At 37.1% G+C, this 243,793-nt stretch overlaps 6 protein-coding genes and 2 long non-coding RNA genes across 14 annotated transcripts in view; all 8 read left to right on the top strand.

Annotated features, from left to right (window-relative positions):
- Window positions 1–376: 376 nt before the first annotated feature.
- On the top strand, window positions 377–94,349 carry col15a1a (collagen, type XV, alpha 1a). Of its 3 annotated transcripts, none has more exons than XM_065294827.2 (42): window positions 377–536; window positions 620–699; window positions 32,037–32,584; window positions 40,447–40,521; window positions 40,855–40,947; window positions 42,284–42,410; window positions 42,495–42,532; window positions 50,045–50,212; window positions 51,563–51,589; window positions 54,441–54,503; window positions 55,227–55,304; window positions 55,388–55,450; window positions 55,691–55,840; window positions 60,365–60,418; window positions 61,008–61,043; window positions 61,198–61,323; window positions 61,504–61,569; window positions 61,650–61,685; window positions 62,077–62,118; window positions 63,276–63,338; window positions 63,425–63,460; window positions 63,546–63,629; window positions 63,739–63,804; window positions 66,777–66,839; window positions 67,527–67,613; window positions 70,792–70,827; window positions 71,404–71,457; window positions 71,845–71,901; window positions 72,408–72,467; window positions 72,554–72,595; window positions 74,539–74,560; window positions 76,592–76,669; window positions 76,785–76,810; window positions 76,888–76,986; window positions 79,460–79,586; window positions 81,075–81,142; window positions 83,361–83,489; window positions 83,599–83,649; window positions 83,763–83,825; window positions 85,934–86,131; window positions 88,827–88,936; window positions 93,505–94,349. In XM_065294827.2, exons 1-42 carry the CDS (start codon window positions 508–510, stop codon window positions 93,761–93,763), a joined length of 3,777 nt encoding a protein of 1,258 aa, XP_065150899.1. In that variant the 5' UTR covers window positions 377–507; the 3' UTR covers window positions 93,764–94,349. The 3 variants fall into 3 exon arrangements, with proteins under 3 accessions (XP_065150899.1, XP_065150898.1, XP_065150897.1); XM_065294826.2 differs by having other exon boundaries at window positions 378–536; window positions 623–699; window positions 42,489–42,532; XM_065294825.2 differs by having other exon boundaries at window positions 378–536; window positions 42,489–42,532.
- Window positions 94,350–99,964: 5,615 nt separating this feature from the next.
- reck (reversion-inducing-cysteine-rich protein with kazal motifs) lies at window positions 99,965–173,170 on the top strand. Its single transcript, XM_065294828.1, has 21 exons — window positions 99,965–100,245; window positions 125,298–125,359; window positions 133,397–133,471; window positions 136,550–136,586; window positions 137,022–137,107; window positions 137,234–137,281; window positions 141,102–141,135; window positions 141,668–141,865; window positions 142,388–142,652; window positions 143,141–143,314; window positions 146,781–146,993; window positions 151,575–151,711; window positions 151,807–151,947; window positions 152,756–152,944; window positions 153,542–153,664; window positions 155,195–155,366; window positions 158,228–158,423; window positions 160,635–160,845; window positions 168,484–168,557; window positions 169,528–169,683; window positions 172,262–173,170. Exons 1-21 carry the CDS (start codon window positions 100,176–100,178, stop codon window positions 172,475–172,477), a joined length of 2,877 nt encoding a protein of 958 aa, XP_065150900.1. The 5' UTR covers window positions 99,965–100,175; the 3' UTR covers window positions 172,478–173,170.
- A 20,602-nt stretch (window positions 173,171–193,772) lies between these two features.
- On the top strand, window positions 193,773–195,207 carry LOC141281449 (uncharacterized). Its single transcript, XR_012335795.1, has 3 exons — window positions 193,773–193,887; window positions 194,015–194,335; window positions 194,922–195,207. It is a non-coding gene; the product is annotated as an uncharacterized lncRNA (long non-coding RNA).
- A 2,088-nt stretch (window positions 195,208–197,295) lies between these two features.
- On the top strand, window positions 197,296–198,125 carry LOC141281376 (uncharacterized). The gene is made up of 3 exons (XR_012335667.1): window positions 197,296–197,346; window positions 197,526–197,581; window positions 197,701–198,125. It is a non-coding gene; the product is annotated as an uncharacterized lncRNA (long non-coding RNA).
- A 1,423-nt stretch (window positions 198,126–199,548) lies between these two features.
- On the top strand, window positions 199,549–208,986 carry LOC135785414 (uncharacterized). 3 transcript variants are annotated; one of them, XM_073813142.1, is made up of 9 exons: window positions 199,549–199,764; window positions 199,898–200,218; window positions 200,815–201,163; window positions 201,239–201,289; window positions 202,191–202,291; window positions 202,447–202,484; window positions 202,605–202,664; window positions 202,845–202,905; window positions 206,820–208,986. In XM_073813142.1, exons 1-8 carry the CDS (start codon window positions 199,605–199,607, stop codon window positions 202,899–202,901), a joined length of 1,137 nt encoding a protein of 378 aa, XP_073669243.1. In that variant the 5' UTR covers window positions 199,549–199,604; the 3' UTR covers window positions 202,902–202,905; window positions 206,820–208,986. The 3 variants fall into 3 exon arrangements, with proteins under 3 accessions (XP_073669243.1, XP_065150905.1, XP_065150904.1); XM_065294833.2 differs by lacking the exon at window positions 206,820–208,986 and adding an exon at window positions 204,545–206,079 and having other exon boundaries at window positions 202,608–202,664; XM_065294832.2 differs by lacking the exon at window positions 206,820–208,986 and adding an exon at window positions 204,545–206,079.
- Window positions 208,987–209,095: 109 nt separating this feature from the next.
- On the top strand, window positions 209,096–215,179 carry LOC135785416 (uncharacterized). 3 transcript variants are annotated; one of them, XR_012335688.1, is made up of 7 exons: window positions 209,096–209,480; window positions 212,465–212,628; window positions 214,029–214,347; window positions 214,454–214,545; window positions 214,640–214,698; window positions 214,850–214,924; window positions 215,110–215,179. XR_012335688.1 is itself a non-coding variant. In XM_065294836.2 (7 exons), exons 1-7 carry the CDS (start codon window positions 209,432–209,434, stop codon window positions 215,137–215,139), a joined length of 921 nt encoding a protein of 306 aa, XP_065150908.1. In that variant the 5' UTR covers window positions 209,096–209,431; the 3' UTR covers window positions 215,140–215,179. The 3 variants fall into 3 exon arrangements, 2 of the variants coding, with proteins under 2 accessions (XP_065150908.1, XP_065150907.1); XM_065294836.2 differs by having other exon boundaries at window positions 212,332–212,628; XM_065294835.1 differs by lacking the exon at window positions 209,096–209,480 and having other exon boundaries at window positions 210,995–212,628.
- A 171-nt stretch (window positions 215,180–215,350) lies between these two features.
- Window positions 215,351–224,462, top strand: LOC135785415 (uncharacterized). The gene is made up of 8 exons (XM_065294834.2): window positions 215,351–216,523; window positions 218,151–220,584; window positions 221,061–221,375; window positions 221,453–221,780; window positions 221,921–222,015; window positions 222,108–222,181; window positions 223,361–223,423; window positions 223,593–224,462. The coding sequence occupies exons 2-8, from the start codon at window positions 220,476–220,478 to the stop codon at window positions 223,632–223,634; spliced, it is 1,026 nt and encodes a 341-aa protein (XP_065150906.1). The 5' UTR covers window positions 215,351–216,523; window positions 218,151–220,475; the 3' UTR covers window positions 223,635–224,462.
- Window positions 224,463–230,239: 5,777 nt separating this feature from the next.
- Window positions 230,240–243,793, top strand: part of tgfbr1b (transforming growth factor, beta receptor 1 b) — a 91,149-nt gene continuing 77,595 nt past the window's right edge. Inside the window, exon 1 of the mRNA XM_065294830.2 lies at window positions 230,240–230,416. Within this exon, the coding sequence (XP_065150902.1) occupies window positions 230,341–230,416 (76 nt within the window). The 5' untranslated portion in view covers window positions 230,240–230,340. The remainder of the gene's footprint in view (window positions 230,417–243,793) is intronic.

Below are 243,793 nucleotides of genomic sequence, written 5' to 3'. Positions count from 1 at the left end.
ATTACATTTAAAAAAATTGCAAATGTATCTCAAAAAAGTGAAGTTAGTTGATCAAAACATAGTTAGCATTTGCAAATGTCTGTTATCTAATGCTATTTATATATTTCATTGGTTTATGATGTCCCTGTATATGAATTACCTTCATGCACTAAATCACATTTATTGCATATTAAACTTTTAAAGCTCTTACATTATTCCATCATGGATGATACAGACAAGCCCATATGAAAGAGACAGAAGTTGTAAAATAAAAGACAAAACTGGTGAGGTATTTCCTAAATGTGTTGAGTAGGTGGGGAGCTCTGTAAAGGTGGTCCACGACGGCATCACGAGGAGTCAGGTTTCAGTGTGTTTGAGGGAGTCTGGATGAACTGAGACTGCCTTTGTTCACGTGGAGCTGCTCGCACTCGCAGACGCAGTCCTGGTGGGTGTGCAGGAGAGAGAAGACAGGAGCTGGATACTCAAACAGTGAGTTAACTCACTAACGGGAACACTGAACTGGACGACATGGGTCGTGCAAGTGTTTCATCGCTGAGGTGATTTTTGCTTTTTTACCCTCCGCTTTCATTCATGTCATATCGAGAGCGATGTCTCATCTTTATATTTTATTTCTCATCAGCAGAGTCTCACTGTGGTGCTGGAGTTTTATAACTGTGTGTATCTCATTTCCCGGGATTGCCTCTCAACGCCTTGAGTCCGGTATGTCACATCTGTTATGTTTTTATTTATTTATATAAAAGCAGACACATTTGTGTGTTTTACAGGTGTATACAAACCCAAAGCATGTAACAGAAACTTGTTGCATGGGCGACCTGTGGGAATTTGTTGGCCAATAGCTGTTTAATTTTCGAAGTTGTCTGTTTTTGTTTCCATGTTCTCCTTTTGCTTGGACATTTATGGTAAGGGTCCCTCAGCCTGTTTGATATTTTCGCTTTGAGATTGATTGAAACAGTGGTTGTGAATATTTTATACACTTTTGCATAGTAAAAAATGGCCGTGAAACATAAGGTTAAAATCTTTAGATGTTGAATGAATGAAGTTGAAATCACGAAGATAGGCGTGTTGATGCGCCCCGGACCGGTGACACTTCGGACGCGTTACGCGCATGCGTAGTAGCCTACTACACAGCTCAGTGAAAGACATGGAGCAGTGATTTATGATGATGCTGCAAAGCATTTAAATGAAACTTATGGGTGTTTAAAGTGCTAATTATTGTAAATCCCTTTATTTAATGGCAAACATTAATGCATTATGGTAATTTACGATAATTAATAATTAATGTACATCTCAAAAATAAAGCTAAGACCAGCATAAGATGGTAATCTGGTTTTAGCTGGTCCCCCAGCTTGGTTTTAGCTGGTATTGCTGGTGTAGCAAGCTGGTCTAGCTGTGTTTTGGTCACTTTTTAAGATGGTCTAGCTGTGTTTTGGTCACTTTTTATGCTGGTCTAGCTGGACTTAGCTGGTCAGGCTGGAAGACCATCTGACCCACCAGCTTGACCAGCTTTGCCAGGCTGGGAGGACCAGCTTAAACCAGCTACTCCCTACTTTAACCATCTAAAAACAACTACCAGCTTATGCTGGTCTTAGCTGGATTTTTCAGTAGGGAATAGTTTGCAGTATTATGAAAATTTATATTTAATTGTTATATACTTAAACACTATCCAAAATAGTCTACATTACATTGGCAGATGCTTTAATCCAAAGCAATTTAAAGTGTACTTTCTGTTTATTTTATCAGTATGACCCTACTGAAAAATCCAGCATAAGCTGGTAAGCTGGTTTTAGCTGGTCTCCCAGCTTGGTTTTAGCTGGTAAAGCTGATGTAGTAGCAAGCTGGTCTAGCTGTGTTTTGGTCACTTTTTAAGCTGGTCTAGCTGGACTTAGCTGGTCAGGCTGAAAGACCAGCTGACAAACCAGCTTTGCCAGGTTGGGAGGACCAGCTTAGAACAGCTACTGCCACCTTAAACCAGCTAAAACCAGCTACCAGCTTATGCTGGTCTTTGCTGGATTTTTCAGTAGGGTGGGCATCGAACCCATGACCTTTTTCACTGCTAATGTAATGGTCTACCAAAATGAGCTTCATTTATGTCACTTTTTGTTGCTTTATGTAGCGATAAATTAATTGCAAACATTTATAGCCTAATAAAAATATATTTTTAATTTATTATATAGCATTCAATTTGGTCTGTTGAATGCTGTATTCTGATTGGCTGAGAAATTTTCCATGGGTATGGATTAATTTCTAATAACCGCACACCTAACTTGTCAAATGTCTTAAAAATAGGCACCAGAGCAATGTTTGTGGTAACCGTGGTATAAGAGGAATAATTGACTTCAGTCCTTAAAATTATTTGAAAATAATACACACCCGCTTCACGTCGTGCCGCATTGCACCTTGGGTGTGCTGTGCATTATTGTCTTATAATTCATGGCCCCTCGTCAATAATGCCTTACGTATATGACTGTCTATAAGCTAATGTATTGGCTTATTGGAAACAATTACATTATTGCATCTTATACCACAGGCTGTTGAATGCTTTATTCTGATGTTCCATGGGTGTTGATAATTTTTCTGTAAACTACACACCTAACCTGTCAAATGTCTTAAAAATAGGCACCAGAGCAAAGTTTTTGGTAACCGTGGTATAAGCGGGATAATTGACGACGGGCCATTGAATTATAAGAAAATAATGCACACCCAAGGTGGTTATGCGGCACGAACTGGAGTGCCGTTTCACTGCACGTGCGCATTATTTTCAAATAATTCAAAGGACCGGAGTTTTGAAAAGGTAGGTGTGTGGTTATTGAAAAATAATGCATACCCATGGAACATTTCTCAACCAAATCAGAATACAGCATTCAACAGACCCGTGGTATAATTGAAAATAATGCATACCTTTGGTATAACCGCATTACCATTTTGGGTGTGCATTATTTTCTTACAATTCAACGGCCCGTCGTCAATTATTCCTTACTTTTTCTAATATAATATATTATTTGTGCATAAGGTTTGTTAATGAACCATTAATTACATTTATTATTACAAAGTGTAATATGATCAAAAGGAATTGTATTAATGCTCTTTATTTCCATTAACCTTGCACAACTTTTGTGTTCACAATGGCTATATTTATACTGTAGCACAAGAGACCCATTAAAGAAAGTATTTCCATGTTTCCACCATAGTCCAGGTGAGGTGCTTCGTTTTTGGATGGAATTTAAGGTCACAAAGGTGGACACAGAGGGATAAGCCTTCTTTTTTACTTCCATTACCCCCATAATGACAGATAGTTGGCTTGGTCATTCACTTCAGTTGAAATAGCTAGCAACTTTCCATTATGACCAGCTGTAATTATCCCCTTAGGATGACATAATGCTCACAAAAGCTGTATTGTCTTCCATCTGTAAAATAATGCAGAGCTGCTCCACTCACTCCACATGGGCCGTGAGCCAAACGATTGCATTCTTGACCTCCATTTCTGTTAATGGCGAACCTGAGACATCACTTGGCTGTTATTACAGGGCTTTAATAACAATCTACTTGAGAAACAGCTGATATTTGACACACTAGTCCAAATAAAAAAAAACTATGAATGTGAACTTCGGTTCAAGGGCTGAGTGTGACTCCCCCGGTCCTGAGAGGATCTCTTTGTGATTTACATTTCACAAAATCTCCTGTGATATATAACGATGGATCATTCTGCCAGCGAAGATCTGTGTATTGGCCAGGCAGACTGATTCGGGACAAATATTTCCAGCTTCAGCTATAAACACAGAGGAAATAGAGCTGTTGCCACAGAAACAACCCTTTCGGATGTATTAGGAGAGAACAGCTGCTTTTGTAATTCAAATGCCTGTTTGATGCACAAGCCTAACATCTTAAATAGCTCAGGTCTTTGTCTTCAGTGTTTGACCTCGGCTGATGAATTTCTTATGCTGTGTCCACAAAATGTGGCGTTGGCTGCTCATTTTTTATTGCAGTGTAGGCTTAATTTGTTTCAGATTTGCCTTGTCGATGATTTTCCAGTTGGCATTTATCCCAAACTGTAGGATTCACTCAGTCTAGCCTGTTTTCAAGAGGCACTTCCCTTACACAATGCACAAAGGATGCAATTTGTACTGTACTTTTGAGGGTATCGTGTACAGTGCAGGTTTCTCTGTAGTTTGGTTACTTTATATAACAGTTACTTATCTTCTTAAACAGTAGCAAGAAGCAATTGTAATGTGCTTGTATTAACCATTTTTTTGGTTGTTGTTGACTATAATGATCTAAGGATTGAAGACCACCGTGGGTCTTTTCTGAAATAAGCATAATCTTTTATTTTACCTATCATGGACTGACATTCCCAAGACATACAATATGGAGGCCAATATTGTTTGCAAACTGGTGACCGTTACCTTGGAGATGGAGAGGATCGCACCTGTGATTTCCTTGTTTTTCCAGATTCTCTTTTCTTACCATTACATACAGTCTGCAGTGTATTTGGGTGTATTTCACAGTAGAAAAATACACATTTGCGAATTGAATGTGTGTGTTCTTGTTGCATAATGTAATTGGAGTGTGAGAAGGATTTTCTTCTTCCACACTGAAGTTCCTGCCATAAATTTCTGGAAAATATTAAGTGACGGATACATCTCCTTCAAAGGAAATGTGTAACAGTGTCCAAACAAGAATGGTAAAAGACGTCTCATCCTTTCCCCAACTGGCGTAGAGAACAGGAGAGTCACTGTGGGAAATGTTAATTCTGTTTTGGGAAAAACAGTGGCCAGTTTAACCACAACTTTTTCTTTTGCTTATTGCGAAGGGTTTTCCGATATCAATGTCTCTTTCATTCTAATAGAGACTATGGCAATGAAGACAATGCTTTCTGTGTTTTTGTGAGATTTTGATTTGTTTTTTTTATTGGAGAGCAGATGAAATGTTATTCTGGGAAGTTGCTTAGGGAGGGAGTGAATCCCTTAATTGATTGTTCGGTCAAATACAGGAGCTACTTTCACAATCGTGTTCGTAGACATTGTTAAAACAAATATTTGGCATCTCATGGACATGAATAAGAAACATGAATGGCAACAGCTAGCTTTTTAACTTTAATAAACTGGTGAGTCATTAACCTGTGATTTATAAACCATCTAATGGGAATACATACTTATTTTACGACTTAGATCATTTGTACTGTATGAATTTGTACAAACTATTTGTATGTTTTATTAAGATCTGCTTTCACCCCATTGACATTGGGTCTAGGGATGGAGTTACATTCATGCTTTTACTGGATAATTGGTCATTTTTATACGATTTGCATTGCACAAGTCATACAAAATTGAATTCTTCCTGTGAGATCAGGTTTACACACTTGTGGTTGTCAAGCATTTAGAAGAGCGACAAGCATATTTAGCTGCAGTTTGTACTCTTACTGGACCAAAGCCAAAATGATGACTGTTTAGCATCTGTCCATTATAAAGTGAGCATTCCTTCATATACAATCTGTATGCTAGTGAGTATACAACTGCATAGTGTACTTATTCCCAGGTCAAACAGTGTGCTATGAGCCGGGTCATGTATTTTATGTTGTATACATTACAGCACATACATGCATATGGACTTCATAACAAAGCATTTAACAAGCCTTTACTGTACATCCTGTATATATACATTCTTCTCTGTATAGATACATTTAGTGATATATTGTCAAAGATCATGTCAATGTTTGTAGTTATTGCCTATCTATGGTTTTAAGATTAGTAATCACAACATGAATGTCCAAACAGTAACTGAAAAACAGAGCTCCCGATAAGAGGAATATTTTTGCAGGCGAGGCAGGCAGGTCAGACTGCAATGAAAGCATAGCAGGGATGAAATGAGACACAAACAGGAAAGATTGACCGGATGGCTCCATGGGATAGATGACACATCACAGCCATTACAAAAACAAATTTTTAAAACCTGTTTGTTTGTATTTGACCTGTGTAGTCATAAATGACATAAAGTGTGGAGCAGCTCATCTCTGACCAGTTAAAAATGTAGCGTTGTGATCTTCTGTGACCCCCATGGTCCTTTTTCAGGCCAAGGACCCCTTAATGGATAAGGCATAGGGACTGTGGTTTACATACTTTGTTATGATGGTTATTTTACGAAGATTCATGAGTTTGCCTAGCCTAGAAATCTAGACGCACCCTAGCGGCCGCAAAATATATTTGCTGCCAGGGTTTAGTCTAGGCACTCACAATACACTTAACAGCTCCAAAAAACAAAATTTGGTCAGGCCAATCACATCGTGTGTAGCGTCTGTGGGGCGGGCTTAACATGATGACGACAGAGCTGCAACGGTTCCTACTTGAAAACAGAGAATGGCTGCTGCTGCTGGCGAACAGCTATCTTTTGAAGCGGCTTTGGCCGCGACTCTGGAGGACTTAGACTTATGTTTTTCTTTGAGTGAAGAGCAAATAAACCCTACTGAAGTCGTTTTTAAGCAAGAAAGATGTGTTTGGAGTTTTGCCGACTGGTTACGGTAACTACGTCACCTTCTTCGTTGCTCTGATCCGTCATAGCGCTATCCTATTGCATGCAGAGGCATTTTGAGGGACAACCTTATATCCCGCCCCTTGCATTGAGCCGTTTGTGTGAAGAGTTGCCAGACCTTACATCTTGATGTAGGTCTGGCTAACCAGGCTAGAGTTTGCCCTTATATCTAATCTGATTGCGAAAGTGAGCATATTTTGGCGTGCTGTCCTGGGGGAGGGCTCTGGATCCGGAGTGAAGCTCCGGGTATGGCCCAAACCCGGAGAACTTCCCCATCCCCTAAGTGGGATAAAAACAGATTAGAGTGGGGAGTTGCGGTGGTTGGGGGATTTCGGAAACTGATCTCCGGACTGAGGTAGGTAGGTAGGATGCATGTATATGTAGTGTTTAGGCTGATTACCTAATGAGATGCACCTGTGCCGAATTAGTTAATTATCTGATCATGCTACTCTCGAACCTTTTTAATAAAACATCATTTAAAATAATAATTTTTGCCATACTACATAACATTTTACCTGAATAGATTTTTTTATAGGAATGTCAATCAAGATTCAATAATTTTTTATTGGTCTATTAATGCATTTTTGTTTAATGCCTAATTACATTTTTACAAAAAAAGACCAACAAAAAAACAGTAATACCACCACATAACCTGAAGGGTCCCCAGACATCCTGTTGAAGCTGTTATAAGCTTTTCAGCAAAAATAAATAGTTAAACAATAATAACTTAAAGGTGTAGCGGAGGATTTTTTCGAATTTTAGAAAATAACCGCCTTCTCCACTTTTTTAAATGCTATTGCGCAACACTCCTGATTGACAACTAGGAGGACCAATAGTCTTGATGATCCACCCGGAAAAAGAAAATCCTCCACAATACCTTTAAGTTTAAGTTTTTGAAGTGTATCAATACAAAACCACTATTAGAGAAAACCCTTAAACCTAGTTATCCTAAAACTTTTTATTTACCCGCATGTGCCAACTAACCCCAGATCATTATATAATAGAAATATTGTTTAATTGAAAAACTGTTTTTAAAACTTTCCAGCATATGCAAAGCGTTATTCTTTAGCCTGCCTGCCTATTTTAAACTTGGTGACTTTTATTTTCCCAAAACAAGTTTGCATGTTTAAGAAACAACTCCTTTTTCTAAGCTTTTAAGACTTTAGTGTGTAATGTGAAGGGAGGTTCAGAAAGAGAAAAACAGAGAGATCACAGATATTTGCTGTGAATAAGCATATTGCTAAATTGAATTAGCATGTGTTATGAGGAAATATCTGAAATGACTGGCAGATTTGTGGATAGTACCAGATTGTTTCCTTCATACAGTATGGAACACATGAGCGTTATTTTCCTTGCTTCATGTAACCTGGCTGAAATGAGTAATTGGAAATTTCTTAGTCAGTTATGAACAATAGGTGGTCTATCAATAGGGGTTCATGTTTTTATCATGTTTAACAAAAGCAGGATGTGACGGATTCCTCTATGTATATAGCCATAACAGTCAAAACCATGCTGAAAATTGCAAAAACATGCAGAATAAATGTATAGTGCCATAACATGAAGGAAATTAAATTAAAGGGAACGTGTAGTGACCGAAAACAACATGAAGTCACATGGAGAGTGTTTATTACACGTTAATCACATAAGCAGGCAAATCTGCATCTTATTCACAAACCACCCTAAAAAGGGATAGTTCACCCAAAAATAAGTATTCTGTCATATTATTCTCACCCTCATGTTGTTGTAAACCTGTATGAGTTTCTTTATTCGGTTGAACACAAAAAATTATATTTAGATAAATTATGACAACCAAACAGGTGATGGTACCCATTAAACATCCATAGTATCTGACTATGGAAGTCATTTGGTGCTGTAACAGATTTTTTATCATTTTTACATCATTTTTAAAGGTGAGTGGTGAACTTTCCCTTAAATCTAATTTAACAAGGTGTTAACTCGGTTGGTATAATGCTGTGCAACGTCAGAAAAATGGTACAAAAGCTGTCACTGGGGCGGTCCAATTATGTACCATTTGGGGGAACTTACCGTTTTTTTGGGGGGGAACTTACCGCTCATTTATTTCTATGGCTTCAAACAGGGATGTATTTAGAACCCACCAAACACTTCCATGTTTTCCCTATTTAAAGACTGTTACATGAGTAGATAAACGAGTATGACGACACAAAATAAAACTTTTTGGTAGCACTTTATTTTACAGTATGTGTACTTACCTTGTACATAATATGGTAAATAAGTTGTACCTACCGACAAATGTGTGGTACTTAATTTTAGGTATCTACATGGTACACTGTACTTACCAGTGGTACATACTTGGTAGTTATTATGTAACTTTAGATAAGTACTGGGTAATAACAGATACATACTTATAGTGTAGGTATACTGTAACTAACGAGAAACATTACTGTACTTACAAATAAATGTACAAAATAAGTATTTAGTATTTACAGGCAAGTTAGGGTAAATGACATGTATTTATAGTGTACATATATGATAACTAATATCAAACACTACTTTACTTATAAATTGTATATACACAATAAGTGTGTACTAGTGAATGTACCCAGTAGTTAATGCGTATGATAGTCAATAGTTGGGTTTGCCTCACAGTGACATGTATATGATGCTATATCTTAGGTGGTAGGTCCTATGTAATAACTGTGTAAAAAGCAACACTTTTTTTACAGTCCTGTTTCCATGTAGTTACCATGGACGTACTAGTGAATGTACCCAGGCCAGTAGTTAATGCTTATGGTTACTTAATGGTTGGTTTAAAGGACAATCTGAGTACCAAAATGGCACATCAGTAATGTTTGTTCTTAGTTATCATATATGTATGGTATAAGTATAACTTACACTTGCCTGCAGGTACCACACACTTATCGTGTATATACAATTTGTAAGTACAGTAGTGTTTCTCGTTAGTTACAGTATACCTACACTATAAGTATGTATCTGTTATTACCCAGTACTTATATAGAGTTACATAATAACTACCAAGTATGTACCACTGGTAAGTACACTAATGATACCAATTAATTACCATGTAGATACCTAAAAGTAAGTACCACACATTTGTCGGTAAGTACAACTTATTTACCATATATGTACAAGGTAAGTACACATACTGTAAAATAAAGTGCTACCAACTTTTGTTTGGAGCCATAGGTATTAATGGTTTAAGAACATTATTCCTTTTAGCTCTATTTGATTTCTAACTGTTTATAAAAAGTAATTAAATGATAAAGGAGATAAGAGGAGAGTTAACAATAGTTAACTGCAGTCATGTCTTTCATAAGCAAACACTTAGGACCTAAATTACAGTAATGAATGTACAATAGACTTCCCACAAATGCAACGACTGTAAACATTAATTTGCTGCCTGTTCATGATCACACTTTCTTCTTGAAAGTATGCAGCCAGCGGTTTTCTTCTGTCTCCAAGCTGTTGACCTCCACTCCAAACCCAAACATATCTTTGAGCACCTAATCACAGCTTTCTTGTTATCTTGATTAGGCTGTTAAAAGCTTAATGGAGAAAGCCACTAAAACTTCCATCTGAACTTGCAGATATGGATATTTTCTTTGTTTAGTGCAGACATTTACAACTCAGAAAACATGCTGGTAAAGCAACAGCTCAGTAAAACGGCAAACACAAAGGTGATTAGGCTTAACTATACACAAAGCAAGCCAACCAGGGTAGCTTATAAACCCATAACATCCTACATACACGAGGCAAAACGTGTCCCAGCCAATGTAATAAAACACTACGCGGCAGGGGTTCGTTCACCTGGATTTTAGTGGTTCTGCTGGGAGTTACAAGCAATCAAACTCTGATGTTTGGGCCAGGAAATCTGCTCCATCGATTTGTGGAAAGTTCCAGACGTTTCCAGGTGATTGGCTCAGATTGTAGATGAGATGATAGCTCAATAGCTGATTGTTACAGAACTCAAAGGCAGTGTCAGCTTTCTTGTATTTCCTCTCCAGATACAAAACTCTGTACATAACGCCCACGGAGGAAATATCTGTCAATTACTTAATGTCCGTGAGACCATCGTCCAGTGTTAATGACATTGTTTGTGCAGCTTTTTATTACAATGGCCTGTGAGACAAAATTTACCATTAGGGAGCAAAAACATTTGGGTTGACGACATGGATGTGAAGTTTTCCAAGTTTTCAAGAACACAAAAATGCTTATAATACATTGTTGTGGTCTGACTGAATATGTGTTAGCTTGTAGATCTGCATACAGTAGCTGTTCACCAATGAAACCTGTGGCATCTTTCTGGGGGTTTACCAGTGCAGTCTTACTACAGTAGTTCATCTTTTTAGGATGAGGGTACCAGGATACCAAAACATAACATTAAGAGTTCATATGCAAAACCCTCTAAGTGTATGCAACCCTTTATCACAAAATAATGTATCTATAGTCGTGTAAATTTGTGAGTCTTTTCCGTGACACTGACACGTTTTTCCGCCTTTTTGCGTGAACATGTCACGCATTTCTGTTTACGTGTCACTGTAACGTATTTATTACTCAACTGTTTTGTCCTATTTTCAAACCATTGATGCTTCGGTTTAGGGTTAGATTTGGTGTTTGCGTTAGGATTCCACTTTAAGTATTGGTTTATACCTTTTATTCATGATTTTTTTTTTTTTATATTTTATGATTTTTGAACCATTGTCACCTGGCATTATAGGGTTGGGTTTGGGTAAGGATGTCATTTAAGGATGCCTTTGGGACTGCTGATGGAAATTAGCTTTTGTTGACTCTTTTACAAAACATCTTTTCGAAAGATAAATGTATTTTGTACATTGTCCCTGACAAATAAACAAATTAAATTAAATACAATTTTATGTAAATCTAACCCTAAACCGAAGCGACAATGGTAAGAAAATGGGACAAAACAGTTAAGTAACCAATACGTGACAGTGACGCGTAAACAGAAATACGTGACGCAAAAAGGCGCAAAAACATATTAGTGTCATGGAAAAGTCTCACAAATTTACGTGACTATAGGTACATAATTTGAGTGATACTGCACTGTGAAAAATACTTGCCTTAAAATTTTTTTTTGAATCAACTCAAATTTCAACTTACTATTATTTATCTTGACTAGAGATGAGTTGTTATAACTACAGTTAAGTTGTTTTAACTTATAAAATTAAGTTGACTTTTCTCAACTATATTTTATAAGGTGTGACAACTCATCTCTGTTGACATGACTTGTAAATCTGAGTTGATTTAACAAAAAATTTAAGACAGCAAAGTATTTTTTACAGTGTGGGTTGGTGTCTGACACCCTATCTCTCTCCAGTCACAGTCCTTTGTGAATAAAGGTAAAAGGCTTAAAATCGGCATGGTGTTTAACAGATTCTGCTGAAATAGCTGAATATCTGGGATTAAAGAGATACTCCAGCCAAATATTAAAATTACCCCATAATTTACTCACCCTCAAGCAATCCAAGATACACATGTCCATCATCTTTCAGACAAACACATTTGGAGTTATTTTAGTAAATGTCCTTGCTCTTCCAATCTTATAATGGTAGAAAACAGGGTTCAGGGAATATCTTCTGACTTTAAACCCCAAAAAAGTGCATTCATCCTTCACAGAAGTAATCCACATGGCTCCAATAAAGGTCTTCTGGGTAATCAATGAACTTTTATTAGAATAATATCCATATTTTAAACTATAATAACTGGTTACGACGCCATCTTGAACTCATGCGATTCACGAGAGTCACTGCGCAAGTGATTTAATGTGCAAAACACTTGTCAGGATCCTGCCAAAGAGTCTTGTTTAATATTTATGTCTAGTCATGATGGCAGGGTTTTGGCAGTCCCATGTTCTATGTGGAGGGTCATGGCCTTGCATATCGGGTCATGTGCCTTCGGTGTCTCATCTCTTGTCCCCTTCCCCTCGTTCTTCTGCTTATTGTTAATCATTAGTTTATTCCCATCACCTGTTTTCCCCTTGTTACTTTGTTTAGATTTCCTTATTAAAGTCATTGTGTCCTTAGTTCTGTGCAGGCTCATTTTGTATTGATAATGTTTTCAAGTGGTGTATTGTTCAAGTCAAGTATCTAGTCAAGTTTAATTGTCAAGTCTTCAGTCTAGTTTAGTGTTTTGTGTCTGTTAATACGTTTGCTCCATACTGTTTGCCCCCAAGTGGGCTTTTGTTTTGTCTTGTGTCAACATGTTGTCTAACCCGTCATCATCCGCACTTGGGTACATCTGAAATTCCTGACAATATACATTAAAAATCATGACGTATTAAAGGAAATACAAATGGAATGAATGAAAATCTTCTTTGTTAATCATCTAATTTTTTTTTGTGGGCAAATCAAAGTCAAAAATTTGACCCTTTTGATTCTCCTCTTAACTTGAATTCATTATAGATAAACAACAAACAATCAAAAGTTGAAATAATATAGTCTCTTAAATGTTTATTGAAGATTACTGTCAGTGGCCCATCAGAACTTTAGATTGGACCCCGAGGCTCCTTCTGTATGGTTAGGGAGTCAAGCTCTCAACAGCCACTGTTTCTTATATAAACACAGATGGAACGGGATGCTAAAACCATATGGCCCTTTCAAGTTGTCCTCGTGCAGCTCATTTGAGTAATTGAATCAGCAGGATAAAAATATGCTGATTTAAATCCAACATTCATTATTATGTGGTAGGTCTATAAGTAATAAAACACACAAAGGTTTCATCAGGAAGATAATTATGTCTAGATGCTTCAAGTATGATCACAAAGTTAACTTAAGGCTGTTTCTCTAAAAAAAGTGCAGTAGGAAACTGAAATACTAAGATACAAATCATCTAAGAAATTCACAGGCGCCTGGAAGAGAACCTAGTATTGGGAAAAAGAGAACTCATACGTCTTCAGCAATAAAAACTCTGGCTAAAATAAAGAATTGGTTATTATACTATCACAAGACATAAAATTGTCAAACATTTCAATTTATTAGCCATCTGATTGTTTTAAGTTGTGCATTCTCCATATCAAAAGACTGTGTAATGAATAAACGAATCCTCATCCTTTGCCAGCTAGTGTTAAGGCCGGGTCATGTTAAAGCATTTGCCTCTTCTGAATATGAATAAGCTTCTGGATAATTACCAACTAATTTGCTGACTTTTATTAAACTTGGATTGTTGCATTTAAAAATTGCATTTTAATATCCAGGGGTTTATTTTGTAGTTAAACAAAGCACATTTCATACTCAAACCACTACTGAAAAGTTAAAGTGTTTACTGTAAAGTCCTTGGCAGTATCTTAGCGCTTGATTTGCAATGGCTGTATATTTGTTAACGTCGTACATTTGGCCGACACCAAGCCTCCATAAATCAAAAATCCTCTTCCATCCTGATATCTCTGGCTGGGCTTCTGGAGATCTGTGTTTGTGATGGCAGCGCGAAAGGTTTTTTACCCCATGAATACATCAGCACTTTGATTATTTTAAGTCATGTGCACTGTAGCACATCTGCGGACTGTCGAGTGTTTTTAAGCATTTCCAGTAGTTGGTCCAACGTTCAGTCCTTTATAGAGAGTACACTATAAATTCTGCTGGGTTGTTTTTAACCCAAACCTGGGTAAATATGGAACAGAACACATGTTGGGTTATAAATAAATCTATTGTTAACCCAACCATGAGTTGAAACAACCCAGCATTGCATTGAAGCAACCCAGTTGATAAGATTAAGTGTGCCAAAATCTTGTGCTTGACTAAACCGTATAGCAGTGAACTAGATGAGATTGAAAATACTCCTTATATCATGAAAATCTGACCTTTTCCATATTGAAGTATTATAATTGGGTCCCCAGTGCTTCTATCAACCTAGAAAATGTGAAAAAGATCAACCCAGTAACTTAGTTTTGGTAAATCATTCTATGCAAGCATGTGAAAAAATAGGTCATTGAAATCTGGCTCCCTTTGTGATGTCAGAAGGGGATAATACCGCCCCTTAATTTGAACTATCCAACCACAGCACTGCCATTTAGTGCAGAGATCAGCTCATTTGCATTTAAAAGGAGTCAGACACACCCAAAAACAGCACAATTTTGCTCACACCTACAAAGTGACAATTTTAACACGCTATAATAAATTATCTATATGATATTTTGATTTAAAAACTTTTAAAATCTCTTTTTTTTCTCCATTGTGTGCCACTGAAATCCTTAATTTACATTTAATAGCACTTTTATGGCACATTAAACAATATTTTAAGCTTTAAACAACTAAACAACAAATTTTTGTTTTAAACAGGATGTTTGAGTTGGAAATAACAGTTAAAAACCAGGAAAAACCAGTGTAGACCGGTGTCATGAAAAGATCCAAGGGGATTTAGCCATATTAGAAAAAAGGGATGGCGAATGAACTGTCATCACAGGGCTCCAGACTGCCACCAAATGGGGGCATTTTGCCACCAAAATATGAGAGTGTGCCACTGAATTTTACATCCAGTTGCACATGTGCGACGATTGTGATGTGACACTGAATTTAAAAACAGCACATTGTACTTTCTGCATCTATCATTAAAGTATTTATTAGTAATACAGTGGAAATTAGTAGAAATGTGAATATTTGGATAGCATGTTGATTTACAGTGTGTGCCCCTAAATTTTCTGGTTGCGCCCCTAAAAATTTCAGTTGGGGGCCACAGTGCTCCTAGTGAAAAAAGTAAGTCTGGAACCCTGCATCAGTCTTTCCTGCTCATTTTGTAAACGCTCTGTGTCTGATTTGCATGAATGCACTTTTTTGATTTATGTGGAGATGTGCATGTGAAGTTCACAAAGAAAGTTTAAGCTTATATCAAACTGTAATAACAGTACAGTATGTCTGCCATTAAATGGTCAGCATGGGGATTTATGAGGCTAGCAGCTAGCCTCTTGCGTGATAAAAGGTTGTCCAACACTTCAGAAGACCAAATCTTTTTCCAAGGTTGAACGTGGGCCGGATAAATGGTGTCCCACTGGATAATTAGATCACATTTTTGTGCATACTGTTTCGGATGTGACCTAAAATGACTACATAAGTGATATACAGTATGATATGTAATTTGGTGGAGCATCTTTTGAACATTTCCCAAAATCCTGTTTCTATGTAAAATGATGACAGTTAAGTTTACTCTCTTGGTACACAGAGCTGTAATGTGGAAAATCACAAAACTGCCTCAGACCCAGATGTGAACTTCACTAGAGAGTCTAGAGATTTTGCAGCAATGGTCGCAAACTCCCTAACAAGTGCAAGCAATAATGAACGGTCACAGGTTCGATGACATAAAAAATTAGTCTCAAAAGATATTGAAGATTGATGATGTAGGCTTGGAAAAAGCTGCCTGAACTACAAATCCTCTTGGGTAACCATCCCAGAACACTGAAAGATTGAAGAAATTGAATCGGATGGACTGCCCAAAGTCATTGCTCCTCAGGGTTTGCTTCTTAAACATGAAATCCCTTTAAGTGATGTGTGTAGTGCATGAGTACATACACGTGTGAAGGTATTTGGATGATTTTAATATGAATAGCTGTACTGGAAACTGCTATTCAAACGTTTTCCCAAAATTGTATTTAATCTCAAACTTGACTTCTAAGAAACACTCACAAAGGTAGACATAATTGCTCCTGAAAATGTGGTTGCCCTGTGCTTTAGTTGTAACTTTGTATAATTGCAAAGCATAACCAAAGTGTCATAGTCTCTTAGTGGTTATAGCCAGATATATTCAGTGTTAGCTGAGAAGACCAGACTGTAGGATTCATAATGAATAGCATTCTTTGTGGTTATTTTAAGATATTTTTGGCGATTTCTCACCATTGGAGTACAGACAGGAGGTAACACAGGATGAGAAAGGGCATGGACTCAGGAAAGGAACTTAAGTTGGGACTTGAACTTAGGTCACGGGTAACACCAGGATAACATTTTGGCACACTGCCCACAGGGTTATGACTCCAGTCGTAAAACATACTCCAAGGGGGCGTGTACATCAAAGCGTTTAAATGCCAGGCGTAGGTGCTTGTTGAACGGCAGTTGGTTGTTGTGATATTTGTCCCGCCCCTCACCCATTGTGATTGGATGGGAGAGTGAGAAGTGACATTGATGAGCTGACCCAGCAGGTATTTCAATGTTGATTCACTGTTGAATCAATGTTGAATTACTTTTTGATTTTGCAAATTGAAGTCCTATGGGGTGGTGATGGCTCAGTAGATAAGACCCTCGCTTTTGGTGTGAGAGACCCGGGTTCGAATCCACTGTGACACGCCATTGTGTCCCTGAGCAAGACGCTTAACCCCTAGTTGCTCCAGAGGCGTGCGACCTCTGACATATATAGCAATTGTAAGTCGCTTTGGATAAAAGTGTCAGCTAAATGAATAAGTAAGAATCAACATTGAACAAATAAAACAATTGACATTATTTCAACCATATTTTAACATTGCTTTTTAAGCATTTTATTAACTTTTTGGAACCGTTTAGCATTAACTGCTGTTTCAAGGTTAAAACAAGAACTGACATTATTTCAACCATATTTCAACGTTGAAGGTCGGTCATATGCCTGCTGGGAAGCGTTTCATCCTAAGCTGAACATTTTTCAACTCTCGGCTCTCTTTATTTGTTGTAAATCTCAGATTCGGTGTGTACTCTTGTTGAAGAACTGCTGCCAGAATAAGCGATACGCCATTTTTGATTGTGAAATATCATTGGCTCTCAACATTGAAACAAGAACTGACATTATTTCAACCATTTTTCAAAATTGATGGTCAGTCATATGCCTGCTGGGGAGCATTTCACCCAAAATTGAAAATTTTTCAACTCTCTGCACTCTTTATTTGTTGTAAATCTTGTATTCGGAATCAGTGTGTACTCTCGTTAAAGAACTGCTGCCAGAATAAGCAATACACCATCTTTGATTGTTGCATCATTACGTCAACTTTAAACGGAAAATGAAGGCATTTCAAGGTTGATTAACTGTTGAATCAACGTCAAGGACAAGGTTAAATCAATGTCAATATACCTTTTGATTTTGCAAATTAAATCAACAATAAACAAACAACTGACATTATTTCAACCAAATTTCAACGTAGATTTTTAAGCATTTTATTAACCTTTTGCACCCGTTTAGCATTAACTGTTGTTTCAATGTTGTTTCAATGTTAAAACAAGAACTGACAATATTTCAACCATATTTCAACGTTGATGGTCAGTCATATGCCTGCTGGGGAGCGTTTCACCCAAAGCTGAAAATTTTTCAACTATCTGCACTCTTTATTTGTTGTAAATCTCGGATTCAGTGTGTACTCTCATTAAAGAACTCCTGCCAGAATAAGCGATACGCCATCTTTGATTGTGAAATATCATAGGCTCTTTTTTGTGTCTCATGCCAGACTACATCATTACATTAGCTTGAAATGGAAAATGAAGGCATTTCAACGTCGATTCACCGTTGAATCAACGTCAAGGACAAGGTTGAATCAATATTGAATTACCTTTTGATTTTGCTAATTGAATCAACATTGAACAAACAATTGACATTATTTCAACCAAATTTGAACGTTGATTTTTAAGCATTTTATTAACCTTTTGCACCCGTTTAGCATTAACTGTAGTTTCAACGTTGTTTCAATGTTAAAACAAGAACTGACATTATTTTAACCATATTTCAACCATATTTCAACATTGAAGTTTGGTCATGTGCCTGCTGGGGAGCGTTTCACCCAAAGTTGAAATTTTTTAAACTCTCTGCGCTCTTTATTTGTTGTAAATCTCAGATTCGGTGTGTACTCTCGTTGAAGAACTGCTGCCAGAAGAAGCAATATGGCATTTTGATTCTGAACTATCATTGGCTCTCGTGTGTCTCATGACCGATTGCAACCATATTTCAACCATATTTCAACGTTAACGGTCGGTCATCATTTTCTTAACTCTCTGCACTCTTTATTTGTTGTAAATCTCAGATTCGGTATGTACTCTCGTTGAAGAACTGCTGCTAGAAGATTGTGAAATATCATTGGCTCTCATGTGTCTCATGACCGATAGCATCATTACGTCAGCTTAAAGTGGAAAACGCTATTGGCTAATATGCTTGCTATGGAATCAGTTTTCTAAAGAAGAAAGAAGTTTCCCAAAAATTGTCACACCTAAACACTACTATTACATAAGCACCATGGCGTTCCCACTTTCCCTTTTATTCTTCTCTTTTCCAGTTAAATTTTCTCCTTTTTCTATTCCATTTGGAAAGCTTCACACTTAAGCTTAAAAGCTCCAAGTTGAGGGGTTGCAGTTTGGAAACAGTCTGCCAAAGCAATTTAAGTCAGGCTCCTATTTCTCTAACAGTTTGTTTTAAGTATGTGACCCTACAGCTGCTTAAACACAGCTGTTGGCCTTAGAGTTCATGCGATGTTTACCACCCGGCAATGGACTTTGCTGTATACATGAGCTGTCAACATATGTTGGTAATCAGTTTGTATGTGTATTAATCTGAATATTACAAAACTTTTTTTCATTACATAATCTTTCGTGGATGTTTTGTAGATTTCTGTGCCAAAGCAAATGAAAGCATATTTTGAATGCATATTTCCACAGTCCTAAATGCACTGAGCTACACAGAAAGATCAGGTGCACTGTCTATTTAATCTACTCATAGAGATGTCTTTTTCATTTTAAGTAACATTCATGTTGTGTTGTGCTTTCATTACATATGAATGAGTCACCTGATCTTCATCAAGACCATGAAAATCACTGAAATTGTATCTTCCATTATTAGCTGTTGACAGTCTAATCTCACTCGCTTTGTGCTTGACGGAGGTTTGTAATAAAGGAGACGGCACATAGGTTTGGATTTTATCAGGTCCTGGTCCTTGTTTTAAAGCTTATGTTACCTTTTTAATCTAAGAGACTTGATGCAATCCTGCTCTGTTAAACACTGTCCTGGGGTGTTTCAGATAGATAGACTGCTTCTGTTCCTTGAAAATCTGGAAAGGACACAAGAATGTGTTGGATAAAGATTGCTTGTCTGCATCGTGTCTTCTAAAAGGACTGGGTCTGTGTGCACTGTGGACAGATTGATTAAGTAGAATAGAGTAAAAACTAATGGATTTATAAGAAGAGAGTGACAAAAAAACAGATTTTCAGATACACTACACTGTAAAAAATGTCTGTAGAAATTACAGTATTAGTTATTTATGTTATTGCACCTGGGTTGCCGGTAATTTACCGTAGATTTAAATTTATGTTATTTACTGGCAAGACTTTGTTCAAAGTTAAATAAATTTGAAATATTAACAAGTCTTTATCTTTACAGAATAAAACTATACAATAACAGCCTCATGCAAAGCATTCTGGGAACCAGAAATCATCATCAACCTTTTTCTGTTTTTTGCTTCAGATTTTGTTTCCCAAAATGTTTTGCTTGATGCTGTTTTTTTAGTTTTACTCTGTAAAGATAAAGACTTGTAAATGTTTAATGTTCATTTAACTTTGAACAAAATGTTGCCAGTAAAAAACATAAATGTAAATCTACGGTAAGTTAACGGCAACCCAGCTGCAATTTCTACTGAATTTTTTTACAGTGTACTGTAGCTGCCAGTAACTGTAAATTTTACATTTATGTTATTTACTGGCAACAGTTTGTTCAAAGTTAAATAAACATGAAACATTTTCAGTCTTTATCTTCTACAGTAAGTTACTGGCAACCAGCTGCATAATTACAGCAAATTTTTTACAGTGATATCTGTCAGACAATATAATCCTTCCAGGAATGGTATGTGCATATGACTGTATCCAAATGGTACTGGTATTATCATGGTACCTGTCCAAAAATATGATTGTATACCCCTTTTACGTTAGTGAGTTATGCTGCTGTTCAAGCATATATCATGATTTGTACAGACCATAAATATATAACATATTGGTGAAATCATTTTATTTGTTAACATTTGGCAGCAATGCAACTCTTTACACTCATTTTTCTACCCAGTCTCAAAAGGTTTTGTGATATAGTCACGTACATTTTAGATTTTCGCGTTTTTTCGTGATTGTATAACTTATTCCTGTTTTCGTGTGATTATCACATATTGGTTACTCAACTGCTTTTTCCTATTCTCAAACCATATCTTCGATTTAGGGTTAGGTTTGGTGCTTGCATTAAAATGTCTGGTCTGATTGGTTTATAAAAAAAATTCTGATTAATTTTTTTATATGTCGCTTGGCGTTTGGGTTAGAGTTGGGTTTGGGTAGGGATGTTATTTTATGTAAATCTAACCCTAAACCAAAGTGACAATGGTAAGAAAATAGGACAAAACAGTTGAGTTATCAATACATGATAAACACACGAAAACAGGAATTTGTTAACTGCTCAGTGTCAATAATCCTAAATCCAAAATACCGCCATACAACAGACATAGAGTTTTTTTTAGCGACCAGATCATCTCCTCTGCATCCATCTTCGCTCTGGTATTTCCACACTGCGCACACACAAGTGACGACGCACGCCACACACGTGCATGCCACACACGTGCATGCCACACATGCACTGCCTTTTTTGTTCTTTTCTTTCTTTTTTTAAACAGCAAGGAAAATCGTCAAATTGTTATCAGAAAGTTTGTGTTAACAAGTCCACACATTTATTTATTTAATATAATTGCAACATTTTGCGATTGCGATGCGATTAATTGTGCAGCACTAGTTCCTAGCCATATCGCAGTATAAAATCGCAACTTTTATTTTTCCGTCGGTCTTAATACACAATGTAACTACAGAAGAGTCAAGTTTTTAATATATCGAAAAATATATTGAAACTCTTTGGTCATTTTTGAGTGTGATGCTAATGGTCTAATCAGATTCAATTGATTATGCTAAGCTATGCTAAAAGTGGTACCGTTAGACCCGTAGATCAGCTCAATGGATTTCAAAATGGTAAGAATCAAATGTTTAACTCTAGAGGAGCTGGAAAATGAGCATATTTTCAAAAAAGTGGAGTATCCATTTAAGACAGAGTTTGTGTATAGTTGTGACCACACACAAACACATAAAAATGATTAAGTTGTTATTTTGTACTTTCTTGACATTGTAAGTCAGGCTTCTTTAAAGTGATACCAGAGTGACAGAAGTTATGTGATTCACCCTTAAAGGTACAGGTCACCCAAACTTTTATTTACTCATTATCTATTTTACTGTAAGCACGTAAGTTACATACACTCTCAGAAAAAGTTACAAGAAGGTACAAAAGTTGTCGGTACGTTTTTTTTTAAAGTACACTTTTGTACCTAAAAGGTGCATACTGGTATCTCAAAGGTACACATAATGGTACGTACTGTATTAGGAGCTTATTAAAAGATACCGTCTCAGTTACAACTTTTGTACCTTTTTTTTTCGATGAGTGTATATGTTTCACTTGGGAATACAGACAGATGCACAGTCAAGCATATATGGTTCATTTTGGCAAGACATTCCTGATACTTTCCCCATATCATAAGTAAATATTAATGCCAGAACCCTGGCTTCGGTATAGACAGGTCTTAATAGAACATTTCGACTTTGGATATGATGGGAGTTGTGACAGATCCTTGTAATGAACAGAGAAACAGATGTGCAGTGAAAACCCCTGCCCAATCTTTCGGTCTGTCAGCACCTCCTCATGTGCGCTCTTTAATTCCACAACATCTGTTTCATTTCGGTTACCTTGCCGGTTGCTATCATCCCACTGTTTTTTTTTGTTTTTGCTTTGTCTTGACACTAGGGGTTCAATCCAAGATTTGGAGGAGTCTGAATTTGACTCGAGAGTTGATCTGTAGTTAAGCCAAGGCTCTCTCTCTCTCACTCTCTCTCTCTCTCTCTCTCTCTCTCTGATCTCAGCTTAGCACACTTCTTCCTTGTGTGAGGGTTGGCCCTCAGCCACTTAAATGTTGATGTTAAACCCCATAAGTTTCCCCTACGTTTAGAAAAGATGAAGGTGGATGAGTGAATACTGTACACCTCTATTAGACTCGTGGCACTCATCTTTGACACCTAAAGGGCCCCACAACATATTTAACTTTTATCTACAGTAACCTGTGGAGAAACAAGTCAAGAATCATGACTCATCCAAACCACTAATGTGTTATTATTATGTTAGATCTCCTTTACTTTTGTACTTTAAGTTTTGATCTCTCACAACAAACGATGAAACAAAGTGTGTTATTTGTCAGTGAATGAATGTTTGCATCTTTGAACTGCATTTGAATGGTTGTTTGCACTTTAAAGCAAATAAAAGTAAAAATCAGTATGTGGCTGTAAAAATACAACATTCCCAGGATGCTTCTGCTCAATTTTCCAATCTATTGTGAGGGAATCTGCATCCCAATGCTGTGTATACAAACAGAACTGTGTCAAGTCCTTCCTTTGTCTCACACTGTTCTGTTGAAAACAAACAGAGTACTATTGGATGACTGCTTCAGGTCAGATCTTACATGAGACTGCTGTCTTCTGCTGACTGATACTTTGCTCATTTAAAGGTCATTTATTAGTCAAGATGGAAAAATGCATGAAATGGGCATTCAGTAAATGGGTAAATGTGCACTGAGGACAAATACATGATTGTGAGACAGAAGATTTCGTTAGTGTCATTTAATGTGATTTGTAAATTTACAAACTAAGTAATATTTGCTAAATACTTTTAGGTCTCACCCTTCATTATAAACAGTTTGTTTGTTACCGTCTTTTTGATCAGTTTTGATGGAAAATGATTAGGTGTCTCCATCTATGCACCATGTTGGAGACCACTTGTCTATACAATACTCTCATAATAACTCAATTTATTATGTTGCTTTGTTTTATTCCTGGATAAAAAATTGCAAAACAAAAACTTGAACATTAACGCGAAGGTCAAGTTTGGGTCCCTGTGAGTGACATTTACAATTGAATATGCATAATTATATTTTTACACTGTGTTATATTACATACAGAGTTATTTCATTATTTATGAAGCAATTGTGATAAAGCAATGGTCATATTGTATGAAACATGTGTACTTCATTGTTTGCTTTGCGCTCCAAGTAATGTTAGTTGGGGAAAGTTCACTTATAATTCAGATTTAACTGGGGCTTCATTGAGCTCCTAGCTGGAAAAGTTAACATCAACAAAGTATAAAACCACAGAAATGCCAATGTGTATATTTGGTGCTACTAGGCTTGCAAGCTGTGAGTGTTTGTTTTAAGCTGGATCTGTAAATCTGTAGTATTACAGTAAGTTGACTTAAATGTCAAAGGACATACCCATGCCACCTAATCATTTAGCGGACATTACATTGAAGTAATGTAAGTTTAAAATACTAGTCAAATATTTAACCATAACAAGGCTATAAGCAAAGATCACATTCATCTAATATGATGCAGTTTAGTTAATTAAAAGTAAATCCTTAAAGACACACTCCACTTTTTGTGAAAACAGGCTAATTTAAAGTCGTAATGAAATTGACATGAAAAACAATATATATATATTATTAACAAATTATTATTAGCTCATAATCTTTAATCAAAAATGCAAATCTCCTCCCCTCCTCAAAACGATCTCTCTTCACTTCCGGTCATAAGTATGGCAGGTGGGCGGGGTCCGGGAGAAGATTGCAGCGATTAACAATTAGCAACAAGACCCAACTTCAAACGATCCAATCAGATCTCGATGGACAAATTCAAATCCAGCCCTGCCTTATTTAATCTCAAAAGCCGTTTCATTCGGATATACGTCACCACGGGGAAAATAAGGCAATCGCTACTTCCGTTTCATGGCGACTTTAAGAGTTCCCCTAGAGTTAAACATTTGAATCTACCGTTTTGGAATCCATTCAGCTGATCTCCGGGTCTGGCGCTAGCACTTTTAGCATAGCTTAGCATAATCCATGAATCTGATTAGACCATTAGCATCGCGCTAAAAAATAAAGAGTTTGAATTTTTTCATATTTAAATGATATTACCCATGTTATATTGGTGCAACAAGATGTAAGATTTTTGTTGTATGTCATAGTTTGGAAGATATTGGTACTTAGTGAACCTTCTTGCACATTTTCTTTTATTTTTTCTACTTTATCAAGTAACTTTGTTATACATATGGTGTTAATTTAACATTAGTGAGGACTAGCAGATCTGTACGATTTCCCATGGTGCTTCTCATGCATTCCAAACCTCCTGATGTTGTGAAGTATGAGCTCACAGTTATATCATGGAAAGCCCGTATTCTGCACTATGTAGGTCACCTCCTTTGGGCTCCCTCGCTCAGGGGAGGGTTCTTCACTAGACCTAAAGTACCGAGTGATTTCAGTACTTCATTTCTTCTTTGTGAGACCCTCTCTTTCTGCAGCCTTACCTCATTTCCTCAGTAACTGAACTCACCACAAGCCAAACTCTACATCCAACCCCAAAGTCACTGCTGTTGTATTGTACAGTCAGTGCCGTGAACTCAGTATGAAGTCATGCACAGTCAGCAAGACTTATTACAGATTCATTTTAGCTGGTGCTTATACAACAGGGTTCCCGCGGGGTCTTAAAAAGCCTTAAAAGCATTGAATTTAATGATTTGAAAATAATACCTTAAAAAGACTTTAAAAAGTCTTGAATTTTGATGTCTGGGTCTTAAAAATTCTGCTTTATGTAAATTCTCCATATTGTATTTTTCCTTAAAAGTTTCATTTGTCAACCATAATTTGATTAAATCAGGGATGCAAACACATCGCTTTTCGGCGCCTCACGCTTTTTATTATTAATGGCGTTTTGGTTGCGAGCACATCGTGTCTCTTCCGATGAGTTTGCTGTACGTTCACGTGCTCTCTGTTTCTCAGTGAATTGGGTACGTGCGACATGAAGCGAGTTCAGTGCACATGTTTCTGAACTTGAGCAGAGTTGTATGCATTGATTAGAGGTTTTCACGGAGGACCGGTCCGATTAACATTGTGTGTAAAACCCGAGTCGATAGGAAAACGGCCGTGATCAGAGTCAGTCAGCGCTAATGTTCACGTGCAGTTTCAAGCTGCGTGCCTCCGTTTCTATGGCGATAACAACTGGCTTGAAAGTCACGACCACTCGCTACACTTTCTTCCTCTCTCCCTTTGTTTAATAATATTATTATTAATGAACCATCTTTTTAAAAAGTTTGCTCAAAGATCACAAAGATGGTAGCAAAAAAGCAATGTGAATGTTATTTAAGCCCATTGCACGAGCAAAGCTCAAGCTGTAGATATAAAAAAAAAACGCAAAGCTCTAATATAAAGTCACCAGTCACTGGGACAGGAAGTAGACTTTTGAATCTAAAATAATAAGTGGATTAAGCTCTTTTAATCTGCAAGAGAGGCACTTTTACTGCTTCTGCTCTGTCTAAAAAAGGAAAGATAACTACATAAACCATTATAACAGACCGGTCACATTTATAATCTCTAGACCTGCACTTTCTATCATTAATATACTATACATTATAATTGTATTCAATAGATTTGATAAAAGGGGTCATCTACAAGGATTGCTTTATATGTCAGTGCAAAAACAGTAAAGTGTTTTTGTGGTGCTTTGACAAACACTGTCAGCTTTGTTAATTTATGGTTGGATTTATTAAATATGTGAAATGAATATAGATGAATGTAGCCAGATGCAAGGCCCTGGATACATTGCAGGTGGTGGCCAGGAAGAAGAGGAAGAAGGAGTAAAGCAAGAAGAATGGTAGATAGTTCAATAAGAGTTTTGGTTTAAAATTAAAAATGAAATTGAATATTCCAAATTAATCTTTGTGTATTTTGATTTTCGAATTTCATTTTACTCTATATGCCTAGGTAGGGGTGCGAGGGCTTCGATTACCTTTCTCTTTTTTGAACATGTGTTTGCATTCATCTTTTACCCATTTCACTTGAACTCAAGTTCAAGATATTTTGTTTTTCTTTGCTGGTAGGGACGTGAAATGGGTATTAATTTTTTATATAAATGGTCTTAAAAAGGTCTTAAAAAGACTTGAATGTAACTTGAAGAAACCTGTAGGAACCCTGTACAAGCAATCTAAAGTTTCCACTTTTTAGTATTACAGTCATCAAAAATAACACAACTGAAAGTCTGAAGTCAAAACATTTACATTGAGGCATTTAGCAGACGCTTTTATTCGGAGCGAATTACAAAGATTAGGAAACAATATAGTGATTTGTCATCAGGAGGCAATAATACAAGAATTGCTTATGCTAAGTTACAGACTACTTTTTTCCTGAAAATTTACCTGTTGAGAGAGAAAGAGAGTTAGGAATTCAAGCATTTACATTTTATATTTTTTTATAAATATTTAGCCATGCTTTGCTTAAATAAAAGCTTTGGGCAGCTTCTTGTTTAAATTAATGAACTATTACCTTTTTAAACAGAATTATAATGGTTCCTGCACTGTAAAAATTATTTGTTGGTTCAACTTAAAAAGGTGAGTTACCTGGTTGCCTTTACATTTTGAGTCAATTTGGTAACCCTTTACTTGAAGGGCTGTTAATAAGACTGACATGACACCTTCATAATCATGACAAGACATGTGCCATGAACAAGAAGAAAAAAATAATGGACATTTATGACAACTGTCATTAAGTGTCATTCGTTCAATTATGTCATTTTTAATGCAAAGATGACATTGTTTGAGATGTCGTTGTTATGACAACTTGACACAAACTAATACAACATAACTGACCACTTTTTAAGCGTGATACAAATTTAATATGTCAGTGTTAATACTCTGTCGTATAGTTTTATAACAGTGTAATGAGTATTTTTCTTGACCTCAACTACAGTGGTACAAATATAATTGGTCATTAAAATGTAATTAAGTGTTAATACTCTGTCAGATAGTTTTATAACAATGTCATGAATATTCTTCATAATGGGTTTCCTCTAGGTGTTTAAGAAATAAAATCAAGTATTCAAAAATAAAAATAATAGTAATTCAAATTAATAAAATTATATTTTATTGCATTTAGAGACAGATTTACGGAGCACCTTAGGAGACATGGAGAAAAAATTAAATAAAGTTTAGTTTCCCGTGCGCACGTGAATGCGAAAGTTTCATGTGCGCACGCGGAAGTTTTACGTGCGCACGCGGAAGTTTTACGTGCGCACGCGATAGTTTCGTGTGCGCACGTGAAACTAAACTTTAAAAACAAATCTGCACATGAAGGTTTCGCGTGAGCACATGAAAATAAACTTTAAATTGTTTTACTCCAATGTCACCTTAGGGGCTCGGTACTGATTCACCTAAAATTAAATAAAAACAGTTCAATAATGTGTTATGAAGCTTTGGGTTACTTAGATTAAATTAATTAATTAAATTAATTAAATGTTTTGTTCGTTTCTGTGTCTGTTGCATTTTGTAAAGGTATTTAAAATTATTTGACATAGTATTAAATGATGAACCCATAATTATTCTGCTATGTCATGTAGGGCAGGGTATTGGCAAGAACCTTACGATACGATACATGCCTCATTATACAATGTATCACGATATGATACAATACGTTGCGGTACATTGCAATACTTTTTCATTTTTTTAATAAAAAATGTAGAAAACATAGCTGAATTAAAAAACGTACACATGTCGGCTTTGAAAGCTGCAGGTGTTTTTACATTTTCTGCCATTTTCTCACTTTAATTTATCACGATAATTAGCTGTATCTGTATTTTTGCACATGTCATGATTATGAAGGTGTCATGTCAGTCTTATGAACACCCCTTCAAGTATAACCATTAATTCAACTTAACAAAATATTAGTTAAATGAAAAACAGTTGTTGAAAATTGTTAGTTGAATTAACTCAACATTTTAAAGGCAACCAGGTAACTAACTTTTTTAAGTTGAAGTTTTTTCAGATTTGGGCAGTGATTAGTAATCAATTTTCTTCTCTAATCTGTATTTTAACATTTTTAACTCCATCTGTAACAAATTGCACAGCAGTTCATTCTGTGGCTTTCTACACATTTCCTTGTGATTTGTGGTGGTCTTTCTGTTCATCCACATGCAGCCACAGGATCTTGCTGTCTCTGGGATGCGTGGATCATATATCACTGGACCACATGTGGAAAAACACTCAATGCTAATGTAAAATAGATTGTGAAGCAATGTCTGCAACCTTGACAAATTGTTGGGGATATCTAACTGCACATAGGTTGGGCACATGCAATTTTTTATAGCAGCAGTGTTTTGAATATGGATGTCTGAAAGAAGTAAAATAACAGCCAGGGCAACCCATAAACGTTTAAGCGTTCCAGGCTTGCACTATAAAAAAAGATAAGATGTAGCTCTTTCATATTCCATTTTCACTTTCTAGGAATAGCATGCAGGAATATGCTACTTGTCTGACATTAAACTTGACCTCAACCTCCTTAGACCCCAATAACTCAAACCCTAAGCTATTCCTTCAGAAAGCTTTGATTGTCTAATTTTCATGCCACTCAGCTAATAGACACCATCTGCTTTGGAAGTGCACCACTCGGTTCCATTTCGTCAATGTGCTACAAATAAGCATTGTTTCCAAATGTTTTTAAACTTGCAAAGTATTTCCACGAGTTACCACTGACCCGGGGACATGTCGTCTAGCCTAGTTTTGTATAATTAATCAAGGTTTAAATGTCAAGTTACAAGCACTAGAAACACTAGAAAGATTATTGGGTTTATCAATATGACCAATATCAACTTTAGCAATTCATGCATATAAAGAGTTATTTTTTATATTATGCCAAATATTATTAGATGCGACTAATAACACATTTGCTAGTGTAGGAAGTAGTGCAGCTGTATAGTGAATTGGCCTATTTTTTTTCTCACAAGGTTTCATGATATAGTCACGTAATTTTTTATTCGTTTTTCGTGATCGTATAACGAATTCCTGTTTTCGTTTGATTATCACGTATTGGTTATTCAACTGCTTTTCCTATTTTTAAACCATTGTCGCTTCGGTTTAGGGTTAGATTTGGAGCTTGCATTAGAATTTCACTTTATGAATTGGTTTAAACTATTTTTTCTGATTTATTTTTTTATATGTCGCCTGGCATTAGGGTTAGAGTTGGGTTTGGGTAGGGATGTCATTTTATGTAAATCTAATCCTAAACCGAAGCGACAATGGTAAGAAAATAGGACAAAACAGTTAAGTAACCAATAAGTGATAATCACACGAAAACAGGAATTCGTTAAACAATCACGAAAAAACGCGAAAATTTGTGATAATATTACTAAAAGAGAAGAAAAAAATTACGTGACTATATAACGAAATTTTGTGAGACTCGGCTGATTTATTTATGCATAGGGGAGAACCGGAGCAAAAGTAACGCGGGACGAAAGTAACAAAGCGATTTTCTCCGAGCCCTGATAACGTTTGTATCCCAAACTATGACAGCATCTTAGGCACACAACCCCTGACAGAGCTGACAAATATCACATTATTTACTCACCGTTTTTCGCGTGTAGATCCAGAAAGGTGTTTTCAACCATGAAAAATTAATAAAGCTGTCATTTTTTCTTAAAACCTGTTGTGTTTCTCATTTCATGTGTTACAATACTGATCAATCTACAGAGTTTTTTCAAAATAAAAGTAATGTGAAGAGATCCTGTCGGGACAAATGTAAAACTTGTTACTTTTGTCCCGCTGCTAATATTGTTGTATATGTTGAAAAGTTATATTATTCTAATTTGATTTAATTTCATACAGTGTTCAAACTGTTGAAAACATTTTTATTCTCAACAATTTAAGTTTGTACTGTTGGTTGCTTTTGAAACATTTGATAAAACAGAAATTTTAAATGAAAATGTAATTTCATTATTTTTTACAAAGATAAATTACAAAATGTTTGCAGTTACATATTAACCAGTTCATAGTCATGTATATTTACTAAAACCAAGTGTAACACAAAAATCAATCTTGTTTTGTTGCGTTACTTTTGACTCACCTGCGTATTACTTTTCAATGCACTACTTATGTTTAAAGTGAAATTATACTGAAGGCGTTTTACATTTTTTTTTCCATCTGGTATTGACAGACCACACATGTGAGTTATTGACCACAGCAAAAATATATCTCTGTCTATAACATTATCTTTTAAAATTGCGTTTTTCTGAAAAATGGTTCTTTCTCCCCCGCTCTCCCCTACTACCTTAAATAACAATTTTGGCAGTTTTGTCATTGTTAGCTTGAGAAAACAACATTGAAATATGAACACTGTGCGTGACATCTGACCAACAAAATCCTTTCTTATCCAATCCTGACATTCCCTTGTGCCTCTGTCTTTTGTGTTAAAAATTCTGACGTTGATGGGAATCTTGGCCTTATTAAAAGGGCGTAGGCTTAACCGTGCAGCTAGCATATAAAAAACAAACAAATATTTTCTGATCAGCATCACAAGTCTGCAATTCAGCAATTGTGTAGTTGAGATCTACGTAACAAAACCATAAACGTTTTCTTTAAGACTTAGAATTTTAGTGATGTATAAACTAAATGTGTGAACATAAATGATGGAGCCAAAGCAGGGCATTGATGAGGTCACCAACTTTATTGTCTCCCCAGCTGCGGTGAAACACTTCTGCTTTGTGTGATATGACTCATAAATGCTGTGTGTGTGTTTAGACTGCTTGTGCCGTGGCGTAAAGCACACAAGCTTCACAATGAACCTGGCATAAGTATATAATGACAGAAAATTGGGGATTCCCCACATAATGCATTACAAAATACAGCATGCAATTTTAAGATTGGCCAAATTGGATGAATTAACCTCATAGCTCATTCAAACTGCTTGAACCAAATGATAAGCCATTAGTTATAGCATTAAGCTTATGCTTTAAGTATGAAACTTCATGCCACTGCTATTGTGTTTTGCCCTCAAGGCTGATAAAGAGGCTGGGAGCGTGTGCGACTCCATGGCCAAATTTACAAGCATGCTCCTAACAGCACGGCTCCCATTAGCATGCAAACCTTTTCCAGATGATCCTGGATGAAGTGGTCGCTTCTTACAGAGCGAACAATTGTTTGTAGGGTCTCCTCAATGAAGACACTTCAACACTAATGAAGACCACATGTGGTGCCAGATCTTAAGAATTATTATTTAAGATTGTTTGGCTGTCGAAGCTCACCTATAGTTAGGTACGCTTGGCTTATATTTGGTTAAACGTTAATGATGCTGAACCGTGATTAGTGCACGGCCTGGTTTTTCTGGGCATGTGGTGTTGTTTTGGTTTCTTTGTTGGAAGGGAAACAGAGATTTTTTTCCTCAAACAGAAGCCGATTATAAATGGAGGGCAGTGAATGATGGAGAGACCTGTAGGGACGCCTAGGGGCATACTGTACAGATGAGGATAAAATTGGAAGAGCTATTGGATGGCACCCAGCATATAAACAGGAAGATGTTCCTTGGGGGCATGAGTTAAAAGAAAAAAAAATAAGATTATGCATTTATACAAATAAGTCCTTTGGAAACATTTGACATAATCTTAAATTGACAACGCTGTCTCTGTTTTCATTTTTCTTTTGTATTAGAGAGGGTCTTGAATACTCAACTGGACCTCACCGAGCTCATCGGTGTGCCTTTGCCCCCCTCCGTCTCCTTCATCACTGGTTTCGAGGGATACCCTGCATACAGCTTTGGCCAGGATGCTAATGTGGGCCGCCTAACACGCTCCTTCATCCCTGACCCCTTCTTCAGCGACTTCGCCATTATAGTCACGGCCAAGCCCACCACTCGACGCGGAGGAGTCCTTTTCGCCATTACCGATGCCCTGCAGAAGATCGTGCACTTAGGAGTAGCACTCGCACCAGTAGAAGATGGATCACAGCGTGTGGTTCTTTACTACACCGAACCCGGAGAGGCACACACGGAGGTGGCGGCTTCGTTTAAGATGGGAGACCTTACGGGAAGATGGGCCAGGTTTACGCTGGCTGTACAGGGAGAGGAGGTGAAGCTGTACATGGACTGTGAGGAGCATCACAGGGTGGCTTTCCGCAGAAGCCAGGATGGGCTGAGGTTTGAACCCAGCTCCGGGATCTTTATAGGGAATGCTGGAGGCACCAGGCTGGAGCGGTTTGTGGTAAGTTTTTACCTGTTGGTTTATGATCTGTTTATTAGAAATGAATGTTTAGGCTCTATCGAGGACGTGCATATCATCGCAACCAGAAGTTATGATTCAGATCTTTGACAACAGGGATTTAAACGCAGATCAACATTCACGACTAAAGAAATGACGGCAAACTGGATTGTTTATTCACCAGCATCACACGCTTTTTTCATACGCAAAAAATATATTTTAAAATATATTTCAAAATTTGCCAAAAATATATTTGCTGAATTATATTCTAAAAATATATTTTTCACTGTTTTTTGTATATTTTTAAATATATTTTAAAAGTAAATACATTTTAAAGCATTAAAAAATATATTTAGCCTTCTATATGTTTCAATCGAAGGAAATATTAATGTCGCATTTGAAGAAAAAGGTTCAAATTAAATATATTTTCAACTTCAAAAATATACTTTATAAAATTAAACTTAAATAATTACCTAATAATTATCATTTTTGCCATATGGGATGTAAAATTAGAAATGCATTTGCTTTCCCTTGAAATACATTTTGAAATATATGTTGATATATGAAGGTTAAAACTAAATATATTTCCAAATTCAAAGATATATTCAATTGAGCATAACTTTCTGTATTTAGTATATATTTAAAATATATTTTTGGCCAGAGAAATGTATTTTTTTGCTGTATGGATTATAATCTTGTCAAACTAAAATAAACATGCGTGGTTTCTCAAAAGAGAAATCCCGGATAAATAGCAAACTTTAGACGCTCTGAAAAAAACCTTCCAAGTGCAGGAATTTAAAAACGTCACATGTCTTTACCAAAAATCGAATGATCCCAGAGAATTCCCAGACACATTTTCGGTGTATTTTCCGTAATCTCTGTGTGAAAAGGGCTTAAGATGTTGTGTAGGTGGGTAGTTTACCAGATTTTACACAAAGCTAAAGTGTTTACTAAACACACCTGGCTGCTTTAAGTCAATATTGAAAGTGTGTTTCAGCTGTTTATTTTCTTTGTTTCTTTGGTTTGTTTGTGAAATATGCAACTTGTGGTTTGTGATCATTCTGACGCTTTTGTGGTTATTTGGTAAACATGTAGCGGTGGTTTCCCGGACTGGGTTTAGACTAGTCTTAGACTAAAATAAATGTAAGAGCTGTCCAAACTGAAAACAACTTGCACTGACATATCATAAAATACATCAGTGCCTTTTTTTTTGCCTCAAAATGCAAACAAGAAGTAATGTTTTTAGTAAGGCGTGTTTTTTTAAAACTAGTTATATTTCCCAATTAAACCAAGGCCTAGTCCTGGTTTAAGATAATCCCTGTTGGGGAAACCAGCCCTAAAAAAATCCCAGCTGTGATTAACCTAAACAAAAATTAGTTAAAAAAAATTTAACGACATCTAGTGGTGAGACTGTGAAATGCAATCGGTCCACAAACAAACATCGTCCAAGACAACGTAGTGACAAAATTGGCTTTATAATGCAGTTTGTCTGTAGAAACATGGTGGCGACTTTCATGGAGGAAGACCCACAGTGTATTTAGATAACAACGGCTCATTCTAAGGTAATAAAAACATTGCAGTTCATTATGTAATATAGTTATGTTAAAGTTTTAGTTAAAGGATTAGTCAATTTTCTTAGAAAAAAAATCCAGATAATTTACTCACCACCATGTCATCCAAAATGTTGATGTCTTTCTTTGTTCAGTCGAGAAGAAATTATGCTTTTTGAGGAAAACATTCCTGGATTTTTCTCATTTTAATGGACTTTAATGGACCCCAACACTAAACAGTTTTAATGCAGTTTAAAATTGCAGTTTCAAAGGACTCTAAATGATCTCAAACGAGTCATAAGGGTCTTATCTAGCAAAACAATTGTCATTTTTGGCAAGAAAAATAAAACTCGTCTTCCTCCGGCTGTGTGACGAGCTAGCGCGACCTTACACAATTGCGTAATGCAGTGGAAAGGTCACGTGTTACATATATGAAACGCACATTTACGGACCAGTTTAAACAATAAACTGACACAAAGACATTAATTAGTATCATTCGACATACAACAACATCGGAACGGTCCTCTTTCTCAACACTTGTAAACACTGGTAGTTTTGCATACGTCCTCCGTGACCTCTTGACGTGATGACGTATTACGTGGGGTCATGCTGACGTGTTACAGGACCGGAGATAGATGAGAAGTTGTGGTTTAAAAGGGCATATTTTTTATTTTTCTTGTCAAAAATGACAATCGTTCCGCTAAATAAGACCCTTATGCCTCGTTTGGGATCGTTTAGAGTCCTTTGAAACTGCAATTTTAAACTGCATTAAAACTGTTAAGTGTTGGGGTCCATTAAAGTCCATTAAAATGAGAAAAATCTTGGAATGTTTTCCTCAAAAAACATAATTTCTTCTCGACTGAACAAAGAAAGACATCAACATTTTGGATGACATGGTGGAGAGTAAATTATCTTGATTTTTTTTTAAGAAAATGGACTAATCCTTTAAAGCTCTTCACATTGTATTCTGTAACAGGCTATGGCTTGTGTCTGGGATGACTGTCATCCTGTGTCAGATCTTCAAACTGTTTTCTTCACAATACCAACAACAATAAAAGGAAGAAAATAACACATTAATCATTTAAACATTATTGTTTTCCTTTTCAATGAAGCTGCATACAGCTGCATTATTTTTTTTAAGGCCAAGCATTACGGCGTTAACTCTAAAGCAACAAAAGTTTTTTCGACGTGAGGAATCAACCTTGTTTCACATTCGACATATGTAGTTCAAAAAACAGCTGTTCAGTAACCCGTCGAAGCTAATAGCCGAAGCCAAGACATTGATTTGTGGGTTGTTTGCATTCGCATTCAACATTGGGCAACATCAGCCTCTCCATAAGACTGACAACGTGGCAGGGTTACATCACTGGAGACAGATGACTGAAACTCCTCAATAGTTTACTTTCCACACAAATGTCTGTGGAGGGAAAACTTGGATATAATTCACACAAACACCTGGTGCGTAACAGTTGATCGTAGGTCACTTTTTAAGGCTTACTTTATTGGTTCTTGCACGACTTATGATGAACTGAGTGTCAGTCTCTTATTGCCCTTTAAGCATCTTATTAAAATGATTTGTTTGTCAAAGAAATGGGCCTTTGACTGTCTTTTCTGCACTTTTTGTATAGTATAATGTGCCTTGGATTTCAGTCAGAAGTCTGGGTTGTGAGATACACTGTACCTAATGCTTCTTTCCTTGGCAATGTTGGGAAATAAGGCCACGCATAATCCCACAGCTGCTTTACAGATTCCCAAATACAGTACTGTGTCCATCTAAACAGACAGTAAATATTGGCTCACGCTTTATGTTTATAAATCAAACTGCAGCTGTTTTGGATTGTCATCATTTCATAGCCCTGATGCAGTAGTTTGGCCCAACACCTATTTCCTGTGCAGAAACTCAATTGTTCTTATGGTGATAAAACTTTTATTAATCTGCTAACGTTTGTGTTAAGTTTAGTCGGAAAATTTGGTGCATGGGACAGAACTTATGTTTGGAATTTTGTTTCGGCCTTCGTAAGTTTTTGTTTTCCTGTCGTTGCATTTTCCATTTCGAATGTGTGACTTTGGATTCATCTGAAAGGACAGGAAAACATCTTTTGTTTAGAGTGAATCCGTTTAGTGGCCGAATCTGAGGGATGTGTTTATCGTGGGATTGCATAGGGAAAAAAGGCTGCACAGAAAATCAAACGCAAGCACACAAATACTTCATATCAAAGACATTTTGTTTACACAAGCAAGCATTTAGATCCACTCGGAGCTGTCAGGAGTCAATGTGTGTGGCCGGATGTGTGTGGATGTCATTTGCATATGCTGAGTCAACACACCGCTGTTTATCTCTCTGGCTGAATAAACGTCCCTTTAAAGATGATGCCGGTTACAGCTGCACGACCATAAACATCTTAACGCCTCCGACATGCCACAGGTTAAGCAACACCAGAAATAAACCACCCTGTGCATTTACACATACACTCACCTAAAGGATTATTAGGAACACCTGTTCAATTTCTCATTAGTGCAATTGTTGTGGGGGATGTTTTCTTGGCACAATTTAGGCCCCTTAGTGCCAATTGGGCATCGTTTAAATGCCACAGCCTACTTGAGCATTGTTTCTGACCATGTCCATCCCTTTATGACCACCATGTACCCATCCTCTGATGGCTAATTCCAGCAGGATAATGCACCATGTCACAAAGCGTGAATCATTTCAAATTGTTTTTTTTTAACATGACAATGTGTTCACTGTACTAAAATGGCCCCCACAGTCACCAGATCTCAACCCAATAGAGCATCTTTGGGATGTGGTGGAATGGGAGCTTCGTGCCCTGGATGTGCATCCCACAAATCTCCATCAACTGCAAGATGCTATTCTATCAATATTGGCCAACATTTCTAAAGAATGCTTTCAGCACCTTGTTAAATCAATGCCACGTAGAATTAAGGCAGTACTGAAGGTGAAAGGGGGTCAAACAGAGTATTAGTATGGTGTTCCTAATAATCCTTTAGGTGAGTGTATATACTGTCTAAATAGCCAGCTATCTTTTAATGCAGCAACTTATACAATTTGGTATTTAAATCGGTTTATGCATTGGGCTTTTTTACAAATTAATTCCCTGGCTGGATGCATTTACCCAAAGCGTTTTAAAATTTGATCAGCATGTTTGTTGTTATCTGAGATCAAACTCTTGACCTTTGCACTATAACTCATTGCTCTACCCACTGAGCTACAGTAACATAGGAAATTCTTTAAAAACCCATATATCACTGCTAATTTGTTAGCATACAAGTAAAGCATTGACTCAAAACCTGTATTAGATCACTCAGAGACTTCCCTGATATCACTGAAATAGGATTCCATTGCTTTATGGAGATCATTTTGGGAAAGTCATTCCCATTATCCTAACATATGCTGAGCATATTCAGAATGAAAAACTAAAAATGACTTTGTATCATTGCTGAGTTTACATAGAAGCAAGCTTATCAGATGTTTAGGTTCTGATCTCGCCTGACCCGCCGAATGAGAGCATAGCATTCGCATATCTCAAAGCTGACTCAGCCTGGCACGAAGCACAGTGAAATGAACATGACTAATTCAAAAACAGATGTTTGAGGTCCATGGTGAGAACTGAGATGGTGAATTTCATTCAGCTCCTGTTTTTTTCTGTGTGCTTTTTCCCAACATTAAGTTGAATTGGTTTAAAGGATTTACTATCCAACAATTGCAAACAGAATGTGCATTATAGAGGCTTCATTATTGTTTAGATTTACAGGTAAACCAAATACTAAAGTGATCGGATAGAGTGTGAACTAAGCCACATGGTGGTGCTATAAGATATACATTTTCATTCATATGCAGTGGCGGCTCTTCCGAGGGGCGCAAATTCAAAAGATGTGTTTGTTTCGTCATGTGAACCATGTGCATCACGTGTTTTGTCAAAATAAGTGCCTGCTGCTCACGCGTCAAACCCGTTTATGATAACAGAGACGCTCACGTTCACAAAATACACGCAAGACACTCCCTTAAACTTTGATTACACATGAGATTATGCGAGTATCTGGCAAACGTGAGCGTCTCTTTTATCATAAACCCTTTATGCGCATCTGCAGCAGGCACTTATTTTAACAAGACTCGTGATGCACACAGATTCACTCGACGCGCCGAACACATACTTTGAAATTACAAACCACACACGACGGGCTACATACATGCTGTGACAAACTTCGCATCATGCGCCCTCGAAAAAAGAAGTCATGGGCCGCCACTGTTTATATGGCATGTATCACTTGTATACACAAAAATGTCTGGATGCATTTTGGGTAATATGTGTATGTCAATCCAGTCTAAATTCTTATAATCTATTCATGAGATTAGGAGCATCAAAGGTTGATTTTAATCTATAACATGACCATACTCAGTCAAAATGAAAAGGGTCATATTATGATTTTTTTTTAAAGACGTAAAATAAATCTTTGGTGTCCCCAGAGTGTGTATGTGAAGATTTAGCTCAAAATACCATATAGATTATTTATTATAACATGTTATTACACGGCTCTCGGGAATGCTTGATTCTGATTGGTCAGTTGAGACATTTGCAGGTTCGTTCTTTTCAAAAAAATAACCGCTCCAAAGTAATTACGTATAGCCGGTACCACTTGTTTGTTTAAAATCCCTCCGCCCCAACAAAGATTACAGTTTGGTGCCATCTTGTGACAAACACTGGACAACCACAATTAACAATGGAAAAAATTGACATTAATTTTAACATTAAAAAATAAAACATTTAAACAGTGGATAGATTTGGACGATTCAAATGGCTCCCCAATAAAGACGAAAAAACGAAAATTGAACTACGAAGAACAAACAACGACAAGACACAGAGAGCTTACTGAGACTGAACTTGACAAAATAGAGCATGACAGCTACGAAGCCAACACACAAAAAAATACAGAATGGGCATTAAAACTTCTCAAAGACTGGCTAAAAGAGAAAAAATGGAGACAGACAAGTATGAAGCAGAGGATCTTAATAAGGGATTACGATCATTTTATGCATCTGTGCAAAGTTTCACGGAAGGATACAAATTTTAATTTTAAACATATACTGTATGCCAATAAAATGTTTCAAATTCATATTCATATCCAGTTTTTTCCTTATGTGACAAGTAGCCGTGTAATAAGCGGGATAATGTACAGGCAGCCTGTAGTTATCGCGAAATAAGCCCCTTCAGTGTGATACAAGACCCTCCGCTTCGCGTCGGGTCCTGATCACACTGTCGGGGCTTATTTCGCGGTAACTACTGGCTGCCTCTACATTATCCCTTACTTAAAATGGCCACTTTGTAGTTGCGAGCAAAAATGTGCTCCTTTAAAATGCAAATGAGCTGATGAAATGCAAACACCGATCGCCATGATCTCATAAATCTTAATGTGTCCCTCAATTATTTTTTTTCTCTTTTTCTCTCTGTACTAAATGGCAGTGACGTGGTTGGAAAGTGCAGATTAAGGGGGCGATTTAATTGCTTCCTACATCACAAAACAGGCGAAATCTGAATGACCTCATTTTTCACATGCTTGCAGAGAATGGTTTACCAAAACTAAGTTACTGGGTTGAACTTTTTCACATTTTCTAGGTTGCTAGAAGCACTAGGGACCCAAGTATACCACTTAAAAAATGAACTCAATTTTCACGATATGGCCCCTTTAAAGATATCAACGTTATATTTTCAAAGAATGTTTTGTACATTGTCTGGGAAGATTTTATTTTTGTAAATCCCAAAAAGTGATGGGTTTTTACAGGCAGGGTCACAACCTTTTCTTTCTTTTGTTTCTTTTTCTTTCTTTCTTACACCTCCATAATGGAGTTAGCGAATGTAAAACAGGTGCTTGTCCTCTGGATGCTGTGTAGAAAAGCTGTTAATCATACCTTCCATCTTGTTAGACTTTAAAGAAAACATTGTCTTCAGTTTAACAGTCTAGTAGGTCAAAGGACAATTTACAAGAACCGTTGATGGCCATCCCTCCATGAATATGAAATTGAGAACATATGTGGAACAGGTGCTTGCGTGTCACATTTTGTGTTAATACTGAACAGTGTTTGTCACTGATTCTGTCTGGTTTCAGATCTTTCTGAAAATTTTGTTGATTTGCGTTGTTTTGCATGCACACATCTGTATTATAAATTGCAACAGTGATTGATAGACCCGGAGTTTCCACATTCATTTCATAATCCGTTTCAGGCTATTTATAGTTTTTATAGTGAACATTTATAGAAACTGATGCATGATTTCTCTCTCTCTCTCTGTTTTTTTTCTTCAGGGCTCCATCCAGCAGTTGGTGTTGACAGCCGATCCCACGGCACCAAATGAACAGTGTGAAGAAGATGACCCCTATGTGAGTGCCTCTGATTTTTTTTTGACCTTTCTGAGACTGTGCCTTTTCCAATACAAAGGCAATGATATCAAAATCTGAAGTAGCTCCTTAGCATACCATAGATAGAAGATATTATAATAGATTAATAGCACCGCCTTGTGGTCCAAAGAGTATATTGCTGATTTGCAATTTCTATGTCCCTTGACTTTGCAAAGAAATTTAAGTAAACAAAATAATAGGAGCAGGATATTTCCATCTGAATGCAATGCCTGCTGTTGTTTAACCCTAAAACCCTTTATTTTGTTATATATAGACTGATACTCAAAGCTTGACTGTTTTGTCGTGTTGTTTCAGGCATCTGGTTATGGAAGTGGTGATGTCATCTATGATGATACTGAGACAGGAGATGAAGTAAAGAAAGTTGTGGAAGAGAGAGAATTCATAATGGTGAGTGACATCACAGAGATACTGTATGTGTATGTACACTAACACATGGCCAATAAAAATTAAAGGAGACATATTCTACAACTTTGTGGCGTGTATATATATATATATATATATATATATATATATATATATATATATATATATATATATATATATATATATATATATATATATATACGTGCATTGTCAAATATCATAACTGTGTGTTTTGAATGACCCAATCTTTGCACCAAGGGTCTGTATGGATTAAAGGGGGGCGTTAGAGTTATTGACTTTAGCACATATCTACAAAAGCGTAAACATATTTATGTTATTTAAAACTGTTGTATAGCTATGCATGCTTATATATGCAGCCAATTTGTTCCCACAAACATACATGGAGACAAACATACACTCTTACATTCAATGGGACAAATAAAGATGCAATTTTATGGTTAGGTAGCCTCTTGTGATGAAAGCTCTCAGTTGCATGTTAAAGGATTAGTCCATTTTCTTAAAAAAAAAAAAAAAATCCAGATAATTTACTCACCACCATGTCATCCAAAATGTTGATGTCTTTCTTTGTTCAGTTGAAAAGAAATTATGTTTTTTAAGGACAACATTCCAGGATTTTTCTCATTTAATGGACTTTAATAGACCCCAACACTTAACAGTTTTAATGCGTTTCTATAGGATTATAGGTGCACCTGTTTACACTGCATTGAAAAGCACAGACGCTGTAATCTGTTTCATGATAGAGTATTTTTTCTTGTTTTTTATTTTATTTACTGGAGGTCATGGAGTTTCCTGATGTCATCTGTTGTCAGAGCTGCTATGTCTTGAAATATTTACTTTGGGACCAAAATAATCTTGCTGGAATCCAGTTAACCTTGCCAGCATTTCATCATGTGGCATGTGTGTGTGTTTGTGCATGTAGACACACACATCTTTACACAAACTGCCGGGTTTGAAGTAAAGCCAAATAATTAGTGAATTTAACAGACCACCCCTGCTGCTCAAAGCTCTGTCATTACCAGGACTGTCCTGCAGAGGGAGACACATTTAAATACATGCAGTCGATGCAGATAAACAGTGAATGGGAACTGAAAGCTTGTTAAAAGTACTCTGCAATGGCCTTCAATCACTATATTGGCAATGACATTGGTTTGTACATGTTTATAGTGGTGCATTGAATCCATGCAGCTTAATTGACAGAGCATTGCATTAACAATACAAAGGTCATGGGATCTATCCCTGGGAAAACATACTGATGAGAAACTTAAGTGTGTGTATATATCCTCAGTTGAATATGTAAATGTTTTTGATCATTTTTTATTTATATCATGTTTCTATTCAGCCAGAGGATCTTGAGACCACTCCTGTGAGAGCGCCCCCCACTGAAGCTCCAGTACCTGAAGGTGAAACAGATGATGAAGACTTGGAGGAAAGCTCTGGGTTGGACATAGACAACACAGATGCAAAAGGTAAAAGTCTTTTCAATTAACAGGAATTGTGAAAGAATTTAGCTGGTTTCCTAAATAATATTTGCTTTTCTTGTCAAGCTGCAGAGCCAATCAGAGCAGAGGGAGCAGGTCAAGACAGAAATGTGAGTGACATTCACGGTGGACACAAAATGTCTTTGGTCACTTAAAGGGATAGTTCACTTTAAAAATATTAGGAAAAATATTTTGGAAGTATTGATAAATGATATAGAAAATATTTTGATAAATGATGGTAAGCATACAGTTGACGGTACCCATTAAATTACATCATATTTTTATATTCCTAATATGGGAGTCAATGGTCACTATCTGCTATGTGTTTACCATCATTTCTCAATATATCTTCTTTTGTGTTTATTTTAGTATTTTGAGTCCAAGCGCACTTTTGAGCATTGTATTAAAAAGAAATATAAAGTAAATCATTCTGGCAATTTGTCATTGGGGTAAACTACAGTACTGTGCAAACCATCAGCAGCTTTGTTGTTTTAGCAAAGTTTTAATGTTCATCCATATTTATTTTTCACTCTTTTTTAAGATACAAACAGAAAATACAGGAAATATGTACACAAAATTAAAAACAAAATTTTCAGAACTAAATGTCTTCTTCAGGCATCAGTCAGTATTTTGTGTGACCTCTCTTGGCACGAAACACATCTTGAGCTTTTTTAAAGAGACTGAAGTCCTGATGTCATTCAATTAGTATTAGAAATTAGGATTTAATTTAATTTATATTTAAAAGATCCTGCAGTTTCCTGTTATTGTTTAAGTGGAAGAGGAGTTTACCCTAAATACTTGACATTTCAGCTTATACTTTTATACAGTTTTAGATACTATATACACATTTCCTGTATTTTCTGGGTCTTTTATTGACTGAGAAATAATTATATATGATCACTATACAATTGTTTTTCTACACATTGTTTTCTATGAGTATATGCACACCTGCGCCTCCAACTTCCTGAGCTTTGACTCAGGAAGTTGCTCAAATCCCTGTCGCGCCACACAGCGCCACTCACATAGTTTAACATTAAATAACATCATATTTGTCCCAAATCATTAACGATTAACATTGGCTGCTAACGCATATTTTGCATTTTGAAGTAGACACTATCTGACGAAGCTCGCGCTATTTAATGTGCACTTCCGGTTTACAATACCTCCGAGTTGTCCTAGACACGACTCCACGCGGCGCGATGCTGAGCTGCGCGGTTGGTGTGCGATCCCCTTAAGACTTTTACACAGTACTGTACACCTACCCAGGTGAAAAAAAAGTGCACTAAAATACACTTTATTTAAGTACACTTAGTACACTTTTCCACAATATACTAAAAGTGCTCTATTTTCGCACACTAATTTTGAACTTAGTGTACTAAAAAGTAGTATTTAGTACTTCTTAAGATGAACTTAATACCATCTTAGTGTACTCAACTGTGCTATTTTGAGACACCATGAAGTTGAACTAAAATGTATTTTTAACATACTAGGTCTGTATTTAAAAAAATATATTTAATTATAACTTGAAGTACACTTGAACCCACCTTTAAGCATTTTTAAATATACTTTAAAGTATACTAATGGTAAGTTAAAATAATATTCCAAATGTATTCCCAGGTGAAAAAAGTTCACTAAAATACACTATTTAAGTACACTTTCCACATTATACTAAAAGTGCTCTATTTTCGCACACTAATTTTGAACTTAGTATACTAAAAAGTAGTATTTAATACTTCTTAAGATGAACTTAATACCATCTTAGTGTACTCAACTGTGCTATTTTGAGACACCATGAAGTTGAACTAAAATGTATTTTTAACATACTATGTCTGTATTTAAAAAAAATATATTTAATTATAACTTGAAGTATACACTTGAACCCACCTTTAAGCATTTTTAAATATATTTTAAAGTATAGTAATGGTATGTTAAAATAATATTCCAAATGTATTCCCAGGTGAAACAAGTTCACTAAAATACACTATTTAAGTACACTTTCCACATTATACTAAAAGTGCTCTATTTTCACACACTAATTTTGAACTTAGTATACTAAAAAGTAGTATTAAGTACTTTTTAAGATGAACTTAAAACCATCTTAGTGTACTCAACTGTGCTATTTTGAGACACCATGAAGTTGAACTAAAATGTAATTTTAACATACTAGGTCTGTATTTAAAAAATATCTTTAATTACAACTTGAACCCACCTTTAAACATTTACGAATCTACTTTAAAATATACTAATAGTATGTTAAAATAATATACCAAATGTATTCCCAGGTGAAAAAGTTCACTAAAATACACTTTAAGTTCACAACCTTAAGGTACCAAAAGCTCTTTATTTTCGTGCAGTAAATTGTGCTTAATATACTAAAAAGTAGTATTTAGTACTTGTTAAGACAAACTTAAGACAATCTAAGTGTACTCAACTGTGCTATTTTCTAAAATTGTATTCAGTTACAACTTGAAGCACATTTGAACCCACCTTTTAAACATTTATAAATGTAATTTAATAATTTCAGATATAATAATATTACATAATAATACAGCATACAAAATGAAATAATAATATATTGCCCACACATTTGTATACATAAAATAAATCATTTCTAATGTACTGTATGTGACATTTGAATTACAGTCAAGTTTACTATTAGAATGTTATACATGTACTATTTTACCTGCATGTTTGCCACCAAAACATGTTTTAACTCATTCTAAAATGATACCTATTCTGTATTCATACATACGAACCGGTTTCTTCCATCATTAACAACTAATTAAATGTTAAAGAAACAACTAAGTATGTATTTACTGCTATTGAAATGATTTTACAATATAAAACAAAGATCAATGAAATGCAATGAGCTACTTTTATCAAATTATGGAACATTAATACATCAATATGAAAAGTACACTATGAATATGCAACCATTGAATAACTATATAATCATAATGATGTAATTCTCTAAACAAAAAGTTACTGGACAAATGCAGAAGTGCATTTGAACTTACTCGAGATAAACCTACAAATGGCTGAACCAAAACACAGAGCAGTTTAAATGTCACGTTTAAGTGGAGGGTCACTTCTTCTTGCCATTCAGACACTGAAGACTTAATCACAAGGTCTGTAAAAAGGAAACAGAATATATACAAAATTAACCAATAATTAATGAACATATGCATTAGAATTTTGTTAACTCCTCAGTTTACCTTTTAAAGCTTTGACTGTGTCCTCATCAAGCTTGACATGAGTGTCCGTTTGATCCGTCGCTATATGGCACTCTACAAGTTACATTGAACAAAGGGTTATAGGAGGCTTAACTCACTGACACTGATATAATGCAACCTGTGTGTATTACAGGATATGCTTTACTTTGATAATTGTGTTTTATTTTAACCAAGGGCATTTTCCATTGACATGTCTATTGTGGTCTTGCTTACAAGAAAAGTTCACCTCTGTTTAAGGAGATTTAAGGAAATCAGAAGTCATGCCAATGGACTCTATGCACGCTTAACTTCCACAATTGACTCAAGGCTGCTCTTAAGTTTCTGATGCGGGAGATTTAAAGCAGAGTGACAGCAGAATCGCTAAAATTACTTGTTTGCTGGATTTACCCAAATTTACAACCTATGATGTGTGAAGAATTGTCCAGATGTGCAAACTGAGAAAGGTTGCAAGTTTTATGTGTTGTCTTATCTCTGTAATCATTAAGATATATTCAGCTAGCCTGTACTAGCAGTGCTTACATTGTGCTGTTTTTTATAATCCGTCCAGCAGGCTAATCACGTTAGTAATATATTATTGTCTTTGTAATGTTGTCTAAAAGTGTCCGGTCCAACATCCAATAGGAAAATTCAACTGCAGTACAGGGCTCAAAATTAACTTTTTTTTGGTAGCACTGGTGCTCACAACTTTAAAGAGTTAGGAGCACCAGCAAAAATGTAGGCGCATCCATCCAAACATTAAAAAGCACCACAACTACAATGTATATGTTAATAGATTTATTTTATTAAAATAAAATGCAACCACCAGGCTTTACATATCCTATGGCCAGCATTTATGGCCAGTCTTTTATTTAATTTTTTTACTGCATAGATTCCTAAATTAATACCCAACTGCTTTTGAAATAGTATAGCAATAATAATTTACCAATTACAGATTACAGGTAAAATGATTAAGATTACAATAGAAAATCTAGCAAACACGTAAAACACTGATTAATTGGGACATTTACAAAAGTGACCTTAATATAGAAGGCTTAATGTAGAAGGCTAATATTGGTATTGATAACTGCATTACCAGGATGCTATTACTACTAAATATGTTTTAAAAATATATTTTTTTTATAAAAACATACCATCAACATTGTCGTGTTCCACATCAACATGGACCACAAGGATGTTTGTTGGATGTCCATTCACCAGCGCATGCGCACATACACTATCAAACACTCTTTGACAGACAGGTCGGTGTCTCCATTAATAATGAACACATTTGTCATGACACTACTAGTGTTTTTAGCACTTTCGCCATGTTTAAGCAAGGTCTGGCGCTTAAAATGTTTCGATTCCGCCACCAACGCCGTTTTGCAGGATTTACAGTAAGCAAAGTAAGTTACATCGAGCCATTTTCATAGGGGAGACACTCGAAATCTTTAAGCCACTCTCTCTGAAAGGTTTAACGTCAAGTCTTATTTTCCGGTGGTGGAGTCGCATTTGAATCCGTATCGTCGTCATTAATTACAGTAGTAACATTGGCTGTAGTCGGCTTGTTCTCGTCATGCTCGCGGTGCGTCTTATTTTCGCGCTTCACGTACCAACGTAGCAGGGCAACAAGGAATGACTGACGCTCATATTAGCCAATCTGCGGTCTTCATTAAACGTAAGAACTTAATGGTGAAATTTGATTGGTTATGTAACGTTGGAAAGAACACTGAATATTCGCAATTTCGAGCCCTGCCAGTAGCCACCGTTCAACCTGAAGAGGGCAGCACTCAGACGTTTTTACAACATATATTGTAGTATTGAAACACTTTATATCCAAATGTCAAAAAAATTACACTAATAAAGCATCATTCTTACAGATCATTAACTAAAAAAGTTGGTTTAGGGTTTAGTTACTCTTTAAACATTAGCATTAGAAAAACGTAAAAGTTATCTAAATGTTATACAAATACTGTAGAACTAAAAACTTACCACCAAGAATAATGGTGCGTTCCAGGCAGGTTTTTAAACCCGTGAGTTACGACTTCAAAACCACGACTCACGACCCTATGCATTCCAGGCAGCCTGTAACTCGTGTTTTTACAACCTTCTACCGGTGAAAGTGCACTGGAACGGCAGTCAAACCCGTGACTTCCCACCCGTGAACTCGTACTAGATCGATGTACTCCCAGTTCAGAGTCGTGAGTCGTGGTTTTGAAGTCGTGAGTTACGGGTTACCGGTTGCCTGGAACGCAGCATAAGTATTTTTACGGGCTGTATCTTCATCTGTTCATCTCTACTTCGACTTATTAGATATTCTCGGCTCTGATTGGTCAATTTGAATACCGCTGTGCTAAAAAAAGACAGGCTGTTATGATTTCTGAAATACAACAAGAGAAATGAAATGCCTAACTTTACTCACAAAAAAAAAGTAACGTTATGTTCCAAAAGCCACACAACATACACGCTTTAAGAAGCTGGGTTAAAATTAAGACATACTGCAATACTAAAAGTTCTAATTATTTAATAGTTCACTAAAAATAAAAAGCAAAAATCTGTCATCACTTAACTTACCCTCATGTTCTCTCATGCATCTTCAAACCAAAACCGATGTACTTTAATGAAATCCAAGAAACGTATATTTCCCCTCGATGTCAGATCCACTTGATACTTAAAAACTGCTCACATTTCAAAAAGTTAATCGCAACAGCAATAAAAAACATTGCCGAAGTAATCCATGTGAATCGCGTTGTTTCAGCCAAGTCCTCTGATGATCACTATATATAATTTAACAGTTTTAGTTTCAACTTTTAATCCACATTTACCAACGATCACGCACGTTGTGTATCGAACAACTGAATCAGGAAGCCAATGTGACGTACTGAATCCCAAGAACCAATGAGGTTTAGTCAGGTCCGTCACATGTGTTGTTTGAATATAAACACTAACAAATTTATGTGGATTAACTTTGTAAAATCAATATATAATGCAAGTTCAATGATATGATGTTGAAATTGCAATGTTAGCCTATTAAAATTAATGTACATGTTTAAAAAATATATGTTTTTTTCTAAATACACTAAAACTTCTGTAAAAGTATGCTTGTGTTTAACATACTTTTTTTTAAAATGTGTAATTAAACATATATTTTTTCCCAGCGTACCTCTAGTGCTCTTTTTAGAAATACGTTAAATGTATGCTTGAGTTTAGCATACTTATAAAAAGTGTAATTAAAAATATATTTATTACCAGTGTACCTCTAGTGCACTTTTTAGAAATACATTAAAAGTATGCTTGAGTTTAGCATACTTTTGTAAAGTGTAATTAAAGATATAATTATTACCAGCGTACCTCTAGTGTACTTTTTAGAAATACATTAAAAGTATGCTTGAGTTTAGCATACTTGTAAAAAGTGTAATTAAAAATATATTTATTACCAGTGTACCTCTAGTGCACTTTTAAGAAATACATTAAAAGTATGCTTGAGTTTAGCATACTTTTTTAAAGTGTAATTAAAGATATAATTATTACCAGCGTACCTCTAGTGCACTTTTTAGAAATACATTAAAAGTATGCTTGAGTTTAGCATACTTGTAAAAAGTGTAATTAAAAATATTTTTATTACCAGTGTACCTCTAGTGCACTTTTTAGAAATACATTAAAAGTATGCTTGAGTTTAGCATACTTTTTTAAAGTGTAATTAAACATATATTTTTTCCCAGCGCACCTCTAGTGTACTTTTTAGAAATACATTAAAAGTATGCTTGAGTTTAGCATACTTGTAAAAAGTGTAATTAAAAATATATTTATTACCAGTGTACCTCTAGTGCACTTTTTAGAAATACATTAAAAGTATGCTTGAGTTTAGCATACTTTTTTAAAGTGTAATTAAAGATATAATTATTACCAGCGTACCTCTTGTATACTTTTTAGAAATACATTAAAAGTATGCTTGAGTTTAGCATACTTATAAAAAGTGTAATTAAAGATATATTTATTACCAGTGTACCTCTAGTGCACTTTTTAGAAATAAATTAAAAGTATGCTTGAGTTTAGCATACTTTTAAAAAGTGTAATTAAGCATATATTTATTACCAACGTACTTGTAGTACACTTTTTTGAAATACATTGAAAAGCTATTTAACATATTTTTAATACACTTTAAATAAGCACGTTGGGAATACAAATGTACTAAAAACATATTACTTAAATTTTAAGTATATTTTTAATACATTAAATACAACTTTTTTTTCACCTGGGTACAGATGCCACTTTATTTGGTAGTTGTTTAATGAGATTCAAATTTTGTAGCCTATACAAATAGGCTTCTTTTGATTTATAGTACCCTTGCTGTCCTGCATCTTAAATAAAACATTTTTGCAATAAGTATTTTCTGTGGTGGGCGTTTCACAGGTCATTACCATGCAAAAAGGAGAAAAAGGAGACCCAGGCCCACCAGGACCTCCCGGACCCCCAGGTCCTGCCAGCCCATTAGGTCCTAATTTGACAGGAGAGCCAGGGCCTAGGGGCCCACAGGGGCCTTCGGGACCTCCAGGAGTACCAGGAAAAGATGGAAGTCCTGTAAGTACACATGACACTATCTTGTCAATTGACAATTTAAAGGATTAATCCATTTAAAAAAAAAAAAATCCAAATAATTTACTCATCCAAAATGTTGATGTCTTTCTTTGTTCAGTTGAGAAGAAATTTTGTTTTTTGAGGAAAACATTCCAGGATTTTTCTAATTTTAATGGACTTTAATGGACCCCAACACTTAACAGTTTTAATGCAGTTTAAAATTGCAGTTTCAAAGAATTCTAAACGATCCCAAACAAGGCATAAGGGTCTTATCTATAGCGAAACGATTGTCATTTTTGGCAAGAAAAATGAAATATATGTGGCTCGACGTCGTCTTTATGCCCTTGCTGCTAGTGCCTGCATCAAAACTTCTGCATTTCTTCTTCTGTGCACAGCATTCAGTTTGGCAATTACAAGCTGCACTGCTAGTAAATATATAACTTGCCCAATCTTAAATAATGCATTTTCTAAGTGACTTTTTATATACTGTCAATCGCTTGAACAACTTGATGGAAACCCACTTTCGCATTTCATTGTTTTTATTTTTTAAGAAAAGATTCACCTCACGTCTGGATGGAAACCTCACTATAGTTTGTGAAACAACAATGCGCCTGAAAGAAATACAATGATTGTTGGTTGTCTTCAAATTTTTTGGCACATTATGTTTTACCTGATTAGTTCAGTCACTCACTAAACCGTAAAGGAATAAACAAAACTAATTTAAAACACTCTTTTCTTTCATACCCTTTGGTTTACTTTTGATCATTGGTTTATGTAATGGTTCCTTTCTAAAACTTGCTTAAGGGATAAGATTTCACGTAAGACTATAACATTTTTTTTTCTTATACCATGATGTTTAGATGTTAATTTAGCTCTCATACACTGTACATTTCCTGTACAGAGATTTCTGCTTATTTTATGGAAAACTTACAAACAGACCTTGGTTGGTGGTTGTGGACAGGTGCACAAGATAGCCAATCAGAAATGAAGGCTGGGGTGAAGTTTGCAAACCTTTTTTAAATTGTTTGCTCCTATTTTCCAAGCAATGTAAAGACTGGCTGCACATCACAGCAAATCAATTTTGGATGTCAGGCTTTTTGTTTGACACACTGTGCATAAGCATTACAATATGTCAAAGCAAATTGTAATCGTATCTATGACAAAAATGCCCCCAACCTGTCTTCTACTCTCTCACGTGCTAAAAATTACCTGATTGTTCTCAATTTACAGGATTTTTTCCTGAGGTAAATCAACTGAAGTTGTATAGTTTTCCATACAGCTCATGCAATTTGTCTTGTTTAGTCTGGAACAATAACATTGCACTTACACATGCTGTATTTTTACTTTTTGCAGGGTGATCCAGGAAAAGATGGAGCCGCTGTAAGTATCTTCTAGATTCCCACTTCTTACTTAAGTGCTTGCAAAAACTGTGTAGATATTGAGCTGGATGGTGAAAGAGTTCAAACGTATATATAGCTCTTTTATTTATTAACCAGGGAAATGATACAGTTCATATATCTAACGGTAAAAACATGCCAACCTTCAATATCCATTTATTTGTTGCCAAACTACAATTAGACTTGCAGAGTAAAGAGTTGTGGGAGACGTTTGCAACCTGTGCGCATGCGCAGTAGCCTTGAAATAAAGGCCGTTTCTCAATATGCGCTCTTGTGGACTTGTCATACCAAGTACCAATTCCAAGTTCACATAAAATCCCCGGATGTGTTCTTGATCCACCTTTTATCGAGGATGCATTGAGAGGTGACTTGTGTGGATTTGTGACAGCCAAGTTTCAGAGAATGCATAAACGCATGAAGCAGAAAACTTGCATAATATGAAATGCATGTCTCACAAAATGTAGTTATTAACGTAAAGAGGCTGGTTAAAGTAGTAAACTGCATAACAAGATGAAAAATTATAAATAAATACTACACTGAAAAAAATATTCATTCAATTTACTAGATTTTTTAAAGGTAAGTGGTCGCAATCAATTTATTTAAGCTACATTTAAACAAAAAAATTAGAAAAATAAAACAAAACAAAAAACTTTTGTTTAAATGTATCTTAAATAAATTGATTGCAATAAATTGAATGAATAATTTTTTTCAGTGTATAGGGCTGTCCTGCACTTTATGTCTCTTAATAGCTGTTTTAACATCAAGTGAGTCCTGCACTTTATTTTCTAACTCCTACATGTTTTAAATCTCAAACGCGCGGTGGATGGACACGCATCATTTGTATTAGTTAAGCATTTAGGATGGTACACCTAAGGAATCATATAAATAAAGATCATTTTAGACATTTGATGACTATTTACTGTCTAAGGCTGCGTCTTAATTTATCCAACAACGTGCTAGGCCTAGGATCAAACAGAAATTGTGTGTTGCGTTAATCGCACGTTAATAAAATAATATTTATAGTTATTAAAGGGACCATTTAACATGTCCGCCCAAAAAAAAAGCAATTCATACTCCACACTCCAAACAGACGGGGGCAGTATACCTCCAGAAAAGTGAGTTGGTCTATTTTAATTTAGCAGCTGCAAATTTAGCAGCATATATCAAGTTTGATTTACATTAGCAACTAAGTTATCATTAGTCACAAAAAAAAACATTCGGTCTCATTAAAATTGCAATGTTTTCCGCTAAGTTTCGTGCGTCCATTTGGTGTTCATAATCGAAGACATTTCAAGCTTCTTAGCTAATGTTACATTTTAGCATCAGCTTGGTAGATAACGAGTGAAAACCGGATCGGATCCGTGGGTAGAGCTAACTATTAAACGCTAACAGCTAAGGATGCGCAATAATTTGCATGCGATAGTCATTGCGCTTCTCGTCAGTGAAGCCGGTTTCTTGATTAAAAGTGAATCGCCATCAGCTGCTTTCAGATGGAACCACATTTACTGCACAAAGCCGTAGTTCATGTACAAGCTGAGCATAGGTTATCGCAATGCCTATTATAAGTGAACTTCTAGCGAAATACTAACAGCATCTTACTTACCAATCGAAAAGAAATGTTGTCATTTCGGAGTCAAACCTCATTTCTTTCATGTCCATTAGTTGTCTCCAGCGATGAAAAGCAGTGCCAGTATTTACTCTGGTTCAGTTACTTTATTTATCATATTTTATTTGTGATTCCGAGCGCGTTGTTCCCTGCAGCAAATGGTTGGTAGTGGTAAATGTCTCTTGCTTTAGCCATTCTTCCGCTCTCTTCCCTGAACTGAAATACGTCCGAAACCCCTATTGCAAGGCAGGAAGGCATCAAGGCATGTCCGAATCCATGGCTGTCCGAATTGCATTTCTCTGAGCTGCTTTCATGAATCTTAAGCCAACAAGTCAGCTGCCTTAGTTTTCGGACGCAGCGGTAGTAGTAGAGGGCTGTACTCCCACACATGCGACTTATTCGTGTATTGCAGTTTGGCTGGCGGTTATGTGCGTGGCCCGCATACCGCCTCCCATGGTCGAAACTGGTATTACAACACCAGTCGGGCTGTAGCTAGTCATTTAGCATGCTAATTCAGATTGATATTTCTGCAGCACTATACCTTGTCATTTTTTTAATGACATCTTTGCCCTTATTTCTTCTCATTCTTTTGATGCGTGTAGCTAATTTTTTTAAATCTTTTACCTCAATTATTACAAATGGCACCTTTAACGCATTAATTTTGACTAACCCTAATAAATACATACAAAAATACATAAATTGGCAAGTTTTTTCTTACTTTAAAGACATAGAAATAGAAATGCTTAAGAAATGTGGAATTTATGTCCCATGAACTGACTATAGGGCAAGACCAAATATAGAATGTACTCCAAATCAACTTTGAGCCTTCACGCACCACACGATCGTTTTATACTAAATTGTAACCTTCTGTGAGGCCTTCAGACCTCAATGCTGAGAAAATAAATGTTTTCGGAATGTGAATTGATGCCGTACACAGCATTGATAGTTGTGAAACATGGCCGCTAAATTGTGAAGCAGCATGTTAGCGAGTAGGGAACGCCTTTTATCCACCTTTGTGTTTAAGTGGGAAATGAGTGCACCTCTCTGCACACCTGTCCGTCTGATTAAACCACCACCTCAGGGTTGTGACCAGGGGTTTCTTCTTTTAGATCTAACGGTTCTCTGCCAACATGTTACCTTCATGTGAGAGAGAGAGAGAGAGAGAGAAGCTTTTTCCTAACCTGAATGATTTTGACCTTGTCTTATTTTTAATCTGTGTCATGTACAGGGAGAGGTCGGACCTCCAGGATTTCCTGGCCTTCCTGGAGATCCAGGTCTCAAAGGAGATAAGGTATAAGACCCCAAAAATGGACTTGTTCTAATGAATTAATTCATGTAAATCAAATAGATTCAGCAAATATAATCTACCTCTTTACATTTATTTTCTACTTAAAGCGATACTCCAGCCAAATATCAAGTTACCCCATGATTTATTCACCCTCAAGCAATCCGAGATACACATGTCCATCATTTTTCAGACAAACACATCTATTTTAGTTATTTTAGTAAATGTCCTTGCTCTTCCAAGCTTATAATGGTAGAAAACAGGGATCAGGGAACAACCTCTGATGTTAAACCCCAAAAAAGTTCATTCATCCTTCACTGAAGATTTCCACACGGCTCCAAGTGGTAAAATGGGTCTTCTGTGTGTAATCAATGCAATTTTTTAAAGAAAATACGTATCTATATTTCAAACTTTATATTTGACTGAGTGCCTGAGATCTGCTTTTTTGTCTTTGGATTTTTCCTCTACCCCTAGAGCACCTTTCACAAACTATATACAGTATTCTACCTGAGCGCCGGGTTGAACCGCTTCATATATTATTTTAAGTAGTTTCAATACATATATTTTTGTTAATAACTACTTATAGCATGGTTAAGTAGGCCTACTTTAAAAAAAACAATTTGAGTTTTATTTAGTTTGACTAATTTTTCCAAGCTGTATCTACTCACGATTTACAATAGCTTTCCAACAGTGCTGTCACTGTGATCTTAAATGTCATTTTACAAACAGGGCGATCCTGGGGTAGGCATCGCAGGGCCACCTGGACCACCCGGGCCACCAGGGCGACCAGGAACATCTAAGTACCCGGTATCTATTTAGGCAAACATTTAATGATATGTTTGAATATCTATGTGCTGTAAGTAAACTCACTTATCCTTCTCTATGTTCAGGACAGCATTGATGGTTCAGGTTCAAGCTTTGTGGACTTTGACAGTGACACAGAAGTCATAAGGGTGAGTAATAGTGTCTATTATAAGTTGCATTTGTTTTGGTGACCCCCTGCTTTCTGGCTGAAATCAAGTTGGATTAGATGACTACTGGTGTGCTGAATAATGGTCATTAATCAACACCTAGACACACATGTAGTCAAACATCATAAAAGATGAGTCATTATATACATAAGATGTAGGGATGTGTTACCCTTTCGTGTGATTGAAATGCATTCTGATGGTAAATTTTATTATTTTGAACAGGGTCCTCCAGGGCCTCCTGGGCCACCAGGACAGCCGGGTCCTCCTGGTCCCTCTGGTCCCTCTGTAGGTGTTCATCCTGGTTCAGTAGGGCCCCCTGGGGTTCCTGGAAAAGATGGGAAGGATGGGGATGTGGGTAAACCTGGAATTCCGGTGAGTAAGGTTTTGGCATTCTGCTGATTAAGATTAAACGGCTATATTCAAATTCAGCAATCCTCTATGGAAAAGACTACACTTGGATTAAAAGAATAGGTTATCATCAGTTAATCATATTATTTTCCATTTCTATAAAGCAAAGAAAGTAAAGTGGGATGAATGTTTTTTTGTGGATATTGTTTGCAGAAGAAAAAAACGAAATAAAAATATTTCCTTACATGATATATAGGTTTAAAACAACAGATTAAGTGAATTTCTTTTTTATACTATTCTACTGTATCAGAGAGATAAATATAGTTATGAAAAACTATGTAATGAATTTTTAAAAGCGCGGATCTGTTCCTCACCGCAGGCATGAATGCTAGTGTTACATTATTGATTGCAGAGTTGTTTCGGAAAGCATCTAACAGTTCAGATTAGCTGGACGAGGTTGATGCTTTTGTACTACAAGGCCAACACATGCACCCTGTGTTACAGGTGATTGATGACTGGTTTAGTGGGTCTGGATTTGAGTTTGGGTCAGGATTTGAGCTGGGCTCAGGGCTGGACTCAGCTGAGGTAGAGCTCCTGGTCCCAGATGGTAAACTGAAACCATGGGCCAAAAAGGCAGTTGTTTCCTCCCATCATGTTCCAAATCTTAACACTCACTCAAACGCTGTTGCTTTCACCACGCTCAACACTCTCATCAGGCTTTTACATATAAATAAATAAACTAATCTCTTTCATTAAAAAGGCATTTGTCCAAAGGTATGATGAACAATACATGTTGTACTTTTGTCTATAGCATAAAAGACAGAATAAAATAGATTTGAACTAAAATATGTTCCCTTTGTGATGCTACCATGTTGTGAGGGTGTTCCTAAGTAGTCTTTAGCTCATTGGGGTAATACCTGAGGGACAACCTTCCGATGTCTCTGATGAAGCCAATACAGAAGTGACTTAAACTGCAATTCATGGACTGGCCACTAGAGGCTGGCTCCAAAAGGGAGTGAATTCTCATAGACCTCCATGTTTAAATGCCCAACTTTACAGCAAAATTTTATATGTTTACAGCCTGGTACAAAAAGTGTTTTTGGTCTGTATAGCTAATTTGCCCTTCATGACAACTGTGAAGGGGGTCAATTTTTTTTGTAATTCATCCATTTAAATTAAATTAACTTTTTAAAGGTTTTGGTCTCGTCTTGGAATCGACCGCATCTCGTCTCGGTCTCAGACAAAGAGGACTTGATTTTCTTGATTTTCAAGAAAAATAATTCGATATCACTTTATTTTACGGTGTCTTTGTTACACATGTTACATGTAATTATTATAGTAATAACAGTTAATTCTGCATAATTACATGCAACTAACCCTAAACCAAACCCTAATCCTAACCCCAACCCTATAGTACATGTTATTAATGATTATTACTTAGTACTTAAATGTATAATTACACTGTAACAGTGATACCGTAAAATAAAGTGTGACCAATAATTCTTAGTATTTTTATCTTGTTTTTAGTAAAAATATCTAAAAGATACCAAGAAAATAAGTCTAGTTTTTAGAGCAAAAAGTGATTTTGTGCATAAAACAAGCAAAAAAATCTGCCAATGGGGTAATCAAATTTTTCTTGAATTTTCCTTGAATTTAGTGTTTAAGAAAAAGGTTCAAGATTTTTTTGCTTACCCCATTGGCAGATTTTTTTGCTTGTTTATTCACAAAATCACTTAAATTTGATATTTTTGGTCTAAAAACTAGACTTATTTTCTTGGGTAGTTTTGCTCATCAAAAAAAACTATCTTAATTTAAGAATTTTTAAACATTTTTACTGAAAACAAGACAAAAATACTAAGAACATTTTTTCTTGAAAATAATTTTTTGCAGTGCACATCACAAATTAATTTTTTATCATTAATTTTATGCAGTTTATTCAGGTTTGGCATATGATGTTGGCATTGTTTGAGCATTGTTTAAGTCGGCCTGTCTTGGTCTTGGTCTTGACTCGGTCTCTGCCCTTTAAAGTCTTGGTCTTGTCTCGGTCTCGGCCTGTCTTGGTCTTGGTCATGACTTGGTCTCGGTTTAGGTGGTCTTGACTACAACACTACCCACGTCCCACCTCTTTACCCATTTTCGGTTATCAGCGAGTGATGCGCGGTGACGTGCGGCCAAGATGACAATGGCAGGCCCTGCCTACTATTGGCATCAAAAAAGCTCTTCACAAACCTAAGGGTGACTTCATGGAAACTACGTCCATATTTTTACAGTCTATGATAATCCCTCAATGGTACGGTGTACTTTAAATAAAGTATGCCTTTGTACCTAAAGAGTGCATATTGGTACCTCAAAGGTGCATATTGGTACCAAATGTATACATTATGTCATTTTTAAAGGTACCATCCAAGTGACAGCTTTTGTACCATTTTATTGAGTAAGTAGAGTGTTGCCATTCGGTTGCTAAGGTGCATACTGGTACCTCAAAGGTAAATATCTAGTAGTTAATTTACTACTGTATGTGGTTTCAAGGGTGTTGGATCCTAACTAGTCCAAGGCAAAACACTTTTGTTCCTGTAGCTCTTTTTTTATTGCATTAACGGCACTAAATGTCATTGGTTTGATCCTCAGGCAAAATGCATAAAAACTCTATACTTTGAAAGCGCTGTAATTGCTTTAAATAAAAGCATTTGCCAAATGCATACATTTAAAACTTAAAGCGATAGTTCAGCCCAAAAAAGTTCACCCAGTCACTGGTTATTTTGTGATTTCTTAATAAAAGCTAATTATACCACGGGGCTGTCGAATGCTTTATTCTGATTGGTTGAGAAATGTTTCACAGGTATGCATTATTTTTCGATAAACGCACACCTGACCTGTCAATTGTCTTAAAATAACCACAAAAGCAATGTTTGTGCACTGTAAAAAATACTTTGCTGCCTTAAAATTAAATCAACTCAGATTTACAAGTCATGTCAACAGAGATGAGTTATCACAACTTATAAAATATAGTTGAGAAAAGTCAACTAAATTTTATAAGTTATAACAACTCACCTGTAGTTATAACAACTCATCTCTAGTCAAGATAAATAATAGTAAGTTGAAATGACTTGTAAATCCGAGTTGATTCAACAAAAATTTTTAAGGCAGCAAAGTATTTTTTACAGTGTGGTAACTGTAACTGTAACTGTGTACTTGACTGGTTAAGGCTGTCACAATGATTAAATAATTGTCTCAACACGATAGTTTGACCACATTGTGATGATTTCAGATCACCACAATAATTGCACATCTCTCTAAAAACACAAGGGGGAGCTGTAACGCCTGTATAAACGAGACAGTATCTGATGCCGCTCCTTTATTGACTTTGACAAGCAGTAGGAACTGCCAGAAAAGCATACATTTCCAAAGCAGCAATTCCAAATTTAGAGAAAAGAAGGGTGTTATTCTTAAGGATCTCTAAGGAATTGATTCTTTTGCAGCCACTACATGTGGTCCAGTACTAATATGACCTTAGTAGGATTGGCTCCTATTTAAGGCCTGTTCTTGTACAGTCAGTTTATTTTTATAGCATTTTTATTTTCAGTTATTTTTCAGACACTTTACTGTGTTCATTTCTTATGAAGAATTTTCAGTTTTTGAAAGATATATATTATTAAATAATTACTTTTAAATATGTGTAATGTGTATTAATATTTACTGCCAGGTAAACCTTGCAAATAATATCAACAAGAATGTGTAAAAAAAATTAATGTCAAAGCAATAAAACAGACAATTAATTGTCATAACCGCCACAATTTATTAGACAATTAACCGTCAGCCACATTTCACAATCGTGACAGCCCTAACTCCGGTCCTTTGATTTATTTGAAAATAATGCACACTGCACTTGCCGCATTACCACCTTGGGTGTGCATTGTTTTTTAATAATTTAACACGATTTTCTCAATTATTTCCTATATGGAAGTCACATTACTGTTCCTACTCAGAACCTAGAAGTTCTTACGGTTCTGTGAAACATTAGATTACATAGCTAACCAGATATCCATAATCATTTCCAAATGTTTAGTCTTTGGTGAAATGAGCGTTAATAGAAGCGTTCCCAAGCCCTCAGATAATGTATTCATCCAATAAATGAATTTTGGCTCATAACGCTGTGAATTAGTCCAGAGAGGAGATCGCTGTACTTACAGTATACTTGGTGAGGCTGGGAGTTTCGAAGATTCACTTGTAGCTACGCTTATATTTCGGAACATAAGCAGTGCTGTTACGATGGGAGGAAACTGCCTTTTACAATACGTCCCGTGGAGACAACTAACCACCCATTCATCCTTGCTTAAACAAATTCACAGCTTATCTTAACCATATTGAGAAAATGAAAAGTCTGATGGCCAAAGCATTAACACTTGATAAAAAATGAAGATACTGTTGGAAGTGTTGAAAGAACACACTTCAGATGAAACAGTATCGACATTTTTTTATTTCAGGGCATCCTCTTTTATTTCAGTTATGATGGATGAGGATTTCATTTACTATTTTTGGTTCTTTCAGGGTCTGGATGGACGAGCTGGTGAACCTGGCAAAGATGGGGAAAAAGGCCAACAAGTAAGATGTTTACAGTATATAGGCCATGAATTTATTTCAGATTATTCCTAACATATATGCTCACATGCATACCTTTTTAATGCACCATTGTTTGTTGCTTATTTCCTTAAATGGGACATTTCACAAGACTTTTTTAAGATGTCAAATAAGTATTTTGTGTCCCCATTGTATGTACATGAAGTTTAAGCTCAAAATACCATATAGATAATTTATTATAGCATGTTAAAATTGCCACTTTGTAGGTGTGAGCAAAAATGTGCCAGTTTTTGGGTGTGTCCTTTAAAATGCAAATGAGCTGATCTCTGCACTAAATGGCAGTGATGTGGTTGGATAGTGCAGATTAAGGGGCGGTATTATCCCCTTCTGACATCACAGGGGGAGCTAAATTTCAATTACCTATTTTTTCACATGCTTGCAGAGAATAGTTTACCGAAACTAAGTTACTGGGTTGATCTTTTTCACATTTTTTAGGTTGATAGAAGCACTGGGGACCAAATTATAGCACTTAAACATGCAAAAACTCAGATTTTCATGATATGTCCCGTTTAATGTTCCTTAATGCAAAACACTCTTGTGCATTCATTTACAGGGTGAACCTGGTTTACCTGGACTAATCGGACCAAAGGTACTTTTAATTTGATCATTAAAGAAAATCTCTGAATTGTAAATGCTCAATCAGTTAACATATTTGTGGTGATGCCATGAATTCAAATGTTTCCAGGTTACACAAAGTTGATGTTGTGGCCAAAGCATGTGTCACTCACCTTTTATCTCTATAGGGTGATTCAGGCCAGCCAGGGTTACCAGGACAGCCAGGACCTGTGGGACCTGAGGGTCCCAAGGGGCAACCCGGCCTTCCAGGGCCTCCTGGACCACCAGGAAAAGGCTTCAGCTTTGACATGATGGTACGATTTACAATCTCGTACAATTTCGTACAAATTTTGGATCAATTCTGTAACTTAGTGAGAATATAAAGTATTGTATAATATGTATTTCTTTACATATATTATGTTCACGTAATTATAGGGATTTGATGGCAGACTAACCCCTGCAGTATTTACAGATTTGTTTGTTTGTGTCTGTAGGATTCTGAAGGATCAGGACTGGATGTCAGCGGTGGCTTCAGACCTTCGCTGCCCAGAGGACCTCCTGTATGTGCATTTAAATGTACTTTTTGTAGTTGTATACATTCAAACAAAACTCATATTCTAATGAATATTCTACCTCTTAGGGTCTTCCTGGTCTCCCCGGCCCAGCAGGACCACAGGTAGACTTACACTGCACAAAATTCATGATGCATTAATGATTGTGTGTACATCAGTGCTGTAATGATATACAGCATTGTTATATGCAAGCATTGTGGTTGAAGTTCACTAGCAATAATACTGTAACTTTTTATTATTTTAAATATTAAAAAACACTTTATTTACAATTTTATATTTAAATCACAAATATTAATGTTAAAACCTTTGTATTTCACTGTGTAATAATACCTTACACTGCAAAGATATGAAGTGTTTATAAAGCTCATACTACACTACTGTAACTAGGACTCAGTATGTAAGCAATCATAGTAAATTGGTGGTGTATGTAAACTTACAGAAAAGATGCGAAACTCACCTCAGCACTCATTTTAATACCCCAACTCTACTTTTTAGGGTAAAGACGGCGCCAGCGGCCCTCCGGGTGTTTCTGTAAAGGTCTGTACTCTTCACACACAATCACATCACAAAAACATCAACAGATCCATACACACATGTCCAAGGCTGTTTCCATTACCCATTTCCAAAGAAAGCAAGCCGTTTCTACCCACGTGTTCCCCATTAGCCTTGAATTTCAATGAAAATGAGGGGTCAATGAAATGCGTCATAGACTTTGAACTCACTGTTCTTGGTGTGATCCAGAGCATAGACACATGCAAGTATATACACATTGTTTCATTATGATGGCTATATCGATTGATTTAAGGCTTTGTTAAAATAACAGAATAATAAAATTAGGGCTGTCAAAAGATTAATTGCGAACAGAATAAAAGTTTGTTTTTGCATATTATGTATGTAATTATTTTGTATATATATATTTACATATATGTATATATATTTATTTAGATTTTGATATATTTTATTTTATATATACATTTAAAAATGTATACATAAATAACATGTTTCTTAAATTTCTTAAATCTATGTGTGTGTTTATATTTACATAATAATACACACAACACACACGCAAATATATTATGCAAAAACAAACTTTTATTTTGTATGCGATTAATCGCGATTAATCTTTTGACGGCCCTAAATAAAATATTATCAGGTGAAAATGTTTCAGAGACTGATGAGGAGATCCTACTGAATGTCTTTTTACTACACAATATACTATATGATACTATACAGCAGTGGTTTTCAAACTGGGGGCCGCGAGATGGTGCCAGGGGGGCCCCAGTTTTATGACATTTTATAAAATACATTAATTTATCATAAATTCTGTGTACTTAAACCTAAAAAATAATAAGCCAACTAACCAACGGCACTACTAGGTATAATTTTATATGTTTTGTTTAATTAAAATATTACATTTTAAAACATAAATTTTCTTTCGGGGGGCCGCGAAAAAATGCACTGTGCACAAGGGGGGCCGCACGCTGAAAAAGTTTGGAAACCACTGCTATACAGTAGTTATGTCTTATGTGTTATTTTGCGGCCCAGTGATGGTCCTTAATAGATTTAGAACAAGCTAATCACCCCTATAAGATTGTAATGTATGTTAACTGGTCAAATTATCTGTTGTGGGAGAGGTTCAACCTAGTTGAACTCACATAGTTGTGAAATTGAACATTTCTTCTACTTTCCTCTAGGGGGAGCCAGGCCATAAAGGAGATGATGGTCAACCTGGGTTAGCTGGACTGCCTGGAAAACAAGTAAATATATAGTACAAAATGAACAGTTAATAATATACAATCAATATTTTTTTCCTTCATAAATGTATTTATTTGTATGTTTTTAGGGGGAAAAGGGAGAGAAAGGTGACATGGGTCAGAAGGTTTGTATCCATATGGACTCTGCCTACATGATATGTCTCTCAGGCTCTCTGATCTGCTTTAATGCCAACGGTTTATGTGTCTCAGGGTGAAAGAGGTCTGGATGGGATTAGCCTACCTGGGCCCCCGGGGCCTCCCGGGCCCCCGGGACCAGTCATCAACCTACACGAGGTGAGTCGATTAACATCCTGTGTTTGTTAAGTGTCCCACGCAATTTATTTTAAAAGTCATTATTTGGATCATGATTACAATGCATTTTAAACTCTTTCTCCACCCTCAGCTATTGCTCAATGACACAGAAGGAATCTTTAACATCTCAGGGATTTTTGAGCCGCAAGGACCATTGGTAAGATGCTTTGGATAGCATAGAGATACAATATTCACACAGCACTTTGATCCTAGAAAATACCCGTAAAATTGGCAGACAGGCTTCTGTGTGAACACAAAAGTGTCCCGCGAATGCTCTGGGATCGCTCCCAGAAAGAGTACCTAGTAACATTGCTGTAAGATAGTAACTTGGAAAGCCCTCTCTGTGAATGAGACGCAGAAACAATGCACTAAGGGGCGTGTTGTGGTGAGGAAGAGCGTGTCATGGCAACATGAAGTTATGGTGAACTTTTTAAAACGAGGGGTTTACATGCAGATTAACATTTATGACGAGAAATGTTGCAAACTAGACTGAAGCAGATATCAGGGAGCGCGTAACTATCCACGCTAAAGCTGAGATCATTCACCAGCATAAAAGAATTGGGCGTCATGCACTCATATGAGCTTATAATAAACAAAAATTAACGCGCGTCAGATGGTTCAGCTCTTTAAAATGGCGGTGTTAAATGCACATTAACTTTCACAATGAGAAAAGTCTGCAAAATACTTGGCAGTGTGAATGAACCAAAAATCAAACGATTCCGGACAAATCACGGATGCATTTTCCGTAAATTTTGTGTGAAAAGGGCTATAGACACAGAGTAGTCGAGGAAGTAGGCTTCCCAAACCCTAAGCGACAATGGTAAAAAAACAAAACATAAAATGACACGAAAAGATGCACAGTATTAACAGGAAGGACTGGCGTATCCTATGCATGCGAAATTGGAATTTGGCGTATGTATTGCACGACTTTTCGCACTGCCTGCTATTTATACGCATTTCATGAGAATGGGCTGATTTTCACAGAATGTTCGTTACATTATGTAGGATGATTTATGTAGAAAAAAATTATTATCACAAAAAAACTGACTATTGTATCTTAAAGAGCACCTATCGTCCAATTCACGTTTTTACATTTCCTTTGGTGTGTAAGTGTGTATTAGTACGTTAAGGATATGCAAAAGGTACAAACCCCAAAGTAAACGATGACGGAGTTATCGTCTCCAACGTAAATCTCTTTTCTTGGACTACAACAAACACACAGATTGTAAGAAACAGTTTACCTCCTGGGATTGGTGATGTAGACAAGACTGACATTATCATAATTTCAAAGATGGTAAGGAGCGTCACATTTCCAGCTGATGTCAGAGGTATTCAGGCCAATCACAACGTACAGATTAACTGACCAATCAGGGACACAGAGCTTATCAAATCAGTGCGTTTCAGGAAGAGAGTGAAATCTGGAGCTACAAAAATCTACGATATGTGGAAAATAATGTGTTTTTTTAACTATAAACCACACAAACACATTGTATTATACCAAATACAGAAAATAACTTTGTTTTTAGCAATGAAATAGGTGTTATTTAACTTTTCTTACAAACATATACACTCACCTAAAGGATTATTAGGAACACGTGTTCAATTTCTCATTAATGCAATGGTGTGGGTGATGTTTTCTTGGCACACTTTAGGCCCCTTAGTGCCAATTGGGCATCGTTTAAATGCCACGGCCTACCTAAGCATTGTTTCTGACCATGTCCGTCCCTTTATGACCACCATGTGCCCATCCTCTGATGGCTACTTCCAGCAGGATAATGCAGCGTGTCACAAAGCTCGAATCATTTCATAATTGGTTTCTTGAACATGACAATGAGTTCACTGTACTAAAATGGCCCTCACAGTCACCAGATCGCAACCAAATAGAGCACCTTTGGGATGTGGTGGAACGGGAGCTTCGTGTCCTGGATGTGCATCCCACAAATCTCCATCAACTACAAGATGCTATCCTATCAATATGGCCCAACATTTCTAAAGAATGCTTTCAGCACCTTGTTAAATTAATGCCACGTAGAATTAAGGCAGTTCTGAAGGCGAAAGGGGGTCAAACACAGTCATAGTATGGTGTTCCTAATAATCCTTTAGGTGAGTGTAATGTGTACATATATAATTCATATGCTACATCTACGCCATTTTATAGTCTTAAAGCATATAATAAAATTCAAACATTTGGAAAATAGTTATATTAACCAGTATAGTGACAGAATATGTAACAGTGCTATTTTCCTATTGTGTATAGTGTATGAATGTTATGAAATATATCAGTTAGTAAGTGTAGTTATAGCCCTAAGTGACCATTACTTTTTGCATACCCTTAACTTACTTAACAATGCAAAAACACAAACAGGACCATTCAAGAAAGATGAGCTTTGAGATTACGGTACAATCGCTCCTCAAAACCTTTGAAAACAGCACATTTTGTTTCATCAAAGGCACAGGAATTTAACCACACTGCAATGTAATTGCATTATTTACAATGATAGGTCAATGAATTCTTTGTTTACTTGCCTTGGCGTGAAATTGTGTTTTAAACAATCACAACACATTAACTTTATTATGGAATTTACGGGCATTGAGTAGTCAAGCGAAACAACAAAGAGCTACGTACTGTAGCATATAAACAATTTATATCTGCTTTAATTTTAAGATTGGAACACTTAAAGAAGAGCTTCCTAGATCAAATACATATATAGGTTTTTATTTTTCATACCACAATTTACAAAATTTCCTAACATGCCATGTGGTTTGATATAATAGTCCAAACATTGTTTCACAAATCCACAACAGACTGTATTGTAATGGCCTTAGTGGAACATTTAAGTAGGGCAATTACTACAATTAAAGTTTATACTGTATTTACTATAGAAGTCTTTGTCTTTTAAATGTTTAAATATACAATAGCTGATTGCATCGATATGTTTACTATTCTATAACAAATAGTAATGCTTATAATGACAAGCATCACTGTTACTGGAAATTGCATAGCGACTCCCAAACTGTATGCACAAAAGGTGACAGTTATGTGAATTTTCTTTACGCAATGTAAAAAAAATGTTAATAACCTAATCACTTAACAGCACTTTTAATAAAGCTCTTTTGCTATTCCTTAAGGGACCAAGAGGTCCGAAGGGTGATCGCGGGTTCCCAGGGGTCCAGGGATCTTCAGGTTTAAAGGTAAGTTGGCTGAGACATGAGAGGTGTACAGTAAGGAGCATGCATGTGTTTGTTGGAGGAAATAGGCCAAGATGTGGTATGTACTGGCATACAATCAAGAATTTAGATAATTGAGGTATAACACATGCAAGACCACACATACAGCGCAGAGATTATCTTACAGAATAATTGTTTCCATTTAAAGTTCAAATACAATATGTTTCAAATGTTCATGGAAGAAAAAAGTGACTTTAAACAGTGATATTGTATTCATGTCCTTTATTTATTATTGTAATAATGGAAGATTTTAATACAGTAGTTGAGTATTGTGTGAAACAACAACGCATACACAAAATCTCAAAAAATACTTGAGTTAACAACTCCCAGACATGTACTCATTTAGATACTTAAATAAAAAATGCTTTTCCCATGAAACCTTTTTTAAAGCCATGAAGTACTTCGTACCACATAAGGTTTTTGTTAACCTGAGTTTGTGTGTATGTGGGTTGGGGGTTGTGAGAAGTAGTTGTGCATGAAAGCAGTAAGTTGCAGAGGTTTACGTATGTATCATATTCTGCATATCGACTTTACACATTCTCATAGGAACTAATTGTCATTCATGAATGGGGATGCGAGTGTGTTTTTAATTATGTTCTCATTTACATTTTTTTTTTTTTTTGTTTACCTCCCCTCGTACATTGTGTGTAGGGTGAGAAAGGAGAGCCAGGGTTTCCCATTACTGATGGAGTGCTCTTGTCTGGAGTTACCGGGCCACAGGGACCAAAAGGGCTAAAGGTCACCCACAACTTTTATACTCTCAGCTTTTAACCACTTATTTGCCTGCTAAAAAGACCAGTATGGTCACCAGCATACAGGTGTGTTTTAAATGCTGGGTTGTGGCATGAGATGCTAGTGTAGCATTTTGGATAAGTTAAATAACAGCGTGGATATGGTTTACCAGCTACACCAGCATAAATCAGACTGGATTAGCATATGAAAATCTAAGATGCAAAACCCAAAGTGCATCTGACATGTTTTTTTGGAAATTTGCAAAATGGGACTTTTAGAAGCATCTCAGAAATGCAATGTAATCTGTATAACTATATCATCAGTGATGTATAGAGACCTTACATAATGAACTGTTTTGTTTTTATTACTTTAGTACAGGGGTGTCCAATACGTCAATCGCGATCGTCCAGGCAATCGCAAGGGCAATGCCGGTAGATCGCACATTAGTTAACTGCTGCTCCACGCGCAAAATTGGCATTATGGTCTAAAAATACTTGCGTGTTTCACAATTACTCAGAGTTGCTGCGCCTTTCTTCTCAAATGTGTTTTTATAAATCTTATGCCAGGCCGCTGCAGCTCATTCATCTAACTTCCCGAAATTCACCAGGATGCGCATTCTTGCCTTCACCCAGGAGCTGATCCACGCGCACGGTGTGTGTGCGTGAGCGAGCAAACCAGAGAGAGAGAGAGAGAGCGAGGCAGCGTAGCGCTAATTTATATGCTTCTAATACTGTTGTCATTTTCTAGTTTCACTAAACCGCATCTCCGCAATTTAAGGACTACTCGACATGTACTCAATATTTTTTTTAACTCCTCAAAAAGAAAAGAGTAATTGTAACAGCCCTAAATTCAATGTAGAGGTATAGTCCTCCTAACAAGCATTTTAAATGTTATAAAAAATTATTAACTGTTTTTTTAGCAGGTAGATCTTGTCGGCTCTATCATTTTAAAAGTAGATCGCCACACAAAAAAGTCTGGGCACTCCTGCTTTAGTATGAGCCGTTTTTATACACACACTGCGGGTCGCTGTCATAAACAGTAGCCCTTAATGGACAAACTGCTTTACAGAGACCGTTTCGTTCCTACGTTGTCTCAGACGACGACATGTTTGTCCTCTGGCAGCTACCGTCGATTCTCTTTGCATTTCGAAATTGAAGTTGGTTACAATTTGCAATCTCACCGCTAGATGCTGCTAAAAACCCACACTGGCTCTTTAATGGATTCTGACCATAGACTGTAAAAAAAGATGGACGACGCGACGTTGCATCCTTCTATTGTATTGAATTGAAGGTAAAAATGTCGCCATGTTATGTAAAAACGGTATCAAACTTCCAGCCGCGGTATCAAACTTCCACCCAAATGTTTGCGCGCCCAATTCAACCACGCCAATCATAACGACACGCCACGTTTCTATAGACGGTTTCATCGTCTGTGCGGTGACGCGATAAGCGTCTGGTCCGAACTTTACTTCGGTTTCTGTTTGTTTATTGGTCTGACTGCTAATTCTGATCTTTTAAACAAATAGGCTACCTCGTCGAAAATAACAAATGTTTTGGGTTCCTATGTAATCTATGTGTTGTTTATTTTGCTTGTTACATAAATAAACTACTTTAAAAAGACTTTGTTGTTATTTATTCTTCGCTAACCGAAAGTTACGTGATGACCATGAAAGCCGCTTGTTTATGTTGTTACTTCTGAAACCGTCTACAGCATCAAATTACTAGCTAAAATGAAACTTGGCACAAAAATGAAAAATTGAACATAATTATATCAGCGTGATAACAACTACCTTAAAGGACCAAAACCATTTTTCGGAAATTTTTGTTGGAAGTGTAAATTATTTTTTATTAAAGGATAATTCCGGTATTTAACACTTTGAGTCTCATTTCTGGTTTGTTTTGGATGAACTACAGTGATGGACACAGAAATTTTGACAATGGGTCGTGTCTTGACTTTTTGACTCGTTTAGAAGCGTCTCTAGACTGCTTCAGAATGGAAGTCAATGACCATGCACAAACATGTCATTAAAACAACACTTAACGTTCATTTTCAAAACTGTGCTACTCACCGAGTGGTTCGTGGTGTTCATTGATGATTAAAAACAAATATATTGGTGCAATGTATGATTTCAATCCGTGTTATTTGCTATAGTGGAACTATTTTTTCAGATACCTCACAACCGCGTATATACTTCCGCTCTATATTTGAGTCTGAAGCGTTAGCACACTCCCGACCACTTGATGGCGACAACCACTTTGCCATACAAGTACGCTCGGTGTCTAGCGTATAGACAGTCACAATCGAGCTCAACTTCAAACCTAAAGCTGGTCACTGAGCCATCAAATATGGGAAAAATTTCTTCTGAGAGAAACCGATCCAAAAAACTACAACCACATGTAAACAGACCCTTTTCTGTTTCCTGGAGGCGGAGTGATATATCAGCGAGCAATGAGTCTTCCAAGAGAAGTCAATTGAATTTTACAAAATGCCAAATAAAACACGACAGAAACTGTATTTCGCTACACAACTTGTTTTTAATCATCAACGAACAGCACAAATCACTCGGTGAGTAGCACAGTTTTGAAAATGAACGTTAAGTGTTGTTTTAATGACATGTTTGTGCATGGTCATTGACTTCCATTCTGAAGCAGTCAAGAGACGCTTCTAAACGAGTCAAAAAGTCAAGACACGACCCATTGTCAAAATTTCAGTGTCAATCACTGTAGTTCATTCAAAACAAACCAGAAATGAGACTCAAAGTGTTAAATACCGAAATTATCCTTTAAGAGCAGAGTCCCATTTGTTTGAATGGAGAGGGCGGGGTTTATGTATGTAATGCAGCCAGCCACCAGGGGGCGATCAAAGAGCCAGAGGCTTCACTTTTCAAGACTTATGAGGCACAACCGATTCTTACACCAAAGTGGTGTTTCTGAATTGCCTGAGACTGGGATTAAGCGGATTTGATGCAAAAGTATTTAATAAACATAATACTGTACATGCCGAGAGCATTCGGTTAATATCATCATCTAATTTTTTTAGATAATGATAGCAGCTTTTCCATCTGAGCTCTTCATATAAATTCATGCTGGTCTTTTTAGCAGGGTTAAGATCAGTGTAGTATACCTGAAAAAACTGTTTTCATGGTTTTAATAATTTTTATGTTATACGTTGCATTATATTATAGGGAGACAGTGGTGTTCCTGGACCACCTGGTGAAAAGGTTTGTGGCTACAATTAATATCAGCTTTGACACAAAATGTATAAATAAACATATCATCTATCATATATCCTGTATAAATTCAAATGTGAAAAGAAAACTGTTCTTTGATTCCTATCAATCTAGCTATCACAACATCATAAATAGTTTTGGCCAAAAATTTCTTTTTGTTGCTTTGTTAGCTATATCTTCACACATGCTGCGAACAAGCAAGCGATCCAAGCACTTCTAGTGCCCTGTTTTCCATTTAGCTTGCTAGAAAAACCATCAAACGTTCACCTGTGTAGGTGCGCTCGAGGCCATCCGAATCCCTTGCCATTTTCCAATTCATAATTAATTTTTTTTTCTGTGGCTGTTTGTGTACAGCTGCTTCTGTTCAAAATGTTTTGGAAAAAGTAGTGAGGCCAGAAATGCCCCGTACAGGACCAGACGACGCTCAGGTCGAGTTCTGGCACACGAAACTTCCGCAGCTTGGCCTCATTTGGCCATGCACCTGTTTTAAAGGGCTTCATTGTTGTGTTTGTGTGCAGTCTTGCCTCTAAGTGTTCTTTGATTTGTGTGTTATTTTATCCGAATCAGGGTCCAATAGGACCAGCTGGACCAAAAGGAGAGTTTGGATTTCCAGGACGTCCAGTAAGTTACCTAAAATGACAAATTCTTTAATGTATATACACTATATTGTATACTACATTTAAGTATGCAGATGTTGTTTTGGGCTTGTTGTATTAGGGTGGCATATAGAAAAAGGACACTGGGATGGTACCTTTAGGTCCTCATATGTACCCGCGAGGTACCAATATCTATTTTTGAGGTACAAATATGCACTTTTTAGAAACAAATGTTTGTTTTTTAAAAAAGGTATTGCACCAGTGTTTGCTTTTGTACTTATGGGAGTGTGTGTGGCCTGGGTTCAAGTCCTAAGTCTCTTCTGCCATGTCCAGTAGGGCCCCAAATGCCCCCCAAAATGTAACTTTAAGGGTTACAGATGCTGAACTGACTCATATTTGTGTCTGTCCTCAGGGTCGTCCTGGAATCAATGGACGCAAGGGTGAAAAAGGAGACTCTTCAGGATTACATGTGAGCATGTCCAATTTATTTTATATAAAGGGCTATTACTTTAGATAATGTTGTAGGAACACTGTATCGGAGTATGAGAGCAACAGTGCCTGTTAATAGCCTCCTTAAGATTCCAGATGAATTTTTCCATTCACTTTCCTCAGGCTTTTCTCTGAATTCTTCAATAATAAGTAAACCTTGAAATTAACCAATCAGCTCCAAGATGCATTACAACATCTGATTGAAAGCCAAAAAACTGTGTAATGTGCGATAAATAAATGAGGCAATAAATGAACTGTGCATCCAATAACACACAATAAACCCTGACCATTGACTTTGTGGTCGGTCCGTTTTGAAATGCTTATGCGATTTTGCCAAAAACATTTTTATAGACGGTTGTGGTGTGTGTCTGCCACAAGTCTGTTGTTAAATGTACTCATTTTGCATTTGTTTGTGATGTTACACAACATTTTTCCACATTCTTGCATTTGCTCTGTTAATCTATCCATCCATGTTTCCTTTCATAGGGGCCTCCTGGACCTCCCGGACCACCAGGAAAACCAGGAATATTTAACTGCCCTAATGGAGTAAGTCCTCTCTCCTCTGTTTGTACTGTATGTGTCTCAATTCAGACAGACTGTGATGTAAATATCTCATGTTCACATTTTTATAGACAGTGTTTCCGGTCCCCCCTCGACCTAACTGCAAAAAGCCTGTAAGTGAATGAGTTTGTGTGACACACCCATTGAGTTGCTGTCATTGAGGGCTTTGTGGCATCATCATCATCAGCTGTTAGACTCTCTCTCTTTAACCCAGTCGGCATGGTCCTTAATTTAAAGCAGGCATGTTTGGGTTGATGGTTCAAGCATGCTGCATGCCATGTGGACAGAAGCATGGTCATGGTGTTCAGGTTGATGTGCTGTGCTGTGCAGTGAACTAACAAATCTTGAGGATGGTGCCAAGGAGATAAACCACCTCACTGAAAAAAATATTCATTCAATTTACTAAATTTTTTTAAGTTAAGTGGTTGCAATTTATTTAAGCTACTTTAAAAAACAAACAAAAAAATAGAAAAACATAACAAAAAAAATGTGTTTAAATGTAGCTTAAATAAATTGATTGCAACCACTAACCTTAAAAAAATTTAGTAAATTGAATTGATTTTTTTCAGTGTTCTTGGAGCATGTGTTGTCCAAAGAAATGTTGTTTGTTTTTCTTGATATATTATTACATTTTCTTTCTTTAAAATTACTCTTTTCCCTTTACTGTAAAAATGCAGCATGAAGTTAAAACAACTTGGTTTTGCAAGTTAATTCAACCTCAACCTTAAGTTTTGACTTTGAAGTTGACATAACTTAACAAATTAAGTTAAACTACTTCAACTTGGTTTTCTAAGGTAAAGTTACATAAAATATACATTGATTTGAAATTATTTTACAGTGTTTGAAAAAGAGTTTTGTATTATGCATGTACTGTAAACAGAAAGTTTTGAAAAATTATACTACATTTAATTGTGTCTCTTTTACAGACATCATCTTGCTTAATCATTCAGACAAACTCTTTAAATGCTTTTATTTTCAAGCTTTATTTTTCTGTCTATTCAATCAAATTACTTGTTTTTTGTTAGAACATAATTGTTTTTCTCTGTTGAAATAATCGCTCAATGTCAGAATATGATTTCGTATCCAGATGGTTGCAGTCACAATTTCTTGAATTAAAGGATTACTCCACTTTCATAAAAAGAAATCTTGATAATTTACTCACACCCATGTCATTAAAAATATTGATGTCTTTCTTTGTTCAGTTGAGAAGAAATTAGTTTTTTTTAGCAAACATTCCAGGATTTTTTTCAATGGATTAAATTTTATTGGACCTTAACAGTTTACAGTTTAAATGCAGTTTGAAATTGCAGCTTCAACACAGCTTCAAAGGTCTCTAAATGATCCCAAATGAGGCATAAGGGTCTTATCTAGCTAAATTATTTTCATTTTCAGCAAGAAAAATAAAAATAGACACTTTTAGACCACAATTCTCATCTTGCACTAGCTGTGTGATGCCCATGCGCAACGTTACGTAATGCGTAATCACATCGAAAGGTCACGCATGACGTATGCGAAACTTCTGCTCCAGTGTTTACAAGTGTAGAGAAAGAGGACCGTTTTGATGTTGTTGTGGAATGATACTTAATGTGTCAGTTTATTTTTTAAAATAGTCCGCAAATGTGACCTTTCGACGTGATTACGTAATATGTAAGGTCGCGCTGGCGCATCACACGGCAAGTGTAAGACGAGAAGTTGTGGTTTAAAAGTGCTTATTTTTCTTGTCGAAAATGACAGTCGTTTTCCTAGATGACCCTTATGCCTCGTTTGGGATTGTTTAGAGTCCTTTGAAGCTGCATCGAAACTACAATTTTAAACTACATTGAAACTGTAAACTGTTGGGGTCCAATAAAGTTTATTAAAGTAAGGAAAATAATGTAATTTTTTCCTCAAAAAAACATAATTTCTTGACTGAATAAAAAAGAAATAAACATCTTGGATGACATTATCAGGGTTTTTTTTTATTAAAGTGGAGTAATCCTTTAACACTGTGTTTCTTTTGAATGAACAATATATCAATTATATTAACACTCATCTCTATCTTGTTTGCGTTGGACAGGTTAACGGAGATTCTACACAAGGTAAGTTTTCTAAGCATTTAAAGTTTTATTTATTTTTTATTTAAAGATTTTCACTTGACAAACACATTAGTAAATTTAGAAATTAGAAAATTCCCACGGGTCCTTGAAATCCTTAAAAGTTTGTGAATCTGGGGGGGGATTCAAGGCTCTGGGGAGTTTTTGAAAATATACATACATAGATACAGGTCATTGATACACTGTAAAAAAATTCCGTAGAAATTGCAGCTGGGTTGCCGGTAACTTACCGTAGATTTAAATTTATGTTTTTTACTGGCAACATTTTGTTCAAAGTTAAATGAAAATTAAACATTTACAAGTCTTTGTCTTTACAGAGTAAAACTAAAAAACAGCATCAAGCAAAACGTTCTGGAAAACTAAATCTGAAGCAAAAAACAGAAAAAGGTTGATGATGATTTCTGGTTCCCACAATGCTTTGCATGAGGCTGTTATTGTATAGTTTTATTCTGTAAAGATAAAGACCTGTTCATATTTAAAATGTATTTAACTTTGAACAAACTCTTGCCAGTAAATAACATAAATGTAAATCTACGGTAAATTACCGGCAACCCAGCTGCAATAACATTGTAATTTCTACTGATTTTTTTTACAGTGTAGTGCTTGAATCTATTTTATGCAAGAAGTTTTCTGGAAAAAAAATCCATATTATTCCTTGTGTAGTGTAGGATAATCTCATAAAAATTCTAGACTTTTTAAGCACACGTGCTAAACTGTTCGCTTTAAATCCTTATATCTTCTGTATGCGAATATTGATTTAAACCAAAATGCTTTTTTGCATAGTTGTGTTTGACACATGAAAACGTCTCGGGTTACGTATGTAACTGTTGTTCCCTGAGAAGGGAACGAGACGCTGCGTCTCCCTTGCCATACTTCCTGCATCGCTTTAACGCCGTCTTTGGCAATATTTCAAATAGCGAAATACTTCCTGGCTCCCGCGTCACCCTGTCTTTGTCGTTAATCCTCACCATTGGTTGAATTTGATATACACATTCAGACGCACTTACCCCTGGAGGCGTCCCCAAAGTGTCACCGCAGTGACGCAGCGCGAGTTCCCTCGAAAGGGAATTGTAACAATTTATCTTAAAAGGTAACACGATGTAACATTGCTCTCACTTGAAATGTGTACCCACATTTAGTCCTTGAATTTGAGGGTATTGGACCTGGAAAGTCCTTGAAAGGTCCTTGAATTTGAAGTTAACTAAGGTGTGGGAACCCTGAGTTTGGTCTCTCAGTAAAATTTAATAGACATCTTACCCTATCACCTTGTAATCGCTGTTGACTTTACCTACATAATGGAATATTTGATGGAAGGTTATTTTGGCAAAACCAAAATTCTGCTAAAAGATAGTTATTAATAGCCTGACTATATCAGGTTTATAGTTGACCTACTGTAGACGGTAAAATGATTGCTACTCCTTACTGGGTATATTCAGAAAATGTAAACCTATACACTTTAAAAAAGTATGTGTTTATTTTTATACATTTTCTTAAAACATGTAATTTTTTTTGTATATTTTGTGTTAAAATAAATAAAAGTAACAACAAAATGTCCAAAACTAGACACATCTCTGTGTTGTATTGTTTTAATTGTTCCCAATTATTCACTGTCAGAAAGAATATGTACCCCAGCTGTCACTAGGGCTGTACCCATTTAGAAAGTACAGCTTTGCACCTAAAGAGTTCATATTAGTACACCAGAGGTAAATATTGGTACCAAAGAGCACTTTTTAGTAACTCAAAGACACATATCAGTATCTGAAAGGTACATTCTGGTACTAAATGTATACTATGTATACCTAATGGTACATAGGACCTTTTTAAAGGGTCCTGTCCCAGTGACAGCTGGGGTACATATTTTAAAAAATTTTCCTGACAGTGTATAATTGGGAAACAGCATAAAAACGTGTTTACAAAATAATACATTCTTGATTAAAAGCTCATAATTATAAAAATGTTCAGTCTCAATAAAAAACAACAGCATTTTTTATGGTTTTGTGACTTCCTGACCTGTAGGGGGAGCTAGCTGCACATATTCTGGAGCCAAAGGAGAGAAAGGGGAGAGAGGTCTTCCTGGATTACCAGCCCCAACAAGTGAGTTTTCTTATACACATGATGCAATATATTAAATTAAATATTCTTTACTTGGACTCTACATATCCATTGAGATCATGGTTGTTTATTAGTTCTTTGATTTGTTTCATCACAGGGAATACACTGGAGACCAAAGTGATTGTAAGTTTCTGATTTCATAATTGTATTATTATTTTTGCATTGTATAAATACTTGTTTTGTGTGCATTTGTGTGACAGGGTGATAAAGGTGATCAAGGTTTTAAAGGAGAGAAGGGAGAAAAAGGTGAAGCCGGTATGCCGGGCCTTCCTGGGGTCCCTGGAAAAACTGGCTTGGTGGTGAGTGGACGTACACATGTAGGCTTTTATAAAATCTCTGCTAAAAGCATTGTGAGAGCTCTTCATATTTCACTAGATGTGTATATAATTATACAACAATTTGTTTGTGTATGTATGTTCCATTAGACTCAAGCAAAGGTGATGCTTTTATTATAATGCACCCAGTGTAGCTCTGTGAATATTTTTATGCCATCTCTCCGTTTCTACTATCAATCCCTATTTGCTTCCCCATTTTCTCCTTACACTTTTCTTTCTGCATTTGTCTTCTTTTGTTCACATCTCTTTTAACTCAAAGTTCTTTTTGATCTTGCTACACGATTCAAGATTTGTTTTACTTGAAATACGCCGTGATGAATTGGCACTGTGATTCGCACATTATTGCCTTCATTCGGAGATGAAAAGATCACCAAACCACAATGAACTGCAAATCACTTTGAGAATAATGAGATTGTTTACTTGCATTTGCTTTGCCTCTTGCGAATGACAAATGAATTTTATCAGAAGTTTAAAAGCTTAAAATGGACACACAAGTTTTGTAATGCATTCATAAATGCAAGATGGTGTGTAAATCTTAAGTTCAAATAAACTGCCCCTTGCCTGGTTTTGTGCTCCAGGGTCCTTTACATTTAAAGGTGCAGTGTGTAAATTTTAGAAGGATCTTTAAACAGCAATGCAATATAATACAGATAACTGTGTTTTGAGTGTTGTATAAAGACCTTACAAAATAAACTGTATTGTTTTTATTACCTTAGAATAAGATGTTTTTATCTGCACACACCGCGGGTCCCCTTACATGGAAGCCGCCATTTTGTGCCTTCATGTTTCTACAGTAGCCCAACACAGACCAACTTTTCTATGGAGCGCATTTGTCACTTTGTTGTCTCAAACGATGACATGTTTGTCCTGTGACGGCTACCATAGCTTCTCTATGTGCTTCGAAAGGGAGGGGTGCAATACGCAACCTCACCACTAGATGCCACTAAAATCTGCACACTGCACCTTTAATTCACAGACAATTCAACAATATACTATCAGAAAACATGGGCCCTAGCTGTCAATGGGGCAGTATCCTTTAAAAAGGTCCTAATATGTACCTTTAAGATACTATGTACATAAGGTACTAATACAGTATGTACTCTCTGGTACCAATATGTACCCCTGAGGTATTATTATGTACTTTTTGAAAGTGTACCACCCCAGTTACAGTCATTTTTGACCATTTTTTCTGACAGTAACAATGGACATACTGTTCTAGTTAAATAGTAGTAAAATTAGTATAGTAGCTATTTCGAACATAGCTGCTATTGAAATTTTATCCTGTGAAGCATCATAGATATGTACACTAGATGTCGCCTTTGGACTGAATGTGTCAAGTAGAGCCGCCATCTTGAAACAGGGGAGCCCCGCATCAGCACCATTGTAGGCAATGGTGTAACAGAAATAAAATCACCATACATCGTCATGAATGCGATTGTCTTGGTTTTCTTTTGGTTCGTTTCAACAGTCAGACATGTATTTAGCATTGAAAATAAAAAATAAACGTTTTGAAATGATGAAAATTTACTTTTTCTAACGATAATGCATAGTGCTAGTAGCCCTAACATCCATACGCAGCGCAAAAGTCCGGTGTCATGAGCAATTGAGTCCCCCCTGGCAATTCTGTCCCCCTAGGACCCCGCGTAATTCCATTGGCTGAAAAAACTCCTCATGGGTAGTTTTCTTAGCACCTTATTACAATTCCTACAAAATCGCGTTATGATTTATGTAGTTAGAACGTTGTTAAACTTACAATTGATGTCTTTTAAATGATATGTTTCATATAAATGAGGCTATAGGTGGGAGATCTACACATTGCTTGTGTCATTTTATTATTTAGATTATTATACTGTACCATTTCCACTTTTGACTGTCTACTTATACAATTACTTACTCATTAACTACTTAAACAAAACATGATTACTACATAGTTGAATCACACATTTAAATTATAATTATAAGCCATGATTACTACACTTTTACTATTAGTATTGTTTTTGTAAAGCAGATAATGACACAAAAGTACTGACGTGTCTGCAACATGAATATTAATTTATTATATTATTATTTTTTTAGTTAACTTTTATTTTAAAAAAAAAATGTTATGCTTCTATTTTGTACAACATAATTAGCTTGCTAGCCACGTATGCAGACGAGATATTGCAATGACAAATTTTTGAGCAGGCATTAGTGCTAGATACCAATCGGGGTCCTAGGGGAGACCGAATTGCTCGGGGGGCCTGAATTGCTCACGACACCGGCATAGTCCATGAATTCGGAGTACAGGCGGAGATAGCAGCTTTACCTAGCTACTTCCTATGACAAGACCCCTGTTCTAAGATGGCGGCGGTTTTGACGCATGCTCAGAGCCCCAAGGCGACATCTAGTGTATATATCTATCGTGAAGCATAATGTGATTTTGGGTTTTTGTCTGCAGGGACCTAAAGGGGAATCTGTTATTGGCCAACCTGGTAACCCAGGGCCACGAGGACCCCCTGGTTTTGGGAGAACTGGTGTCGCTGGACCTCCTGGACCACCAGGACCTCCTGGACAATCTAACTCTGGTATATAATATACTTGAAATACAAAAGCATATTCTCTTAAAGGGCACATATTATACCCATTTTAACAATATGCAATATAAGTCTCAGGTGTCTCCAGAGTGTTTCTGTGAAGTTTCAACTGAAAATACTTACCCTAGTCGTGTTATCATCACAAAATATTTGATTAATTTATTTGTGTTCAGGACACGAATTTCTGCTGTTTTTCATGCTACTGAACACGAATGTCTTTTTCAGGTTACTCAGCACAAAATTCTATAAATAGTTTTTCGTGTCCATGATACGACTTTCTTTTTCGTGTCTTAATTTATTGTTTTCTCATAGTTTTTTTTCTTAATTTTAAATCATTGTCGCTTGGGGTTATGTTTGCATTTGGGGTTTGGGTGTCTGAAATGTAACCCCAAAGTGACAATGGTTAAAAAAAAGAAAAGAGAGAAAACAATACATAAAATGACACAGAAAGTTGTTCCACAGACACGAAAAATTCCTGCTGAGTGACACGAAAAAGTCATTTGTGCTCAGTTGCACGAAAAACAGTGGAAATTGAACACAAAAAACATTAATCAAATATTTTGTGACTATAACACGACTAAACACGTGAAATTGGGTTGCAAAATACCCCACAGATCATTTATTGTAGCATGTCCAAAATGCCCCTTTGTGGGTGGAAGCAAAAACACACTGTTTTGTGTTTATACCTTTAAATGCAAATGAGCTACTGCTCTTCGTTCCCTTACCAACAGAGATGCTTTGGTTCAAATAGATCTGATTTCGGAAAGAAGCACAAAAAAAAATTGCAGACAGCGTCCAACCCACTGGAGCTAGAAACTATGGTAATACAAGACTGTCAGTCAGCGGCTGTGGGCGGGGCTCTAGCAGTGTGACATCACATTGCTAAGAGAATCTAAACAGCACGTCTAATGAGACCGCTTTGGTTTAACGGGATTAAAAAGAAGGAGAGGATGGATTTTTTTTTTTTGTAGGATTTTTTTGTAGGGTTGCTGTGTTCACACACTGCCAATACACATTTATTAAGTCCAAACACCTATAATGTGTAAAATGTGCCCTTAAAACCAAATATATCTTCTTCCAAAATGGCAGTACTCCATTTGTTGACCATCCATGAGGCATTTATAGATTAAAGTTGCAAAAACTATTTGAAATAGTCCAGGTTGCTCATCAAAGAGCTCAACAGGTCAAGCACTTCAATGAAAAGCAATTCATATGTTTTATCTCCTCTGTTTGTGTGTTTGTTTGTTTCAAGTCATCCTCTGCAGAAGTAGGCATGTTGTTGATTTAAGGTTATAAGGGATCAGATGGTCTTCAGTAAAGACACACCTCCCTCACACTCTGTAGTTAATCCCTGCTGAGTGTCCTGACAGCTATTCATTTCACTGGGATGAAAACAAACAGGGCCTATGGTGCAGTTTTGCTGTTATCACACTTTGATATGTATAAAGAAGGGTAACAGTCGAGTTCATGTTGTTTCAGGCGTCATGATCCCTGGCCCCCCTGGGCCTCCCGGGCCCCCGGGAAGAGACGCCGATACCTCAAGTGCCGTAAGTAGAAGCTTAAATTGAAAGCAACAACAAAGCAATGTAAATGTATGAATAAATCTGTTTAAAAACATACAGTAAACCGAAGTGGAAAGGTTGCTAAACACGATCCTGAGATGTTAACATTTTAATACAATGAGAAATTGAGTAAATAGAATGGAGAAGATCCTTAGATGCTCTTATAGAGTTGATTTTGGCTTACAAGAAGTAAAACCTGATCTGGGCTGGGTTTATGAAACACGGTGAATCACATTCTCACACTAATGCAAAAAGGCTGTTGGGAAAACTTATGCTCATGGTTCAAGAAACAATTCCATCATCATTTTCTTCATTTCATGTTGTATCAAACTCGGAATAAAAAAGATATTTATTAAAGAATGTTAAGAAGGGCTTTGAATATGGGTATAGGTCATAAGGATAATTTTTAGGGTGCTTTCATAGTGTGTATGCCTGCGAACTGTACCCAAATCCGGTAAAATTGGTGGTCTGGAGTACCGTTAATGTAAGCACTGATATGGTTCATTACTGATATGAATGCAGTCGTAATAAATTGAGGAAGTGAACTATTACTGATGATGTGTGTTTGTGTATGCTCACTTACGTTGTCGACAAATGCCTGCCTTCTTTGAAAAAATTAAGTACTTTTGCAGTAGACACAAGTGGGTTTCGGTATTTATTCTTTGAAAACAAAAACAAAGTTAAGAACAAAAGTAATGTGAACAGCATTGGTACAAAGCTGCATCTTAATGATGCAAGGACCAAAATAATATAATGTAAACAGAAAGAGACCCGCGGGTGAAGGAGGAACAACCAAACTCTGGCTTGGACCAAAAAACTAACTAAAAGTTGAAGTATGGTACATTTTTTCGCGTACGTGAAGGTCTGCGTACAGTACGCATGGCGCATTTTTCATCATCGTGTACTGTGCGCATACCCTTTTGATTTTTGATGCCATGCCTACATTGTATGTGTAGGTCGTGCATGCGCCTACAGGACAATGTACCGTAGTATGTAGCCCAGGAGATGCATTGCATTTTGTTGCAATGCACATGCGTCGAACGTCTGTGCACACGTACGAGTCAAATAAACTATACTTTGCAAGGCTGTGAATTCGACCACGCTTGTACGTTCGCGTACAAGTAAAAACAAGCTATAGTCCAGGCTTAAAGGAATAGTCTACTCATTTCCAATATTAAAATATGTTATTACCTTAACTAAGAACTGTTGAATCATCCCTCTATCATCTGTGTGTGTGCACGTAAGCGCTGGAGCGCGCTGCGACGCTACGATAGCATTTAGCTTAGCCCCATTCATTCAATGCTGCCATTTAGAGATAAAGTTAGAAGTGACCAAACACATCAACGTTTTTCCTATTTAAGACGAGTAGTTATACGAGCAAGTTTGGTGGTACAAAATAAAACGTAGCGCTTTTCTAAGCGGATTTAAAAGAGGAACTATATTGTATGGTGTAATAGCACTTATGGGAGTACTTTCGCAGTAACACTCTCCCTCTCCCATTATGAGAGGGAGAAGGGGAGCGGATTTTTCAGGCGAGTTGAAGTACTCCCAAAAGTGCTGTTCCGCCATACAATATAGTTCCTCTATTAAATCCGCTTAGAAAAGCGCTACTTTTATTTTGTACCACCAAACCTGCTCGTATAACTACTCGTCTTAAATAGGAAAAACGTTGATGTGTTTGGTCACTTCTAACTTTATCTCTGATTGGTACAATTGAATAAATTGGGCTAAGCTAAATGCTATCGAAGTGTCGCAGCGCGCTCAGCGCTTACGTGCACGCACTAAGATGATAGAGGGATGATTCAACAGTTCTTAGTTAAGGTAATAACATATTTTAATATTGAAAATGAGTAGACTATTCCTTTAAGGGCCAAAGTTTTACGCTCACACGGGCGTTTCTGCATACAGCCTTGCAAAGTTTACTTCATTTGACTCGTACACATACACATCACATGTGCAATGTCACAAACTGCAGTACCTCTCCTGGCCTTCATGCACATGCGTGACCTGCGTGTACTAAGTATGCATGGTTACAAAAATCTGCTGACTCTTGCGTACATGTAAAAAATGAAGTATACTCTGGCCTTAAGTGTAAACTTTTTTTAGGCAAATTTGAAGTTTGGTGGTACATGAGAGTGATAAATGATTTATTCATTTCTATTATAAATGCATCACTACAGCAAGTGTTATGTCTTTACACCAGGCCAAGAAATATGCAAGTCTTCAAGCCATGAAACAACAGTCACATTTGGATGAAATGGGAACACTGTCGTTTGTTATTGATACGGGTAAACTCTATATTAGGGTGACAGGAGGCTGGAAAGAGATTCAGGTAAATGTTATCAGATGTACAGTATTTACATTTCATAGTGTATCTTCAGTTTTTAAGGAGTTTACTTCCTAAAATTTCATTGGGTTTTCCTGTGTTTTCCTTTTTACAGCTGGGTGGCCTGATCGAGACGTACTCTGCCCCTGTCTTCTCACAAAATGATGTAAGTGTGACTTTTTTGGATTTTATTGGACAATTTTCACTGGAAAATCAATATTTTATATGTTGTGTCACCAAGGAGAGGATGTCTGAAATGTCTCTGTTAATCTCCCATAGGCTGGTCCACTGGTTTTGACCCCTCAACTCAGTCATACACCTAAAATCCACACTGGAAATACAGTAAGTCTGCTTCTGTTTTTTTGTTTAAAGGTGAAATAAAGTGTGTTTGTTTGCTTGATGATTGTTTCCCACAAGTTTTCCACAGCAGCAATATAACCCAGAAATAAAGTTTGTCTCATATCCTTCAATTTTACAATGCATCTCTGGCTTTCCCACAGTGCAGTACATAAAGAAAGCAATGAATATCTCTAAAACAACATTCCCAGGCTGTCTTCAACTCGGAAAGACAAATATGTTTAATTTTGAGATTTGTCAAGGTTTGGTAGAAGCTCCGTTATGAAAAACATTGGTTTGGGCAACTCGAAAGCCTCAAAATGATCAGGACTCTAAAAGTATCGTGGTGGTTTCCATTTCTCCCGTTTTAGACTAAATTACGGTGCTGTCCATTTACTGCCATCGAAGAGCATCCCAGACTCGGCTTACGTTAGCCTGCGAAGACAAGCTGTTCAGTTCTGGAGAAAGATGAGGTTTCTTCTTTGTGAACTGAGGATTTTTTTCATTTGAAGTCTATTTGTGGTTTGTTAAACCATACAGTAAATAGTTCTTATTTAGCTTTAGACAGATATTGTCACCTTCTTTCTAGCCCTTCAAACAAGCTGTTTTTGCCACTGTGCCTTCAGGACGCTTATATTTAAATAAGCACTGTTATGATTGGCTTATATCTCTGCATGTGGAATGAGATGTATTGCTTATACTGTAGGTTGTGGGTTTGCTGTCGGGTCCAATACAGTTTGCACTGGCACATGCTTTTAAAATAGCCGCTTTTTACATCGTGACAGCTGACACAAGTTTTTTTTGGATAGACTAAAAGGATAAAGTACTTCATAATTTAGGCTTTTATCTCATATTATTGTTTTAAATGTCTCTATTATGATTTTAAATTTCATTGTGTTTTACTTCTCATCTTAAAATTTTGTTTTCTAATTATGACTTGATTTATATGTGGCTATTATGGCTGCCATCATTTTTTTTGCCAGTTTCAGAATGAGCTTTGCATAAAAAAACAATGACATAGCCTATTTAAATGTATTATATTTAAGAGACACAATTAATATTTGTAACGTACCTGTATTACAAAGATCTCTGTTAATATAGCTGTGATGATCGTTGTGTAAAACTCAATTTACATTAATTGAACACTGCAAAAAATGACTTTCTTACTTAGTATTTTTGTCTTGTTTTCCGTAAAAATATCAAAAAATTCCTAAATTAAGATGTATTTTCTTGTCAAGCAAAATGACCTAGGAAAATAAGTCTAGATTTTAGACAAAAAATATAAAATGTAAGCGAATTAGTGCTTTAAATATTTTTTAAATATGTAAAAAAAAAAATATTAAGTATATATGAAAAAAGTAAACTTATTTCAAGAAAATATTTCTTATTTCAGTGCCAGATTTTTTTCTTGTTTTAAGCATTAATTTACTTAAAGGTGACATAGAATGATTGAACGGGGTATTTATGCTTGTTCTGTGATGTGACATGTAGACAAATTTTTTTTGTTTGGGTCTGTAATGCCTTAGAAGCTTCCTAAAAACCTCTCTCAGATAGCTCTATTAAGGTGGGGGATTTTAAACAAGTGGTTTTGCACCTATTTGGCTCCCCCTACTGGCTTAACTTGCAATCTTATTACTGATTGGCTTACTTTGCTGCCAGTCAAAAAATGTAGCCAATTATTTTAAAGTGGAGGGGCAGTGAGATGCCTGTGATGTCATAAGCATCAGTTTTTCAGATTGGGCCGTTTTCTGGCTGACATTTCTAAAAGAGGAATTTCTATGAGACTGAGATGTTTAGCATGTTTAGCACTTTTTGTATGTTTTTGAATGCGGGTAGACTACCATTATTCAACAAAGACAAGGTAAAAATGGTTTTTCATTCTCTGTCCCCTTTAAAGTTTATATTTTTTGTCTAAAAAACTAGACTTATTTTCCTAGGTAATTTTGCTCATCAAGAAAATACATCTTGATTTAATAGATATTTTTTCTGAAAACAAGACAAAAATACTAAGTAAGAAAGTTATTATTTGCAGTGAATAACTTGATGCCACACCATTTACTATTTATCCATTTTTAATACACTTATGTATAACAACTATCAAATTTTTTTCACAGCTCAGGTTAGTGGCATTGAACACACCATTGACGGGAAACTTGGGCTCCATCCATTCAGTCAATAAGCTTTGCAAGGCCCAAGCTCAAGCCATGGGCATCAGAGATGATTACAAAGCCTTCCTCTCCCATCATCTTCAGGATCTGATCAATGTGGTGCAGCCTATGTATCGTACAAACACTCCCATCGTCAACTTACGGGTGAGGCATCTTTTATAGAAATTTTTATTTACAATTTACCTTTTGTAATGCAATTTTATGCCCTGTCCCAAATGGTGCACTTTTGTGGATCCTCTTTTAATTCCACACTTTGGTGTAATGAGTAATGCTGCACAGACTGCCAGGTAGTAGTCAAATGTGAAGTCCACACCATTTCAGGCATGACAAACGGGGCACAGACTGTACATAGTGGCTGGAATGGGATAAGATGTGCCCACATCTGGGACGTCTTACAGTATTTGTGTTTTTATATTTACATGCATTCACTCAGCAAATGAGTTAGATAAGTCCATACATACCCTTTTAATCTCTGTGCGTCCCATAACCCTGTCTGACTCACATACTGCTAGTCTGGCTTAGCACAGACTGGAAGTGAATGGCTCCAGCTAGCATACTGCTCCCAATAAGTGACAAAATAACGCCAACATTTTTCTTATTTATATGTTGTGATTTGTATAGACACACTGTGTACAAATAACAAGGTCATATGAGACACATCCATCTTTTAACACTATACATACTGGGAACTATATTCTCAGAAGGCTACTTGGGTGGATTGATTAGCACAACACTTGCGCAAACTCTCTGCTCCTCACCACGGGGCTTCTCAGGTGCTGTGAGCGAATCACTCCGCCCAAGTAACGGTGCTTTGTCTTCTTTGTACACGCTGTGAGTATACAAATCACAACCTATAAGTAGGGAAAATTTTGGCATTATTTTGTCACTTATTGGGAGCAGTATGCTAGCTGGAGCCATTTACTTCTAGTCTTTGTGCTAAGCTAGGTTAGCGGTGGATGCATCAGACCGAGTTATGGAACGCATGGAGATGAAAAATGTATGTATGGACTTATCTAACTCTGGAGTATATGGTGAATAACCTAAAGTCCCAAAAAGTATGCGTGTTCCTTTAAATTGTTTGTTTTACTATAAAGCAAATTACAATTTTCTATTGCGAATAAATCAGATTACTCATTTAAATCAGCTCTTAGCTTTGAGCATTTGGAGCATGAGCTGCTTTGTGCATTGCATTTAATGTTTTGTGCTGCTAATACGCATCGTAGACACTTGCCATACAGTCTGTGCAGTCTCTTTTTCAGTGTAGACCACTTTATTCATTAATAGCAGTCTTCTGATTTGTACGTGCCACCCTGTTTAAATCTGGGTTGTGGTATTGGGCCAAATTTCACCCTTTTGCCAGACAGTCCCTGCCCTACGGTTTACTGGAATTCACAGACACGTGTGAGAAAAAAGAGGACCATTTGGGATCTTACTAATAATGAACTCTATAATGTACTGTGTAACGCAACAGAAACTCACTTTTGCCTGTTTTTTGTCATTACGTTCACTAAAAGTTTATATTTGTAGATAATAAAATCGTAGATACAGTAGTGGCCAAAGGTGATGTTAGGGGGGAATTTGTACAAATATGTTTTAATGCCCCCTTAGGTTCGATTAAACTATTAAAATATGAGGTCTATGGTACAAAATGGGCAAAACGCTAAATTTTAAGGGGCGGTTTCCCGGACAGAGTTTAGGTTAATCCAGGACTAGACCTAATTTAAATTAGGTAATTAATTTTTTTTTTACAAAAAACACTACAGGAGGTGTGCATCTTCAGACAAGACAATGTCACAGGTATGTTAAAATTAAACAGGACAGGCTGTTTTTAAATTTAAGCAGTTTAAACTTGAATTTTAGTCTGGGACTAGGATAAGCCCTGTCTGGGAACGCACCTAAAGGTATTTTTGGACAAAATAATTGGCAAACATATAAAAAGGCAAACCAGAGCATAGGGTATCTGGGTTTTGTTTGAACTTACATGAAATGCATATAAAAACAAAAAGCTCACAGATAATAAAGCATAAATTGACAACAGTTTTATCTGTTATTAAAGGGACACCCCACTTTTTTTGAAAATATGCTCATTTTCCAGCTCCTCTAGAGTTAAACATTTGATTCTTACCGTTTTAGCCGATCTTCAGGTCTGGCGCTAACACTTTTAGCATAGCTTAACACAATCCATTGAATCTGATTAGACCATTAGCATCGCGCTCAAAAATAACCAAAGAGTTTTGATATGTTTCCTATTTAAAACTTGACTCTTCTGTAGTTACAAAGACGGAAAATGAAAAGTTGCTTTTTTTAGGCACGATGTAACTACAGAAAAGTCGAAACTATTCGGTTATTTTTTATGCAATGCTAATGGTCTAATCAGAATTAATGGATTATGCTAAGCTATGCTAAAAGTGCTAGCGCCAGACCCGGAGATCAGCTGAATGGTTTCCAAAACAGTAAAAATCAAATGTTTATCTCTAGGGGAGCTGGAAAATTAGCATATTGTCCCTTTAATATTTGAGGAGCTTAGATGCAAAAGCTGCTAAACGCATACTATTGGCATGCTTTATACATTTATCAAATACTTCCGCTTCAAATCCAAACACACCAATGCAACATACGTACAACATTTTGTAATGCATTTTTAATAAAAAAAATGAAAAAAGATCAAAGATGTCACTTGTTCAACATTAGACATCATATTTGGCCACTACTTTGTCTTTCATCACATTTTTGCATATTTTGGACACGTTATGTTAAACTGTCCCTATTACAAAGCCTTTTAGTCATCAGTAAAATATGTCAAATTTAATGATTAACATCCTTATGATTTTGTCTGTAGGGTGAGGTCCTGTTCAAGAACTGGGACAGTATCTTCTCCAACCATCTCCTTCCTCGCGGGATCCCCCTTTATTCTTTTGATGGACGGGATGTGATGAGTGACCCCTTCTGGTGTGTAAAAATGTTCAAGTTCGCATACATCAACACAGATTTACATCAACATTACTCAGGCTTAAGCGCTGTCAGCACAGTTTACCCAGATGAAAGCGCTTTAAGGAATGCTCAAGATTGTAATTAATTCAGCGAAGAGTCAGATTATCATACACTTCAACAACTTGTTGATCCAATCCCACGCTTAAAAGGTTCATCGTTTTTTGTTGGCTAAATGGCGAGCAATTGCACCCAAAAGTGGCAGATACAGACAGCGTGTAGCTATAGTCCAATCATTCTACTACATTAATTCCTTAAAGACCCACAATCAAAGTAATTACTTGCAGTTGTTTCAGTTCATTTTGTACCTCCACATTTTTTTTCCGAACTAACTGATCGCCCCCATATTTGCGAACAGCCCTTGTGAAGTCTCTAATGCATTGCCAAAGCCTGAGTCCGTGCCACAGGACGCTCCCTAAACGACCGCGATCCAGACGACAGTGGCCACGCTCCTCGTTTTGTATTTTTATATTTCTTTCTCCATTTATGTGTATTTATAATTCTAGGCGGTAAATATAGCCTGTTGTACGATACACCAGATGAGGCAGCGACAGCAGAGCAGCAATTGTGGTTAGCGAGAAGCTTTTTTTAGGGTTGTTTGTGAAGCAGGGATGTTTCTTGCCCTCGCATAGACTCAGGTTTCAGGAGAGGTATGAATGGATGTAGCAGAAAGAGAAGTTTTAGACCTGTCAACATCGTTGAGGTTTAATATGGATGACATACCTCAGTTCTCGTGCTAAGATGCTGTCTGCTTTAGACGGATGTTTAAAGAGTCACCCAAACGTATTATTACTTACGTATTACATATTAAAAACACTACCCTTAAATATTTGATGACAGGGTTCGTGGGGGGATTTTGAAGTGAAGTCTTGATGTTTGTTAAATTCCAAATGCAGCACTGATTAATGAATTTGAATAAACCCATTAAATGTACGTTTCTTTTTTGGGAAATCCAGATGTGGTGTTTTGTTCTCCGTGAACCAACAGTTGCTGTCTATTTTGGCACATTAACTAACCTCGTCTTGAGTAAGACTGATGAGTTTTGCAAGCGATTTGCAAAAAAGCTGTGCTTTTAAAAATAGATTCACAGAAACAATGATAAACAGATTCAGGTTATTCAATGACAACAGATCTGTGGTACATATTTGAAGCAATTTCTTAACTTTTTGTTTATATAATCTTCATACATGTAAAGCAATAAAACCACTATTATGATTTCATGGCATTTTATATACAGTACTGTGCATTAAAGGGAAAACACCAATATTTTACTGTTTTTACCTCAACTTAGATGAATTAATACATACCTATCTTTTTTCAATGGGAGCACTTAATCTTTATACAGCGCCTTGTGAATGTGTTAGCATTTAGCCTAGCCCCATTCATTCCTTAGGATCCAAACAGGGATGAATTTAGAAGCCACCAAACACTTCCACGTTTTCCCTATTTAAAGTCCGTTACATGAGCAGTTACACGAGTAAGTATGGTGGCACAAAATAAAACGTGGCGATTTTTGAAGCGGGTAAAAAATGAGAGTTATATTGTATCTAAGTGGAATACCACTTAGTTTGCAGCAATTCGACCTTGGGCGCAGTAATATTGACGCGAGCATCTATTGGTGAGACTGTGAATTGCAACCAACGGCCCAGCAACCCCTCCTTTTTGAAACCCCACAGGACAAACACGTCATCTAAGACAACATAGTGACAAAATGCGCTCTGTAGAGCAGTTTCTCCGTTTAGTGTATGGAGATATAAACGGCTGATATAAGGTAATAAGAACAATACAGTTCATAATGAAAGGGATTTATACACCACTGATAATATAGTTATGTAGATTATTTTCATTTCTATCAAGAAATCCTTCTTAAAGTCCCATATTACACCTTTAAAGTAAGTTTTTCTGGGTTAACCTAGGTCCATGTCAGCCTGCCATCTAAAAAGATTTAACCAGTTTTGCTGTATTAAATTATACAGTATTTTCTTAGGAAGAAATAGTCGACCAGTCATTAACCTCATTCACACAGACCTTTGGTCCCAGAAAATACCCTTAAAATAGGGCTTAGGCGTCGTGATGTCATTACTTGTCGTGGCGGCCATGTTGATTGCCTCCTTTACTGCTACTCAGACTACTGCGCTCTGTTTATATACATACTTTCTCTCAGTCGTGTGTCTTAATTTGATTAATTAGTCGTTATTTTTTCAACCATGGTAAACCTTTGCTGTATTAATAATAAAGTAACACATTAAAAGTAATTTACATTAAAAACGACAGATAAGGACAACACTTCATTATGTTTTATTCAATGTAGGAAACAAAACATTAACCTCAACCCCTCAGTAATGTGTATACATGACATATAAATGACATTTATATATACGACAGTGCAGTATAACATCTGAATATTAATTTATATAGCTTACGTCAACATTAAACATTGAAAATAAGGGAAATGTCCTGGGCCAGGTTTCCCAAAAGCATCGTAAGGCTAAGTTGATCGTAAAAACGATCGTACGAATAATCTTAAAATTACGGGCCGTTTCCCAAAAGCTTCGTAACTTAAGTAGCACTTGAAAATCATCGTAGATCTACGAGTGCTCTGGAGTAATTGTTCATACAAAAGTGAATCGTAAGACAACAGAGTTACAAGGTCACCTGCAGGACAACCAGCAAATTGCACTCCTGCAATGACGATAATGTAATGTTTTAAATGTAATATATATTTATTTATTGGGTTCTTCTTTGTTTATTTGTTTAAATTACTTGAATATAATATATTTAAAATTAAAATGAGAAATCAAATTTAAATTACAATTAAATTATAATTTTGGTAATAGTTGGTACTATTAAATTGATAAATGGTTTCTACCAATTGCTTCTATAATTAATCTACAGTAAAAAAATTATTGTTTTGAAGTGAAATGGCATCTGATTTAGGAAACCAAATAAATATGTACGGTACAATGCAATAATCCCTAATAATAAATAAACATAGATAATAAAAAAACTACTACTAATAATAATCTAAACTATTACATAAAATGCAGAAGGGATTTCGCAGTTGGACGAGTCCTAACTAAATACGGAAAATAATATTTCATTATGCACAAATTATTAAAACATTAAAATAATTTTAAACAAATAATTGTTTAATGACTATTTAGTCATTAAACAATAATGAAAAATATTATAAAAAAACATTAGTGCACATCAGCTGAAGATCATTAGCCTAAACAAGCTTCTGCTACAAATTCGACTCATTCTATAGGTGACATTTCAGCACTTGACAAAGGGATAGCGACTTGTAAGTAGCACTTAATACCCAGCTGCGAGCGATCGTTTCACGTGCATCTTTGGGAAACGCACGTAAATGAACAACGAATGTTCGTTAAGTAGCATGTATTAAGTGTTCTTAAGAGCTAAATTCAATCGTTATCAGGAAACCCGGCCCTGGTTTACTTGCCCAAAATACAGGAAAATTTCAACATCTTTCTATTGCTATCCCTCTGCCGACAGCAAAAACAGCTGTACTACAAAAACTGCTGCATTAACTAAGCTAGTTGTGAAGCTAGGTCTTTTTTCATATGGATCCAAACCATTAATAGTTTAGATCTTGTCCACATATTGGTCTCTGCTTCCCTGTTTAACGTATCGCAGTAAATTCCCCATCCTTTTCCGGATTTTAACATCTTTTTTCTTTCTTTTATTTCTCCCAACTCTGCTGCTTCTCCTCGTTCGACTTGCTTTATGTTTACATTCGCGAGGCCATTAACATGGCCGCCACGTCCCAGAATGCAACGTGGCGCCCAAGCCCTATTGCCAAACACGCAAAAAGTCCCGTAAATCTTCTGGGGTTGTTGCTGGAAAGATGACCTAGGAAGATACACGGAAAACCCTCTGTGTGAACAAGAAGCCAAAACAATGTCGTGATGGGTGTGTCGTAGTGAGGACGCACGCAACATCACAACAAAAGTTATGGTTCAGTTCTTTAAAACAAATGATTAACATGCATATCAACATTCACGACGAGAAATGTCACAAACTAGATTGAAGCAGTTATCAGGAAATGATCAATGAGACGCATAAACAATGACGCGCGCGTGTCATGGCAACATGAAGTTGGTTCTACTCTTTAAAATAAGGGATTTACAACATTCACGACGATAAAGGATAATAAATAATATGCAAACTGCATAGAAAATAGTGCAGGACTTTAAACAGGTCACGTGTCTTTCCGGGACCTTGCAGATGCCGGAAAATCATTGGCAGTGTGAATGAACAAAAATCAAACTATACCGGAAAAATCCAGGATGCATTTTCAGTGTATTTACTGGAATGTCTGTGTGAAAAGGGCTATTCAGACAGTCCACCAACTAGTCTACTCGATTTGTAATTTATTTAGTCATAAAGCACATGACTGGTTTCAAGTCTCAGAAATGTATGACTGCTTCTGTGTGTTTGTAACCATACTGTTTGATCTCAGGTCAAACTTTCTGGAAGCACTGATGTGTGTGTGTTTGTATTTACAGGCCGCAGAAGGCTATATGGCACGGCTCTTCGGAAAGAGGCAAGCGGTTGGATGCTTTGAACTGTGAGTCCTGGAGAGCAGGTGACATGGCTATCACAGGCCAAGCATCCTTCCTCTACAATGGTTTACTTAACCAGCAAACCCGCAGCTGCTCCAACCAGTTCATCGTTTTGTGCATCGAAACCAGCAACGACCACAAAACCCTCGAAGAGCTGCAGAACGCACAGAGTCGCCACAGAAGATGGTATTACAGATACTGAAACCCTCTGTTACCGGCCTTCAGCTAACTGGAGGATGTAAATTTGTTTGGACAGAACTTGAGCAGCTCCAAAAGCCACGTGACCAACAAATCTCAGGATTTGGGTGCATAAACTTTTCGTACAACCAAAGCCATCGTTGCAGAATGTAAAAGTGTATTGGCCGTTTCCCATTGTTGGATACGAGGGAAATTGGACATGAGTTGTTTTAATGCACTGTACTTTTCATATTGTTATGTTTTGATGTTGAACAAATGTTTTTTTTAATCACGTCCTTTAATTGTTTGTTATTCTGTTCGTATTTAATTTAATTTCTGTATTTTATTTATACATTGACCACACATCATTGAAAAAGTCAAAGAGTTTGACTAAAAATTTTGTATTTTATGCTTCCAACTTTTGAAATGAATTATGATGAAAATTATCATGACACCAAAACACATCATCATTTTATAGAAATTGTTTAACTGCATTCTGTATAATTTCAGTCCACAACAACAAACATCAAGTCACCTTTATCTCTTACTTTTTTTTTAAACAAAACATTTGCTATTTGTGTTTTTTGTTTGTTAAATAAAACTTTTTTCCATATTTGTGTTTAATGTTTGTTTGCAGCATTTCTCCTAAGTGTTGTCAAGTCAAGTTGTCATTTCAATCATGAACAGGGCTGCGTTTCCCGATAACGTTGTCTCTTAGCGCGCTACGAAGACTCTTAAGTTAAACCTTAACTACAGGTATACCTTTTCTAGGCGTGTTTCCCGAACTGTACCTTAGCGGGTTTCTTTCTTACGTACGACGTTACGAGGTCCTGTCCATGGCGAGCGATGGTGCTGAATAGGTTGATATCGATTGCTCGACAATCAATTATTCACTTTATGTAATAGGGACTTCGCTGCGTTATGAGATAGCAGTGTTCTTTATTAAAGAAACATTTCAGAAATAGTTACATTTATTAGGAATATCTTGTAAAAATATTTCAAACTGCAAACAACTAAATATAAACCTTGTATATTTTATTTTATATCAAACGCGTGCAAAACCCGCAACTTCATGTCCAAAAGTATCATGCATAAACTGCTCCAATGCATCCATTATTCCTTTACTTTAAAGGATAATTTATATTAGGTGTTCCCAATAAATGCGTTGCACAGGACAAAGGTGGGTCATGCAAGTCACCTGGGTTGGCTGTGCATTACACTTAAAATATTTAAAAACAAACTGTTGTTCATTAGTTCACGCGTTTATTGTGCTTGGACACTGGATGCGCAAGCAGCGCGTTTACAATGCGGATAAAGCTTAAAGGTGTCATTTGTAATAATTGAGGTAAAAGATTTTAAAACATTTGCTACACGCATCAAAAGAATGAGAAGAAATAAGGGCAAAGATGTCATTAAAAAAATTACAAGGTATAGTGCTGCAGAAATATCAATCTGAATTAGCATGCTAAATTACTAGCTACAGCCCGACTGGTGTTGTAATACCAGTTTCGACCATGGGAGGCGGTATGCGGGCCACGCACATAACCGCCAGCCAAACTGCAATACACGAATAAGTCGCATGTGTGGGAGTACAGCCCTCTACTACTACCGCTGCGTCCGAAAACTAAGGCAGCTGACTTGTTGGCTTAAGATTCACGAAGGCAGCTCAGAGAAATGCAATTCGGACAGCCATGAATTCGGACATGCCTTGATGCCTTCCTGCCTTGCAATAGGGGTTTCGGACGTATTTCAGTTCAGGGAAGAGAGCGGAAGAATGGCTAAAGCGAGAGACATTTACCACTACCACAAACATTTGCTGCAGGGAACAACGCGCTCGGAATCACAAATAAAATATGATAAATAAAGTAACTGAACCAGAGTAAATACTGGCACTGCTTTTCATCGCTGGAGACAACTAATGAACATGAAAGAAATGAGGTTCGACTCCGAAATGACAACATTTTCGATTGGTAAGTAAGATGCTGTTAGTATTTCGCTAGAAGTTCACTTATAATAGGCATTGCGATAACCTATGCTCAGCTTGTACATGAACTACGGCTTTGTGCGGTGGAGGGTAGGAAACACAGCCCCGCCCCTCCCCCTGCCTGCAGAAGAGTGTCTGATACCAGGCACTGTTGTGCTTTTCAACCACATGGGGGAGCTGTAAGTCATTTTTACATGGAAACTACATAGTGTTGCTTTAATTGACAACAGTGGTGATTTACACCAAGTAGCCTAACAACAGTGTTATTGTAATAATCACTTTTTTAAATAATCAAAATCAATGAAAAACTTTGTCTAATCTTGTCTATTGGTGAATATGGGAGATTCATATATACTGAATTAGTTTTATTATCATCTGGTCAGAGGCGGACACTACTTGAGTATTTTCAGTAAATTTTCCAAGCATCTGTGCTTTATCAGAGTGTTTGTCTTGGGAAAAAATGTACTTTACTTTACTAAAAAATGTTCACTACATTCTAAAGCATAGAATCATACTGTGTATTCATTATATGTTGCATATTAAAATTGATTTTATACCTAATTACATAAAAATTGTGTACTTTTACTTTTTTGAGTACTTTTTACTTAAGTAAAAAAAATTACTAGATGTTTAATGTACTTAAATATTAAATATAAACCAAAAACTTGAAATTATGAAATCTAGTGGAGTAAAAATGATGATAATATGCTTTGGAATGTATGTTTTCCAAAGAAAAACACTAATAAAATACGAATACTTAAAAATATACTTTTATGTAGAAAGTAAAATACTTAAGCAGTGTCCGCCTAGGTGTTTGGACTGTAATAAATTAATAATAATAATAATAAACTTTATTTTCTATATCTTCTGCATCTCTAAGCGCTGCACAAGAGAAAAACTGCAATGCATATCTTTATGCTAAAATATTGATGTGTCGTTAAGTTTCGTTTCAACAAAAAGGTACTGGGTGCATTGCCAAGTTTCTGAGAAGTGCATCTGCATTAAACAAAAATAACTAACGTTCTTTACCATACAAGGTAAACGGTTACTAAAGCTTATCGGTGGAAACTCAACGGTCGAAGACCAAAACCATACAATTCCCTCAAATTAGCAAAATGTGAGAGATGCAGCAACAGGATTGCTTTGCAAGTCTAAAAAGAGGATGTTGAGGTGTGAAGTCGCGTTCAGCTGACAGAGACACTTGGTGATCACCAGGCTGAGCTAGTATTGATTTGGCTGTGTGATTCAATTATTCTATAAAATATCAAAATATAAAAGTAAATCTTAATATATATTGTGTATATATAACTATATATTCAGATTCACATGTATATATTCGGATATAATTATTCTCTGTTTGGCTCCCCATAAGGTGTGTGTATATAGCCGACCTTTAAACATATATGGATCATTGCTGACTTTGCCCACTAGGAGGCCTTCTGTTTGTTATGGGTCACTTTCTCTCCCAGAATTTCAGGTTATATAGAACCAGCTGCCTGTTCATTAGTTCAGTGCTGTATCATTAGGGAACCAGAGATTATGGAGTTATAAAGGTTACTGTTGACTTTCATGTGCGTTTCGTATGGCTAAATATAGTTAGAGCTTCATATGGTCGCCCTCCACCCCTCTGAGGGTGAGTGACTGCATGTGTAAACCACATAGAAGAATTAGTGTAGTTTCCTGATGGTCCCTTGGCCCTTTCAAGCTAAATCTTGCATACTGCCACAACAAAGCCGAACGTTTCCACTGTGAGTTGTAATTAAAGCACAACAGAAGAAACCCATGATGTAGAAGGGGCCACGTGGCGATTCCTGCACAGTGGTTATAAAGTAACTCATTAAATAAGACTTATTTACGTACAGAAAGTAATTTGAGTCTGCAATTTTCTATCACTTTTAGTTTGGTGTGGGACACCTACTGTAATTACCTCAAGATATATCAGGCTTTAAATAAAGTGTCATTACCTTGCTAAACACTTATTTAGATGAAGTGGGCCACATAAAGGTACAAAATAATCAGCAGGAATTCAGCTCACATAACACATGTTGTTCCCTAAGCACTGTGTGCCTTGGAAACGCAATGCATCTCAGTTATGGCTGAACCATGGTAGAGGTAAACGCCTGCAATGTATTAAGTGTTATGTGAACATATTATGATGTAGCCTTGATAGCCCAAAGATATCATCTCCTATTTCCAGCATATCTTTGCATATTTATCTTTCTCTCAGCTTGTGACAAACCAGTGGTGATTGTGATAAGGTCAGAGATCATATTTTTACCCTCCAGTCTTCATCAAATGTGCATTTGGAAAACCACAGTGGACATCTGTGTTGTGATATAATTGCTCACATCATGGCCTAAGGAGCAGGATATCACAGGTCAAAGGGTTTGAAGTGTCATGAGAATCACATACAGATGTCACAAGCCCTCATTTGAACAATATCTTTATTTCTAGTCGATTTCAGGACGGGTTGGTTGAATTGCTCATTTTGATTCAGTTGTTATTTAGTTGGTTTGTGTTATTTTTTTGGCTTTGTCGAACAGTTGGGCATTGACTAAATGCTTGGCATTCAGCTGAATATAATAGACTGGCTCATCCGCTTAATGGACAAGAATAGCCATGGTGGGTTCATGCGGTAGCCCTAGGCCCTATATTCAGTACTGCCTGAACATTACACCCTTTGTATTTGTGTACTGCTGGCTTTTATTTAGGAATGACTAAATTCAAAGTTTTTCTTTGGAATGAGAGAAAATTGGACCTCATTTCGTTACTGTTGTTTTTTTTTAATTTCTTATCTATTGGTATAGTCTTCAGCCATGGAAATGCATATATCACATCAATTTAAATGCTGGGCTATTTTCAAACAACCCAATTGGTTGTAGTTTAACTTATGCTGGGTTGTTTCAATCCAAAATGCTACAGTAGGTTGTTTTAACTCAATGTTGGGTCAATAATAAACTTTTTTTTGGGTTAGTTTAACCCAATGTTTGGGCAGCCCAACACGAGAAACATCCACTGAATTACACTGTCACCAAATGTGTATCTATCTGTTTATCTACAGTTTCTCTAAATGTATATTTGGCAGATGCCTTTATCCAATGTGACTTACAAGGAGCACCAAATGGGTTTTTGCCATGGTGTAAGATAAATACTTGTCTTGTTTTTCTTTTTAAATTAGATTATTTTCCTTACCCTATTGGTCAACACCTTTCTATTGTTTACAAGATAATGTAATAAATAAATAAATAAAAACATATTGAGAAAAGACATAAAATCTTGTATATGAGGAAAGGGGACATTACATTCACATAAGAGTGTGTATGTGAAGTTCTAGCTCAAAATATCATATAGATAATTTATTATAGTATGTTGAAATTGACACTTTGTAGGTGGGAGCTAAAATGTGCCGTTTTTGGGTGTGTCCTTTAAAATGCAAATGAGCTGATCTCTGCACTTAAATGTCAGTGCTGTGGTTGGATAGTGCAGATTATCCCCTTCTGACATCACAAGGAGAGCCAGACTTTAATGACCTATTTTTTTAAAAAGCTTGCAGAGAATGGTTTACCAAAAATAAGTTACTGGGTTGATCTTTTTCACATATCCTAGGATGAAAGAAGCACTGGGGAACCAATTATAGCACTTAAACATGGAAAAGGTCAGATTTTCATGATATGTCCTCTTTAAGGTTATTAAGGTTATCAAAATTTTTCGTCATGTGGCCCACCCTTGTGTATATGGTGCACCCGTTAGTGCCCCCCCAAAAAAATTATGACATTAAAAAAACTTGTAAAACTTAAAATTCGAATTAAACAAAACATATTAAATTACACAATGCAGTGTGGTTGGTTAAGTAGCCTTATTTTCCTTATTTCTCGCCTTATTAATTACACAGAATTAAATATAGGCTCTATATTTAGGGGATCATCTTTTACCATTAAAACCACAAAAAAGTTATTTTTGTAGTTGTTTTGGGACGTTTTCTATAGATTTCATGGCCCAACCAATAGAACCCAACACATACCAGTAGAGACCAATGTGTGAAGTTAAAGTGAGAAGACCTCATCTTTACTGTAGGATCCGCTGTTTCTTCATATCTTCTCTAATGAAGTCTGCACGTCACCGTCCGTTATAGCGCAAAATAATAAACGCATCATATTTTAAAGTTTTCCAAGCCGTTTTTCCTCACGAGTCCGCCCCTGACCCCACCCCTCGAGCAAATAACGGTATAAGTGAGGTGATTTCTCATGGCTCCGTTAAGCCAGCCCTCCTCTATCCAGACATCCATCTATCCAGCCGCACATGCTCAGAGCTCCAGCTCCGCGCTCCGCGTCTCCTCCGTGCGGCCTGTGCGCGCGGACCCCGCCGCAGAAACGCTCGCGCGCACTCATGTGTCTCATGGAGCTCGTGTCTCGTTTGCGTTTGACTTCACCATGCACTTTAGGATTTCAATAAGATGTACGTGTGTTTCGTGATAACCATTTTGCTGCTTTCTTGCAACTTCTGCTTCTTCGTTTATACTCAGGGTAAGTCCTCTTTTACTTATCTCATTTTGCGCTTCGAGTTGTTTTTGTTGTTAGTAATCGGGCAGTTTTATCCGGTGAAAAAGAAAATGTGTTTTAACCGCGGTAAAATATAAAAGTGATGTAATAGCAGCAAGTTTGTACTTGTTGATTCTCAACCGTTATTCTCAAATTAGCGCTTTTAACCATTGCCTAGCAACAGTTATTGAATCGCAGCGTGTTATTATTGCTAATAAACAATATACATTAATGATAAAACTCAGTAGTAGTTATATTTTAAAGACATAAATGAGTCGGTTTGTCTATAAAAAAATACGCTCGTCCTTTTTTGCTGTGTATGCGGACCGTACCGTTATATTCCAATAACTTTCCACACTTGCTTATTCATCAATCATAACGTTATATATGTTATTTATAAACGATAACATATCAACGGTCATATTCTGTGTAATAAATACTTTCAGTATCAACTGATAAAATCAATGGGACTTATCATGTCAGCGAGTACACATAGTGACATCCTGTCAGGAATCTTGTTACAACACTTTATGATAACTTGAATTAACACATCATCATTAGGTAAACATTATATGAAGCTTAGGATATACATTGGTTTTGTACAATCCAATATGAATACAATTTACAAATCATTATATAACATTTTCTGACAGATATTTAAAAGTACTTTCATTATTGTTATCTTAAACAGACAATAATGTTTGCTAATGTTGCAAAGAAAAATTAAATACTGTAATTAATGTATGTTATGCTGTATACAGCCATTTCCGTAACTTCTCAAGAGATGCTTATAAATTCATCAGTCCTGATGATACGTGATATCAAATATGACATCATATGCCATATTTAATGCAGTAGATACTATAGCCTACTTTCTGTCACTTTATAACACTTCATAAATTGAATTAACAAAAACATAATCATACAATGGTAGGTTAGTTGATGAATAGTAGTTGTACTGTATGAATAAAATATACAAATCAATTTGCTGACAAGGGTTTGAAGGTACTTTTATCATTGCTTTATTTATATAACAGACTGCTTAATTTGTACAAGGATGCTATTTTAAAGTGTTACCATGTAGAAAGTGTTACATTTGCTTGCTGTTTTTGTTTACTTTTGCCATTTGGTTTGTGGTGTCAAAACCAGCAAGTCTCTCTTTCTATAAGAATTTGCATTGGCAAAGTGTTTGCCTCTTTTTGTATGCATTTTCCACTGGCAAAAAGTTAAGGATAGATATAATATTACGTGAAAAAAGTAAAAGTTACTGGAACCAAAATATAATTTAAATCTAATCAGTCAAGATTATTTCATGTTTCAATGGTGTTAAAGTCAAGCTGACATCTGGATGCCAAAGTCTTTTTGAAGTTTGTGTGTGAAGTGTATGTCTATGGATCTATGTGCTCATAGGATTTCTCAGTAAATAACTAATGTGAGACATCTGACACAGATTGAAGGCATTAAGCTACTTTTGCGTTTAGATAGATAAAGTGACCATGCAAAAATTGAGTGTCAACCTTCTGAACCTTCTTAACACATCTAGTGTCTGACTTTCTATGAGAAGCAGCATTGCTTAGTATTTCCCTCTCTCAGCCCAGTTTTAAGAATTGTGTTGCCTCCAAAAGTTGCCTCGAGGTAATCATGGCTCTCAGATCTAGCAGCATCTCACGTTGTACCTATTTGAAGCTCTTTTTTTCTTACGCAAACATCTGCAACCAATTTAGTCCATTTAAGTATGGCTCCGGACAAGAGCAGGAAAAATAGAGGTGGCAGCCCTCGCCCTAAAATCCCAGCCATGTCCTCTTCACAGCAACAGTTTTTAAAAGAAACTCACAGCTAAAATCATCTTCGAGTCAAGAGAGCTGATGTTTTCATGGCTTTGTGCATTAAAATAGTTTATTTATAAGACTTCTGTTCATTCTGGCTTTTACGTTAAAATGTACATATTTGTAACGTAAAGTTCTTTATAATGTTTTTTTTTTGTACATTATAAAACTTCTACTAAATCATGAAGAGGAGTCTTCTTGTTAGCTTTTACAGATTTAAGTACCTCTGTATGCTTTGCTAAGCATAACAAATGCTTTTAAGCATGTTTATATTTGTTTTATGGCATTGTAGTGTAATTCACTGTTGTTTTCTTTGATCTTTCCTTTGGTTGGACTGAAACAATACTCTTTACCTGAACATATGCAAACAATTACAGCTCATTTGCTCATGTTGTCCCTTTTCAAGACATAAGAACTGTATGGACTGGAGTCACTCAATTTTGTGTTTGATGTCTTGTTTTTGGATTTGAGGAGCCAATGGGGTTTTGCTCGTTCAGAGTCAGATGTTATTGGTTGGGTTTCTAACATCTGTTGAGAAAGATCCAGATCTCACATGCCTTCGTTTTGATTGCGATGCGGACATATATATCTGCTGTACATATGTACAGTCAGTCCCACAACTGCTCACATGCTATGTCTGTCAGTGATTTCAACTCTTTTATGTCGTAATGTATTTACCAAATTTATTTTGGCTTCATTTTGATATTCAGGTTATAGAGTTATGCTGGAAAACAATTTAAGTAACCCATAATAGATACAATGCAATATAATAGCAAATAATTTAGTGTGTGACTGTGGCTTTGTTTATCCCTCCTGTTAAGATGCATTTTGGTCGATCAGATCTCAAGTGGATGAGGACGAGAGAGACACATTACCTGTTTTTTATTCTTCTCTTCACTGTTTGTTTGTGCTAGAAATCGGGACCGATTTAAAAACATTATGCTCCATACATTACACATTAAATCAATAGGTGGAGAGTAGGCAGAATATTTGTGTCTTTTTGCAATCCCGTCGAAATGCGTTTTCGACTTCCCTCTGAATGTGGCCGAAAGTGGATGGGCTCAAAACGTTTTACACCCCATTTACACCTGTATTGAGCATCATTCACTTGTGATCCGAAAGCATTTTAAAGGGGACGTAGCATATAAATCTGACTTTTTATGTTTAATACTCTAATTGTGTCCCCAGTGCTTCTATCAACCTAAAAAATGTAAAAAAAGATCAACCCAGTAACTTAGTTTTGGTAAACCATTCTCTGAAAGTATGTGTAAATAAATAGGTCATTGAAATTTGGCTCCCCCTTTGATGTCAGTAGGGGATAATACCGCCGCTTAATCTGCACTATCCAATCGTGGCACTAACATTTAGTGCATAGATCAGCTAATTTGCATTTAAAAGGACACATCCAAATTCAGCATGTTTTTGCTCACACCTACAAAGTGGCAATTTTTTTATAATAAATGATCTGTGTGGTATTTTAAGCTAAAATTTAACATACGTACTTTCTTAAAAAAAGTCTTACTAAAGTCTGATGTTTTGTGAAATATGTAAGGAATAATTGATGACGGGCCATTGAATTATTCAAAAATAAAGCACACCCAAGGTGGCTATGCGGCATGACGCGAAGCGAGGTGTGCATTATTTTCAAAAAATTCACAGGAGCATTGACAGGAGGCTTTTTATTATTATTATTATTCTCCTTATACCATGGCTACCACATCCCTCAGGCATCGCTAACATTGTTATTTAAGACATCTGACAGGTCAGGTGTGCGTTTATCAAAAAATAATGCATACCAGTGGAACATTTCTCAACCAATTAGAATAAAGCATTCAACAGCCCCGTGGTATAAATTAAAATATTTGATTCTTTGATTCTAATTGTGTCACTCCCTCGGTTTCAGTAACTGACAGATTGTTTATCTAGGTTGTTTATGTTGCCACTACAACACTGACAGTTTTTTTCTGTTTATTTCGGTTGCCGCCTCCAATTTGTGGAGGCCGTTGCACACTACAGCATTCACTGAACATTACTCACCAGAGTTTATGACCAAAACAAATTGGAAATTTGGACACGGTTCAATCACTGTCATATATCCTACTGACTTGCATGGCGCGCCCTACAGGGTATCGGGGTTAATATCCTAAAATGTTGAACAAGTCATCCCGTTGTCCATTATAAAAGAAAGCCACACACCAAATTGACACATACTCTGCCACAAAGCTATTACTCTTTGGCAAGTGCATATCCTAAGGTCTTTACATATGAAAGTGTTGAAAGTGTTTACATTTAGACCTTATTTTTTTTTCTTCTCGGTCCATTTAAAAAGATCACATAATGGGCTTAATCTCAGAGGAACCCATGTTCATCTCAGTCTGAGATAGAGAGCAACTGGGAAATGTCAAACTCCTTAATTATTAATGCACAGGAAATGACCTTCGAACCCCTGGCATTATATTACTATCTCCCTATGAAGGTCTGGGCCTGCCACAGAGGAATGCAGGAGCCATAGAAAAACCCCCATACAAGAATCATCCACCATTGAACATTGTATGTGTCTGCAATCACTTACATACTAAAAACAAGGCCAAGGGTGATGTCTTCTTTAGGAGGGACAAGGAAGCAAAAGTGCAAGTGAAACATATCTTATAACACCCTGCCTTCACTGCAAAGACAAGACGATTGCCTTCAGCTTCTCTCTGTGAAAGAAAACAAGCCCTTAGAGCTGAAAAACAGGAGAAATTGTAACAGGAAGTGAACTGTCAGGAAATACAAGTGGCTTTTTTGGGTCACCTCGAAATTCCACAGTTGTTTGCGCCGACTTTTCATTTAAGGTTTCATCAGTGAGTAAATACCCATTTTGTTTCTCTTTTACTAAAAGCCGAACTCTATGTTTTAAATGATGGAAAATGGAAAACATACTTTGACATTTGGCAGATAAACTGTGACCATACTTTTCTGGCTCCAACCGAAAGGTGGCCATCAAGTGGAAAGACACCCTGCCATTACAATTAGGTGGTTGTTCAGCCGGACCTCCTCTGTGATGACACTTTGGCAGAAGAAAGTGCTCTAGATGCAGTCAGATTTGGCATATTTGCTCATTTTCATTGCTTTACTAATAAATTAAAGTAGCCAATCCTATTATAACCTTGTAGTGAGTGCAAATTCTGTGACAGATGTTATACAGACCTTGCATGAGATCGCAACATTTGGTGAGTCAAGATAGCAATGAAAGTATCCAAACATTATTGTTACATAATTTAATATAAGATCATAATATTTGTGCATTGGGAATGAAATTATGTTACTTGAAAATGCCCCAATGACACAGCCAGACATTTCTCACATTTATGTCATGAGACCAGATTGAAAAGGAGTCTATTACCAAACTATTTGGCAATGGAAGTGAATTATTTGCATGCAACAGCATATGTTTCATATTTTAAAAATCCATCATTTCAGCTTCATGCCAGTCATGCCTTTAAAGATGTGTAATATGAAAATGTAGTTTTTTTAGCACACTAGCAGGAATTATAGTATTTAATATTACTGTAAGTTCAAGATTATAGGACCCTAGATGAACCCTGAAGAAAATTTTGTATATATTTCAATGATAAAGAATCTGTTAAAGATTTGATTCCAGTAAGCTTGAAGACGACAAATGCCTATCGCCTTGCTATTTACAATCTGATTGGAGCTTGCAATTTTCACATGTGCTTACCATTGCAACATGCATCAGACGGTGAGTGAAAGGACTGTGGGTGTTTTATGTTGCCAGGCTGTCTGGAGGACAAACTCTCCAGATCTTGGACCCCACAGTTTGGATTTGAACTTGAAATCTTTCTGTATGGGCAGATTAACAATTAATAGATTTACATGAAATCAGCAGTGCCACATTTGAAGATTTGCAATGCAAAATGTATAAGATTGAAATGTAGTACTTCAAAATCCAACATGTTTTGTACTATGCTGGTTTCCAGGCCTCATATTATTCATTTGAGATCTGAAACATCAATTCATTATGGACATTTCTGTATTTTTTTGCCATCCCATCCAGCAAGATGTAATTTCCTTTCCTGTAATCATAATTATTCTTCATCTGCAATCAGTATTTTCTCGGAGCGCTGCGGACTGCATCTGCTGAGTTCTTAGATCTTCCATGGTGAGTCAAACCATGGAAGTGTCTCTTTGTAGCCGCATGCCAACCCCTGACTCCGGGAGGAAACGGAAAGGCTTTACAGTGGCAGATGTCCCATTCATGTTGCAGAAGGCACGCGTCAGGACGCCCTGATTGATAACCGCCCACCATGTGGACGTTACAGGCTGCTTTTGAGCTGGCATGTGTCGCGTTCGTTGGACGAATTGCGGCACGAAAGTCAAAAGAAGGCTGAGCTTAGAACCAAATGTCTACTTAAAAAATATGTGCATTGCACATGGTGTGTGGCATCTCCATTTAGCTTGTCTACCATATTCAGGTTGAGAGCAGTTGCTACCCATGCAGTTTTTGGGAAGATGAAGATTCTTTGTGGAACAGATTCACATAGATTCTTTCCCAATGATGGTACAGGATATTCATTTACATACTTGTTCACCCTTTCAAAGCGGTTGGTCGATACATAATCCTTTCCTTACACACAAAAGGGGAAGCATTGGCCGGGAAGGCTGTTATTAACATCTTACTTTAGTCGAATAGCGCAGACATGCACTGATTCTTGGCTCTTCCTATCAAAACCCTCTGCTGGAAGACGTCAGTCTACAATTCGGTTAACTCTATCTTACCACATGGCTCACACTGGGTATGTTGTACCCAAAGTCAGCCTGATCTTTTCAACTGTCCACTGCTCTATTGTGTCTCTCAGACCACCCTCTGGGCGACAGGGCATGCTTCTTTACAGCTTGAAAGGATTACCCTAGGCCCCACGCTGGCCTCTATCACTCACAGCTTTTGTTGATATAGGTCATTGTTTATCTTTTAGGTTGTCCAGGACTCCAGTCCGACTGTGAAGTCCGTAACCTCTTTCCATTCATGTCAATAGGGGCCATGTAATGGCTCATGTTTGCATTCAGTACATTATCGATTAAGTCCTACGGCATATTTTTCATAATTGTTGGAGGGGCCTGATGCTAAATGACATCACCATGGTGGGTGCAGCAGTGATTCATAAATTGTTTCGCATGACTAAATGGGACTGAACTGCATAATAGACCTCCACTGGTACTTTGTATAATGAAGAAAGGCTTGGCTGCACAGTTCTTGAGTTTTAAAGACTTGAAGAGATACTTGAAGATTTTGGACTGAGGATTTGTGACCTAGTGCAGGTTTTCTGATGTTAGCTGTGGTACTCGTGGGCAGCACAGGGTTGAGTCTGGTTGATGACTCCCTATTCTTCCCATTGTTTTCTTTACTGTATCTTTACAGTAAATAACTGTTGCAAAAATCTTTTTTTGACAATACTAGATACACAATGGATGTCATGTTACTCTAAAATGTTTTTTGTTTATCTTTAGTTACCCTAGGCTTTTTTCACTTTCCTGACAAACCTCTGAGGTGGCCCTCTTAAGCTGCGTGCACACCGCCATTGACTAGCAACGGCAGTTCGATGTAAAGTTCACCAGCGACTGTTGGCGATGGGAAGTGAGCGTGTGAAGCGACACGCCATAGTTGAGAACAGTTAGACTTTAGGCAAATGACGACAGATTTTAGGGAGAGACAACTAATGAGACTGATCAGTGAAGTTTACATCATCTGTCTTTCATCATTTACTGAGAGGACGGTTACTCATTTGTTTATAGTTGTTATTAGGACAACCACGAATGCCTCCTAACGTCCTCATTGAAAGATACTATCAACACACAGCAACAAAGTCAGGAAACCTTTTTTGCGTTTTGGCTTTTCTTTTACATGGCAACAGCATTTTGGGGTCCTGAAAATCCAAACTTTTGAAAAGAGGACGAGATTTTGAAAATGACACCATTATCAATTCTGTGTAAACAACAGAAATGCAAATATGTAAAAACAGTGACATCATGCTGCATGCGTATTACATGTGTAGTCTTCAGGCATGTGCTAGTACTTAAAGGGAGGGGTTACCGGTATTTCATGCATTCTGACTTATTAACATAGTTTAAGAGTTGTTTCCTCATGCTAAACAAATGGAAAGCATCAAAAAAGCAGTTGGGCATTACAGAGTATTTCTGTGCCGAATGCACTTCGCCAGGGTTCGTACAAGTTTCGGAAAGTTTTTCGAATACAGGTCCAGCTGACGTTTTAGGGGTAAGCTATACTTCCCCCGGAAAACCACAGCCAAGCGCCAAGAGAACCGAGGACGCTAAGTTACAGGCATCACTTCACGCGACAGCTTTGTTTTATATCAAGACTCAACAATGGCATGAAAGAAGTGTGTTTTTGGATGTAAGGAAAAGAAATCCAGCATTATGGAAACAATGGATATAGTTTGTTTATCCGGGTTAGCAGCGGAGTACCATCCGGGTCATGAGTTGCATGCAGTAAGAATTAGATCCACAGCATGTGTTGTAGACGCTTTAACAACCATAACAACAATGACGACCTTCGGTTTCAAAAATAACTTTGTGCACACATGTCTGTTTTCAGAAAAGTGTTCATTGACACGTACCCGTGTATATATGCCGTCAAGAGCATGCCAAAAATTTAGGTGGCGGTGTAATGAGAAGTTTTGGCTTTTCCTATTAAAACCCTCTGCTGGAAGAAGTCTACAATTCTGTTAACTCTTTCTCACCACATGGCTCACACTGGGTATGTTGTACCCGAAGTCAGCCTGGTCTTTTCAACTGTCCACTGCTCTATTGTGTCTCTTAGACCACCCTCTGGGCAACAGGGCATGCTTCTTTACAGCTTGAAAGGATTACCCTAGGCCCCATGCTAGATACATAATGGATGTCATGTTACTCTAAAATGTTTTTTTGTCTTTAGTTATCCCAGGCCTTTTTCATTTTCCTGAGATGCCTCTGAGGTGGCCCTCTAAAGATGCATACACACCGGCAGCGACTAGCAATTGTGGTTCAATGCAAAATTTACAAGCGACTGTTGGCGACGGGAAGTGAGCGTGTGAAGCTACACGCAAAGTTGAGAACTTTATGCAACTGACGAGTGATTTTAGGGAGTGACAACTAATGAGAGTGATCAGTAAAGTTTACATCATCTGTCTTTCATCATTTACATTAACACATATGCCGTCAAGAGCATACCAAACCTCTACTGTAGGTGGTGGTGTAATGAGAAGCTCAAGCTCACATAAGCCAATCAGAATCCTGAAAACAGCAATGAATCACTTCCTGTTCCTCTTTCGAACAAGGTCGCACTTTTGGTGCATTTGCGAGCTCTGACGCATACTGTGATGTTGGCTGCCTAAATACCCATTGATCTCAGTTTACATGCAATCGTGCAAAAGGACATTTTCAAAATCTCCACTCTGGCCAGAGTTTTTAGAAAGAATCGGTTTCGGAGGCGATTTCTCAGTTTGCATGTAAACGAAGGCTGCAAACGAAAGGAAATGTCTCAGTTTTTCAGAATAACCATGTACGTGTAAACAGGGCCTTATCGCAAAGCAGCTAAAATGAGGTTTTGGATAGCTTTAAGGTATAGCGGAAGATTTCCGTTTTCCAGTTGTCAATCATTTGTCCCTAGGTTTGCTTTCTGCACATGTGCACTTTCAGGTGTATATGTGTGGTGGTCTACGGTTTCAGCCATTCATTGAAGCTCGCGTTCTCACTGTGTTTTTTTTTTCAAAATGTCTGAGTGTGGCAAGAGAAAAAGTGTCTAGGAATTGTATGACAAGAAGAGAAATTACCCCCCTCCGATTCCCAGTAGGGGGGTAATTCGTCTGCCTCGGTTCTCGGAGCGATCGCTCCGGTTCTCCTGGCGCAGTCCGGCCAACCGTTCCTGTTGGTCTCATCCCGGCGGCTGCCGGCTTCGCCAGGGTCCCCAAGCCCTCCACCCCTCCCTTGGACTCTCGCTACCAGACTTTGTTTTTGTTTTGTGTTTATGTGAGTGTCTGGTAGCCACTCGTAGAGGGAGGGGTTATGTCACGGTGATCCGTGTCATGTTTTGTGTCTGTTCTACATTGTCATCACCTGGACACTTGTTAATTATCACATCATTCATTCCACCTGTGTGTCATTAGTCTTTGTGTATTTATACCAGTGTTTGTGTCACACTCACACTCATTGCCGGATCATTGTCATTGCTACCCTGTCTGTTTCCCATGTCATATTTTGGATGTTCCTGTGTTTCTTACCTGTTTATACTCCTCGTGTTTTGGTTCCCATTTTATTATTAAATGTTATTTATTTTGAACTCTGCGTTTGCGTCCTGTCTCTCCAACCCAGTTGTGACAGAGTGTTGCGCACAGGGGTTAAATTGGGATTTGTTATGTGGGGGGGCTCTGCGGGGAGGGGTACTTCGAGGGGTAAAATGTTTAATACTGATGACAGCAAAGCCACTGGTGTGTTTTAATGACATTCTGGACCTCTGATAGGATTTGATAAGTTTCAACTTCAAATCTATGCCAGAGGTTGACCCCAAATATTTTAAAAAGAGCGTCTGAATTTTATTTATGATGCAAATCTATGAGTTTGACACCCTATTTCCATTTGTTGCACATGTCATTATGCACAATTGATCAAACTTTAAAGGAAGTAATCAACCTCCTTGAATAATTCTAGGCATAAGATAGGCTAAAAAGACTCAATTAAAAAGAAAAGGTACAACACACAGTACTGTATCATCTTATAAATTAGCCATAGAGATTCCCTATGCTGGTCAGCAGCTAAAACAATCATAGAGTTAGGTTTGATTTGTGAAATCAAAATACATTATTTTATTAAACTATACAATGAGTTATATCCAGTATTATCCAGTTAATATACTGTAATTAGATGAGTGACATACATACTTTAGTCCTTAACACGTTTTTAGTCTTCTATTAAGTTTTCTCGACGTGGGCACCATTCTTACCTCTCTCTCTCTCTCTCTCTCTCGCTCGCTCTCTCTCTTTCTCCTCTACAATGTCAAATGATCCTGTGTGAGAGCGCGTTTTTGCAGTTTTGAGTTTTTTCGCTTGAGTTCCATAGCTTGCGCGAAGACGCGTTTAAAGGGAAAAGCGCGTGTTTTCGTGGCAATTGCGCCGCCCAATTCGCGTCATTCGCATCGGCCCGTGCGAGGACGCGTCTGATTGCGTCTTTGCGTTGACTTTGTATGTAATCTGCTCTTGCAAATTGTGAGTATGCCCCATAATGAATGGAAACGCATTATTCCCTTCGCCTCAGTGCACACGCACCAACGCAGCGAGTCCACACGCACATGCGCAGCAGGTACACTGGCAAGAGCAGAGCGAGACCTTCAGCCTATGTGCCGGGGCTTAGCCCCGGACGGCCCCGGCCCAATTTAAACCCTGGTTGCGCATGTGCATTTTTTTTTTAAAGTGGAGGGGCGGTTCTTTTAAAAAATCTGGGAAAATCTTCCGCTATACCTTTGAGTCTCTCATTTCAATGGTTCGGTAATATTACCTTACAGGACCACCTTACTTGACTATCAGCTAAAACAGCAGAAATCCACATCCAAAAGCAGATAACAGGTATATAGTTTTTCGTCTGTGCGCTCTGAGGTGATTATACATGAAGATTATTAAGTACAGTGGCTTTATGCTTTTCTTATGTTTCTTATTTAGCGCTTGTTTATCAGGAAGTGACGATTTTGCTCTCTTCAGCTCACTGGATGGAAACACTGCTTTATTCGCAAATGTTTATTGTGATATTCTAGATATGCGCATAAGTTTAATACACAACTTTGAATGGAAACATAGCTATTGACAACTACTGGGCTGGCACACATAACACAGCGTAAACTGATTGTTTTGACAGTGTTAAATACGCAAAATGCGAAGAAAAAACATTCTTTTTAGTACAGTCGCTGTCGTGTAAATGTGTCCTTATGCTCTTACCTGCCGACATAGCTTGCCCCTGTAGGGGCCTCACATCTGCCTGCAAGATGGACCCCTACTCCCTCCTCTGAAAGTGTACCCTGTCAAACATGTCTTTTGATCTTATTAGAACAATGACTTGCTGCTATTTTTAGCTTTGTTTTGAACTTGATAAAAATGTAAAGGAAAATTCAAAAGCCAACAAGCATTTTCTGTATGATAAAACTTGTAATATAGGCTACAGCCTTGTAGTGTTTTAGCTATTTGTTTGGTTTTGTTTTGTTTCTAAAAATGGAACTGATTAGAAAAAGAACCAATTCATTTCTCAACCCCACAACACTATTAGTTAATCAGACAGATTCTATTTTGGCATTTTGCTGACGCTTTTATCCAAAGCGACTTAAAACATTGAGGAAAACAAAGTGATTCATCGTAGGGAAGTAATATGATGGCGTGCAATACACAGCTACCAAGTTTGAAATTATAGTGCCTATACCTATTGAAACTGAGAAATGCTGTATTTTCTATCTGACTGATCTGAGATCAGCTTAATCTCCAGTGTTTTTTAGAGTGCCTCTAATGTAACCATTTCTGGAAACAGCTGCTTTCTCTTTATACACTAGGGGGCTATACAGACAGATTGTAACCGCGTCCTACTCAACGCCCGCATGTCCATTCTCCTGCTCATTAACAGCCCATAGGCCTCTCAACTCCATGCATCCCGAACAGCCCGTGTGCAGCTGTCATTGTTCATTAAAAGGCTCACAGTGAAAAATAGCTCGGTTCACTGCGCTCTTGATCCCCCCGTATAATGTAAACCCATGAAATCCACTCTCTACTCAATAAGCAACAAACACCATGTTGTTGTTTTTTGCCTTTGTTTGTTTCAATAGGACCATGCTTCCAATACAACGTCTCTACTAGTTGCCATGGCTTTTATGAATTTCCACAGCATCTGTAATTTGCTCTGTCTGGAGTGAATGTCCTATGTTCCTCTATTAGAGACAAAAAGCACAATTGGGTGTAAAGGATTGTCCGACGAGAGCCGAAGAGCAGTAACCAGGAATGAATGGTCCGCTGCACCTTAAGTTGTGTCATTAAAATCTCAGCTTGTTAAGGGACCCGGGTGACAGCCACAAAGAGACCACAAATTGTAGTGCTTTTCTTCCCCTCAACAAGGATATGGATTGGTTGTTGCCTTTTTATGCTAATTCGAGAGACGTCCAAATCAAATTTATATGAAACCTTAAATGAAATTTTGCAGTCTGGCACCGTGCTTTAGTTGTCAAATAAAAACACAGAACTTGAAGAATGTAAAAAAAAATACTTATGGTTTCATAACATTTTCGCACCATTGGGCTACCCAGTCTCATGTAGATGCGTATAAATAGCACGAAGTGTGAAAATCGTGCAATACATACGCCAAATTCCAGTTTGGCGTGCATATGATACGCCAGTCCTTCCCATTCACTTAAACTGCGCATCTTTTTTGTCGTTTTTTTATTGGTTTCTCAATTTGGTTTTTAAAACCATTTTCATTTCATTTGCTCAAGGAGGTTATTGAATATACAGGTTTTTGTCTATATTTAGCCATGGTCGCTTGGAGTTTATATAACAAAAATTAGTTCTAACCCTAAACCCAAGCGAAAATGGTAAACAAATAGCAAAAAATTGAGAAATCAATAAATAAAACGACAAAAAAAGATGCACCGTTTAAGTGAATGGGAAGGACTGGCGTATCCTATGCACGCCAAATTGGAATTTGGCGTATGTATTTTACGATTTTCACACTTCGTGCTATTTATACGCAACTATTTATACGAGACTTTGTTCCAATGGGTCAGTAATGAGTAAAAATGTAATATCAGTTATTTTAATAACATGCAGAATGTTTTTACATAAACTATACATTATGTCTCTTTGTCAGTGTATAAAGATGACAAATTATACCAAGTACACCCATACTCCATCTTTCACTTGATAACCAAGTCTTAATTTTAGAAAATGAATGATATAGAAGTTAGTCCCAACCTCTTGGCTCTCCTGGTGTCTGAAGGACTTTTAACCTTTTAATCTTCTCATCTTGTTATTGTTAAAGCACATGACACTTTGACCAGACAGTCTATAATGGAATGCAATTGGCCTGCTTTGGCGGTTGAAGTAGGGAGTGGATGGGAATGATGGTCCATTAAAAGCTAACATCCCGCCCTCATTTTTTGTTTTCCTGTGTGTTGAAATATGTGTAGACAGGATCCAGTGCATCTGCTTTTTCTCCAGCCTGAAATCTGACTTTCTTGTGTGAAAAGATTTCGGGACATGGTGACACACGGCTGCAGCTGAGGCAGTGCAGTTAAACAGTTGCACAACTAACCTAATGTTTTCTGATTCTTGCTCTGATGCAGTTAGCACTCTCACTATAGTTTCTCTCCTCCCAACCAAACTTAACAACGCCTGAGTCCACCTCTTTAAAGTCAAAATGAAAAACTGTAATTTTCTGGGGAATATTGTGTTTTTTTCCTAATGACTTATCTGTGAGCTTCATTATTTAAAAAAAACATATGTGGTCTCATAATCTTTAAGCAAAAACGCAAATCTCCTCGCTTCTTCGAAACAATCTCACCTTACTTACGATCATATGGTATGGCAAGTGGGCGGGGTCTGGGAAAGGATCACAGCGATTAGCAGTAAGCAACATTACCCAACTTCAAACGATACAATAAATTCTTGATGGATGAATTCAAGTCCCACTTATTTTTATGTTTTAGGGCGACTTTAAGCGGGCTAGGGCGTGGTGAAGCATACCACTACTGGGCACCTTATGGGGTGATCATACTAGTCAAACGAACATAGTGCTTGGCAATAATTCGATAACAATAATTTTTGCAATATAATTTTCCCCAGTAAACCGGTAATGACGATTTAATTAGTGATTAATAATGTTTACGGACTGTGGGTAATGCTACACAGGCATTTTCCAGACTGCACTTCCGGATGCTGCATGCGGTCTTGCTTTACAATCAAGAGCTGTTTCTCAATGTCAAGGATACTGGTCCTTACAAGTCACTTCTTTAAGAGGCTAGGCGAGGCTCCTCTTTAGCATTCGGAGAAAACGTAAATGGAGCAAGTGCACATCCTTGTGTCATTACGTCAGTGAAAAGGTGTGCTTTCAGTGCTGTGCGAAGGCCTCAGTCCTTGGTTGAAATTCCGAGGATCCTCGACATTGGAACAGTCCTTCGGATGTCGATGACGTAACATCCTCAAAATTCTGGCTATGGAGGATCCTTCATTGACATTGAGAAACACCTAAAGTGTCAGTTAGACTTGGAGTAGTGGAGTAAGACAAGTTATTCATTTATTAGTAGGGCCCTATAATTTTTGCAATGTGGAAAACGTGGACGGAATCATGGAATCAAAGCATAAAAATGGAATTTACTGTACAACACGGAATTTGACAAATTTTGGACTTAATCATTTTTAAAACCCACTCATTAATCAGTTAATAATTAAATTGACATAAATGCGTAAAAACATTTTTACTTTTGTACGATCCGCCACGTCAGTGAATATACTGTATGAGTGTGCGACTGTCCGTTCCCAGACGGATTTTTTTTGGCCATATCGCACTAATTTCCCTAAGCAAACCAGACTTTTGGGGGTCAAACGTTTTGAGGTGTGGTTCAGATCAGGTGGTTTGTGTAAGTGTCATGATTTCACAAGGAAACGGGACCCAAGTGCATGGTAAGGTGAACTCAAAGGGGTTTATTAACAAAGACCCATGTGGGGGCAAAAGACAAAACAACGACTGGTGACTATGACAAGACAAACAACACTATACACTATGACAAGACTAACTAGATTCTTGGTTACAGACCGAGTTGTCACATAAGGCAAACAATCCAAACTTACAAACAAACCAAAACGACCCAGCACAGGACAGAACACACTGAGGCCTAAAATAGAGAAATCTAAACAAGATAACGAGGGAAGGTCAGGTGAGGGGAGTTAACCAATAATGAATAATAAACGAGGAAACAAGGGGGCGGGGCAGACTCAAGACACAGCAGCACACTACTCAAACAAAATGCCATGTGCTGCCACACAAAACATGGGTACTGCCACATGACCATGAACTACTATGAATAACTATGACAGACTGGCAGGATCATGACAGTACCTCCCCCTTAAAGGGACGCCTCCAGGCGTTCCTCAAGGGGGTACACAAGACAATGGACAAGACAAGACTATGACACAGACTATGACAAATGATAACAGATTAAATTAAATAACTAGAAAAACAAAGTCCAAGGTGATCAACAAACTAAACACTGAAATTAAAGTTCATAAGGGTGGAGTCCAGGGAGGCTTGGGCATTGGCCTACACTTTGACTGTGGTGGTTGCGCAAATGGCTGCGTTGGCTGGGCAAACAGCTAGGCAGACAGCTGCGGTGGCTGGGCAGATGGCTGCAAGAGCTGCTGAGGCTGGGCAGACGGCTGCAAGAGCTGCTGAGGCTGGGCAGACGGCTGCAAGAGCTGCTGAGGCTGGGCAGACGGCTGCAAGAGCTGCTGAGGCTGGGCAGACGGCTGCAAGAGCTGCTGAGGCTGGGCAGACGGCTGCAAGAGCTGCTGAGGCTGGGCAGACGGCTGCAAGAGCTGCTGAGGCTGGGCAGACGGCTGCAAGAGCTGCTGAGGCTGGGCAGACGGCTGCAAGAGCTGCTGAGGCCGTACTTGCAGGAGGTAGACCTCCAAAAACAGCCTGTCCACAAGAGTCAATGGTGAGTTCACCGATACCTGCTGGGTCCCTGACTGGCTGGATCGTCCTGTCATGATTTCACAAGGAAACGGGACCCAAGTGCATGGTAAGGTGAACTCAAAGGGGTTTATTAACAAAGACCCACGTGGGGGCAAAAGACAAAACAACGACTGGTGACTATGACAAGACTAACTAGATTCTTGGTTACAGACGGAGTTGTCACACAAGGCAAACAATCCAAACTTACAAACAAACCAAAACGATCCAGCACAGGACAGAACACACTGGGGCCTAAAATAGAGAAATCTAAACAAGATAACGAGGGAAGGTCAGGTGAGGGGAGTTAACCAATAATGAATAATAAACGAGGAAACAAGGGGGCGGGGCAGACTCAGCAGCACACTACTCAAACAAAATGCCATGTGCTGCCACACAAAACATGGGTACTGCCACGATCCTGCCACATGACCATGAACTACTATGAATAACTATGACAGACTGGAAGGATCATGACAGTAAGCCTTGATTGATAGTTCTGAATCTTCTTAATTTTATCTTCAATTTTCATTGTCTGTTGTGTAGTTCTGACCAAGTGGACAGAAAAAATTAAACAGATCACGCATGACAATCCACATTGACCAGAAAAGTATTTGGAACATTTTTCACAGAAATGGTGCCAGGCCTTTTCCCAGAACTAGCTTAAACCTTTTTTTTATATAATAAATGACATAATAAAAACTTACGTTATAATTATACATACAATTATAGTTGTTCTACTGAGGTTTTCAACCATATACTGTCGGAAAACATCCCATGATTCATTTTATGAAATGCTTAGCTGAAAAAGTTTGTTTGTGCTTTACATAAGCCACCTTGTCTGATATTTTTAATTTATTGCAAATGATTAATATGTTTTTATTGTGTCTTTTTAGGGTCACTACTATATCCCCCACTGTGTCTCTTGTCCAATAAAGTGAAGTGTCTATACCTTCCAGTTGTTTATTTATATAGGTGACATAACCAAGGCTTTGAGGCTAAATGGATCCCTCATGGCTATCCATTGAAGCAGATGAGGGTCCAGGGTCTTATGACCACATATTGCAACCCCCATCGCATACTTGCACCTCTGGCCCTCTGGTCTTGTCTGGTTCTCGTTGGTGTTTTAACTTTGTCGAGGCTGTCAATGTGTCTCCCTTTCAAGTTCTCTATAATTCCTACCAGAGACACCAGGGCTTCTGGACATCAAATGTGCACTTTCACAAACACAATCCCTGTGCACATGTGAACACAACTAGCTTTACTCATATCCCTTACTCAATGGGGACTCTTTCCCCACTGCTAAAAATTTATCGAGTGAAGTACACTTGGGAAAAGATGTACTATTGAGAAGCATCCTTTAGCTAGCTTTGGATGTTAGCGAGTGGAGGCAGTGAAGTGGATGTTCAGGAGCAATGAGGAGGGAGAAGAGTGTCGGGAGAGGGGAAGATGGTTTTTGAAGAGGGGAATTTCTTTGATGTGGCTTGTGGGTGGCATTATTACTATTCTTCAGAAAAACAGGGACACAGTAGCGGGTAAACCCAAAATGCTAGCACATGTTGCTTTCACGGAGGGGTTGCTCCTAAGTACTGGATAAACAAGAATATTGTGTTGCTCGGAATTTGGTCTTTTGTCGCTCTGGGGATTGGGAATAGAGTTATTTTTTGTTGTTTTACCTTAAATGCTTTTGTAAAATAACAAAAGGCAGAAATGGGAATATTGTTGTTGACATACAAATATTAAAATATTGTGGTTACCAGAATTTGTAAGGAATAATGTAATACTGAAATCAGAGTTTTAACCACAGACTTTGTTAGTGTAACTTGACAAAACTGAGCCCAGTTTAAGATTTCTTGTAGCACTCTTGAAGAGACATGTGTGAGTACTACTGTATGGTCTGGTTGTTTCTCAAACGAAAATGTGAAAAGCAGGTGACTACAAAATCCATTTGGTCTTCAATCTTATTGCTGTCTAAAGCTAAAAGTGTAGTCTCGTTTTTGCGCATACAGGAGAGTCCGCGTACAGTGTGTGTGACGCAAATTGTGTCATTAGTATAGGACACGCACTGCCAGATTTTTGTAACCACGCGTACTTTGTACACATAGGTTGCGTATGCGCATACAATAGAATTGGGTTTGGAAAATGTATTATGTAGCCCTGGAGATGCATTTCATTTTGTCGCAATACGCATGCGTTGGATGTCTGTGTACACGTACGAGTCAAATATACTATGCTTTGCACATAAAAAACAGACTATACTCCGCGCTTAAAGGACAAGTTCGGTATTTTACACTTAAAGCCCTGTTTTCAGATTGTTTATGATGAAATAGAACGGTATTGACTGAAATTTGGACATATGCGGCTGCCCCGAGAATTTTCTGGTGTTTGTGTTTCACCTCCCACCTTTACAATGGGTTTAATGGTGCACTGGAACAATCCTTCATTAAACTTTCGTTTACAAAGACGTGAAACTCACCGAGTGGTCAGGGGTGTTCACTGATATGCTCACACAAAAATCGCTGCAAAAGACGCATTCCAACAGGTTTTATCGTAGTTTTTGCCAACTCCATTGACTTGTATTAGATGTCCTGTGAGGTACGGTATTACTCCGCGCCGGGAACTTTGTTTCTATTCTTGCAATTGGCAATGGCGGATTAGCGCCACCACCTGGGCTGGAGTGTCAATTATTCAAGCTCTAAGCGGAAGAATGTACGGGTGTGAGGCGTTTGGAAAAATAGGTCCACAAGTTAACAACGAATGCTAAAACAGCTGTTGGAAAGCATCTTTTGCAGCGATTTTTGTGTGAGCATATCAGTGAACACCCCTGACCACTCGGTGAGTTTCACGTCTTTGTAAACAAAAGTTTAATGCATTTTAGGAAGGATTGTTCCTGTGCACCTATGCAGCCATTGTAGAGGGGTGAGACGAAACACAAACACGCGAAAATTCTCAGGGCAGCCGCAAATGTCGAAATTTCAGTCAAAACCATTCTATTTCACCATAAACAATCTGAAAAATGGGCTTTAAGTCTAAAATACCGAATTTGTCCTTTAAGAATAGGGCTGCAATTAATCGAAAAACTAATAGGGATTACACTTACGGTGAAACAATGACATAAAAAACTAGAAATTACAGCTGTCTATTTGTGCTAATTTCTATGCTTTTGATATGTTTGGCAACAAATACAGTGGTGAATCAGAGATTTTAAAATTGATAAGTTGATGTCCTTTAGACATTCATTTCGGGAGTTGTTTTTACTAACAACCTAACTCCCATAATTATTTGTTATTTACATAGTTTTGGATGTTTCGAGTTTACCATACAGCTGCTTCACAGAAAGCTATTGAACATTTCAAAACTTCAATGTGAAATCTGTTAATCGGCAATAATAGCCACAATTACATCAAGGTGATTATGATTTTTGTCATAAAAGTGCAGCCATACTTAACTCTTTCCCCGTCATTGATGAGTTATCTCGTCAATTAAGAGAAAACGCTTCCCTGCCAATGACGAGTTTTTACGGCAATCCATATTTCCGCTATTATCCACTAAAAACAGTGAAAACTTCATGCATGTTTTGATCATTGCTCTGAATCTGATCTCTAACAAAATTCCTTTACAAAAATGCAATTATCTCAGCTTTTTGCTCAAAATGTTGAATTTTTTGAAAAAAACGACACTGAAAAAAAATATTCATTCAATTTACTAATTTTTTTAAGGTAAGTGGTTGCAATCAATTTATTTAAGCTACATTTAAACAACAACAAAAAAATAGAAAAAAAACATTTTGTTTTTGTTTGCAACCACTTACCTTAAAAAAATGGAGTAAATTGAGTGAATAATTTTTTTCAGTGTACCCATATTTGAGAGCAGAGGGTCTGTTCTTTCATTCAGTCCCTCCAGAAAAACGCGATTATGTGCAGGGTTTCCCACAGCACTTTTCAGTTCGGGCGGCCCACCTAAGCTGGGATACCCTACCACCTTATCAAGGTCGTCCAAAAAAAAATCGCTGCACAAAAGGCCGTCAAGTGCATCTCGGAGAATAGCGTGGACACGCGTCACACTGCGAGCGGGCACGCGCCACATGGCCGAAATGAGAGAAAGACATGGTCCATCAATGTCTGGAGGATAACTAGCCTGTTGATAAAATTTTTCATATATGTCGCACTTTCGCAGCATAAATTGCAGATTTACGTGCACAAAATATGCGGGGCTTGCATGATTTCATAATCCCCTCATTTTCGTAGCAAAAATCACATATATCTTAACAGAAAGTTGAAAAATGTTGCATTTACCTCACACAAGCGCAGCCATGTCTCCTGTTGCCATGGGAACGTTATGAAGTGACGTTATTATGTGTCTTTATTTGAGGAATTACGGTAAATATCCTGCATATTCCATCGCATTTTTTAAGACAAATATCAAGGATTTTTTCCCACAACAATCACAAAAATTTGATATATTTTATGTTTTTATATTTGAAGAAGAAAAATTCTGGAAGATATTCAACTTGAAAAACATAAAAAATTCTGGCAATGGCTGGCAACTTTTTTTTAAAATGCTGGCACGAAAGAGATCTAATTTGTGAACTTCTTCACTATAAGTATATATTAGCACAAATTAGCAGTTTTGCTATAACACTTAAAACAAGTATCTGGTGCGTCCAATGCTGTTGTTATGTCCATATTAGCCAGGCAAAACTTAAAACCAGTGTTCGAATTGAAGGGGGTCTGGGGGGGTCCCGGACCTCCTATAAGCCTTAAGATACCCCCCATAAAGCACAAAAATAAAAATTAGGGGGGTCCCCTGGTTTATATTAAAATTAAAATACTACATAAATTTAAAATCCTCATTTTGCGTGTCACAAAGCGATACTGTCCATTATTTGTCCCAATTTCGCAATAAAATAATTCAAATGACTTCTGTCCGAAATAAAGAAACTCGCAAGTGCGCCTCATGCTGTTTTCTGGAGGAATTGACAGACGAGTTAATGTCTCTATCTGCGTGTGGAGTATTTTTTACCTCAGTTGCAGTAAGAATCTTTAGTAATCTTTAGGTTTCAGGGTTTTTTTTAAAAATCTTCTCAAACAATTATTTCATAAGTGTGGAAAAAGACTGACGGCTGGTCAACCCAGTCACACAAAATATTTTATTAGTAAAGCAGAAGAAATCACGCTTAAATGATAATAAATGATAGTCTCTTTAATACTAGCCTATCGCTCAACTACGCATCTTTCAGAAATAAATAATTATTTGTAGAAAGTATCTTTTGCATGTGTTTTTTTAAACCTTGGAAAAATGTAACATGCAGGGCCGAAGTGGGACTCATTTTCAGCCCTGGAGTTTCATGTCTTAGACCGGCCCACTTTAGTTCACCACTGACTAGATCAGTGCACTATTCTTTGCAGCCTTGCAATTAATATATTTTCCAAAAATATCATTTCCAATTCAATGCAAAAAGTCTAAAAACAGCTATGATTTTGCCATAATCATGCAGCCCTACCATAAGGTATTTTAATATTATTCAATTAAACTTATTCAAAAACTGCTATAAAGGATCAAATGTTTTCCCCTATATTTTTTCCCCTAGCGTTTTGCATGAAATAGCAGAAGAATAACTATTAATAGATTAATCATTGTTACATATATAACTTACCGGTAGATATAAAAAATACGACATTTACCTTTTATCAAGTTATCAACTGCTGAAAAGGAACAAATGTTTTCCCCTATATTTTTCCCCTAGCGTTTGCATGAAATAGATGAAGAATAACTATTAATAGATTAATCATTGTTACATATATAACTTACCGGTAGATTTTTTTTACATTTACATTTACCTTTTATCAAGGTATCAAGTTGCGCTCAAGTTTATTTTAAATCTAAACGTGCAGCAAGTGCACTCAAATAGACGCATCTAAAACAAAACTCGTGTTCACAGCGACCGCTTTGAAAAGCAGAAGGCGGCGGCGCGTCATGCGTTGTCCATGCGTTTTAAATGAATATGGACCCTAATTATGATTATGAACGCAATAATTACTTCGTGGTCGGAAGTTGGGCACAATCAACTTGGTCATAAAGCGGTGGGGACGTATACCACCCGCAAATTACGCGAATGGGGCTGCTGTGAGTGTTGGGGACAGCAACCTTCAACCTGGTGGCATGATAACTCTTTAAAATTATGTATCTTTAGAAAGATTAATTATATGTAATTTTTACAGTGAAGAAGACAGTGTTATTATTCATTTGATTCTATTTATGTACCTAAATACTACTGTTAGATCTTGCTTTATTTGTAACTTTGTTCTTTTTTTTCTATTTTTATATGCTCATAATTTCCAGTTTTGCTGATCCGAAAATTATTATATCTATGACTCAAAAAACGCAATGTAATCATCCATTTAACCACTACTATATAGTAAAATTATGTAATTTAAGAATGAGTCCACCCTATTTCACCCCTATTCTGTTTAAAAGTTCTGCCCTTGCCAGTGTTCAACACTAATTTGAGGGGTAAACTTTTTTTTGAGTTTGAGTTAAGGGTAATTTGGGGTTTCTTTGATTAAAACCAGGATCAGATGATTGTTGATCAAGGACGATCACATCTTACGTTGTGAAATCACAGCGACCCTATAATGAGGGGGGTGGAGCTTGGCCGGGGGGTGGGGCTTAGCTAGGGGACCCCCCATAAGCTTTGACATAATTCGAACACTGCTTAAAACACCTTGGGTGTTATGTTTCGACATAATGATTTAAGAAGATTTAAGACTTAACGATGCCCCCAATGCCTGTGGATTGTGCCAAAGACAACCAAAGAAACAAAGACACTCAAGGCAATGTCACAAAACAGTCATTCTGACCACAGGCCTAATGTCTCATTCCTCTTTCTACTTAGAAATGTATTCCTCCCAACCCATTACCATTTTCAGCCTCACCAGCTTCAAAAAGCACAGTTGTATACAATTGTGTGAAAACAAAAGATTTTAACGTTCCTGCACTAAATGCACCTTAAACGGCATTGCACAACTTTCGCTTAACTATACAGAACCCTGCATGACTGCGGCCACAGTGTGACCGTATGTTTATCGCTGTTTTAAATTCACATCATAAATGTGGAACTTAGTATCCACTTTTTCCAGAGACAATAGAGGTCTATTTCTCAACCACAGAAAAACAACAAAACCACAAGTGGTGAGACTTGTTTCTTAAAGTGCAGATTTACTGCAGAGTTTACTCACTTATGCATGCATGCACACTCCAACACATTACACATTCACAGGTGTTTGCTCTGAACGATTGCGTCCTCTTAATCAAAACGATGAAAGCAAAAGAGAGTCGCTGGTCTGTCTCACTTCCACCGGCTGTCGGGTCATTTCAAACCGAGGCAATCTAAGACAAAAAACAGAGTTCATCCAGAACCACTTATTCTTCCAGACCCTCTTACCCGAGACTCTTATGAGTCCAAGCAGAGCCATCAAAGAAGAGCACTTAACCGTACACACGAACAGACACCTGAGTCACGACGACTGCGTCTTGATGGCGCAACGCTTCCATCTTTACAGAGATAGATTCAACGAAGCAGAAGAAACAGATCAAATCACACTGATGAAAGGAAGGGGTCTGGATGAGACGCAAATGGATGAGGGCCGAGTCTAGGCAGAGATGAAAGTACTTCATTTTGATAATAATGACCTTTTCCAGCGGAGCATAAACAGATGAGAATATGTTTTTCCAAAGTTCTCAAAGCCACAACTCGCCCTTGTGATTATTATAAGGAAATTGTTAAGCATACACAACAACAGGAGCACAAAGCGCAGTATCTTCTACATTCCTCTGCTTATCTTGTATAGCTTCATTTAAGGATGTTTAGATACGTTTCTGAATAAAAGACAACATTCTCATAAAGAAAAGTGCACATTTATCAATATAATTTACTGTGCCTTGCTAAACAGGAAGAAACTTTGCGTATATTTTGCTGGTTGCCAATATGTTTTGCTAACACTTGCAACTTTTAAAGTTGTGGGTTTCTGCACAAATGATCAGATCTAACAGATCCAAGCTTTACCCATCTGTTACTGTTAAAGCAACTTTTAAAGTTCAATGGATCTAATATGAAATCTATGTATGCCCACAGTCAGTGTATGTCCAATATATAGGCTTTCAGCAAATGTAAGACATTGATTTTACAACTAATTTGGTGGTTCGATGTAAATTAAATGCTCCACGTTTTAAGCAGACCCTCAGCGCGGCCGCAATGTCCATATATAGTGCAACAAAAGGTGAAATCCCAAAATGATTAACTGCCCATTTCAAGATATACAGCAGACTGGATATTTATGGTTGAGTACAAAGTGCCGACAAAAGGCGTTATCTGATGACAGGGCTTAAAATGAAATATGCTGGGAGTGTGTTAGATCAAATGGTACTGAACTTTCATTCCCTCTTTCTGTGTGTTTGTGTGTGTAGACCCCTCCTGCTGCCATCATGCTGCAGATCTCTATCCACAGTGCAGGGAAGCATGTGAACAGGTAAGATACATTCACATCAGCCAAATTTACTTTAAGATTTAAAGTCCAAGAGTTCTGGCAACAGTCATGATGTGAATTACTAAAAACATTTCGAAATATATTTTTTTTCTTTTCATACTTTTGAAGGTCAAAGATCAGTTTGAACAAAGGGATATGGATTTTCTCAAACTGAATTACTTTATATGAGTGTTTAGATGTGTATGATATACAGTACTGCATGAAAAATATTAAGAGACCACTCTAGTTTTGAATTTAATCATCATTTCTAGATGCATTGTGACCATTTCAGTCCAGTTTCTGTTAAATTTCAACAAAAGCAAACCTCGGGAGTGACATAAAGTCACCAAACAGCAAATGTAAAAGAGCATGACAAGGCCCATGAAAAAGGTGACTTAAAATCAGGGTTTTTAAAAAAACATTTTTTAAATTTTCCTTAAATACTTAAAAAATATATATATATTTTGTTGTTGAGAAATTAATTTGAATTGTTTTATCTGCAGTATTGAAGATCGGAAAACATATTTTTTTCATCTTTTTGTTATTTCCACCATGTTTTCCCATTTCAATTTCAGGAAATAAATGCAAATAAAACATAATTTTTATTAAGAATTTAGCAAAAATCTTGTTGGTAGTTGACAGAATGAAACAAAAATTACACGTTTACTTAAACACATACCTATAAATACAGGGTTCCCACGAGTCCTTGAAATCCTTGAAGGTTTGTGAAATTCAAGGCCCTGGGGAGTTTTTGAAAATATACATACATAGATACAGGTCATTGAAAGTGCTTGAATCTTTTTTATGCAAGAAGTTTTCTGGACAAAAATCCATATTATTCCCTGTGTAGTGTAGAATAATAAAAAAAATTCTTGACTTTTTAAGCACACGTGCTAAACTGTTCGCTTTAAATGCTTATATCTTCTGTATGTGAATGTTGATTCATACCAAAATGCTTTTTTGCATAGTTGTGTTTGACAAATGAAAACATCTCGGGTTACGTATAACTGTTGTTCCCTGAGAAGGGAACGAGATGCTGCGTCTCACTTGCCATACTTCCTGCATCCCAGTAACGCCGTCTTTAGCAATATTTCAGATAGCGATATACTTCCTGGCTCCCGCGTCACCCTGTCTTTGTCATTAAGCCTCACCATTGGTTGAATTTGATATACACATTCAGACGCACTTACCCCTGGAGGCGTCCCCAAAGTGTCACCGCAGTGACTCAAAGCGAGTTCCCGCGAAAAGGAACTGTAACAATGTATCTTAAAAGGTAACACGATGTAACTTTGCTCTCACTTGAAATGTGTACCCACATTTAGTCCTTGAATTTGAGGATATTGGACCTTGTCCTTGAAAGGCTCTTGAATTTGAAATTAACTAAAGTATGGGAACCCTGTACATAGTAAATCTAGAAAAACTAAAAGGAAACCATTGAAATGGTCTCTTAATATTTCCTTGGCTACTGTATATATGACCCGGGATCAAAAAACTAGAGTCAATTACTTGAAATTTCTACATAACTAAGCCTTCTATTGATGTATGGTTTGTTAGGATAGGACCATATTTAGCCGAGATAACTATTTGAAAATGTGAAATCTAACGGTGCAAAGGTGCAAAAAAAAAATATTGAGAAAATCACCTTTAAAGTTGTCCAAATGAAGTCTAGCAACTGCATTCACTCATAAAAATAAAAGTCTTGATATATTTATGTACAAAATATCTTAATGAAACATGATCTTCATGTAATATCCTAATAATTTTTTGCATAAAAGAAAAATCTATAATTTTGACCCATATAATGTATTTTTGGCTATTGCTACAAATATACCCTTGCGACTTATGACTTGGTTTTATGGTCCAGAATAACATATTTAACCTCCTAGACCCAAGCTTTGGTTTGTATTTTTTCAGATTACTTTCAGCTATTTTGGGGTTAGGAAGAACCAATAAATTTAATAACCAAATATATTTCTTTGAACATGAAGCAGTCTAGTATTCCACAATTGTGTACAACAGGTTCCAGTTACACAGAATTAAGTATTATGGTGCAAACAACAAAAAAATGTGATGTCCACATATGTGGACAGGCATCCAGGTCTTAGGAGGCTAACTAACTATATTCAACTTTTTATCCATTCATTCATTAATATAATTAAAATGGCACTTTGAGAGTCCATGGTATTTTTTGAAGTACCAAGTTCAAAATTCCATGTCTAAAGTAATATTTTATATTTTGTTATTTTTGGTAAATTATTTTTGTAAATCCATTTTATTTTGTAATGAGCAAAATAAGCATAAACAAGCTAAATAAATCCACAACTAGGCTATTATGTTGTTTTTACACTAATGTCTATGTGTCATTTTAGATATTGATACAAAAAGCAGTCCAGTCAAATGCGTTTTTGACTACCTCTGAATGTGGTCGAAAGTAGACGAGCTCAAAGCTTTTTTACTGTATTTAGCGTCATCCTCTTGTGATTTACCAGAACGCATCTTAATATTAGGTAAACTGGGTCTCAGTACCAAAGCGTTAACCCCTACAGAATCCTGTGCCAGCACACACACCCTCACCCCAATCCTATTCAAAGTACAGTGACAGTCCTAATAAGAGATGTCTGTGTATATCCTCCATGTGACCAGTTTTGCACCTGCCATTGACCAAAGAAACCACATAATGTTCAAAAACCCAATAACAGAAAAATGACATAAAAGGCAAAATGACAGTCGAACGAAAGAAAAAGAGAAACAGAGAAAGAAAAGATAAAAGCTCACAAGAAGACGGATCTATAAAGAGAGATTACGAGAAGGAGATAATAACACCTTGTTAGATGGTGGTGGTTTCTGTAAAGAGAGAGAGAGAGAGGAGGGAACCAAGTTCTGTGACAGCCTTGCTGGTTGGTAATCGCTCAGACCATTTCATCCTAATGGACGGCTGATGCTTTGATGAGACGAAGCCTTCAACCCTTTGAGAACGGGTGCCACGCTCCTTTAGAAGTTCTCGCTGGCACCCGCCATTGATTTGGCCCTCAAAACAAAAACAAAAAAAAGAGCGGAAAAAAGAAATGTTGAGGAGGGTGAAAAAAGGGAAACTTTTTCCAAATGGACTGGATGGTTCATTTATTAGCAGGGTCCATTCTTTCTCCTGTGGGCGGGGTCAGTAGGTTTCCTTTGATGGAGCGGCTGCAAATCTCTGCCCAGCAGCTGGTCTGCTAGTCTAAAGTTATTTTTAAAGCTTTAACATGGATCGAAATAAACAACAGAACCATTTGCACACATGTTATCAAAAATTGAATAATTAAGTAATGCTGCAAAATATTACAGTGTCATATTTTTTGTTGTTGATACATAGTAGCCTACACTCTTCAAACAGTCTCATGAGCACACATATAACCACATTATCTCTACGTTTTTAATTGGGATGTTTTCTTGAGGATACACACGTGAAAGGTGTCCTGCTGTTTTCACATAAATGCACCATCTCAATCATAATGCATTGCAGTTTATTGTTTTGTAGTTGTTGGGACACAAAAGAAAGTCATCTGTTCTCATATCAGCGTTAGCAAACTTGCGCGCATGCCGCCTGTCAGCGTGTGAGGACCGAACTCCTTTCAGGCTTTGCACTTGAACGGTTACATACACACTTATGTGAAAAGGTCCATAGGTGAAAGTGTATGTAAACAAAGATGGTTGGGTATGAAGTGAACACGCAGTTTAGGGAAAACGTAGTTTGGGGTGTTTACAGTAATTCCTGTATTACTGTAGATTTTTAAAGCACTGTTTGTATCTTGATGTTGTATTTATTCATCCTATTTTTATTTGTTTCTCTGTTCTAATTTTATCACTGAGTGTTGATAAAACTTGATTATTTAATTACTTTAGAACTTACTATGAATGTAATATAAGGCAAGTTTTAAAATAGCTATTTGTTTGAAAATTTTTGGAAATGATCACTGCAAAATGAATCATTTTCATTTAAGAAATCATTCAAAAAAATCTAGAAATCCTGGTAAGACTGGTTTATGTTGCCTAGAGCTGTCATTAAAATATTTTCCTGCTTTGAAATTTCAACTATTGCAGTGATATTAATAAGGGACCCTATACAGTAGCAAAGACATTTTATGTGTGGTGTTAAAATATACATACAGTGAGGAAAATAAGTATTTGAAAACCCTGCTATTTTGCAAGTTCTCCCACTTAGAAATCATGGAGGGGTCTGAAATTGTTATCGTAGGTGTATGTCAACTGTGATTTTTTTTAAACTATTTATTTGTATGATACAGCTGCAAATAAGTATTTGAACGCCTGTCTATCAGCTAGAATTTTGACCCTCAAAGACGTGTTAGTCTGCCTTTAAAATGTCCACCTCCCTCCATTTATTATCCTAAATTAGATGCACATGTTTAAGGTCGTTAGCTTCATAAAGACACCTGTCCACCCCATACAATCAGTAAGAATTCAGCTACTAACATGGCCAAGACCAAAGAGCTGTCCAAAGACACTAGAGACAAAATTATACACCTCCACAAGGCTGGAAAGGGCAACAGGGACATTGCCAAGCAGCTTGGTGAAAAAAGGTCCACTGTTGGAGCAATCATTAGAAAATGGTAGAAGCATGACTTTCAATCTCCCTCGGACTGGGGCTCCATGCAAGATCTCACCTCGTGGGGTCTCAATGATCCTAAGAAAGGTGAGAAATCAGCCCAGAACTACACGGGAGGAGCTAGTCAATGACATGAAAAGAGTTAAGAAGGTTCCCCTGCTTAAACCAGCACATGTCCAGGCCCGTCTTAAGTTTGCCAATGACCATTTGGATGATCCAGAGGAGTCATGGGAGAAAGTCATGTGGTCAGATGAGACCAAAATAGAACTTTTTGGTCATAGTTCCACTAAACGTGTTTGGAGGAAGAAGAATGATGAGTACCATCCCAAGAACACCATCCCTACTGTGAAGCATGGGGGTGGTGGCATCATGCTTTGGGGTGTTTTTCTGCACATGGGACAGGGCGACTGCACTGTATGAAGGAGAGGATGACCAGGGCCATGTATTGTGAGATTTTGGGGAATAACCTCCTTCCCTCAGTTAGAGCATTGAAGATGGGTCGAGGCTGGGTCTTCCAACATGACATTGACCCGAAGCACACAGCCAGGATAACCAAGGAGTGGCTCTGTAAGAAGCATATCAAGATTCTGGCGTGGCCTAGCCAGTCTCCAGACCTAAACCCAATAGAGAATCTTTGGAGGGAGATCAAACTCTGTGTTTCTTAGTGACAGGCCAGAAACCTGACTGATCTAGAGAAGATCTGTGTGGAGGAGTGCGCCAAAATCCCTCCTGCAGTGTGTGCAAACCTGGTGAAAAACTACAGGAACGTTTGACCTCAAACAAAGGCTACTGTACCAAATAATAACATTGATTTTCTCAGGTGATCAAATACTTATTGCTGTATCATACAAATAAATAGTTAAAAAATCATACATTGTGATTTCTGGATTTTTTTACATTTTGTCTCTCACAGTTGACATGCACCTACGATAACAATTTCAGACCCCTCCATGATTTCTAAGTGAGAGAACTTGCAAAAGCAGGGTGTTCAGATACTTATTTTCCTCACTATATAATAACAATTTGCTAATACAGTTAATAGAGATTTATGATTCATAAAACTAAATAGCTCTTTTATAGGCTAAGATTCAATTATTTTTTTGGTCTTTTGTGTTAAATCATTTTCCAATAGCAGAATTTGCTCTTGCAGATCAAAAATTGTTTTTCAAAAAAAGGATTTATTTAAACCTTCTGCCAGCAAATTTTAATTTTCTATCCCTCATTATCCTTCATCATAGAGGAATCTGGCCAAGCCCACAGAAAACAACCACGACAAACATGTTCAAATGCTGACTGTTGTGTTGAATGTTGATCATGCTGAATTCACTGGAACTGATTTTGGCTTCTGTGCTTCAAACAAGTAAATTGGCAGACTGAAATTATTGAATAGATGATCATCCTTGATCAAGCTCCCAAAACAGATTTATGAAGCTGATTTTGTTTACAACAGACAGAATAATGTGGCTCTATTGCCAGTTTCTGATGGTGTTGGACTGACCCACCACACCATTTAGAGTTTTCCCAGTTTTTCCAGACCGTTTGGGATCAAGGTTGTGAAATACAAACCGTTTAGCCTTTCATAAGGTCACACAACAAGAGCTACTGAGTGCCTTTTTAAGACATTTTTAAGAGGTGTATATAGTTTGGATAGCAAAATAAAACACTTGTCAGGTTTAAAAAGGGAGGAGAGAGCACATATCTTTTGTTGTAGACATCAAAGGCAGTGAACATGTACCGTATTTTGGATTCATCTGTTTTTTGGTTCAAGATCTCAGGAAAACTATGAACCAAAATATGCATGGTTTAAGAAAATAGGACCCAGACTACATCAAAGACAGGTTAAACATGATGACCACAATGTGTTTTCTGCAGTAGAAAAAGTGGTCAAAATATGTACTCCAGCTGTCACTAGGCAGTACTGTCCTAATATGTACCATTAGGTATTAGGGGTGTAAATCAGACAGATATTATGATTCGATACAAAATCGCTTTTCTCCACCAGCGGTGCAATTTTTGCAGATACATCAAAAACGTATTCGATGCGATTCCGATCCGATTAATAGTTACAAATAGTTACATTTTTACTTACAAAGGTAACCAAAATATATAACATGATCATTTTAATAAACTCTTTGAAAATGGCACAATCTCTGTCCTTATTGGAACATTAACAACAACAAACTAACAAAAATACACTTTTTTTAGATAAGAAAAATGAATAATGAGGGGCAAAATGTCACATAAAAATCAAGCTTATGGCAACAGTCAAAGTCTTTCAGTATTTTGTGCCAAAATGTGCAATAGTGACAATCACTTAAATAAATTTAGCTGTTAAAAAAATAAATAAAAGCTGTTAAACGTCAAGGAAAGAGGCCGTGGAGTGTGTCAAAATAAAGGTACCTCAAATCGATTTTTTATGTGTGGCATCGATTAATCGAATCATTAGAAATAAAATCAATGTATCAATCCATATTGATGTATTGTTACACCCTTTTAGGTATATATATGTGTACCAATGAACCTTTGAGACACTAATATGTATCTTTGAAGTATAAATATGCACTCTTTTGTACCAAAATTCAATATGTATCTCTGAGGTTGTAATGTAAACTTTTTAGATGTAAACAGGGACTTTCTGTAAGGGTCCACCCCAGTGCACTGAAAAAAATATTCATTCAATTTAATCAATTTTTTTAAGGTAAGTGGTTGCAATTAATTTATTTAAGCTACATTTAAACAACAACAACAACAACAAAAATTTGAAAAAAATAAACTTTTTGTTTAAATGTAGCTTAAATTAATTGATTGCAACCACCGTAAAACAAAAATAGTATATTGAATTAATAATTTTTTTCAGTGTGGCAACTTGGAAAACAGGAAATTTGTACACAAAATTAAAAACAAAACAATTTTCAGAACAAAATGTCTTCTTCAGGCATCCGTCAGTATTTAATGACCTTTCTTGGCACTAAACACATCTTGAGCTTTTTTGAGGAGACTGAAGTCCTGAAGTTTCGATTAGAATTAGAAATTAGGATTTAATTTCATAGGATTTAATAAAGTGTTTTATTGGTCGCTAAAAAACATTTGTGGTATGAACCAAATATTTAGATAAAAAAATTTCAACCTTTGATCTGAGAGTTTTTTCTATGGAAATGCTGTGAAGAACCATTTTTAAAACCTCATGTAATATCCAATTTGTAATAGCTTATGTATGTACTATTACAATTTTTGCATTGTGTGCTGTTCATGGCAAACATATACATTTTAAAATTTGGTTTTAACAATATTTTTGTTCACTATTAATAAATAAATAGTATGATACATGCTTTCAAACATAGAATCTGGGAGCAGAATTAGTGTTTGAATAATTTTACATTTGAAAATATCAAAGCATAATTTTTTTGTCTCAGTCCTTCTGACATTTATCTTCACAGCTCGCGACCATTAGAAGTGAATCACGTCTGAGGCATCTTCTCGTACGTTTGCCAAGTTACTGCCCAGAGACGTTGGTAAGTCATTCCCTTTTTTTCCAGTTCAGAATCTCTGTTTACATTAAAACAGGAAGTCTTAAACAGGGACCACCGCTCCTTCCAGTTCCTTACTTCACGGTTCTGTGGTTTTACCTGGTTGGGAGAAAAGGGAACCACAGATGAAGGCTGTAAATCAGCCTCATGCCCTCCACCCTGCTTTTCTTAGTTCCAAAGCTGGAATGCAATATGCAATTATGTTCAGTCTCTAATTAGATTTAGTGGAAGCCCGCAGGCCTAGTTTATTTGGACATGTGTCCTGCACTAATTTGCCCAAATGGATGCAAATGGATTTTGGAAATGCAGCGACTCTTGAAGCTCTTTCAATGTTTCTCACTTCTAAGTGTGTGAAATAGAAAGCAATACGTGCGGTTGTGTTCGAAAACAAACTCATAATCAAGATTTTTCTATTTTTAATAGATCATAAACCATATTTGTTTCTTTGGTCTTCATAAATGATGCTGAATCTGTTTGACAGTGGCTTCTTTTTTCATAAGCCAGAGAAAATGATGGCATATTTACAATGATGTTGAGCACAGTATCCTGTTTATTTGGTTTAATATCTTGCAATAAATTATCTTAAAAATGTTATGCCTGCTACTTCCCCTTCATCCAACACCATCCGACCGCATGATATTAATAATGAGCTTCGTGCCTCTCATGTGCATCTACTTTTAATTAAAGCTGTCTCGTATTAGTAGGCTTCCTGGAGCCCAAGTGAAATAAAAATGTTGCAAAGCAACAAGTTCAAAATGTTTGTGCTGCAAAGTGCTTTTTATTCAGGCTGCTCTTATATGTGTATTTTTTTTTCAATGACGAGAAATATGTTACATATTTTGCAGTTGAATTAAGTAATTGAAATGCATTTGCATACCCTCATGTCGTTCCAATGACTTTCCTCTTACGAGCACAAATGAGATTATTTAATGGATATCCGGTTGGGTGGATATAATACAATAGGACGGGAGCACATTAAAAGCACCCAGAAGACTTAAGAAAGGAAGTGGGGTTCCAGTGGAGCATAAATACTTAACCATTTTTTATGTTTTTATTGTCCTTGCTGCATTTAACTCATTCGCCGCCAGACTTTTTTGAAAAGTTGCCCGCCAAGTTTCACAAAATGCATTCCAGAAAAAAATTATTTCTTAAAAAATGTATAAACATATAGAATATATCAAATTAAAGAACAGACCCTCTGCTTTTAAACAAACAAAAAAATAAACAAACAGGAAAACGGGAAAAAAAATGTTTCATCCTATCTATATTTTTTCTCTGCTTATAAACTCTTAAATAGGAGCCCCTAAGGGGACATGGAGCAAAAATTAAAAAAAGTTTAGTTTTGCGTGCTCACGTGAAACTATCGCGTGCTCATGTGAAACTTTCACGTGCTCACGTGAAACTATCACGTGCGCACGTGAAAGTACCACGTTTAGTTTCGTTTGCTCATGTGAAACTTTCGCACGCACACATGAAACTATCACGTGCGCATGTGGAAGTACCGCGTTTAGTTTCGCGTGAGCACACAAAACTAAACTTTAAAAAAAAATCTGCACATGAAGGTTTCACGTGAGCACATGAAACTAAACTTTTTATTTTTTTTACTCCAATGTCACCTTAGGGGCTCGGTAAATATGGGTATTTTTCTTTAAAAATATTTTTTAGCAAAAAGCTGAAATAATTGCAGTTTTGTAATAGGAATTTTGTTAGAGATCAGATATACATATATACAAATACATATCATACTTTTTGTTTTGCATATTTCAATTCAAATTGTCATTGTAAAACCCAAACTGGGTCTCATTCACTAAGTATTCGTACGCACAAATTTCTTCATAAAATGTGTTTACGGACGTTTTAACTTACAAATCATGATTCAACAAAAACTTTCATACTAAAATTTATTTTAAATGTATACAAAAACGTAAGAACAACTTAGACCACATGTACGCAATAATCATGAAGGAAAAAAATATTTAAAGGGGACATAGAATGAAAAACCATTTTTACCTTGTCTTTGTTGAATAATGGTAGTCTACCCGCATTCACAAACATACAAAAAGTGCTAAACATGCTAAACATCTCAGTCTTATAGAAATTCCTCTTTTAGAAATGTCAGCCAGAAAAAAATGCCCAATCTGAAAAACTGATGCTTATGACATCACAGGCATCTTTCTGCCCCTCCACTTTAAAATAATTGGCTACATTTTTTGAGTGGCAGCAAAGTCAGCCAATCAGTAATGAGATTGCAAGTTAAGCCAGTAGGGGGAGCCAAATAGGTGCAAAACCACTTGTTTAAAATCCCCACCCTAATAGAGCTATCTGAGAGAGGTTTTTAGGAAGCTTCTAAGGCATTACAGACCCAAAGAAAAAAATTTTGTCTACATGTCACATCACAGCACAGGGATAAATACCCTGTTCAATCATTCTATGTCACCTTTAAAATGTATAACACAGATATATATTATAGGATTCTTTTTCCTTGTTCACGATTATTGCACACATGTGGTCTAAGTTGTTCTTACGTTTTTGCAAACATTTAAGATAAATTTTAGTATGAAAGTTTTTGTTGAATCATGATTTGTAAGTTAAAACGTCCTCACATTTTACGAACAAATTTGTGCGTACGCATGCTTAGTGAATGAGACCCAATGATTTTTATGTATACTCTTTTTCCTTATTTTGAAGTAAACGGAAGTGTCAAACTTTGCGAATAAATACTTTAAATGGGCAGAGGAAAATTTCCTGTCTTGCACAGTTGGTTCGGTACCTCACACAAACTTCTTTTATGGCTTTAAAAGACTTAAATTACAGAGCACGATGTGTGTAGACTTCTGTTTTTATCCCGTTTTGGAGTTTCCCATTGACTTTCTATGTGTCATTCTCCTAACACATGTGTTTAATAAAAAGAAAGACATGTGGGATTGAAACAACATGCGGGAGATTAAATGATTACATTAATTTGTGGAAGAACTATTGCTATATAAAAATAAATCTATAAAGTCGACATTTTAGCGCACAGGCTGTTGTAATGCTAAACATCTTTATCAATTTTTTTTTCAGAGTGAACTTTGGATCTGCATCAACAATACATTACCAGGTATGATGTGTGCATGACCCCAGATGGAGATGTTTAGGGGTGTCGGCGCGATGCACCTGTCTTTTCAACCTGTACCAGTCTTAAAAGAACAAGCGAGGATTAAGCCTCTCTGAAGATCTAATGCCTCCCAGATGCAAAAAATATCATCTATCAAAACTACATCTAACAATGCCCATTAAAGTCCCGATCCAGCGCTTTGAGGTTCACTACATAAAGAACCAAAGCCGAACGGAGAACATTAAAAACATGTCTGGACAAAATATTTTGTCAAGATTAATGCCTTGTGATGGTTATTTTGAGAGCCATCAAAGTAACATGTATGCATGCGGTTCAAGTGATGTTTTTCATTACAAGCATTGTAAATGTCAGTGTGACTTTTAGCAGGTGATTTTTATCTGTCAAATGTTTTCTACAGTGATAATCTTTCATTTTTAGGGGCGTCAAAGAAATTAGATGGTTGGGTCGGCTTGGGATGTTGTGAGCTGGCCATCTCGGGTGAATGTCGGAGGGATTGTAAGCAGGTAGATGAGAGATATCATCTCACTTTAAATCTTAAATGCAAGCTCTCTTGAGTCACAACATAGAAAAAACATTGTTAGACTGTGAGATTATATCTCGTACCTTTGATATTTCTTCTTCTTGTTTAGGCATCATCTAAAAATGACATCACAAAAGTATGCAAGAAAGACACAGAGGTAAGTTTTAACCTTATACATTTTTTTTTTTTTTTTTGATTACGGTTGTAATAAAATAAACAGCTTTATTGATAATTAAAATGTTACACACCAGCCAGCTCACTTTTTCACTTGGATAATGAAGTAAATAGCCTCGTACTGTGTCCACAATACATATTTAAAGATATTAATATATTATATATTTGGGGATTGGCTTAAATAAATCAGGAACCAATAAAAACTACTTTCTACACCTTAGAAACTGCATAGCAAATTTAAAGCTATGGTTACCACACAGTCGCTGCGATCACATACAAACAATCTTTCAGTGTAAATTGCCTCTCATATAAGTTTTTTTTAATAGATTGCTCAGATCAAAAGGGTTTGAGAGTGGGAGGTCTTTATCTTTCCACAGCCATCTTAGAAATCCATCTTACAACACCCACCAAAGAGTCTCTCATGAAGTTTCTGTCTATTTGTTTGTCTTGACTTGAAAGCTCAATTGCTTGCAGCTTCGCAGTCTAAATCGTGACTTTCTTCGTATTTGTTGCTGTATAACACCCTTATTTTCAACAACATTGCGTAAACCCATTTATGAGATTATTTTGTTAGTCTGTACTGTTGGAACTGGACATGATGTTGCCACATTATAGCCCAATAAAGTTGTACTCACTAAGCGTTATAAAATAAAAACGACTCCCTATAGAGGTCCTTTTTGGCCGTCCTTAGTTAAGCTCATCTTATTCAAACAAACAAACCACTGGGCACGATATTTGGTTTGGACCGCTCTTCCACTAACTTGAGGTCTGAGCTACTTTCATCTTGTGCCCTTAGTATTCTGAGAAGTCATTGTCTAAACTCAAGCATGCACCAATTTTATTTCATTTTTATGCAGTGAAAGGTATCCAAGGATTTATATAGCATTATAATGGAAGTGTTTGTTGCTTATGTTAGTCAGATTTAAAGCAACATCAGTCTAAAGGCATTTAGTTTAACCAGAGAATCAAAGGACATTCATATATTTTGGATAAACGTGCATTGCAATAGTTGTATGAATACATAATTCTTATATTCAGGATTTATTTGCATTTATTTGAATTTTCATTGCTCTATATTTAGTTGCTCGTGCTAAAATCTTAAAGAGGACACTTCACAAGACTTTTTTAAGAGGTCAAATAAATCTGTCTCCGGAGTATGTATGTGAAGTTTTAGCTCAAAATACCATATAGATAATTTATTATAGCATGTTAAAATTGCCACTTTGTAGGTGTGAGCAAAAATGTGCCATTTTGGGTGTGTCCTTTAAAATGCAAATGAGTTGATCTCTGCAACTAAATAATTAGTCAATTTTCTTAAAAAAAAATCCAGATAATTTACTCACCACCATGTCATCCAAAATGTTGATGTCTTTCTTTGTTCAGTCGGGAAGAAATTATGTTTTTTGAGGAAGTTTTTTCTCATTTTAATAGACTTTAATGGACATCAACACGTAAAAGATTTAATGTAGTTTAAAATTGCAGTTTCAAACGAGGCATAAGGGTCTTATAGCGAAACGATTATCATTTTTGAAAATAAAAATAAAAAATATGCACTTTTAAACCACATCTATCTCCGGTCATGTGACGCGCCAGTGCGACCTCACGTAATTGCGTAATGCCGTGGAAAGGTCACATGTTACATATATGAAACGCACATTTGCGGACCATTTTAAACAATAAACTGACACAAAGACATTAATTAGTATAATTCGACATACAACATCGTCGGAACGGTCCTCTTTCTCCACACTTGTAAACACTGGGGCGTAGTTTCGCATTCGTCATCTGTGACCTCTTGACGTGATGATGTATTACGTGAGGGCACGCTGGCGCGAGAAGTTGTGGTTTAAAAGTACATATTTTTTATTTTATTTTTGACAATCGTTTCACTAGATAAGACCATTATGCCTCGTAAGGGATCATTTAGAGTCCTTTGAAACTGCAATTTTAAACTGCATTAAAACTGTTATGTGTTGGGGTCCATTAAAGTCCATGAAAATTAGAAAAATCCTGGAATGATTTCCTCAAAAAACATAATTTCTTCACGACTTCACAAAGAAAGACATCAACATTTTGGATGACATGGTGGTGAGTAAATTATCTGGATTTTTTTTTGGAAAATGGACTAATACTTTAATGGCAGTGTCATGGTTGGATAGTGCAGATTAAGGGGCGGTATTATCCCCTTCTGACATCACAAGGGGGCCAAATTTGAATGACCTATTTTTTCACATGTTTGGGAATGTTTTACCAAAAGTTACTGGGTTGATCTTTTTCACATTGTCTAGGTTGATAGAAGCACTGGGGACCAATTATAGCACTTAAACATGGAAAAAGTCAGATTTTCGTTTTTTCCAAAAAACTTTTATGCATGTTTATATATGTATTATGTTAAAGGGACACCATGAAACTTTTGGCCACTAGGGGGTGCTAGACACGTATTTTTCACTTCTAGCGCCCCTAGAGCCCACAAGCGCCGCAGCACTGTCGCAAAGGAAAGGAACTGGCCAACCTTAAAACTAAACTAAAAACTAAACATTTAAAATGCTAAACGATCAACATTTTGAGACAACAGGGAGAAACGCAGTCATGTTACAACTTTCTGATGAGGAACTCGTCGTGGCAGAAGCCATTTCTCAATCTGAAGGTTGCAGCCTCCGGATGTCGTATTTCTAATACGTCATCAAGACTGTCTTATTTCACAATATTAACAATTACAAAGTTGACTATTATACTTAGTTAATCGTAAATTGTTGCAGTATGCTTATGACTTGCGAATGTAATGCTCAGTTTACCTTAATAAACCAGGCTTGATGACGTGTGCAGCCTGCATATTTGACCTCCGGAGGCTGCAGCCTTCCAATTCAGAAACGACCAGACGTATTTCCTTGCCTTTTTCCAAACAAATATTGTTGCATCCTCTCTCTCTCCCTCGCCACCAGGATTTTCCGCAATGGCGCTCGTTATTCCTCTTTTTTGTGTGAAAATCGCTCCAAATCCAAGTAAACCGATGCGTTTAGGTCTGCCGCTTTGTAATACGTCACGCGAGTGACAGCGGAACGCAGCAAATGAGGAAGAGAGAAGAGAGAAACGCTCGGATCTGATTGGTGAATGAATAGGGTTTGGTTTTACACTGTGAGCAAGTTTGAGTGCTATAGCATCCTGGATTGTAATGTAAATATCATAGACACAGTAAAAAGAAAGGTAAATACGTGAACACAGCATCTGAATACAGGGAACTATATGCAATATAATCGCCGCAATTTATAAAGAACATTGCATTTATGTATGAATCAACAGTTTATATAAAAAATTGCCTTAAAGGGGAATCGAACCCGGGTCGCCCGTGTCATAGGTCCGTGACACTAAAGACTGTGCCACAGAGTCACATGTTAGAAACTGCTCTCTACACTCATTAAGTAGCCTCCAGCAAAATTCACGTTAAAAACAAATTGTGTGGAGGAAGTGACGTATGCCGTAAAGCAGTCGAATTTTGTAGTTTTTTTTTGTGCTCTGGTTACTACCACAAACCCTAAGTTTTAAAATACGAGTAAAAGTGATACAGACCCCGTCAGGCTATGGTAGACATGTCATTCAACCTATTTAAAGTCGATGTACTATCACAAGGGTCTTGAAAATGTATTATGAAGGTTGAAAAATTACATGGTGTCACTTTAAAGATATTTTAATGGAAAATTAAAATAAGCATTGAAATGCTGTAGTAGGTGTATTTTCACAATTAAATTGTTTCCCGAAGGACATTGCAATATTGTAATTGCTTTCATTTTTTTTTTGTCTTGCAGAAACCACTCTACAGCTGTATCACCAAAAATGAAAGTAAGCTAAATTGCATTGACATCTTTGTTCCTTTAATAGGTTATCAGTCTGTAATTCATTTTCGTTGCTGCGCTCCGCAGAGATTAAATTTCCTGTTTGATGATGTCAGTTTTGCACTCTCTGGGCAATATTTAAAGGAAATGAGATGCCACTCTGTCTCACAGCATGTTTATGCGCCTGGGAGGCGGGGTCATGACCTGTGCCCTCTTGGAATTTGTGATGTCATTGAACTCATAACTGAATGTAGTGCTTGTTTACATGCATTTGTAGTAGTATAACACATGCCTCATGCTTGGACATCAGTTAGCAAAATACTTTATTTTCTGTTTTCTAATATTTTTCTATATTTTTTGTATAATTTTCTTTATACTGCTTTTTTTTGTTTGCTAGCACACAATCTGAGTGCCCATATATTTATGATATAAAATTAATTATTTTAATCAGTACTTATTCTTATGGTTCTTATGCACAAAACCCTGTAATTTATCTGTAATTGTGTACAATTTCTTTGTTTTGTGTATTTGTCCTCTAGTGGGCTCAGTATGCTGCAGTTATGCAGGGAGACACACAAACTGTCGTGAATACTGTCAGGCCATCTTCCGCACAGATTCGTCGCCCACCGTCTCACAGATTAACGCTGTCAAAGAGTACTGCCAGAGCATCAGTCCACAGCTTATCAGCTGTGTGGCCAACTATACCAAATCCTACCCAATCAAAAGCCCTATTGACAGTAAGTACAAAAAACATCTCCTTCATAAGACTCTCACTAAAATGTACATGCAAACACAAACTATATTAAAGAAACAGTTTTGAGATATATGTCCTAATACTGCCATGTTGTATTACTGCATATAATACGATTGTTTGTGAGCATGGTGTATTTCAGTTGGGACACAGACAGTGAGTTTGTCTCTTTGTTTGTAAGAGAGTCTATTGTCAAATGCATGAAAAATAATAAGTTAAGACTTAAAAATTAATTTAGGCTGGGTTTCACAGACAAGGTTTAGCTTAAGCCAAGACCTTTGGTAAATGAGGATATTTAAGTCACTTTGATAAAAACACCCTAGAAAAAAGCATGGGGGTGGTAGCATCATGCTTTGGGGGTGTTTGTCTGCACATGGGACAATAAATAGTTTTCATATATTGTGATTTCTGGATTTTTGTCTCTCACAGTGGACATGTACCTACGATGACAATTTCGGTATGTGCATTATTTGGTGAACCGTTTCTTTAAGTGTGTCCGTTTTTCCAGGTTTATACTGCTGTGACCGGGCAGAGGAGGCCCATTGTCAGACGGCCTGCAAGCGAATCCTTAGCTCCCTGACCACTGAGCAGGAGATCATGGAGGGGTTGATAACAGAATGTGGCAGTCAGCCGCTCCCACAGGACCCGCTGTGGCAGTGCTTTCTGGGTAGCGCCCACCCTCCCACCAGTCCTGACCCAGAATTTCCACCGATCGGCAAGATGGACTGTGCTAAACTCCACTGCTGCTCCAAAGCCAATACTTCCCTCTGCAGGTTGGCATCCCACCCATGATGGATAATACCTGCTCTGACATTACAGAAACAGACATTCGTAACTTGGTTCAGAAGACTTTTATTAGTCATTGGTTGGAGCTTAGGTAGATTACTGATAGCACCAATCACCAATTATTGCCCATATTAGTATTATATTTTGGTGTGCAACTTTCTGTGACATGCACACACTTTATTATTTAACCTGTGCAACTTGTAAAGCAAATGCATGCTAATATTTTAATGCTAATCTGAGCATTCAGACTTGGCAATAACAATAAATGGGTAAAGGAGGGACCTAATATATGTGCCAAAATATCATATAGAGACATTGGGGGCAGGCCAGTAAGCAACCCCCTAGCAACCAAATACTGTAGCAACATCCACCCACTGCATCACAGATGCTACTTTCATGGCCTTGTTTAAAAAACTTAAATGACCAATACAGTGGTGATGTACTTAAGTTTTTTCATATGTTCACTATACTCCAGGGACATGTGCATGGAGATCAGCACCAACTGGGGCACGCAGACGTGGCAGGAGTTTGATCAGCGTTGTGAATATAACCCTGTAGAGATGGACCTCATCACCTGCCTGGCTGATGTGCGAGAGCCGTGTCAGTTAGGCTGCAAAGATTTGACCTACTGCACCAACTTTAACAACAGGTTAGATACATATTCAATAGTGTATTATTTATCTAGAGGTGTTTGCATAGCGGCCAGTTTTGCAGGGACAAGCACCACTCTTGTCAAATACATATTAATGAGAATATATTCTCAATATGCCGCTTTATCTACTAATCCAGTATAATATGCTCTTACTTTGATGAAAGACATAAGGTTGGTGTGGTGGTTCACTGAGTTCATAAGTTTGGATGCTATTATGTAATTGAAACACGTGGTGGATGTTACATGGAGAAATTAATATTTCTAAACAGTTCCCTTGTCAGCAGTCATATTGTTCTGGTATTCTGTGGCCAGCACATTTTCAATGTGGGTTTTAGACGTAGACGGGATGATTTATAAAGGCAGAACATAAACCAGCATAATTTTGGGGTCAAAAAGGCTTGAAGCACAATGAAAAGGCTGGTGGTTTTCTTCCACTGCTGCATGGTTTACACTTTTTGCAGCATTTGTCAATCCCAAGGGCCATTTCAGGAGTTTAAGGCAACGGCGACTCGGAGCTTTAAACCATGTGAATGGCACAAAGAGTTTGTGAAAGTGTAAGAACAGGCATAGAAGGATGATGAAACGACATGTCACATTTTTAAAGATCATGTGGGGGAACCAAATGCGGTCGCAGTTCACAGTTGAAGTCCAGTCCACTTGGGTTTTTTGGAGCTTTTTAATCCAGTTCCGACTGGTGGTTTGATATGATAGAGTTTGTCAGATATATGGAAAAAATACTTGTTTGGTTGAACCTTTTTTTTTTTCAAATGAATCAATAATTTTTTTTTATTTGTCATCAGTCAAAAATTGAGTTATTACTCTCCATATGGCATTCCCAAGAACCCAAGAATCTCTCGTCAATGAGTTCAAAGGTTGTGGCTAGATTGGATATAGCTACGGACAAATCTCACAAGATGTTGGGACTAGGGTTAGGTTTGGGAGTAGGATTAGGATGAAACACCGGTTCTGGGTAGAAGGGATAAAGCTACTGCATCCTGTGAAATGTTGGTCTATGGTTAGGTTTGGGGGTAGGATTAGGCTTAAACAGCGCTTATCCGGTGAGATTTCACAAGATTTTGTCTGTTGCTGTATCCCTTCTAGCCACAACATCTGAGTTCAATGGCCCTGTCCCAAATTGCACACTCCTGACTTATGAACTTCCTCAGAGTCCACACTTGATGACATGGAACCCTTGACGCGAGTCCACAAGGGCCACCGGAGTCGTATTTTAGGACAAACTCGAGCGTCATGCCGGAAATAGAAAGAGAAGTTGCCCATAAGTGTGAACTCCTCCCTTTTGTCATCTGATTGGTCTGATTGCTCTTTCGCAAGGAGTTCTGGGTTGGTAAAGTGTGCGAAGCTTCCTGCAGTGCAGGCTTTGCCAAAGACCGCATTAAGGATGCAAAGGGGGCGCTGATGAGCACACTTCAGAGCATAAAAATGACAGATGGGACACCCTATGGACTCGTAGGCCCTGTCCCAAATGGCGCACTTCATGTGGACTTTCGGTCTCGTGGCCTTAAATTGCGCGTGCTTGCAAAGTCTATGAGTCCGTCGGCTGTCCCATCTCTCATTTTTATGCTTCAAAGTGTGCTCATCAGCGCCCCCTTTGCACCCTTGATGCGGTCTTCGGCGGAGCCCGCACTGCAGCAGACTTTGCGCACTTTACCAACCCAGAAGTCCTTGCGAAAGAGCAACCAGGTGACGGATGGGAGGAGTTCACGCTGATGGGCAACTTCTCTTCCTATTACCGGCGTGATGCTCCAGTCTGTCCGAAAATACAACTCCAGTGCACCCTTGTGGACTCGCGTCAAGGGTCCCTAAAGTCTGCACTACATGATGTCATCAAAGTGTGGACTCCGAGGAGGTCCAGAAGTCCGGAGTGTGCCATTTGGGACAGGGCCGTAGACTAAGCGAGCACACACAATTTAAGACCACGAGACCAATTGTCCACATGAAGTGCACCATTTGGGACAGTGCCATTGAGAAGAACACAAGCTTCTTGTTTGTGTGTTGTTTATTGGCGGTTGGCAAAGCAGCTTCTGGTGCATTACTGCCACCTACTGACCTGGATGTAAACACGCATCAGTTCATGCGTGATTTAGCTACCAAGTGTACGTTATTAGAATACACAACACAAGAACATTTACATTTGCATTTGGCAGACACTTTCATCCAAAGCAACTTGCAGAACATTACACGGTACACATAATGCTCTACCACTGAGCTAAACAGGAACATAGCCTGCACTCTCATAAATGAGCAGACATTTGCCTGTGAATATTACTACTAGTATTACAAGCTATTTTCCTGTTAACAGTAAGAATAATGGACATCTCCCTAAATGCATGAACTCACAATTTAATTTCACATCCCATAAACATTAATAGAGGATCGTTATATAAATCTCTTAAAAATCACTGTAAACCCTAGGACAAGGACGGAATCCTGTACAATTTGAAAAATTCTGAGAATTATTTTCTTGGGCAAAGACTCACGAATCACACTCCCCAAGATGATGGCACCCCAGCCTCTGTGACGCGATCTGGAGTTCAAATAAACAACCGCTGGCTTTGATTTCTTTGAAGAATTCCTGGGGATGATTGGGTGGCGGGCACTCCTGTGGATTTCAAAGAGCGTCCAATGCAAATACGGAAGAAAGCGGAGGGGGCAGACGTGGCCGGAGTCTCAGGCGTGCCTGGAGTGCTGTATACTTACCCCGATGCAAATCACAGCAGTCTGCAAGCCACCCTATGGTCTATACTGTACCACGGCACAAATAAATCCAGTCTGTTTGTTGATGCAAGACAAAGACATGCAATTCCCACACAGTGGGCAGATGTTGTGTACCATAACTTCTTTTTTTTTAAACGGGATAATCTGTTAGCGGTGCTTTCCTTTTAGATTTGAGATATTTAGTTTTTTTTTACTTTTAAGGTCCAGGTTCAAAATCTTGTTCATGGGCATGCACACAACATTTGGGTGCTGGTAAAATCGCCTCACCACATCCAAAAGAAAAAAAACCCAGACACCCCTGTCCCCGAACAGCATTGGAGATCTTCAGGAAGAGGACGGAAATAAAGGTTTCCACTGCTGCAGGTTTCCTGAGGAAGTCCCACTTCCTAAACATTCATTAGCACACGTTTTAGATCATGTTTCAAATAGTAAACAGTGGCCTTTTGGGATACAAGGCAATTTCACAAAACAACACAAATCTGCTTTAAATCAGAAACAGAAAAGATTTATGTTTAATGCCTGCAACTTTTGTGTCAAAATTTGCTACTTCTTTAGAGTATATGTCAAGACTGTGTGCAACACGTTTCTGCAAGCCATTAACATTTTGTTTACTCTGTAGCATATACAGAAATCAATCTAAACATGTCTGACATAATCTGTTTATCGACCGCCGTTCAGTCACTTTATCTCCTAGCGCCGTTTCACATCTGGGCTTTTGTGTCTTCAGGCCAACCGAGCTGTTTCGAAGCTGCAACATTCAATCGGATCAAGGTGCCATGAATGACTTCAAATTGTGGTCCAATGGAACCATCAAGATGCCCTTTATGAACATACCTGTGCTGGACATCAGAAAATGTCAACCGGAGATGTGGAAAGCGGTGGCGTGTGCCCTACAAATCAAACCGTGCTATAGCAAATCTAGAGGGAGCGTCATTTGCAGGTAATTTTGTTTTTATCTGTGTAAATCTAAATAAAACAAGTCATATTTTACATTTTTAAACTACTTTGTGCTCATTTTAAGTCAATATAAATTAAATTAAATTATAGATTTATAAATACTTAGAGTAATAGGAATAGATATTTTATTAATTACTGTAATAGCTTAAAAGGTATCATGTCTATAAAAACATGTATGGCTTAATAGATTGGTACTGGCTATATCTGGATAAAAACAGTACTGTCATAGTTTTAATAACCTTTGAAAAAAAATTCACTCAGAAGCCACCATTTTGTTTACATCACAATACATGACGTTCCAATCAAATGCAACCATGCTGGTAGGCTTTTTTTGAGCCTACAGCGAGGTTAACATGGTAATAACTTCTATCTGTAGATTATAAAACAATGTGAAACAGAAAATGAGAGTTATAAATGCACACAAAGAGTAGGTGACGTCATGCGATCTCGACACCTGCATGCCTTTACAAATACAAGAACATGAACGTCTTCTGTTTAGCCCTTTCAATATGAACCAAGGAGTAACATAAATAATGACCAATACAGACTTGACTCATTTTTCAATTCCTCCAGAAAACAGCGTGAGGCGCACTTGAGATTTTACTTTTATTTCACACAGAAATCTTTTGGATTAGTTTATTGCAAAATTGGGACAAATACTGGACAGTTTTGCTTGTGGCAGCGCATGCATGAAAATGTTACATTTATGTAGTATTTTAATAATATTAAAAACCAGGGGACCCCCCAGTTTATATTTTTGTGCTTTATAAGGGGACCACCCAGCCCCCCAGTATTATTTCGCGATAACATTACACGTCATTAACCCGGAATCCACTACATGCTAAACATAATGGCGGCCTCCACAGGTTAATATGAGTATAACATGTTTTTTTTAAGTTGTCTTAAAAGGCCCTGTCCCAAATGGCGCACTTTATGTGGACTTTCGGTCTCGTGGGCTTAAATTGCGCGTTCTCGCTTAGTCTACGAGTCCGTAGGGTGTCCCATCTGTCATTTTTACGCTTTGAAGTGTGCTCATCAGCGCCTCCTTTGCCCCCTTGATGCGGTCTTCAGCGAAGCCCGCACTGCAGCAGGCTTCGCGCACTTTACCAACCCAGAAGTCCTTGCGAAAGGGCAATCAGACCAATCAGACGATGACGGGCAACTTCTCTACCTATTTCCGGTGTGACGCTCGAGTCTGTCCCAAAATACGACTCCGGTGCACCCACGTGGACTCGCATCAAGGGTCCCTAAAGTCTGGACTACATGATGTCAACAAAGTGTGGACTCTGAGGAGGACCACAAGTCTGGAGTGTGCCATTTGGGACAGGGCAAAAGAAAAGTACCGATTGTCTTATTTATGTCAGAGTGAAAAGAGTAAACTTAATTTCGGGACTTAATTTCGGGACTTAATTTCGTCCATTGACAACTGATTGGATTGATTGTAATGTCATGTTGCTAATTGCTAATCGCTGTGATCTTTTCCTGGGCCGCCCTCACACCATTTCTCGTAACATGAAGTAAAGAGAGATGGTTTCGAGTAGAGGAGAAGATTAACGTTTTTAATGAAAGATTATGAGGGCGCATGATTTAAAAAAAAAATTATCTGACAAAACACAATATTACATAAAAAAACAAATATTTTAATTAAAATTTCGTGACAACTTTTTAAAGTAATGAAAATATTTAATGTTTTTACCAATGGATTTTTAGTGGTAGATGGCAAATATAAAGTATTAAAGCATGCAAGTCTTCATAGTTGAGGTAGGGGAGAGCGGGGCACAAACTAATGCTTTTTGGTTTTGGCTCAATCATTCAAAAAATATTTGAGTTTGATTAATTATATTTTTACACAAGCAACACACACATCTCTGCTACAAATGAACATTTGAAGTTTGTTTCTAGTACTTACCATTCTTGGACAATTACACCAAATGTGACAGAAGTGCAAACGTTACAGCTTATCCCATAGGTGGGGTTAATTGTAACAGGCAGGGGGTTAGTTGGAACACTTGCTAAAAATGAAGTTTGCAGGCAAATATTTAAATACTATTTTGTCTATATACCTGAAGTGGATATTGTTTATATATCTGTCTATAATAGACAGCTATCCACACTGTTTTCATTCATCCAGCTCTTTTCTAACAATAATTCAATTATAAATGGATACAAATGTCTAAATATGTGAGAAAAGCAGCACAATTATGACAAAATATTTTTTATATGTGACCGAGTCTGTAATAACCAAACTACAGTTTCAAAAAATCAAACTCTGAGATAATGAGCATCAAAGTCTGATTTTAGCCATTCATTTCATTATGATTTTAATCTTTGATGTGATCTTATTCAATCAATATTAAAGATATGAACAAAAATAAATTTGATGCACAATTTTTGATAAGACAGACACATTTATTTTGTTGGCAGCCAGCAATCATTCATGTGTAGTCTATTTAAAACTTAAAAATTTAAAAATAAGAATTACGCTAAAGATAGCTGTTTTCACATCGTAAGTGCTGAGGGGTTCGTTGTAACACAGCGTTACAATTAATCCCGCTGGGTCAAAATATTTTCAAGCCCACCAAAAAAGTTGCTAAGAGCTGCAGACATATTTTAAAACGATGCTATGTTTTAGTCAACAAGACACTGATTAATATGACATAGCATTGGATTTGGTATCTTACACACCCAACATAGAAACTGAAAAAAACATATGATGAAAAAATGTACTTGCATTCCACCAAAACACTCGTTCATCAATAACTCTCTGGAAAAACATTATACATTTCCAATAATTCTTTTGGCAGCGTGAAAAAAATACCGGACAAACAAAACGCTCAACCTTGTGCAACAATGTAAACAGTCCGTGTTACAACTAACCCCAGTTTTTGCCCCGCGCACCCCTAACACTTGTGACAATGCTAAAAATCCTAAAAAATTTTGTTTAAGATCACATTTCTAATTTTTAAGTTTTGTTATGATTTTAGGGGGAAAGCAACACTTGACCACTTTTGTCATTTGCTTATATCTTCATACTTGTATCTATGAAAGTCCACAAAGTATCTATTGATTTGCTAGTGTGCATTTTTGTGCAATGTGCATTTGTGTGTCCTGTCACAGTATTTAGATCTCTTCAATGCGCAGAAAAGGAAACATATCTATTTAATTGCAGGTTGTCATATAATAGGTTTTGTGCATTAAACCAGCATGTTGTTTTTGCACATAGCTTGAAACGTCACTGTTGAAATGTGTTTATCTTTTCGGCTTTCACAACGAATCCTCGACTAAGAGCATTCAAAGCTCAAATCTCTTTTGAAGCACTTTGTAAAAATACTGAACCTGTCGTCAGTAAAAGTCTAGTCACAAACTTCGGTCTAGTCAAAACAGTCTTGTGCAATGCTCCACCCGATGGCTTAATTCATAGGCGCTGCACTGTGCCAGTGGCTGTTTTGTTTGCATTTATTGCACCTGTGCTTACACAAGTCTCGTTCGCATTCAGCGGCATTCCAGTCGGAACAGACGTGCGCTCCTCTGGTACATTGGGGATTAGCTGCCCTCACGCAACTCGGCAGGAGAATGTTCAGGAATGATGGGGTCTCTCTCTGTGACAAGTAATACTGTGACTCCAGCAGCTGAGAATAAAGACACGTGACTATGAGTGATGGCAGGGTACGACCCACAATGCATTACTCAAGCTTGAAACTGTCAAACGGGACCTTGCACCTCCAAGTCCTGTTCAAGCAGGTTTCAGGAATATAAAAAAAACATGCCGGTCAGGATGTTGCGGACTGTCATACAGTACATACAGTAGCTTTGTCTGCCAAAAATAGTCTACAGAAAATGTAAATTCTCATTATTTGGGTCAGATATGGACACACCCTAAAGTTGTATTATAAATAAACCTTTGCTGGGTTGTTTCCTCCCACGCTTTAGGTTTATGCCTAAAAGAAACAGTGCATATTTTTGTACCAGTGTGGGTGAGTAAGAAACAACAAATACATGTCCGCAACCGGAAATTACACCCCAGGATGTCAAACCAGTTTTGTCGGGCTCGAGAGAATGCCACATGTGGACATGTGGCAGTTGAAAGCAAGGCTGAAAATTGGTTTTAACACAGCAATCTCCCTCCAAGTATGAGGTCTCTTTATGGTGTATACAGTCAACAGGAAGCAAGCTTTCATCTCTTCTGTCTGAGCCCAAAGGTCGCGTAAGTTTCAGGGTTGGCAGACGCACAGAGAAGTGGTCTGGACCCATTCTGTGCCTCTGACACTATGAAAAACAAAAAGTGGACATAATATTCATGTAATGGGTGTTTTAGTAATCCGCTTATATACTTTCATGACATTCCAAAATTTGAAAAGGAGAGCTGTTGATATTTGATTCACACGGGGGGTGTGTGGATTACATGGGGATGGATTAAGATTTCTACGTGGCACCGGGGCAGCGACCTTTTCAGGGCCCGATGTTAAAGCAAATGCCCCTTGGAATATTTCAAATAAAATTGAATAATAAATCAAACACTTTCTTATAACCCATCTATTCAAAATGGATTGTTTATCATTTGCAGGTCAGACTGTGTGGACATCCTGACCCAGTGTGGGGATCGAAAACGTTTTCTTGAAGGACAGACCCCAGAACGGATCTGTGACCTGCTGTCTCCAACAGATGATCCAGAGCGTTGTATTCCTTTGAGGAGATACCTCGGTAAGTGTCTGTATAGGACTCAGCCTGGTCATTACATTTAATGAATGTCTGTCTCATATTGCCTTTCATTGTTGGAATCATTCTGGTATCTCCAGACCCCAGTCCATTTGAAAACGTTATTGAAGAGTTGATCCATCCTTGCAACCCTAATCCATGTCCAAGCAGCCATCTTTGTGAAGTCAACAGGAAAGGCTGTCATCCAGGACAAGACTGTCTGCCTTACTTCTGTGTACCTGGTACCATATGCATGAGCTACATTTTTACTATTAGATTTAGGGCTGTCACAATTATTAAATAATCGTTTCATCGCGATGATTTTAGATCACCACAATGATTGCATATCTCTCTAAAAAACAAGGGGGAGCTGCAGCACCCGTATAAACGAGACCGTATCTAATGGTGCTCCTTGACTGAAATTGTAATGCAATACATTGCAAAGTCATTTAATACAGTGGAAAAACAGCATTTAAAAAAAATTCATATTTACTGCCAGGTAAATCTTGCAAAAGATTTAATTTAAATAATCACAACAATTCATGAACTAAGAAAAAATCTATGAGAATTAAACGTCAAAGCCCTAAAAAAGGCAATGAATTGTCGTAATCGTCAACATTTATTAGATAATTAACCGTCAGCCAAATTTCAAAACCGTGACTTCCCTAATGACATTCAAATTGTTAAGTTATAAAAAAAAGTATATGAATAAAGTGTGCACATACTCATTGTACTTGAACTGATAGGATAAACATACAGTATACTAGCATATTGCTTACTGCATAATTTATACTGTATGATGCCACTATTATTTTTGAATATATAAAATTTGCACCATACAATGATAAACATCTAAATGGAAAAAAGTCTCAGAAATAAAAACACTTTCTATGCACTTATTTTATAAAATTAATTATTTTTTACTTGCATTTTTGTTCAATATCGTGCAACCCTAGTGTGATACTGTAATACAAAATACTATTCAAAACATTACCAGATTATACAAGTGAATTATTATATTAACACTAAGACTGTTATTATTTCCCCAAGGCTGTAAATTAGGTGAAGCTTCTGAGTTCTTGGTCCCCTTGGACGCTCGCATTCAAGTGCCCACCCGGAACAGACAGGTGGGCTGCTATGAGGTTTGCACCTGCGGTCAGAGCGGTCGTCTTGAGAACTGTGCCGATATGCCATGTTTGGACACCACCAAGACCTGCTTAATTTCAGGACAAAGGAAAAGTAAGTTCCCATTACCATTTCTTAGAATGTTATTATTATTTATTTGTTATGTCTTGTGGCTCTCTTTACCCCCAGGTCTGAAATGCATCTGCTAATATGCGATATGCTTGAATGAATGCAGAGTAAAAGCCCACACATGCTAAAGCTTCCTTCCTGTGTTTTTACAGGCGGCTAAAAATTTTAAAGAACCGACTCTTCAGTTAGTTGCAATTAGTTTTTGAATGCATTGTCATCAGTCACTGTTTTATGTGCACACTGCCACCTATTGGTTTTGTTTTGCATTACAACACAACAGCACAAAGGGATTTTGCACTCTCAGTGGATTAATACTCAAAACGCATATCACAATCATGATCACAAACAGGAAATAATGGCATAGAATATAAATGTTTATGCCATTTATGTTTATCTTGGGCTTATTTAAGACAGCTGTGTTTCCTTCAGAGTGGTGTCATAATAAAAAAAAACTGTGGACCCCTTCACATTTTTTAAACCGTTTTAGATGCATCAACCACTTATTCAGGAATGGATACATGTTTCATTTGTTACCCAATTAAAGGTGCCAGTTTAATGACTGACTTTTATCTCATCCCACAGGTCATGGTACGTCCTTCCGGGTCGACTGCCATCAGTGTTCCTGTTTCACAGGTGATACCATCTGCTCATCTCGCCAGTGCCTGAAGTCAGACAGCTCGGATGAGGAACGGCTCTTATTCACGGGTGAGTGCATGTCTGTTTAATCGTTCTACTTTATAAAAAAATAAATGCATAACATTCATCAAAACAGTATACAATAACAATAATGGTAACACTTTACAATAGTGATGCAAAGTCCGATTCATTTCCGCGAACCGGCTCTTTTCGAACAGTTCGGCTCATTGAACCGGTTCAAAAAGCCGATTCAACGATTCCTGAATAAGATTCCTAAAAGACACTGGTGCACAATTGCGGATGTGTAAGTATAAAGAATAAATAAACTTGTCTTTTAAACTCATTGGTCTTCCTTAAACAACTACAATATGATTTGCATGCACAATAAATCGTACTAAAACTAAAGCTTTTTAATAAAACAAGCATTTCAAGAAACTAATAAAACAAGAATGGCTCGTTCAAATCCTCTGTGATTCACACGCAGTGTCAGCAACTCATCCGTCAGAATCATCGGCAATCCTCGCCTCGGCAATCCTCGACAATCTTCGTCGGTTCTTTTTTAGTTCGACGTGCTATTTCGGCTGTGCGTCCTGCGTCATCAACCCGGAACCTATGCCCAAAACTAAAGTTCGATTCAGTTCGATTTGTGAACTGGCTCGACCGGTTACTTCCTGAGAACCGGCTCAAAAGAACGATTCGTTCGAGAACCTAACATCACTACTTTACAATACGTTTTTATTTGTTAACATTATTTAGCACATAATTACTCTTAGACATAGTTATGCATAGCAGTATGTTCGGATACATTTGTTAAATATCTGTTGAGCAGACAAAAAAGATATTTTAAAATTTATATTTAAAATATCTACTTATTATATTTTTAACAAAGAAACTTATACATGTATAGTGCAACATGAAGATAATAATTACAAAATTTTCATTTTTAGGTTTTCACTTTGTAAAAAAGACAAAAGTTGAGATTCCTTCAAATTTTATGAAGTGATTGTGAGGTTTTTAGCTTTTTATGTTTTGTGTGAGCAATTTAGCTTTTTATGTCTTTTATCAAGCTCAATTTGACCCATTACACAGCCGCGGCTGCTCATCCGAGGGGCGCAAATTCAAAATATGTGTTCGGAGTGTCATGTGTGTGCTCGTGTTTTCAAAAAATATGTGTTTGTTGTGTCATGTTAACCATGTGCATGACGTGTTTTGTCAAAATAAGTGCCTGGTGCACACGCGTCAAAACCGTTTATGATAAAAGAGACGCTCACGTTCACAAAATACAAGACACTCCCTTAACACTAAACTCTGATTACGCATGATATTATGCGAGTATCTGGCAAACGCAAGCGTTTCTTTTATCATAAACCCTTTAGACGCGTCTGCAGCAGTCACTTATTTTGTCAAAACACGTAATGCACACAGGATCACTCGACAAGCCGAACACATAATTTGAAATTACGAACCACACACATGATGGGCAACAAACATGTTGTGACGAACTTCGCATCGTGCGCCCTCGAAAAAGAAGTCACCAGCCGCCACTGACATCACATAAATCATAAAAAATCACTTACAGTTTTCCTCTCTCTGTTTTAGGACTTCCCTGTGGCTGTGCTGATCAATTTGTGCCTGTGTGTGCATATAATGGACGCACATATCCCAGCGCCTGTGTTGCACGCTGTGTCGGCTTTCGAGACAATCAGTTTGTTTTTGGATCGTGCAGAAGCATCAATCCTTGCTCTTCAAATCCCTGCCAAAGAAACCAAAGGTTCGAACCTTTGTAACTTTCAAAATCTTGTTTGCATTTAAAACCTGTCTGCTTTTAAATCTGCATGGCCTACAGTACATTTTTTATTTACTTAATTACTGTAAATGCGTTTTTGGTTCATATTGACGGACAACTCCAAATAATTTATGACCATATGATGCCATTGATGCTCTCAGCATAGTTTAAAATCTATTTAACCTGAAATATTCCTTTAGATTGAGCATTATTGCCTTTATGAATCACTTGAAATTCCAGGTTTGCACAAAGAATTGTCCAGGATCTCATGGACATTTTCACCTGTTTGCTTCACTACAGCCAGCTTATCACGTGACTTCCTGCATAGCTTGAAGCAGCTCAACTCATTGTTTGTTCAGGTGTCACACAGTTTCCTTCTTCAGTCGTCTACAACAGTTTAGCCTGGTGTAGAGGATTGTGTTTATGTAACCCTTCCTCTGAAATCACCCTGTCATTTGATGAACCCTTATGGCCTGAATAGATCGGTTTTCTCTGGGAACCGGAATTTACATCACAAGCCCAATTTAACACTGAGCCTGCCTGACTTCAGATATTCACCACATGTGAATCTACGCAGTGTATATACTGTATTCAGTAATATTTAATGGGCAACACATTATTAATAGATTAGAGCAGATAAACAATGTGAATGTGAAATTATACTTTGCTTAGTTTACACTATTGCATCATTGCATTATGCCTAAAACCCTCTTAAATCGGGGTTGATGTAAGTTGCACCTATTTTATATAAAGTCTGTTTTGATTTCTTTAGATGATTGTTATGCATGACCTAAAATGTTGCTCGCTATTTAATTTTCATGTTCAGATGTCAAGAAGACAGGAGTCTTTTTATATACACAGCTATCATTTTATGATAACATTACATTAGAAAAATGATGACGGACGTCTCAAAAGCATCGGTTAAGGGTCTCTTTGTGATTTTCCTCTTCTTAGGCAAGTGCCTTTCAACATCGGTCTTATGTAACACAGAGAAACACATGTTGCGTAACTTCTCCTTGGCCCGGTTTTCAAAGGAAGGCTTTTCACAGTTTGTTCCTTTGTAAACAAAGTAGTAAAATGGCAAACCCTTGATGTTTAAACATTAACATCAAAAATGATTTATTTACTTGTTAGGGCAAATCTTGATTTTACCATCAATTTAATCACTTACTTACAATCTCTTCTACTTAAAAGTACCAAAAAGGATGTTTTTGTCACAATGCATAACATCTTATAAGTATTAAAAGATCAAAGAAGATCTCTTAGAAAGCAATGAGATCAGCAAATTGAAAAGTTTGCTACTGCTTGCATGCTGATATAAAGACATGAGTGCATAAATCGAACATCATATGTGTTTCTAAAATCTTTATACTGAATTAAACTTAAACATTACAAACTATATGGACTATGCTATCCTCATTCATTTCATAGCACTAAACATAAACTAATAGTAGTACTTTAACACTACTTATATTTAAAATTTCCTAAGCTATAAAATAGCAATGTCTGCCTTTTGGAATCTTTTTATGAATATGCAGAATTAAAAAAATATATTATATACATTCAACTAAAGGATTATTAGGAACACCTTTTAAATTTCTCATTAATGCAATTATCTAATCAACCAATCACATGGCAGTTGGTTCAATGCATTTAGGGGCGTGGTCCTGGTCAAGACAATCTCCTGAACTCCAAACTGAATGTCAGAATGGGAAAGAAAGGTGATTTAAGCAATTTTGAGCATGGCAGGGTTGTTGGTGCCACACAGGCCCAATACCCAATACAGAGTATTTCACAATCTGCTCAGTTACTGGGATTTTCACGCACAACCATTTCTAAGGTTTACAACGAATGGTGTGAAAAGGAAAAAACATCCAGTATGCGGCAGTCCTGTGGGCGAAAATGTCTTGTTGATCAGAGGAGAATGGGCCGACTGATTCAAGCTGATAGAAGAGCAACTTTGACTGAAATAACCACTCGTTACAACCGAGGTATGCAGCAAAGCATTTGTGAAGCCACAACACGCTCAACCTTGAGGCGGATGGGCTACAACAGCAGAAGACCCCACTGGGTACCACTCATCTCCACTACAAATAGGAAAAAGAAGCTACAATTTTTACAAGCTCATCAAAATTGGACAGTTGAAGACTGGATTTCTGTGAGACATTTAGATGGTAGAGTCAGAATTTGTTGTAAAGAGAATGAGAACATGGATCCATCATGCCTTGTTACCACTGTGCAGGCCAGTGGTGGTGGTGTTATGGTGTGGGGGATGTTTTCTTGGCACACTTTAGGCCCCTTAGTGCCAATTGGGCATCGTTTAAATGCCACAGCCTACCTGAGCATTGTTTCTGACCATGTCCATCCCTTTATGACCACCATGTACCCATCCTCTGATGGCTACTTCCATCACAAAGCTTGAATCATTTCAAATTGGTTACTTGAACATGACAATGAGTTCACTGTACTAAAATGGCCCCCACAGTCACCAGATCTCAACCCAATAGAGCATCTTTGGATTTGGTGTAACGGGAGCTTCGTGCCCTGGATGTGCATCCCACAAATCTCAATCAACTGCAAGATGCTATCCTATCAATATGGGCCAACATATCTAAAGAATGCTTTCAGCACCTTGTTAAATCAATGCCACGTAAAATTAAGGCAGTTCTGAAGGCGAAAGAGGGTCAAACACAGTATTAGTATGGTGTTCCTAATAATCCTTTAGGTGAGTGTATATAATGCACAAGAATTATGGGGATAGCGAGGGTCTTTTTTGTCCTCCTGTTTCCTTGCAAAACCTTGAAACAACTTTTTTTATCTGTATGTATGTGTTTGTTTGTTTACAGGTGCATACCTAAACGTCAGGTGTGTTTAGCAGATCACTCCGAGTATCCCTGCCCACAGTATGAGTGCATTTCTCGTCCATCCAGCTGTGACCAGAACCAGCTGGATCCAGTCTGTGACACAGACAACATGGAGCACGCCAATCTGTGTCTGCTGTACTTTCGGAGCAAGACCCTGGCATACATGGGTCACTGTCAGGTACAAACACATTGCAATGGACCGTTTTGTTTGGTATAGACTTCAAAGTCTATGTGAACATGGTGCTCACAACGCTAACTGAACCCACAGCTTTAGCGTTGTGAGCTCCATGTTTTACCAGTTGATCTACATAAATGGTAACCAATAGCAAAAAAGATTTGATGCATTAGTAGCGAAAATATGTCTTGTTGTGGTTAACCAACAATAAAGCAATAATAGCAAAATGTTCTGTTTCTTGCGGTTATCATGATGAATAAAGCAATAATAGCAGAACAGATTTGAACATTGTTGAGATGCCCTTGAGGGTGAACGTGACCTTTGTCAAATGGGTTTTTTAGATGTTGTTGCATGTTGACATTTCTCCCACTACATACAGTAGACCTTTATATTTTATATGTACGCATTCAGTTTTCTGTGATGTGGCATCGATGCACTTTGTATTTTCATCACATGCTGGATATTTTGTCATGTGGTTTATAGCAGTCTAAGCGTATGTGCCTTTATTGAGGTCAGATGTTTTTTTCTGAAGTAGTATCACATTTGCATTTGAAAGAAGACAATTTGGAAAACAGCTTTGACCTCTTCACTCAGTGAACAACAGTGTTCTTGGCTATACTGTCAAATCCAATAGAAGCTCAAGAAACACTATATGTAGGTCATCCGGCTATCCTACGTGTGCATTTGCGAACAAATTTGCTATACATTTCGAAAATTTGCCCAGTATACATACTACACAGTAAGATAACATTTTGTTGTAATATATGAATTCAGAATTGGTAAATGGGCTATTATCACAAATGGACTCCAGGGGGAGCCATATACCTGTACTGTAAAATCAAGCTTTTAGCTTAATCCCTAACTGAACGGTCAGTGGTGACCACTGTGACCAGAGCTTTAACCTGTTAACTAACTTTCATATTTTAAAACCTTTTAGCAGTTATAATAATGCAGTAACTGTAATTTATTAATTTGTGACAGAGTATGCAGCAAACCTCACAGCAAACCAACACAAACCTCAGTTTTTTGATAATTGTATGTATTAAAAATAATACTATATTGCATTTTTATTTATTACAAATAAATGTAAACTGCTATAAAAAATATTTTTTTACCTCCAGACACTTCTGTAAAAAACTTGACGACTTTAAAACAAGACCAAAATTAGACTTCTAGACTAAAAAAATGCCAGAGTTATATTAATTTTAAGGTGCATGTATATTTTGCTTACTTTCCTACATGGTTTAAAGTTACTCCCTTCACATATTATATTGTTTTCCACTTTTTATACATAATGCAAAAAAAAATATATATATATATATATATATATATAGAAAATATAGAAAATGTTATACATAATAAAATATTTATTTTTTTTAAATTTGGGAAAAAGTTTATTTTTCCTCTAGTCATTATTGCAAAATAAACCAACTATTTACCAAGCACCCACTTTGCATTATTATTATTATTATGATTAATAACAATATAGGAAATATAAGAAGTTTATGGAGGCGGTTTCCCAGACAGGGATTATTTTATAAGCCAGAACTAAGCCTTAGTTTAATTAGAAAATATAACTAGTTTTAACAAAACATGCCTTACTTAAAACAGTTCTTATATTTATTTTAGTCTAGGACTAGTCTAATTCCTGTCCGGGAAACCGCCCCATAAGTTATCCATTTATAAAAACCTTGTAAGGCTGGTCAGTAATATTGCCTCTAAACCAAACTTTGTTTGACAATAACATATCATCATCGTCATTACATTATTTATGATATGATTTATTGTTTTACTGTTGTTAAAAAGCCTAACCAGGGACTGGGCTGCAAATTAGCCTTTGGCTGCACTGAAAAAAAAGATTCATTCAATTTACTCAATTTTTTAAGGTAAGTGGTTGCAATCAATTTATTTAAGCTACATTTCAACAAAAGTTTTTTATTTTATTTTACTAATCTTTTTTGTTTAAATGTAGCTTAAATAAATTGATTGCAACTACTTACCTTAAAAAAATTAAATTAAAAAATTTAATTAAATGAATCATTATTTTCAGTGTGTGTGGAGCATCGGCTGCTTGAAATTGCAGCAATGCTGTAGCATGGTCCCTGTTAAATAAACTAATAAATAGTTTATTTAATAAATGGTAAACATGATAAAACCACTGTACACAACTTCTCACACTGTATTTATTTAACAGAATTTTGTTTTTTGCTTTAGGATTCGTGCAGGAGGCCCAGAGAGGTGTGTGGCCACAATGGTGAAACCTACAGCACAGTGTGTGAAGCTTTCTCAGACCGTGTTGCTGTGGACTATCAGGGTCGCTGTCACGCAGTCGGGACCGTGTCGGAGTTCACATCGGACTCGGGGTGTAACGCTGTGCCCTGCCCTCCTCTTTCCACAAAGGGCTGCAATCCTGTCACACCGCCTGGTTAGTACTGTTGTCAATCTTACTCTTCACCAGGCCCGGTACTAGGCTTGCTGGACTGGAGGGGCAGTCAGGATTTTTGGGTGGGCAGCCATTTCTCGACTAAAATGATTCATACACTAAAATTATGGATGTTTCAATCCAATATTACTTTGCATGTCTTATAATTGTCAGGAAACGGACTCAGAGTCAAGTGCAAGTTAAATAGTTTATTTAGAAAAATATAGAAAACAGGAGAGCAAGTCACTGGTAGATCCACACACGGCGATCACTCCCACAGTAGGGGAGAGTGAGTCGGCGCTACACAATAATTCAGTACAGATCCAAAGGAAGAGAGAGCCACCCACGCGCTCCGTCGAGAACGCCAGCACTGTCACCACACGCAACAGAGGGATAAAACACGCCGCCCTGAAGGTGGATGACAGGCGGAGATGGAAGTCCAAGTTCTCAGACGGGTAATCCACTGTGTAATCCAGATGTAGAAGGACCACCCGGAAACCACTGGTCACCGCCTAAAAACAAAGCGAACCAGCGGTTCCGAGAAACAACAGTCGTTAAATCAATATAATCCACAAGGTAAAATGGGTGAACTCCACTCACGGGTGAAGATGCAAACCGGAGAGAGGGAGACAGCTGGTATACCGCCTAGCAACGAAGCGAACCAGCTGTATCGAGAGACAAACAAAGTCAGTATAATCCAAGCTCCTACAAGCGAGCGGTCCGTGTGAAGACGCGTCCCGGAACGCCGAAACCAAACCTGGGGTAATACAGGAGAAGACAGAGAGCGACTGACAAGACAAGGCAGGGCAGCAGGACTGTGATAAAACAATGAGCGCGCAACAAAGGACAGGACTACGTGCAATATAAAGGGAAAGGTAAACGAGACACCACCGGTGAACAATCAACTGAAACAAGGGGGCGGAGTTAGTGAACACACGAGGAACCGGCACCACAGGTAAACAACACACACACACAGATCACACAGCCATCGATCACCCAGCAGTCATGACAGTAGCCCCCCCTCCACGACCGGCACCAGACGGACCGGGGGACTCACCCTGTCGCCGACGGAGGTCCTCGATCAGCCCAGGATCCAGCAAATCCCGACCCGGAACCCAGCTCCTCTCATCAGGACCGTATCCTTCCCAATCCACTAAATACTGAAATCCTCTGCCCCTGCGGCGGGAGTCTAGTAACCTCTTAACAGTGTAGACAGGGGCACCATCCACTAGACGAGGGGCGGGGGGATTGGGGGCAGAGACAGGGGGGTTATAGCGAGCAAACATCACAGGTTTAACCTTGGATACATGAAAAACAGGGTGAACCCGACCAAGAGAAAGGGGTAACTTAAGCTTAATCGTCACCGGATTAATGACCTTAGAAATACTGTATGGCCCAATGAATCTCGGAGCCAGCTTACGAGAAGGCTCACGGAGAGACAGATCCTTGGTAGAAAGCCATACCTTTTGACCACAAACGTAACGGGGTGGAGGTCGCCGATGACGATCAGCTGCAGCTTTGGTTCGTCTGGAATTAGATAATAATAGTGTCTTAGCTCTCCTCCAGGTGCGTCTGCACCTGCGTACGAAAGCTAACGCAGACGGAACCGCTGCCTCGGGCTCCTGTGATGGAAACAGGGGAGGTTGATAACCGATGGAAAGTTCAAACGGGGACAAATTGGTAGACGTAACGGGAAGAGAATTATGAGAATACTCAACCCACGGGAGCTGATCGCACCAGGAATTCGGATATTGTGACGACAGACAGCGGAGCGTTCTACCGAGATCCTGATTAGCCCGTTCGCATTGCCCATTGGTCTGCGGGTGATAACCAGAAGACAAGCTGGCCGTGGCGCCAATTTGTCTACAAAACTCCTGCCAAAAACGAGAGATGAACTGAGGACCCCTATCTGACACTACGTCAGTCGGAATACCATGTAACCGAAAAACGTGATTAATCAAAACCTGAGCCATCTCTTTTGCAGAAGGTAGCTTGGGCAGGGGAATGAAATGAACCGCCTTCGAAAAACGATCCACCACAGTTACAACAACAGTGTTACCATTAGATGCCGGTAAGCCGGTGACAAAATCAAGAGCTATATGAGACCAGGGGCGGGAGGGCACGGGCAAAGATTTAAGCAGACCAGCGGGTGGTAAATTAGATGCTTTATTACGAGCACAAACCGAACAGGCTAATACAAACTGTCTGACGTCAGTGGACATAGAAGGCCACCAAAAACGCTGACGGACGGCAGCCAACGTTCTCCGAATACCTGGATGGCCGACAAATTTGGACTCGTGACCCCACCGGATGACATCGGAACGTAACCGCTCAGGAACCCATAGGCGACCCGCTGGACACCCCTACGGAACTTCCCCCTCCCGGCCGGCCTCTCTCACCCGCTGTTCGATTCCCCATACGAGGGCGCCGACCACCCTCCCCTCCGGGAGAATGGTCTCCGTCCTCTCCGAATCGGACTTTTCGAACAGACGGGAGAGAGCATCAGGTTTGGTATTTTTCGAGCCAGGCCGGTACGAGAGGGTGAAGTTGAAACGATCAAAGAAGAGTGCCCAACGAGCCTGCCTAGATGTTAGTCTTCTGGCCGAACGGATATATTCAAGATTCTTATGATCCGTCCAGACCAGAAAGGGCTCCGAGGTTCCCTCCAACCAGTGACGCCATTCACCCAAAGCGAGTCTAACCGCCAACAGCTCCCGATTCCCTATGTCGTAATTACGTTCTGCTGGGTTTAACCGGTGAGAGAAAAAAGCACACGGATGTACTTTCCCATCAATAGACGATCGCTGTGATAAGACGGCGCCTACCCCGACATCAGATGCATCCACTTCCACTATAAATTGTTTAGCCGGATCGGGAATAGAGAGGACAGGCGCAGAGATGAACCGGGATTTTAACACATCAAAGGCCTCCTGAGCCTCTCTACTCCAACGGAAACATACATTAGGTGAAGTGAGAGCGGTGAGAGGCTTAGCGATCTGACCAAAATTTCTGATGAAACGCAGATAAAAATTGGCGAACCCCAGAAATCGCTGAAGCTCCTTCCGAGTGTCGGGTACTGGCCAATCGGCAACCGTCTTAACCTTAGCGGGATCGGGACGAATTTCTCCCTCGGCAATGACAAAACCCAGAAACGAAACCGACTTCTTGTGGAACTCGCACTTCTCCGCCTTAACGAATAGCTGATTCTCTAATAGCCGTTGTAAAACCATGCGAACGTGCTGAGTGTGTATCTGCATGGAGGGAGAAAAGATGAGAATGTCATCGAGATACACAAAGACAAATCTGTTAATCATGTCACCCAGCACTTCATTGACCATGGTCTGGAAGACAGCTGGAGCGTTACAAAGACCGAACGGCAGAACGGAATATTCCCAGTGTCCAGAAGGTGTATTAAAGGCTGTCTTCCACTCATCGCCCTCTCTAATACGTACCAAATGATAAGCGTTGCGCAGATCTAATTTGGTAAATACGCGCGCTCCCTGTAATAACTCGAATGCTGATGACATTAAAGGCAAGGGGTACTTATTCTTAACAGTAATGTCATTCAGCCCTCGATAATCAATGCACGGACGAAGAGACCCGTCTTTCTTTTTTACAAAGAAAAATCCAGCACCAGCTGGAGACGAGGAGCGGCGAATGAGACCGGCTTTAAGAGCGTCATTAATGTATTTATCCATAGCCTCTCTTTCTGGCTTAGCTAGGGAAAATATGCGACCCTTAGGCGGAGAAGTGTTGGGAAGTAGTTTAATCTCGCAATCATACGACCGATGAGGAGGCAGAGAAGTAGCCCGGGACTTACTGAAAACCTGATACAGATCCGAGTACTCCGCCGGGACCCCTGAGAGATCGATAGCCGGGACCTGCGAGACAGAACAAGAGACAAGAGAGGGAGCAGGACCAAGACAAGAAACATAACACGAAGACTTCCATGATAACACAACATTGTTCTGCCAATCAACGTGAGGATTATGTTTGGATAGCCAGTCATGACCTAAAATGACTGGCGATTGTGAATCCTCTAAGATGTAAAATTCAATCTCCTCACGATGATTGCCAGAAACAAACAAACTCACAGGGGGTGTGCGGTGCGTGATCACAGCCATATGCTGGCCCTTCAATGTCCAGGCAGACAAAGGAGAGGAGAGAGGGATGAATGGAATACCCCAGGACTTGGCCAACCCAGCATCCAAAAGACACGCCTCCGCACCGGAATCCAGCAACGCCTGTGACGAGAAAGAGTTAATCATGACAGGTAGTGTGGTGCTGCTTACGGGAGATTTAAATGACGATGCGCCCACCGAGACTCCCAGGTTCATCGGCGGGCGTGAGCTTTTACCGGACAGGTGGCCGCCAGATGCCCTGGCTTGCCACAATACAAACAGAGGCCATTAGATAGCCGACGACTTCTCTCTCCAGCAGAAATTCGGAACTTGCCCAGCTGCATAGGCTCCTCGGAGGGCGTCTCTGAAGCGATCTCCCCTGGTTCTGACATCAGGTGGCGAAATGAGCGACGCAGATCTCTCTGCCGATGGCGAGACTCGACCCTCAGAGCCAGATCGATGGCAGCTTCCAGGGACGTGGGTGGCTCCCTCAGTGCAATCTCGTCTTGAATACCTGGCGTGAGACCCTCGAGGAACTGTGCTCTTAATGCCGCGTCATTCCAGTTGCAGCAAATAGCGAGCGTTTTGAATCGTATGGCGAAATCTGTCACAGAGTCATTACGTTGCCGTAATCTCACCAACTCAGCCGCTGCCATGTCTCCCTTGAGTGAGCGGTCAAACAGTTTTAACATCTCCTCCTCGAGAGCCTCAAATGAGAAAGTAAAAGGAGCTTTAGCCCCCCAGGCGGCCATACCCCAGTCTCTCGCCCTTCCAGTGAGTAATGTCAGGACATAGGCCACCTTGGAAGTGGATGAAGAAAATCGACGGGGCTGGAGCGTGAAGACGAGAGAGCACTGCTGTAAAAAGGGTCTGCAGGTGTTGGGATCGCCATTGTAGGTGGGGGGTGTAGCCGTGTGTGGCTCCCGTTCAAATGAAGCGGCTTCCCCGGATGAGGTTGAGGCTTCATGGCGAGGAGTCACTTGGTCCAAGCGATTGCTGAGCTCTTTCAGTTGCTCAGACAGGATGCTGAAATCTCTGGCAGCAGCAGACAATAACGACGAATGTTGGTCGATGGCCGCCCCCTGCTGGTGAAGGGCGGTCTGTACCTCCAGACTCTCTAAACTTGCTGACTCCATTTTTGGCGCGCTCATCTGTCAGGAAACGGACTCAGAGTCAAGTGCAAGTTAAATAGTTTATTTAGAAAAATATAGAAAACAGGAGAGCAAGTCACTGGTAGATCCACTCACGGCGATCACTCCCACAGTAGGGGAGAGTGAGTCGGCGCTACACAATAATTCAGTACAGATCCAAAGGAAGAGAGAGCCACCCACGCGCTCCGTCGAGAACGCCAGCACTGTCACCACACGCAACAGAGGGATAAAACACGCCGCCCTGAAGGTGGATGACAGGCGGAGATGGAAGTCCAAGTTCTCAGACGGGTAATCCACTGTGTAATCCAGATGTAGAAGGACCACCCGGAAACCACTGGTCACCGCCTAAAAACAAAGCGAACCAGCGGTTCCGAGAAACAACAGTCGTTAAATCAATATAATCCACAAGGTAAAATGGGTGAACTCCACTCACGGGTGAAGATGCAAACCGGAGAGAGGGAGACAGCTGGTATACCGCCTAGCAACGAAGCGAACCAGCTGTATCGAGAGACAAACAAAGTCAGTATAATCCAAGCTCCTACAAGCGAGCGGTCCGTGTGAAGACGCGTCCCGGAACGCCGAAACCAAACCTGGGGTAATACAGGAGAAGACAGAGAGCGACTGACAAGACAAGGCAGGGCAGCAGGACTGTGATAAAACAATGAGCGCGCAACAAAGGACAGGACTACGTGCAATATAAAGGGAAAGGTAAACGAGACACCACCGGTGAACAATCAACTGAAACAAGGGGGCGGAGTTAGTGAACACACGAGGAACCGGCACCACAGGTAAACAACACACACACACAGATCACACAGCCATCGATCACCCAGCAGTCATGACAATAATAAAAAGCAATTTATATGTCATTTTGCACGTTCACATTTTAAAAGTAGATGTAATTAGATTAATGATTTATAATGTTATAATGATTACACTAGTTTGACACATTTAGTCACAGTTAATGAAATCAGGCAAGCAGGTGATATAAATATAAAGCTGTACATATAGCTATATTTTATTAATGTTTACACTGCATGTAATCTATTATTTTACTTATAGATAAATTAAAGCCATTCTTATACATACCCTACCCAACATATGCCTTTATTCTGAATAAACACTTGTTAGGAACTTTATTTCCACTACTCAAACATTTTCTTCATGTAAAATAATGTATTTTCAATGTGATATATGTGATAAGCTGTATTGTCATTAATTCCTGACCCTATCATTGCTGCTGCAGCAACCTCAAATATCACAACAAAGCACAATGCTTTAAATAATATATTGTTGCATCATGTAAGCAATTTGACATGCATGAAAAATTCGTCAAAGGTTATCCTGTTTGCCTATAACAGCACCAGACAAAAGCACAAGCCCTAAAATACTGTAAGTGTGATTTGCGACGAGACTAAAGATAAATCACACTGCTTTGTTTATAACACAGCAAATTAGATATTATAATACAACGCAACATTATAAAATACACGTTTTACCTTACGATGACCTTGCGGAGTAAAAGCTCCTCTTGAACTTAAAAGTCTGTAGATTTTTGCGTGTGAAGTTTTTCTCAAACGCGAGCTGAATGAGCTGATGAATGACGATGACAAAACCGCTAAAATTTGATTTTAAAACTGCACTGCACGCGATGCTCAGCTGTTACAATACTGTATATTTACTGTATAACCATCTTATGTCATTTATATCTACTATATAGTATGCCACAACCAAACTGCATATTCTAATTTTAATAAACAGAACTACGTCTAAAACAAACACATTAAATGCTGCTGGAGACTTGCCATTGGCTGTTGTATTTGCATGAATAAATAATGAGGTGAGTCTAAGAAAGGATAAGGGGCTATTTTGGGAATGTTTTACTATAAAAAAAAGTTTTAATTTAATATGTGTTGGGTTATTACGTTTATTTAATATTAAATTGCATTGTTTTTGATATATATTTTAAAGATGCGTTTTTTTTTAGTTACCGTCATAGAGAACAGTAGTACTTTTCCTGTGACTTAAATACTGCTGAAAAGACCTCCAAGGTTTGAATAAGCTAATCAGACGTTAGTGGACGGGAGCTGTAAACGCTAGCGCTTGCCTATAGAAGACGTTTTTTATGTAAAGAGACTCCGTTATTTTAAGGTTGGCTGGACATTTTTGGGGGGGCACAAGGAAAATCTGGGGGGGCAATGCCCCCCCCAGCCCCCCTGTAGACCCGGCCCTGCTCTTCACTGTCACAGACTCACTTTCTACTGTATACAGACACAGTAGATGTAGAGAAATTGCTGTTTAAGGCTTCTTGAAATGTAATTTTTTCATGTTATCATCAACATTTACCATCTTATCTGTCTTCTTTGCAGGCGCATGCTGTCCCGTGTGTGCAGGTATGCTACAGATCCTGTGGAACAAAGCACAGATGAATATGTTTGCCAAGGTAATCATTTCACACCATTTTATATTCATTCTGCATCCCATACCCTTTTTTATTTTTTTTATTTAGAGATGACATTATTTGTCACCATACTTTATAAATATATTCTCATTACACCAGACAGCCTGCAGGGGGCAGCATGTACATGAGCATGTTGGGAGCATAGCTGCAACAAGCACCACCTAATTATTTTCAAATAAAAACCTCATTACACCCGAGCCGCATGCTTTACATCACCCACTCTTTACCCTTTGAGCACAATAGACTCACACGCTGCTCTTAAGTAGTGTTTTATTTTCAATAATAGGCTATTGCTTACGTTATATAATTTTCAAACAGTGAGCCGTATTACATAGGAATTGGTTTCAGTCTAGAAGTAAACGTAAGCATTAATTAAATTTTTAATTTTTGCATTTAAAAGCTTAGGGGTGTATAGTACAGTACAGTACAGTACAGTAGTTAGAGATTTTAACAAACCTTGAATCCATGTATTACAGTTTGAGATGTACAGTAACTCGGTTTGTGCTGAAGACACAAATACCTTGAATCATTTGGCTTGTTGTTGTTTTCACAACATGAGTGATTTGAGTCATATCTAGAGACCAGAATATCATAGACCTAATTTGAGGGTGACCTCTTTTCAACAGAAAGCAACAACTTAGCCACCGCCCAGCACAACCACATTAAAACAGTCAAAACACGTTTGGTAGCCACAAAGCAGCATCCTGGCAGCCACCCATACAACTCATGCCTAGCTTTTAGAATGCCAAGAATTACTCACATTTCTTTTAGAAAATATCAACATACTGGGTTTTATTTTTTTGGTGATTAATTTTATGCAGCTTAAGAAAACCGTCTGCCTCTTATTCATTATTTTTATAGCTTAATTATTTGTCATGAGCAGAATGATGTGAAACGGCTCACATTTGTCACCTCTCATTACAACCCTGCCTATGTTTGCGTGTGTTTTCAGCTGAACAGGAATAATCCCGTGACGGTTCACAACATCCTGAAAACCCTACGGCTGCACATCTCTGTTCCTCAGTGTGACATCTTTGGGTATCTGAGCATCGATTCGGACATTATCATCCTTATAGTTCCTGTTGATCAGCAGCCTACACCTCTGCAGGTCTGTGTGTTGTCTTCATTATATTCCTGTGTGGACAGTAATTCATTAATAAAGACATTTAGATTTCATGTCATTTTAACATAAATCATGTTACAATTATAAAAATAATAACGTATGAGGGCTTGTCATATAATCAATATTTTAAATATATATGCTATTTACAATGTGTGACCCTTCCTGTGAAATCCAGGACAAAATCTTATAATCTAAAAATGAAGTTATTATTAGATTATAATTAGTGCTGGTCAAAAATTAATCGTGATTAATCGCATACAAAATAAAAGTATTTTTTTCCATAATATATAAGTGTGCGCTGTGTGTAATTATTATATATATATAAATACACACACATTCATGTATTCATTTAAGAAACATTTGCATGTGTATATATATTTATTTATATTTTGATATATTATATATTAACAATAAAAATGGATATATAAATAAAAATGTTCTGAAATGAATATATGTATGTGTGTATGTGTTTAAATATACATATTAATTACACACAGTACAGACACATGTATTAGGCAAAAATGCACTTTTATTTTGTATGCGATTAATCGCGATTAATCTTTGCCCAGCCCTTATTATAATGTAAAGTTTGATTTCACATTGATTTCAATCTTTGACATGATCTTACTCAGTCAATAGTAAAGATATCAAGGTTATATTCACAGCATGTTCTTTACATTATGTGGGATGATTTCATTTTGTTTTTTGTAAATCACACAAAAATATTGGTTTTCACGGACAGAGTCACATATAACACAGTCCTTATTGTAAGTAGTAAGAAATATCTGCACTCATTTTCTTATTTATATCTATATTTGAAGAGTTTGGTTCCAAAACGCAATAAACACCATTTTTGAAAAAAATGAGTTACTGCCAAAATCAGTATTATATCAGGTCAGTTTTTAAAGGTAAATTCTTAATTTTACGCAAAATCCAATATTCGCCGTGTTATTCTGTCATCTTTTCTCCCTTTTTTCCCAAAATGCAATAAACGCCGCTCCTCCTTTTCTACAGAATGCAATAAATCCACTCCACAAATTACAGCGCACCATTCCACGCAATGTAAACAAACAATGGGGGCGCATTGAGTACACAGAGCCCTAGTTTTCCTCATCTACTTTGTACTTCATGATCAACAAACAAACAAAAACAAAATAATACTTTAATAGCATTGATAAACCTGTGGTTTTCTGTGACGGGAAAGAAATGTAAGCCATCAACATCTAATAAATACGTGAGAGGCACTCAGGAGACGATCGCTTGTTCTCCCGACAGAATCTAGCTTCTCTCATGCTAACACATTGATCGCTGTGAAAAATGTTAAGCAACGACGTCAAATATAAACGTGCAGCAATGACAGTGTTCCTAATATGACAAAGTAAGTGTTTTGATTAATGCCATTAATGTTTAAAAAAACTTGCCATGGATTTATTTCATTTTGTGGAAAAAATTATTTATTTTTATAATAAATCTTTGAAAATCAAGTTATGGATTTGATTTTTTTATAACCTAAAGATGCTATGTGAAAGTTTGTAACAGAAAATAGTGGTTTTCATCTTGTCACTTTCTTGGTATAGAAAACACGTTTTTAACGAAATTTGTCAAAATGGATTTATTGCGTTTTGGAACCAAACTCTTCATTTATTTATTTAGATTTTATATATTTTAAATTTTAATTGCTTTGTAGTTGTCATCAATGGGCACTCATGCTTTCAAAATGTAAAAGTTGTGGATTTAAAGGAATGTATTTCCTGTTATCCACTAAATTATAGTTTTTCCAACAACAAATTTATTCATTAACTCTTTCCCCGCCATTGACAATTTATCTTGTCAATTAAGAGAAAACATTTGAAAAAATGAAAAAAAACTGAAGCAAAAAATAATTTGTTAATTTTACACTCAGTGTATGTTTTGATAATCATTCTGAATCTGATCTTTAACAAAATTTCTTCACAAAAATGCAATTATTTCAGCGTTTTTTTTTTTTTTGTTTTTTTTTTGAAGAAAAATACCCATATTTAAGAGTTTATAAACAGAGAAAAAAAATATAGATAGGATGAATGTTTTTTCCCCTTTTGTTTGTTTGTTTATTGTTTGTTTGAAAGCAGAGGGTCTGTTCTTTCATTTGATATATTTGTATGTTTATATATTTATAGAAGAACATTTTCCTGCAAGGCATTGTGTGAAAATCACAAAAAATTGCTGGCGGGCAACATTTAAAAAAAGGCTGGCAGGGAATGAGTTAATATTATGTACAGTAGTGGTTGTTGTTGTTTCATGTGCTAATTCAGTCATGAAATAATGAATTATCACCTGTAGTTTAATGTAGCGTCTGCATTCCCAGACAAGCGAACAGAGCACATTAAGACACTGCAGCTCTGAGAAATCGCAGTGTCTCTGGCGCTCCCCAGCGCATGGTTTCTTGCGATTGCATCATGTTCCAGATGTTCCTTAAATTTCCCTAAAAATATTAAAGCTGTCTACATGGACTTAATGGCCTATTTCTGCTCAGCCTTAGAGAGTACACCTTAATGATCTGTTGCTATTTCTTGTGCGACCACAGATTGAAGCATGCAGTAAAGAGGCAGAGAAGATCGACTCGCTCATAAACTCGGGAAGCCCCACGCTGGTGTCGCACGTTCCTCTGTCTGCCTTCCTCAACTCTGAAGTCAAACTTTCCACCGTAAGCTCGGCTGCTACGACCCTACGGCCTCTCTGTCTCTTTCTGTTTCTTTTCCCTCTCCTACTTTTTATAACAGGAACACCATTTTCTTCTTAACTGCTGTTGCCAAGCAACATCATCTCCTGTTTGACCTCTAAACTTCAGAGGTCATGTCAGGAAGACGTATCAGTCGACAATCATGACACTGCAAACTGATAAGGACAATCAAATTCTGACCACGGAAGAGTTTGGACTTTAAGAAATAACTTTTTCTTTTACCAATTAAGGACTTCCTCGAATAGAAACTGTGCTGTGACGTCTTGCAAAGCCAATACGTAAGCTTTGGAGACGGTCACGGGAAAAAAGGAAATGAAAGACACACGAACAGCGGAAAAAAACGTTCTTATGGTTTAGATGCAAAAGATTTGCTGCTTTTAGATGTCTCACTGATCTAAATACTCATGCACATATCAGCTTACAAAATATTGTTGTACCTTAGTAGCAAAAACCTGAAATCATGAAATCAAGAAAAACGATCTTTCATACAGAGCTAAAATATATAAAAAATGTTTTATTGTTCCTTTCTTTTCGATTAATTTTAACACACACACTGCCAAAAATGTCTTAATCAGTATTATTGTGGTTTTGTCATGTGGTGAATATATCTAAACATCCTAAAAACAAGATCAAGTTATTTTTACATTAAAGAAATTTCTGTTTTGTATTTTTTATCCCATTGTTTATTTTGTTACATACACAGCCTTATGATTTTTAAAAACTTAACTACACATTGTAAAAAAGAAAAAACGTTAGTTGGTTCAATTTCAAAAGTAAAAATAAGTGGTACAAAAATCAACTAATATTTTTAAGTTGAAATAACTAAACAAATTAAGGCAACCAGGTAACTTACTTTTTTTTAAAGGACAAGTTCGGTATTTTAGACTTAAAGCCCTGTTTTCAGATTGTTTATGGTGAAATAGAACGGTTTTGACTGAAATTTCGACATTTTCGGCTGCCCTGAGAATTTTCGCGTGTTTGTGTTTCAGCTCAGACCTCTAATGGGTTTAATGGTGCACTGGAACAATCCTTCCTAAAATCCATTAAACTTTCGTTTACAAAGACGTGAAACTCACCGAGTGGTCAGGGGTGTTCACTGATATGCTCACACAAAAATCGCTCCAAAAGACGCATTCCAACAGGTTTTATCATAGTTTTTACCAACTCCATTGACTGTATTAGACGTCCTGTGAGGTACGGTATTACTCCGCGCCGGGAACTTTGTTTCTATTCTTGCAATTGGCAAAGGCGGATTAGCGCCACCACCTGGGCTGGAGTGTCAATTATTCAAGCTCTAAGCGGAAGAATGTACGAGTGTGAGGCGTTTGGGGAAATAGGTCCACAAGTTAACAACGAATGCTAAAACAGCTGTTGGAAAGCATCTTTTGGAGCGATTTTTGTGTGAGCATATCAGTGAACACCCCTGACCACTCGGTGAGTTTCACGTCTTTGTAAACGAAAGTTTAATGCATTTTAGGAAGGATTGTTCCAGTGCACCATTAAACCCATTGTAGAGGTCTGAGCTGAAACACAAACACGCGAAAATTCTCAGGGCAGCCGAAAATGTCGAAATTTCAGTCAAAACCGTTCTATTTGACCATAAACAATCTGAAAACAGGGCTTTAAGTCTAAAATACCGAACTTGTCCTTTAAGTTGAACCAACAAATCCTTTTTTAAGGAAAAAAAATTGTTTGCTATTTGGGTTAAGAAAAATCTACTTTTAAATAAAATTCAACATCTATTCTCTGTAAACAAATGCTTTCTCACGCAATTATTTTTCAGATCCGTTTTTATTTTTTAAGGATGTTTAGATAATTTTACTGGAAAACAAAACTGAAGAACTTATATATTTTTTTGCAGTGAAAAAGAGGAACTCAGCCATGTATACAAATATGACAATCGTACTACTTATCTATAAAGTGGTAAACACAACAATATGCCTTGCTTAAAGTTTATAAATATATATATATATATATGTATGTGTGTATAGATTTTTTTTTTAAATATGAAGTATTGCAAAACAAAACCTTTTATGTTCATAAGAAAAGCAAATGTTTTATTTTGAGATGATAACGTCACAATGTGCCATTTGAAATGCTTATGTTTGCATGATGACAATACTGAAGTGTTTTTTACAGAATGTGTTGTCATGTTTTTCTGCAGGAAGTGTTGTGTATATGCTTATGGCACATAAAGGGCCACCTTTTCCCATCAGTATTATTTTGCTTAGGCAGCTGTGTACCATGAGAGGGGTCTTATTGTGTCCTGTCTGTCTGTTTGTCTGTCATGTGTGTGTTACCCTTTTCACATATATTTTTTATATAATAATAATAATAATAAATGTGATCATATTGCCTAAGGATTTCATCAGAATGATACATTGGTTGCACAATTTAATAATGAAATCATGTGGGGTTTGCGTTCTTTCATTGCACTTTTACTTTCACTTTATCATTTCTACTGATTTAATGGTACATTTGTTGAGAAACCACAAAAAAAAATCTTATGTTGCAGTTTTCCGGACAGGGTTTATTCAGTCCCAAACTAAAATGCATGTTTCAGCTGCCTTAATTTAAAAATACCTTGTACTGACATATCTTAACATATATTAAGTACCATTGTTTTGTCTCAAGATGCACACCAGTATTGTTTTTTCTAAGGTGTTTTAGTAAAAAAAAATATATGAATGTCCTAATATAACTAAGGTCTAGTCCTGGATTAATCTAAGCCCTGTCTGGGAAAGCGCCTCTAAGTGCCATATAGGGCAAAGAGAACATCCAAACTCCACACAGAAAGGCCACCTGACCTACCCAGGGCTTGAACCGGGGACCTTCTTGCTGTGAGGCAACAGTACTACCCTCTGTGCCGCCCAATTTTGACAAGTTTAAGCATAAGCATATATTCATACATTTGATATCGCAAATTTACAGACTGCTTCCGGTTTGTTTGTTTATTTGTTTTTATATTTAGTTAGAATAATCGCAGGTTTTAGTTAAAGTAAGTTAAGTTATTTAGCCATAGTGTATCAGTCTCATTTATTTCATTTTTTTATTTTATCACCTTTTGGCTGCTAAGACATAATGACAGACATCAATGATAATTTAAAAGCATTCATAATTCCTGTAGTTTGTTTCTGCCTTACGAATGGCTTGTCTTCTAAAAAAAAAAAAAACTGCTGCATAAAGATTTAATGAGACCAGAATTAAATAAACCTTATCAGATTATGATAACACTTTAGTACGGGGAACACATACGTAAGTATTAGTGCTCTCCACTAATATTGGCACTCTTGGTAAATATAAGGCTGTGAAAAAATTATTTTGTTTAAAAAATGAAAAAAAAAAAAACAATGCCAAGCAAAACACAGTTATATTAAAAAATATTTTGGCACCCTTTAAGTAAATACTTTGTGGTGCCTCCCTTTGCCAAGATATCAGCTCTGAGTCTATAATGGCTGATGAGATTGGAGAATACAGGATCTGAGACCATTCATCCATACAGAATCCCTTCAGATGTCAAGGTCCACACTGGTGGTTTCTCCTCCTCACTTCACCTAACAGGTTTTCTATGGGATTCAAGTTAGTGGACTGGGATGGCCAGGTCGAGTCCTTGATTTTGTAGTCAGAATATCATTTTTTGTATATAATAATATTGCCAAGCAGCTGTTTTGGTTTCAATTAACTATGGAAGCCGTTCCAATTTGAGTTCCACACTGTAGATAAGTTGGTTCAACTTAAAAAAGTTACCTGGTTGCCTTAAAATTTTGAGTTGACACAACAATTTTAATACAACTTTTTTGAGTTACCAAATAAAATAAGGCCACTTAACTTACTTTTTTTAACTTGAACCAACAAATCATTTTTGAAGTCACTTGAGTTTGTTTTTGAATGAGAGTAGAGGCTTTTTGTGGTGATGAGGTGACTTCAGACTGTAGTTTTGGAGAAGTCCTGAGATTTTTTGGCCACTCGAACTCTTGACAGTGCATTGGGAGAAAATAGACTCGTGTCCTTTTTTAAGGCTGATTCATAACATGTGTAGTTCACTGGAATTTCGTAATTACTGCCCTGATGGTGGCATTTTTAATGTTTTTGCTATTTTCTATAACCACTTCCCAATTTTCTCCACATCACAAGTAGTACTATGTTCTTTGGTCTTACCCATGTGATAAATGACTAAGTGAGTTTGGCCTATGTGTGACCTCATATTTATACCCATGGAAACAGGAAGTCATAATGGAAGAATTTTCTAGTCACCCAGGTGAACTAAAATAAATATACATGTGTGTGTGAATATACTTCAAAAATATTTTTCTTTGTGAATTATATTTGTACCACACATATATTTAGCACCTATTGTCCGATAAACGTTTTTACATTTCCTTTGGTGTGTAAGTGTGTATTAGTACATGTTAACCATGTGCAAAAGGTACAAACCCCAAAGTAAACGATGACGCGAGTTATCATCTCCAACGTGAATCTCTTTTCTTGGACTACAACAAACACACGGATTATAGGCAACAGTTTACTTCCTGGGATTGGTGATGTAGTAAAGACCGACATTATCATATTTCATCCTGCTCTGACTTTGCATTGTGATTGAATCTTTCAAACATGGTAATGAGCGTCACATTTCCGACTGACGTCAAAGGTATTCAGGCCAATCACAACGTACAGATTAGCTGGCCAATCAGGGACACAGCTCTTTTGAAATCGATGAATTTTGTACCAAATCAGTACCATTTTCAGGAAGAGAGGGAAATCTGGAGCTACAAAAATGTACTGTATGTGGAAAAAAATGTGTTTTAACCATAAACCACGAGAACCCAATGTATTATACCAAATACACAAAATAAAGTTGTTTTTAACAATGAAATAGGTGCACTTTAAAAAAAAAAGTTTTTATAAGATTTTGTTTTATAAAACTGATGTGTTTGAAATTGTCTGATTTAATGATAGCAAAGTTTTTATATATTTTGAGCAAAATATCAAAAGGTTAATTAATAAAGGCATTTTCACAGCCATTTTGCTTATATTTACCAAAGAAAACTATATATATATATACAGTCTTGTTCAAAATAATAGCAGTACAATGTGACTAACCAGAATAATCAAGGTTTTTAGTATATTTTTTATTGCTACGTGGCAAACAAGTTACCAGTAGGTTCAGTAGATTCTCAGAAAACAAATGAGACCCAGCATTCATGATATGCACGCTCTTAAGCAGTGTTAATTTCGTTGACGAAGACGATGACGAAAAATATTCGTCAACGAACCTTTTTCACGGACGAAAACTAAATAAAAACTAAATAAAATCATATATGATGACGAAGACTGTAACGAAATATAACTGACACTTTAGTCAACGAATAAAAATAAGACGAAAATGTTAGGGAGGGACGAATTGAGAAGAAATCCAATCAGAGCTCCTCATTTTGTGGGACAGTTGGGAAGAAATCCAATCAGAGCGAATCTTTGAGGGTAGGTTGATCTACACAGGCAGCAGTCGGCAGAGTCATTTTGAAAACCCGCGGCAAAGTTTGTTTTCATTATATTTAGTTGTACAGTCTTAGTTCCCAGCTTTGGCTGATTTCAGTTGACTTCGCTCGTTAGCAACACGCTAACGTTTTGCGGTGCACCCGGTCCGAAGACATGTCTCATTAACAACAAAAATGTCAGAGCTAGCGTCTAATCTGGTCACACTACAAATATGACAAGACGACAGCCTGTATGACGACTCATCCAGAAATACATGCGAAGGTAAGCATACACGCTAAGGTTATTTTATCAGATAAACCACAGTGTTTTCGCTAAACTTGGTATAACATAGAAACGAAAGGAATACACATCTGAACTGTATTGATTGTATTGGGTTGTCTGAATTAATACTGAGTATAAATATTCAGTGTCCTCAAATTGAATGAAATGTGTAACGTTACTATTATAGTAGATGTTGTGGTTTTACATGACTGGACAAAGTGCGTAAGTGCGTGTGTGTGTCTCTGTCTGTGTGTCTGCGTGCGTCTGTGTGTGCGTGTCATTTAGGGACAATGCATATCTTTTTCAGGGACCATGTATTTTTTTAGGTAGAGCGGGCCTTATGCTTATTTTATGTGATTTTTTTTGGTGAAAAAGCCACGGTCAGTTTTTTTGACATTAAGAATAAAATAAAATACGTGTTTTCTATAACAACCATCTGTATTGCATATTCAAACCTTAATACCATTCCATAACAGACTAAAAAACTTAAGACTAGACTAAAACTCTTATGATATTTCGTCGACTAAAACTAGACTAAAACTAAAAGATTTCAGATGACTAAAATAAGACTAAAACTAAATGGTGTGTTATTCAAAAGACTAAGACTAAGACTAAATCAGAATTTGCTGCTAAAATTAACACTGCTCTTAAGGCTGTGCAATTGGGCAATTAGTTGAAAGGGGTGTGTTCAAAAAAATAGCAGTGTCTACCTTTGACTGTACAAACTCAAAACTATTTTGCACAAAAATTTTTTTTTCTGGGATTTACCAATCCTGTGAATCACTAAACTAATATTTAGTTGTATGACCACAGTTTTTTAAAACTGCTTGACATCTGTGTGGCATGGAGTCAACCAACTTGTGGCACCTCTCAGCTGTTATTCCACTCCATGATTCTTTAACAACATTCCACAATTCATTCACATTTCTTGGTTTTGCTTCAGAAACAGCATTTTTGATATCACCCCACAAGTTCTCAATTGGATTAAGGTCTGGAGATTGGCCTGGCCACTCCATAACATTAATTTTGTTGGTTTGGAACCAAGACTTTGCCCGTTTAGTAGTGTGTTTTGGGTCATTGTCTTGTTGAAACAACCATTTCAAGGGCATGTCCTCTTCAGCATAGGGCAACATGACCTCTTCAAGTATTTTAACATATGCAAACTGATCCATGATCCCTGGTATGCGATAAATAGGCCCAACACCATAGTAGGAGAAACATGCCCATATCATGATGCTTGCACCTCCATGCTTCACTGTCTTCACTGTGTACTGTGGCTTGAATTCAGAGTTTGGGGGTCGTCTCACAAACTGCCTGTGGCCCTTGGACCCAAAAAGAACAATTTTACTCTTATCAGTCCACAAAATGTTCCTCCACTTCTCTTTAGGCCGGTTGATGTGTTCTTTGGCAAATTGTAACCTCTTCTGCACATGCCTTTTTTTTTAACAGAGGGACTTTGCGGGGGATTCTTGAAAATAGATTAGCTTCACACAGACGTCTTCTAACTGTCACAGTACTTACAGGTAACTCCAGACTGTCTTTGATCATCCTGGAGGTGATCATTGGCTGAGCCTTTGCCATTCTGGTTATTCTTCTATCCATTTTGATGGTTGTCTTCCGTTTTCTTCCACGTCTCTCTGGTTTTGCCCTCCATTTTAAGGCATTGGAGATCATTTTAGCTGAACAGCCTATCATTTTTTGCACCTCTTTATAGGTTTTCCCCTCTCCAATCAACTTTTTAATCAAAGTACGCTGTTCTTCTGAACAATGTCTTGAACGACCGATTTTCCTCAGCTTTCAAATGCATGTTCAACAAGTGTTGGCTTCATCCTTAAATAGGGGCCACCTGATTCACACCTGTTTCTTCACAAAATTGATGACCTCAGTGATTGAATGCCACACTGCTATTTTTTTGAACACACCCCTTTCAACTAATTCAACTACTTGCCCAATTGCACAGCCTTAAGATCGTGCATATCATGAATGCTGGGTCTTGTTTGTTTTCTGAGAATCTACTGAACCTACTGGTAACTTGTTTGCCACGTAGCAATAAAAAATATACTAAAAACCTTGATTATTCTGGTTAGTCACATTGTACTGCTATTATTTTGAACAAGACTGTAGGTATTCACAATTAACTACAGATTTTGCCCCAATAGACCCCTAATTTACTGCTTATTAAAACTTACACTCTTAGAACGGAGGTGTAAAAAACATCACATTAGTGTTGATTCTGGGACATAACACTAAATGCATTGTCCCAGAATCCATCCATCTCTGTGTTATTATTAAAACAACATTTTTTGTGTTAGTTTTAACACAATTTGTGTTATATTTTAACACAAAATGACACATAATGTGTTAAAATTACACATGTTAAAAGCTTAACGCACTAAGATGTTTAGATCCTTTGTAAGAGTCTAAGTATAGTTGTTTGGTATGGTGTAGGATTAAGGGATGCAGAATATGGTTATGCATTAATATGTGCTTTATAAGTACTAATAAACAGTCAATATGTTAATAATATTTAAGGAAATAGGAAACTTGTTAGAATAGGCCAAGTGTTACCAAGATGATTAAACTAAATTACAATTCCTTGTCTTTCCTTTAATCCTCAAAACGCACTCACAATTTTTATATATATAGTATATACTGTATATATAGTCACAGTGCACATTTTTTCAGTATGTGTGTTTTGAACCCATGACCTTTGTGCTGATAACGCAATGCTCTTCTACATTTAATTCATAGTTTATGATCAGACAACATACAAAAGCCCCTTTTTGGACAGAAAAAGTGAAATATCTCCTATTGAACTTATGCAGAAAGTGGTAGACATAACACAATGCTGTGAAATTGCCTTCAAGGCCGGTATAGATGATTACCTTGTGCTTTCGCTTTTAATCGATTCCAGCAACTTCTAAAATGTTTTGCTTGCCAAATATTTCAGTACTTGTTGACAACACAATGAAAGGTATCAATGTTCTCTGTAGATCAGCAGAGGTTTAGTAGAATGATAAATCATTTACATTTAGGCATCTGACAGTCAACATAAACAACTTATTTCACTCGTGTGAAACATGATATTTAACAAGAAAAGTGACTCTTATCTATGCGTGGACAAATATTAGGTGGGTGTTCATGCAAAATACACTTTGTATCAAGACAACCATCTTTAAGAAAAAGAGATGAAGTCTGGGATTGTATCTCCAGCGCTGCAGTAACTTTTTTGCACTTATAGTGAAGATCTTTCATCATCCAGCGTTAACTCTCACTTGGCAACCTGCACAGGTGTGAAAACCCAGGGGTGTGTGACTAGATTTTAACAAGCTGTCTGACACAGATTTTAGAAATACATTTTATTTTATAACCAGATACAAACAAAACAAACATTATTTCTTGTATTTATTGGTTTGAGCTGTTTTATACTGTAAAAAGTAGAATCTACTTTAAAAAATTACTTTAATTCAAAATATACTTTATTGACTTAAATTGTTCACTTAAAGTGGTCAAATTAAAGTTGAAATTAATTCAGGTTTTTAGGTGTTTTTAAGTTCAAAAATCAAATTTTTGTTAATTCAGTTTTTACAGTGTAGGTGCTAAGTGGTTCACTTTGTGTGCCCTGCGGCTGTACCCTTTCAAAAAGTACAGCTTTGCACCAAAAAGAGTTCATGTTAGTACCTCAGAGGTACATATTAGAGCGCCTATTAGTACCTCAAAGATATATGTTAGTAGTAAATGTATACATATCTGTGTCTAATGGTACTCTTCACAGGGTTATGCAGCTTTGAAAAAAACATGAAAGCATTTTTAAAAAATCAAATGTGACATTGCTACTCACACATACCGTAAGGTGAGAAACCCTCAGAAACCTTTGTATCCTTTATAGACAAAGCACATTTTTACAGTTGATATGTTAATAAAGGGTGCCAAAGAGCCTTTGGGTTTTACTGTCACATTGAACACATTGTAATAAATACTACTGACTTTCCTGAACACCATCACAACAAATACTTTTGCACACATGGGGAAGAAATGGATATGCAAAATTGGACCATACTGACTTTTACCTGAATGGAGATTCATTTATGAAATATACCTGTATAAAAATTGAAAAGCAAAAATGTGAATTATGTGCATATGTTTGCTTTGAACACAATTTGTCACATTTAGTGCGTAAGCAATGACAATGTTTCAGCTCACAGCATCATCGATTTAAGAAGTAAATAGGTTTGGTGGGACTTTTCGGAAATGTAGTTTAAAAAAAACAAACAAGACTGACTGTAATATTTGCTTTTTAAATAGCTAAGGAACACACATTGGAAATTAAAGTACTTATTTACAGTAGATCTTCTGAACATGGCAGACATATTACACATAGGTTAAATCGTGTCTCTCTCTGGGTTTTCAGAGAAACATGCAGTCATTTCCAGGAATGGGTATATACTGAGTGTAAATGTGTCATAGTACATACATAAAAAAGACATCTGAACCCCCGGCCATCAAGATGCTCAATGATGCCCAAACCTCAAGTGAGGCGTAAACTCTTACATCAAAAGCAGATCACCACCAACAATTAAGAATTCATAGGTAAAACTGAGAAACCATGTAAAGTCATAGGCATTTAAGTCAATGAAATTAGCATTTTTATACATTTCTCTTACAGTGGATTTATCACGTAAACATACAGTGCATTTAGAAAATATTCAAACCCCCTTTTTTGATTTTGTTATGTTGCAGTCTGATACTACAATTAATCTTTTTCTCATTTATTTACACTCAGTGCCCCCTAATAACAAAATAAAAACTAAATTTTAAAAGTGTTTGTACATTTATTACAAAGAAAAAATATCACATTAAGTATTCAGACTCTTTACTCAGTACTTAGTGAAAACAATGATGTGGATGATGCAACGAGCATGGGAACCGGACTGGGGTATTTTTGGCCATTCTTCTTAGCAAATCCTCTCAAGATCGGTTGGATAGGGACCGTTGGTGAACAGACATTTCTTTGTAAATGCATTGTAATTATACAAGCTACATAAATGTATTTAATGTAGACCCAATTTTAGGTACAGTATGATGTTTTGAGTATAAAGTACATGATGTGTGAAATGTCAAATGCTTATGACAATACGAGCAACACTAATGTAGGGATGGTGTTTCTTTCTTTTGTCATAAAGCATCTAACATGTACAGGATGTAACAATTGTTGTTTCTCATGCAGTAGTCACCCAACGGTAGCGCGTCTGTGGTTTCCAGGGCAGTGATCATTTACTGTAAATGTTACAGTGTCTGTAAAATTCAGGCTGAAGCCTCATAATCTAATGAGGAGATCGAGAGCACTACATTTTATTCTTGGATTTAGCATTGATTTGAATCTTGCCATGACTTTACTTAGTCGATATTAAAGCACATCATGGAGCTTTTTGGGTGCTAGACATGTATTTTTCACGTCTAGCGCCCCTAGAGGCCACAAGTACTGTCGCAAAGGAAAAGAAGACAACTCTTTAGGTCACAAAGTGTGCCTTCCAACATGTCATGTGTCATATAATATAATTTCATGGGTTTTCTTTTTTCAAACGCCAAAAGATCGCGTAGCTCACGTTTACAAGCCAGTTTTAATGGTGGTCACTTGGTTAAAGTTTATGTCACAAGGTGACTTAGGGCGGAACTAAAAATGGAGAGGAGAGGTTCCGCCCGGGCAGATTTTTTTTAACGCACCCTTCACTTCCTGGTCTCCCTGGCAACACAGATCACGGGCAGATGAGCAACAGGTGGTACAAGTTAAGCTGGTAACTCGCGATTGGGGGAGAGAAGAGAGGCAAGACCCATAAAAGGTCCAAGGAAAGCCCAAACAAGAAGTTGTTGTTGTTTCGGGCACGAGCTCCACTACTGCCTAGGGCAGACCCAAACCACCCGCTCCGTCCTCGGAGGAGCCGGAGGGCGCCGTTGATCCACAGAGCGCTTAGAGCGAGAGGAGAGAGGACGGCAGCCGAGAGAGGCGAAAGAGGACGGAGCTGTGAGAGAGTTAAAGGGACACTGCACCGGGCTGATGTTATCCGCTGTGTGTTGATGTGTATCGTAGCGCCGAGTTGGGCTCGCCGGATACGCTATTTGGATCGCTGTATTGCTCTCTCTCTCTCTCATTTGGATCATAGATCGATACTAATGAGGATATCGACGACCTTATAGGTGGAATACTAGACGGATACTGACGTCGGATGAGAGAAACGGAGGAAGAGGAAAACTTACTGTTGTGAGTATACATCTGTGGAAAAGTGGTGTTGGTGGCTGGAAAACGCCCTGTCTATGCATCTGGAGTTATTACAGCGTGAAGTCAACCTAGGACGAAGGAAGACAGAAATTGTGAGTAACCAAATCCCTTGAAGTAGGTGTTTTGTATGTACTTGACCTAGACATCGTTTTGAGTGTTTTCAAGAGAGAGTGAGTGGCCCTGCCCCTGTACCAGCGTGGTGGGTGAGCCGAAGGGTTCTTGTGTGGAAGCAGCTACAGTGACGACCATAAACAAATACTAGGCCGTCTACCATCTCCCTATTCTCGCCCAGAGCGAAGTGGAAGAAGACGGGTGTCTATTGTGTGCACTGAGCGTGGTGGGTGAGTCTTTGGATGTAGAAATTTTCACTTGAAGTGGTGCTGTGTAATGCTGTGTATTGCAGTGAGAGTGCTGTGTCTTGTTTGACGTAACCCCGCTTCAGTCACTCGTCCCGGGACGACGAAGAGGAAAAACAGTGCTAGAGAACGCCTGTACGATTATGCTGTAGTGTGTTTCAGTCTGACAGTATCACAGAGTGGCGGTGAAGAACTGTGCGATTGGCGGTGTGCGTGAGTATCACATCTACTATTGTTACCTTACTTGTGTCTTTTTCATCATCACAGAGTAGAGGCGAAAGAGATCCGCCGGCCCGAGGTCTCGACGAAAGGGCGCCCCGGTCCAGTTTTCGATCGACCAACGGGTTTCGAGGAAAGGGCAGCGCTCGACCCGGTGTGCCGGCGTGACGTTCTCGCCCCTCTGTCAACCAACGAGTTCGCCGAGAGGGTCTTGGTCCCCGGGCGTCCCATTGCAAGCCACTGTTCAATCGACGCATTGCATAGCCAGCCAGCGTAAGCCCGCCACCCTGTAAGCTACCGTATAACCTGTTTTGTCTGCTGATTAACAGGGAAGTGAGCGAGTCGTGAGAGCCGTGAAGAGAGCCATACCTACCCAGAAGCTGTAACCAGCGTAGAGGTGAGAGAAAACCTTGAAATCGATTTACTGTGTCTCCGTGTCCCAGCAGTCGTCTGTGGAGAGAAAGAGAGCCAGCGTGAACGCTGAGATATTGAGCTGTGAAGAGAGCCATACCTACTCAGAAGCTGTAAACAGCGCAGAGGTGAGAGAAAACCTTGAAATCGATTCACTGTGCCCCTGTATCCCAGCAGTCGTCTGTGGAGAGAAAGAGAGTCAGCGTGAGTGCCGAGATACTGAGCTGTGAAGAGAGCCATACCTACTCAGAAGCTGTAAACAGCGCAGAGGTGAGGGAAGACCTTGAAATCGACTCACTGTGTCCCTGTATCCCAGCAGTCGTCTGTGGAGAGAAAGAGAGTCAGTTCGTCTGTGGAGAGAAAGAGAGTCAGTTCGTCTGTGGAGAGAAAGAGAGTCAGTTCGTCTGTGGAGAGAAAGAGAGCCAGCGTGAGTGCCGAGATACTGAGCTGTGAAGAGAGCCATACCTACCCGGGAGCTGTAACCAGCGCGGAGGTGAGAGAAACCCTCGAAACCGATTCACTGTGTCCTCGTGTCCCAGCTGGAGTCTGTGGAGAGAGAGAGAATAGGGAAGGAGAGTGCGTCAACGAGCAAGGAGCTGTGGGAAATAGGCGGCGAACCGCCGTGCGCTGAATAAGGTACACTGACAGGAAAAGTCCATACCAACACTCATTGTGATTTATTCTGCCTCCAGGAAGGAAGAGGAGCGCGCCACGGGCAGAGGGAACCAGAGGCGGGAGCCAGTTCCCCGACGCAACCCCCCACCCTCTGTCACTCATTCGGCCGTGGCCCCCTGGAGGGCAGAGCCTGATTTTAGTTTTAATTCCCCTTTCCCCCAAGTCCCCGTACATTTTAACTATTTAAATAAATAAAGAATATTTTATACTTACCTGTCCTCGTTGTTGTCTGGTCATTGGGTTGGTTTTGGGGACCTCCTCGAGGTGGAAGTTTAGAAGGGGCGTGGCTTAACCACTAGCAGCCAGCCCCTGGCTTGTGACATTTATATTTAAAAAAATTGCCTTAAAGGGGAATCAAACCTAGATCACCCATGTCGTAGGTCCATGACGCCAACAAAACGTCACAATGTCACGTGATATAAGCCTCTCTCTAAACTCTCCAAGTAGCCTCCAGTAAAATTCACATAAAAAAAATAGTGTTCAGGCGCCAGACAGGACTTACTGTATATATGCAAGCAATATAACATTACTTACTAGTACAAAAGCATGAGGGCCAAGTCAGCATCGGTCAGAAACCCTCCCCAATATAATTGATCCTCGTCCTTCTTTTAATTCTGTCACTCTCCCCTTTTCTCTTTCTGGTCTCCTCCGAGTCGCTCCGTTGTGGCTCTACTATGCGCGACCGAAAGCTGATCGAACCAATCAAATTGTCAGGGAGGGCTTTATACGATGATGGACAGATGATCAACTGTAACGTAATCAATAAAGTCACCAAAAAGCGCTTGTGTTAAATCCATTTACAACAAACATGGCTGCCGCTGGAGATTTGAGATGTGAAGATTCTGCCATTGATTCTGTTCTAGAAGATATTGACAACACGCACAACAACGTGGATATAACTAGCAGTCGTTGCAGCTCCTTTTCAGAAGCCCGTGGATGAAGTTCATCTAACTTACAAATGGTAAGAGATAGTCTGACAGTATGACTTAGTAAATAACTCACAATGTTGTGATATGAATGAAATGTCGTAAACATAGTAGATGTCGATGTACATTCGCTAACTCAGACACAATCATAATGTTAGTCTCATTGTAGCAAAATGACTAGCAGTTCAGGTCAGGCTGCATCGGTTGAAACACGCCCCATAATCACAGCCCAATGGAGCGGTATCAGACTCAAATTCTGACTAGAATTTGGAGTATGACAACGTCAGTTTACCTTTTAGGTACAAAAGTGTACTTTTTGAAAAGATACCACCCCAGTGACAAGTTTTGTACCTTTTTTTCATGAATGTTCAAGGACAGAACCCTGATGCAGGTGGTAGATGAACACAAAGACTTTAATTGAACACTAAAAAAGAAAACAAAGACCCACGAGGGGGGAAAACAACAATACCTTATAAACAAAACCCCAAATAGACTAGACTAATTGACCAAAGTCTTACAATAAATTTGACTAAAACTTAACAATGAATCATTTGACTAGGACAAGGTTTTCCTAAATAAACTAGCATACAATACGTGGCAAACATTTACAAAGACATGGTCCTTTACAAAACTAACAAGCACAGGACAGCAAACACGGGCATTAAATAAGGGAACAAATCAAGAGGGTAACAGGTGACATGAATCAAACAATAACAAGTTGATTAACGAAGAGGGGCACGGGGTCAGGAGACGAGACAGAAGGCACATTGCCTGAATAAACAAAGTCAGTGCCTTCACACAAAACATGGGACTACCATGATCCTGTCACTAAGGCATAGTCCACATGGACACAGTATTTTTATAACCAGAGTTTTTCCTCCTGCAGTTTAGAAAAAATCCCTTCCACACATGCTCGGTTTAAAAGAAATCTCCACCTACATGAAAACCCAAAAACACGCTATCACGCGCTGTCAAGAGCATGCCACACCAGCAGGCAGTGATATAACCCTTATCGTAAAGCCACGTTGGCCAATCAGAAGCAAAAACTCAGGTTTTGATGTCTACACGACAACACTGCATCCAGCGTGTTGAAAATCCTTACCCTGGCATGGGTTTTCAAAAAAGTTTGGTTTCAGTGACGTCATACTGCGTTTCCGTGTGGACGAACGGCCGAATCGCGTAAAGACCCGTGTCCGTGTGGACAATGCATCAGACTTAAAAACCTGTGACCTGAGGACAAGGTGGCAAGATAGAAGCAGGAGTGACAGGGGAAACAAACGGGAACAAGGTAGGGTTCCATAAGGGCAAAGGGCGCAGGCATGGGAGCTGGATGGGGTGAACCAGGGCTGATAGGATAGGTAAAAGAGTCCAGGGAAGACATGGAGACAGTAGCAGGGAACCAGGCAGACGAACAGGCCATAATGGTGCATGGGAGGAAGCAGCTGACAGAACCGACGAGACAGGGGGACAAACGAGACAGGAACCGAGACAGGGGGTGCCACAGCTGGCAGCAGAGATGGGACAGGGACTGAGACAGGGGGTGCCACAGCTGGCAGCAGAGATGAGACAGGGACTGAGACAGGGGGTGCTGCAGCTGGCAGCGGAGACGGGACATGGACCAAGATAGGAGATGCTGCAGCTGACAGTGGATGTTAGACAGGGACCAAGGCAGAGAGTGCAGGGACCGGGGGCACTGCACCCAGCAGTGGAGCGTGCCGCAACTGGCAGAGGGGCTGAGACGGGGACGAGACGGAGGGGGCACTGCAGCAGGCTGGGAAGCCAAGACAGGTTTACACTACACTAAATAATTTCTTTCTTACTTTTTTTAATAATCTGAGAAATGTTAAAGGTTATTTATGAAACCATTCAACCAAAAAGGATTTGTCCATGGCATGAACACCTTTATTTAAAGGGTTGATTTATGTCTGGTTTCACAAACAAGGATTAAGTCTAGTCCCAGACTATAATGTTTGAGCTGTCTTTACTGAATATCATTTGCTCTGACATATCTTAAAGTGTATCTGTGCCATTATTTTGTCTCAAGATGCACACCAGTAATGTATTTCCCAAGGTGTTATAAGTGTAACTTAATTTATCGAAGGCATAGCCCTGGCTTAAGGCTAATCCTTGTCTATGAAACCGAGCCTTATTTTTCACATTGATTTGCTTACTTTGAGCTGAAAATGTGTATAGGACTTAAAAATTATTATATATTAAAAGACATAATAAAAGATTTTATATTTTCTATTTACACTAAGCGACAATATCAGCATTTTATAGGGATTTGTTATTTACAGGTGAAAATAAGTTTTATTTAGTGTAAGTGTAAATGGTAATTAGATGCTATATTTTGGCAGAGACTATTTGTACTTCAACATGACGCAATATTAAAAAATGTGTAAAATACTATACTTATTAAAATTATTAAATGCATGCTGCGTTATCGGGTGAATAAAAACTCACCCTACACCGATCCCTAACCCTATAAATAATTCAACACGTCGTTATTAAACATTCGTGCCCCAACCAGACATTGGTGGGTGGAGCTAGTGTAAATTGTGTTTGCTTTTTTACTGTTGATATATTTTTTCTTTCATTTTTTTTCTTTCAGCCACAGTGAAACACGAGGCTTAGTATGGTTAATAATATTGTGGATCACCTTTCTGATATTATTGATATTAAGCTGCACTGTGGGGATATTGTTAAAAAGGAGTAAGTCTGCTGTACTCTTGTGTTATTTATTTCAAATATATGCAAGAATAGACAAAGTGTGAGGTAAATTAAAAAAGTAAAAATAAAATACAAATACAAAATACACATATGAAATAAAATTACTGTTGACAATAATAGACGCAATGTTCATAATAATCTTTTATTTATTTATTTTGAACAACAAATCAACAGAGAAAAAACTACCAAGACAGACCACTCAAGTGAGTCATGAAAACTTGTTAAAATTATTTCCTCTGCGATGCATTCCTTCCTACACAACCTGCAAACTTGATACATTTGCTCTGAGCTCATGATGTTTTGTGGTTAAATATTTTTGTTTTGTTGTCAAAGCAGTCATGTGAAGAAATACACTTCAGAACATGTGAAAGTAAACTGGCACAGGTACTTTATTGTTTTCAAAAGCTTCAAAGCTTACTCTACAAAACAATCCATGTGTTTGATAATCAGTAAAAGGTTCAAAGCCAAACAATAAACATAATTTAACACAGTTTTGGAAACAAACTTTATGTTTGTCCTTGTTTTTACATGAAAAGTTTGCATTTATAGGGATTGATGCACAATTTCCTATTCATCTTATATTACAGAAAGCTCCTGGAGATGAAATGATCTTAACCACAGTTTACTTTAGACCACATACCAGGTAAACAGACTCTTTGCACTTACTACAATATATTTGTTGAATTAAAAGATGATAGATTAAGAAAAAAAATAAAAAAACAAAATTGTAAATTGCATTAAGACTGACCTTCATATGTCTTTAGATCATGAAATACAGATTAGGCATTATCAAGACAGGAACTGAACATGGAGATGTTACCATCTACTGCCATCATCGACTTCTTATCTTCCTGAATAATCACTATCACTATCACTTTGTTTATGTAAATAAGTAGTCATGTCACTCTCCGGTTAAATATGGCATACCGCAGGAATCAGTTCTAGGTCCTATCCTGTTCTCGTTATATATATTACCTCTAGGAGACATAACATAAGTTTACTGCCATCATCGACTTCTTATCTTCCTGAATAAACTTTGCACATGATGTACTAAATACAAACAGACACATGACATCATCATTAAAGTAGTCTTCACCACAATTAACTTACTTATTTTTGTTGATCTTTGTTGTTGAATTAACTATATATATATATATATATATATATATATATATATATATATATATATATATATATATATATATATATATATATATATATATACAGGGCCGGCCCTGGGCATAGGCGGAATAGGCAAATGCTAAGGGCGCTGCCGACCCCTTGGAGCGTCCGTGCGCCCAAATTATTATTTTTTTAATATATGTATATAAACATTTAACTATAAATATTTAACTTTGCACAAGAAAACAGCAGTTACTGATGAATTATTAGTAGCATATAATCTCGGAAGATCGTGCTTGTTAAATAGCTCTGTGGCTATACTGCACTGAAGCGGCAGTTTAAAATATAAACCCAGAATTCAGCAAACGTCAAGGACAAGAAAACGGAAACAACAATCAGACAGAGACGCGGAATTTACATAATGTTACACAGACCATGTTTAAATTTCAATGTTTCTAGACAGAAATAGCAACTTGTTCACTTTGTTTGGTATTAATAAGCTGCGCATTGGAGTGCTGGCCGCGGTGCTGAAGACGCGCTCCGACGGAGTACTGGTGGCAGCACAGATATTTACGTGCAACCTATTGGAGACTATTATTCGTTATTATATAATTATTATTCGTTATTTTACTTTATTACTTCCACTTAAGAAGAGTTTTGCACTTTTATTTCAATATTTCTCTTTATATAAATACTATTTTGTACTTTTATTTTTTTTAATTATTTTACTAACCAAACTCATCTGCGCTTTCCGATAGGTTGCACGTAAGGAGAAAAGTAGCTTACTTCCCCTTGAGAAGGGTTGTGTGTTTTAAACTTTTAAAAACATATATCTCTTTACAAAAAAAACTTTTTTCTTCTATTTAAAAGCTATAATTTCGTTATTTTACTAACCCAACTAATGACTCCTCCGCTTTCCAATAGATTGCACGTAAATATCTGTGCATATGTGCCATCACGCGCCTTCAGCACCGCCACTGTGCAGCTTATTAATACCAGACAAAGTTGGTATTTCTGTGCAGAAACATTGAAATTTAAACATGGTCCGTGTAACGTAATTTAAATCCTGCGTCTCTGTCTGATTGTTGTTTCCGTTTTCTTGTTCTTGACGTTCGCTGAATTCTGGGTTTATTTTAAACTGCCTTTTCAGTGACAATGTCAAGACCAAATGCCTGAGTGACAGGGTATTGTGTGTATGTGTGCGTGTGCGTGCCTGCATGCGTGTGTTTCCAAAATATTTTCAAAATTAAGAAAAACTAGACAAAGCTTTGCATTTTTTTCTGTGTAAGTTTATGAACAAAATGATTCTAAAGGGCACCAGGTGAAATCTTGCCTAGGGCAGCAAATTGGCCAGGGCCGGCCCTGTATATATATATATACACTAGTCAACATTTGAAGTGGATCAAAACCTTTCCTAAAAGTTGTCTTAAAACCAATACCCAGTACCCGTTCTTGTCTTAGGACAAGTTTGATGAATGTTTTTGATCCACTTCAAATGTTGACTACTATATATATATATATATATATATATATATGCATTTGTAACCAAATAGTACACAAAGGACATTTTTAAAACTGTCCCAGTGACAGCTTTTGTATTTTTTTCTGAAACTGTAGAAACACCAAGGTCATATGGGTTAGAGTAGTGCATGTGATAAAATGTAAAGTTGTTTTGGATAAATTCTTGCCACATACATAACATTCTTTTATTGTCCAAATCAGTAAAGTATTTTTGTAAACAAACAAGTGGGTTTTAAAATAATGATGCTGGGGGGTTACAAAGGAAATGCTATCTTTGGAGGGCCAGCATAAGCTCAGCCGTTGCTGTGAGCAAAACAAACTAGGCAAACAATAAACACAAGATTATTTTAATTGCAGAAAAAAATAATCATTTAGAATAATCATCCATCTACCTCTAATCCACACAGAACCAACATGGCAAGGCACTGAATATCACTCAGTTATGCTAGAAGCTTAGCATATGTATGGGGTTTAGTTTAATAACATTAAAAAGAAATAGACTGTTACTGAATACTGAAAAACAATGCACTGCAATAGACCTAATAGTCCTAATATGTACCATTAAGGTACAGTTATGTATACCTTTGGTACTAATTTGTACCTTTGTATGAAAAGTTCCAATCAGGATTTAGGCCCCATAGCACAGAGACAGCATTGCTTAGAGTTACAAATGACCTCCTTTTAACATCCGATCGTGGTGAAATCTCAATTCTTATATTACTAGACCTTAGTGCAGCGTTTGACACAAAAGACAACATAATTTTACTCAGTAGACTAGAAAACTATGTTGGCATCAGTGGACAGGCATTAGCCTGGTTTAAATCGTATTTAACTAACTGCTATTACTTTTTTTATTTAAATGAGGAAACATCATGTCACTCTCCGGTTAAATATGGCATACCGCAGGGATCAGTTCTAGGTCCTATCCTGTTCTGGTTATATATGTTATCTCTAGGAGACGTTATCAGGAAACATAATTTAAGTTTCCACTGCTATGCAGGTGATACAGCTTTACATATTCTTACATCCTAGCGAAACCCACCACTTTTCTAAGCTAACAGACTGCATTAGCAATATCAGTGACTGAATGGCAAATAACTTAGTTATGCCAAACTCCAATAAAACAGAGAAACTTATTATTGAACTGAAACTAAATTTTTACAGATAAATCCATCCTTGAAAATTAATTTTAAAAATAATTTTGGATTTTATACATGCCATACTGGGAAGAGGATGATGTCTATCAAGTGAAGTAATGTAATTAGGTCATCTATTGATGTCAACAAAATATAAAATCGCATAGAAACACTGATACAATATGACTCACCCAATAACAAATATAAAAAAGCGGGGTGAATTTTCCGATGTGTAAAGAAGGAAATGCAGGTGGTAAAAAACTGTTGGTGGTCTCAGACTCTCACATATTCACAACAATGATTCTGCATCTTCTTATGTTCATGCTACTCAACATCTCAGGTGAGGCATTTTTGAGTTTTCCTATGTCTGATTTACACCTAAATGACTTAAAAATGCATATTTATATACTTTTTATTGAAATGAAACAACCGACTCACTTTAATGAAAATTTATTTTGTCACTTTAGGTGCGTAAGATATTCGTACTGTCAGTCGAGTGTCTGTGCAGGAAGGAAACTCCATCATAATCCCTTGTTGGTATAAACAAATTTATATAAATAATGTAAAATACTTGAGCTTCGGACTGTCTTTGGATGATAGTGAATATGTTACAAAATCAAATGGAGAAGTGAAACGCAACAGCATTTCTTTATTGGATAATAAAACTTTAAATATCCTGACTGTGGAAATGAGGAGCGTTCAGAAGAGTCAGACTGGTACTTACTGGTGTGGGATTGAACTACTTGGTCACCGTATTGGAGCAAAGTTCTATTTACAGGTCACCACAGGTAAAATTATCACTAACTGCTTAAGATTAAGTTATTACATTTTAAAATAAATGTTATGTATTTGTAAAGAGAGTGCAGTACACAACATTAGTTATAAAGCAACAGAACAACATACATTAGCAAGAAACAAAATATGAAAAATCATATACTGTAGACTATATATTAACATTTGTATATACAGTACACTTTTAGAAGAATTGTACAAAAGCTGCCATTTACTCTTTAATAAGGTCCTAATATATTTAGGTAGAGACATGTATACATTTGGTACCAATATGTACCTTTAATGTACTATGCACAAAGGTGAATTTTTAACCATTGACAGCATTTGTACTTTTTTTCTGAAAGTGCAAAGACATTACAGACACAAGTTACTTAAAAATCTAGATCCTTGAATTAATCATAACTGGTAACATTTATTTGTTCTTTAAATTAGTATTATTTTGGTTGGCACTATTCAAAGTGACTCAAAACAGGTACACATCAGTTGATGCGCTTTTATTGAATCAAACCCATAACTTTGCTGTTGCCAGCACATTAGACAAAAGAGGGAATAATTAAAAATATGATTGCACTTCCTGTTTAGGTATTACTGGACTCTATGTAAAGAATCAGATGTTGTCAGGATTTGAGGCTGGTAGTGTAAACATCTCTTGCCATTATCATGAACCCAAGAGAAGAGATGAGAAGTTGTGTAAGCTGGGTGGTGACTGCATAAACCTTTCAGTGCAATCTTTAAACAGAGAAGATGTTACAGTCAGATATTCACCAGGATTAATGCTTGTCACCATAAACAAACTGAAGACAGAGAACACAGGATGGTACTGGTGCTCTGTGAAAGAACTACAAATCCCTGTTCATATCACTGTACATAAAAGAGAAAACATCACCACTAAAGAGATGACATCTGAGCCACCCAGGTAAGATAACTTTCAATGAAAATGAAATAAACCATGTGGAAATCATTGGCTTTGTCTCATTTCAGCTTTGAATAATCCTGCAGGTCACCCAGCACTGTACAGCCTTCAGAAACCTTCACAACTCAAACTCTAAAGTAAGAAGGTTTACTACTTGTTTAAATATGTTTGTTTATATACTGTAGACACATTTAAAATTATGTGGTGTGTAGATTTTGACCATTACCACACCATTGTTTCTAAACATTCATCAAAATCACAAAATGAAAAACCATTTACAGTGTTGCCTTTGTTTTTTTATTTTATTTACCAGTACATATACATTTTATCATAATACTCATACTATTAACTACACTTAAATGGTTAAAAGGTTCTTCTCAGTGAAGCCGTAAAAGAACCATTTTTGGTTCCTCAAAGAACCATTCAGTCAAAGGTTGTTTGAAGAATAATTTATTGCTTACCTTTTTTAATAATCTGAGAAATGTTAAAAGTGATTCATGAAACAATTCAGCCAAAAATGATTTGTCTATGGCATCATGAACACCTTTATTTTTAAGGGTTGATTTATGTCTGGTTTCACAAACAAAGATTATGTCTCGTCCCAGACTATAATGTTTGAGCTCTTAACTGAAAATACATATCTGACATATCTTAAAGCAGTGATCTCCAACATGGTGCCTGCAGAGACTCTGTGAGGTGCCTGCCAAAGCACATTCTATTAATAGTCTTAATTGTAATATTTATTTAATATATATTTTTTACATTAGCTTGGCTTGGTTTACTTATGTTAACATTTTAAAAAATACCAGAACATATCAATAAGTTAAATAAAATTATAATTGTAGAAAATTTTTTAAACTTGTTGATCACAGTTTAAAATCAACCACAGGTAACAAATGTATATTTGGTTAAAAACAAAATGGCAGCAGCAATTTACACCAAGTTGAAATAACATTTACACTAAGTAAAAACAGCATATTTACTTAGTGTAGCATCTACCGCTATTTGGACTCGGTGTTAGCATCTATCACTAAGTAAAAATCTAGAGATATGTTCTATTTACACTAAGTGACAATATCAGCATTTTCCTAGCGATTTGTTATTTACAGGTGGAAATAAGTTTTATTTAGTGTAAGTATAAATAGTAATTAGATGCTATCTATATTGGATACTCTTTGTCCCTCAGTAGTTTTGTACATTGACATGACGCAATCTTAGAAACGTTTTTAATAATTATTAAATGTATGCTGCATTATTGGGTAAATAAAAACCATCCCTTTACCGATCCCCAACCCTAAATACTTTTATTCCTAATAACACTTGTTTGGCACTTTAATCCCACTTTTTAATAGAAATAATGTAAATTTTTTTTAGTGTGATGGCGGATTCAAACCAGCTACATTATGTCAAAAGCCATTTCCATGAACCGTACTCTCTACTGCCCGTGCCACTATAGTTGTTGATTTCAACATGTCGTTATTTAACATTGGTGCCCCAACCAGACATTGGTGGGCGGAGCTAGTGTAAATAGCATTTGCCAGCAAGGCACTCAATGTTACTGTTGATATATTTTTAATTTCTTTTTTTTTTCTTTCAGCCACAGTGAAACACAAGCCTTATTATGGTTAATAATATTGTGGAGCATTTTTCTGCTACTAGTGATATTAAGCTGTACTGTGAGGATTTTGTTCAAAAGGAGTAAGTCTGATATATCCTGTACTCTTTTGTCATTTATTTCAAATATCTGCATGAATAGACGAAGCGTGAAGTAAATTAAAAAAAGTATAAACCAAATACAAATACACAATACACATATGTAATAAAATTACTGTTGACAATAATAGACGTTGTTAATAATCTTTTTTTTTTTTTTTGAACAACAAATCAACAGTGAAAAAACTGCCAAGACAGACCACTCAAGTGAGTCATGAAAACTTGTTAAAATAATTTCCTCTGTCGATGCATACACAACCTGCAAACTTGATACATTTGCTCTGAGCTCATGATGTTTTGTGGTTACATTTTTTCGTTGTGTTGTCAAAGCAGTCATGTGAAGAAATACACTTCAGAACATGTGAAAGTAAACTGGCACAGGTACTTTATTGTTTTCAAAACAACCATGTGTTTGATAATCAGTAAAAGGTTCAAAGCCAAACAATAAGCATAATTTAACACAGTTTTGGAAACAAACTTTGTGTTTGTCCTTGTGTTTACATGAAAAGTTTGCATTTATATGGACTGATGCAGAATTTCATATTTATATTATACTACAGAAAGAACCTGTAGATGAAATGATCTACACCACAGTTTACTTTAGACCACATACCAGGTAAACAGACTCTTTGCACTAACTACAACATATTTGTTGATTTACAAAATGGTCCATTAAGAAAAAAATATACAGTACTTATTAATTGCATTAAGACTGAGCTTCATATATGTCTTTAGATCATGAGAATACAGATTAAGCATTATCAAGACAGGAACTGAACATGGAGATGTTACCATCTACTGCCATCATCGACTTCTTACTTCCTGAATAATCACTATCGCTCTCACTTTGTTTATGTAAATGAGTAGTCATGTCACTCTCCGGTTAAATATGGCATACCGCAGGGATCAGTTCTAGGTCCTATCCTGTTCTCGTTATATATATTACCTTTAGGAGACTTAACATAAGTTTTCACTGCTATGCAGATAAAACCCAGCTTTACATCTCCTCACATCCTAGCAAAACCCACCACTTTTCTAAGATAACAGACTGTATTAGAATGAGAATACAGATTAGACATTATCAAGACAAGAACTGAGCATGGAGATGTTACAATCTACTGCCATCATCGACTTATTATCTTCCGGACACATGACATCATCATTAAAGTAGTCTTCACCACAATTAAGTAACTTATTTTTTTTGATATTTGTTGTTGAATTTACTCTAATATATATATATATATATATATATATATATATATATATATATATATATATATATATACACACATATATATATATACATATATATATATATATATATATATATATATATATATGCATATTTGTAACTTAATAGTACACATAGAACCTTTTTAAAACTGTCCCAGTGACAGCTTTTGTATTTTTTTTCTGAAACTGTAGAAACACCAAGGTCATATTAGTGCATGTGATAAAATGTAAAGTTGTTTTGGATAAATTCTTGCCACATGCATAATATTATTTTATTGTCCAAATCAGTAAAGTATTTTTGTAAACAAACAAGTGGGTTTTAAAATAATGATGCTGGGGGGTTACAAAGGAAATGCTGTCTTTGGAGGGCCAGCATAAGCTCAGCCGTTGCTGTGAGCAAAACAAACTAGGCAAACAATAAACACAAGATTATTTTAATTGCAGAAAAAAATAATCATTTAGAATAATCATCCATCTACCTCTAATCCACACAGAACCAACAGGCAAGGCACTGAATATCACTCAGTTATGCTAGAAGCTTAGCATATGTATGGGGTTTAGTTTAATAACATTAAAAAGAAATAGACTGTTACTGAATACTGAAAAACAATGCACTGCAATAGACCTAATAGTCCTAATATGTACCATTAAGGTACAGTTATGTATACCTTTGGTACTAATTTGTACCTTTGTATGAAAAGTTCCAATCAGGATTTAGGCCCCATAGCACAGAGACAGCATTGCTTAGAGTTACAAATTACCTCCTTTTAACATCCGATCGTGGTGAAATCTCAATTCTTATATTACTAGACCTTAGTGCAGCGTTTGACACAAAAGACAACATAATTTTACTCAGTAGACTAGAAAACTATGTTGGCATCAGTGGACAGGCATTAGCCTGGTTTAAATCGTATTTAACTAACTGCTATTACTTTTTTTATTTAAATGAGGAAACATCATGTCACTCTCCGGTTAAATATGGCATACCGCAGGGATCAGTTCTAGGTCCTATCCTGTTCTGGTTATATATGTTATCTCTAGGAGACGTTATCAGGAAACATAATTTAAGTTTCCACTGCTATGCAGGTGATACCCAGCTTTACATATTCTTACATCCTAGTGAAACACACCACTTTTCTAAGCTAACAGACTGCATTAGCAATATCAGTGACTGAATGGCAAATAACTTAGTTATGCCAAACTCCAATAAGACAGAGATACTTATTATTGAACTGAAACTAAATTTTTACAGATAAATCCATCCTTGAAAATTAATTTTTAAATTAATTTTGGATTTTATACATGCCATACTGGGAAGAGGATGATGTCTATCAAGTGAAGTAATGTAATTCTGTAATCTATTGATGTCAACAAAATATCAAATCGCATAGAAACACTGATACAATATGACTCACCCAATAACAAATATAAAAAAGCGGGGGCGTAATTTTCCGATGTGTAAAGAAGGAAATGCAGGTGGTAAAAAACTGTTGGTGGTCTCAGACTCTCACATATTCACAACAATGATTCTGCATCTTCTTATGTTCATGCTATTCAACATCTCAGGTGAGGCATTTTTGAGTTTTCCTATGTCTGATTTACACCTAAATGACTTTAAAATGCATATTTATATACTTTAATTTTCAATTTGAAATGAATGAACCGACTCACTTTAATAAAATGAATTTCATCACTTTAGGTGCGCAAGATGTTCATACTGTCAGTCGAGTGTCAGTGCAGGAAGGAAACTCCATCATAATCCCTTGTTGGTATAAGCAAATTTATGTAAATAACGTAAAATACTTGAGCCTCGGACTGTCTTTGGATGATAGTGAATATGTTACAAAATCAAATGGAGAAGTGAAACACAACAGCATTTCTTTATCGGATGATAAAACTTTAAATATCCTGATTGTGGAAATGAGGAGCGTTCATAAGACTCAGACTGGTACACACTGGTGTGGGATTGAACTTCATGGACACCGTATTGGAGCAAAGTTCTATTTACATGTCACCACAGGTGAAATTATCACTAACTGCTTAATATTAAGTTAATAAATGTTAAAATAAATGTTATGTATTTGTAAGGACAGTGCAGTGCACAACATTAGTTATACAGCAACAGAGCAACATACATTAGCAATAAACAAAATATGAAAAATTATATAGACTATATGTTAACATTTGTATATACAGTACAATTTTGGAAACATTGTATAAAAGCTGTCCTTGGGGCATTACTCATTAATAAGGTCCTATTATACTTAGCTAGATATGTATACATTTGGTACCAATATGTACCTTCTTATACTGTATGCACAAAGGTGAACTTTTTAAAAGGTGACAGTGACAGCATTTGTCCTTTTTTCTGAAAGTGTAAAGACGTTACACAGCCACAGGTTACTTAAAACAAATGTAGATTCTCCAATTAATTAAAACTGATAACATTCTTTGTTTATTACATTATGTTATTATTTTGGTTGACACTATCCAAAGTGACTCAGAACAGGTACACATCAGCATATGTGTTTCTTGTTGACCAAACCCATAACTTTGCTGTTACCAGCACAAACAAAAGAGGGGATTATTAAAAATATGATTGTACTTCCTGTTTAGGTATTTCTGGGCTCTATGTTAGGAATCAGATGTTGTCAGGGTTTGAGTCTGGTAGTGTAAACATCTCTTGCCATCATCATCATCATCATCCACCCGATAAAAGAGATGAGAAGTGGTGTAAACTGGGTGGTGACTGCATAAACATTTCAGTGCAATCTTTAAACAGAGAAGCTGTTACGATCAGATATTCACCAGGATTAATGCTTGTAACCATAAACAAACTGAAGACAGAGAACACAGGATGGTACTGGTGCTCTGTGAAAGATTTACAAATCCCTGTTCATATCACTGTATATAAAAGAGAAACCATCATCACTACCACTAAAGAGATGACATCTGAGCCACCTAGGTAAGATATGAAAATGAAATAAACCATGTGGAAATCGTTGGCTTTGTCTCATCTCAGTTTTGAATAATCCTGCAGGTCACCCAGCACTGTACAGCCTTCAGAAACCTTCACAACTCAAACTCTAAAGTAGGTCTACCATTACTTGTTTATATGTGGGTGTTTGTTTGTTTGTTTGAAATTATGTGATGTGTAGATTTTAACCATTACCATTGTTTTTCAACATCACCCAACATTAATAATAATAATAATAATAATATGTTTATTTTCTATAGCGCCTTTCCCATGCTCATAAACATACACTGTAAAAAATACTTTGCTGCCTTAAAATTTTTTGTTGAATCAACTCAGATTTACAAGTCTTGTCAACAAAGATGAGTTGTATCATGTAGATTATAGTTCAATGTAGATCATATAGATCAATATAGATCAATGTAGATTATAGTTGAGAAAAGTCAACTTAATTTTTTAAGTTATTACAACTCACCTGTAGTTATAACAACTCATCTCTGGTCAAGATAAATAATAGTAAGTTGAAATGACTTGTAAATCTGAGTTGATTCAACAAAAATTTTTAAGGCAGCAAAGTATTTTTTACAGTGTATGATTTAAATTACTATTAACAATATTGGTGTTTTCTGTTTACACCAAAAAATACCATTTATTATACAACTATACAACTCATACTACTAGATAAACCAAACAACAACAGATTTTTTTTTTGGCTATGTCTATTTGCTCACTTTGAACTGAAAAATTAAGATAACAAATGTAGAGAAATATCAACATAAAAAAACATTTTATATTCTGCTTTGCAATTACAGTATTGTACATGATACACTATTAAAAATTTAAATTTGTTTTTTTTCATAACATAATTTTATATAGGTGTTTTTTTAAGTTGGTCCAACTTTTTACAGTGTACAGCATTGCCATTGTAGTTTATGATTACAGTTTTAAATCAACCACAGGTAACAATTGTCAAATTATTTTCAAAACATATTGTTTTACATTTGATTTTTTTTTTCAGCCACAGTGAAACACCATACTCATCATGGTTAATAATATTGTGGATCATTTTACTGCTTCTAGTGATATTAAGCTGTGCTGCAGGGATTTTGTTCAAAAGGAGTAAGTCTGTTATGGTGTTCTCTTGTGTCATCCCTTAAAAATGGTCTGATTGAATAGACAAAGTGTAAAGTACAGTAAATGTATAAAGCAGATACAAATTCACAGAATCACAATCTGCATATTTTTTTCTCTTTTAAAAATCTACAAATCAACAGAGCGTAAACCGCAAAGACAAAACAGCCTAAAAAACCAAGTGAGTCGTGAAAAAATCATCACATCTGCTGCATGCATTCCTACACAACCTGCAAAGTTGATACAATTGCTCTGAGCTCATGATGTTTTGTGGTTTAACATTTTTGCTGTGTTGTCAAAGCAGTCAAACACTGTCAGTGAAGAAACACAGTTCAGATCGTGTGAAAAACAACTGGCACAGGTACACATACTGTTTTCAAAAACATCAAAACAGTGCACTTATCAGATTGAAACCAAACAATGGGCACACTTTAACATACTGTAGTTTTGAAAACAGACTTTGTCTTTGTCCTTGTGTTTACATGAAATGTTTGCATTTATATGGACTGATGCAGAATTTCATATTTATCTAATATTACAGGCAGGTCCTGGAGAAGATGAATTAATCTACGCTACAGTTTCATTTATACAGCATTAAAAGGGTAAACAGATTAACTTCTGAATCAAACAAACACAAACATTGACATATCATTATCACTTACTGCAATAGATGCTAGATCACAAAATGATGCATTGAAGCGATAGTTCACACACAAATGAAAAGTCTGTCATCACTTACTCCCCCTAATGTTGTTTTAAACCTGTATGAGTTTCTTTATTCTGCTAAACACAAATAAAGATATTGTGATAAACAGGGCCGGAGTGGGGCCACTTTTCAGCCTGGGAGTTTCAGGCCCAAGGCCGGCCCACTTTTTCCATGGTGGAATTCCAAATTAGCACTTTTGCCAAATTGTATAAATGAAGCAACAGTTTAGCACTTCTGCTGCGGTGTCATAATGCAGAATGTGTGTAGTGTTATTTAAGAGAAGATAGATTTGTCGACAAAACAAAAACCTCGACCGGCCCAAAAGTGAAGCGGCCCCCCGGGAATTCTCTCAGTTTTCCTGATTACCCACCCCGGGCCTGGTGATGAATGATGGGAAGCATACCCATTGACTTCAATAGTATTTGTTTTTCCTACTATGGAAGTCAATGGGTACTTCTAACCAGTGTTGGCAACGTTACTTTAAAAAATTAATTAGTTATAGTTACTAGTTACTTCTCAAAAATAGTAACTGAGTTAGTAACTGCGTTACATCATTATAAAAGTAACTAATTACCAGGCAAAGTAACTATTGCGTTACTTAAAAAAGTTCAAATATTTAAAATAATTTGGATGCCCCCAATATTAAATGTGTTAAACGAATGAATTGGACACTAAAGAGAAACCACAAATTTTGTGGCAGCATGTGATGATGTGAAGTGCTTCATAAACTCAGAATTACAGATGTGAAGAGACTTTTTCTTATGCTGGTTTACACCAGCCGCGGTAGAGGCGGCAAGCATGGGTTAAGTCAATGCAAAGACGCGATTAGACATCCTGCAACGCGGTACACGCGGTAAGCACGGTGCGAATGGCGAACTTCGTCAGATTTCCGCTCTGCGTTATCCAATCAGGACCTTGCTGTAGTAGTGACGTGATTACAGGAAGCAAGCGGAGTCTCGGCGGAGTCTTAGCAGAGTCACAGAAGCCCCTCCCATGATGCAAAATTCCGCATGAATGTCTCGAATGACTAGAATTTCACGAGTGGCTTTCACGCGCGAATGAAGCGAGTGAACTCAAATGTTTAATGCTACGTACACACCAAACGCGAGACATCGCTTTACTCGCTCTAGATTACTCACAGGATTTAACTTTGTGTCATGCAAATTTTTCGCTCGAGTTGAATATTTTCAACTTGGGCGAAGACGTGTTTGAGAGGAATAGCGCGTGTTTTCGAGGCAAATGCGCCACCTATATCGTGTCATCCGCATCGCCCCACTCGAGGATGCGTCTGATCGCGTCTTTGCATTGACTTTGTATGTAATATACTCACGCAAATCGTTGGACTCGCATCTGGTGTGAAACCACAGTAAGCGTCCAACTACGCGCGAATAGCCCATTTTTGCCGCCTCTACCGTGGTTGGTGGGAATGCACAGTTACTCGGAATAAGTTGCACATTACATAAACATTCTTGCCTTTCACCTCAATGATGGAAAAGTATGGCTTTTTATATTTTGTGTTTGCTGTTATCTTTTAGTTTTTTGTACTTGCCATCGCCATCGTTTGTGGGTGTGTGCGACTTGGATGGACTGCAGCGCCAGGACCAGGCTGCCTGTGAGTGGCTAGCAGCAGCACCCGCTGCTTGTTCAGAAGAGAGAGCGATACATGCTCTCGCGTCAGTCTCCAACCATGCCAGAAAAGATCGCTAGATTTGTCCTAGTCGCTTTTTGTAAATATAGTTGTTGAAGGGGTTTAGAAAGTTGTTAAATCTAGTGACAAAGTCACCAAGTTGGAAACACTGCACTGCTCGGACTGTGCATGTGTTTGTGTATGAACTCTGGCTGCTTCTGGTTGGCTAACGATGGAAAGTAAGCCAATCATCATCGGTTATGTGGTTGTCTCACCCCCTCTAACACACACGCACCAATCATCATCAGTTATGTGTTTTCACACACTAGAGAAAAAAAACATTGCTCGTCTGGATAAGAGGACCTTCTCTGGTGAAAATCACTTCAGTGAGATTAATTATAGTAATGCCCAGCATTTACTGTCAGTAAAGTTATAATGGGGCAGTGACGTAGCCACGGGTATGCCAGGGTGTGCCAGTGCCACCCACAGTGGCAGATGGCACACCTAAAAATGGATGCAGAATAATTTTTTTATAGTCTCAATAAAAATGTTTACAAAACTTGTGCTATTGTTGTTTTATACATTTTTTAAATTAACCCTTTCACGCGTAAGTTAAAAATATTTTAACTGAACCCTTGTGTCCATGGCGACGCGTCATGATTGTCATGTGACACACCGCAGCCACAATAACTAACAGAGTATGCTACTCGTTTTATTTAGTTTTTCCTTTTTTATTAAAATATTCCCTAACTTGCTTACCATGTCAACTATCTGATATTCTGATTCTTCATTTAAAAACTTTTATAAACTATCTTGATTTATAACAAGATGAGTGCTGCAGTTCAGAGAAATACATGAAAGTAAGTGGCTGTTGAACTGGGAAAAGAATAGAGTATCTTTAGACTTTATAGTTCCGCTATGTGTGTCTGATTTATGAATAAAACATGTTGGCAAATGACATTTAAGTAGATTTATGCATTTAAAGCAACACTATGTAGTTTTTTTACCTTTAAATAATGTCTCTAAAATTATTTCAGTGATAGAACAACTTTTAACTGGACAAATTGCAGAAGAGTGTCTGATACCAGGCACTGTTGCGCTTTTCAACCACATGGGGGAGCTGTAAGTCATTTTTACATGGGAACTACATAGTGTTGCTTTAATCAAGTTGCAAAAATCAGTTTGAATATTTCTGACACAAGCCCTGAACAGTGAAGCCAAAATGTCTTGAGCGCCCCCCAGTGACTGGTCCCAGTATAGGTCAAAAACCCCGCATCCCCATGTTATTCAATGGGACTTGAGACCAACTAAAAAATTTAATTACACTTCAATTATCTTTTTTCCGAAGCTGGTTTCTGTCATTTACTGTAGTTTTTATCACGCTGATGTAAATTCAATTGTTTTTAAAATAAGTTTGTGTTTAATAGTTAGTTATTTAAAGATATAAAAACGGTGGTGTCACGTCATGATTGACAGCTGTAATAGTGCGTGATATGTGCATTCCCCGAGAACGAGGGCGGGGTCTTGATTTCGAGGCTTTACTTCCTGCTCGCTTCTGCCAGGACTTGTCCCGAAATCGCTACTGCGCAGACTCAAGACCAAAAATGTCAGCACCGTATCAGGACACTGGCGGCTTAACTTTTCACCAATGGAAGAGAGCGAACGGGCGTCGTCCATCTTTTTTACATTCTATGTTCTGATTCCGATACTGACCTTTGCCTGTTATTTCTTGTCTAATAAATTGTTGCATTTGGATCTGCCTCTGCCTTCTCGCTCATAACATTATTGTTATAGAATGGTTAACTTACATGCTTATGGTTAATCATTTTGCACAGTAGGCAATATGACAATAAATTTGGCACACACAGATTTTCAGATGCACACCCAGAGTTTTTTTTCTGGCTACTGTAACGGAGGAAAAAGTAATTTATTTGATTACTCATTACTAAAAAAAAATAACGCTGTAAGTAACGCCGTTTATTTATAAAGCCGTTATTACCACCACTGCTTCTAACTGAGTGGTTATAATCATTAATCAATATTTAATAAACAGAAACTCATACAGGTTTAGATCGACATGAGGGTGAGTAAATGATAACAGCTTTTTCATTTTTGAGGTGAACTATCCCTTTAAGAATCAACTATACTGTATTTCATTGTGACTGGCCTTCATATCTCTCTAGATCATGAGATCACAGATTAGGCATTATCAAGACAGGAACTGAACATGGAGGTGTTGCCATCTGCTGTCATCATCGAGAAGATATACAGACGATATAAATAGACACATGTGAACTGACATCAGCACTAATGTGGCATTCACCACATTTGAGTGACTTATCGTTGATCTTTGTTGTTGATTTCACTAACAATTCAAAGTACCTGCTGATTTAATGGCATTTATTTGCATAGCTCAAGTGATGGTTGAAAAATGCTCTCTGAAAAAGTGTCCAAAAGCTGGGGCAGTACTGTTTTAAAAAGTACACATTTTTACTTCATTAATCTACATCAGTGTTATTGTTTTAATTGTGCGCCCTCTAGTGGTGCAGATTTTACAAATTGCATCTTTAAAGGGTGCATATTAGTACCTCAAAGGTACATATTGCTACCAAATACACGCACCTAAAGGATTATTAGGAACACCATACTAATACTGTGTTTGACCCCCTTTCGCCTCCAGAACTGCCTTAATTCTACATGGCATTGATACAACAAGGTGCTGTAAACATTCTTTAGAAATGTTGGCCCATATTGATAGGATAGCATCTAGCAGTTGATGGAGATTTGTGGGATGCACATCCAGCGCACAAAGCTCCCGTTCCACCACATCCCAAAGATGCTCTATTGGGTTGAGATCTGGTGACTGTGGGGGCCATTTTAGTACAGTGAACTCATTGTCATGTTCAAGAAACTAATTTGAAATGATTCGAGCTTTGTGACATGGTGCATTATCCTGCTGGAAGTAGCCATCAGAGGATGGGTACATGGTGGTCATAAAGGGATGGACATGGTTAGAAACAATGCTCAGGTAGGCCGAGGCATTTAAATGATAACCAATTGGCCCTAAGGGGCCTAAAGTGTGCCAAGAAAACCATTAAACCACAACCACCAGCCTGCACAGTGGTAAGAAGGCATGATAGATCCATGTTCTCATTCTGTTTACAACAAATTCTGACTCTATCTGAATGTCTCAACAGAAATAGAGACTCATCAGACCAGGCAACATTTTTCAGTCTTCAACTGTCCAATTTTGGTGAGCTTGTGCAAATTGTAGTCTCTTTTTCCAATTTGTAGTGGAGAAGAGTGGTACCTGATGGGGTCTTCTGCTGTTGTAGCCCAAGGTCGCTTCAAGGTTTTGCGTGTTGTGGCTTCACAAATGCTTTGCTGCATACTTCGGTTGTAACGAGTAGTTATTTCAGTTAAAGTTGCTCTTCTATCAGCTTGAATCAGTCGACCCATTCTCCTCTGACCTCTAGCATCAACAAGACATTTTCGCCCACAGGACTGCCGCATACTGGATGTTTTTCCCTTTTCACACCATTCTTTGTAAACCAGCCTGGCCCATCTGGGACCAACAACCATGCCACACTCAAAATGCTTAAATCATCTTTCTTTCCCATTCTGACATTCAGTTTGGAGTTCAGGAGATTGTCTTAACCAGGACCACACCCCAAATGCATTAAAGCAACTGCCATGTGATTGGTTGATTAGATAATTGCATTAATGAGAAATTGAACAGGTGTTCCTAATAATCCTGTAGGTGAGTGTATATGCATATCTGTAGCTAAATAGTACACATAATTAGGACCTTTTAAAAGTGTACTGTACTGTCGCTTTGGATAAAATCGCTGCATAACATTTTGCGTTGCTTTATTGCCCGATTCAGTTAATTATTTATGCAAATCAAACAAGTGGGTCATAAAGTGAGTCTGTGGGTAACAAAGGAAATGGCACATTTGCAGGGCCAGTACAAGCTCAGCTGATGCAAGTAAGCAAAACAAATTAGGAAAACAATAAACACAAGAATTGTAAAAGTTACAGTAGCTAAAGAATTGTCATATGAAAATGCGAAAGTGATGTGAGAAGGGTGAAAATGCAATGTTTGCAAATCCTTTTACGCTTTTAGATCATTTGTTTTACTAAGAGTATTAATCTTGTGATCAGACTGAATTTTATTGTTTTCATTAATATGATCTAATATATTATAATACAAAGAAAGCAATACTATATAATATTAATATAATCCTGGTCGTAGTATAATGCGAGGAATTTTTCACAAAATATATGTCAACATCACCAAAGTAGACATTAAATTATGAGTTTTGGCGACCATATGATATGGATGCTGTTATAATCCTGTTATTTAAGTAGTCGTGACTTGAAATAGATGGAAAATTGACGAGCTTGTGCTGCCTCTATAGACCATTTCAAGTGATGTAAACAACACTGGTCCAGAAACACTTCCTGTTTCAGTTTGTGACTGTTTTTTTATTATTTCACATATATCATCATTATCTTTAAGATGTTTGTTTAACTTCAGTTAATTCAGTTCTATATGTTTTGTTGGTTTATTTTATCCCAACGTTTATCTAGTGTTAAAAAACTGAAACAGGAAGTGCTTCTGGACCAGTGTTGTTTACATCTTTTGAAATTGTCTATATGCAGAGTTCAATGTAAACTGCAGCTTTCTTGCCCACCTAATAAACCCCCTGATACTGTAAGTCACATGACTGATAACTATCAATAGCTTAGAAATGCTGTCACCACGACCCTTATCAAGCATTCTCAGACAGACATGATGATAACTAGTCTACTGCTTGTGTTTCTCCTAACAGACTTCTCAGGTAAGACTAAACTAAATTCTTTTTAAATTTCTGTACGCTGTTAGAAAAAAATAGTCAAAATATGTACTCCAGCTGTCACTGGTGGGGCAGTACCATTTAAAAAGGTCCTAATATGTGCCATTAGGTACATATATGTATACATTTGGTACAAATTTGTAACTTTGAAATACTAATCTGTACTTTTGAGGTCCTAGTATGAACTCTTTAGGTCCAAAGCTGTACTTTTTAAAAGGGTAGCGCCCCGGTGACAACTGGGGTACATATTTTGCCAATTTCTTCTAACATTAGCCTATAGATCACCCTGGGAACATTCAATAAATGTCTTTTGTCAGCGTTTATGGCAATTCATGCTTTCTACAAAATGATCCTGTTGTATAATACTAACAAAGGGTTTCAGGGTTTTAAAAAGAACTGATGATTAAGGTTTTTTAATAAGTGAAAATATCAATGCAATCTTCTAGAAATGTATTCATATTTTACAAGTTAGCTAATTCGTATTAAAGGCTTAGGTCACCCCGAAATTTGTATATTATCATAAATTACTTACCGAGTTCTAAACCACCAAGTCACAATTGTCTTCAGAACACATTTGTTGTCATTTTTAATGAAGTTTGTTGCCAACATTTATTGTTTTTCCCCCTTTTTTGTTTAACTCATTCCCAGTCAGCCTTTTTTTGTCCGCCGGCATTTTTTGTGATTTTCACAAAGTTTCACATAATGCCTCCAGGAATTTTTTTTCTATAAATAAAAGATTATCATACAAATATATCAAGTGAAAAAACTACGAAGGAGGATTAGGGCCAAGCTAAAATAAAATAATAAAACCATCTCAAGATTAAAGTCATTAAAATGCGATAATAAAGTCAATATTTAACGAAAATAAAGTCGTAATTTAACAAGAATAAAGTCATTATTTAACGAGGATAAAGTCGTTATTTTACGAGGTAAAAAAGTAGTTTTTTAACAAGAATAAAGTTGTTATTTAACAAGAATAAAGTCATTATTTAACAAAAATAAAGTCGTTATTTAACGAAAATAAAGTCATTATTTAACAAGAATAAAGTCGTTATTTAATGAAAATAAAGTCATTATTTAACAAGAATAAAGTCGTTATTTAACGAAAATAAAGTCATTATTTAACAAAAATAAAGTCGTTAATTAACGAGAATAAAGTTGTTATTTAACAAGAATAAAGTCGTTATTTAATGGAATAAAATCTTTATTTATCGACAATAAAGTAGTTATTTAACAAGAATAAAGTCGTTATTTAACAAGAATAAAGTCGTTATTTAACGAGAATAAAATCGTTATTTAACAAGAATAAAGTCATTATTTAATGAGAATAAAGTCGTAAAATCTCGAGAATTAAATATTCAGTTTAGGCTTATTCTTTACGTTGTTTACTTACAGAAGAACAGACCATCTGCTTAAAAGAAACATGATTTTTTTATGGTTTTTTCTTATTTTCATTTGTTCTCTTTCTATCACCTCTTAAATATGGGGAGGTTTCTTCAAAAATAAAAAATTTTGAGCAAAAAGCTGAGATAATTGCATTTATGTAAAGGGATTTTGTTCAAAACATGCATTGAGTTTAAAATGTTGTTAAGTTTGCTTCAGTTTTTTGTAAATTGGGTGGCCATCTAATGGATAATAGTGGAATTACAGATTACTGTAAAAACTCATCAGGTAAGCATCATTAGTCCCTTTCACACATACAGTCTTTACTGGTAATTTACTGGTAAATTGCAGTTAACAGATCATGTGTAAACATAATCTATCTGGTTAATCAATGCTGCCAATTTACCGGTAAGCGCTATGTGTGAACAAAAAGTAGATTACCGGCATTTAGAACAGACGACGTCAGACCGCACTGACAGCTTTGGGCCAATCATAAAGTTTTGATGAAGATGATACGTTTACCCCCGCACTGTTTACGGACGTTTCCACATGCACGCTGATTAAAAGTCGAGCAAACCTGAAGTTAACATCCACATTTCTTCACCAAAGTTGTTTAAAACAGCTTACCATCTATTTGCCAAATTGCTGACGTCCTTAGCACATCCTGTGTGAAGCCAAATGTTCAAACCTAGGTTCCTTTTGATGTCGCCTAATGCAATGTTGTTTGGTCACGAGCAATGTGAAAACAACAAAAAATACAGATCGCAGATATGAACTCATAACCCGCCATTGTTTACAAATACAACACTGAGCTCACCGCCGCGCACCACAGGTAACTTCTGCTTTCTCTCCGAGTTTACAGCTATTTTGATAATTCATACAACCACTTCATTTTTGTATGATTTGCATTCGCACCTTTGGGGTTTCATTATTTTTTTCTTTTGTTTTTCAATAATTTGGATGTTTTTATACTATTCACGTTGTTTGAATTCATAACGATTTGCCAACTCGTAAAATACGTACAACAATTCCTGAGATCAGGCTGAAAAATCTAGAAGTAGGACTACTGTAGGCAATCAATTGGGCAACACAGCACATTGTTTTATTGGGTTGTTTCAGTAAATTCATCACCGGTACAATTTTTCCATTCACCATTAAAAATTCTGTTTAAGAAGTCATCCCTGATGTCTAATAACATCATTTCGGTTTAATGTGTGCAACTAGGCCATTTGTGGGCAAATTACCTCGAACAGTTTAAGCACTTTTGTGCAACGCTGTTGTAGTTTGAGCATCAACACCAGCATTATAGCTTTCAAATGGCATGGGTTTAGGCTGGAGTGTCTGCTTGCCCATCCAAAAATATGGCTCCCTCCTTATTTAGAAAATGTATGCATGAAAACAGTTGACTCTGATATGATCTTGGAAAGTTTATCAATGTGTTTTTTCTCCACAGGATCTGAAGAAGTTCACATAATCAGTAAAATTTTTGTTCAAAAAGAACAAACTATTATAATCCCTTGTTTCTATGAAGCTAAATATGCTAGTTCCCCAAAGTACCTGAGTTCTGGTTATTATTTCATTTTCAGTCATTATGTACGTGAGAGAATATCGATTTTGGATTACAAAACAGAAAACATTTTCACAGCGATACTAACGGATGCTAAAGTTAGTGACAGTGGTTATTACTGGTGTGGTGTGCAACAACCTGGAAGTGATCATGCCACAAGCCTCCATTTAGAGGTCATAGAAGGTAAGATTTGTTTTTGAGCGATGTTTAATATTCTTGCTCTTTAAATTTTATTTAGAATATTGAAATTTCTTGATTTGTGTAAAGTAGTGGTTCTCAAACGTTGGGTGCAAGATGTTGCCGGGGGTTCCAGTTTTATGACATTTTATAAATATCTTTTCTTTGGGAGGGGGGCATAAAGGGATGCACCCTACACAAAGAGAGGGGAGCGCGCAGAAAATTTGAAGAACTACTGGTGTAAACTAAAATAACAAAGTGTGCCAAGAAGTGGAGTATGTGGAGTACTCTACTTGCTCTTATGGGTCATTCTTCAATTGAAGAGAGAGTAAAAGGCTTGTTTTTCATTAATAAAATGTATTTTATGCAGTAAAATGAAAGCTTAAATGCATTTTGGTTTTAAAGTCATTTTCAAATACTCATAACACAAATGTTTAAGTCTGTGGTGTTACCAGGAAATGCAATGACACCACAAAGAGTACAGCATAAATGTAGACTTTTCTAAAATGGAAGTTGCTGTCATGATCAGTTTAAGATCAGGGGACATTTAAAAACTATTCATGATACTCCAAATTTATTGTGATTCGCAAATAATCGGTTTATCGCCTAATAAACAACTGTAATAAAATATGAAACATGAAATGTGTCAGAAATATACGAAAGTTAGAAGAATGACTTCAACATTCAGATCAACCAGCACAATAACCACTACACACAGGAAGTTAAGTCTCTTGACAACCATTGTTTTAACACCACAGAGAAAAAGTTGGGGGTGCAATTTTTTAAATACAGAATATTTATTTAATTTTAAGTGGAACTGTTTGAGTAAAAATAAATACTATTTATTATAACATCCTAGGATACATATCTGAAGTAAAATATGGTCACTGGAATGGTACCTTTTAAAAATCTCCAAATTTAGGTACAGATACACTTTTTAAAATGTTGGGTTATTTACAATCCAGCATTGGATCAAAAGGAACAAACTCAACCTATTGGGTTAAATAAATTTATCCAGAAAATGTTAATATTTGACCCAACACAGCATTTTGGGTCGAAATAACCTAAATGTTAAATTATAACCCAGTGGGTTTGGTTTCGTTCCTTTTTCACCTAAAACTGGTTAAAAGGTAACTCAACATTTTTATCGGGGTGGGGGTATGTTCCTTTGAAGTATTATTGTAATGTGCACCCTTTAGGCAGAATGCCCTTCTGCGCTGCAAACGCAATGCTTGACAACTAAAAGACATGCCACCTTTGCTACTTATTGTTACACATTTTATGACTTGGAACTATGAATTTAACCAATGCATGCTATTTCGGGTTACAACATTTATCAGAAAGTCAGTGAGCAGACGGGTAGGAGTTTGGCTTTTGTCTGTGACCTTTTCTTTCTCATGTTTTAGGCAACACAAAGCTTTCCGTCTCTAGTCAAAATGTAACAGGCTATGAGGGTGAAAGTATAACCATCCAGTGTCATGGAGCATCAAAACTGTGTAAGATCGGAAGAGAGTGCGTTGAAGAAAATAGAGGAACCTTAAGTAAACCAATAGTGGATATAAGCGGTGATGACAAAGTCCTGGATGTGACTTTTAGAGGACTGCAGATGGAGGATGCTGGTTGGTACTTCTGTTCTGATGGGGAATCACAAATGCCTCTTTATATTCACGTGAAAAAGCCCCAATATTCAAATGACTTCTCTGATATAACACTCTATCAAACAACGTAAGCAGATATGCAAATTAAGTCCAAATATTAATTTGTGTGTATATAAGGGATTGGTTGAGTTAATTACGCTTTCAGTCATTGTTATTCTGTAACTGGATTTCAGGTCTAGTGTTTCTATACACTTTCTATGGCTTCTCATTTTGCTGCCAATAATAATCTGTGGAGTTGTGAAATTGCTAAACTTCATAAAAATAAGTAAGTGATTTAATTCTTTGATCAGAAAAAGTGTGAAATGATAACAGCTTCATGTGAGATTATATTTACAATACGTGTGGTTGTATCTTTGCAGAACCGAAAGCAGCTGATACAGATGTCTATGTATCCATGAAAAGGAAACAATTACCTAAAGTAGGAAACTTCAATCTTCTTGATGCAATATTTGACTTTACAAAACAGACATACTGCAGTCTGAAAATGTTGATAATTGATATTTTTTTAAATGCTGAGCTTTCGAGTTTGCAAGCACATACTATAGTCTTGTCTTTATCTGCTTTCATAGGAAAATAGTGGTGTGGTTGAATGTGAAAACCCCTATGAAGTTATGACTGGGTCTAGGATCAAAAACATCCCTGAGGTATTTTTTTGTGAAATATTGTGAATCTACAATAATGAAACGCTGTGCAGAGATGTAGCACGCTTCAGTTACGCTTGTACACATTTACACATTTTTAATTTACATCATATTCATCCATTTCATATACTAATAACATTCTTCTTTGTGTGTCTGTTTGTGTGCGTTTGTGTTATGGTGGTGTATAGGATAACAAAACATATATGCTTCTATGGTAAAAAAATAATAAATAGAGAGATGATTAAGTTTTATTTGTACTATCTGTAATTTGTTATGTTGATCAAAATCAATAAAAAATAATAAAAAAATTTTTTGTTCATTATTATCATAATTTTTAACCCAGCGTTGGGTCAAAAAGGGACAAACACAGCTGTTGGGTTAAATTAACCCAAACAAAAAGTTTATATTTGACCCAACAAAGGGTTAAAACAACCCAGCATAGGCTAAATTACAACCCAGTGTAGGTTGGGTTCATCCCTTTTTGACCCAACTGGTTAAAAATAACCCAGCATTTTTTAAAGTTAAAGAGTTAGAGTTATACTTTATTGTCCTGTTCAGGTAACTTGTGTTGGACTCAAGACCGCAATACAACATGTAACACACAACAAAACCACTAAAATGCCATAACAATTACATCCAACTATTTAACCCAGCATTTTTTGTGATTTTCACAAAAATCCTTCCAAGAAAATGTACTTCTATAAATATATAAACATACAAATATATAAATAAATGAAAGAACAGACTTTCAACAGATTCCGCTTCAAACAAACAAACAAACAAAACAGGGGAAAAAAAGCTCATTCTATCTTCAATAGTTCTCTTTTATAAACTTACCCAAATTTTAAAAAACTTACCCATATTTGGGGCAGAAAGCTTTTCTATGTTCTTGAATTAGTTGATGCTTCAATTTTTTTATAATTTGGGTAAGAGCACCACCTAGTGGATAATAGATTAAAAGCGGAATTATAGATTAACGTAAAAACTCGCCAGGGAGGCGTCATTGGCAGGGAAGCGTTTTGTCTTTATTTAAGAGATAACTCGTCAATGGCGGGGAAAGAGTTAAATAAAAGAGTTAAGAATTTTATCATTTAAAGGTCCCGTTCCGTTCTTTCTGTGTTTTTGAAGCTTTGATTGCGTTTACAGTATGCAATATAACATGTGTTCATGTTTCACGTGTTAAAAACACTGTATTTTTCACACGGTTTACTAGTGTTTTAGTTCTCAAGACCGGTCTCAAGACCACTTTTTAAAGGTCTTGGTCTCGTCTTGGAATCGACCGTATTTTTACTCGGTCTCGTCTCGGTCTCAGACAAAGAAGACTCGTATTTTAATTCCAAGACCGGTTAAGACCACAACTGATGGCACACTGCAAAAAAAGATTTACAAGAAAAAAGTTCTTAGTATTTTTGTCTTGTTTTCAGTAAAAATATCAAAAAATTCTTAAATTAAGATGCTTTTTCTTGATGAACAAAACAACCCAAGAAAATAAGTCTAGTTTTTAGAGCAAAAATATGAATTTTTCTTGAATTTAGTGTTTAAGAAAAAGGTTCAAGATTTTTTTGCTTACCCCGTTGGCAGATTTTTTAGCTTGTTGGCATTGTTTAAAGCTCTACTGTGTACTTTATTGAGTTATTTCTTAACAAAAACCCATGTTTTCTTTCAAAAGTATGTGCTCATTCATGTGTAATTACTTCCCACCCACTAATCAAAGTATTCTCGTAAGTGTAGAATCTGCTATTTAAAATGCATACCGTCGAAGCGCTCTCTGGCTGAATCCATGTTGTGCCTCCATCTTTGAAATACATTCGCCGACGAGGGACATTCCTGAAATTCAAGCTCCGCCTTTCGCGCTTTCACTCTACACTCACGCTGGCCGCCAGCTGAAGCCTCCAGAGGTTGCATGTGTAGGCGCTATACGTCATCAAGACAGTCTTATTTCAGAATATTAACAATTGTAAAGCTGACAATTATTCTTAGTTAATTGTAAATTGATGTAATATGCGTATGACTTGCGAATGTAATGCTCAGTTAATTTAAATAAACCAGGCTTGATGACGTATCCAGCCTGTGACCTGCGTAGCTGAATCCTTCGGATTTTACAACAACCGCACACCGTGATGAACCTGCGATCTAATGCTTTGATTTGAAAGCCTGTTGAAGACATATTCTCGAGGACATTAAAACAAATCGCCAAGGATGCGAAACGGGGATTTTAAACGACAACGTGACATGAAAAACATCAAGACCAAAGTCACTATTGGAGTTAGTTTTCCAAGATGGGGCTCATGAGACACTGAAGTTGCTACTTTCTATCTTCTCCACAGGTAATTCAGCATATTCGTTTAACGTTACATCTATACAGTCCATGTTGTAAACTTGAAGTTTTATAGTTCCTTGGCTAACTTTAGCATGATTATGCATAACACTTGTTAGTGTAAACATGCATGTGGTTTAATGTGTTCAACAGACACACGCCGTCTCTCCGCCCATTTATGTAATCTGAGGTACTGAGATAAATGTTTTCATCTTTTCTGACCTCTAGCACAAACACACGGTGACAGCGCTATTTTTAGCCTTTCATTGATAAAAGCGTCTGATCTGCGCGTCTTTCGTTTCATTTTACAAGCGTGTGAAAGTTGCGCGATCTTTTTTCACCAATATGAGAGAAAACTCTTACATGTACACGGACATGTAACGTTTACTTAAAACATAAGCATTGGACTCTGACATACTGTCTGACATAATACTCTGATAAAAGCGTCTGATCTGCGCGTCTTTCGTTTCATTTTACAAGCGTGTGAAAGTTGCGCGATCTTTTTTCACCAATCTGAGAGAAAGCTCTTACATATACACGGACATGTAACGTTTACTTAAAACATAAGCATTGTACTTTGACATAATATTAGTTCGCGTCCATTTAAACCCGTCATGGTTGCTTTTTGTATGTGATTTTAAGCGGACATATCATGACAATCAGACTTTTTTCATGTTAAACATAAATCTGTGTGCATTGATGGATCACAGGCAAAGGACATTGCAAATTGTTCATTTTTTCTCATTGCTTTTGCTTTGTAGCTACTGGAAGCCATGTTAACCTTGGCATGACACGGCCGGGCCACCGTACGAGTTAAAACGCGTTCCGAATGGGGAGGGCTAGAAAGTAATATTCAGTTGCTTGTCATATAGACTTTCACCGCTAGATGGGAGTAGATCTTACACAGTGGAGCTTTAAGCATTGTTTAACTTTCTCCCAATGACAGTTTTTCTAATTTTATTACTAAAAACACCTGCATTGTGTTAAGTGGATGGCAAGCCATGGAAAGACAGTTCAGATTAAATGGTTAAGTTGATTTCAGCTCTTTAGTGTTTGTTCACTTTTATTTGCTTATAGACAAAGATAAATTCCCACATGCCTTTGATTATTTTATCAACTTCTCTGATGGCACAAACACACGCACGCATGCACGCACGCACGCACGCACGCACGCACGCACACACACACACACACACACACACACACACAGACAAGTGCCTAATCATATGCATATTCCACATTTTATCATAAGTGTTTTAATGCAGTGACTTGCAATGGTCTTGGTCTTGACTTGGTCTCGGCCTATCTTGGTCTTGGTCTTGTCTCGGTCTCGACCCTTTAAAGTCTTGGTCTTGTCTCGGTCTCTGCCTGTCTTGATCTTGGTCATGACTTGGTCTCGGTTTAGGTGGTCTTGACTACAACACTACGGTTTACATCTGTATACCGCGGTTTTCACTGTCCTAAAAACGGGCTGATGTCTTCCTTGTTCTATGAAGTCCCTCCTTCAGATATACGTATCGAGTTCTGATTGTGTAGTTTGTTTAGTGTGTTGTGCTTTGATAGCAGCTTAGCTTGCCGTTAGCTTAGCTGGCGACTGACGTATTCCTGTGGGAATTTCTCAGTTCAGAATGTACTATTTACGGAGAAATATAGATTTCTGATCATTCACAGCTATAAATATGACACAGCTATTGTTATTTCTTATTGAATATATTGAGATAATTTCTTAAGTATGGATTTTTTGCCACTTCTGGATGTTTTTTAATAAATATAACAAATTCATAGAATTAATGTATGGAAATCATAATTACTGATTTATCAATCATTACTTCTTAAATTATGTTTTTTATTGTTTGAAGGATCGTTTCTGATGTTGGCTTACCCTACACAGCTTTTCTGGTTTACACATTTTTTTTTTAATTTATCTAAAAAAGAAAGAAAAAAATACGGTTGCACTGCTACACTTGACAGTGTGCTTCTTGAATCATAAAAGCCTAAAATGCCATTGTATTATTATATTTTGCCTTCTTTTATTTTAGGTTTTGAATGCAGAAAAATGGAATGTCTTTATTTTTGTTACTTTTAGTTATTTACATATTTTTTGTCAAAAAACAAGAAAACATTTCATTTCCTGTGTTAAAATGAACACCTAAAATATTTTAATATAATAAATAAGATTTAATATACAAAACTATTTTATTTTGATTATGTTTTAAAAAAAAATTGTATTATAGTTCATATTTTCAGATTTCCATGTGTATGAATTCCGTGACATATCAACCTTGGTAGAGGCCGATATTAAAAAAAATGATGGGTTGTGTTGAAAAACACATTGAGTGTGTTAACTAGCAACATAAGGAGATAAGAAATGCAAACAAACATTTTTTTCAAATGCCTTTTTCTTGGTGTGGCAGTTAACTAATCTTTGAGCATCATAGCATATATAAAAGTTACCGGTCACAGTAATTTCTTCATGCTTTAAAACAGCTCTATACCCTTGCCTCATTTAGTATATGTGGATCTATGAATATGCGAATTAGTCCCGCCATCACTCTTTTGCACCTCCTCGGACCATATATAGATGCCATATTCAGACACATTGTATATGACTCAAACTACTGATACACGCATTCAACTGTGATTATTTCATTGGTTACATGTTTGTGATGTTGGAAACAGATGATTTTAAACCGCGGGAATGAGACTGTCTCCAATTTTATAGAGAAAATACTCAGCAATGGTGTTAAATGATGAATTGGTTTCTCTTAAAAAACGGCACATAGACATACAAAGTCTATCATCCATAGTTTTTAGGTTTAGAGAAACTATATAAATAGATGCTCTATTCTGTACACTACTTGTTATTTTTGGGGTCACAGTGAGTGCTAGAGCTCCCATGAGCTGAAGTAGGGAAAACCCCTTTAAGTTGACAGTGCTGTCTGCTTGTATCTTTTCTCACGATTTATAATTCTTTCCGACCACAAAACCACAAACTGTGAAAAATTTCATATGTGTTTGTTTAATTTTGTAACACCAACAAATCACTCATCGATTGCTTTATTATTTGAATGCTGTTTCTGTATAAATTGGGTGGGAGTAGATTAGATCTGTGTCACATGAAAACAAAAATGATGTGCCAAAAGATATGATTAATTTCACAGTTTCATCACACATATCCACAAAGCTCTTACAAAATAGTGGCAGTCTGAGTTGCCTAAATAAGGAACTGTAGATGTAATGGGCAAATATTTCTCACGGATCTCTAACAAGCATCTTCACAATGACACAGCGATGGATCTGCTTAGCCATCTACATGTTTTCATCCTCTTGTTGATAAAACTTTCAGGTGTGTATAATATAAATGCATCCTTATGACTATCTTTAAACTGATGGATAACTGGAACATTGTTTTAATTCTCATGTGAAATATAAATAAGATACCATTGAGCGAATAAGTGTTATATGATGTGTATGTATCAATATAAACGTATTGAAATGAATTGCAAAGGAAAAAATGCGAAATTACATTTATAATACACTTTAGAAAAATGCAGCATGAGGTTAAAACAACTTGGTCAATTTAACCTATTATTTTAAATGTTGAATTATTTTAAATAACTTATAAAAACAAGTTACAATTGTTAAACTTAATTTGAGTTAAAGTAACATAAAAATATATGTTGATTTTACAAAAAATGCACAATTTTTAACCGTGTAAAACTGAATTTTATTGACGTCTCTTTATTAAATTTGCAACTAGAGGTCTTTGATTGTATACAATAATATTTACGTTTTTATATTTCAATTTACTCTCTGTTCAAGGTACTCAAGATGTCACCACAGTCAACAAAATATCTGTTCAGAAGGGACAGTCTATCTTAATTCCTTTCTTATATAAACAGGATGATGCATTTTTCAATAATTTCTTGAGCGCTGAATGCCATCGTTTTTTAAATGGCTATACAAAGCTCTCACCCCCAAATAATCCCAAAATAGTATTTTTGTCTGATGACAAAACACATCAAATCTTCACTATACGCATGGACAATGTTCAGGAGTCTGGAGATTACATGTGTGCCGTCCGTGCACCTTCTGGTTTTGAAAAACAAGTGAGATTTGTCTTGGAAGTCACAATGGGTAAGATAATCCTTCTGTCTAATTTCCTCAAGCAATTTCATTACTTTTAAGTATGACACAATTTGACATCCTTACAGGCCCTTCAAGGCTTCATGTGAGCAACCAAAATCTGATAGGATCTGAAAACAATAAAATTAATGTTACATGTTATCATCATGTCCAAGCTAATGTAAAATGGTGCAAGTTTGGGGGCCAATGTTTGCCGACATATGGAACCTTAGATGGAGCCTCTGTCAGGATCAGATATTATCAGACAAACATGACTGTGACCATGAACAAACTAAAGCTGGAGAACACAGGATGGTATTGGTGCTCATCAGGAGACCTACAGATGCCTGTCCATATTACTGTGAAACAGAAGAGGAGCCTGACAACTACAAGTTTACCTCAGACCGGTCGGAAGAGGTATTTGATCATTTTAAGAAATTGCTGTGGCATGATCAGTTAAGTCACATGATGTCACATTTCCCTTATGATGTTTGCAAGACTCAAGGCTTGCAGATTATTCAGTACTGAAATATTTTCTCTATTCTGTTGTATTTCAGGACTGCTGTTCTGTTTCTGTTGCCTATCATTCTGGAAATCCTCTTGGTTGTAATAATTTATGCAGCTTTGAGACTGTTTAAAATATGTAGAGAAAGTAAGTGATAATCTAAAATCACACTGTGTGAAAAAATTAATGTACAGTCACAGTGCATCACTGTTGTAATATGTTGTAACCAACGTTTTTAGGATATTCACAGCCTAGGAATAGAGAAGCAGAAGACGGTCAGTATGTTACAATGCACAGGAAAAGGTCATCTCGCGTAAGTACATAAACAATGCATCATTCCTACAAAAGCAACATAAGATTAAGCAACAATTCAGCATTATTTTTGCATTTATTTGGCTAAGAGAGAAATATACCAGAGAAACAATTACATCAGATTTTATGACCACTGTAAAAGGAAAAAGTAGGATCAACTTAAAAAAAAATATTTCAATTGGTAAAACCTAACAATTTTTTTTACTTGTATGTTTAAGTGAAAAATACTTTAACCTGCTTATTATGTCAAATTGACCCCAAAGCTATACTTTAACATTTCTAAAAAAATATGCTAATTTTATTTTTAACCCAACTTTTTGACTTTTCCTTGATACTTTTCGACTTGAAGTTACTTTTAGTCACTTTGTATAAAGTATATAAATGTACATACAGTACACACAGTGTTCTTGTAAAACTGATCTAATGAGTGCTTTATACTATTCATATGTAAAAAACTGTTCTCAAACAAAATAAATGTTATATTTTATTTTCATTACTACTTTTATTTATTTTTTACTAAATATTTACTGCTTTTATGTGTTACAAAATATACCTTTTCATAGAAATGAATCTATTAAATAAACAATGTATGTACAGTATGTATGATGTATGTTTGTTTGTATATGTACAGTACAGGCCAAAGGTTTGGACACACTTGACTAAAATGTTAACTATGATTTTAAAAATCTTTTAATCTAAAGGTGTATGGCTAAATGCATGAAATTACGATTGAAGAAAAAACTATACGTGTGCCAAACAGATTAATTTCTGTTATTAGAAAACTATAATTTTGTTTTAAAATATTATTTTTTAAATAGATGACTTGCACTGAATATTAAAGAAAAATCTATCAATAAGAGCCCAGATTAAATGTGAAGCTTCTTGATTTTGGATGAGTTTATTATTATTCTGTTATGTGGAAAAATATATAAATAAAGAATGAGTGAGTGTGTCCAAACTTTTTATATATATATATATATATATATATATATATATATATATATATATATATATATATATATATATATATATATATATATATATATATATATATATATATATATATATATATATATGGTTCAGTTGTCTTTTCAAAATTTCAGGGTTCAGTGCAAAATCATTTCTGTGATAATTTAAGAAATTATAGATTTTTTTCTCTGTGTTTTGTGTGATATTACAGTCTACTGGCTGTACAGAAGCTTGGGAATATGAAAATATGACTGGACTTGAAAGTAACAGTAAGGTACAGACATTTTCCCTTTTGTTTTTTATACACTAGTTAAACACACCAGTTCATGTGGTAAATCATATTCATTTAATATATTAGTTGTGTCATTTTTATTTTACAAAACAGCATTGTTTGCTAAACTCTCTTAAAGATATTTGTTTTAATAATCTTTTTTGTCTTCTAGCTTCAAATGGAACCAGAATATGTGAACGTGAAAACTACATAACATTTTTTTTCTTATTTCTATTCTGTTTCTTTTATATTTAACATTAATAGTACTGTATTATTTGTTTTAATTATTTTTTTTAATGATTATTTAAATAAAAAATGTATTTTAAGGAATTAAAAAATTTGATCATATGCTATATAATGTGTGCATACTTATAACATGAAGCATTTTGATGTGTAGGACTGTATGTATCAGAAATGAAATTAAACTGTACATCCAGGTACTGATTTTCCAGTATGTCTAACATTGTCAATGTGAGAAAGTCATGATTTATGTTCTGCTCAAGTTGTACAACACAACTGAATCGTTAAAGTCAAGATTAACGCATGCATTTTGCATGCATAAACGCTGTTGATATTACTGGGATGGAAATAACACAACCCAAACTGTTACAAAGAAAGCATTATTTTAACACAATCTTGTGCTGCATTGCCCATAAAATAATGAATATTAAATAAACCTTTGAAAGGCTCTTTATTGCTTGTTTTGTCATTCATTTTTTGTAATAAATGTTAATGTTACATCTGTGAATGAAAGAAAATGGAATATAAATGGAAAGAAGGATTGAAATGTTATTAATAATGGTGAATTATTGGCACCAAAAACAGCTGAATATATGTACATACTGAGTGAATTTATAAAAAGTATGACTACTACTGAAGACAAAGCATGTTGGCATTTGTGTGTTACATATTCATTCCTCAAGAGGGCATCAGAGAGATTTATCGTGAGTGTCAGAGAGTAATGTTTTGATTTTTACATTAAACGGATGGTCTCTAATATCAATCTGGCTTTTACAAAATAAGACTTTCATATATTATTCTGTAACCCCTTACATGGTCATATTTAGTTTTATGTAAATGTACAATATAAGAATTGTTAATGTATGCATATATTTAATCCTTCAAAATATAATGACCTGTCATCATGAGTCACATTATGTATTGTATTGCATTTGATTATATTATCAAAAAAAAAATGTTTGTTCACATATTCCTGCTATTAAAGCCCTGATTTATTTTCTGGTTAACTCAGACTTCTTTAGCTTTTATAAATGAGGTCTTTTAAATTTCCAGTAGATTGAGAGCTAAGTGTTTTGATGCCCTTTTAAAGTACCGTGCTACTACATAAGTGTTTAATTTTCATTGATATTTTAGCATAATAATATTTATTAAATGCATTATTATTCGGTTGCGAGAATTAATCTCTTCACCTCAATTAACAATTATGATTAATTATCCATGATAAAGTATTTACAGTCTGAAAGTAATTTCCCTGGTGTTTTAATCAATCACCAATTGTTTACCCAACACTGTTGCCTTCGGCATGGGGTTTACTCAGCACATTTTTGTTTAAAGACGCTTTAGAAAGATTTGTATTATGAAGTGCACAATACAAATAAACTGAATTATATTAAATTTTGCAGCCCTGTGGAAGCAACTTGTCATAATGAGCTATGCTTGCTTTCAATTTTATTGTAACCGCTGTTAGTCTAAATAAAATGCGCAAATGTAATTTTCTTTGCAAGACACTTATTTTAATCATGAACACATAAACATCTCCATAAAAGCAATACTGCTGACTTGCAGTGAGCTTAAGCCTTCCATGAATAATGACTTCGCTTAACATGAGATCTCTGATCCTAGATCAGCCTTACAGCGGCTGAATGAAATTTGCATTGCATCACAAGATTAGGGGCAGATCAGATCTGAGTGTGGGAAAAAGGTCCAGCTGGTGGGGGGCAGTGAATGACAGCTGGGGTGTATTCCACAGGGAGCGCCCCAACTATTTCTCATTATCTCTTTTCTCTTTAATCCCTCCTTCTGTGTCATTTTTTCAAGATATGGACACCTTGTTCTATCATTTTTTTCTATCTCTCCTCTTCCTACTCGTGCTGTTTAGAGACAGTAATGATGGAGGATGCACAGATGGCACGGAGCAGGACACTGGATCTACCTGTGCGGACAGCTGTTGACGTCCCATTAACACTTAAAGAGAGGTCTGCTTCTGTCACCTGAGCACCGGGCGGGCCCTGGCAGCCTACTGTATGTCAGCAAACGGGGAGATGAGAGAGAGAGAAAAATAATAGACTCTGATTACAAAAAAGTGTTTGTTAGGATCATGCAAAACTCAAGTAGCAGTTGCTCGGGTATTGCTTTGTGGTTGCTATCACTTTGGCAGTACCCTTTAAAAAGGTACATATATGTATACATGTGGTACCTTTGATGTACTAATATGAACTCTTCAGGTCCAAAGCAGTACTTTTTAAAAGGGTACGGCCCCAGTGGCAGCGGGGGTACATATTTTGACAATTTTTTTTGACAATGAGCAGTGCTAGGGAGTTGCTGGTGTTCTGGGTGGTTGTTTACTTTCCGGCACACAAGAGACCTCTGTGATATTTTGCTTCCTAGACATTGCTCGGGTCCATCCTTCATTGTAAATCTACGAGAATATTTTCTCCAGTTTCAATGCCGGTGTTTACTGTAGAACAAATCCCTACCGTAAGTATGAGCAATGCTAATGAGGATGTGTGCCTTGGTAGACTAAAAATAAAACACCAAGGGCTATCTCAGGGCAGTTTGAGATGTATTCATCTCGCTGGTGTCTCCTTCCATAAAGGCCCAAATGAGAGCACATGTTCGAACCTGTGGCATAAGACTAATTAAAGATAAATGATGTGTGACCCACAGTATCCTGCGAGAGAGGCGCACGACTATGACTTTTGCAAAGCAGACACGACACGTGGGGATTCATGTGACCACAATTATGATTCACTTGCTAGTCTAGCAGACGTTGACGGTCCTTAATCACATGTATCTATTGAGCCACATCTTTAAAACACACACTATTTTTTTGCTTTAACTGGTAAGGGTTCTTCAGCAGAAAAACCTTAAGAAAGGGAAGTTAACTCAACTCAATATTCCTCATTAAAGACAAAGTTAGTCAAACAAAATTACAAAAGAGACACTGAAGGCACAACAGTTACAGATTTTTACAGAGTAAGTACTGCCGTTGCAACACAGTTTCATGGCAATTCGTATGCATTACGAGGTGGCTAAAGCGTATTTAAAATTGTTAAAATTATTTCTTCGTACAACCACATTCATACGTTTTTGTAGGAAGTGCTTTCACCCCGTGACGTTGGGGTTTTCATTATCGTTTTTTTTTTTTTTATATAATAATAATTGTACATTTTTCTCACATCACTTTGTTGAATCAGCCAACTCATAAAATACGTACAAATTCCTACAAAATCCAAGGGGCGCAAATTCATAATATGTGTTCGAAGTGTCGTGTGTTGCTTGGGTTTTCAAAATATGTGTTTGCTGGATCATGTGAACCATGTGCATTACGTGTTTTGTCAAAATAAGTGCCTGCTGCACACGCGTCAAAACCATTGATGATAAAAGAGACGCTCACGTTCACAAAATACACGCAAGACACTCCCTTAACAGTAAACTCTGATTACGCATAAGATTATGTGAGTATCTGGCAAACCCGAGCGTGTCTTTTATCATAAACCCTTTAGACGCATCTGCAGCAGTCATTTATTTTGACAAGACACTTATCTTGATATACACAGGATCTCTCGATGCACAAGACACATATTTTGAAATAGGGTGACCATACGTGCCGTTCTTCCCGGACGCATCCCGTCCAGGATTTTGTGTCCATCTTCCGGAAGTCGTATTTGTCGACCGCATACATCATAGAGGATTATTATTATTATTACAGAAAAGCAACCGTTACATTTTAAGGTAAGAATGAAACTACGATTGTATATCTTATGTTTTTAACTGAATGGCGTATGCGGTCAACAAATACGACTTCCGGAAGATGCACCGAAATTCTGGACGGGATGCGTCCGGGAAGAATGGCACATATGGTCACCCTATTTGAAATTACGAACCACACACGACGGTCTACATACATGCTGTGACAAACTTCGCATCGAGCACCCTCGAAAAAAGAAGTCACCGGCCGCCACTGGTTTTTAGCACCACACTTACATTTTTAGATTAAAATGGCCTTTATTAGCACATAACAGCTTGGGGTTTGTGCAAAAATAAAACTCCCAGTCCTTGTGTGTTTCAATAAACCTAATAAAATATTAAAATTTAGTGCATTATTTGTTTTACACCCTTTGTGCTCGAATGATAATGTGACTTGTGGAGTGGTGTATCATTTGTCTGAGCAGACAGTTTTTAGATTAGATCTACAATTTTCACCTGTCTAACAAAATGGTTAAAAAAGTTAAGTATAGGTTCCTTTAGAGAGTTGAACCACTCAGAAAACCTTAGCAAAGCCGCATAACAACGTTCTTGCAACCATTCACATCATTGTATTTTGCATGTGCAACTTCCATTTTCTTGTTTTAAGCTACTTTTGATTTTTTGAGGCTTACTGACATAGAGGCATTATTCAATACAATGAACCTCCTTTATTTGCCTAATTAGTACAAAAATACTGTCATCTTTTTTGAACATGTACTTTGTTGAAGAATTACTCTGTGGACCAAAATATTCCCTTAAGTGAACACATTTTTTGTTTGCCCTACTTTTGGCTAACCCCATTACTGCTTAATAGTCACAGATCCCTTTTTTAGAATAACACTGTTGTGAAGTGTAAATTAATCTGTTTCTGAATTTTAGGCATTTAATTAGGTGTGCCACAAGACCCATTTCGTGTATTCTCATTCAAGGTCAAAACCACACCAGTCTTCAGGCAAATACAGGTCAGGTTCAAATCTGAACACCCAAATTTGTAATTACGCTATGTGTTATTATTATTTGTTATTTTCTATGTCATGCCACTTTTTAAAATTGGCAAGATTTAAAAAATCATTACGTGTATGTGTGACAACATGCAAGTTGTATTGCATGTAGCTTTTAAAATTTAAATTCGGAGATTTTGCAATGCTTTGATACCTCAAAGTGGTATAATAAACATTATTTAAAGTCAGGTTTGACAAGCAATTTTGTATTTAAGCCTTAAAAACATTTAATTACTGTATTTGTGGCTTTAAAAGTCTGCATGAAATTGTAAGAACTAAGTGCCTTTTCCTTAAGAAACCTCACCAAGTTAAGGTGTCAAGTATGTTGTTTTAAAAGTACTGAGTAAAGTATATTGTAGTAATTATGATAAAAACTCTTTACATATTACATATTACAAATTTATAATTGATATGACTGGAAACTGTGGCTATATGGGTGTTTTTGCAAAGCAGACAGACATTCATGTGACCACAATTATGATTAACTTGCTAGTATAGCAGACCGTCGACTGTCCTCATTTACTGTATCTATTGAGCCACATCCTTAAAGAACAGACAAGTTCCCTAAACTGGAACTTTCAGCAGACACACAAACACCTGTCATTTCCAATAATTCAAACAGAATTGTTTTATTTTTGGTAAAAGCTTTCCCTGAGCTTGCACTGCCAAGTCAGTACCAATGAGTTCTTGTGCTGATGACACAGCACCATGGCCACAATCCATGTTGTTGTGAGGGGGGATGTCATTTTGACCCCATCACACCAACCAAAAATAAGTATATCATATAAAATATCAATAGAACACTATAGGTTTGCTGTCACTAAGGTGACAATTTGCAAATGGGTTACGTGAACATCTCTGTTACGACATCCAAAACACTTTTGGGGCATTGGGGTAAACTGGAGTACGGGGAAGGGGGATGGGCATCTTAGTAAGCAAACCCTGCATCCTAGACCTACAAGGCCAAGATAGAGATTAAACAATAAGCAATCATCAATCTCTGTCGCTGGCCGTGGGTTTGGGGGATGGAGGGTTTGTGAGGTCAGATGCTTTGTCCTTATGGATAAATGTATGCAGAGGATGGCTGAGAAGCACAAACCCCAGCTTGATCTGCACAAAAACGCCATCTCCAACAAGATTATCTTGTTGTTTACTATTAGGTTAATATTTTATATAGTCCTACATTTATTTTAGATGTGTATGTTATTCATCTCTGTATTGCATACATTTAGCTTGATAAAAATTTATCATGGTGTTATGAGAATAATGTGATTTTTATCTTTATTATCCCGGCAACAATGATTATAAAGAGTGATAACATTATTCAGATATTACATACTCCTATGTAATTTTAAACATAGCATAATTAGCATTATACATTACTGTTTACCATGATACCATGTCAATAACCATGATATTACATAGTAATTGTTTTGTATTTATGTTCAGTTAGTTAGGGATCAACAGTAGGCTATACAAACAAGCATTTATTATTAAAAGAAACCTGCTTATTAAAAGAAATAATAAATATAGAAAACTTGAAACTATAGCTGTAACTAAATTATATATCAACTTTAATATCACCAAGAAGACAAAAATTATTTTTTTCGTGCATGCATAAAAAGCCACGGCCAAAACAAATCAGACGAAAGGGGAACACGGAATGTGTTATTATGCAATAACGTGGAGTCCAGCTGAGGTCGAGAGAGAGAGAGAGAGAGAGAGAGAGAGAGAGAGAGAGAGAGAGAGAGAGAGAGAGAGATATTGAAAATTTGGGTTTTACTCCGACTGGGCGGGGATCGGTGTTGGTCCGTCCTAGCCAATGATTAGACGTGTTTTTCCTCTCTCTCTCTCTCTCGGCAGCGCACACAGTCTGCCTGTAGAACTTCAGTCTAGCATAAGTGTGTGTGAGCTCGCGTGAGCTGGAGGATGATGATGGATGCAATGCCGTGTCGTCTCGTGTTTTTAGCCCTCTTTTTTGGAGCCAGGATCCAGCACACACAAGGTACGGGCGATGTGGTCACGTCTGCATGTTGCATGCATTATTTTTCATAACTCCGTTCTTGTGTTTTTGTGGAGTGAATACTGTTATTGTGGGGCCGCTCGGAGGGTTTGCTCTTTGTTTGCAAGCAACTGCAGCTCCAAGAGAGCGTCTTTCTGCAAAGATGGCGCAGGTCAGAGCGAGACAGAAAGATATAAAGAGGAAAGAAAAAGAAAGAAAGATAAAACAACAAACTAATGTCTGTTAAATGTATGTTGTTTTATTAATTCGTGTCTGAGAAAAAATTGCGGAAATGCGGAGAGTACGATTAATATTCCATCTTATCACACCTGATTGACGATAACTGACCCAGGACCAGACTAAAAAAAAATCACATGCAAAGCCAACGAATGTTTAACATTACATAATTCATGTTGAAGAATTGTCTGAAAAATATCTTGTTAAAGTTTGACTATTGTGTGATCGTGTTTATTATTATGATAAAGTCTCTCTCAGGACAGACTGTTACACTCCTTTCATCACTGTCAACTATAACGTTTACACACTTTGTTTACTAATACAACTTATTTTATTTGGTATACATTTTAAATGATTTGTTATAAATCATTAATCCAGTCTTTTGAAACGCACGTAAAACTTTTTTAATATGCCCGAACAGTCGGGCAACTCGTAAGTCTTTCTTTTGCAAAATAACAGACTGTTTTGCTCTTTAAACTCAAATACAAGCATTAATACATCCGGCATGCAGTTATTTACATTCGCTAACGGAATAGGGCTAACTATCCAGTAACTGTTAAAATCTGCGCTTTAACTGTTTGTAGACTTTCAATAAATTATATTATAGTGTGAATTTGACATATGACGCTACTTCAATGCGTTATGTTTGACATTAAACGTAACGTATATTAAATATAACGTTATATACAAAGTTATGTGTTACGTCAACTCGTTAGACGTTTGTAGGCTATACGGTAGATTAGCCGTTAGCTGTTAGGCTAACTTAACTCGTCTAACTGTTAAATCTTCGTAAAACGCAAATAACGTTTAAATGGATTGCACGAGAAAGCCAGTTAACTGTGTCCCGGTTTGTGTTTGTAAATAGCGTTTAACAAAGCGCTTTTAATGCATTGTTACAGGTCATACCTGTTACTTTAATGCTACTGTTTATAACGGGCACTCGCGTGACATCGATAAACATAAACAATAAACGTATTTATAGTCATGTAAACAGGTAAGTGACAGGTACTTGACTAGTTTTTGTATATAGACAATATTGTGAGCTGTAGGTTGTGCATCAAACAGCAGTTTTTCCTACCTTGACCGCAATTTTGGGCATCAAACCATGTGACGGGTACCAGCAGCCTTATGTCATACCACAGACCACATGAAACAAATTCTGTAATATACTTTTGTATTTTTTAAAAACTGTAGTAAATTAGTATACTGTAGTATTATGTTATTTATTACACCTTTGTTTTACTAAAGTTTGTTTTATATGTAGTATTAGCTATAGTGAATTGATAAACTGTAGTAAATATGTAGTATAGGCTACTAAAAAGATTTAATTCAAATTTTACTACGGTTACTAAAGTATACTACAGTATTTTTTATGTGGATAAGAAACCCACAATATTATATTATTACACAATATTTTTACCACTGTACTGCCATAGTATATTTATGTAATGTATTGAACATGGCAATATGCTATCTATTTAGTTAGCATGCTAGGGTTGGAAACGCTCTGCCTACACAGTTTTCCCCCAGTGCTTGTTTTGTTGGGTCTTAATCACTTTTGTCACATGCAATTTTATGATGGAAATGACTACAGGCTCGACAGCATGTCACATTGGGTTTAATAATCCTTCTTCTGTTTTGTCTGATGGGCAGAGAGATGTGCGGTTGTTGTCTTATGCATTTCATGAATTTGTGTCACCTTAAATAAATCAGTGACGGTTGCATCATTTGCACTATATATGAATCACGGACGTCCTTGAAATCTGAATGTAAGGAGAGCACTGATGCTTAAAGGGACCTGAAACACTGTTGCTTATAATTTTGAAAGCAGTTAATCTTATGTCCTCTCTGGCATTTAGTTCTTTCAGGAACGAAATGACGACATGAAATAGCAGTAAGTTAATGGATGTCTTGTGACTTAGCAGTGCCCAATTATTCATGACACCTCGTGACCTTTTGCCATGACAGTTGCTTTAAACAGTGAGCTGATGAAATACTAAAACATGGATTGCAAGTGTCTTAAAAAACACAAAGGTGTAGAATGGCTGCGATGCTGACGGTGTAACAGTCTTGAAAATTTACTTTGAGCATCTCAGACCATCACCATTTATGCTTCTAAGTTCACACATTTTTGAATCAAAATTCTGGAATGACAATCCCAGAGTTTGTTACAAGTATTTCCTCAGGCATTAAATATTACAAACTGACCTGTGTGCAATTGTCTGCTTTATTGTGGGCTAATGCACGTTACATGCTACTTAATAACAGCATTCTCACTAACATGCGTACATTTAAAGAAGAGTACCTTAGTACCTCGTAATTGATGCACTGTTTACAGCTAAGCTGCCAGATGCATGACTAATGCACGAGTGAGGCCTTGTCGATTTGGTTGTACAATACAGGCATATCCCAAGACACTCTAGGGAGCGTGATTTAAACCGGAGTTCAGGCCGAAGCCCCTGCATTGTCCCTCAGAGGCTTCTCTTTAGAGTGAGCATTTGATACATGGTCAATACAGTAATGTTGCCTTTGGGATGTGGAATCTGAAGTATTCGTGTGACCCTCAAACTTCCCGTTGTCCTGTAAAGAACCAAACCTAATTTGAAAAGTTGCATTAGTGCCAGCTCAAATGTATTCTGAGGTTGCGGTGCATTCAGACAGCCTCGGAGGCTTTGGTATTGAAGCGTTGAGACTAGACTATTCCTTTTTATGTTAGAGTTCTTTAAGTGACAGTCTAGTTTTGTTTCAAAAAGCAATCTTTTCATTTGCCTGTCTCTTGCAGAGTTGAATATAGTAGTTTTCACACTTTCCACAGTTAATAGCTTGGCCACATTTGCAACTTCTTTTAGATGAATAGCATGATTTAAATTGATGCCACTGCAAACACAAGATTCTCTGGCGGTTCCATAAACCATTGAGCTGCTGTCGACTTAACAAAAAAACGATAAGAGTTGCTTTCATACAATCTATTTGTCGTCTGTGTTTGCTGAAACAATTTCGGGTTAAGTGCCCTCTTCGGATGCACAAACGTAAGCCGTCCCCTACTCAATACAGGATATAACATTCATATAATCATTTACCATAAAATCATCTGACTTTTCAAAATCTTGCTTCTTTTGGGACCAAACAGAGCTTTTTTGAGGTTTTCTCTCTGGACCAGAGCAGTCTCATTTTTCTGTATTCGATCCTGCTTGGTGCTCGTTGGAGGATCTCATATCACTTCAGAGCATTTTATACGGCTGTTTAGACTTTGGGGTTTGTGGTTTGGAGCAATATGAGACTGTGACATGATTAATAGGCTGTGGCAAAAGATAAACTTGTGTGTTTTTGCAGCTTGCCTTGCACTATCAACATTTTATACATGGAAAAAAGGCATACCCAACAGCTTAAAGAGTATATAATAGTTCACCTAACAGTAATCGTTTATTCACCCTTATCTTGTACAAAAACTTGTATTTATGTTTTTTCAATCAGTGGAATTGTCATCGCTTTTCAATACAATAAAAATGAGCAAAGTACTATTATGCAAAAGTCTCACGGGAAAACGTATACAAAATTGGTATAACAGGGCTCCAGACTGCCCCCAAATGGTGGCATTTTGCCCCTAAAATTTGAGAGTGTGCCACTGAATTTTACATCCAGTCGCACATGTGCAACCAGTAAATTTGACCTTTTTTTTCCAAAAGTGCACAATAAAATGTGACACTGAATTTGAAACAGCACGTTGTAATTTCTGGATCTATCATCAAGTATTTATTAGTAATACAGTGGAAATTAGTAGAAATGTGAATATTTGGTTAGCATGTTGATTTAGGGTGTGTGCCCCTCAATTTTCTGGTTGTGCCCCTAAAAGTTTCAGTTGAGGGCCTCTGTGCTCCTAGTGAAAAAAGTTAGTCTGGAGCACTGTATAACTTTGTACAATTCGAGTGATACAAAAACATTTGATTATCACAAAAAGAGGGTCCACTCCTAAACTCAAATGTACAAATAAGGTTGTACAAACCCATACGAATTAGCCACCTCTTAAAGAGCACCTATGTCATTGCTAAAAAACAATGTTATTTTGTGTAATACAATGTGTTTGCTTGGTTTACGGTTAAAAACACATTATTTTCCACATACCGTACATTTTTATAGTTCCAGATTTCACTCTCTTACTGAAACGCACAGATTTGAAAAGCTCTGTGTCTCTGATTGCAGCTAATCTGTATATTGTGATTGGCCTGAATACCTCTGACGTCAGCAGGAAATGTGACGCTCCTTACCATGTTTGAAAGATTCAGTCACAATGCAATGCTAACAGGAGTTAACTTACAGGCTGTGAGTCTGAAGCAGGAGGAATTATGATAATGTCGGTCTTGTCCACATCACCAATCCCAGGAAGTAAACTGTTGCCTACAATCGGTGTGTTTGTTGTAGTCCAAGAAAAGAGATTTACGTTGGAGATGATAACTTGATGTGCAAACACACGCGCAGACCGCTGGTAGGCAGTATCCACGCATGTAACCACAGTAACAGCGCGACCGTCAAAGAAGAAGAAGCATGGTGAGTTAACCCACAAATGAAGAAGAAAAAGCTACTTGTTGTGTATGTTTTGAGAAGACCACCAATAGGGCTGGGTACCGAACGTCGATACTTTTATGGTATCGAATGAAAAACTTCGATACTTTGAGTATCGAAAAATTATTTAGCTTTCAATGCCAAATTTTGATTCCAAAAGCAGCTGTGTCTGTGAGCCTGTACTTGCGTGTAAGGACCTAAAGGGCTGTCCACCACGTGACAGGGAGGATTTCTGAAAATACTCGCAGTCCACCTCGCAGTCACCCAACACAAGTGTAGAAAGGATACAATATGAGAAGAAAGTCTTTGTGACAGTCTTACCAATAGAGTAAGTGCAAGCATGGCCGTGTTATCTCCGTGAAAAGCACGTCAACCAAAACGGCGCTTCTACTAAAGTGACGAGGGGTTTCAATTTAAAGCATGCTCACAGCCTGTGTCTCTGCTTGATTTACTCGCGCCTGGTTCCGCATGGCAAGGCTTTGCGTGCGCGTCTCCCACAACAGTCTCGACAAGGTGTTTAAACTTAATAATGCTTAAATAATGCTTATGAAATAGTCGCGCCTGTCTCTCCGCATCGCAAAGCCTTCATGCCCTCGTCTCGCAAAAGGACGATGCGTTTAAACCTATTTTTTACATGGTATCTAAATCGGGGGGGGGGGGGGGGGGATTTGTGCTGGTGGACCAATCACAGCATTTGCGGTCTGCGTAGAACTGACGCGCTGTTAAAAAATTTGCAAGGTGCACGTCAGGCTACGCAGAGCTACACGCAGGCTACGGATGTAGCTACGGTGTATAGCTAATGCACGACTATAAATCGGGCTTTACACTCCAAAGGAAATGTAAAATGTAAATCAGACAACACAGACATGTCTTTAATATAGTTATATGAATGGTGATGAGATGCTTGTTAGTTGTTTTTGGAATTTATATTTCTGCATTTGGCGGATGCTTTTATCCAAAGCGACATATAGTGAATTCAAGCTAGGGCTGCACAATTATGACAAAAATAAATTTTTAATTGGCGATTTTTCACCTTTATATTGTAATCACGATCATTATTGTAGATTAATAGACTTTTGAAGTTTTGAAATGTTTTACAACTTTCTGTGAAGCAGCTGCATGGTAAATTCTAAACATCTCAAACTAAATAAATATGCCCATACATACTGCCGAAATGCATAGAAATGAGCACAGATGGACAGCTGTAATTTGCAGATTTTGTAATTGTTTCACCCGTAATTGTAATCTTGATTAGTTTTTCGATTAATTGTGCAGCCCTAATTCAAGCTATACATTTTGTGTGATCTTGGGATCAGAACCATGAGCTGAGATCAGGAATAAGTTTAAGTGACTTTCATTGTATGGTACATTTTGAATTGTATTTAACATAAAAAAATACTCAGACAGCTGTAAAAGAACATAAACTGTCCCTTTTAACACACGAGCCAGAAGACATTGGCATGCGGCACCCTTTTTTGCCAACGAAGTGCTGGAATCTGAGTCGTGCCCTTTATTTGAGTCATTTGTTTTACTGGCTGATTTGAAAGGGAGCTTTGCTGGTTTTACAGCTTTCCTCTTCCTCTTGGAGCTAGTTACCTCAAATGGATACTGTCCTTATCCAATCGGCAAAGAGAGAGGGCAGTTTTATGATCCCTGCGTGGCTCAAAGGCCGCCTAAAGCGTCGGGTATTTATAAAGAAGTCCGTCATGTGCTCTGCACACCAGCAATTAGCAGAGCCTCGGGCATCGAGAAAGCTGAAAAGTTTGGATTTAAGTGTAGAAGAGAGCGTACTTTTGACTGCCCCTTTTCCCTCCGAAGGCTTATTAGCGCGACAGGTTGAAGAACGCGGCGGACGTGAAAAGTCAGTTTTGAAGTGCCGTGTTTTGGTGTGTCCTAGAAAATCTGTCTCTGGCTAACACTTGCTTGGAAACAATACGCCCACAGAGTACGGTTACTCCATGACAGCACGCAGGGAAGATGTCCCCAGAAACTTGTGAAACGGCATACTAGCTCTGTTAACATCTTTCGTGCGAGGGCTCAGCAGGAAGGCACAAACCAGAGAACTTTAATGACATCCAGACATTCCAGTATTATAGCTAGTCGCTAGGAACTAGGTCACTGTCAAAGGGAAAATGTCTGTCTGGTCCGAGTTTTTCATGTCATCTTGCAGCTGTCTACCTTGCTTGGCAGGACTGTTTTGTTTTACCAGCTACAAAATTTCTTGTTGTCATGTTATGTACCACCTTCAGGCACTATCAAGACAACATACTAAATAACTGTCAGTTTCTTCTTATGAATAAACAGTAGCATCTGTGTCCAAGTGGCTTTCCAAAAAGTCTTTATAGAGGGGGCTTGTTAAACCATGACTTAGTTTCTGAAGTATGCTCATTGAAATATTTGGACTGTTTTTTTACCTCTGCTTATGTATACATGAATGAATGTGTATAAATATACACATATTATTAAAAAATGTATATGTTTGTATGTGTATAGAAGATATATCAGCCCATTCTTAGGTGTCAAAAACCGATGCATGGTCAAATGCCTTCACGTCACTATGAAGACACCAGGATTACCCTTAAACCCCATTCAGATCGCCAGCGACTAGCAATAGACGGTTTCATCGTACCCACATGCAGTGACGCGATATGCGCCTGGTTCGAACTTTACTTCCGGTTTCAGTTTTTATAATGGGCTGACTAGTTGCTAAATTGAACTCTTAAACAAATACCTCGTCGAAAATAACAAATATTTTGGTTTCCTAGGTAATCTACGTGTTGTTTATTTTGCTTGTTATATAAATAAACTAAGTTGCCTACAATCAACTAAGTTTATTTATAATTGTATTTTTTATTTTATTACTTGTTGTTATTTATTCTTAGCGGAGTTTACCGGAAGTTACGTGTGGACCACGAAAGCCGCTTGTTTATGTCTATAGTAGAGCAACGCAATCTCATTCATTTTAATGTAAGCTTGATGACTTCTGGCGACACAAGCAAAAGTGACCGTTGGCCACTGGACAGGCGAGTCCAGCGAAGTGAGAAAGTTAAGAAAAGTTGAACTTTATGCAAATGAGGATCTCTTTTGTGTTCTGGGCATTTTGCGCGAATTGAGTGTTGCCGCGGGAAATACGCGAGTTCAAGAATCTGAACTTCTGCGGATTTCCGCGCCGTGTTGACCAATCAGGACCCTGCTGTATTAGTGACGGGATTACAGGAAGCGAGCCGAGTGGCGGAGTCTCAGCGGAGTTGCAGAATCCCCTCCCATGACGCAAATTTCCGCGTAAATTTCTCGAATGATTAGAATTTCACGCGCGGCTTTCACATGAGAATGAAGCGAGTGAACTCTAATGTTTAAGCGTCCAACTACGCGAGAATATCGCATTTTTGCCGCCTCTACCGCGGCTGGTGTAAACGCACGGTAAGATTGTAGACGAGCTGGGAACTCCATTGCTTTCAATGGGAAACTGTTGCTGTCAGTGCACAGACACGATGAGCATGGCAAGTTCATGGAGTTGGATTATTTCCAACTGAAAAATCTATTTAAAGTTCCACCTTTGAGAAATACATCTTTATAGTATAAATATCTATAAAACAATTTCTACTTTACACATGCAAAAAAATGAAATGCGTCCATATAGTTGCACACTGCAGGTTGTACAAGGGGAATCATATACATACAGATATATACATGGATGGATGGATAGACAGATGGATACAATGGTTCACTCGACCATTTGTAACCAATTCTACGTTTTGCCATGTTTTAGATTTGGTCTGTAGTTCAGTAAGAAGAGTTGCTGGGATAGGTCCTTCTGAAACCACGACCAGGACGATGATTTTTTATCATTTGTTTATGGAGACAAAAGCACATATAGCATAAGGCTTTGTGGGGGAGGTTAAGGTTGAAAGGGTCCATCTGAGTCCTCACACCCAAACCCACATCTGTCGCTGACAAAAGGCGCGCAATAATGAGTGGAAAGGGGCCGGAGTGGTGACCTATGGAAATGACTTTGGGATCTCTTACTTGATGAGAAAAGGTTTCACAGCTCCATGGCAATGAAAACTGGGGGGAAGGGAATCTGTTGCAGGGACCCATGCTTTGTGTATGTATGTATGTATGGAGTCTGCGCATAAGCTGTGCCTTCATTCCTAAACCTCTCCTCATATGTGACGTGCATGCACCCTCCTCTCAAAGTGATGATGTATGAACCAGCGCTGGGATTTTGGTTGCCAGGAAACGGGATGTAATTAATTCCACTGCACACGAAAGGTGAGCGCGAGGAGTTGTGCCGAGTGGCTTTCTTTGATGAAGAGCTCACGTGATGCAAAGCCCGTTTTCCTTCTCTTCCCTGTTAAATCCCTACAACCCGCTCTGTAGTTTTCTTATGTGCTTCTTGGAAACCAAGCACGGATGCAATGTTGTCAAGCTATTAAAAGGATTTTAAATGATTGAACAGCATACTAAATAAGTTAATTAGTGTTATTAAGTATGGTTAGTCATTAAAACCTGCTGATGAACTAAGATTGGATGGGAAAGGAGATCATTTGTTAAAGTAGACTAGTCCATTGGTTTTCAGAATCCAACTAGTTCCATTTTCACTTTTATTGTTGGAATTCTTTCAAAAATCTATCTTGCATTGCATCTCACAATGTACTATTTCTCACATTTACGAAAACATCTCACACTATTTACAATACAAGAAACACCAGTCCACTGCACCAAATGGCTTCCAATTCAGTTGACTTCCAATTTGGCTTCTAATTCAGTTGCCACTCCTTTTTATACCATGCACGCAGCATGAATGCATCACAAAACAGTCTAAAACAGACTGAGAACTGTTTCTGTGTGACTGTAGCTTAAGTATTATATCCTTGTGTTACAACAATGATCAAAAGCACTCCAAGAAACCTTGAAATTCATGCTGATCCTAAACTCAGCATGTTTTCTTATGGGCTGTTGTTGGAACAAAGCTACTTGCGTCACCATTGATTTCACTCTGGTCTGCAGTTTTATTGCATGTTTAGTTTATGCATAGTCTGGCTTTAGGCTAAGACCACTGTTCTCTGTCTTTTTAGGGTTTGAAACATATTCCATAATAAAGGAAAAATATAACGCTGGATTATAAGCTTTAAAACATTTTTCATGCAGCTGTGCCAAGTTGCTTTGTAAGTGTTTTGTGATTTACTATCAGTTCGGGGCTTCTCAGATGATTTGTTTAGATGTCCGCAGTGCTCTTTTACTTCCAGAAAAGGTCAGAATCGTACTGGTTCCTCTTTGCTGTCTTAAATCACTAACAGATATTAGCAAAGATCTCTCGGTGCTAACAAACAGTACAGAAACCTACAATGGTATTGCTATGTTTTTATTTTGACATTTGATGAATAATAATATAGATTTTTTACAATGCCATTTTAGCACTTTATAAAGGCCAATGTTGTTGTATATATGAGGAGCTCAGATGCAAAGCTGCTAAATACCACCTTTGTCAAAAATGAGATGATATTACAGTTTTTTTTTTATTCGCTTTGGTACTATTTTCACAAGTATGTGGTAAAACTTCAAAACTGTTAGTACAAAACTCAAGGCAGATCATCAAATAGTCAGTTTTTTCAAACATTTAATCACATGTTCAATTGACTTAGTACAACACACAAAATTATACATTCACTTTTTCACCACACTTAATCATTGTGTCATCAAAGAAATACCTTTCATATGAAGTAACTGTCTTTCACAATGCAATGCTCTCAATACTTTTGATATGCTTCTCATCTCATTTGTGTAAATACATTTGACCAGCACTAAATCCAACTGATCTTAATGGTTAATCACTGAACCATTTGGTAAACCTATATATTTTAATTTCAGCAATATACAGTATATGGATTTTGAGAACTACAGAAATAAAACCTGTGTTTGTACGAACATATAAATTATGTGTAACCACACATGATAAAATACTCTTTATTGCTAATTGATTTTACATAGTGGTAACCAAAGTTGGTCATTACAGTAGATACAGTTTACTGTAAAAGTGGGGGTGAAACACAGGCCATTTATTTTAACATGAAGCAGGACAGACAGCAAGGAATAAGGGCGCACTCACATTATCCAAACCAAACCAAGCCCCAGCGCGATTGTCACCCCTCCCTACTCCCCCAGATGCACGCACTCACACTGTACTTGTATCGATCCGAGTCCGGGCGCGCTTTCGTCATTAAGATGCGATTGTTTTGAAAAAAGCAGGAAGTAAAGCTCTCTCTTAACACTGGAACCCACCATATTGATAAGTCTGTGTTTTTTTTTCGGAGTCGTTTGGTGCGCGATTACAGACAGCCCTCTCACATGTCATCATATTGCTTAGTTCATCTGTCACGTGCGCAGCTCGGACATTCACGTAACCCCGCGGCGCGCATCAAAAGGTTTTTACGGAGGCAGATGAAGGTGAGTGGTCGCGCAACTGACGTCTTCACCTTTTGAATCGCGCTCAGGCGCGAATGTGCTCACACCACAGCCTTCCGCCCCTGAGCCCAAGTGAACCGCGCTCCGGCCCACCTCTGCAACCCGGCCGCGGCGCGAATAACCAATCCGCGCTCGGGCGCGGAACAGAGCGATCACACTAGTCAAACAAACCAGGCTTTGGGGGTCAAACGCGCCCGAGCGCGGTTTGGTTTGGATAGTGTGAGTGCGCCCTAAGAAGATCTTTTGGACAAGGGATCCGTCAGAGAGGTGGGCATGGGCACCCACAGAGAGGTCAAAGAGGTGAACGAAAATCTACGGCCAAATGCTCAAGACAGGCTTGATCCAAATTACTGTAATGTAATGTGTGCACTAAATTTTATGTTTTCATTCAGTTACATTATAGAAAGTATAGCTATGTTACAATTATATCTGAAAAATAAAAACTACTGTATTTTGCTCAAATGATTGTAGAGGATGTCTTCATTGATCCTTCACTTGATTACATATAGGATGGATATTTTGGAAATTATAGATTATGTAAGTAATGTAAGTGTATTGCCTAATGTGAAACTGTGTAATATGTATTTTTTTAGTACTGTAGCATATTAATTTCAGCACTTTTAAGGCTGATTTGAAACATGTATCTTGCATTGTTTGCTGTTGGATGAACTGATTGTTAAAAGTACTAAACTGAAAGAAGATCATACCGTTGTGTTTCGGTGATTAAACCAAATGTTCTCATTACATATTACAATAATCTTGCATTTGAAACAATGATTATGTGGACTGAAAACATGTGCAACTTACTGAAAGCATTACATCCAGTTTTGAAAGAATGACTAGCTGCGTTACAAGTGTGATCAGTTTGGATTTTTGTACTAAGAGTTTTGAAAATGTACACCTTACTTGTGAAAATAGTACCAAAGCGAATAAAAAAAACTGTAACAGAATGCTCTCAGCATCTATAATACGTTCATCAAATCCTTCGCTTTAAATCCGCTAAGGCCATTCAGAAATATTGTTTTGTTGGCAGAATTTGCTAAACGCCACATTTTTCAGCAATGTCCTTTTAACTCTTTCGCCGCCAATATTTTTCATGATTTTCACAAAAGTTTAATGCCTTCCAGAAAATGCCCCTTTTTAAAATATAAACATACAATATATGAAATAAAAGAACAGACCCTCTGCTTTCAAACAAAAAATCAGTTTCATCCTACCTTCATGTGTTCTGTTTTTATCACCTCTCAAATATATGTAGGTTTAATCAAAAACACAAAAAATTGATAATTCCATTTTTCTGAAGGACTTTTGATAGAGATCAGATGCAGAGCGATCTTTAAAACATACACGGACATACAGCTGTTTGCCCTAGGGCAATACTTCCGGTTTTTATAAGTTGCGGGCAGATTGACGAGATAACTCGTCAATGGCGGGGAAAGAGTTAAGTGCATGGAAGATGGATTGGATGAACGATCACATTCAAACTTGTGTCCCTTGTGAGACATGAATACATCTCGTATGTGGCACATGGATCACAGAGCCCCCTAATGTGTGGTTCAATTTCTTAATTTTACATTCAACTTTCATCATTTGCAATGATTTGAGTTACATCCTTAGTGATCTTGCAACTCATTATGTCTTGTCCAAAGAAGTAGATTTTTGGAAGAGTTTTTTTGCCAAAAAAGCTTGCATGCACTTAGAGGGTTTTGCAGTGAAATACAGTTAAATTTGTTAGATACCAATAATAGACATTCCCACCAGCCACGGTAGAGGCGCCAAAAATGCGCTATTTGCGCGTAGTTGGACGCTTGAACATTTGAGTTCATTCGCACGTGAAATTCTAGTCATTCGAGACATTCACGTCATGGCAGGGTCTTCTGCGACTCCGCTGAGACTCTGCCACTCTGCTCGCTTCCTGTAATCACGTCACTACTTCAATAAAGTCCTGTTTGGTAAATGTGGCGCGGAATTCTGCCGAAGTTCAGATTTTTCAACTCGGGCGTTTCCCGCGGCAATGCACCATCCGCGCTTACTGCTTGTACCGCTCCCCAGGATGCCTAATCGCATCTTTGCATTGACTTAACATGTAAATCACTCACGCTTGCCTTGTCTACCGCG

Source organism: Paramisgurnus dabryanus, chromosome 22, assembly GCF_030506205.2.
Source record: "Paramisgurnus dabryanus chromosome 22, PD_genome_1.1, whole genome shotgun sequence".
Lineage (NCBI taxonomy): Eukaryota > Metazoa > Chordata > Actinopteri > Cypriniformes > Cobitidae > Paramisgurnus > Paramisgurnus dabryanus.
The sequence above is the reverse complement of the archived record's forward strand: the minus strand, read 5'-3'. Positions and strand labels throughout refer to the sequence as shown.

Excerpts from the sequence above, each read along its gene's own strand:
- LOC135785416 (XM_065294835.1), top strand. The coding sequence starts at position 212,271 with ATGAAAACAGTTGACTCTGATATGATCTTGGAAAGTTTATCAATGTGT. Across the intron at positions 214,348-214,453 it reads ATAACACTCTATCAAACAAC|GTCTAGTGTTTCTATACACT; the intron begins GTAAGCAGATAT and ends ACTGGATTTCAG. Across the intron at positions 214,546-214,639 it reads GCTAAACTTCATAAAAATAA|AACCGAAAGCAGCTGATACA; the intron begins GTAAGTGATTTA and ends GTATCTTTGCAG.
- col15a1a (XM_065294825.2), top strand. The coding sequence starts at position 508 with ATGGGTCGTGCAAGTGTTTCATCGCTGAG. Across the intron at positions 55,305-55,387 it reads CAGGAACATCTAAGTACCCG|GACAGCATTGATGGTTCAGG; the intron begins GTATCTATTTAG and ends CTCTATGTTCAG. Across the intron at positions 86,132-88,826 it reads CTCCCATCGTCAACTTACGG|GGTGAGGTCCTGTTCAAGAA; the intron begins GTGAGGCATCTT and ends TTTTGTCTGTAG.
- LOC135785415 (XM_065294834.2), top strand. The coding sequence starts at position 220,476 with ATGGGCAAATATTTCTCACGGATCTCTAACAAGCATCTTCACAATGAC. Across the intron at positions 222,182-223,360 it reads ACAGGAAAAGGTCATCTCGC|TCTACTGGCTGTACAGAAGC; the intron begins GTAAGTACATAA and ends GTGATATTACAG. Across the intron at positions 223,424-223,592 it reads GACTTGAAAGTAACAGTAAG|CTTCAAATGGAACCAGAATA; the intron begins GTACAGACATTT and ends TTTGTCTTCTAG.
- reck (XM_065294828.1), top strand. The coding sequence starts at position 100,176 with ATGTACGTGTGTTTCGTGATAACCATTTTGCTGCTTTCTTGCAACTTC. Across the intron at positions 137,282-141,101 it reads TATGCAAGAAAGACACAGAG|AAACCACTCTACAGCTGTAT; the intron begins GTAAGTTTTAAC and ends TTTGTCTTGCAG. Across the intron at positions 158,424-160,634 it reads CATACATGGGTCACTGTCAG|GATTCGTGCAGGAGGCCCAG; the intron begins GTACAAACACAT and ends TTTTTGCTTTAG.
- LOC135785414 (XM_073813142.1), top strand. The coding sequence starts at position 199,605 with ATGACTCACCCAATAACAAATATAAAAAAGCGGGGGCGTAATTTTCCG. Across the intron at positions 201,290-202,190 it reads TTCACAACTCAAACTCTAAA|CCACAGTGAAACACCATACT; the intron begins GTAGGTCTACCA and ends TTTTTTTTTCAG. Across the intron at positions 202,292-202,446 it reads AGGGATTTTGTTCAAAAGGA|AGCGTAAACCGCAAAGACAA; the intron begins GTAAGTCTGTTA and ends ACAAATCAACAG.